At 41.0% G+C, this 288,358-nt stretch overlaps 1 protein-coding gene across 3 annotated transcripts; it reads left to right on the top strand.

The window, feature by feature from the left end:
* Nucleotides 1–112,633: 112,633 nt before the first annotated feature.
* On the top strand, nt 112,634–230,401 carry CDH11 (cadherin 11). Of its 3 annotated transcripts, none has more exons than XM_075940035.1 (13): nt 112,634–113,062; nt 179,504–179,634; nt 202,466–202,870; nt 204,316–204,610; nt 207,280–207,399; nt 208,953–209,120; nt 212,257–212,444; nt 216,774–217,027; nt 218,035–218,171; nt 218,355–218,476; nt 219,225–219,342; nt 227,798–228,049; nt 229,065–230,401. In XM_075940035.1, exons 3-13 carry the CDS (start codon nt 202,643–202,645, stop codon nt 229,559–229,561), a joined length of 2,379 nt encoding a protein of 792 aa, XP_075796150.1. In that variant the 5' UTR covers nt 112,634–113,062; nt 179,504–179,634; nt 202,466–202,642; the 3' UTR covers nt 229,562–230,401. The 3 variants fall into 3 exon arrangements, with proteins under 3 accessions (XP_075796150.1, XP_075796152.1, XP_075796151.1); XM_075940036.1 differs by lacking the exon at nt 112,634–113,062 and adding an exon at nt 114,109–114,264; XM_075940037.1 differs by lacking the exon at nt 179,504–179,634.
* Nucleotides 230,402–288,358: the final 57,957 nt, after the last annotated feature.

The raw sequence follows: 288,358 nt of genomic DNA, 5'->3' as shown, positions 1-288,358 counted from the left end.
CCCTCCGGGCAGGAGTTGCAGGGAACTGGTGTTACAACAGTACTTGTAAGACATGTTAGTGTGGGGTGAAGGGCAGAGGGCTTAATGCAAGGTGTTGGGGAATGTTGAGGTGCAGGAGGCTCGGGGCTGGGGAGCTGGAGGTGTGGGGGAGGGATGCAGAGTCAGAGCTGGCAGGTGAGAAGGGGTTCAGGGCAGAGGATTAGCTCAGCAGCCTGCAGGAGAGCCCCAAAGGTGGGCTGGGAGGGCACCTCTCCTCCTCCTGCATCTGAACCCCCCAGAGGGTAGACTATTCCTTGCCAGAGCGGCACACCAGAGCACACTTATTAGTGTTGATGTTCATGCAGGAAAAGGGCACTGCATTGGTATGTGCCTGGGTAAAGTGAATGCCAGACTGAAATTCAGGGCCCCAGTAACTATTAACCACTAACATATACATTTTAACATTATGATGATTTATTTAACAGTAGTAATGTGTTTGGTGTGGTACAATACCCAAAACCAAAGATGGTTCCAAAATAGCTTGTAATATCTAGTTCTTGGAATTATGCATTAAATTCAGATATGTTATTTACTAAAAGAAGGTACAATAAAATGTATGTGGGATCAGATACATTTTGGTAAAAGGACAGTCAACATAGATTCACCAAGCACAAATAATTCCTAACCATCCTGATGTTGCCTTCTATGATGAGATAACTAGTTGTCTGGATATGGGGAAAGTGGATGTCTTATACTTTGACATTAGCAAAGCTTTTCATATGATCTCCCATAGTATTTTTGCCAGCAAGTTAAAGAAATATGGCTTGAATGGATGAACCATAAGGTGGATAGAAAGCTGGCTAGATCACCAGCTCAATGGGTAAGTGATCAGTGGTTCGATTGTCAGCTGGTATCAAAGCGGAATGCCTCATGAGCTGGTACTGGGTCAGTTTTGTTCAACATTAATGATCTGGATGATGGGATTTATTTCACTCTTAGCATATTCACAGATTACATCAAACAGCGAGTAGAATTAAATATGCTGGAGAGTAGGGATAGGATTCAGAGTAACATAGACAAATTGGAGGATTGGGCCAAAAGAAATGTATGAGGTTCAACAAGAACAGTTGAGGAGTTCTGCATTTAGGACAGAAGAATCCTATGGACTGCTATAAGATGAGGACTAACTGGCTCAGCAGCAGAGCAGCACAAAAAAGGCCCAAGGATTGCATTAAATGTGGAGCTGCATGTGAGTCAACAGTGTGCCCTTGTTGCCAAGAAGGCTAATGCATATTGGGCTGCATTAGTAGGAACACCGCAGCAGACTGAGCAACGTGTTTATTTCCCTCTATCTTGCACTGGTGAGGCAACATCTGGAGAATTGTGTCCAGTTTTGGGACCCTACTACAGAAAGTATGTGGGCAAATTGAAGAGCCCCTGGCAGGGCAATGGAAATTATGAAGTCTCTGAAGCACATGACTTATGAAGACATACTGGGCATATTTAGTCTGCAGAATAAAAGAGCAAGGGGGCGGAGTTGATAGAAACCTTCAACTCCATGAACAGATATTCCAAAGAGGATGGAACTAGGCTGTTCTTAGAACAAGAGTCAATGGTCTCAAATTACAGTGCAGAAGGTCTCAGCTGGATAGGAATAGCTATTTCATTAGGAGAGTGGTGAAACACTTCAGTGGGTTACCGAGGGAGAGGGTGAAATTTCTATTAGAGGTTTTTAAGGCCTGGCTTGACACATCCATGGCTGGAATGATTTAGTTGAGCTTGGTTATGCTTTGAGCAAGGGGTTGACTATATGTCCTCCTGAGGTCTCTTCCAAGCCTGATATTCTATGTTTTGAGATCTGGACTGCACTATTTCTCGGAATGGCTGAAACATTTATTTATAGCGTATAAAAGTTATCCTGATGAAAAACATTTCCAGTCTGACAATTTCATTTTAGAGTTATTTGATCTACTTGTTAGACACTTGGGGGAAATAAATGTAACATTTTACCTTTCCCCATGTCAGTGTGAGCTTTTAGATGACTAATTCCCCAGGAAGATTGGTAAGATGGGATGCATTTAGTGCTTATTTGATATAGAATTTCCTCATCTCTGTTGGGTTAAATCCTCCTATGATACAGGTATAGTCATGATAAAGAAATACCTAAGCAGTCCTTCTTTGCAATCACTTTTCTATATCTTTTCATATCAGTGAGATCTTATGGCCCAATGACTGCCTGCAATTCAATCTTAATAAGAACGGGTGAAATAATAGTTATTTTTCAAAAGACAGTATTAATAAGGGCTAAAGAAAAGTGGTTTGACATGAATTATTTCCACTCGACCAGAACACATTTGATTCTATTTTAGGGCTACCCAATGTTGAAAAAGGCAGTTGTTGTTAGGGATGAAAATGGTTAAGAAACCTACACCTGGTAAAACATGCACACAAGGGCACACACACACACACACAAAAACCTCCCCTTTTTTTCTTCATAAGCATTTTGGCCTTATGGCAGACTTAATTAAATTCAACTAGGCAAAATAAAAAGAAGGAAATACAACATCGTGTGTGTGCCTGGAAGGCTGTGAGAGAAATAAATTCTTGAAGAGATCTTGAAACTATGAGTAAATACAGTTTACGTAGCAGCCTGACTTGCAGTATACTAAGAAACAAGAAACGTTGAAAGCTGATGATCAGTCAGGATGGGTCATAACCAAATTATTTCAGAAAGTATGTTTCTGCTATTGTGATACTTAGGGAAATTCTCAGTGAGGGAGGATTTCATTCTCACATTATAATGCTGTGATATGTGACTGATGGGCCAAACAGGTTTGGTCTTAAGCTATATTTCCAAACCCAGTGGTAATGGGTCAGACTTCTGCTGATTATTGTCAATCTCAAAAGGGCAACTCTTCAAAGACGTACATCTAAACTGAGGTTTTGGAACTGATTAGAGCTGATGGACCAACACTGTGCTGGATTCTTAGGAAAATGTGAAAAAGAAATTGTAGTCTTACTGTTCAATGGGACTACTCATGAACTTATGGTTCAGCATTGATTTACTTCACTTGTTGAATCAGGACCATGTATAAAAGGGTATTCTGAAGTAATGTATGACAACTCAAGTGCCACATCTGTATTGATACACTAGAATAAAATACAAATGAAGGATTGCTGAGATTCTTGAGCTTTGCTGAATTTTCTTGCTCTGAGACAGATATTGTCATAAATATGCTCTACACTAAGAAAGTAGAAATGCAGTTCTGTGGGTTTGAAGAAGTGCAAGATAAAAATTATGTCATTGTCTTGGTTTACTTTTTCCTATTAAATTAGAAGTTTTACAACTTTTTAAACTGAGGAACTTTTAAAAGCAAATAAAAGCAAAGGGGGAAGTTGACAGGGAGATCCAACTTAATGACAAATTCTATATCTGTCTTAAATGGAGAGAATTAGTAAGTGAATAACTTTTATTCTTATGGAAGTACTTCCTATTGCCAGCAAGAAGCTGTTCATGCTTTATAAACCTTTCCTTATACATCTCCCACGATAGGCAAAACATGGTACATGGGTCACATGTGTCTGTTGACCACTTACCAAATTCTTGGAATGCTCCCTCTTCCAAATTATTGCCTACCTCTGCCTAAACTTTATCCCAAACTATTTTCATCATCCCTGTCTCTTTATTCCACTCTCTCCTCCTTTCTCTTTTTTCCCTTGTCTTCCAAGTACTTACTTTTTTCTCTTTCAAATCCTTCCCTAAAACCTATTTGTTCCAGGAAACCATCCTTTCTTATTAACTCTCCACTCTCTTAACTGTTTTTTATCTAATGCCTTGGTTCGGCTTTGTGTATTATTCTGTTGTTTTAAAAGAACCCTGAAAATTGAGTACACTCTTGAATTTTTTTAAATGTAACAGTTGCTCTACCTCTCTGTCACTCTCACTTCTACTGCTTCTATTTCTAGCTTTGATATAAGCAGCACTGATTTTTTGTTTAAATTGCAATCAATGGGATTCCTTGTTTAAGAGTTCACCACCATTAGTAAAAGGTTCCCAATCAAACCTTTATGTCAGGTTTAAACTAGACCTGGAAGGGTGGCCTATGGTATGCAATGTAGACTACATAGCCGGAGTCGGCTTACCTTAAGCTTAGCTTGGCACCATCCCCACTGCCGGAGGCTGACAGGAGCAAATGCTCCCATGGGCTTCCTTTACTTCTGTCAACTGCAAGGAGTATGGGCATCGGCTGGAGCTGCCCTCAGTGTTCGATTTATGGATCTGTACTGGAGCTGCTACATCTAATGCCAGAGTGTTGATCTCTGGCACGGCATGTGAAGATGTGCCCTTAGTGTTAACTGTTTAATACAAAGGAATGGAGAACTAGATTAGCAAGCTTGCTCTTTGGGTCCTTTGCTGTATAAAAGGACTGTTAGATACTCTAGCCATGGCCTTAACTGCCTGCCTAATCTCTGCTGCTTGCATTTTCTAGGAGCCTGGAACTATCATGAGCCCTATCACATATATCAGAGCTGATGAGGAATAAAATTGAAGGAGAAAAAAAAATCTATATTATGGGAATTGTACTTTCAAGCGCTAAGTGTGATCTGCTAGTTAATGAAGCATGTTAGAGTTACATAAACATAGAGACTGTCAGGAAGATCACCACCATGATCATCTAATCCAGGGGTGGGGAACCTAGATATGGCCCCCAGCTCGCCTGAATCCAGTCCTCAAGGATCAGGCCTCCCTCTCAGCATTGGGGAACCTGCACTGGCACTCCAGCCTGTGGGTACACAAAAAATCTACTATCCTGGGTCCACCTAGGCTCTGATGTGTGAGGGGAATGTGGGGAGTGTCTCCTAATCAGTGGCACATCAGTGATGGGTTTTTGTTCGTTTTTGTTTTGTTTTGTTTCTCACTTGTGTGCAACCCCCAAACTGATTTCTCTGTGGGCTCAAAAAAGTTCCCCATGCTTGATCTAATTGAACCTCTTGTACAGTGTAGGTTCCTCATCCATTCACTCCAATAATAGGCTCATAACTTCTGGCTGAGTTACTGAAATTAAGATTTAAAGACTTCATGTTACAGAGAAGCCATCATTTAGTACAGTTCAGATCAGAAAGTGACCAATGCCCTGTGCTGCAGAGATCCTCCCCACCCCCACCCCCACCCCCCCCGGCAATCTGCCAACCTGACACGGGTGAAAAATCCTTCCCTAACACAAGCTATAGTGATCAGTTGGACCTGATCTTGTGAGAGAGACCCACCAGTCAGAAACCTGGAAAAGAATTCTCTGTTCTCACACAGAGCCCTCCCTATCTGTCCCATTTCTAGCCATCAGAGGTATTTGCTAACAGTAATCATAGAAGAGACATCTGCTTTTGTAGGCACCATCATGACACCATCATATAATAAACCTGTCAAGCACAGTCTTGAAAAAAAACTAGACTTTTTGCTCCCCACTTCCCCACTGTGCTGGGCTGTTCCCAGAATTTCATTCCTCTGACAGTTAGAAGCCATAGTTTAATTTTAAACCCAAATTTTTCGTAGAGAGTTTATATGCATTTGTGAGCAGAGTATGTTGTATTTTGCTGTTGTCATTGCTTTGAACAGTGGCATCTTTGCCCATGCTCAGTGGTATATAATCTGTCAAGCAAGCATCTCAAGAAAGCAATATCAGTGCTCAAAACTAAACAGCTTGATAACACTAAGGGCTTGCTTCACATTTCACTTTAAACTGGGAAAAGAGCAAGATCATCTTGCGAAGATGTAAAAAGAATAGGGATAGAAAGGATTCTTATTTACTGGAAACTGAGGGTTATAGTAGTTTTCATCCCACTAGCCAACATAATTTTCCTCTTGCAGTTGGTAGGCTTAAAAAGTGTCTCTGTTTTGACAGTCAACTGGTCCCAGCTGTATTTCTCATTATAAGTAAAAGGAATCTCTCTCAATCTGGCAGATTCTGTAAAAAGGAAGGAGCACTTTAATACTCCCACTGATGCTGGAGAGAAAGGTAGTGGACTTCAGCCAGATAGGGAAAGTTAAAGTACAGGAATAGTCAAAAATTCTGCCAAGCTGCAGAGTAACTGGGAGATCAGAGTCTCTGTAAGAAACATACCTTTGCTGAAAGGGAAACCAGATCATGAAAAATGTAGTCATTGTGCCAAAAGCAGAAATCATATCCCAGTGTCATGCCAAAACTGAATGTCATATTAACTGAGCTAGTGCACTTTTCCTAAACATCAGTTTATGTCCCCAAGTACAATGATAAAGAAATCAATAATCCAACAAGGTGTTAATGTGAATACAGGTGATTTTGCTCTTGTTGCAAATAAGTTCTGCTAGTGACCGGGGAAGAATAGATATTAACTGACAGGACACTCCTGACATGCAATTTTCAATGGACCTCTGCTAGATTTCTGCACTATTTACACCCCAGACAGGCATATTACATACTGCTAAATTCCTCTCTCAAAGGTCACAATATCCTAACAGAAAAAGTTAAATTCATTAAATGAAGAAAAAAGTATAGGGTTTTATGGACTATGTAGAAAAAGTCAGATGAGTGAATGGCAACTCTACCTATGATACTTCTGTGGCTCATATTACCACAGTGATACCATAGTCATAAATATCCTCCCTGCATCCTGTGAGCTATGGCAGAGTTGTTATCCCCATTGTACAGATAGGTAACTGAGGCACAGAGAGATCCTGTAATTTCCCAAGATCACACAGGAATTCTATGGTAGAACAGATCTGAACCTTGGTCTTCCAAGTTCCAGGCTAACACCTAAACCACTTCTGTTAATGTCATTTGTAAGAAGGCACAGTAGCAGCAAATACTGTTATGACCCAGTGCTTTTTTTTGTAATGGTACTGCTTGGTACAAAAAAAGCACTGTTCAGACCCATTTGTAAGTGTACAGTTTATGTATAATTCAGAGCTTTTATTATCAGTCTAGAATCAGCTGGGGCTATCTAAGGAAACCCAATATTCTTATATGTACTATAAATCAGTGGGAGCATATTTTCATAATGAAGGATAAAAATATGTCAGCAAATATCATTTATTGAGAACTGAGAAACTCCCTATTGAGTTGTGGTTAGCTCTGGTGAACAATACTGTTCCCTTCCCAGTTTGCACACTAGCCAACAGGTACTTTGAGCACATTTTCAGTATTCCATATAATGTTGCTAAAATAGAGATGATCCTTGCTTAGTGCAAAGGGCACAATGCCTCACATTTTTTAGTTAACACTGGAAAATGCCTCACATATTTTAGATAAATCTGGAGACATCAGAGGGATAGTTGGAAAATGGCCCCTAAATTGAGATGATGGGAAGCTGTGGCTAGGGAACACAATTTGAACTCCTTTTACACTATGCATCATGAATAAGACTTTTAGGGCTCGTCTACACTGGCCCCTTTTCCGAAAGGGGCATGCTAATTTCACAGGTCGTAATAGGGAAATCCGCGGGGGATTTAAATATCCCCCGCGGCATTTAAATAAAAATGTCCGCCGCTTTTTTCTGGCTTTTAGAAAAGCCGGAAAAGAGGGTCTACACTGGCCCCGATCCTCCAGAAAAAAGCCCTTTTCCGGAGGATCTCTTATTCTTACTTCAAAAAAAGCGGCGGATATTTTTATTTAAATGCCGCGGGGGATATTTAAATCCCCCGCGGATTTCCCTATTATGACCTGTGAAATTAGCATGCCCCTTTCGGAAAAGGGGCCAGTGTAGACGTAGCCCCAATGTGCCCCATTTGGAAATTGTATCCCATACCAGATTCCTGACAGGCTAGGGGAGAAAGACTTTTAAAGTGATAACATTCATAATAGTATAGAAGAATTTACTATTTTTTCCTTCACATTGTTTTTTTGTGGCTTTTGCTTTCCCTATTTCTAAGGGAGTCTGTCTGCTTTACATGGGTATTGGTAGCACAGTATGCTGCCCGATGAGGCAAAAATGGCACGTTTTTCAATGTAAGGCAGATTTTTGAGTGATAACTTATTTCAGTACTAGCTTTATATGATTTGCAGTCTCCTGGCTTGCATTAAAGCATCACACATTTCACGCAAATAAAATTAAAGGATTCTCTGAAGACTTCCAGCAACAACTTCTTTTTTTTCTGTTGGTCATTCTGCCTATCTGTACTCCTTTTTTTTCTGACAGTCTTTGTCATGATTCATCCATGTTATCTCCTATGCTTGGGACACTCCTCAGTATACCAAGTATTCACACTCTTTTTTGTTCCAAGGTTTGTTCTTAAAACACCTTTCTTCTGCATAACCTACCAGCAGAAATCAATCATAATAGCCATATTGTGATAAGTCCACCTTTCAGTCACATGGGTCAGAAAGGGCTTTGTTTACAGATCTTGGGCTTTAAAAGTGAGTGCTTTTCCAGAGCTAATAACCTGCAGCTGATACAACTTGCAAACAAGTCCATGGATGCACTCAAGCTTTCACAAGAGTGGGTTGGGTTACGACCCTAGTGATCATCTTGCTATGTGTCTGAACTTCAATGTTTGATCTCCTTAGAACAGGACTTGTATCTTCCATTGTGTTTTTCAGAGCCTCCAGCAGGATGCTGTTAGTTAGTAAATAGCAGACGGCTGAATGATGCACTAAAATGGGGACGATAGTAACAGATACATACGTGGTTTTGGTTTTGATTCAACATGAGAAATGATAATTCTAGCTTGACTAAGAACAACACAAGCACACCCTCAAAACTATTCTGCATTTCAGGGACCTATAATACATCTACACTGCAGTATTTCAGGATACCTCTGGAATAGCAGACATAGCTATTCCGTGTCTTTTTGAGCACACCCGTTATTTCAAAATATAAAGGGTTCACTATTCCAATGTCCCTTCAAGTTTCATTCAACAAGGTATAAGGGATGTTTCAGAATAGTGATTTATTTTGAAATAAGTGCTGTGTAGACAATGCCAAATTTTGAAATCAACTATTTCAAAATAAGATCAAAATAAGATATGCAATTTACGTAACTCAAATTGTGTATCTTATTTCGACCTACAGTGCAGTATAGATGCACTCTATGAGAGCTGGAAGTCAATGTACATTCTGACCACTTTACCAAATATCCAAAAGCTATGCATAGATAGAAACCGGCAAAATAATAGGTCTAATGTTTTTATATTTACAACTGAGCTCTGGGTTTTGAGTCAACAATATTTAGCTGAATGTCATTCAACTAATTTTGTATTATTTTACAACACTTTATGTGCATGTGCTGTAGGACAAATATGAAGGATACATTTAGATATCAAATAACAGAAATAGAAATAAATTCCATTTTCGTTATGACGGTTCCTAAGAAATGATTCCTATTATAAACCAGTGCACCGAAGGGAAATAGTATCTGATCTTAGCTGAGAGCAATACTATGATGAATAACAAAATGGTGACCTTGCTGTTTAAAGCTAAATGAATAATGAAAAAAAGTCGCCTGAGAACAGTTGCCTGAATTTCAAAACATTGATTGGATCCTATGTGTTTCCATCTCTGTACCTTTGTGTCATGTAACTCCTAATAGGGAAGGTTTTATGTTATGCAACTGCTCCTACCTATAAAATCATTCCAGTTCAACACTTATCTGTTCTCTTTGAATATTATTAGCTTCCCCTGGATCAGTCCCTGTAGTGTAAATGAATACGATATTGGCAGCTATTCTTACACGTAGAGCCCATCTTGCTACTATTATGCTATATTCAGGCCAGAACTTTTGAGCCCTGGATTCGTTGTGCCTCTAACTCCTGTTAAATCTAACGACAATTTTGAGTATGCAAAGAATGAAAGTATGGGTATGTCTATACTACCACCCTAGTTCGAACTAGGGTGGTAATGTAGGCATACCGCACTTGCAAATGAAGCCCGGGATTTGAATTTCCCGGGCTTCATTTGCATAAGCCGGCCGGTGCCATTTTTAAATGCCGGCTTGTTCGAACCCCGTGCCGCGCGGCTACACGCGGCATGGGCTAGATAGTTTGAACTAGCAAGCCATTCCATTCCACGAGGCATACAGATAGTGCAGAATGGCTTGCTAGTTCAAACTATCTGTATGCCTCGTGGAATGGAATGGCTTGCTAGTTCGAACTATCTAGCCCGTGCCGCGTGTAGCCGCGTGGCACGGGGTTCCAACAAGCCGGCATTTAAAAATGGCGCCGGCCGGCTTATGCAAATGAAGCCCGGGAAATTCAAATCCCGGGCTTCATTTGCAAGTGCAGTATGCCTACATTACCCTGCTAGTTCGAACTAGCAGGGTAGTGTAGACATACCCATGGTGTGTAACGCCTGCTCAGGTTAGCAAGAGATTTGAGCAGAAGGGCTAGGGGAATCTGGAGAAACATACCTATCAAAGCAAAGATGTTTGTATTCCTGCAGCTTGCTTTAGCACCTATCTAGTGCTTGCCATACACAATTTCACTTGTTCCATTTGTATCGATAAATATCATAAATGTCTTTATTCAGCATTGCTGTGTTCAGTTCTAGCCATTTGAAGAGTGCCTCCAGTTATTGTTTAGATTGGTAAAAAATGCATGAACAACAGGAACTAATTTGAAACTGCAAATGCTAATTGTATAACCAAAAAGTAACTTTGAATAATGAGGTAATTTATTCCTAAATCATTGGGGGCACTGAACAGCATTTAGTCCCAGGGGAATTACCAGTTAGAGCCTGAGGTTGCAATTTCAAAGTCTGGATCTTTTACAAAATTCAAATCCTACTATGAGTAAAATAATTGATATTTCAAAGAGTGCAGCATTCACTCTTGGGCAGCTTTGTCTTCATAACTCTATGTAGGCTTTACCCATTAAAAGGAGGGGCCAATAAAAATACACAGTGGTGGTATCATATTTGAAAATCCTGACGATGATTTCTCCTCATGATCCTGGATAACCACAGAGGTTATAGTGGAAAAAATAGAAAATATAGTTCATCACTAACCTTCAGCCAACTTATCAAGTTTGGACTCGTCACATAACTGACTCTATGTCTTTGGTACCTGGTCAGGTCCAAAAGTGGACAAGGATTTACTTTTCAGCTCTTTTACATGGAGGTGAAATGAGACCATCATGTCTAATGAGATGTCAGCTCAAGATATCAGAAAAATCTCATGAACACTTGGGTGTGTTTAAGATTGCCACCCTAGAAGATGATGGAAAAATATACTCACAACCTGGGATTTCTACAATTTGGGGAAAAGTCGCCCAAGAAAAGCACATGTTTTACAGGGCTGTTGAACCTGAACCATATATATGATTCAGCCCGAACCTAATTTAAAATTCACACATTGTCTGGTTGGCCTGTCCCTAATATTTTAAGAGAAGAATTCCTTTGGATATACATAGTTGTTGTGGAAGTAAAAGTGGAGCTTTTCACACATATTAGAAAGCAGAATTTGCTGACATTTTCAAAAAATTGGTATCTGCTTTCCATCCAAAGTCAACTGGTTATGTAAATCATCCGCACATCTGAAAATCAGGCCCAAGGTGTCTTACGCTATGTTTCTAATTCCAATGCCCAGTCTTTGAAAATGTTGGCTTCAGTGTTCTGGTTATGAAAGTACAGCTGAGCCCTTTTTACTTTTACTCTTTAATTAGAATATTGGTTGCATGCCTGTGAATGTTTTAAAAACAAAATATGAGGCCAGTAATTAGCAGTATGTGGGTTATTTTAATGAGACTGTAAATCTGACATGCACATGGACTTATACCTTAATCCACTCCCCTCCCCCCCCCCCCCACACACACACACCATCCTCTTATTCCCACTATTTCCTGGGCTGTACTCCTGCCTAAACGATTGGAAGTAATCTGGGTTTCCATAGGCAAAACTTAAGTTAAAGATCTGTCTTCTTTTTTCTTCATTTGTCTTACACCAATCTCAGGCTAGGCTGCTTTTTCAACTCTTTTGATTAACATGTGATTAAGTAGATATACGGGACAATAATTTTCTGCTAACAAAAAACAAAAAACATTTAACGGGTACATGGTTTCATTGTCTCACTCTATGAGCAGAACAAACAAAAAAGCCACATCTCCTCACAGGAATCCCTTCAAAAAGAGACAGTGAAATATTTTCAGATAGCTGTGACAATTAAAATATTGGACTCTTAGTGGGAGGAATCCACTCACAAGAGTGCAAAAAGGCCGTAAGGAATCACAAAACCCAAGGAGAATTATGTTATGGATACAAGACTCAGATGAGCATGTTTTATTAATTAATTGAAGCTTAAATTATTAGATCCTTTTTGTCCTGCCAGCATGGCTTATTGTTCACTACTTCATTCTCAAGACATGTTTTCCTTCAGAGTTCTCCTGTATTATTTTTAATATCTCCATCACCATAGCATTGTTGTTTTTATCTTCATTGTGCAAGTAATCACTCCACCCCTTTTTCTGCCTGTTCATTCTCCTATAACTTCCTATCCTGTGGCTTTTGTAATCCATTTGAAAAGGAAGCAGACCAATGCATCATCTGAGTCTTCTGTCTGTGCAACTCATCAGACTGAATGACAGCTAGAATCCAGAGGTGCAGAATGATTTATACTTTCTGAAGACTAAACATGTTATGGTCATAAAACTAACCCTTCCCCCCCCACACACACCTTCAAAGGCTAGGTCTATGTTACGTGAGAAAGTCAACCTAAGATATGCAACTCCAGCTACGAGAAAAACATAGCTACTTTCCCAGATAATGCATGCTTGGATTCATATTATACAATCATGTAGAGGAAACTGTTCTTGCAAAGTTTCCAGTGGTAATACTTATGATTGGGGGAAAAACCTACATTTTATTAAGATGTACTGGAAAGAGGAAGAAATATTTATAGAGCAGACAGTAGAGACTGGATTTATTTTAGTAACAGAGGTTCAGATATGTTGATTAACCAACATGGAGCTCAACTTGGAAAGTAGGGTTGCCAACTTTCTCATCACACAAAACCAAACATGCTAGTGTCACCCGTTCCCCAAAGCCCCACCCTCTGCTCGCTACATTCCTGCTGCCTAGATGGCTTGCTGTCTTCCTACCTCACTTACAGTCACTGGGCTAGGGCAGGGTGTTGGGGTGTGAGAGGATGTGAAGTCTCTAACAGGGAGGTTCATGATCTGGAATGGGTTAAAAAAATGAGGGAGTTAGGGAGCAAGAGAGGGCTTCAGGCAGAGAGTTGGAGTAAAGAAAGGAGTAAGGGCTCTGGCTGAGGGAGCAGGCTCTGGTGTAGGATTGGGGAAGAGGAGTCTGGGGTGCAGGAAGGATTTCTAGGCTGTGGGAGGTAGGGCCAAGGGGTTGGAATGTTGGCACAGGGGAGAGGGACTGAGGGATGAGTTAGGGGGTTGGGATGTGAGGGGGATGAGAGCTCTGGGCTGGGGCCAGAGATGAGGGGTTTGAGATGCAGAGAGGTGAGGTTCTGGTGGTGGGGCAGTCATTTGGGGTAGTCACTTTGGGGTAGTCACTAAGTCCAAGGAATTGGGAGGCACCAGGCCACCTTTTGCTCTGAAGGAGTAAGGTAGAGGAAAGGCCCTGACACTGTCTCCCCCCCCAGTCAGCTGCTGTTCTGGAGGCAGTATTAGGGGAAGAAACACTGAACTCTGAGGATTTCGCAGTTGGTGCTCATCCATGTGCTTCTGCAGCCCACTGAGAAGTGTTCTGTCATCTCTAGACTCTGCAAGCAGACACCTCCAGACAATTCTGCGGACCTAGTGCCTCTTGGCAAACAGTCCTTACTAAGCTCTTGTGGATGCAGCCAGTGGTTAGTTCTCTTAATAGTTCTGAGCCCATTAAGATCCTGATCTGGTTCTTCCTGGAGTTTTGTTAGTCTGTCTACTGCCCTCAGTGGGTTTGGTATCAGGTCCTAAGGTCTTTTTTTGAAAGACTGTGATAGAAGCAACCCACAACTCTATCTTCCAGCATTTGTTTTGAAACATCCGCCTTGTTTGCTAGGTGTCCCACCATGTGAAATAACTCACCCTGGGTTACTTTGAGAAACATGCAAGATACAGTACACCTTTTCCAACCAATGGGTCAGATTATGATGTTGTACTTCATGCAGTATATCCATATGGCCACAGACATTCCAAAAACCCTGACAAGGCTTACATGTTATTTAAACATAAAGAGTTTACATTCTTTAATGCAAGTTATAAGCTAATCTATATTTTAAAAGCATCCTAGCAATCATCTAATGGTGTAATTTCTCTTTGTTTATTTCTGTGTCTGTGTCTATTCAGCCAGTTTCCTGGTGATGGCCAGATAGTTAAAATACTCTCATATTGGTTTTACTATTGTTCTTTAAAGGCCATGGCCCTGTAAATAAGATGGATTGGCAACTAAATTTTATGTGGCACACTTGTTCTTGTGGAGAAGCAGATGGGCTGATTCTAAGATACACATGCTCATACAAATGGAGCAGACATTACATTTATCCACAGCTTCCCATAGCAGATTCTTCACTGCAAAAATCTCTGTAAAAGTTTTAGTGAGATTTTATTGCATGTGCTTAATGGCAGAATTGTCACTGGTGTCAGAAGTCCAAGGCAATGAGTTCCTGTAGTTTTCTGACATGTTAAACACTAAAGTTCACTGGGAATCTAGAAGAGTGAGCAAAGAGTTGGAATATAATTTAGAATAAAGGGATAGAATTCCAAGCTGTTTGGGGAGAATACATGTAATCAGGTAAGGAGTATTCCTCTTTATTTTCCTTTTTACACAAAAGGAATAGCTTGGCTCCCTATATTCTATGGCTATGTCTAGACTGGCATGATTTTCCACAAATGTTTTTATGTTAAAAGCATTGCGGAAAAGAGCGTCTAGATTGGCACGGACGCTTTTCCGCAAAAGCACCAATCTAGACACGGTTTTGTGCAAGAAAGCCCCGATCGCCATTTTCGCCTTTGGGGCTTTTTTGCACAAAACAGTTTTTAGCTGTCTACACTGGCCCTCTTGCACAAAAACATTTCTGGAAAAGGGCTTTTGCCCGAATGGGAACGTCAAAGCATTTGCACAAGAAGCACTGATTTCAGACAGTAGATTTCAGTGCTTTTGCGCAAAATCAAGTGGCCGGTGTAGACAGCTGGCAAGTTTTTGCGGAAAACCTTGCCAGTCATGACACAGCCTATGTGTAAAAGTCTCAGAGGGGTAGCCGGGTTAGACTGTAACTTTAAAAACAATGAGTAGTCCTATAGCACGTTAGCGACTAACACTATATATATATATATATATATATATATATATATATATATATATATAGTATCATGAGCAGAGTCTCTAAGGTAATACAGAACTACTCATTTTTATATTCTGTCTGGTTATCATTGCTGGAATACTGTTCATTTGCACTGTGCAAATAGTCCAGGCAGAGGAACTAAGAGCTTGCCCCTGAGAAAGGTGGGCAGGGCCTCGGCTCTACGCTTCCAGATGGAGAAGCCAGCCCTCCATGCTCCCCAGAGCACTGTGCACCCTGCCCCCAGCCCTCAGAACTGCATGAAGCACACCACACAGTATTCTGGTGGCAATCTAACAGGCCTAGAGCTCAGTCTGTGATCACTGACACAGTAGCCAAGCGATGGCCGGGAGCTCTGGGCTCCTTTAAATCATCAGGCCTCAGGGCAATTCCCCTTTCCATCAGAAGGCCTGAATCCAGATGTTCAAACCAGGGCTCCAATCAGCATTGGGGAAGGTACAGTGGCTGTGGACATGCGCTATGAAGTGGGAGATGAGGATCACTTTCCTTCCAGGAATTTTGTTCTGGGGACCCACCCCGTGTACTTTGGCTGCTGTTGTTACATCCCTTCTGTGAAAATAAGGGAGGAGGAAGGAGGCATTAATGTGGTCATTTATTCTCCTGCCAAACTCTACCCTCTGTCTCCATATTGGTGCACTCAGCTGCCATGGGTCAAAGCTCCATGCCACACAGTGGGTATGTGTCTTCTGGGTGGGCCCCCAAATCTTGCTTGTTTTACTCCCCATTCCCAGAGAGACAGCATTTGTTCTGCTGCCGGGGCCCCTCCATGGATTCTGGATAGTCCCATTAGTATAAATATGTGTAAAGCAGTTATCAGATTCCATCAAAATATAATACAGTGTTCATGGTTTTAGGAAGGTTAGTTCCACAATGTACCAGAAACAAGACATACCTTTTTTAAAGTGTACATTGGTGGAAGTATTTTCTGTGCCTAAATCATGCATGTGCAAAAATGCATGCACACAATTCAAGGCTTGGCTAATATATAGGGCTGGTTGTATTCTTAATGTACCAGTTTACATTTGTACATAACTTTGCCAAACTTTAATCTTTTAAGCTGAAATTTTCCATGCCCAAACCTGAGGCAGAATTGTTCTGGAAAGTTTCACAAAAATAGGTCAGTGGTCTCTGAAAACAAGATTAAGGGATGAAGCATTGTTTTGTCCCTGGTAAACTGTTTTGGTTGAGAAGTTCTAGGGTCTCTCTGGGATTGAGAAAGGATTGAAATTTGTCAGGAAGATCACTATTTTGTCATGGATGTGCCTTTTGCTGTCCCTGTGAAATTTCAGCCATGGTGTGAGCCTCTGAAAAGATATTCAGTAGAAACTTGCCTGAAATATGTAGCTAAAAACCCAGAAGATTCCATCTTCGGTGCTGTGCACCAACCTAGAGCTGAGCAGGACTTCCTTAGCAATTGTAGCTCTGGGCTGCACTAGGCTAGGGCTTGGAACAAGAGCTGAAAGCAGGGCATCCAGTCTCTCCTGTGTTCTCAGTGGCATCCCCCACCCAAATTGGACCTAAGCAGAGTGGAGAAGGAAGATGCTTAATTCAAATGGAGATAGAACAATAGCCTCTTGGGTGGGGAGGGAAGGGGAGTAGACAAGCCACATGACAGGACAAGGAACATGATGGTGACTAGATGTAGGCACTGGGAGCAGGAAAATAACAGTCTAAATTGGGGGTAAGGGACTAGCAATGGCTGAGCTAGGAGAGAGGGATAAGATGCCAGTGGGAATGGGACTCAGAATGACTAGGGAAGGAAAACTGAGGTGGGGGCTGGAACAGGACTAAGAGTAGGAGGGGCAGGATGGAGTGGATTGAACAGAAGGTGTCAGATTTGGTGGAAATGAGTAAAGAGGCTTTGCCCACTAGAGCCTGGAATGGAACCTGTGACTTCTGAGTCTCTCCATTTTGCTGCTGTCAGTAAATATCTGGGAAATCCACTGGCAAAGTGTCTCATTCCCCACTGGTGCTGGTGCCCACACAGCAGCTGACAACCTACTATTGCTATCCATTCCTCTGTTAGTTTAAATGCCAGAAGTTTGCCCTCCCCACACCCCACTTATGATGATGATGACTGCAGGTATCAATCTGATTCCATATAATGACATTAATTTGGGGAGAGTGGGAGAGAGGTTAGTTTGCTTTTTTTTAAGCTAACAGGTTACACATCCATAGTGTGTGACAAGAACAATAGTAAGACTCCAAAGCCAAACACTCAGAAGTTAGAAAATGGCAGAATTAAGACACATGATACAGTCTCTAATTTAATGATCCCATACTATTTTTCTGACACCTCTGCCTCATTCAGTGCATAGGATAGACCTTATCTTGGGATGAATCAGGGTTGTGCAGTGAAAGAGATTGTATTTCTAGGCCCCCATTTCATTTGTTACCAAAGTTGGAATGTGTCTGCCTATTGTAGGTACTGGGGCAAGCAGGCCTGTGCTCACCCCAAATTAAAAGCCAATCCCCTTGGAACATGTGTTGTGAATGAGGCAGGGGACTCCAGGAAAGAAAAGGATAGCTCCAGTCATGGAGAACTGGAGTCTATTCTGCCTCTGTCACAGAATTCCTGAGTGCTGCTGGGCAAGTCACTTATACCAAACTACTCATTTTCTGGGAGCACTTACAGGTGTAACTGAAGTCAATAGGTAGTGTGCTTGAAACATAACAAATACTGCGTAATGCAAAGAACTCTGAAAATATTAGGCCCTAGATATATCAAATTGAACAGTTAGAGCCAGTGCACCCTTCTAATGTTAATCATTCGGTGCCTCAGCTGCCATCTGGAAAATGGGGATAATATCACCCCCTCCTCTCACATGAGTTATGTGAAAATAAGGTAATGTTATACAAGCACACAGCTAAACATAGGTACTGTCTCAATGAGTGCTTCAAGACTAGAGCACTCACAGGGAAAAGTTAGTGGCTTCTTATCTCCCGCTGGTAACCAAGCTTTCCCCACCCCTCAGCTTTTCTCGCCCACCACTGGCCCCTCTGACCAATTCCTCCTCCTCCCTCCCAGTACCTCCCACCTGCACAGAAGCTTTGAGGCATGTGGGACACTCCATGAAAGAGGGGGAAGAGGCAGGGGAAGTGGCTGGGGGAAGGGGTAGAATGGGGGTGGGACAGAGGTAAACAGGGGTAAAAAGAGGTGGGATAGGGATTTGGAGGGAGGGATGGAATGGGGGTAGGGCTTGGGGTGGCTGAGTACCCAGGGGAAGTCTGTACCTATGCAGATACCATAGTGGTGAGAACCACCGAAAAGCTCATAAGGAAATAACTAATGTGTCTTCAGAGAAGTGTTTTATTAGTGCACAGAAAATAAGGCCTGGAGCTACACAATGAACAGTGAAGAGAAAGCAAAATATTGAATCACTTCTTGTTAAGTGTACCTTGTGTGTGCTGAATGAGTCAGGGTCTTGTGGAAAAACATAGTTTGTGATCATGTTATTAAAGACTTCATTATGATGTATACATACAAAGACACCAAATAAATCTGCACAAGTAATTCCGGCATTTTCTAACTTGTCAGTACTTGGTTTAATGGCCTTACTATTGTCCTTTTTAATGTATTTTGTGTTGCTGTTTGTTGATTGTTGTTGTATTGTTTCATTCTCTGATCAGCTATGTTGAAATTAACTGTGTTAATTTCATTTGTTACCAAATGAAAAGCTCCAAACTCTGAAAATTGTGGCTATCAGCATTTTTGAACACTTTAATACTAAATAGCCAACTTACTTATCTTCCAGTAAGAGCCTTTGATGAGCCAGTTCTAGCAAATATATACAAAACCATTCAAATGAATGTATGATTACAAACTGATTATTGCATGTGTAAGAGGACAAAGAAGTATTTTAACACAATATGGCTTCCCTTTTTACATTGCAAAAAATGGTCAATTTTAGGGGATACAGTTAGACCGCAATTTAAACCTAGTTGTTGGGACTGAACATTGTTGCTGAAATGTCAGTTTTCATTCCCCAGCAAAACTGAAACTTTTCCAACTTTGTGGAATTCCTAACCAACTTTGGCAGGCAAGATGAGATGTACAAACCTACTAAGACATGTAAAATCTCAATTAAATTTCATGTAAAGGCCATGCTCACAGACAGAGGGTATGTCTAGACTATAGGGTTTTTTTGAAAAAAGTGGCCTTTTTCGAAAAAACTTCTGTATCTAGACTGCTGCCACGTTCTTCCGAAAGTAAATCAAAAGAACACGGCAGTTTTTTCGACTGCAGAAAACCTTGTTTTATGAGGAAGAACACCTTTTTTCTAATGTGCTCTTTCGAAAAAAGGCTCTATGTAATGCAAACTGTGCTTTTTCGAAAGAGAGCATGCAGAGTACCTGGATGCTCTCTTTCGAAAAAGCGGCTTGCTTTTTCAAAAGTACTGGTTGTAATCTAGATGTTCTTTTTCGAAAGAGGCTTTTTTGAAAGATCTAGCCAGAGTGTACGTGAGTGGTCAGTCCAATGCAGTGCAGCTAAGGAGAGCAACAAAATAAGTATTTGGAAGGTCAACCGGAGTAGACGTAAAAGCCACATACTTCAGTGATATTTGGGCCATCTCCTCCCCTTCCTTGAAGTAATCATTTCTTAAATGGAACAAGGGAACAAGAGAGAGTTTAAGGCAGGCCTTATTTTCAAATTGTGATTCTGTTATATGAGCCATCAAAGAATAATATCCAGCTACAACTAATGAAACAGTTCCTTGTCATGAGGTGAACTTGGTTTGCATAAAAAACATGTCTCATTGGCTAGTTATATTACTAATGTAATGCAATTAAGGAGAGATTCTTGCAGTGATTAAAAGAGCAAGCTGCCTTGTTAAACCATTTTGCCACAGTTGTAATGAAGAATTCATTGTGATAAATATATTGAACTGCTCTGTATTATCACTGTAAAGCCATCAGTGCCAGGCATTGGCAGTGCTGCCATCTCTCATGATTTTAGGATACAGTTGGTGCTTGTTTTATTTTTACAAAAATCCTCAGCTCCACAAAATATGAAATCAGATGATCAAACCATGGTTTGAAGACTTTAGTGACTTAGCTAGATCTATTATGGGAGTGGGTGAGTGTCTGTGGCCTGCAGTGCACAGGAGGTTGGACTAAATGATCACGATAGTCTTTTCTGACCTGAAAAGTATTGGACCTATGAGTGCCTGGGAGCCCCAGGTATAGACCTGATATGTTAGGAGTTGTGGCTGATATGTAAGGAAAAAGGGTGGACAAAGCGGACCCAGTGATTCAAAATGGCCTGAGGCAGAAGAGACATATAGAGCCCTGGGCCCTTTAGATTGCCACTAGGATGCTGAATAGCATGCTCTGGGAAGCTCTGAGGGCTGCCTTGGAGGCAGGGGTGGCCATGGTGAGGTGTGCCTCAGGCAGCCTTAAGGGCTGGCTGTTCTGGCCCTGCCTTTTCCACACAATGCCTTACCCCTTCCAGGAGCATGAAACCATCCCCCTTCCACCTTGTTCAGAAGCCTGGCAAGGCTGTTGGCCCCCCTGAGCTGTCAAGCACAGAACAAAAACACAGTCCTTTCCTGTGTATCTTGAACAATCATAATTGATTATTTATTAGGAGTACAACATGCACTTTCCACAGATACCAGGTTCTTTTCAGTTAGAATTACTTAGGAAGATGGAATTTGGTGAAGCACACACAGAAACTTTGAGCTTTATTTAACACAGACACACGCATAAGAATCTGAATAAATGTTTGCACAGTTAAGTGGTTTCCGGCACTGTTCATATTTATAATTTGCATACTTACAACTCTTAAAGAGACGATTAGAAACAAAGATAAAAGGAAAAACTAAGTAGAGAAAGGAGGTTTTGATTCAGATTTTACTGTATCAGAGACCTGGTAAACTCAAGAAATGGAAACTGCGTATGTTTTTATAACCTTCTTATATATATTATAATCAGGATAAAAGATCAAATATAATTTATATTTGATCTTTAATCCTGATTATAATAAAGGCTATACTTCCCCTATCCATATATGGCCTTTGGGGGGGGGGGGGTAGGGTGTCCATAATTAAGCATCAAGCATGAATATCAGACATTAGTCATTACCTAATGATTCCCATAGGTAAATGAGATTTAATTGTACAGCAACCTGATTGCCAAAGCTCCCCAAAACAACCCATCTTCCAGAAATCTGCAATACATTTTGCCCATAGTGGTCACATGCTTGTCTTCTCAAATTGTGAGTGCAGAATCTCCTGAGGTCTACACTATTTACCTAAATCTCAGCCATTAGCATAATTATTCCTTATTCATACGGAGCAAGCCTAATAAACCATTTATTTGTTCAGCTTTCAGAGTTCTCATTAAACATGTTTAGCAAAGGAACTATATGTTACTCCGAACCATACACCATCCAAGCTCAGGTCAGGGGTCATGGTCAATACACAAAGAGCTTACAATGTAAGTATAAGGTAAGAGGATACAGAGAGAGAGAAAGAGTCACACAGGATTTGAAACATAGAAATGCTGAGTCTCACCATTCTAACTTTTAGGCACCTAGACAATCTCCAGAATTCATAAAGTCTGAGTTCGACACCCATGATCCCTATGCAATGAAAGGGAAAAGAGAGAAATCTGAGAATAAGAGACCAAGAAGCCAACACGCTAGGTGCCTCATCTCATAAACTAGATAAGCCGAGACAAGGGGTGTATTCTAAGCCATGATCCTCTCTGGAAGTTTGACACCTCAGGACGAGCTGCATTTAGGTATAGGTTGGTTTTATGTCAGGAAAAGCTCCTCCTGTAGATTTTGTTCCTAGTAACAGTGCCTAACAACAGTACATTTCCTTCCTGCCTTTCAGAATTTTCTAATCCCTTTTCTTCATCCTAACAGTACTCTCTCTTCTCACTCTTGGATGAGCAATAGTGATAGAGATGCAGCCGTGTTAGTCTGGTCTAGCTGAAACAAAAGACAGAGCTATGTAGCACTTTAAAGACTAACAAGATGGATTATTAGGTGATGAGCTTTCGTGGGCCAGACCCACTTCCTCAGATCAATATGAGATGAGCTTTCGTCCACATGTTAATTTTCTTCCACAATTTGATCTGAGGAAGTGGGTCTGGCCCACGAAAGATCATCACCTAATAAACCATCCTGTTAGTCTTTAAAGTGCTCATAAATTCATAGAATCATAGAACTGGAAGAGACCTCAGAAGGTCATCAAGTCCAGCCCCCTGTTCTAGGCAGGACCAATTTCAACTAAATCAACCCGGCCAGGGCTTTGTCAAGCCGAGACTTAAACACCTCTAGAGACTCCACTACTTCCCTAGGTAACCCTTTCCAGTGCTTCGCCACCCTCCTAGTGAAATAGTTTTTTCCTAATATCCAACCTGGACCTCTCCCACCACAACTTGAGACCATTGCTCCTTGTTCTGCCATCTGTCACTACTGAGAACAGCCTCCCTCCATCCTCCTTGGAACCTCCCTTCAGGAAGTTGAAGGCTGCTATCAAATCCCCCCTCACTCTTCGCTTCTGCAGACTAAACAGACCCAAGTCCCTCAGCCTCTTCTCATAAGTCATATGCTCCAGCCCCCTAATCATTTTGGTTGCCCACCACTGGACCCACTCCAATGCGTCCACATCCTTTTTGTAGTGGGGGGCCCAGAACTGGGGACAGTACTCCAGATGCGGCCTCACCAAAGCCGAATAAAAGGGAATGATGACATCTCTTGATCTGCTGGCAATGCTCCTCTTAATGCAACCTAATATGCCATTAGCCTTCTTGGCTACAAGGGCACACTGTTGACTCATATCTAGCTTCTCATCCACTGTAACCCCCAGGTCCTTTTCTGCAGAACTACTACTTAACCGGTTGGTCCCCAGCTTGTAACTATGCTTGGGATTCTTCCGTCCCAAGTGCAGGACTCTACACTTGTCCTTGTTGAACCTCATCAGATTTCTTGTGGCCCAATCCTCCAATTTGTCTAAGTCATTCTGTACCCTATCTCTGCCCTTAAGGGTATCTACCTCTCCCCCCAGCTTAGTGTCATCTGAAAACTTGCTGAGGGTGCAATCCATCCCCTCATCCAGATCATTAATAAAGATATTGAACAAAATCGGTCCTAGAACCGAACCTTGGGGCACTCCACTAGAAACCGACCGCCATCCTGACATCGAGCCATTGATCACTACCCGCTGGGCCTGGCCTTCTAGCCATCTTTATATCCATCTTACCATCCATTTATCCAATCCACAATCCCTTAACTTGCTGGCAAGAATATTGTGGGAGACCGTATCAAAAGCCTTGCTAAAGTCAAGGTATATAACATCCACTGACTTCCCCATGTCCACCGAGCCACTTACCTCATCATAGAAGCTAATCAGATTGGTCAGGCACGACTTCCCCTTTGTGCATCCATGCTGACTATTCCTAACCACTTTCCTCTCATCCAAGTGCCTCAATATGGATTCCTTAAGGATCCCTTCCATGATTTTCCAGGAACCGAGGTAAGACTGACCGGCCTATAGTTCCCTGGATCATCCTTCTTCCCTTTTTTGAAGTTGGGCACTACATTTGCCTTTTTCCAGTCATCTGGGATTTCTCCCAATCTCCACGACTTTTCAAAGATAATAGCCAAAGGCTCCACAATGACATTTGCCAACTCCCTCAGCACCCTCGGATGCACTAAGTCCAGACCCATGGATTTATGTACGTTTAGCTTTTCTAAATAGTTCCTAACCTGTTCTTTACCCACCACGGGCTGTCCATCTTCATCCCATCCTGCGTCACTTGGCGCAGAAGTCCAGGAGCCGACCTGGTCCATGAATACAGAGGCAAAGAAAGCATTGAGTACTTCAGCTTTCCCCACATCATCTGTCACTAGGTTACCTCCTTCATCCATTAGGGGCCGCACACCCTCTCTGATCACCTTCTTCTTGTTAACATGCCTGTAGAAACCTTTCTTGTTATCCTTCACATCCTTAGCCAGTCGCAATTCCATTTGCGCTTTCGCGTTCCTGATAACCCCCCAGCATTCTCGAGCTATACCTTTAAACTCCTCCCTGGTCATTTGTCCAAGTTTCCACTCTTTGTAAGCTTCCTTTTTGTGCTTAAGTTCACCAAGGATTTCCCCTGTAAGCCAGTCTGGTCTCCTACCATGTTTGCCTCTCTTGCTACGTGTCAGGATGGTTTCTTTCTGTGCCTTCAATAAGGCTTCTTTAAAATACTGCCAGCTGTCCTGGACTCCTTTCCCCTTCATGTTAACTTCCCAGGAGATTCTGCCCATCAGATCTCGGAGGGAGTCAAAATCTGCTTTTTTGAAGTCCAAGGTGTGTATTTTACTACTCTCTTTTCTTCCTTTGGTTAGGATCCTGACATCTACCATCTCATGATCACTGCTTCCTAGGTTGTCACCCACCTCCACTTCCCCTATTAGTTCCTCCCTGTTTGTGAGCAGAAGGTCAAGCTGCGCACGGCCCCTGGTCGGATCCTCTACTTAGTTCTGTCTTTTGTTTCTTGGATGAGCAGATACCCACATTTCTTCCTCTGTTACAGAACTGAGGATCAGTGGAGTTGATGAAAACTTTTTCATTCCATTTCTTCCACTTGATACACAGCCTGCAGGAAAGAGGAATGTTTCCTCCTCCTCTTTCTCCATATCTTCATGAAATGCTGTGACCACCCAGGAAAGTTTGCACAGAACAGCTGCTCCCTTTTTTCCCACTTTGCAGCAGCCATTACTATGGGCAAAAGGAAGGACAAGGAGGATACAACACCAGTAAGAGGGAAGAGGTGGGACTGGAAAACCCAAAGTGTAAGCTTGTTTGAAATAAAAAGGAAAAGGGCATGAGGCTGTGCATACCTGAGGGGCTAAAGAAGGTGCAGGAAGCAGCAAAGGAGAGAGATGTACGGTTCAGCAGCTGAGCCAATAGCCTTTCCAGGTCCCTGGGCAAGGCAAGGGGTGGGCATTCTCCACTCCCCAGAAAGGGATGGGCTTTGGGCAGAAGGGGTGTAGCTTAGGCTACACTGCCTTCAGCACCATCCAGAGAGCATCGTGCCTTCCCAGGCAGCCTCAGTGCTGTTGGCAGTGTGCTACATGGTGCTCTGTCCTCAATTTTAAGGGTCCAGTGCTCTGTCCACAGCCCGTGCCACAGAAGCAGCAGCAGCGGCCGGAAGTTCCGGGGTCTTTTGTATCACTGGACCCTGGGGAAGTTACCCTGTTCCCTCCTGTCAGCAGGCTTATGGTTCAGGAGTGTTTGGGTGTGATTTGAATGTCTACAGGATGTGGAGATAGAAGAAAATGTGAATTATTTGAAGTGCGCACAAAAAAGAGTGCATACAATTTTTCAGGGACTGAGAAAGAAAGTGTTATGTGGGGGACAGGAGAAAATATTAATTTTATTCTGTTTTGAAAAGAATGAGAGAACAGTGTGTATGTGAGTTTATGGGGAAACATGAAGGCTACGTCTAGACTGGCCACAAATTCCGGAAAAGGGATGCAAATCAGGTAAGTCAGCATAGGGAAATCCACGGGGGATTTAAATATCCCCCGTGGATTTAAATAAACATGTCCGCTGCTTTTTTTCCGGCTTGGGGAAAAGCCGGAAAAAAAGCGTATAGACTGGCGCGATCCTCCGGAATAAAGCCCTTTTCCGGAGGATCTCTTATTCCTACTTGAAAGAGATTCCTACTTGAAAGTAGGAATAAGAGATCCTCCGGAAAAGGGCTTTATTCCAGAGGATCGCGCCAGTCTAGACGCTTTTTTTCCGGCTTTTCACCAAGCCAGAAAAAAAGCGGCGGACATGTTTATTTAAATCCGTGGGGGCTATTTAAATCCCCCGTGGATTTCTCTATGCTGACTTACCTGATTTGCATCCCTTTTCCGGAATTTGTGGCCAGTCTAGACGTAGCCGAAGAGTAGATGCATGAGGTATTGGAGAAAGTTGAACTAGGGAACTGAGAAAGGCACCAGGAAAACTCAGTTAAAGTTCTTCATAGTTAATATACCACTAAAATATTGCAACAAACCGGTAGCTAAACAGCCGTACTGTTACTCAAGTGTAATTCATAAAGTCATTATTTGTAAAGCAAACTGTAAATGTCTGAAAACTTCAGAGGGGTAGCTGAGTTAGTCTGTACAGGATAAACTTAAAAAACAACAAATAGTATGGTAGCACTTCAAAGACTAACAAAACATGTAGATGGTATCATGAGCTTTCGTGGGCACAGCCCACTTCTTCAGATGACCGCTGTGTTCACACTCCAGTCATCTGAAGAAGTGTAAATGTCTGAGAACTTAAAAATGGACAAACTGCAAATCCCAGAGATGACTAAAACTGTTGGCATTGTAAAAGAGCTTGCCACCATCTAACTGTTTCTATCATTTCACACTGACTTTACAGATTGTATTATTGTGTGGATGGTTGTGATGATTTGTGTATGGATTGTGGTATGCTAGGCCAATTATGTAGGCATACGAGAGTGGCAAATGAGGGCTCTGGAGTGAAGCTATGCAGGGAGTTGTTGATATGCATGTAAAAACATTCTGACAGAGTTGTGTTGACTTCTGCAGTTGGCATTTGTGCTCGTTAATCCGCCACTTATGTTGTTTCCGGCCTACAGCCTATGAAATTGTTGCATGCAGATTAGCTATGGAGCAAGGATTGTGACTGGTTGAATTATTTCTGATATCACAATAATCTAATACTCATGACATAACACAGATATATTCCTTACTCTAGCTGTAAGCTGAATGTGGGTAATTTTGCAAAACCAAAATACCTGAGAACATAACAATTGAGTGGTAAGAGTCTCCATAATGCAGAGATGATTCAACATGGTGATGTGATATATATATATATATATATATATATATATATATATATAAATAAAAAATGAAAAAGCTCAGAATCTTGCTTATGAGCTGTGCATCCATCAGTTCACACTAGCTCATCAGACATTCTAGAGTGACAATCCTAGAATCTTATTGTATAAATAATCAGAAGGTTTTTAAAAGTTCGAAATGGGCCTGGGATTCTTCCTGCTCATCCGTCTAACCTGTTTTTTCCCCATTTCGGTTATTTTTACGTGAACAATTTCCCTCTCTCATCAGCTTTCACTCAGCTCTTTGATGTAGTTGCACCTAAGGCATATCCTTTCTGAGCAAGAAATAAATATCACTGACCAAGATATGATTTTTTTAAAGAGCCTTGTTAAATTAATCACATTATCTTTATTCTCTAAGCCTAAAGAGTCCATGTTCCTGTCAATATGAACAAAAATCAAGTTTAAGATTGTGCTACAATTCCATGTAATTGAATTACACTTGCCTTTGCCAAGCAATTAAAGTCAGAGCAAGACATTATGAAATCTCAGCCCAACAACCTGCTTGATTGGTTGGAGGTGGAAAACGGGGGGGAACGGGCGAGGGAACAATCTTCTTTTGAAAGGATAAAAAATTACAATGCACTTGATCTGTAGGAACATGACTTAATATCCTCATTTAATGCTCCTTTGTCAAAAACATAAAAATAAAGCTAAATGTTATACACTGTGAATACAAGTCAAGTTTGAAAATATAGCACTCCTGTTAAGTGATGGTATGAAAATGCATTTCCTACCTGCCCCAAGTAGTTCCAACATTAATGAGGTTGAAAGCTTGTTATTTCAATGATCGTTAAAATTCCTTTAAGAGAACTGTAACACATGCTCCTCTGAGTCTGCCATGTTAGGGCCTCTCCCAGTGGTTGCTGTTAGCTTGATTTAAAATGAATAAAGCAGTCAGTTCTCTCTAACTTTGAACCCAGAGGCATGCTTTTTCTATACACTTCTTAATGCCTTAAATTATAAAGTAGATGGCAGAAACAGCAAATTCTATACATACGAGAATGCTAACCCACATCATATACTCCAGATTGAAAGGAAAGAGGAGGCAAACAGATTACTGACAAGCTTCATAATTATCTTATTAAAACCATTGTCAGATTTCTTTGCTGTCTGTCTGACAATAAGAATTATCCTGTGATTATATTGCACTAGACAGCTAGACAGTGGTAGGAAAATATCAATAGGAAAATGATAAAAGCCAAAAATTCCATATCGCCGTCTGAACACTTTTCACAAAGTGATCACAGTATATCAGACCTATCAGTCCTCACCTCAAAGGAAACCTGCACAAATCCTTCAAAAGACATGCCTGGGATCTTAAATTCATAATTTTGCTAGACACTAAAAATCATGGTCTTAATAAAGACACTGGATTTATGGCTGTTTATAGCAATCTGTAACTCATTAACACCTCCTCCCTTTTTGTCCTGTGACTCCAGGGGTCTTAACAGGACACTTCACCATGAATGTTCCATTAGAATATGTGCTATTTACACTAAGCTATGCTCAGTCTTATATTTAGCTGTGACACTGAGTGCCTTTCTCAGATCAGATAGCTTGAAAGCTTGTCTTTCTCACCAAAGAAACTGGTCCAATAAAAGATATTACCTTGCCCACCTTGTATCTCTAATATAGACTAGGAACACATAGTTCATGCAGGTAATCTAGACCCTGGAGAAAACGTATCCTACATTCTCACATGTGTAGCAATAAATGTCACATATGGTAAAGTTTTTGAGGCTAAATCATCCTCTCTATAGGGAGAACCCTTATAAGGAACAAGAAACAGCGTCTCTATAAAATGTCTGTCTTGTTCTGCTGATGAGATTAGGGATTTTTTTCTACCTATGGGCTGGTGGAACGTTTGTCCTCTGCACCTTTAGAAAATCAAAGAGGGATAGGTTCAGCTGTGTGTATTATAGTGTGGTTGTCAAGGGTTAACACGATTAATATGATTGGAAGTCAGCCCGTCCTTTACTTCCTGCTTTAACTAATGAGTGTGTGTGTTAGAGTTGAATAAAACAGCATGTTCCCAGCAATGTGGAACATGTTGCTTCTACACTGAGTGGTCCCTCTACCAACTGCTTGAAATACTTCCTGGCCTACTCTTGTCTGAAAAGAATAGAGCACAAGGGTAGTGTGGCTTCTGCAGGAGCTGTGCAATCAGAGTGTCCCTGCTTATTAAGCAATCAGTGGCTGCCCATGCCCACCAAAGTTCATCCTGACACAGTCCTTTCCCTCCCTCTGCTGCAGCTCTTCATTTAAATTTGGAGCCGGAAGGCAAGCTCAATCCCAGCATGCACCTGCCTGCCAGCTGAAAATTTAACGGCACAGCCCCAGCGGCACAGCCTGAGACTGCTGCCGGGACTTGGCACATGCTGGGACTGAGCCTGCTGGCTCCTACTGCAGAGTCTGCAGTGAGCTGCAGGAAATGCCCCATGCACAAAACGAACAGTGACAGGATTTTCCACAATTACACGGTTACCATTTAAAACAATTTTTAACGTCCCTAGCTTCTAAGTAGCTTTAAAGTGCACCAGCTGGATCTACACTGGGCAGTAAGCGCACTCCACTTTAGAGTGCCGCACAGCCACTGCAGCCTATGGTTCGGCTAATGAATGCAGCACCCCACCCAGTGCGAGGAATGGCTCAGGTAGCATGCTATCACTCCCTCTTGAACCTCACCAGTTAGGGCTCTTTGACTCAGTGCTGCAGTGAAGGTGGCAGGCTGCTGGAGGAACCTTTGTCAGGCAAGGCAGTGGAGGAGAAAGGCAATTCAACAGAGGGAGAAGAGAAGGAAAACCCTAGGAAGAAGGTACAGGCTCACGATAATGAAAGGCCTGAGGCAAGGGAGAAGGCTGAGGCAATCCTCCCCTTTCTCATGTTTTTGACAGTAGAGGGGGCAAATGGGCTTGATATGTTTGGTGCTCTGTCATATTCATCCCAAAGTTCACCAGCTGCCACTGCAAACACCCCCTCAGTTACTCTGCAGGCAAACTGAGTGGGACTAAGGGTATTGCTAGTCTTTGCAACCCCACCCATGAAAAGGAATTTCTGATGGGATGGTGCTGACCCCTCTTGCATTCTTCTTTGCTTCCCTGCACTGAGTAAGTCCCTGTGGAAATTCTGTGGGGTCAGGAGAGCAAGACAGAGAGAAATGAAACCAGGATGTGCCTTTTTCATGTCGATCTCCCCCTTAAACTAAATATGCCATATTTCAGCCCCTTACACTCAAGGAAATAGAAAAACAATAACCTTTATACATTCCTCTGAAACTGCCATGGGAACATTTCTGCTATGCAGAGATTCCCTTCCTCATCTATTATAATTGCATTTTGTTTTGGTTTTAATTCCAAGAGATTTTCTGGTATATAAACCTAATATGTGTTAGCAAGTCAAGCTAAAAAAGAAAATTGCCTAGCAGGTCTATTGTTTAGCCAGTTAGCTTGACTTGAACTAAATCCCATATTTATAAACTCCATTACTTGCTCCTTGACTTGATCAGTCATCCTCCCCCACTTTCCCCAGGCCCATGTACTCTTCAAGAGTGTAATTAATGCCTGTTTTGCTCTGTCTTACAGGCCTTGATTCAATAAACAGGCTACAGTTATCTAAATCCTATGATTTCCTATATTCTGTTCTCCTTAACTTATTGACTCCTCTTACGTTGCATGGATGCCTGTGTCATTCTGGATCCCTTGACAATTTAGCTCAATGCTTTTCTTACCTACCGTATTGTGTTCTGTACAGCTTGGTCAGAGGGGGAGATGTGATAATTGTCTGCAGGCATCTGAATAATGTAAACACTAAGGGCAGACAGAAATGGTTATGATAATTCAAAGAATTTGTGGTACAAAATTGATCAAAGGAGTATTTATGCTAAATATTGGAGGTAAGTATCCTCACAATCAGTCCTCTGTCATATTCTCTCAAGCGAGGAGGTAAAGACTTTCAGGCAAAAATTAATCAATGATGAAAAAGAGGGAAGAATGGAAACACTTATGCAGCTTTAGCTCTTGAAGATACTGTGGCTACATGTGTGCGCAGACAATCACACATATGCCAGCCCAACCCACCTTCTCTTCTTTTGTAAACAGAACAGGGAGAGAGCTGAGGAGTCAATCTCTGAGGCACAACACAAAGGCAGACACTTTGGCATTTTTAGACTATGGGTATGTCTACACTACCCCGCTAGTTCGAACTAGCGGGGTAATGTAGGCATACCGCACTTGCAAATGAAGCCCGGGATTTGAATTTCCCGGGCTTCATTTGCATAAGCGGGGAGCCGCCATTTTTAAATCCCCGCTAGTTCGAACTAGGTACGAGGTGTACCGGTAGTTCGGAATAGGAATCCTAGTTCGAACTACCTAGTTCAAGACCCGTGTAGCCGCGCTGCATGGAGTTCGAACCAGCGGGGATTTAAAAATGGCGGCTCCCCGCTTATGCATATGAAGCCCGGGAAATTCAAATCCCGGGCTTCATTTGCAAGTGCGGTATGCCTACATTACCCTCCTAGTTCGAACTAGGAGGGTAGTGTAGACATACCCTAACAGATTTATTGGCGCATAAGCTTTCGTGGGCAAAGACCCACTTCATCAGATGCATGTCAAAGTGGGTCTTTGGCCACGAAAGCTTATGCTCCAATAAATCTGTTAGTCTATAAGGTGCCACAGGACTTCTCGATGTTTTTGCAGATTCAGGCTAACACAGCTACCCCTCTGATATTTGGCTTTTTTGTCACTGTTTTCCAAAATCTCAAAGCATACTCATTCTTCAGGACAACTGTATGCCTATGCAATCATAGCTGACAAATTGAGGCTTTTCTCGCTTCCTCCAAGTAACCTATGTCCTATTTTTGGTTCCCATCTACCCCAATTAGCACCTCTTGCTTCTTTCATACCAGGACCCTTTTATTATTTCTGCTGCCCAATACTCCAACCCAGAAGATTTAGGGTATGTCTACACTACAGCACTAATTCAAACTAACAATTCGAATTAGTTAATTCGAACTAAGCTAATTCGAATTAGTGCATCTAGGCCTAAAAAATAATTCGAATTAGCGTTTTGCTAATTCAAACTAGCATGCCCACATTGAGTGGACCTGAACCAAAGTTAAGGCTGGCCGGAACAGGTGCCGGCAGGGCATCAGATTAGGACTTAGAGTGTGGAGCTGCTGCCTCAGGCTAGCCGAGGGCTGTGCTTAAAGGGACCCGAACCCCACCCAGGACAGACAGTTCTCAGGATTCCCTGCTTGCTTGCCTACCTCGATGAGGGACAGCAAAGCAGTCCTGTCTTGGAGTGCCCTGAGTGCCTGCACTCGGTACATCACAGCACTCGGCCATCAGCCCGGCTGCACTTGCCGCAGACTGCCATCCAGGAGGGTCAATCGGGGGGGCTGTCAGGATCCAGGAGACCCTGCAGGAGAGCTTCCACCCCGAGGAGCCTGCAGAGCCACCCCAGTCCTCCCCATCGGTGGCTCGTACCCCATACTTCTCTCACCTCCTACCACTTACCCCTCCCTAGCCCCCTTCCTGATGTAAAAAATAAAGGACACGTGTTCAAAAATAGAAACTCTCTTTATTTAACAAAACTGGGGGAGGAGGGATTAACCTCTGGGGGGACTGGGAAAAGGAGGTGGGAGAGGGGAAGAGGGAAACCTGGGAGGAGGAAGCCAGGGGAAGAAGGAGGAGGGGAAGTATAAAACTATGGTACGCCATATCTTCAGTACTGTGTACAGATGTGGTCTCCTCACCTAAAAGAGATGTTTTGGCCTTGGAAAGGGTTCAGAAAAGGGCAACTACAATGATTAGGGGTTTGGAACAGGTCCCATATGAAGAGAGGCTAAAGAGACTGGGACTTTTCAGCTTAGAAAAGAGGAGACTGAGGGGAGATATGATAGAGGTCTATAAAATTACGAGTGGTATGGAGAGGGTTCATAAATAAAAGTTCTTCATTAGTTCCCATAATAGAAGGACTAGAGGACACCAAATGAAATGAATGGGAAGCAGGCTTCAAACTAATAAAAGAACTCCTTGCCACAGGAGACTGTGAAGGCTATAACAGAGTTTAAAGAGAAGTTAGATAAAGTCATGGAGTCATGAGTGCTATTAGCCAGGTGTCCCTGGCCTCTGTTTGTGGAAGGCTGGAGATGGATGGCACGAGACAAATGGCTTGGTCATTGTCTTCGGTCTATCCCCTCCGGGGTAGCTGGTGTTGGCCTCTGTCGGCAGACAGGCTACTGGGCTAGATGGACCTTTGGTCTGACCCAGTACAGCCGTTCTTATGTTCTTATGTTCTAAGCTCAGGGCTCAGGGTCGGGGGTCTCACTGGACCACCTTGATTTTCATGCAAACCTGCTCCTGGGTTCACATGTGGCCTTTGTTGGCCAGGCTGGCAACTATCCTGTGCTAGACGGCCACTTTCCTGTGACTAGTGCAGAGGTCGTGGACGTTGGAGGCCTCCCCCCAAACCTGGATGAGGTCCATGATCTCTGCACTAGACCAGGCGGGCGCCTGCCTCTTGTAGCCCCAGGCAGGCTCCTGGGAGCCGCCAGCCTGGTTCTGGGAAGAGGCGGAGGGCTAGGTGGCAGTGGGTGGCTGGCTTGTGCCATTCGAGGTGCAGGGTCTGCTGGCTAGGTGCTGGCAGACTTGCAGTTGGCACAAGCACCATAGCCAGACCGTGCTACCAGGGCAAGTTGGGAAGTGCTAGCCTCCCACTACTTCGAATTAAGTGACTACACAGCCCTTAATTCGAACTACTTAATTTGAACTAGGCGTTAGTCCTTGTAGAATGAGGTTTACCTAGTTCGAATTAAGCGCTCCGCTAATTCAAATTAAGTTCGAACTAGCGGTTTGTATGTGTAGCGCCTATGAAAGTTAATTCGAACTAACAATTGTTAGTTCGAATTAACTTTGTAGTGTAGACATACACTTAGATCTGTAAGGTCTAGACTTGCCTATTGCTGGCTTGTGACTGCTTCATGCGAATGATACTGACGCAGCATTGCATTCACAACAGGACAGTCACAAATGTATTATCATCCCACACCAAAACCCTGACGTGTAGGTGTTAAGAATGCATATACTCACATATACAACTTGTTTGTCCTGCATCTTGGAATGTCTTGGAGACCATTTTTTATTTCAGAAGGTGGAAAAAGCTACCAGAGGAAAGGCTGTTCTAGATTTGATTTTGACAGACAGGGAGGAACTGGTTGAGAATTTTGAAAAACTAGGGAAATACAACCTACTAGAAGGTGGGTGTAAAATTGCTTGGAAAATCTTTCCCAGTGTGAAATTATCAATGATTCATTGTCATGCTGGATGGGCTTAGCTAGTGGAGTTTTATAGGAATCAGTTCTGAGTTCTGTTCTGTTCAATATCTCAATCAATGATTTATATAATGGCACAGAGTGTGTGGATGATGCCAAGCTGCAAGTGCTTAGAAAACTTGAATTAAAATTCAAAATGATCAGGACAATCTGGAAAAATAGTTTGAAGTATATAGGATGAAATTCAAGGATAAATAGAAAGTACTCCATTTAGGAAGGAACAATCAGTTGCACACTTACAAAATGGGAAATGTCTGCCCATGAAGGAGGACATGGAAAAGGGATCTGTCATTATAAACACAAGCTAAATATGAGTCAACAGAATAACACCTTTGCAAAAAAAGCGAACATTGTTGTAAGCAAGTCCTGAGAAGTAATTCTTCTAAGAACATAAGAATATAAGTACATAAGAATGGCCATACTGGGTCAGACCAAAGGTCCATTTAGCCCAGTAGCCTGTCTGCTGACTGTGGCCAACACCAGGTGCCCTGGAGGGGGTGGACCGAAGACAACGATCAAGCGATTTGTCTCGTGCCATCCATCTCCAGCCTCTGACAAGCAGAGGCCAGGGACACCATTCCCACCCCCTGGCTAATAGCTTTTTATAGACCTAACCTCCATGAAATTATCTAGCTTCTGTTTAAACTCTGTTTTAGTTCTAGCCTTCACAGCCTCCTCCGGCACAGAGTTCCACAGGTTGACTATGCGCTGTGTGAAGAACTTTCTTTTATTAGTTTTAGTTTTCTGTTCTACTCTGTGCTGATAAAGCCTCATCTGAAGTATTGTGTCCAATTTTAGTTATCACATTTCAGGAAAGTTTTAGACAAATTGGAGAAAATCCAGAGAGGAGCATCCAAAATTATTACATTTCTAGAAAACATGATCTATGAGCAAATATTGCAAAAAAGAAGACTGAGGGGGGACACAATATCTATTTTCAAGTAGATAAAAGGTTGTTACCAGGAGAAAGGAGAAAAATCATTCTTCATAATCTCTGAGGATAGCACAAAGTAGCAATAGGCTTAAAATGTATCCAGGAAAGTTTAGGTTGGACATTAGGAAAAACTTTCTGTCGGAGTAATTAAGAACTGGAATAAATTACCTAGGGATGTTATGGAATCTAAGAGTGGGTTACACAAACACCTCTTAGGAATGATCTAAGTCAGTGCTCTCCAAACTATTTACACCGATGACCACTTTTTGAGTTTAAGGGCAACTCACCCTGCTCCTATCCTGAAGTTCCTTCCCTTACCAGAAGCCCTGCCCTGCTCATGTCATCCTACTTTCTCTCCCTTGCTTATTTTCCATCATTCACCTTCACCAGGTAGAGGTTGAGGGTTTGGGAGGGCATACGGGCTCTAGGCTGGGAATGAGGAGTTTGCACTGTGGGAGGGGGCTCTAGTCTGAGCCTGGGGAAGAGTATTGGAGTGCAAGAGGAGGTGAGGGGTGCAAGCTCAGGGAGGGAATTTGGAGTGTAGGAGGGGGCTCCAGATGAGGGCAGAGTGTTGGGATGCAGGAGAGGTTGCAGGGTGCTGGCTCTGGGAACCCGTTAGCATTGGTGCACATATTTGGACCTCGTGCGCCAGCACATCTTGGTCCTGCAATGGATGCAGGATGCAATGAACCGGACGATAGAGGCAGAGGCAGAGTGGCACAGGCGCTTACTTGAGGAATTTGCCCAGCAGCGCACTGAGATTTGTGCTGCTATCTGGGAGGCCATGACCTTCCCTGGTCCTGTGCCTGCCCCTCCCTTAGCCCCTGCCATCCCAGACCCAGGTACAGCCCCACCTCCTGCCCAGCCCCCTACTGTCCCAGCCTGCATGTGTGGCTGTCTGCGAGAAGGTCTCCATAGCCCAAGTGCCAGAGGCTCTTCATCAAGGCAGCATCCTAAGCCCTGAGCCTCACTCCCCCCTTCCATGTTGACATTCCCCCTTCCCACCTGTGAGAGTCACTGAGGGAAGCACTTTACTTTGTTTATAAACTTTATTTTTCTGAACAAAAGAGTATTTTATTTTTTCAACAAACCAACAGTGAAATAAACTGTAAACATTTTTTTCACCAACACCTGTCTCTGTTGTCAGTGTGTGAGGAATGTGTACAATGTGTGAATGTGGGGCTGGGAGCGGTTTTGGGGAGGAGGGCATGGGCAATTCCACAACTGGAAGGCCCTGGGGAAAATCATCGGCCTCCTTGGGAGAATTGCTCCTTCCAGGCTTCTTGAATGCGCAATCCCAGCTGGTGGGCTTGCCGGATGGCAGCTATCTGGGGCTGCTTAAAGTGCCTCCCCTCCACATCAACCCGTGTCAACCACGCAAGGAGGAAGGCCTCCCCTTTCCTCTCCACTAGGTTGTGCAGCATGCAGCGACCACATCGGGGATGTTGTGTTCCCCCATGTCCAGCTGAGTGAGCAGGCATCTAAATCTGCCCTTCAGCCGGCCAAAGGTGCACTCCACCTGGAAGCAAGCCCGATTTGGGCGGGAGTTAAAGAGTTCCCTGCTCACATCCAGGTGTCCCGTGAATGGCTTCACGAGCCAGGGCATCACCATGTAGGCCATGATGCACGTAGGCATCTGCACATCTCTGACTGCATAGTTCCTCTCTGGAAATAATGCCCTAGCCTGCGGTACAGGTATGAGTTCCAGAATATGCGGGCATCGTGTGCCCAGCCTGACCACCCGACACAAATGTCTGTGAATTGTCCCCGATGGTCGACCAGGACCTGCAACACCATCCAAAAGTAGCCCTTTCTATTAATATACTGTGCGGCTCAATGGGGTGGTGTGCAGATCAGGATGTGAGTCCCGTCGAGTGCTCCACTGCAGTTCTGAAAACCCAGTCCTGCACATCTGGCCACGATGGTATCCAGGTCTCTGAGGCTGACAGTCCTGTGAAGCAGCTCTGAGTTGATGGCCGTCACCACCTGCAGAAAGGGATAAATACAAACACACGTAACAGGACATTGGAGGAATTGAGTGAACTGGTGAGAGGTGCTCCTCCACCCCTCCACTCCCACACTCCAAGAACCCCCCCTCAGGTAACTCCCCCGGCACTCCCCACACCACCACAGGGTGAGGCCAGCAGGCTTCTACCACCCCATCCCCCATTCCCTGTGCCTGGTCCTGACCATCCCCCTTATCTGCCCGCCCCTGCCCCCATGGACTGTCCCCTGAGAGTGACTTACCTCCATCAAGATGGCCCTGACAGTAGACCTCCCCACGCCAAACTGATGTCCCATGGAGCTGTTGGGGATGGCCAGCTTCCACAGAGCAATAGCGATACGTGTCTCCAGGGGGATGGCGGGCCGCAAGCAGGTGTCCTGGCATTGCAGGGCAGGGGTGGGCCAAGCACAGAGCTCCTGGAAGGTGGACTTCCACATCCGGAAGTTTTGGAGCCACTTGTCATTCCCCCACTGCTACATAACAAGCCGGTCCCACCAGTCAGAACTGGTGTCCAGCCTCCAAACTTGCCTCTCCAGGAATAAGTTTGGGGGCAATGGCAGGAGGGCTGCAGCCTGAGTGAGGGGGCTCAAAGCTGGGCTCTGAATCCAGCTCTGCCACAAACATCATGATGCTCTCATGCAGATGCAGCAGAACATCCAGCATCACATTGTGGGACCATTGCCTGCCAGGGGCAGCTTAGGCTCCATGGCCAAAAACACAGTGCAAAGCACAAAACCAAACCTGAAAATAAACTGCTGTGGTGTCCGAGGAAGCAGGGCAAGCAGAGCAAGCACTGCAGCAGCTTTGCTTTCCCTCTAGGACTGTGGTTCTCAACTGGTGGTCCATGGTGGCTTTTTCGGTGGTCCATAGGAACATTGTCCAAAGTCACACAGCATGAGCAGGCACAGCCATTAGGCTGTTTTACGCCATGTTCACTAGCACACGGCGCGTCATCCATAGCGTCATCTAGGACGCAACCACGTTGTATTGCCAGTAACTTCCATCTGAGGCTCTGAGCGTCACTGCAGCTGCCGCCGTCGTGCTAAGCGGTTGCTGTGTCGTTCGTCCTGTGCTACACGTGCTGGAGGTGGTCCATGAAAAATTTTTGATTGGCCTGGTGGTCCGTGGACTGAAACAAGTTGAGAACCACTGCTCTAGGAGGTAGGCAAGCCAGAAGCAGGAGCAGAGCAATGGCTGTCCAGGAGGATCCCTTTTAAGCACGCGTCTCTGCAAAGAGCATGCAGCAGCGCTCTTTTTTGACAAAGTGGATTGCTTTTTCAATCTGTGTTATGCAGTCTAGACACTCTTTTTCAACAGTATCTGTCGACAAAGCCTCTGTCGAAAAAAGCCTGTAGTCTAGACATACCCTTAGTATGGGCAGCTCCCAGTTGGCAGTGCAGTGAGTCTAAGGAAGACTTCCTGCCTGCCCCAACCCTATGCCACTCTTGGAAAGAGCCAACATGCCCCTGTAGCCCCTGGGAGGCACATGATTTTGCACACTGCCTTTCTCTGCTGGCACCATCTCTTCTGCCCACATGAGCCACAGTTCTCTGTTCCCAGCCAATGGTAGCTCTAGGGGCAATGCTTGCAGGCAGAAGCAGAGTTCTGAAACCCCTGATGTCTCCATAGGGAGCCTCAGGGCTATGCTGGGTGCTTGGCAGCTGTGCTGAGACTAGCTTCTCATGGCTGCATTGCTCTCCGTCACCCTTTTAATGGGCAGTGGAGGTTTTAACATTGCCATAAGCTTCCATTGCTTCCCGTGGAATTATTGGGCAGGAAATCCAATTTGTACAGGAGAGCATTCTGGAGAAAGCCACTGACTGCCAGCTCCTCACCAAAAGGAGGAAAAAGTGGTAGCTCCACATGAGGGAAGCAATCCATCTTAGTGCAGCCCTTGAGCCCTTTCAATTGTGCCTGGCTGAAGTGGTTTTGCTCCTCTCACAATATTGAAGAGAGGTTATAATGCAAATATGCTTTTTTTGGCAAGCATTTAGGCTAGAGAAACAGATGAGGTTTTAACCACTCCCTCTCCCTGGGCCTCAATTTAAAGCACTGCTATTGGTTTTCTGTCACTACATTTCAGGCCTGATTAATACTGGGTAAAACCAAAGATTTCTCAGCTATTCTTGCAATAGCTGATTTCCAATAGTGAAATAAGCAATTGCATTATCTCACTGTGAAGGGGGAAGCAGAAAGATCAATATCGTGTTGGAAATACAATGCTAAAATCTGTAATAAAAACTGATAATTTCTGAATGCTGATGGATCCAATATAAAACTGTATTATTTTATTCTATTCCTGTGCAAGCTAATTTCACTCCAGTTAGTTGTGTTGCTTCAGATGTCAGGAGTCTCAGAAATAAATCATCTGAATTTATTGTAAAGAAAATGTCAAATCATTCATTCCTTTTAATGATAATAAGGAAAAATAGAGAAGCTTTGTTAAATAAATTTAACTTCTGTTGCATGTCTGATATATGGAACATTGGATATTTGAATCCTAAGGAACAAACAGAAACTCCTAAGTGATATAGACACCCAATCCTTTAAAAATGAACAAGAATGAGACACCTTTCAAAATCTAAGCCTCTACCTAAGCCTCAATCTAAGCCACTGGTGATGTTTGATCTTTGTATTCATGACTATCCACTCTAAATAATAGGGTTGTTTGTATCTTGAAAGCAAAGACCTATGTTGAAGGGAAAGGGGGTTAGAAAGGCTTCTCACCAATGGATCTCAGGATTTGTGACATTTGAGAGTCAGCCCTCATATAGCTTACACGGGGGCTGCGTCTAGACTGGCAAGTTTTTCCGCAAAAGCAGTTGCTTTTGCGAAAAAACTTGCCCGCTGTCTACACTGGCCGCTTGATTTTGCGCAAAAGCACTGACGTTCTACTGTCCGAAATCAGTGCTTCTTGAGCAAATGCTTTGATGTTCCCATTCGGGCAAAAGTCCTTTTCTGGAAATGCTTGTGTGCAAAAGAACCAGTGTAGAGAGCTGAAAACTGTTTCGCGCAAAAAAGCCCTGATGGTGAAAATGGCGATCAGGGCTTTCTTGCGCAAAACCATGTCTAAATTGACAAGGACGCTTTTCCGCAAAAAGTGCTTTTGCAGAAAAGCGTCTGTGCCAATGTAGATGCTCTTTTCCGCAAATGCTTTTAACGGAAAAACTTTTCTGTTAAAAGCATTTGCGGAAAATCATGCCAGTCTAGACATAGCCGGGGAGATTATATAGATGGCTGCAGTTGGCTGTGGGAAGCCTCTTAGCATTTGCACCCAATCAGGCATTTACAACAGGGTATGAATCCAGAATCCGGGGGACTAACAGGTTCCACAGGCCCCTGGGAAATGTGTGGGAGGGGGGCTGACTCTGTGTCCCCAGAAGGGTGGGGGCTGAGGCGGATGTGGAGGGACCAGAGGTAGCCAGTCTTCAGCGCCACCTGCGCTGTGGCTCTGGACTCTTCCTTCCCCCCAGCCCTCAAAGCTGCACAGCACTCCAGTGATGATTTAAAGGGCCCAGGGCTTCAACCACTGCCATTGCTGCTGCAGCAGCAGCCAGGAGCCCTGGGTCTCTGAATCAATGGGACCCAGAACAACTGCCCATTTTATTGACCCCTCCCATTGGCAGTCCTGTCCAGAATCCATACTTTTGTTGGTACGGGAATGGCTATTCTTAAGTGCTTAGGCGGAGGTTGCTTTGATGTTACATTTTGTGGAGAATGAGTCCGCTCACCTCTTTGGTAGTGTTAGAGTGATGTGAATATTTTACACTAGATCTCCAAGAACTTGTAATGGGTTCCATTACTTTTAAATGCAATTCAAGATGCAGCCTTTGGTCTACAAAACTTAATGTGGTTTGTGTCCTGGCTATCTGATAAACTCCTCTTTCCCTAAAACTTACCATCATCCTCTAGTATAGTTGATTTAATTAGCTGGGGACATGTAGAAAGTTATCAGTAGAAATCTCTTCACTGTGGAAATTATCACCCCCAGCTGTCCCAACAGGGACTCACCTAGTATGCTTAGTGGCTTGAGAGAAGTGAAGGGGGATGGTGGGATTTCAACATTTTTAGGGGTCTAGACTCTGAGTCCAGCTTCTGAAACATGCCAAACTTCAATTATGTGATATTTCATAAATGATGAACTGGTGTAAAGGCACAATCTGGAAATCTAAAATATTCCACAGTTCCCTGTTGTACAAGTCTGTTTTAAATATAAGCGTCTTGCTGTGGTATTTGTTCTCCTGAGAGATGGATTTTTTTTGTGTGTGAAGTGCTTACTCTTTTACAAAGTCTCTGGTAGGATGGCAGTGTGTATGGGAGAGGGGGGAGGCAGAGAAACAAGATTCCTTATCTAACAGGACTTCTAGAGTAGCTTCAGTCCACTGAAAGGGACTAATTCATTTTTCATGTTTCTTCCGTTAAGTGATCCTTTGAGGGAAAAGCAATCTGATGTCAGGCTATTGTCCAATGAGGGCTATGATGAGCTGACGGATCACATTACGCTTGCTTATTTTGAACCCTCATATCTAAAAGATAAAGACCTTGCTTTAAACTACAGGATTTTTCTCTACTCTCCAATCTTTTATTGCTTATAAATAATATATTATGAAGATTTGTGCTGTATTACATGAATAAAGCACCCAACTTGCACCCTTAGGACTGCAGTTTCCATATGAGCTCTGATTCCATCCAGCATGAAATCTATTTGGTGCTTGAGACTTGTCCTTTCTGGAAGAGCATTCTTCACTGCACAGTTATTAAATGTTTAAAAAAAAATCCACCATTGTGGAGCAATTGCAGTGTCTGTTTGAGAAAGGCCAGAGATTAAGTTAACAGAGAAGCTGATTTACCTCCCACTCATTCAAACGAGTATCTTCAGGTCAGTGTCTAACAGAATATTACAAGGGAATGTGTATTGTGGTTACCTGCATTCTCTGTCTAGCTTCAGATCAGTGAAGAACTACAGTTTTCACTGCTTGTGCACTTCAGTAACAGTTCTTTTTTTGGGGGGTATGGGAGAAGCATTTCACATGAAAAAACCAACAAAACCCTGCATATTTGTGATTAGAAATAACAAATACTTCACATCACTATAAGATCTTTTATTTTGTCATACAATCTGCAGCTGCCATCTACATGCTGTTTACAAAGCTTCATAAGTGCCATACTACCAAATGTACTCGTTTTGCTTGTTAGATTAATTTAACCTCCATAATGTGAACATTGAATACAATTAACTTTAAGTAATCCAGGGTTAGGCATTTTGGTTTGCATTCCATGTCTCCCAGATTACTTGAAAAGGATGGTTCAGTACAATCATTTGTCTGTCTTCAAATGAGTAATGGTAATTTTAAATGAATTGTCTGCATATACCTGAATGGCCTCTGTGACAGGGCGCCTGCCCTGCACTGGGCCTTTAAGCCCAAGGCTCAGGCCCGGAGCCTGAGGGAAGCTGGAAGACCAGCTGAGATGGTTAGGCTAATGAGCCCAGCTGCCAGCTATAAAAGGAGAGGCCCAGTTGCTGGAAGAAAAGGGCAGGGCTGACTGCAGAGGCAGCAAGAGCTCCTGGAAGGGATACTGCTGCAGGAGAGGGACTGGAGAGGGAAGCTCTCCCTCAGAAGTTGCTGGGGACTCCAGGAGAGGCCTGGAGGAAAGCAGAGGCGAGTTGGTGTCACCTGGAGACTACCTGTCGAGGGGACGCCGGCCTGGAGATCGCAGCCGGCCTGGAGATCGCAGCCAGCTGGGCAAGGCCAAGTAGGAAGTGGCCCAGGGCAGGAGCGGGAGGTGCCCCTCTTAGCCCGAGAGCCTCGGTGGGTTTTGGCTAGCTAGCCCCACCGAGGGAGTGACCCTATACCCAGTTGCTCACAGGGCCCTGGGCCGGGACCCGGTGGAGTAGGGTGGGCCCGGGTCCCCCTACCGGGGGGTGCCCAACTACGACGAGAATCTGTTTGTGGACTCGGCCTGTTTAAAGGGCCAGTATAAACTGCTGTGAAGCCGATGATGAGCAACCCATACAGACTGTAACTCGCCCTGAGATGGGCCATGTGAAGACAGTCAGGGGGCACTGAGGCTACTAGGGGGCGTGTGCCCCATGACAGCCTCCAAGTCCCAGCTACGGTTCTCTGACTGAAAAATACTGAAATATGGCATATTTAAACACCTGGCTATTAATGCAAAGAGAATCCAGTGGTTTCTAATGTATTCCAAAGCTATAGTCACAGAACTCCTTGAAATTAAAAACTGATCCTGCAAAAATTGCATCACATGTCCTGAAATCAAGACCATTTTTGGGTGGGCCTCTTTGTAATGGCAGTGGCTGTACAGGCATGTTAGTGCTGTTCCCTACTCTGGCACTCTGAATGCAGAAGGTGGGAGCCCACAAGAGACCTCAAAATTACCTTATCTCTATAGGCATTTGCTTAAAAGCTCCCCACGGTCTCATATTCCCTGGCCTTGGGAGGTAGCTGCCACCACCAAGTGAAAAAAAAATCCCAACCTTTCTCCTTGGATTCAGGAAGAAAGCACTTGGACTTTTTCCAGAAGGGTACCCCCCCAGCTCTTTTACCACAAGAGAGCTTGGAATAAAAAGAGAAAACAAACTGTAATCTCTGATAACTGACCTCTCAGTCCTAGACATGCATACACAGACCTCCTATTGCCTTCGAAGAGACAAGAATTAGATCATAGCCTTAAAAAAGGGTGATTTTATTACAAAACAAAAAGAATACTTGGTAAAGCATACTTGTTTGCTAGGTACTTTAAAGCAACTGAGAAAAGAATAATTTAAAACAGAGGAATCATATACCTGGGATTCAGCTTACATACAGTGTGTATGTGAAGGGGGGAGGTGCGGCACACGGACTCAGCACAGATAAGGTTAACGAAACAACAAAATGAAGAAAACAACCTGATCACAACTAAATAGACATTTCCCTGTCTATTTATGATGCATGCTTCAAGATCCTGTCCATTTCCATTCCATTCTTTGTAGGCATGGTAGTTCTGCCTAGTTCAATTCATCTTTTTCCTCCTTCTCCTGGCTTAAAATCTCATACAAAGAAAACAGCAGGCAGGTATATCTTCCAATTCAAACCTCAACACCTTCTTCCATTGGCTTTACTGGCTCCCCCACTAACTACCTGAGTTTAACTCTTTAGTCACCGAATGCTGGCCAGCACGTCTGTCCATCACAAGGCATATAATAAAAGATAGCACTTGCCCCCCAAAGAATATGTTCTGGTTATGAGCTTTAATTTCTGCATTGTTTTCATTATAAATTTTTGTAACATCCAGAAGGTATGGGAAATGAGAGTGCATCATAATAATGACTGTTTTACATTGCTATTCAAAGTGTGTTTTATAGGCAGAAAGGCCTCTGCATCAAAAGTTTACACTTTAAGGCCTAATGGCACAGAGTGTGCTGGGGCACCATGAATGCACAGGGTTCCATGTACACAAAGGCTCGAGTCCTGAGAATAGCTGTGATAGCATGGATATGTACCTACACGGATTCTTTCTGAAGTAAGTGGCACTGCATGGAAGGACAAGAGACAGCACTAATACAATTATTTCTATAATCCAGGCCTCTTTAAGACATGGTGATGTGAATAGAGTTTACAGTCTAGTTAAAGATTATTAATCACTTAGCCTTCTATGGATTTTTAAATAAAAAAATGAAAGCACTTTAAAGTCCCATATAAATCATTGTCATTTTGAGCAATATCACTGAAAGTCTACTGAGCTAAAGAGAAATTTGTAGACAGTCTTCATTGGGTGTTAGATTAGCCCCTATATGCAACTTACATATGAACTAATTCTTTTGAGTCCCCTCCCTTCTCTCCCCAAATCTGTTTAATATTGGGAAGAAGTGGTAGGTCAAGGGAATGTATGTGCACTAAGGATATACAATGTAGCACCTTATAAAGCATGATAAAGGAGCTTAAGAAGAAAGGAGACAGCCATATTGTCAGGTCCATTAACTTGAACAAAAGGTATACCACTACAAATCAGGGTGTCTACCCGCCAATCAAATAATTTGTATATCTGCTTACTGAAAGGAGCAGATCTCACAAAAGAAAGTGCAGTCAACCAGAGCACAGATTCATTAGTCGGTTATATATTTAGCTATCTTTGGGATACATCAAGCTACTGGTCTCTTTAAGCAAAACATACCACTGATTTCAATAGGGAACTTTGCTTTAAAATCTGTGGTATAATATGATTGACAGACCCCAATTTACTTTCATGTTTGATAAATGATTTTGCTGACATGCAATTTAAAAATTTTGCAACTATAAATAACACCTGTCTGGCCATGAAACCAGCCACACTAAATGAAAGGCCACTTTATTATAAAGTGCATGTAAAATAGGCTATAAACCTCAACAATTTCACACTGATCACTATGTCTGTTTAGGAAAAAGATACCGTTGACCTTTGGAGATATGAGGCTCAATGGTTTATGTTAGCTTTAGAGCTTGCCAACCATCATGACACTGTCTGAAGGGACTCTGTCAAATATATCTATTTCAATTAAATGTTCTAGGAGTTGAGAACTAAAAGAAGCAGTTTCACAGTATAGGGCCTAATAATCTTTTTTGACATTCTATCTTTATAGTGAATGTACATTCTTTTACTGGGAGCCTGCTCAGCAGCTCTTGTTCGTGTGTAAAACAATGTTATCTTAGTTTTAAATTCAAAACACCCCTTTTTATTATTCTTTTGATTAGGGATGGGCAGCCAATCCAGGTAACATGAATCCTCATTTTCTAAATTTTGTTTTAGAAATGGAAAATGGACTGATACTTTGAGATTCTAAAATGTGCTGCTTAATTTTTGTCTCCACCTTTCATGTGCTTTATCAGAACTAAATTCAAACTCTAAACCTGGTGTAGTTCATTCATCACCAATTTCAATATTATGACTTCTTTCAGTATTGCTTTTGCTTTTCATTGCATTTTATACTTCTTCTTATTAAAATGTTCCACCCTTTGGTGACACAATATAGACATACCGGTTGACTTAATGGGAGTGACAACAAGACACCAACCACAACATCAGCCCTTTTGCTTTCTCCTCTAAACTTAACCCATAGATTCTCAACAGTCTTTTCTCCCTCTAAATACTGGAGCTCCAAGGAACTATACTGCTCTCTTAGGGTATGTCTACACTACAGCGCTAATTCGAACTAAGCTAATTCGAACTAACATATCCAGACTAAAAAACTAGTTCGAATTAGCGTTTTGCTAATTCGAACTAGCATGTCCACACTAAGTGGACCCTGAACCAGGGTTAAGGATGGCCAGAAGCAGTGCCGGCAGGGCATCAGAGGAGGACTTAGAGCGTGGAGATGCTGTCTCAGGCTAGCCGAGGGCTGTGCTTAAAGGGACCCAACCCCCACCCCGGACAGACAGTTCTCAGGGGTGCCCTGCTTGCAAAGCAGTCCTGGCTTGGAGTGCCCTGAGTGCCCACACTGGGCACATCACAGCACTCGGCCATCAGCCCGGCTGCACTTGCCGCAGGCTGCCATCTGGGGAGAGGGGGAAATTGGGGGGCTGCAGGAGAGCTTCCACTCCCAGAAGCCTGCAGAGCCAGCCCAGTCCTCCCCATCGGGGGCTTGTACCCCATTCCTCCCTCACCTCCTTCCACTTATCCTTCCCTATCCCCCCTTCCTGATATACAAAATAAAGAAAACATGTGGTCAAAAATAGAATCTCTCTTTATTAAACAAAACTCGGGGAGACTAGGAAAAGGAGGTGGGAGAGGGGAAGAGAGAGGGTGGGAGAGGGGAGGGCAACTAAAATGATCAGAGGTTTGGAAGAGGTCCCATATGAAGAGAGGCTAAAGAGACTGGGACTTTTCAGCTTAGAAAAGAGAAGACTGAGGGGGGATAGGATAGAGGTCTATAAAAGCATGAGTGGGGTGGAGAGGGTGCATCAAGAAAAGTTCTTCATTAGTTCCCATAATAGAAGGACTAGAGGACACCAAAGGAAAGGAATGGGTAGCAGGCTTCAAACTAGTAACAGAAAGTTGTTCTTCACAAAGCAAAGAGTCAACCTGTGGAACTCCTTGCTGCAGGAGGCTGTGAAGGCTAGAACTAGAACAGAGTTTAAAGAGAAGTGTGATAAAGTGATGGAGGTTGGGTCCATGGAGTGGTATTAGCCAGGGGGTAGGAGTGGTGTCCTGCCCAAAGTTTGTGGAAGGCTGGAGAGGGATGGCACGAGACAAATGGCTTGGTCACTGTCTTCGGTCCATCCCCTCCAGGGTCCCTAGGGTTGGCCTCCGTCGTGAGACAGTCTACTGGGCTAGATGGACCTTTGGTCTGACCCATACGGCCATTGTAAGCTCAGGGTCGGTGGTCTCAGTGGACCACCTTGATTTTCATGCACACCTGCTCGTGGGTGGCCAGGCTGGCAGCTCTCCTGCCCTAGACGGCCACTTTCCTGTGCCTAGTGCGGAGGTCGTGGAGAAGGTCCACGATGTCCGCACTAGACCAGGCGGGTGCCCGCCTCTTGCGGTCCCAGGCAAGCTCCCGGGAGCCGCCAGCCTGGTCCCGGGAAGAGGGGGAGGGTTGGGGGGCATTGGGTGGCTGGCTCGAGCCGTGCCAGGTGCAGGGTCTGCTGGCTGGGTGCTGGCAGGCTTGCACCTGGCACGGGCACCGTAGCCAGCCTGTGCCCCTTTAAGGGGTCTGGGGCCAGGAGGGGGGCAGTAGAGTTTCCCTGGTAGTGGCCACTCTGGCCAACAGGGAAAGCTGGGGAGGGCTAGCCTCCCACTAGTTCGAATTAAGGGGCTACACACCTCTTAATTCGAACTAGTAAGTTCGAACTAGGCTTAGTCCTCGTAGAATGAGGTTTACCTAGTTCGAACTAAGCGCTCCGCTAGTTCGAATTAAGTTCGAACTAGCGGAGCGCTAGTGTAGCGCCTATCAAAGTTAATTCAAACTAACGTCCGTTAGTTCAAATCTACTTTGTAGTGTAGATATACCCTTACATACAATGCAACTCTTCCTCTTTTTCTCCCCTGCCTGTTTTTCCTGAACAGTTTATACCCTTCCATGACAGTGCTTCAGTCATGCGAGTCATTTCACCAAGTCTCTATTACTCCAATCAAATCATAGTTCTTCAACTGGGCCAGGGCTTCTAATTCCTCCTGTTTGTTTACCAGGCTTCTTGCACTTGTGTATAAACACCTTAGATAACCAGTTGATCGTCCTACTTTCTTCATTCAAATCAGGAGTCCTCCTTTGTTGCTCATTCCTCTTTGTGTTTCTTCCTGGTATCTGACTTTCTCACTTACCTCAGGGCTTAGGACACTGTCCCCAAGGAACCTAGTTTAGAGCCCTTTTCACTATGTTTGCAAGCCTGCCTGTGAAGATGCTTCTTCCTGTCTTGGTTAGGTGGATTCCATCTCTTCCTAACAATCCTTGTGCCCAAAACAGAGTCTCGTGTTTGAAGAAACCAAAGCCCGCTCTCCGTTACCACCTGCGCAACCATGCATTTACATACTGAATTCGACGATCCCTACCTGGACCTTTTCCTTCAACTGGAAGGATGGACAAGGACACCACTTTTGCTTCAAATTCCTTGATCCTTCCTCCCAGCGCTACATAATCTGCTGAGACCCTCTCAAGGTCATTCTTAGCTGTATCGTTAGTTCCTACATGGAGAAGCAGGAAGGGGTAACAATCTGAAGGTTTAATCACTTTTGGAAGACTCTCAGTCACATCCTGAATGTGAGCTCCCAGAAAGCAGCACATTTCTCGAGATTGCAGGTCTGGATGGCAGATGGATGACTCGGTCCCTCTTAGGAGGAAGTCCCCAACCACCATTACTCGTCTTCTTCCTTTGGGGGTGTTGGTCATGGAACCCCCATCCCTGGAACTATGCATCTCATGCCTTCTGTAGATGCTGTTCCCTTCTGATTTCTTCCCTGAGAAGCCCCGCCAAAGTATTCTCCACTGCAGTGCCTGTGGAGAGAGCCTGAGAGTGGTTACTTATCTATACAGGAATGAGGGATACCTGAGTTTGCTTTCTTCTCCTTCTAGAAGTTACATGCTGCCAGTTTTCTTCCTTGTCCTGCTCTATCTGTCTCTTCAGCCTGCTGTGCCTGCAGGATTAAACACTGCCTTCTATGGAGAAAGTCTTCATCCTCTATGATAGAACTTAGGGTCAATACTTGGGCTTCAAGTCCTCTAATTTTTTCTTCCGAAATGGTGATCAGCTTGCACTTAGTGCAGATGAAATTCCTTCTTTCTTCCGGGAGGAAGACAAGCATGGCACATGCTGTGCAGGTAACATCAGCAGACCTATCACCATCCATACCTGCCTTCCTTCTGAGAGATTCCTCAGTTGTTATTAAATGCCTCCTTGAAGGACAGGAGTGTAGTGAAAAGATTTTAAAGAATGCCTAGTGTGTCTCACCCCTTTCCACTCCCTCTCCAAACTCCCTGTTAACAGCCCCTGTTCTCAAGCTTCCTGGTCACTGACTCACTCCTTTATAAAGCCTGGACTGCCTGATAGCCCCTCCCCCTGATTAAGGCTCAACCAATGAGCTGAAGCTTCTAGATTTCAAACCCTGATTAGAAGATCACAGCTTCCACCTGCCAGCCACAATACACACTCTGTTGAGGAAATGGGGGGCAGGGGAAGGGAAAGGAGAAAAAAATTGACCATGTATGTAAATGTTTGAAGGCCTGGAGCCTAAGGTGGTGGGGGAGGAGTTTCAGAGCACAGAAAACCTGGTTCACTAGTTTTAATTTTTCCCCTAAATATATTATTACATCTATAAACACATACAAAACCCCTACCATTGGAGGAATATATCGTCAGGTCTTTGTTTTATTGTACTTAGAACCTGATCCAACCCCATGAATTCAAAGGAAAGACTACTATTCATTTGAGAGGGGATTAGGTGGAACTCTATCTCTAGATATTCATGCAGCAAAAAGTTTTCAGGGACATCAACAGTATTCCTGTTTGTTCATGCAAACAGCTTCTTGTTTGTGAGAATAGCTTCATATTTAAAACTGGCAGATGCTATTTTTTGAATGTCTTTTTTGACCATAGAACTTAATTATTTCCCCATGTAATTTGGAAATATTTAAGCATTAAATATTTTACTTAAGTTAATGCAGCTAAAGGCCATACAAGTTGGCAAGACAATAAGTGAAAAAGGCAGTTACTAAAGGTAAGAGTATATATTACTATAATAGAGATATATTTATTTGGAAGCTTTTTAAAAAGTGAGCAAGGTGAGCAAGGTTGTATATCTGTGGTGCCTTTAGGCATGTGCTGAAATGAACAGCCATGTTTAATTCAAGATATTGTGGGGAAAAAAGTATGAGGACTTGTTTGAAGAGTGGATGTAGCTCTCATTCTGCCTGTCTTCTTTTTCACCAACCACATAGCTGGATGAGTGCAGAGGCTGCTTTATGGAAGGGGATAAAATAACCAACTCCTCTATAGAGTAATAGAAAAGCAGGGGAGGACTAATGACTCTCAGCATCACAATTCGTTCTCTGCTCTTCACGTGGGGTGGTGCAGCTAAGTTACTCCTTATTCAGGGCATATTGTAAAAGACAAATCTGTTCCTTACTTAGGAGCTTTTTCAATGCATTTTCGGATAGAAAGTGCAATGCTGAAAAATCAAAACTTTTGTAAGGGAAAATTTCAATTCTTCAGAACATTTTTGTTTTCTGGCAGGAAACTAAATATTTTGCTTGCAAATTAGAATATTTCATTTGGTTGAAATGACCCAAAGTGTTCCATTTCAAATTAGTTTAACAAAATGTTAAACTTGCATTTTCCTATCAGTGTGTTGCTTCTAGGGATGTTAAATTTAGATTAGTCAACTAATTGAATAGTCAATGGAATTTGCATTGACTACTCGATTAGTCGATAAAGGCGCCTTCACCTTTGAAATGTGGCAAGAGTACTGCTGGCTCTTGCTATATTGCAAAGGCAGAAGCACTGCCAGTTCCCTGCTGCGCCCCTGCTCTCCCTCCATGTAGATGGTGCTGGAGGTTTTTAAGCTGGCTTCCCCCAACACCAGCTCCAGCCTATACTGGAACAGGACACTAAACGCCAAGAAGCTCTGGGAGACAGACCCATAGTCTCCTATAGACAACCACCTAACCTCAAGATGATTCTTACCAAGAACCACAGGACATACCACACTAATACCAACCCTGGTACCTTCTCTTGCAACAAACCCCGTTGCCAGCTTTGTCCACATATTCACTCTGCTGACACCATTATTGGGCCTAACCAAGTGAGTTAAAAGATCAAGAATACATATTCCTGCGCATCCAGAAATATAATTTATGCTATCATGTGCCGAAAGTGTCGTCTGCTATGTACATTGGACAAACATCTCAGACACTTCGCCAAAGAATCAATGCCCACAAAACAGACATTAGACAGGATCACAAAGAAACAGTTTCTTGCCATTTCAACCAGAAAGGACACTGTCTCAATGACCTAATCACATGCATCCTACTCCAGAAGACTTTCAAATCTGCACTTGAAAGGGAATCCTCTGAACTGGCATTCATGCTAAAATTCGACACTCTCCGCGGGGGGGCTGAACAAAGACCCCAACTACCTTGACCATTACAAAGATAGCTTGCCCAATAATCACCTCTAATACCATTAGCTCACAGACACTTACCTTCCTTCCTCCCCTCCCCTGCATCCCCCTTCTGTTCTGAAATGTGATTTGTCCTTTTCATATGTGTTCATTTTTTTTTAATTGTATCCTTCGGTATATATGGTTGTGACTATTTTCTTCCACTATTTGATCTGAGGAAGTGGGTCTGGCCCACGAAAGCTCATCATCTAATAAACCATCTTGTTAGTCTTTAAAGTGCTACATAGCCCTGCATTTTGCTTCAGCTACACCAGACTAACACGACTACATTTCTATTACTTTAGTAACCCAGCACTGTGGTTTTTAATTTCAGAAAGGGGAACTACACAAAAATGAGGCTGTTAGTTAAACAGAAATTAAAAGGTACAGTGACAAAAGTAAAATCCCTGCAAGGTGCATGGAAACTTTCAAAGACACCATTATAGAGGCCCAACTTAAATGTGTACCCCAAAATAAAAAACACTATGAGCGAATCAAAAAAGTGCCTCTGTGGCTTAAGAACCAAGTTAAAGAAGTGGTGAGAAATGAAAAAGGCGTCAATTAAAACATGAAAGTTAAATCCTACTCAGGAAAATAGAAAGGAGAATAAAGTCTGTCAAATTAAGTGTTAAAATATATTAAGAAAAGCCAAAAAGGAGTCTGAAGAACAGCTAGCCAAAAATTCCAAAAGTGATAGCAAAATGTTTTTTAAGTGCATCTGAAGCAGAAAGCTGGCTAAACAACCAGTGGGACCAGTGTACAAAACAGATACTAAAGGAGCGCTCAAATGATAAGATCATTGTGGAGAAAATAAATGAATTCTTTCCTTTGGTTTTCATGTTTGAGGATGTTAGGGAAATTCCCAAACTTGAGTCATTCTTTTTAGGTGACAAATCTGAGGAATTGTCTCAAATGTCCCAGCTGTCATTAGAGGAGGTTCTTGATTTTAGTCCTAAGTGGAGCATATGTAAATATACCCTAGAGGTAAATATAACTAGATAGCTTGGAAATAGTGACCACAACTTAATACAATTTAACATCTCTCTGGTAGGAAAAACACCTTAGCAACTGATAAACTTAACAGTAACAACTAACTGGGACCAGATGACATTCACCCAAGAGTTTGGAAAGAACTCAAATGTGAAATTGCAGAACTATTAACCATGGTTTGTAACCTATCCTTTAAATCAGATTCTGTACCTAATGACTGAAAGTTAGCCAATGTGACGCCAATATTTAAAAACGGTTCTAGAGGTGATCCTGGCAATTACAGACTTGTAAATCTAATGTCAGTCCCAGGCAAATTAGTTGAAACTATAGTAAATAATAAAATTTGTTGGGGAAAAGTTAACTTGATTTCTCTAAAGGGAAATCATGCCTTACAAATCTAGTAGGTTATGTCTACACTAGCCACCCTAGTTCGAACTAGGGTGGCTAATGTAGTCATTCGAACTTGCAAATGAAGCCCGGGATTTAAATATCCCGGGCTTCATTTGCATGTTCCTAGGCACCGCCATTTTTAAATGCCCAGTAGTTCGAACTACCTGCCCGTGGCTACACGCGGCACGGGCTAGGTAGTTTGAATTAAAGCTCCTAATTCAAACAACTGTTACTCCTCATCACCACTTCTCAAAAAGGATATATTGACATTGGAAAAGGTTCAGAAAAGGGCAACAGAAATGATTAGGAATGGGTGCCATATGAAGAGAGATTAAAAAGACTGGGACTTAGAAAAGAGGAGACTTAACGGGAGATATATGATAGAGGTGTATAAAATCATGACTGGTGTGAAAAAAGTGAATAAGAAAAAGTTCTTTACTTGTTCCTATAACATAAGAATTAGAGGGTCATGAAATGAAATAGCTAGCAGATTTAAAACAAACAAAAGGAAGTGCTGCGTGAAGAAAAATCCAGTCAACCTGTGCAACTTCTTGCCAGAGGATGTTGTGAAGACTAGGACTTTAACAGGGTTCAAAAAAGAACTAGATAGATTCCTGTAGGTTAGCCCATTTTGGCTATTAGCTAGGATGGCTGGGAATGGTGTCTCTAGCCTCTGTGTCAGAGGCTGGAAATGGATGACAGGGGAGGGATCACTTGATGATTAGCTATTCTGGGTCACATTCTCTGAAGCAACTAGCATTGGCCACTGTTGAAAGACAGGATACCTTTGGTCTGACCAAGTGTGTCCATTCTTATTTTCTTAAATACTGGATTTCTCTGTGGAACATAAGTTCTGAAATTCCTTAAATTAGATATGAAATAGGTCAGACTATTCTGATTATTTCTAGTCATATTATAGTGACAATGGATACCATTCACGTCAATTGTATTTTCTCTTCACTCCCTACTAATAAACAGTAATGCTAAATTGGTATAAACAATCATTAAATATCCAACAGCTGGAAAACATTTTTTTTTTCAAATGGGTTGTTTAAAACTGTTGGAGGGTCAAAGACAACATTTGGCAATCAAGTTGCTGAAGAAAATAATAAGTTGTAGAAGCATTTAAAGTCAAGCTTCAACGGTGAGGGCCAGGAAAATATTATTGTTCTGTTAAAAAAGGAATAAAGGAGATAAGACCTTGTCCAGGAATGTTGCACTGGCCAAATGCATACTGTAAAATAACATGGAACTATTACTATATATCAGTATTCTGTGCTATTGTCTAGGACTCTACGTTAATATACCTGAGCCATGCAATGGTTTGCAGAAAGATTTTGTGGCTCACTTCTCATAAATGCTTTTAGAAAGAACAGGCTTTTCCTATAGAAATTCCGATGAAATACTGAAATTTCTGACTTTTTAATTTTTTTGTTTATAATTGGTTTGTTTAATGTACCCAGATATCTTGAACAGTTATAGTTACCCTCTAGACTCCTATATACTATAGATGAGTACTTCTTCCTTCTATTCAGAAAGTAATAATACTCAAGAAAGTAAAAATCTGTACAGTGCTCACTAAGGCTACGTCTAGATAGTAGCGCTATTTCGGGATACTGGAAGTATTCCAAAATAGCTATTCCGCATCTTTAAACGCACCTGTTATTTCTAAATTGATTTTGAAATAACAGGGGTGCTATTCCAGCATCCCTGTAGCCCCTGTTCCATGAGGGCTAAGGAACGTTTCAGAATAGCACTTTATTTTGAAATTAGATCGAAATAAGATACAGGCAGTCCCTGGGTTACGTACAAGATAGGGACTATAGGTTTGTTCTTAAGTTGAATTTGTATGTAAGTCGGAACTGGCTCCAGAGTCAGCCGCTGCTGAAACTGATCAGTGGCTGACTACAGGAAGCCCTAGGCAGAGTTGCTCTGCCCCCGGCTTCCTGGAATCAGCCGCTGATCAGTTTCAACAGCGGCTGAATCTGGACTCCTGGGACAGAACAGCTGGGGCGCTGCCGGGTAGGTCCCCGCAGGACCAACCCGGCAGCACCCCAGCTGCTCTACCCCAGGCGCCCCGCAACAAAAGCCTGGTCTTCTGGGGGGGGGTGCATAGCTGCACCCCCTCCCTCCCAGCAGACCAGGGAGACCCGAGCAAAGCCACGGAGGCGCAGAGGTCCCGCCGCCTCTGTGGCTTTGCTCCTGTCTCCCTGCTGTGCTGGGGGAGTCCCCCCCAGCACAGCGGGGAGACCCGGAGCAGCTTTTCTCGCCCCAGAGGACGCAGTGGCGGGACCGCTGCGCTCTGGGCGGTCCCACCGCCCGCGAGCTCCGGGGAGAGAAAAGCCCCGTTCGTAAGTTTGGATCCGACATAAGTCGGATCCACGTAAGTCGGGGACTGCCTGTACTCAATTTGTGTCGCTCAAATTGTGTATCTTATTTCGACCTACAGGTGCTGTATAGATGCACCCTAAATGTGTCTGTTCAGCTAATAGTACTTACTGAAACTTTAAATTTTAGACTTTCCCATTTGAGAAGTCTTGAAACAGCCATTCTGTCTCTTCAGTGAAGAAAGCTTGCTTTAAATACAGATTGAAAGTTTGTAATAGCTTGTAATGTTGTTGATTCTTTATTAAAAGTAATGTTTCTTCTTGTAACAGTAAGTAACAAACTCTACATGGGGAAATGAGCCACCTTTCCCTGTGGGGCATTATCTAATTAAGTTCTAGACTATAAATGTTGGAAGTATTTACTTCATATTAGGAACCTGCCTTCAATAGATCCATTTTCTACAGAGGCTTTTTGTGTGTAAGTTTCAGTTAGAGATGGATTAACACATTTTCTATCATTTCAAATCCACTGAAACCACATGGCTTAGGAACACTGACTCTGATTCTCACATTCCACCTGGGAAATCCTGGGGAGGGAAAAAAAAGAGCAGAGAAGGATGAGAGTGAAAAAAATGGGTGAAAACACAGCAGAAAATGGGGTAAAATGAAAAAAAAAAAGACTGATAAAATTTGTAGAGATAAAGGTCCAGTGTTCCATACTTAAGCTGCTGAGGTTTTTTTTTTTTTTTCTCCTGAGTTTCCGAAGTGCACAGCACTCCTTGACTTCCTTACAGATGATCAATGCTCAGCACCTTTCAAAATCTGGCTGCTTTTTTTTTTTTAGAACCTGAAGAAGGACTTAGCAGTCTAACATTAGGCTTCTCTTTTTGAAAGTCTTGGCCTAAATATATTTTACCAGGGTACTGTATTACTGTAGTGAGTGAATCTTCTAGCTTTGGGAGTATAATTTCTATCCCTTTAGCTATTTATATAAAGCCATATTTAAAAAAAATCAGTCTTGGGAAAAATGGTTTAAATAATCAAGGGAGAGTCTGCTAACTCAGTCTGGTTTTGTGAACCTAAAATAGACTTTGAGAAGCATGTACAGTGCCCAATCACATATTGATCAGTTGCCCTTAGTTTAAATAAGTACTTAGATGATAAATGGCCTGATTCAAGGAACTGAGTATTTTCAACTGTCATTGATTTCTAATAGAGCTGAGGTCGCTTATCACTTTCAAGGCTGGCCACTGTCATCAGAGATCTGCTAGAGTTTCTTTTATAAGTTAAGTACAGATATCTACAGTAGCATCCAAAGCCTTATTTCTGTATATTAGGTAGATACTTATGGTAATCTCATATACTTCATGTATACTAGATAAACTGGTTTTAAAATACTACCACTGCAGTTCTTTTAATTTCCTTTATTCTGATAGCTCTACATTTGTGACAGTGCTATAATAATTTTTTCCTGAAACTAACATGTTTCACTTGGTGATACAGCCACTTATAGTAATCATAGACAATTGATTTTTTGTAGCCACATTCTAGTTGTATCTTGACAATGGCTTTTCTGAGAATTTGGACCCTCTCTATATAAGTAAATATTTCACTAACTTTATTGAGCTCAAATAACTTAAACATAGGACTGGTAAAAAATGATAATTTGAAACTGTTTGATAGAAATTTGAGTTTTCAATAATTACATTTTTTGCTTCATATATCTAGCTTCTTCAGACAACTTTCTGACTTTGTATTGAAAATCTGAGCATCCAAGACATGATTTTTTTATCTGAAAACTGAAAATGTTAATTCATACTTGAACAAGGAGGGGGTTGACTTCCTGCAGTAACAATCAGAGGAATCCCCCAAATTCTCCCTTGTTCTATTCCTTTTTTCGTGTACCTCCTTGTAAGTTCTTTATCAGGCTATTTATATGGTCCCTGGATGTCTTCCTTATAGAATGTAACATCTGCCCAAACTTACAAAATAAGTTGTGACATGAGACCTACTACCTTTTCTTCATGTCAAAAACAATTTTCCCTGACTCTGGCAGTGGGGAAGACAAACCAACCCCCCCCCCCCCCAAAAAAAAAAAAACATCACTCCACCAAAGCCAATTCGGTGGTACAGGAAATATCCCTTTCCAGCCCCTCTTGAAAAGGAGAAACTAGCATGATGCCCACAGTATCATCTAACTCGATCTGATATTCACCTCAACTAGGGGAAGGAGGGGAGGTGCTGGCTTTGCTTGCTGCAAGTGACAGAGTCTTCCCCCCACTTAGTGCTTGCACCTTTATGCCTTTTGGATGTCACATTCCTGAGGAGACGAGGCAAAGCTGAAAACTGTGTGTGGTCCATCTCCATCTCTTTGTGGCAGTCTCTAACCTCATCCTGGCCCCTCCCTGTTCAGCCACAAAGAGGAAGTGTTATGTGATAGCTCAGACAATCCTTCCCCCCACTTCATGTTGGTGCACTCATTCCCATATTCTTCAGAGGGCTTTAAGCCTTATCTCGACTACAACTCCCAAGATGCACTGCAAAAAATCTATTCTATTGCTTTGCTGCAAAATTTGTGAATCAAGTTTCAGTCTTTCAACCAAAAGATTTTGCTTTTTCCTTTTTTGCCAAAAACTCTTTCTACAGGAGAAAAAAATCATTTCTATTTAGCCAACTCTTTTTTCATTTCATGTTGTGAGTGAACTAATCCTGCAATTACTTGTGAATAATTAACATTATGTCTCTAATCAACACAGTATAACAGACTTGGGTGTAATCATTCCTCAATGTGCTTTATAAACATTCCGGCTTAAATTTTGTCCTCTTACAAAAATGAGTGTTACTTTACTTAGTAAATAGGCCCCTAGAAATTAAATCGATTGCAGCAGAGAGTAAATGTATTTAGTAATCAGCTTTATTGTTCTCAGAATTAGACAGGGCCCAATTGTAGCAGCCTTATCTTCACTGTATATAATACACCATCTAAAAGTAATCCCTTTCATGACAATACAAGAATTTACAGTTGGAGTTGCGCAATGCAGGAAGTGGACAGTTGGGACTCAGAACATAGTTTTTAGCAGTGGTATAGTGGGAAAAACCTTGGATATGCTGGGAAAAAGGAGAGAGACAATGAGGAATCTGTCAGAGTGTAGTGGTCAATTGTGAGGAGAGAGGGCTCAGGAAATATAACAAGGAGTTTGTGAACATCAGTGGGGCTGGCAACTACTACCGGCCTTGGGGTAAGCTGTGTCAGGGACCTGACTCTGCAGTCCTGGAAGGAGTGGGGCCTTGAGTGGAAGGGGCAAGGCCTTGGGCAGTGAGCCCTCAGCACCAGCCAGACCATGGTGTGTGCCCGCTCTCCCAGTGTGCACTGTGTTCTGGCGGCAATTCAAAGGGAGCGGCAGTAGCAGCAGTGGCTGGTATCTCTGGGCCTCTTTGAATCTCTGGTTAATTGTTCCTTTTACCACCCTCCTCCCTTCATCAGTGGGCATGGTGAACATGGTGGAGGACATGTATGAGATACAAAGTGTTCCTCTAACACTGTAAGTCATTTAGCACGTTCATGTAGACTAACTGGTTGGCCTTGACCAACACACTTGAAATCATAAATGTGTCATTTTTCTGGACCAGTTTCAGTGTTTGTGCAGTCCATAACCTAGATTAATAATTCATGCTTGTTGTGCTGGTTAAGTAAAAGGAATCCCCGCTCACTGTATATTTTTTCTGAAAACATCGCCACAAATGGCTATGGGCTCTATGCCATGGCCCTAGTCCCACGTGATATCATCAGTAATTGTGTATCCAGCCAGTATTTTCTGGACTGTCACACAATAGCACATTATACCCCACAAACACACACTCACACTCACTGTCTCTCTCTGTGTCTCTCTCTCTCTCTCTCTCTCCTGTTTTCTTTCTCTGCCTTCTCCTTTTAAGCTGAAAATCTGCCATGTGTGTCAATATGTTGGAATGCTTCTAAAAACTCTTCTCAGTGGAAAACTTTGCAGTGATGATTATTAAACCAGAGACTTGGATCTCTATCACTGCACCCCCAACTGAGAGCAGCATATGCATTGTAAAGTAGTCCAGTTGCACAAAGTATAGTAATTCAAACATTGTTTTTCATCTCATGTAAGATAACAGTTCTCAAACTTCACTTGTTTACTGATGCATTGTGAATGTGCAAGAACAGGATTCAAATCTTGCTCATATTGACCTGGACTGTTTCAAACCTGGCGGTAAACCAAACTCAGCCTTTCAACAGGTTTTAGATGTGCTCTAGTCATTTGACTGTAATATAGAAAATAGAAATAAAGGTCAATCCCTGAACATTTTAGCCTTATAATTTTGTATCCAAAATATAATTTTAATGATTTGCAAAACAGAAGTAGGTGCTATTATCCAATTCACAGCATAACTTGTGTGTTATGCTGTCTACTTTAAATCAGGTTTTCAAAGTTTTTTTTTTTCTGACTGACTGCAGAACACTAAATACAGTACATTAAAGTATGATGAAAATTTCCGCAGCAGAGTGAAGTAGTGAATTACTCTTCCAAGAGCTTGAGCTACTTGTCCAATTATTTAAGGCATATTCACTATGAGTAAAACTGTCATTCATATCCAGGTATTTTCTGTCATAAATTCAAATCATTTAAACATTTTAGAGTGACCTCTGCTCATTAGATAGAAAAACAAAGAAAAAGAATGTTGCTGTAAGATTATAACATCCCTACTATTTGTTTGTGATTTGCAATGTTCTGGATTATGTTTATGTTCATCATGCAATTAAGAATTTAGGTATGGTTGTATTACATTGAAAACTTACCAAAATATATCTTTCAAAATAATGCACCTGCTTTTTGATTAAACACAGTGCATGAGGCTCTTGTGTTATTTGCCTCTTTGGTCCTTGCTAGCTTCTGAAGTATGTATCTGGTTCCCATGATCGAATAATATTGGCAAAATATAGAAAATAGAAATAGAAAATGAGAGCCTTCTATATTTGCTCTTTTACCATTCATATCACCATAGCATCTGAGGGCATGTCTACACTAAGTGGAAGATAGATACTGCTGTGCTCAATCTTCCAAGGTTTGATTTAGTGGGTGTAGTACAGACCCACTAGATTGAACTCAAAGAATATCCCAGTCAGCGCTAGTACTTCTGCTTCTCATGAGAGGTAAGTGAAGCCAATGGGAGCATTTGCTCCCATTGATTTCCACTGTGTGGATGTTGCAGAAACACCATGTAAGATACATTGACTCCAGCTGTGTAATTTACTTAGCTGGAGTTGCATATCTTTCTTCAACCTTCTGATGTAGTGTAGACCAGGCATGTGTGCCTTCATCTAGAGCATTAAGGAGTGGGACTAATATCTGTCATGTTTGTTTGCTCTCTCATCCTTTTCTATTGAGAATTAGATTTTCTATTACAGGCAGTCCCCGACTTACGCGGATCCGACTTATGTCGGATCCGCACTTACGAACGGGGCTTTCTCGCCCCGGAGGTCGAGGTGGCGGATTGCTACCTGCGAGCTCCGGGGCGAGAGAGCCCCGTTCGTAAGCTGCTCCGGTGACCCTGGTCTGCTGGAGACCGTCTCCAGCAGACCAGGGGCACCGGGCGGGTTCCCGCGCTTCTGAGGCTTTGCCAGAGCAAAGCCTCAGAGGCGCGGGGAACCGCCGCTGCTGCTGCTTCAGTCTGGGTGCCTGTGGTCTGCTGGGGACCGTCCCCAGCAGACCACAGGCACTGGGACTGAAGCGGCAGCAGCGGCGGTTCCCCGCGCCTCTGAGGCTTTGCCAGAGCAAAGCCTCAGAGGCGCGGCACCCCACTGCCGCTGTGGCTCTGCTCCCCGTGTCCCTGGTCTGCTGGGGGGGGGGGCGCAGCTAGTGTGCCCCCCCCCCCCCAGCAGACCAGGCTTTTGTTTTGGATCCTGGGGCAGAGCAGCTGGGGCGCTGCCGATTGGTCCTGCAGCGCCACTCTGGGCACTACTGGACCAACCCGGCAGCACCCCAGCTGCTCTGCCCCAGGTCCTGATTCAGCCGCTGCTGGTCAGTTTCAGCAGCGGCTGAATCAGGACGCCTGGGGCAGAGCAGATGGGGTGCTGCTGGGTTGGTCCAGTAGCACCGAGGAGCAGCGCTACTGGAGCAACCCAGCAGCACCCCAGCTGCTCTGCCCCAGGCGTCCCCAAGTCAGCTTCTGCTGAAACTGACCAGCGCTGACTACAGGAAGCCAGAGGCAGAGTTGCTCTGCCCCGGGCTTCCTGGAATCAGCTGCTGATCAGTTTCAGCAGCAGCTGACTTGGGGACACCTGGGGTTCTTAAGTTGATTCTGTAAGTCAGAACTGGTGGTCAGTTTCAGCAGCGGCTGAATCTGGACGCCAGTTCCGACTTACATACAGATTCAACTTAAGAACAAACCTACAGTCCCTATCTTGTACATAACCCGGGGACTGCCTGTAGTATTATCAGTATTAGATAGGACACAGAAACACCTATTAGAAGTGGGGCCTCATTTTGTTAGACTCTGTATAAACACAGAGGAAGGCATCAGTGAATCTGGCATAAATTGTACCAGTTTCTCCCATACTTCTCTGACTGTGTATTCTGTAGAAATATAATTCTCTTTGAACATGCCATGGATATAAAGGGGCTATATGTTACTAAACGGTGGACGGATGGAACCATGCAGATATATGGCCACTGTGTCATTACACACAGCTGCCTGATTCAGTATAAAATTCTACATTTATTCTTCCCTCTGTTCTGTATAGCAGAATAGAGCATATGCCCTAGTTTGGATTTTTTTCATGTGTGACATATATACTTCCCACATACCAAGAGCAATTAGGCTATATTTTGAATGCATAGTATTTGAATGCAGACTTTAATTTTGAAATTAAAGCCATATCTCAGTTACAGCTGGAAAGACCATCTTACACAGGTAAATTTGCTTTTTTTAACTTTAATTTATTTAATAGATATTTTAAATACTGTTCATGACAACTATGTGAAAAGAAGGCAGATTGTCTGGGAGGAGAGGAACCTGGCTGGACACTTTCAGCCATGTTTTAGCTCAGAGCAGATTCCAACAGCCATTTACAATTCACAAAGGAAAGAGTTTCTAATAGAAGTAATAATACAATAATAATACTCCCACTATAATAAGGGAAAGGTCATTTGCTTTTATCATTTTGCAGCTATAGAAGGAATGTGTATCCCTTTGAAAAGAACCTAATGTGATTATATTTAAATTGAGATACAGTTTTAAATACAGAGTGTTTGTCAAATGCTATGAATTACCCATGAATGCTATAAACTTAAAAAATAACAAAGTATAATATGATCAAAAGAAGCATCTGGGCTGTGGAAGCTGTGCTTTATTTATTTTTTTTTTCCTCTTACTGATCAAGACATGAAAACTTGGACCAGGGATGTTTCAACTGATTTAACCTTTTTAACATTGACTACACCTCTGCATCGTTATTATACAGGAACTTGGCTGAGATATTTGCATTTCACAGAATATCTTCTGGTGCAGTTCCATAGCAAGAGCATAATGATACGCTTGTTTCTTCAAGATGCTGGAACCTGCAATGGAGTCTATATTTAAAATCCAATTTCTTACACTTGAGATAGGTAATTGACACCAGACAGATAGAAGTCTTTCTGTCTGCTTGTATGGATATTCATATGCAGTTTCCTACCTTTTAAAATAAACATGTCACTAAAAAAATAAAAAATAATTTAAAGTATCATTTAGGCCATCACTGATGTACAAAGGATTTAGAAATACTTCATCACTATTAATATTTAAATCAAAAGTACTAACAACATTGCACTCCCCTCAATGGATTTGTAACTTATGAGTATACACAAATTTTAATGTTCAAACAATTAGATTTTTGGCTCCATTTATCCTGTACTAGATTATATCACAGAGATAGAGCACATATCTGAGCCACATATCCGCCCTCCCCCACTCTCCCTCTTGCTCTGATAGATAATCATTTTGCTGCTGCCCTGTTCAGTAAATTACTGATCATCACCTCTCATTGCCAACCCCAACTGTTTTTTAAAAAGTCAGCTCCCCCAACTCCAAATCATGAGACTAGTTTAAATATTAAATACAGGATTATAATTACATTTTGTATCTCTTTATTTGCCTTCAGATGTCATAGTCTTAAAGGTGGTTGTGATGGAGTTCTGCCTGGAGAAGTTCGGTTTCTCAGAAGATTGAGCGCAGCAGTGTCTATCTTCTGCTTAGTGTAGACGTGCCCTCAGATGCTATGGTGATGTGAATGGTATAAGAGCCAATATAGAAGGCTCTCATTTCCTATTTCTGTTTTCTATATTGGGCCAATAGTATTGGATCATGGGAACCAGATACACACTACAGAAGCCAGCAAGGACCATAGTGAGCATACAGAGAGGCAACTAATACAAGAGCTTCATGCATTGTGTTTAATGTGCCTGAAGAACCCCTGGAGAGTTCTGCCTGGAATGTGGGATCACTGAGCTGGGATATCCCTCTCACCTGGGGCATATGATGCTATGTGAAGCCATAAACTTCTGCCAGGTCCAGTACTGGCTTTACAATGGTACCAGTGCATCATGCCCACTTCCTCCTCTCTTTCAACAGCAAAGACCACCCTGGGTACTATTGCACTGAGCTCCCAATCCCAGAGAACACCTACTGTTCCGGGGGTGGCAGACCACCAGACAGCTCCTCTTCCCCAGGACATAGTACATCTACACTGCACGTTTAGTTAAAAATAAGCTATTCCAGAATAGTTATTTTGAAATAGCTTATTTTGAAATAGCACGTCTAAACTGCAGGGAAGCCTCAAAATTAGTCTGAGCCAAGCTTCCCTAATGTGGATGTGCTACTTTAATGCAGAGCCCAGGAGGTACTGGGAGGAATAACTTAGAATGGCCCTCGTGGAGGTGCTATTTCGAAACAGCAGCAACCTTCTTTAGAAATAGCTATTTTGGAATAGTCATTATTGCTCATAGAATAAGGTGTACAGATTTTGGAATAAGCCATCCATTATTTCAACCTTATTTCGAAATAATAGAATGGCTGTGTAAACACTCACTTTGTTATTTTGTAATACTGCTAGTTATCTCAAAATAACGGTGCAGTGTAGATGCATCCATACAGTGATAGCACATATAATCTAACAGGAAAACAAAGATTTTACCTCACAAAGCATACTTTGTGCAAACCATAGAACATCTGTATGAGAGTGGTGAATATGGGGATTCCAGGGATTACTCTGAGGTATAGCATGGCACAATGGTCACATGTTTTCATCTTTTTTTTCTTCTGTAGACATAAAGGCTATAAACTTACCTCTTATGAAGAAAAACATGTTTCTTCTATAGTTGTGTGACTCCAGGAGCTGGGACTTTAAGAAAAATGCCAAATAGCTCAAGACTTACGATAAGATCACGAGAGCTGGCTACACTGCATCCCCTGTGCTTGAAAGGTGCTCGGGTTTATTTACTGGCCCGATCATAGGTCCAAGCCCCAGAACTAAGCCATCTGGTTTACAATTACCTAAAACAATTATTCATTTCCTCACTATTTCTATGACGGTGAAAAGCAAGTGCACAGTTAAATGTCATTGAATTGGTAAAATAGGTAATCCTTTTTAAAGCCCTTACTCTATACTCTATTAGTGATACGTAAATTGTATGTAAAAAGTAAAATGTTAATCTGCCTTCATAACTCTATGAATTGTGTTACAATGAAAATATTTCAATGCAAGTTTGGAATTGTACATTCATTTTTTGTGAGAACAGTTAGTTGTTTTATTTAGTTTTTAAGTCAAATCATACTAGGTAGTTTCCTCTGACCTATCACAATAGAGAAAATTGATGCTGTGCAGTGACACTAATATAATAGTAGACTCACTAAATATGTGCACATCCACACTACATTGGCCTCTGATTATTCAGACCTAATAAACTAAAGAGAACTGGGCTTGGAATAGGAAAGTATGGGTGGGAGCGTAGGGATAGTATGTGATATGGAGAAAAAGAGAAAATTCGTGATGGTTTCATGAGGTATAAATGTTTTAGCTGTAGGAATTTGGAATGGCAGCATCACTCTCAAGTTGCAAAATCATAAGAGAGTTATGCATGTCATCCCAAATGAGTGCTGATAAAACCTTTATACCATGTACCTTCTTGCTGAATATGCTGTGGAAAAACCAAAATTAAGAGAGAGAGAGAGAGAGAGAGAGAGAGAGAGAGAGAGTGAGGCATAAAACCTTTATCAGCCTGAGTTTTGGGATAGGAGCCTTGCTCACAAAGGCAAAGCTGAATATATTAGTTTGAATTTTTCTCTTCCTCTGAGGTCTGGGCACACTAGATGCTTGAGTTTATAACAAGAGGGGTATAGCAACATTCCCAATGCAATTTTTAAAAAAGATTCCTACAATAGATTTGTGTAATGTATATGGAATACATGGCATAAAGCAGGCCTGGGCAAAATGCAGCCCATGGCTGGATCCGACCTGCCAAGTCACCAGATCTGGCCCATGGACACAGCAGGGAGCACCAGGCAGGCTCCCTGCTTGCCTCACTCCATCTGCATGGTGTACAGAAAAGTGATTGTCATGCCATTTCTCTTTCAAAACCGTGAGCCTGGAAGTGAGTGGGGGGAGGGCTTCAGTTGCTGCCCCCATCCCCAGCACAATCCCATTGGCCGGTGTCAAGAGCTGCTTGTTTGAATAACAGGCAGCCACGAAACACCACGCCCCACTCCTTTTCAGATTGTACTTCTTCACACATGCACATGGCCCTGTATCCTGCAGGGAAGGCTTTTTGGCTGACAGAGAAACATACTGGACTGCTGTCCAGGAGTCACCCAGCAAAATGTCTTGGCCAGAGCCTGCCTCTAGCCCCTCCCTTTTGGAAACCCTTTGCCCCCTTCCACTTCTGCCCCCTAATTCACATACTCAAACCCTCTGCTCCCCTGCACCCATATTTCCCTCCCAGATCCAGCACCCTAATCCCCTGCCCCAATCACAATCTCTTCATGCCTAGATCACAACCCAATCCCCTGAACCCCTGTCCAGTCTTCCTCACCCAAACTCCCTCCCAGACCCCACACTCCCTCCTGTACTCCAGTTCCTTACCCCAAAATCCCTTCTGCACCCGACCTCCATTCTAGACCCCACGCCCTCCAATAATATCATGGAAGAGTGGCCCTCAACCACTTTCCAAATTCTTGAAGTGGCCCCATCAAAAATTAATTTTTTCCATACCAACCTAGCCTGAGGAATAATTGGGCATAGTTCAATTGTGGACCAATGGCTAGTTTCTAATGAGACACTATATCCCATGACCAATCAGAACACAAAATGGGAGCATCTTTCATTGGAGAAGAGATGTACAGAAGGTCCCAATATACCTAAGCTTAATGAGACACTCTTGTTATATACTTTAAAATCTACTTAGTTCATATTTAAAGTCATGAAATATAAACATTTGAAAGGTAATTTTCCATTCCCTCTACATGCCTTTATTTATATGCCCAGTATATTAATATATCTCTGTGCATAAATTAGTAGTGACGAATGTATTCAAACAAAGCATTTTTAATCAAAAAATACCAGTTCATCTTATTTTAGAGTTATGGTACTAAGGCAGCTTTGCTTTAATGGCAGAGAGATATGCAAAGGAGAACCAACAAAATTTTAAAATTCCCTATAAAAGATTTTGTGTACACGTGTGATGTATACAGAATGCACGCAGGTATAGCAGCAACATCAAAGGGACACAGAGTTGTGTGATGGGATGATCACACCAGCCTTAAAAGTTTGTCAATAAGTCAAAGAAGGAAGTAGGAAAGGATGCAGGGAAATAGCAACAGGATCTGGGATCAAGCAGACCAGAGTTGCTAGGCATAGCTTCTCTGGACTGAAACCAAGAGTAGGAGTTGGCTCAGGTTCTCATACAAACCACAAGAAAGTGGCATAGGACTTGACCTTGGAGCAGAAGGCTCTCTAGAATGGCATGTGGACACCTCATCCAGTGGGAGTTTAATACCTCTAAAGGGGAGGATTATACAGTGACCTGACTGGAGGGCTGAGTCACAAGCAAAGAGAGAGCATGCCAAGTCTCAAAAAGAAAGAGAGAGAAAGGAAGAGGCTGAATGAATAATGGAATAGGGCACCAGACCAGATGAGAGCTAATTTCCCCGACACACCCAATAGGAAGCACCACAATAATGGAGATTTAAATTCCCATTTTAATTTTAAAAAGTGAAGTTTTTGTGTCATTAAGAGCAGCCTACTACCTTAACGTTCTATAGCTTTATTTCTTTCCCTTCTGTTTGCTTTTGTTTTTGTTTTCTTCTGTGCCAATTTGCTTGTCTTTTCTATGACTGTGGCTTCAGAAATGCAGGTAGAACTAGCATTTCTTATTTGGTGAGCTGACCCAAAGAATCTTAAACTGATGTAAGCAGGGGCTGAACTGCTGCTTGCTATCAGCCAGCTAAAAGGAGGGGTGGGTGTGCCCTGCAAGGTAATTAACTGTTATGTAAATACAGCTCAGGAGAGAATCGGAGGTGTGGCTATGTAAATCCCATTCAGCCAGGGCTGATGGAAGATCAGTGTTGGAATGGAATGTGGAGAATTGTATATAATTTGGGACTGTTGTGGGGGGTCACTAATCATGCTACCCCTTAATGTAGGAACTGTAAAACATGCCACCAGTGCTTGCAGGAGAGACACCACCATCATGGTAAGAGGTCTCGGAAGAACAAGCCTCCCCCCTTTCAGAGTTGAGTGAACAGAGCTGGGGGGGAAGGGTTAAAGGGCTCGAGTCATCCTGCTTCACACCTGCTAGGTGTGAGCTATAAGACTGGCCCATCTTGTGCCTTTCCCCCTTTGTTTTAAGGACAGACCTAAAGCAGACTCCCTGAGGAGACTTTTCTTTTGCTAGTCCAGTGAAAGCTGGTTTCATTTGCCAGTTCAGCTGGTGGCTAAAGAGTTGAAATCACTGGTTTGGCTGAGAGCCAGGCCTATTGCAGCCAGTGAAGTGGCGGCGTGGTGTGGAGCAGCGGCAGGTGAGGTGTGGTGACCAGTGGCGTGGCGTAGAGTGGTGGCAGGTGAGGAGCGATGACCAGCGGCGTGGCGTGGAGCGGCGGCAGGTGAGGAGTGGCGACCAGCGGCAGCAGCAGATGCAGAGCGGCAGCAGGCGCCCAGCGGAGCGTCCAGAGGTGTGGGACGAGACAGCTGGTGGACCGTGGCGAAGTTTCGTCTAAGGTGCCCCCTATCTATCCCCCCACCCCCATTTCTACCCAGGTTGGGAGGTGAAACCCTGCAGGTGAACTTTGGGACTCTGGGTGGCACGGACCAGGGACAGAGACTTTTGGGGTGTCAGACTTTTTGGACTTTGGGCGATTTTTGGTTGGGGGGGGCTTTGCTCATGTTTGGGTTATGGACTCTGTTTGTGGTGTTTTCCCCAAGTTAATGCCGTATGACTTCTCTCTCTGTTTCAGTAAGGCTGTGTCTACATTGGCACCCTTTTCTGGAAAAGGGATGCTAATGAGACCAGTCGGAATTGCAAATGCCGCGGGGGATTTAAATATCCCCCGCGGCATTTGCATGAACATGGCTGCCGCTTTTTTCCGGCTCGGGGCTTTGCCGGAGAAAAGCGCCAGTCTAGACGGGATCTTTCGGAAATAAAGCCTTTTCCGGAAGATCCCTTATTCCTCTTAAAATCAGGAATAAGGGATCTTCCGGAAAAAGCTTTATTTTCTGAAAGATCCCATCTAGATTGGCGCTTTTCTCCGGCAAAGCCCCGAACCGGAAAAAAAGCAGCAGCCATGTTCATGCAAATGCCGCGGGGGATATTTAAATCCCCCGCGGCATTTGCAATTCCGACTGGTCTCATTAGCATCCCTTTTCCGGAAAAGGGTGCCAATGTAGACACAGCCTAAATGTTTCTTTCCTACACTCAGGGTATGTCTACACTACAAAGTTAATTCGAACTAACGAATGTTAGTTCGCATTAACTTTGATAGGCGCTACACTAGTGCTCCGCTAGTTCGAACTTAATTTGAACTAGCGGAGCACTTAGTTCGAACTAGGTAAACCTCATTCTACGAGGACTAAGCCTAGGTCGAACTTACTAGTTCGAATTAAGGGGTATGTAGCCCCTTAATTCGAACTAGTGGGAGGCTAGCCCTCCCCAGCTTTCCCTGGTGGCCACTCTGGCCAACACCAGGGAAACTCTATTGCCCCCCTCCCGGCCCCGGAACCCTTAAAGGGGCACGGGCTGGCTACGATGCCTGTGCCAGGTGCAAGCCTGCCAGCACCCAGCCAGCAGACCCTGCACCTGGCACGGCTCGAGCCAGCCACCCGATGCCCCCCAGCCCTCCCCCTCTTCCCGGGACCAGGCTGGCGGCTCCCGGGAGCTTGCCCGGGACCGCAAGAGGCGGGCACCCGTCTGGTCTAGTGCGGACATCGTGGACCTTATCCACGATGTCCACACTAGGCACAGGAAAGTGGCCGCCTAGGGCAGGAGAGCTGCCAGCCTGGCCACCCACAAGCAGGTGTGCATGAAAATCAAGGTGGTCCACTGAGACCCCCGACCCTGAACCCTGAGCTTACAATGGCCGTACTGGGTCAGACCAAAGGTCCATCTAGCCCAGTAGCCTGTCTGCTGACAGAGGCCAACCCTAGGGACCCTGGAGGGGATGGACCGAAGACAGTGACCAAGCCATTTGTCTCGTGCCATCCCTCTCCAGCCTTCCACAAACTTTGGGCAGGACACCACTCCTACCCCCTGGCTAATACCACTCCATGGACCCAACCTCCATCACTTTATCTCACTTCTCTTTAAACTCTGTTCTAGTTCTAGCCTTCACAGCCTCCTGCAGCAAGGAGTTCCACAAGTTGACTCTTTGCTTTGTGAAGAACAACTTTCTGTTACTAGTTTGAAGCCTGCTACCCATTCCTTTCCTTTGGTGTCCTCTAGTCCTTCTATTATGGGAACTAATGAAGAACTTTTCTTGATGCACCCTCTCCACACCAGTCATGCTTTTATAGACCTCTATCCTATCCCTTCTCAGTCTCCTCTTTTCTAAACTGAAAAGTCCCAGTCTCTTTAGCCTCTCTTCATATGGGACCTCTTCCAAACCTCTGATCACTGTAATTGCCCTCCCCTCTCCCACCCTCTCTCTTCCCCTCTCCCACCTCCTTTTACCAGTCTCCCCCAGTTTTGTTCAATAAAGAGAGATTCTATTTTTGACCATGTTTTCTTTATTTTGTACATCAGGAAGGGGGGCTAGGGAAGGGTAAGTGGAAGGAGGTGAGGGAGGAATGGGGTACGAGCCCCTGATGGGGAGGACTGGGCTGGCTCTGCAGGCTTCTGGGGGTGGAAGCTCTCCTGCAGCCCCCCGATTGCCCCCTCTCCCCAGATGGCAGCCTGCGGCAAGTGCAGCTGGTCTGATGGCAGAGTGCAGTGATGTGCCCAGTGTGGGCACTCAGGGCACTCCAATCCAGGACTGCTTTGCAAGTGGGGCACCCCTGAGAACTGTCTGTCCGAGGTGGGGGTCAGGTCCCTTTAAGCACAGCCTGAGGCAGCAGCTCCACGCTCTTAAGTCCTCCTCTGATGCCCTGCCGGCACTGCTTCCGGCCATCCTTAACCCCGGTTCAGGGTCCACTTAATGTGGACATGCTAGTTCGAATTAGCAAAACGCTAATTCGAACTAGTTTTTAGTTCTAGATGCGTTAGTTCGAATTAGCTTAGTTCGAATTAACTAATTCAAACTAAGTAAGTTCGAATTAGCGCTGTAGTGTAGAAATACCCTCATACTCAGTGCTTGCGACTGGGGAAGCATTGCCTCTCAGAGGCGCCCAGGGGTGCGTGAATTTCCCAGATTTCTGGGTGGGGGCTCGAGCCGGTTCTATGTGAGATGGACCCCAAGATATTGAACCCAGTCCTGGTTACTGCCAGGCCTACCCGGCAGAAGGGTTACACTAATTATAATTGTTAGCAGTTTCTAATAAAAATGATCTTTATGCGTACCTGGGAATACTGTTTGCACTACACATGTACTATTTAGAAGCAGTTGAAGAAAAAAATATTGTTAACGAGCAAGAATATACTGACATGAGAAGTCAGTATTACTTGCTAGTGGAGGAAAAAAATATTACTGTTCTGTTACTCACTGCAGTATATTGGTAGGTACGTTTTCATGTCAGTTTCTATTCCATTTTGCTAAGCATCTTAGGAAAAGAACTTGTATAGAGTTTTGGAGAAGTGATGGATGGGTTGGTTAGGGAAAAATATGAGGGAGTTTTTCTCCATTTCCCCTTTTTTTTTATTTTGTAACAACAATAAGAATCTTTCATATGGCTTCTCTCTGACCTCCAAAATAAAGCTATAGTAGGAAAACAAATCTTAAATCATACTCAAAATTTAAAAAAAAAAGACATTTAAAAGGATTTGGCCCAACTTTTGTTAATTTAGATTTTCTGTCTCATGTTTTCTTTCCCAAAGTAAACTATCCCAAAAGCTCCAAATCACAGAAGCATGTATATGAGTCATCAGAATTGTCTTCTTGAACAGAAGTTACCCACTAGCCCCAACATAATAAAAAGTAAGTATGTCAAGAAGTCAAAATGCAGGAGTGGGTCTGTACACATGGGGAAAAACCCCTCTGATTTTTTCCTCACCTTTTTAAAAAATGTTTAAAAAAATCAGATCATATAAAGGGAGTTTTGTGTGACTTTGTTGGTCACAATATTAAGGTCAAGTAATTAAGAATGGAAACAGTAATCTTCTCCAGTAGCATGCACATGTACAATTGTGTTAAGTTTTCTCTGGAAAGCTGCCCTTCAAAGCTCTTTCCCAAGTAAACTTGCAAAGACATTTCAAAAAGGATCATGGGTGCAAGTGACTGGGAGGGAAATTTGGATTGTTACTCCTAATTTGCTAACCACACACAAAATACCTGTTGAACAAATCGGACTCTGGTAATTTACTGTCCAGGTGCCTGAGCTTGTAACAGCTAGCATGCTGAGAAAACGTTTGAGGATATTCACTGTATTTTATATATTTTCTGTATTGCTTTTCCTATTACTCTGATTGCTGATCTTCCCAAAGCCTGTAACACTGAGAGAGATAAATCTGCCATCCCAGATTGATGGCTTTACTCATGAAGCAGTGGAATGTCAGAGTAATTTGATGTCAGATGGGTCACACATTAGGAGGTATAGGTTCATCCTGGTTTTGGATAATTTGCTTTGTTTTTCCCCCCTTTTTTCATAAAGAAGCAAAGCTGGGGTCACTGAATTTTACAGCAAGATAAATGTGCTAATGTGTACATATCTAAACCTTGTATCTTTAACAATAATACAGAGAAGGAAGCAAGGTACGGGGTTTAAATCTTAGGCCTAGAGATTTCAGATTATCATCCCTTATTTGTCAGATTCTTAAACTTTATAACAGCATTGTGAGCTAGGTAAGCATCATCTTCATTTTACAGCTGGGGAAGATAAAGATTCACAGAATATAAAACACGGAGTGCCTTAGTCACAGTTACAGTGGAAGTTTGACAGAACAGGGAATATAAAACAGAACCTTTGAGGTGTTTTTGGACTGGCCAGACCAAGTCTGTATGGGAAGGGTCACTCCTCCTTCATCTTCACTTGTCAAGGGAGCACAGAGTCAAATTAAAAATCTGCATACCCTGGAACATGCCTCCCCATGAAAAACCATGGACTGGAAGGTGTGTTAATGATCTCTATCATCTAAATAGCTGATTGAGATGCACAAGTTGTGGAGGCTGCACCTTTATGTATCCTTTTTCTCTTCCCTTTTGTGTATATAGATAGCAGCATCAATATGTACCTGCATACTATAACAAAGATAAAAGCAACAACAAATAAAATTTGGACAAACAGTCTAAGAAAAGCCAGGTAAAGAAAAATAACCTAATAAAGAACAGCTGATGCAAGAAGGGAGAACTGCATAGTAAAAGAGGAAAAGTCTTAAACATCCATAAAGGATCCCAAGTAGACATTTCTCGGGAACTCCATAGACTATCAACACTCTGCCTTAATTTGATCCACATTAAACTTTGACCCAGAAAATGAGCTCAACTCAGAGTTATGAAGCATAAGGGCTGAACACTGCAGCATAGTCCATACAAAGAACAAATTCGTGCTTAAGTTGAAAGTTTACCTGTTTAACAAATGCAATATTGGCTTGTGATTGCCTATGCTAAATAGCTGATTTTTAGAGATTAATACTTTGACCTCAGGATTTTCAATTTATTAATAATTACTGTTAGTGTATTTTAAATTATGACAAGACAATTCTGTGGAATAATATGTGGCAGATTTTCATTTAAAATTGTTTTTACTATTAAAGAACAAAAGCCTTCTCAATTAATACAATTAGGCCTTCATTCTGAAAATAGTCCCTGCCATAGGGTGACCAGCACTCCAATATTGTCCTGGAATCTCCAGGAATTAAAGCTTAATCTTTAATAAAAGATAATGTCATATGACAAAATCTCCAGGAATTCATACAACCAAAGTTGGCAACCCTGCCAGCCACATAAACAATGTTGTGTCTCTGTGTTTGAAGTTACTCAGATGGGTAAGTGTCTGTATGATCTGGGTCTTGTTTTCTTTTTTATTTAACTCCTTAAACTTTAATGTGGTTGACTTGTATTTTTAATACAAGCAGAAAAGTTTCCAGACTGAGACATGATCTCTAAAGGAAACACCACTTATTGATTCCCAGTCATATGGTCTCTGATGCTTGGCACAATTTTATTGGTTACATTTAATAGTTTTATTGGTTAAAGCTTTTAGTCTCAAGTCACAACTGCGAAGGGTGCATCATGAATACCTTGCAGATATAAGCATATTAACTGCCAGCTTTTTTCTCTAGAGCCATCATGTTGTCAGCTCATTTTTTTTCAACTGTATCACGCTGCTCTGGGCGTAGCAGAAATTATATTGTGCGTGCATCAATTCCTTAATATATGGTTAGGGCATTTAGCTTGTGGCTATTTATCATGTTAAAAAGAGCTGGGTTTTTTTTGTGAAGTTGTTATTGTGTCATGCTGTTTTTATTAGTAAGATGAATACTGCTCAGTTATATTGGTTTAAACCTGGAAGCCACTGAGAGTTAACATAGACCTGCTTTAATGCATATGAGAGCAAAATCTGATGGACTGATAGTTTGTGTAACTTCTCTTTTTATTAATGGAATCCCTAGTTCCCTTCAAAGGTCTTTTGTGGTTTCAAATGATGCTATGGACATCATTGGAATGTTAAGGACAGTTCATCATTGTCTCGAATGGAACCATGACATCACTGTATGTCAGATCTCCTTGTGGGAGTCATGTTAAATTATGTGATCCCATGAGGAGAATCCGAGGCAATGCCAGATGGCCAACATATTTCAAGTTTAGTCCATCTATTTTAAGGTTCCAGCTTTCACTGTTAAGTACCAGGACCTAGGACTGGTCACTGAATTTGCCTACCTTAAGCCTGAAATGTGAACAACAACTGAAAATGCTGACATTCAAGGTGACAAAGTACACACAAAAGCAAAGGGAAGTTACTAGGTCAATGCATGCTACTTTGCCAATAAAAGGAAGAGCCCAAGGAAATTGTCCCCAGGTTAAAGATATTCTCCCCTTCCTCCCAGGTTCTATCTGTCTCTTCATCTATGTAAGGTATTTAAAAGCACATATCATCTCAACATATAAATGGCATGGACTTCCCACTAAAAGCAGTTAGGATAAAGTATCTCCATGGAAAAACAGACAGACTACATCCTCATCCCGTGTGAATTTATTTCTGAAATTATATGCATCCAATTAGAGAGGTGAACAGGTAACCATTTAACTGGTTTCCTGGTAAGCATCACTCTTACTGGGTGATGTTTACCAACTAATGGTTAACTGGTGCCCAAGAACAGCCTCCTGCCCATGGCCCAATGCAGGCAGAGGGCTTCTGCAGTCCTGCCAGCAGCCCCACATGGGCCTAGGGCAGCGAGCCCTGCAGAGCTGGCAGCCCCGCAGAACAAGTGGAGCAGGGAGCCTGGGTGAGGCTGGGAGGTGGCAGCCCTGCGGGCTAGGGGCTGCTCCAGCCAGGCTGAGGCAGTCCCTGCCCAGGATCTCACTTAATCTGTTAACCAGTTAAACCTACCAATTAACCAGCTAACTGATTAAAAGGGATTTTATATTCCTACATCCAATACCACAGAACTACTGTGTAAGTCAGACTGTAAATATTAACACTAAGCAGTAAAACACACAGTTTGGGGACACTCTCGGAAATGTTATATCCATGCAAACTTTGCATTTTGAGACAGCTATAATTCTACTCATATATTTTTTCCAATAAAAAGAAATTATACCAATTTGCCATAGACATGTATGTTGAATCCTTTTATGAATTATCTCAAAGAAGGATGCATATGAAAGTGTTTGGCATCAACTTGGAATACTGAAGAATTGTGGAAGTGGCAGGTTTTTTATTTTTAATTGTTTTATAATAAAACACTCTTGAATGCATTCAGAAACATTATTTGCAACTCAGTAAGAATTCCCAGTGACATGTTTTGGTGCAATATTAAAGAAAAAATCCTATTCAGTTGTGTTTTCCAATGAGCAAGTGGTTGGCATATGTGAGAAGGGCGTGTTGTGGAATGTTGCATGTTTCCCTTTGAACTAATTGGTAAATTTCATTGAGATTACAATTCAACCAGAAGAAATACACACTTATTTGATTCATTGTTTCAACATCTTTATGAAATAACTCAGTAACTCTTACGGGTGAACTGATGTCATTGAATGGACATTCACAGATAACCTTACATGGATCACAATATGGAATGAGGGAAATCATATTACCCTTCCCTTGCAGCATTAAAAACTTTTGAATGCCTTCTACACTGATTTTTTTTGTGATTTCAGGCATTCTCATTATTATGATCTGCCTTTTATAAGGCTGTTGCCAAAAACACAGAAATATTCTATGGGTTGAGATTAGTAAAGTGCGCCTTCCTTATTGTTCTCATGGCTTAATTTTAGCCTTTGGAGATATCTGTAGATATGTAGGTTGGACTTTGAAAATTTCTTTGGGGTTATCAATCCCACTTTGACACTAGAATGCTAGGTACTCTACAAATGCCTAAGTACCAACAAGGCATCAATCTCATACAGTTTATGAAAGTCCTTATGAAAGCTAAGTTCAAGTATAATAAAGTGAACTTCCTTTCTTGCCTTGACTTGGTAGCTAGTTATTATTCAAATGTTCAATGAGCTGCAACTTATATCAAGTTCTATAGTTCTGAGTATTCTTCCAAAATTCCTTGTTTGTTTGTCTTAACTTTTATCCTGGAGAAATTCTTCCATGTATATTTTCACGCAGATGACCAAAACCTTGCTCATATTAAGGTAAAGTCTTTGAAACATTCACATTATTCTTTCATTTGACCAAACAATAAGCTCAGTTCAGCCTAATTTGTATAGTGTGTGCAGGAAGTTGTGTCCATTGTACTAGCTTGATCAGCTGTTCTCCTTGGGGATTCATCACCAGGAAAAGACAGTATCTGCAGCAAGTGGCCAAAACTAGATACAAACCCACTAATGGAAGCTACCCACGGGATATGCTAAATCATTGCATCTGTTGGGTTCCCTGGCCATGCTCTTTCTTTGTTCATTACTTTCCCCCTTTGTTTTGAGCTTCCATTTCCCATTTGTATCTTTGAGACAGAGTCTAGGCATGAGTGGTATACCAAGGAAGTTTCAAGCAGATCTATAGCAGCAGCAGAAACCTACCTCAAATCATTCTCCTAAATAAGATTTGCCAAGTGGCACACTCGGTGTGTATATAGCAAGCATTATACCTGTGGCTCCTAATCAGACGACCTGCAATAGGATTTGAGCTCTGAATGTATATTCCTGGGGTAACCTCTTCACTTCCACTTCTGACATGTCACTCAAATGAGCAGCCTCACATTCTGGTTCCTGGCGCTTTGTGCACAGCACAGCAGTTCTGGGGTTAATATCATATGCCATTTCATGAAATGTAAAGATTGGATATTACCTGTGATTTTACCACTAATGCAAAAGCAAAGGCTTTTTTAAAACACTCTCATCTATTTCTTATCCTGAAGAGTGCATACATATGTAGGCAAAAAGTACTGTGGTGAACTGTGTGCACTTCAATTTATCCCCGTGATGAGCTCTAAATCTGAAAAGGTGACAGAATGTGGCTCTCTCAATGAGTTGTTTGCACAATCTCATACTAGAACTGAAACCCTGAGCATCTATAAAACATGTGCTACACTTTGAGCGAGCAGAATAATGCATTTTCTGTTCCTAAACAAACTTTACTATTTTTCATCTGGAGTTAGTTTTCTACTGTCAGCTAAAAATCCATGCATGTGGTTGTGTATTTATGAGTGAGTTTTATCTCTAAACAGATTTGTAACTAAAAACAGAAATATCTTTTTATGGGAGACAGCTGGTTGAGAGATTAAAGAAACACAGCAAGGGAGGGGAATTCAAATTAACAAACATTCCTAGATGAGGAATGCCTTTAAGCATTAGCAAGCTCTTAGCTTGCGACCTAAAAACCTATCTAATCTTATCTCCTGGTCTGTACTGATGAGTTTCACTTTATCTTGATGGGGGGGGGGGGAGAACCCTTTGAAAAGTTCAATATGGAGCCATAACTCTCTTTCATCACAAAGTGTCAGAGGAAGCCCATAAATATTCTGTCAGAGTAAAAATTTCCAATTAGCCATGTGTTGGAACTCAATGATAAAGACTTATAGCTGACAATGTGGGTACTGTTGAAGTTCTGCTTGGGACAAATGGTGCTGACTCTTGCATGGCCTCTAGTACATGGTACAGCCTTCCAGGGGGCCTCCATCAAGAGCAGTCCCTTAACTCTGTGGAGTGCAGGCACTGTTTGCTCCCTGCAGAGAGAACAACCAGAAAGCGAACAGAGGGGAGGCAGACCCAGCTGGCATTTTCCACAGCAGACTCAGAACAAAGTCAGGGCACCATGGAAAACAATCTGTCCCAGCCTAAAGCTTGTCCACCATATACATGAAAAAGAAACTGGGCCTGCGTGACAGTCTCCTCAGTGTTCCTTCTGGGGTTGTTCAGCTCCATATTGTGCTTTATGAAGGGCCCTAGCTAAGAAGCCACAATGTAGCCTTTAAATGTCTCTGTAGGAACTGCTGGCTGGGTGCTGAGCACTTTTGAAAAACTGTCTCTTATTTAACTGTCTAAACGGGGCTAAGTTCTTTTGAAAATCTGACCTCAGCTGTGGCGGTTGCTGGGCATTTGAAAATCTGGCCTTGAGTTATTTGAAAAATCTGCTCCAATATGTAACGTTGCAATGTATAATATTTTCCACTTTTTGTTTAAATATTGTTATTGGGAATGCTGCCAATTTCTAGTGGAGCTATTAGTTTTTAATTCAGAAAAGTGACATTTGGAACTGTGAGCCCTTCGTTTTCCTATTGCTTTTTAAAAGACCTCTTCATACAGAGCCAAATGCTTTGCTGGCGTACATTGATGCAGCTTTTGTTGAATTCACTTTACACCACCAAAGGATTTGGCCCATAGAGAGTGGAACTGTGTTTTCACAAACTTTCCTGAAATAATTGGTTCAGGTAGAATGCCATCATTCTTAAAATGAATCACTTTGTATCCAGTGCTTTCTTCCAAGTTCCTTACAGCTCACAGTCATATTTTGGCACATGTGTTTCTTAACCCTCTACTACAAAATGGTAAAATATCTCAGTGCAGGAATAGAAAATCCAGTCCTTTCATGTGGTTACTTAAAACCACATTCCTGGTGTCCACATGTTCGACATCTGCTTTATTTGTTAAGAAGAGGCATGCAGGTTCTGAGAGAACAAGAAGAGAGAATAGTAATAATATAAAAAATCCCTTTCAGCTAAAGGACAGCTCTTTATTCTTTCAATTGGTTAATAAATGTTGCATTAGGCGGGGATAAGAGAGATCAGTGTGGCTCTGTGCTGCAGCTTGAGAGCATGAGAAAAGTGTTATACAAACTACGTATGTTAGCATTCATATGTCTAGCCACATGCTTTTGAGATAAAATATGTAGCGTAACTGCTGTGTTCTGAGACTGGCTCCCCCAGAACGGACATTCCACAGGCACTTCCCAAGTCTAGCTATACAGAGCAAGGTGATTCAGAGAGTGTGATTTAGAATGGACAGATCTGGCCCATCAAAGTAAATTGTATTGTATTATATTCCCTGTTTGAATGGTTTGGTGTGATTTACCCTTGCTCTGAGTAACTGAGCAGGCTTTTATTCACAACACGGGTGCAAATGAACACAGCAAAAATCCTGTAGCCTTTTCAGAGTGGCAGATGCCAGGATTTGAAACTATATTTCAGACAGTTCTTATACTGATATTAAATATCTGTATTTAGTCACTGGAGGGTTGTTCAGAAACTGGCAAAATCAGGTAACTGGAGTGCTAGAAAAGGCTTTTCACTTGGCTGTGTACTATAACTCAGAATTTAATCCAACTTGAAGTGGGACAAGGTGAAATATTTGTCTGGATTCAGTGCTAGGCAGCCTTTGTTAGCAGGGCTCCAATGAAGTCTCAGCCATACTTTAAGGTTCCTCTCCCCAATCTCTGTGGGGACTCTGTACTGTGTGCCAACTAGTTCAAGGTGAAGCACAAATCAAACTCTTGGTTGTTGTTAAAATACAAGAGTAAATATGGGTATGTCTAGACTACATGCCTCTGTAAGTTAGACTACCCGACATAGTCAATGAAGCGCTGTGCCGATTCCTTATGCCTCGTGAAATGAGGTTTACAGGATTGGTCAGCAAAGGCATTCCTTGCCGATCGATGCGCGTCTTGACTGCCGCGTTGTGCCGACGATCAGCTGAGCCAGCACTGTGCGGTGGCCATTTTTATTTTAATGAAGCAGGGGATATTTAAATCCCTGCTTCATTGACTATATCAGGTAGTCTAATTTACATGCCTCTGTCTAGACATACCCTGAGTGACCTGAGGAGAATCTACCAGATAGTGTTTCTGTGTATAGTATAAACAACAGAGAGCTAAAAGTATATTTAAATAAATACAAAATTGGCGAAACACTTTGACTTGACTCTATGAGTAGTCGATAATTTAAAGATATGTATCATAGCTGTTTTGTTTCCAAACTGTAACTCTGATCTGGAAAAAAAAAAACACATGCATGTTGATAATATCAAGTTGGATGTTCCATTAGTGCATGGGTCTATCAAAAAGCTATACTGAGCAAATAACATACTCCAAATTATTTAGTCAATGAAAGTAGCCTCTTTGTTGCTTGCAAAATGTTTGTGAGCAGATCCCAATTTCTTCAGATGTATTCATTTTTCAAAGTTATGGATCAGTCCTATAAGTGACATTAAAATATTTTTTATTAATTATTGAGGCAGCACTAGCACGTCTTATGCAATGCCAAACTTCTTACACAATGGCTGTGTCTAGACGGCATCCCTTTTCCGTAAAAGGGATGCAAATTAGACACATTGCAATTGCAAATGAAGTTGGGATTTAAATCCCCCCCGCTTCATTTGCATAAACATGGCTGCCGCTTTTTTCCGGCTCGGAGCTTTGCCGGAAAAAAGCGCCAATCTAGATGTGGATCTTTCAGAAAATAAAGCTTTTTCCAAAAGATCCCTTATTCCTCTTAAAATAAGGAATAAGGGATCTTTCGGAAAAAGCTTTATTTTCCGAAAGATCCGCGTCTAGACTGGCGCTTTTTTCCGGCAAAACTCCGAGCCGGAAAAAAGCGGCAGCCATGTTTATGCAAATGAAGCAGGGGGGATTTAAATCCCCGCTTCATTTGCAATTGCGATGTGTCTAATTTGCATCCCTTTTATGGAAAAGGGATGCAGTCTAGACACAGCCAATATGTATAATATGTGTACTAACAATAGTGTTATGAGGAAGGAGTTTGATAAAGGAAAGTTTTTGGAGAGTGCAGGGTGGCAGAGTAAAGGCTATAGACTGTGATCTATGAATTGCAATTGCAGTGATAATATGTATGTCTATGAATGGCAGTGTAGCTGGTAAGCACTGTAAAGGTATCTTAACTTTTTATTTCCTTAGTTTTGATTCTTAGAGTTTAATGTATAGATTTTGAAAGCCAAAAGTACTATTCGATCATATAGTCTGATTTCCTAAATATCACACGTAATTTAGTTTCACCCAGTTACCTCTGTATTGAGCCCAATAACCTGTGTTGAACTAAAGCGTAATGTGTGTTTTGACCAACACCTGTCTTTTCAAAAGCTTCAGAGGGGTAGCTGAGTTGGTCTGTAACTGGAAAAACTTAAAAAACAACTCATCTTTTCAGGAAGGCATCCAGACTTTATCTGAAGAAATGAAGAATCTATCATATCCCTGGTTAGTGTGTTTCAGTGGTTAATCACTTTAAGATGTTAAAGTGTTTCATTTTTTCATTTGTCTAATTATAACTTTCCAGCTTATTTTGTGTGTAGCAATTTAAACTTCTGCCTTTTATGGCTTATTCCATACAAAATTTATCCTAGGCATTCCACTTACTACTTTGTGATTTTCTGACACGATTGTGACCTCAAGACAAACTAATTTTTGTTGTGTGCATATTGTTGTCTTGTTTTCAAAGCATCAAGTCAGGTTCATGTCTTGTGTTTAACTGCTTCTGTGCCAGAGCTCTGGCTAATAATTATAGGGACACTTTCACCTTTCTCTCCCCAGTACAATCTCAGGGCTTGTCTACACTTAAAGTGCTTCAGAAGCACCTTTGTAGTGCTTCTATGAGGCTGCTACCCATGCCAACAGATGACTGCTTCCTTTAACCTACCTGAGAAGTGATAGCTAGGTCAATGGGAGAATTCTTCCATCCACCTACTGCTGCCTACACTGGAGGTTAGCTCAATTTAACTGTGTCCAACAGCTCTGAGCGATATAGTTATGCTGTTCTTATTTCCTTCTGTAGACTAGTCTTTACAATCCGCAAAGCAACCAATAACAATGTGAAAGGTGAGGAGTCCCTTTTCGAAAACATTTGTGAGTGTGAAACCTGAATATTTGCCCTTAATAGAAAGGGGGTGTTTTTTTTGTCATAAGTTTATTTTTTTAAAACTATTTTGTATAGGAATTGCCTAGTTCTGTTTATGAATGTTAACTCTATGGTCATGCCAAGCAAAATTAATGTTACCTAATTGAGCTGAGAATATAATGAGAGATCCAGAAATGCTGCATAACAAAGGACTAACTACGTTTCTTCCCAAGGCTAGAGTTATCTCCTCATTGTTGCCAAGGATGCAATACAATTATTACCATAATCTTCTTGCATTTATTTGGTACCTTCCTTCTAATGGACTCAAAAAAATTTAAAAACATTAATTAAGTTTCATGCCTTTGCAAGATGGGAAATGTGATACTTTTTGAACAGAGAAGCAAACTGAAGCATAAAGCAGTTAAGTGATTTGCCCAATGTCAAGCAGTGAGTCACAGGCAACATTGGAAAAGGAAGCCAAGAGAACTGACTCTCAGCCACATATTTTAAGAAATTAATAAAATTAATGAGTACAGGTGCAGTAACAATAGTCAACTACATACAATAGAAAATTCATTTATTACATACTGAAAGCATACAGCATGTCATGTATAAAAAGCAAAAGAAAATGACTAACACAATAAGCAAGGGATTTATATACCACATTTAATCAATAATGTACTTATTACTGTTATTCAGTGGGGTACTTAAATAGTTATCTGAAGGTTAAATAAGAATAATCATAAGAAAGAAAGAAAAGGTGAGTGGGTGAGCAAGGACCAGAGGAAGACTGAAAAAGACAGAGGAAAAGCAGAATTATCTTCTCAAGAACCACAGCCTGAGTCAGTTGGGTTTTTTTCCTCCTTGGAGATTATAAGAGATATACTATCATCATCCATAACTATCAGCTACTAATCCAATTGCCAGCCTTTTTATTCTATTAGGTGATGCAAAAGCCACAATATAGAATCAAGTGTATATTATGTATTTTTCTTCAGTAAAAGAATAAACAAAATACTTTTCAAAGAGGCTCATGCCTCGTTTAAAAAAATAAAATCTCTGTTGTGGTTTTTCCCCAATTCATCTGTGCTCATAGAAACATTAGCACTTACAGCAGTAACTTAACTCTGGTGTATCTAGTATTTTAACTATTGGTTTTTTTTTCTAGAGGTCCCCTAAACAAGGAAGAAATTCTAGCAGCCCACCTACTCTGGTAGGCCACATGGCATTGTGTTTGTGGTGGTAACAGTGAGAGATTGTAATACAAATTACTAGAGTAGCCATAGTCTTTGTAGAATATTTCCCTTGACCTTTCACTATGTTCCTGGTGTTTGTATTTATAAGATACGAAAGTCTTGAAGATACCAAAATTGGAAGATTATATGGCCTAAAATGGAAAAATTGTAAATGCTGAGACTGACAAATAGCCTCTAGTTCCTTGTGATTTACTTGTGACCTGTGGGCCATTTGTTATTTATGCCTAAATTCATAAGATATAATTAATACAAGACAATCTAGGTGACGTGTGGCCATGTATTTTTTACTGATTATGCTAGGCCCAAGGCAGTTGTAAGGTAGGAAAGGATGTTCTTATCCTATATTTAACATGGGATAAGTAGTTTGGAATATTAAGTATGTAATAAATGTTACTCAAATGGGAAGATTTGGGATAGTGAAATAATGAAGGTGATATTAATAAAAAGATAACTTGTCATACTTCATATAAAAGATTTTGAGACTAAAAGCCTTTGTACTTTGTGTTTCTGAAAATGGACAGTTTGTTGAACTACTATCTTCCATTTGATCACTGGGGCATAGTAATCTGTACATATCCAAATCCAATTTAGTCTATGGATAGTCTATAAGTGGTTTTTGGATTTGTGAGAGAATCTGTAGGCCTGGTTGAATTGGTCCTGAAACATCCATAAACAGTAACTCTGCAGTGGACAAGTAGCATAATACGACCCTATTTCTGAAGTGAGAAAATAATCATGCCTCTGGACTCTGAAGTTTTGAATGAAGGATTTAGGAAGACCATAGAAGAGGAAATCCCAGTAGATGAGATGAGAAGTAGTTAATATCTGAACGAACATTTCAGAACAGTTAGGGTTGACATAAGGACAAATTCTGGTAACATTCCAAAGATAGGAAAATTTACTGGCAGGGAGAAGTAGATGGGAGAAAATAAGTAAAGGGCATGCATGATTCCAAGTATGACTCCGAATATTCTGCTTTAAGGAACAAAATAAAGGTCAAAATTTAAAAGGGTTATAATAGATGCAAAAATCAGGACAAAGCATTTTATTAAGTCTGAAATATATACCATAAGTAAGTAAAGGTTATATTTCCTAAATTTAAAAATAAAGAAGTAACAAAATAAACCTGATCTTCTGGTGAGGAAACTAATTCTTCATTTGATTTAATTCTTCCTACCCTAGATCATACAGTCTAATCCTTTAGGCCCTTTTGGGATGTCTTGCTTTAAACATTTGCTTAACAGACTGTCTGCCATACCTAAATTTGAGAAAGTTGGCATGAAAATGCACAGAAACATTGTGCAGATTTCAGACATTCAAACACCACAGTGATTAGTGCATTTAAAATGTCTTGGTGGGTGGACGGATTGTCTCCATGAGATTCCTCCAGGAGAGGACAGTAATATTAAATCTTTTAAGTGTGTTCTGAGACTGTAACTAATAGGTGATTTCAGCTGCTCAATCATGACTGTGGATTATGGAGGGTATGTCTACACTACAGTGTTATTTCAAAATATCTTATTTCGAAATAATGCATCTACACACAAAATGCATTCCAAATAGCATTTTGCTATTTTGAAATAGCACATCCATACTGAGTGAACTCTGAATAGCATTTAAGGCTGGACGAAACCAGTTAAAGCAGGGTACCAGGTCAGGAATTACAGTGTGGGGCTACTGCCTGAGGCTATCTAAGGTCTCTACTTAAAGGGACCCCCTCAGACAACAAGTTCTCAGGTTTCTCTGCTTGCTTGCCTACCTTGATGAGGGACAGCAAAGCATTTTGTCTCTGTGTGCTCTGGTTGCCCTCACTCGGGACACCACAGCACTCTGCAACATGGAGCCAGAGTGGCCCCTGGGCACTGGTGCTTCTCATGCACATGTTGCTGCGAACCTGGCTGCACTTTCAGCAGGCTGCCATCCGAGAGATCCATCGGGGGGGCTGTCAGTATCCAGGAGGCCCTGTGGGAGAGCTATCACCCTGAGGAGCACTAAGAGCCTCCCTGGTGTGCCTCACTGGGGGCTTGTGCCTCATTCCTCCTTCATGTCCTTCCATGTATACCTCCCTAACCCCCCCTTCCTGATGTCAAATAAAATACATGTATTTTCATGAACACAAACTCTCTTTATTTAACAAAACTGGGGGGAGGGAATGAAACTCTGGTGAGACTTGGGAAAGGAGGCAGGAGAGGGGAGAAGAAAAGGTGGAAGAGGGGAAGGGGAAACCTGGGAGGAGGAGTCTGGAAGGGGGAAGTAAGGGGGAGGGGAAGCTCAGGACTCAGGGTTGGGGGTCTTGCCGGACCAACTTGATTGTCATGCAAACCTGCTCCTGGGTTTGCATGTGACCTTTGGTGGCCAGGCTGGCAGCTATCCTGTCATAGATGGCCACGTTCCTTCATCTAGTGTGGAAATCATGGACATTGCGTGCATTCCCCCCAAACCTGAATAAGGTCTAAGATCTCAGCCCTGGACCAGGAAGGGGCTTGCCTTCTCTGGGCCCTGGCAGGCTCTTGGGAGCCTGAAGACTGCTCCTGGGGAGTGGTGTAGGGCTGGCTGCCAGTGTCTTGCTGGCTCATGTTTTGGGGCCACTGGGTCACGGGCAGTGACTGCTAGCTCTTGGGCTGGCAGGCTTGGAGCTGGCACAGGCACTGTGGCCAGAGTCTACCCCTTTAAGGGCTCCGGGGAGTGGAGGGGTAAGAGAGAAGTATTCGTGGTTGAGGCTGGAGTGGCTATCAAGGCACCCTAGGAAGGCTGGAGGTCCCCTATTTCGAAATAAGTGTCTACACAGCATTTATTTTGAAATAACTATTTCAAATTTGGCATTATTCCTCATAGAATGAGGTTTCCCAAATTCAAAATAAGTGCTCTGCTATTTTGAATTTATTTCGAAATAGCGATTTGGCTGTGTAGACGGTAGGAAAGTTATTTCAAAATAAAGTCTGTTATTTCAAAATAACTTTGCTATGTAAACATACCCAGAGAGATTGCAGTGTTCTAGTTCTTTGACTGGAACTCAAACATCTTTAGGTATCTTTAGGTATACTTGGCATAATTTCTATTCATAGCAAAAATAGCTATACACATGACATGTATTAAGAAGAAAATATACTTCACTGTAAAAACTGAACAGTTATTTGAAATCAAGCAGCTGTGTTAGTTGATGGCATATGCAAAACTGTATAACACACTTTGTAGTGAATAACCCATGAGATCTTTAAAAACATGCTGTTTATTCCTAAATTATTGTGCTAAATTATATAAATAATCCTATTAATGTGCTTACTGAAACATTACTCAAAAGCTGATGTAATCATTAATGACAATAATTAGTTTTAAAAATATGTCTTTAGTTTGGTTTTTGTAAAATAGATCTTTGAATTTTAAAGTTTAAATGTATTTAAAATCTCTTATCCACTCTTATCCACACTACTTGTCCATTACTTGTCCATTTCTTAAGTATATGCAGTACTAGAACTTTGAATATTATAGCTAGTTAGAATGCTTAGATAATGTACCTTCTTTTAAACCCTATGGCAATTAACATCTTTCTTGTTTTACTTTATTTTCTAATGCCTCTCTTTTTTATCTTTATATGTTACTTTGTAGCTATAACACTCACTGTTGTATAGTATGTTTGATGTTTTACCTAGGTTTCTCTTGTCTTGTGTTGTAGACATCAGGTGTTTGATTTTCATAGGTCACTTCAATGTTACATTCACAATGGATTCTTTCAAGATAGTTTTACATTTTGAACAAAAATAGAAATAAACCATTTCCTTTCATACTTTTACCTTTTAATTCCATCATGCTGGATTGTTTTAATGCACTTCCTAGGTTTGGAGACTTTTTGAAGGTTTTGTGGAAACAACGTGTTAAGGTTTCTATTCTAATTACTATATCCATCATTTTTCTTTGTGTGAACCTCATACTTTGCACAGTGGAGAGGAGCAAAAGGAAGAAGTAACATGGAATGCTTCTTATCTCCACCTTGCCAATTCGTCCCCAGCAAAAACATGAGTGAGTGCCTGGGTGACAGGGAAATGACAAACATTAAGAGGTAAACTTCTCTAAATCTGTTGGTCAATCCAAATGAAGAAACATGAGTGAATCCTGTTGAGGCAGCATTAATTCTCTGTGGGTATGTCTACACTACCACCCTACTTCGAACTAGGGTGGTAATGTAGGCAACCGGAGTTGCAAATGAAGCCCGGGATTTGAATTTCCCGGGCTTCATTTGCATAAAGCCAGGCGCCACCATTTTTAAATGTCCGCTAGTGCGGACTCCGTGCCACGCGGCTACACGCGGCACAGACTAGGTAGTTCGGACTAGACTTCTTAGTCCGAACTACCGTTACTCCTCATGAGTAACACGAGGCCTAGTCCGAACTACCTAGTCCGTATATAGTATATATTGCTATATAACATCATGCTATAAAGGCCACTTTTGGCCAGACATGGGATGACATAAAGCTACTCTGTTCTGGGAGGGATTGTGCCTCCCAAGACAGAATTCTGCCTCAAACTTTCTAGTGCACAGGAGCAGCACGTGTACCATCCAGTCCGTTTGGATCTGCACCTTCCTTGTTATATCTAACTAGAATTGGGGGGAAAAGGGCAGTGGGTAGAGTTTGAATAGCCTTGGACCTGTCTCCTCCCCCATCCTCTGTTATCAGAGAGTGTGCTTCTTGGCTTATTATCCAAATGAAGAGCTGAGGGCATTGACAGAATTGTTCTTGGGGCATTAGAAGTGGCAAAAACAAAAACATTAAAGCAAAGAAACTGCTCCAGTGCTAGTCCACTAAAGTAACTATTATGTTTGTCTCCACTGTGTGCTAATGGAAGCCTTTTCTGTGTTTTTGACACTAAATTTTCACGAAGAACTGCAGTTACCCTGATTGTTGTGAAAGCAATATGAAACCCATCATTCCACTGAGGGGCATATATATGACAATAAAGCTACATCCTATAGTGTAAATTATACAATAAGTAGCAGACCTCTTAGAGACTCTCTTAGTTTTTTCAGGATTTTCTAAAATGTTTTAGAATTCAATATACTTTATTCAAATAAAATATTGCTAGATGAACAACAAGGAATCCCTGATAGAACTGTGTGATCACTACTATTCTAGAATGATGTGACACTAGAAATAATAGACTATATCCCCTGCTGGTGTCAATTGGCACAAAACCACTTATTTCAATAGAATTTAGTAAATTTATATCAGCAGAGAATGTCGGGCCCAGTGGGTTTAAAAAAAGATTTTTCCAATCAGTCGAACATAGGTTGCCAGACTTCAAATAAATGAAGAGTGAACAGCACTTTTGAAGGCAATACGATTGCATAAGAATTGCACTGAGGGAAAACAATTAGGCTTTGTCTACACTACTCTGGGAGAGACATAAGGATCTTGTGCAAAACAGGGGTTTTGCACAAAAAAAAGCCCACACTGCTTGTTTTTGCACAAAAACTATTTGAATAAATTATGCAAATGAAGTACAGCAAAATGCTAATCCATGCTTCATTTGCATAGGCACTGCTGGCAAAGCCAGCAGTGTAGACATAGTCTTAGGGCACATGTGTACAGCAGGGCTAAAGCTGAAATAAGTTAAACAACTTGAGCTATGTCAATTGCATGGCTTAAGTTGAAATTGCTTATTTCAGCTTTTGGAGCTGTCTACACAGCAGGAATTCTGAGAGAGAGCACTCTTCCTTCAACTTCCCATACTGCTCATAAAATGAGGATTACAGGAGTAAGAATTCCTTCAGCTCACCATTATTTTGACATTTTATTGAAATAACTGGTTGTAGTGTGGACGCGGGCTATTAGTTATTCCAAATAACACTGCTATGTAGATGTACTCGTACATTCCAGTTCCCCCCTGTAGGAACAAATAATGTTTGTTAAAGTTAACTTGAGTTATTCTTTGAATAGTTGCATTTGTCCATCTGGTTCAGGTATGTGTGCAGCCAGTGAACTGGCATTGGAGATTTTTTCCTAAAAAAAATCTCTCCGCACATGCAGCTCTGTGGTCTCATGCTTCGGCATAATGGTAAAAAGGGAGACTTGGGTCTCCTCTTCATTTCTTCTTAATGCCCATGAACACATGGAGCATGGAGGTTTTTTTATTGCAAGCTTCCTGTGACTGTAGACAGATTATCAGCTTTGTGTAAATAACGAGTAGTCCTGTAGCACCTTAGAGACTAACAAATTTTATATATTTTTATATATATAAAATCATGAGCATTCGTGGGCAAAACTCACTTCCTCAGATGAAGAGTGGTATAGTATTTATAAAACTATAAATAAAAAAACAATCTTCATGTCATACATGTCCCTTTCTATCCTCCCAGATACTACTGAAGAGATGTTCTGTGTGACCAGGCAGGGAGAGGCTGCCTGACACTTTATAAAGAGATAATGTATCTTTGGGCATTTCTATCATGAACACAATGAATCAAAAAGAGTCCTAGCTTCCTGGTGTTCAGACAACTTCAGAGAGTTGGGATCTCCTGAATGGATTGGTCAGCAGAGAAGGTCAGTGGTCTCTCAGGCTGATTGTCAGTAGATTCAATTTTCACTCCTCTCAGAGAGACCTGTTCAAAGCATAGAATCAAAGAATCATAGAACACTAGACATGGAAGGGACCTCGAGAGGTCATCAAGTCCAGTCCCCTGCACTCACAGCAGGACCCAGTATCATCTAGACCATCCCTGATAGATGTCTATCTAGCCTGCTCTTAAATATCTCCAGAGATGGAGATTCCACAACCTCCCTAGGCAACTTATTCCAGTGTTTAACCACCCTGACAGTTAAGAATTTTTCCTAATGTCCAGCCTAAACTTCCCTTGCTGCAGTTTAAGCCCATTGCTTCTTGTCCTATCCTCAGGGGCCAAAGAGAACAATTTTTCTCCCTCCTCCCTGTGACACCCTTTTAGATACCTGAAAACCACTATCATGTTCCCTCTCAGACTTTGCCCAATTTTTTCAGTCTTCCTTCATAACTCATGTTCTTTAGACCTTTAATCATTCTTGTTGCTCTTCTCTGGACCTTCTCCAATTTCTCCACATATTTATTGAAATGTAGTGCCCAGAACTGTGACACAATACTCCAGTTGAGGCCCGATCACAACACTCCTGTTAATACAAGACTATGAAGAACTTCAAAAAGATCTCACCAAACTAAGTGATTGGGAAACAAAACGGAAAATGAATGTTGATGTAAAGTAACGCACATTGGAAAAAATAATCCCAATTATATGTACAATATGACAGGGAATAATTTAGCGACAGCAACTCAAAAGAGAGACCTTAGAGTCTTTGTGGATAGTTCTCTGAAAACATCCACTCAATGTGTAGCAGCAGACAAAAAAGCAAATAGAATGTTAGGAATCATGAAAAAAGGGATAGAGAATAATACAGAGAATATTTTATTGCCTACTCATAAAATGGTAGGCCCACATCTTGACTACTGAGTACAGATGTGGATACTTCGTCTCAAAAAGATATATTAGCATTGGAAAAGGTTCAGAAAAGGACAACAAAAATGACTATGAGTTTGGAACAGGTCCCATATGAAGAGAGATTAAAAAGACTTGGACTTTTCAGTTTAGAAAAGAGGAGACTAAGAGAGTATATGATGGAGGGCTATAAAATCATGACTGCTGTGGAAAAAGTAAATAAGGAAAAGGAAGTTTTTCTTCACTCAGTGCACAGTCAACCTGTTGAACTCCTTGCCAGAGAATGCAGTGAAGGCTAGGACTTTAACAATATTCAAAAAGAGCTAGATAGATTCATTGAGATTAGGTCCATCAATGGCTATTAGCTAGGATGAGTCGGAATGGTATCCCTAGCCTTTGTTTGTCTGTAAAATGGGTAACAGGAGAGGGATCAAGTGATGATTACCTGTTGTGTTCCCTCCCTCTGGGGCATCTGGTATTGGCCACTATCGGCAGACAGGATATTGGGCTAGATGGGTCTTTGGTCTGACGCCATATTGTTGTTCTTATGTTCATTCCTACAGAAAGACCCAATACTTTTGTTACAGGACAGGGCTCCTTGACAGATGTTTTCCTACTCTTTTTGAAAGACAAGCTGTTGGCCTACCCTCCTACTTCTCTTCTTCTCATGTTGTTATCCAAGCTCAATCATAATTGTGCTCACATGGGTTACACTGCAGAGTACCATGTGGCTTATCAATGATCTATAGCTGAGGAGGCTAACATTGATCTTGAACCAAAAACTCACCATAAACTGGCTGCATGTGTTAACACGGAGTTGTTTGTGTGTCTGCTGCTGGTTCCACATATGATGAGAGTCTTGTGTGGATATGACATAACAGGATTTCTGTTATAGCTCTGGTTTTGATGCTGTTTTGATGCTGAGACCTGTTTTGATGCTGAAGGTCCAGGAGCTGCTGATGATTCTGGACACAATTCTGAAATGGTGCATATGGCCATACTCTGACCAGGCCAAATGCTATGTATAGGTATAGTGGCATAACATCAGAGGAGACAATGAGCATATGCATTTCCTCCTGTTATCCCAGAGGGAGTGGATTTCCTGATCTGCTAGCTGTCAGTGACCTGAGGAGGTATTGAATTGACCCACACAGTCACCTTCTCTTGCTAAACTGTTGTTTGAAGGTTATCAGAGTTACGACTGCTTAGGTGCAGATTATCCATGTGGGGTAATTCAGAGGTGGGAAAGGTAGAGAAGATACAAGATTTTTAAAAGTGCAAAGAGGACAGAAGTTCCCTTTCATAAAAGACTTTGAGGTCTAGACATTAGGTTTTGTTTCAAATAAGAGTGAAAAACCAAACATTTCCAAGCTCCCCACAATACAAACATTTTTAAAATGTTTAGTTTTGGATTGGTGGAAATGTTCCATTTACACAAATCACAATATTTTGGTTTGGACATTCAAAATATTTTTGTTTGATTGCTAATTTTTGTAATATAGCATTTTTACAAATTTGAAATGAAAAATCAAAACATGTACTCCAAAGTATGAAAATGGACAATGCTGCACTGTTGGAACTCCACATGCCACGTTTTTTTTCCAAATGAAATGCTGATGAAATTGAGCCAATTTCTGGAAGTGTTTCAAATTCACCAGAAATGCATATTCTGATTGAATTCCAAACATGCTCTGTTGTTAGGAGCAGGAGTTGTGGAGGCCTCATTAGTGCTGGTCAAAGAAACCTAAATGGAACAATAATCAATTTCCTTATGCATCTGAGAGCCTTTCACCAAGTGTATGGTCCAGTCTACAGCCAGTATATATGTCCTTCAGAGGCTTATTGACCCATTATAATGCACATAAACTGGATCCAGCATCTGATTTAACAATAAAAGAGGGTTTATGCTGTGATAAGTAAGCTATTAATTCACAAATTAATTCATATGTAATAGTGCCTTTTCCTAAGGCACTTTGATGACAAGAATAATTCTATGTATTATGAAGATAATGTTATGAGCGACTTTAGCATCTTTTATCCCAGGATTTCAAAGTGCATTACAAACCTAATGAATCATGGCTCACAACTCCCTTGTGAATTAGGTAAATGACTGTGTCACTGAGACAATTATTTAATATTTAATTTTTGTGAAATTACAATATTTAGGTTGTTGAGAAAACAACATATAAACCCTTAATGAATTGTTATTATAGCCCAAATATGATATATGTAATATTTCACTTTATATTTCCTCATTTAATTATTCATGGCCCCCTTTTTTTTCTTGCTCTAAATCTTCTTTTTTTTTTTTAATATATTGGTGTTACGGGTTTGGATATGAATGAGTTTGAGATTACTTTGCACATTTTTTTTCCTCTCCATGACCCTATTGTTGCTCTAAAGTTATTTGAGTCTTTCCTCTGAAAAACATTGTGGAATTTTGCTTATACTTTCTGTGATTATGGATCTTCCCTCATCTTGGGCTTTAATTATGTGACAAGCTGAAATGGACTTACCGTGCAGACCTTTATTTGGCCACTAACAGACAGTATTTTATTTCTCTTGACTATTTGTATTATTTCATTTTATTTGAGCTTATAGCAGAAATTGTGTATTTCCAGGGCTCTGTTTTGTGTTTTGTATGCCTGTTTCTTTATTTTATTCCTTGCCAACATTATATATTTGACAGTTGAATCAGTTTTGTTTTTCAAGATATATCTGTCATAGTACACAGAGATTACAAAATAATTCAATACTATTGCTGTTTGTTAATGTATTGCCTTTTGTAATTATTCTAGATATAAATGGCATAATCATAATTCCTTTGATATTATTTAAATTCTGTGCATTTTCTAAAATTCTCTTGTTCTATAACAATTTCTAGCAATTCATTTTCGGATATTTTTTCCCTCAGTCACATTTAAGAAACAATATTTTTAATGTTTGCCTTCAAGGACTTTGATTACTGATACAATATTTTGGTGGTCAATGAGGCTTACCTGCTCCTCCATGCAGAAAATGCATAATGGTGTGATAACCTTGTTATCTTGACCATCACTCTTCTTGTAATAGAGCTTCCCTTAAGCATCCCTATCAATCTTCACATGTCATGTATTGTGTACCATGAATAAGTTGAAATTTGTGCTCGCGTTTTATTATATCTTATAAATGTTTGTTCTACACATTTTAAACACTGCCTTTTCATGTTTCATTCTCTTTCACATGATTAATATGTGCAGAGACTTGAATAAATAGGTAGTTTCTTTCTCAGGGAGATGTAAACTGCAAGGAGTTATTTGTATGTAATTATATTAACATGAGACCATACTGACATAAAGTTGCAAGAGCAAACTGTAATAGCTCACTGAATTTTATTAATTGAAAGTTCAGCCGAATACCTTTCAGTTCAACGTTATCTTTTAATAGACAAAACTGTTAATATTACTTGAGAAGTACAATCCATCTAAAACTTATTTTAACTAGGTTATGGAGATATGTAGAGCAAATGAAGGTTTGGAGGACTTGGAGCCAAGAAATCTTTATGTAAATCTCTTAAAGAAGTCATATTGGAAACTGCATTTAATAAAATTAATGTGATGATTCAGACTAACACCCTAATTCAACTGGGTCCTACTCACTTCAAGCATATGCTTAAATGCTTTGCTAAAAACTTCAGTATATGTTTGAAGTGAAGTATATGATTAAGTACTTTGTTGAATATGGTTTTGATTTAATTAAATAAAGACCTACACAAATTTAGGACATTATTTTTTGGATCTGTGTTTCAAGCATATATTGTATCTTTTTTTTCCTTTCTCCTATTCATGAATCTTCTAATGATATCCATGCAAATTCTGAATGGAGCTTGAGGAACAAAGTTTGGAGTGTCTCTTAGGGTATATCTATACTTGCCCCCTAGTTTGAATAGGAAGGCAAATGAAGCATACCGAAGTTGCTAATGAAGCACAGGATTTAAATATCGCACACTTGATTAGCATATTCGCAGCCGATCGCCATTTTAAAAAGCCAATAGCCCAAATTAACTCGCCGCGTGTAAACGCGGTAGTCCAATCCAAAACGCTTCCCTCGAATTTACTGTTACTCCTCACTGCACAAGGAGTAACAGTTAGTTCGAGGGAAGGGTTTTGGATCGGTCTACTGCGTCTACATGCTTCTTCGAGCTACCGGCTTTTTAAAATGGCGACTGGCTGCGAATATGCTAATCAAGTGTGGGATATTTAAATCCCGTGCTTCATTAGCAACTTCGGTATGCTTCATTTGCCTCCCTAGTTCGAACTAGGGGGCAAATGTAGACATACCCTTATGGATGTACAAGTTTAAAAAAATGTGTGTTTGTCAACTGTGCAAGGAGAAAATCCTCATCTAATAGAGACCCCAGCCAGGGAGACTCAGAATACCATGTGCACCATGGAGAGCTACGCAGGTTAGAATGAAGAGCAGGAATGAACATAGGCCAGGGATTTAGTTTCAAACTAACATTGACTGAAAATACTATAGTGAATAGTAGATTCCTTTTCATTTAATTGATGACTCATGAATAGCATACAAGGCATTCTTTGGTATACAGTATAAATTCTGTTATGCCATTTGCTATCATTAATTAGCCAAAAAATGAGTATTATATTTCCTAATGACAACTTTGTGCCAGGAGAATAAAGTGATGCTAAAATTTTAATACTCTATAGGGTCTTCTACATCAAACTCCACAACCTTTAATTCTAATTTTAAGCCTTAATTGCTCCAGGAAATTGTAATAAAACATTATAATTTTATATGTATGTCTAGTTGGTTTTCTATAATTATACAAAACAGGCTCTAAGAATGTTACCGTAATATATAATCCAAATAATGGAAACACACTTCAGAAACTGAGACAATAAAATTTTTTAGCTCCTTTTCTTTTCAAATATAAACCCCATAGAATTTGAAAATATTTTTGGGAATAGCTTTCAGAAGATTAGCAGCATCTCTGAAATACAGTCCACCAAACAATGTATATCATTACAAATATTATCTCAACATTTCTGTTTGTTCTTTTTAATTTCTGCTGGTATCTTCAAAATCCATTATAGTTAATCCAAAGCTATAATAGATGAAGGTAAAATTTAAAATTTGATTTTTCCGAAGGTATAGTTTTCCAAATTTTTTGATACATTTGTACATACATTTAACAAATTTGCGTACACAACTGTGGTAAGTGTGCATAGAGGAACAACTTACATGTATAAATGACTATTTTAATGCATAACTATTTCATTTCATGCACAACTCTAGTAAATGTATGAACACCTAATTGTAGCATATATCTCTATATGCCCTACTTTTGAAATTTCAACCTTTAAACTCTTCATCAAAACCTTTCATCCATAGACCAGTACATGTTAATTATTTTGGGGGATTTTCATTTATTCCAGAGTACATATGAAGTGTTGCTATTACTTTAGGGCTATCAGGAAGATGGATTTTGTGTGTTCTTATGCTGGATGAGAAATTAATGTGAATAAAATGGAAATCATCCTTTGCCTCAAGAATTACAGATTGGATTGTTGAACTTGCTATGCTGATGACTTTAGAGAGGATAACCCTCAAGATGTGTGGTCTTGCTCATACTCAGTCAAAATTCACATTGACTCTTATGGGAATATCACTTCATTTAAATAGGACTACAGGATCAGAACCTTGCTACATAACATTGTATGCTCAGTATTCCAACTCTGAAAATTTGAATGCCCAGAATTCTCAAAAGCTGAATGTCCAATATCAGAATACTCAAAGAAAATGTCCTTAGGAATTAAACTTACCTGTTTTCATGCTTGATAGTTAAACATAGTTAAGTACTTTGCTAAATTAGGGCCTACATGCATGCACCATAAATGTATCTAATAGAGTGCAAATGAATCATATAAATCTATTTTAAAAGACCATATTTCACAAATATCATCAGAATTCCTTGGAAACAGAGCATATTCTTGTTGCTTCTAAATCCACCCATTCTATTCCTCTCTTCCATGATGATCAGCTTGTTTGTCAACTTTCAGGTCCTTTTAAAAACAGATCATTTAAGCTGCCACAAGTCTGTCAACAATAACTGCATTTGAAATGTATCCATCTCCCCAACAGTTGCGCAATCTGGTAAACTGAAAATCCTTGGATCTTGTGGGATATAGCAGATTAAGACCATGCTTAATCTCCTAATATCGTCTCCATGTTTAGATCCTGATTGCAGGGATGTACATTCAAGGTAATTCCATTAAAGTCAATGCAAACCATAAGCTAAAAATGTTACTTCAGATGTAGTGTCAGAATATGTACTTGGGATTTTCTGTTTTAACTCATTGTAATGGTAAGTGTAAAAGCATCTGAATCACAAATCTGCTTCCTCAACCCACAATACTTGGTGGCCAAAAGGTTTTTAAAAAAATCTTCCTGTTTCTATTTTGAACTTGATAGCAAGAGTAATTTTAGTAGTAATTAAGCAAATATATGCATATTAGCTTCTACTACTGTATCTATTTACCTTTACATCTACAGAGAGATTTTTTAGCTTCTGAGCTAGAGCCTAAATCAGCAATTCTGGGCCAGCCCAAGAATCTTTTATCCTTGTGTACAAATAACCTAGATTATCTATTTAGAACATCAGTAAATGGCTTTTAGTATTCTCACCTAAAATAGCATCATGTTAATATCACTGTCGTCAGTGTTGTCAGTCAGGGTTTTTGGAGATGTCCCAGTGTGCTCCTGACAGGTCCTCTACTCCGTTGGTGATGATAAATTTTCGGCTGCGTGCATGCGAGTGTTCCCTTTAGATAAGGTGTTAGACCCCGTGTACTTGAGTCAACACAGGAGATCTCTGAGATCCCCCGGAAACAACAGATTCAGGAAAGGATGAAATCACTCTAGCAGGTTTATTGCCCAATGCCATGCATTAACAGTTGTTAGCAGAAAGTCTCAACACTAAGGGTACATTTAGACTACATGCCTCTGGCGACAGAGGCATGTAGATTAGACTACCTGGCATAGGAAAATGAAGCAGCGATTTAAATAATCGCCGCTTCATTTAAATTTAAATGGCTGCCACGCTGAGCCGATCAGCTGTTTGTCAGCTCAGTGCGGTAGTCTGGACACTTCGCGGTCGACATCAGAGGCATTTGTCGACCTCCCAGGTTGACCTCCTGGGATGAGGCATATCTGAGAGGTCGACAAATGCCTTTGATGTCGACCGCGGAGCATCCAACCTACCGTGCTGAGCTGACAAACAGCTGATAGGTTCAGTGCGGCAGCCATTTAAATTTAAATGAAGTGGGGATTATTTAAATCGCCGCTTCATTTTCCTATGACAGGTAGTCTAATCAACATGCCTCTATTGCCAGAGGCATGTAGTCTAGACATACCCTAAGCCACTGTGCATTCTGCAAGCGTTGACAATGTACCAAAACATAGCAGGCCTATTGCCAATTGACAGATATTAACAGTGGTTAACCAATGTTAAGCCACTGTGCATTGTGTATGTCTCGGCAATTACACCTGCAATTTCAGGTGCCTAGTGCACCCTCCCTCCCCCAGGATGGTCAGAGCTTACCTTTTACGGTATCCTTTTATAGACATGTACAAACAACTTACATCACTTCTTTACGTACCAGGTTGCCACCTTATGTTGCCTAGTTTCCACCCCTCACCTTATGGAAGGGGGGCTTACTTTCTTGGTTCCTGTGTTACTAAACCAAAGTCTTGCTCACTAGATTGCAGGCCTGTTGCTGTTTTTATGTTACAAGCCTTTATTCAGGCCTGATGACTCCATGTTACTGACACTCAACTTACTACACATGTTTATCAGCCAAAAGCAATATTGGAGCTATTCTTTCTTAAATGTATGTGTAGCTTTCATTGATGCATGGGAATTACTTATGCAAGACAGAGTTTCAGTTCTATTAGTCTCTTGCATTCTAATTAGAAATTCAAACAGTGATGTCACCCAGTTGGCTGGCCCTTGTAAGGAATCAGGGAGAATCGGAGGAGGAGACATGTTGAGTCAGAACTACCTGAGACTCAGAAAAGAGCAGGTGGGATCAGGGGGGCTGTGGAAGCTCCTGGAAGGACATTGGAGAAGTCTGAGGGCAGAAGAGTACCATGAGGGTTTTGCTTATAGACTTCCCAAGACAGAGAACTTGGACTGGAGAGAGCTGAGGGCCAGAGAGCAGTGAAGAAAGTTACCAAGAGAGCTGGTGCAAAGGACCAGGGAGGTCTGAAGGCAAGGGAGGTGTGGAGGAGCTTACTTTATTACATCTTCATGGCTGGAGAGTGAGCTCAGAGAACAGAGAGTGAGAAAGAGTGAGTGAGGCTTTCCTGGTGAGACTGTGGAGAAGAGCAGGATGGCGTTCCAACTATAAGGGCTCAGGTAGATGTCTCATAAGAGGGACAGAAGAAGACCACATAGTAACCTGGGTGTGATGTATGATGCTGGAATGTGGGATGTGTCAATTTGAACTAAGGGGTTTATCTCGGAATCGCGCTTCTCTGCTGCATGCAGACGCAGGCAGTTACTTCGGGCTCGTTAGCTTCCAAAATGGCGACCGGCCGGGAATATGCTAATCAAGTGGAGGATATTTAAATCCCGTGCTTCATTAGCAATTTCGGTCACCCTCATTAGCCTTCCTCGTTTGAACGAGGGTGCTAGTGGAGATGTACCCTGGGTGAATTGTTTTTGTGAATAATATAGGACTTATTTTTAATAGTGAAACCTGAAAAAGGCCTTGCTTGAGGGTGTATGTGTGTTAGATACAATATATGGGATTTTTCAGGTGGATTGATGTTTATCATTGATTACTCGATGGCATGGTAGAGTAGCCAGAAAATGCTTTCTATCATTTACAAACACCCACCATATCCTTGCTTAAAACGTTTGGCATTGTTTGATGTTTTAAGCCTTTACGTTTCTTTAATTTCTCTTTTTGAGAAATGGAAGGCAAGTTGTCCCAGGTTTCAGCTACTGAATCATCTGAAGATTCAGCTTTGTTTTTCTTCTCTTGTGCTATGTTATTCTTCTCAATAACTAATGTTACCAACTAAATAAAACAAATAACCAGGAGCATCAAATTGCTAAAGCAACAGAAGAACAGCTACTAAAAAAATTGTTTTTGAAAATTGTATGTTTTCTTAGCATGCTTATATAAATGCCTGGAAAATGGCAAAAGCCTCATTTACTCAGTGATGAAGCATGGATGAATTGATCTCTGATTAGTCTTTTCGCCCCCCTAATATGAAAATGACATACAACAACAATCTGCAATTTCAATTGTGTGTTAGTTGCTTAACTTTTCATTTTAGTTCATCTCTATTTCATTCTTAGCCCCAAATATTCTCCTTAGTTGCAAAATCTGAGTAGATTTTTTTTGGATGGGTTTGCTATAAAGGACAACATTTTCCAAGATCAGACCAAAGAATATTAGAAGTTTTACCCTATGGCTGGTGTTATGAGCTTGGATTTTGTAGAGTATGTGATGGTGGTTCAGCATAACACTCCTATGCATGGGTGTTTAGTTGGTGGAACCACCTAGCTGAAGGTCCATTCCATCTCTTTATGCCAACACTCCCCAAGACTATGTCTACATACAGAGTTTTTTTCAGAAAAATTGATGTTTTTCTGAAAAAACTTCACTTATGTCCACACTGCAATCATGTTATTTCAAAAAAAAAATTGAAAGAAGAGAGGGGTTTTTCCAACATTAGTAAACCTCTTTCTACAAGTTTGTGGATGGGGAAGAGGGAGTTCTTTCAAAAGAAGAGGAAAGAGGAAAAAACACAGGTGCCCTGCTGGCCTCTCCATCGATAGCAATCACAGCTTAAATGCTAGATAGCATCCATTTAGTGTGGATTTCTATTTTTCAAAAAAGCTGATCACTTTTTCAATGTACTTAGGCAGTGTGGACACTCTCTTTCAGAAGAAGTTTTTTTAGATGATCTCTTCCGGTAAAGTTTCTTCCGAAAGAAGCCTGCAGTCTAGACGTAATCTGAGTGATACTAAAAAAGAACACTTCTGGGGCACTTGTTGTATGTTGTTGTATAGGGATGGCAGACAGCCTGGGACCAGATCCAAAGGTCACTGAAGCTTGTGGAGAGATTCACATTGATATGAATGAGAATTAGATCAGGCTCTCTCTGAACTTGCCATATGTAGTACCTCCAGACATTAGAACCTTATTGTTTGCGCTAATTTCTGAATAACATAACTGCAAAAGGGGATTTATCCTTTAAAAGTCTGAGACTAAAATTATTTGACTAGATTCTCTATTTCAACCATCAATTGAGAATAAACACATCTTTTCTTCTTTAAAGCAAAACCTGTTATTTCCATCCGTCCCTGTGACTCTGAAAGTCACTTATACCCCTTGACCAAATAATGTATGACAATAAAAAAATGCAACATGAACTTAAAAAAGAAACTACCACAAAATGCTCACCAGCTTCTTTAAGTTGTTACCCAGGGAATGAGATAACATTAATTTTGAATATCAATTAGGCTCACTCTGACTAACTGTTAATGATCCCTGATCCAGAAGAGAGATTCTCCTGGTAATCCGTATCTCTATCACCAGCTGATCCAATAATCAGACACACAAGGCTTAGGACCAAACCATGTATTTTAGAAATGTAAACAGCAAAAAAACAGGAACAAGAACATGACCCAACCTATCCCTAGATATAAAGAAGATAGAAAAGACCCATACACAAAGGCTGCATCTAGACTGGCAAGTTTTTCCTCAAAAGCAGTCGCTTTTGCGGAAAAACTTGCCAGCTGTCTACACTGGCAGCTTGAATTTGCGCAAGAACACTGACGATCTAATGTAAGATTGTCAGTGTTCTTGCACAAATATTATGCTGCTCCCATTCGGGAAAAAGCCCTCTTGCACAAATGCATTTGCGCAAGAGGGCCAGTGTAGACAGCTAAAAACTGTTTTGCGCAAAAAAGCCCCGATGGCAAAAATGGTGATCGGGGCTTTCTTGCGCAAAACCGTGTCTAGATTGGCCCGGATGCTTTTCCGCAAAAAGTGCTTTTGCGCAAAAGTGTCCGTGCCAATCTAGACGCTCTTTACTACAATTGTTTTTAACAGAAAAACTTTTCCGTTAAAAACATTTGTGAAAAATCATGCCAGTCTAGACGCAGCCACAAGGTAATACTTTACAAAATGTCAGGCGATTGGCACTCGCAACCTGCAACTTCTTAGCTAATTTAAAGCCTTGAAGGAGGACCAGTGAGGAGATCCCTTGATGCAGTGTTCCTCACCTTGTGGCCTAGGGCTGCTGAAAGATCCTTGATCGTCTAGGATAATGGCTCTCCCTGGATGTGGTACTTGTTGGCTCTCCAGCGAAACTGTCCAGTCCAGAAGGTAAGTGGGATGATGACAAAGTCCAAGTCCAAAAGTAATATGACTCCAACCCAACAAAACCCTTACATGGGAGGTTTCCACATGTGGGCAGTACGTGAGTCAAAACCAAAAAGCTCCACCACGGTCCATTAATCCATAGATGTTATGCTGAATAGACACAAACACAAAAGGGTATGGAACCTAAGGAACCCAAAGAACCAGAGGAACCCGAAGGTCTCCTCAGCCCAGACCTTTTATTGGCCTTGAGGTGGGAAAAGGGGTTGACGGGCTGAGTGCAATAGTTAGGGTCATCATGTGCAGATAATTAGAGGGATGAGTGCAGCTTTGGTGAGGGTGCAACAATGTAGAGATGAGTGCACATGGCTTGAGATGAGTGCACAGATAGAGGGTCGTGTGCAATGCTGCTGATCTTTTGGCGGGAAGCCACATTTGCAGTAAAGACATCCTTCTTCAAAATGGAAGCTTCACAGACTCCATTTTGTATATCCTATATACATGTTATACATATTGCCTCTACACAGGGTAACAAAATAATCACCCATAATCAAGCAAATTGGTGTTTTATTACACATGGGACTTGCTCCTAAATCTTATATTGCATCTGATGATCAATGAACTTTTAAAACTGAATGGAAGAAGGTTTTTTTAAACTAACGCAACATAGATTGTTTCATTTATCTACATTTCATAACCAAGATTATTTTCTTGTTTTATGACTGATTTGTATGTGAACCATCTAATGTTTTAGTTATGACTCACCTGACTTAAACAAGTTATAATGTCTAATATTTTTATCTAATGATAAAAAACGGTATTAAAGAATTATATACCTATGGACTTTAAAGAGTCAAGAAAACATTTTTGTGTATACATTTTTATTCATTTGAGTTTATTAGATGGAAGTAAGTGTGGATTGTTTAAAGCATCAGATGTTAATGTAGTTTTGGTAATTCAGTTGGTTCTGCTTTATTATGGTTTAAAGTAAAATTCATAGTTAAGCTTTATAACTTTATCATTCTTTTGTTGGGCTCTATACAAATGCCTCCATTTATAATTGTGTACCTGACAGCTACAATTGAGATACATGCAATATGGTCATTCATATACCAGTAAAATTGTGCGTCTGATTATGGCCTTGTATGGCTAAATAAGTAGCTATTGACTCATAGAAGCAGAAATAGCACAGGGACATACACAAAAATCAGAAATAAAAATCTGAAATACTTGAGGCACATGCTGGGCAAGATTGACTATCTCAAGCAGCAGGCATTAAATGAAGAAAGATCTTTGTGCTAGATAAGCATGACTGCTTGTTGTTCATCAGTACAGAAGCATTAGCAGCTAAGATTACAGTAACATCGTTCTCTCTTAAATCTACTTGGCCACATTTTGGACTATTTGCAAATTGAGGTTAAATACTCCCACTATATACTGGAAAAAATCACTTGTGAATCATAACATGAACATTTCTTAAATGGAGCACAAGGAAATGGGGAAATGTCAAACTGGAAAAATTTTAGATATCCTCTTGTTATGAGCTGGGAGAAGCAAAACTATTAATTATACAGCACAGGTTGTACAAAAGAAGTGACACTCAGAAGTGCATTTAGAACACAAATGTCGGTACTAAGAATTAAGCTGTGTCATATTTTTTTCTATCAAGTGGTCTACATTTAAATGTGTATGCTCCCACATAAATTGAAATGATTCCTTGGACAAATGTTTTCATGTAAAATGAATTACTTATATTATTTCTTCTTACTACTTGAATCATTTAAAAACACCAACCAGAATCTTGAATTTCATTTAGGGTCCAAGCTTGCTTGTCTACTCAAGCGGTGCCTTTGAAAGGTAACTTCTTTTTATACAATGGAGTTTTGTTTGGTTTTTAAGGTACAGTGTCAGAAATAAATGGGTCTCAACTTCCTAACTGTAAATTATACCTTGTCTAAATAAAAATCTAGCTTTCTGTCCTGTATCCCTAAAAGCCCTTTAGCGAAAAGCATAGATGCATTTAAAAATTAGACGTCTATCTGACATATCATTTTAATATCTTCTATGTTTTTGTGCTATATAGATATTAAGTTAGACATATATATAAATAAATGCTATTTGTTACAGTGAAGTGCATAGTTGCAATGGAATGCATTATATATCCTCTGCATGCAATACTTCAATATACAGAAATGAATCTACTTTAGAATGTCATTCTCTGTAAACGTATTTCAGTGTATGTCCTGTCGAGTCGGGACACATAACCCAGCTTAATTAATTAGTTTGGGCCAGATCCTCAGATACATCACCTGCACTGACTATTCTGAAGCTTAATGTTGGCAGAAGATTGGCTTAGATATCTACCTGTGGAATCTCCTGGCATGAGGAAATTGGAGTGGCTTAGGAGTGGACTATGCCAATCCCTATTTAGCTTTCAGCTTGAGAAGCAAGTTGAAAGTAGAGGAAGAGAAAGGTTACATGGCCAAATTGCTGTTGCCCCAGAAATTCCTACCAAGCATACTCGACCTATAAGGGAATAGTTGGCTTAATTTTGACCAGCCTTAGATGATAGTGGAGACTGAATAAGTTCAGAATGTGCTGAGTGATTATGAATCCAGAAAGGCTATAGTCAGATGTGCTTAGCACATATTGAACCAAATCTTCCAAGGGTGTACACTGTTTCAGCTTCTGTTCTCAAAGTCTTAGCCCAATCCAGACTTCTAATTAAAGAGGCATTTGGTAAAAATGGAAAAGAATCTTTGCACAGAAAGATTTTTTTCTTCCATTATAACAAAAACAAGTCCCAGACCTGTAATTTGATCTCTTTTGATAGTGTTAATATCTGCATGGAGTCCCACTAAATTCATCCTGGTGATCTGACCATGCAGATTGGATTTCAGGGCTTTTGGCTTCCCTGATATGGAAAATGGGAGAGAAGAAAGGGAGCTGGCTACTGCTACCACCATTGTCCTCAGTCTAGACTGGGGGATGGGGCAGTGTGGAGATAGCAGTGTCCACCCCGATCCCATTACAGTGCCCTAGAACCAGCAGAGAGTGATTGGGATTGTGGCAGAACACAGACACAAACCTGGCTGGGAAGCGGACAAGAGAGGAGGGGTAACTCATTCCAGATGTCCATATTTAAACAATGATCTATACAGTGACTTTTACGTTGAGATGCAGGCAATTCCCAAGTCTCTTCCTCTTGTGGTGTTCTAGATGAAGAGTCACTGTCTACTGTGAACTCACTCTCAATACTTAGAAACACTTGTGCTCAACAGTAGATGCCTATTCCATCTCCCTTTTCCCTTTCTTCCTTGAAGATTTGGAGAATTTTTCACTAATGTGATGCACTGGAGGGAATGAAAACACATTTTGCTAGTCACTGATGTGCCAGAATGAAAACATATGCAAGCTGTTTATTGTAGGGTGCCATTTGGGGTAGAGCTGCAATTCACTTTTTGGAGTACCTGTTGCATGTCCGTATTCATCATTACAATTTTCATATTTACAAAAAGACACTTGTGCAGAATCCAATAGGTATATCACAAAGTAAACTATTACAATATACAGACTGGAAATCTGATAAAGAAAACTAGAAGGTTTATTTAGTGTTGCTTGGGTCCTTAAGTCAAATAAGATTTCTCTTTCTTCATTTAAATTATTGTTCTGGAATCAAGGTGGGGATGAAGGTGTTCATGATGCAGGAGAGAGAGGACAACCCCAGCCTTCTTTGGCTGCAGCAGCTTGGAGCCAGGTGAGAAGCACCTGTTCATGGGCACTGAAGCTGCAGTGGGCACCATTGGAGGAGGGTTGCATGTCTCCTTGCTGGACACACAGACAAACAGACACATAAACTCTTTGAAATATATCGTAGATAGTTGTCTCTTACTCCATCCTTGCCCCTTGCTGCCCAATTGGGGTTATAGCTGTTGCAGTCCCCAACTCTGGCCCCTTGCTGTCCCCTTGTGGTCATTCTGCAAAATAACTGTCCCCTCTGCCAGACCCCTTCTGATATCTTACTAGATATTTCTAAAATATCTAGTAAGGTATCAGAAGTTTGTTTTCTTCTCCTTTTCCTAATCCTCCCCTACACACCTTTTACAAATAAAGTCTTGCCTTTTCTTTTCTGTTTTAATACCCTCGTGTTCAAGGTCCCTCATTTCACCCTTATGGCCATGGAGAAATCCCAAGATTTGCAAGTTGTGTTATGGTGATAGCATATATACCAGTTGTGTATAGTGAAATGATTTTTCACCCTGATGAAATCTTTCCTATATTTATTTTACCTTGCTCGACCCTTTCCCCCGCCCACTCAAAAACACATAGTTAAAGTTTACATTTCCTGAAATAAGGCACTGTAGCTGTACTTGCTACTGTAGGATGGCTGTAGAGGGGGCACTACTGGATATTTGCTGAGGGCTGCCAACCTTTAGTTGTGTAGTAAATGAATTAGGTCCTCATCTTGTCCCTCCCACCATGATGCACACTTCTTCTGAGATAGAGTATCCCGCTAAGCTCTCCTCTCCTCTCTTCTCCTCATTGTGTTGCTGAATCATTGTGTTGCTGAAGCTGTTGCTATTTCCATTTCCTTCCTCTTGGCTCATGGAAATACTTTTCTCTCCTCTCCAATCCCAACTGCTCTTTGGTTTCTCTCACTGGACCAAATTCTGCTTTGTTATAGCAGAAGCCATATTGGACTGAAGTTGTAGATGTAATTTTGGTCAATGGTATCCTTGGCTTTGCTGTCCTAATGTCTCATGCATCTTCTTAATGCCTTCTCTCTTGGCCCTTCCTTGTCTTCTTCCATTTTAAGCTCTTCCCAACTCCTTCTGCTAGCAATCGGGGAACCCTGTTTATGTTGCTTTTATGCCACTACTACTTTGTAGCAGAAAGTGTAAAGGGAAATGCAAGAGTGTTATAAGTAATTGAGAAGGACAGAGAGGGTTTCTGGAAGTCATAGAGAAGAAGTGACCTCTTGCGAACTAAAGAAGAAGGGTGGGGAAAAGAGGAATGAAGTCAAATCTTTCCTATTAATGAAGCAATAATCACAAAGATTCCTAATGGATAAGGAATAATTATAAACTTCTTGAATTTTGGAATGCTTATCTGAACTAAATCTTTTGAAATTCACCAGTCAGTAATTCCTATCAAACCATTTCAAGCAGACTAAAACAAGTGTCCAGTTTTAGCTTTTTTTTTTTTTTAAACTTAGAAGCACACCTTAAGTTTTAGCTCCATCAGAAAGATCCTTCTGAAATGTGTTTTCATTAATGTGTGGGGGAAGTTTCATGAACTGAAGTGCAATACTCACTTTCCTGGAACAACTATTAAATTAGCAGAGCTGCATGTAACTTTTCAGAAGCTTGGAAAACAAATCAGCTAATTTATTTGCAAATGATAAATTATGTTAACTTACTATGCAACCCTCAGAGTTTTAACCAACTCCAGATTTTGTACATTTAAACCCTCAATGTAAAAAGTCACCTTATCTTAAATTTTGCAGCTCTGTTATCACAGGTGTTCCTAACATATGCACAAATAAATAACACTTACTAGTGTTTAAAATATGCATAAACTTCCTTTATTTAAATTTGACACTAATTACATTTTGATAATAGGTTTCTAACAGATGCAAGATGGCTTTATTCATCTCCAATTGCCACTTTGTCTTTGACATCATTGGAACAGAATCAAGTCCAATGTTCATGACAGACACATTGCTCCTTCTTCACTCCTAACTTTTTCATGATGAAGTCATCTTTAGACACATTTTTCTTTTACTTAAATGTGGTATATATAATCAGCACAGGCTCCAATGCACAATTCCTACCATCCGTTCCCCTGCTTCCATAGGTGAGGAGGCAAATTCCTTAAACAGCAGAACTGGTGTATGGAGCATCATTGCATGACAGAGAACCCTGTATGTCATAGGGTTGGGAGGAAATGATTTGAGGAATCCTCTTATCCAATTGCAGGGATATATAAAAGAACCTACTATAAACATAAAGCTGGTGCAGTAGGTACAGTTCTGTGGCCTGTAGGATTCGTCTTCCCTTGCTTCCTGCACAGCTCCCTCTAGTACTTGGTCTAGGCTGGACAGGAGTTCTGTAGCTCTGTGCCAAATCTTGAGATCCGTAAATAGGAAAAATCCCATTAACCTGTGTGAGAGGTTTGCCTGAGTAAAGATGTCAAGATGTGGTACTTCTAAAGTAAATCTCCTGAAATGATGACATAGTACAGGTTGAACCTCTTTAGTTTAGCATTCTCTGGGCTGGCAACATCCTGTGATCCGGCATGATTTCAGTTAGCTGGATGTCTACATATCATGGGTGTGGCCAACTTTCCCATGGACTCATAAAAGTTTGTTTACAGCCAACAAGCCCGGCTCTCGGTGTACTGTGCTGTTATTTAGCTCTAATTTACTCCTAAATATCTCCTAAGAGCCCAATAACCACTGCTAATGTTGGTAATGCTGCTAGATAATAATGACTTCTCATGATCTGGCAAATTCTGTTTTGCCAGTGGTCAGGTCCACAAAATGCTGGACTAGAGAAGGGATTAGGAGCTGTAATTAGGAGCTGTTCCTGAAGTATACACCACATAGTAACTCATACTAAAGTGCTCTATTCTGCCATCAGCTATACCCATGCAACCCACTAACTTCAGTTTCTCATCAAGAACAGAATTTGACCTAACATATTTTGTTTTGTGGTTTGGGTGCTGACTGTTGATGCAATTGAATACCCAAGGGACAGCTCTAAGCTTGGCACTCTATTGATGTGGATGGGAATTTCAACTTAACTTTTCCTGCAGGATGGAACCCCTCCAACTACAACTGCAATAGCCACAGGATTGCAAAAGCTAAATGTAATAGAAGCGTTGGATTAATTTCAATCTTGGAGATTTCAGCTCAGAAACCATGGGCTAAACTCAATCCAAACATCAGATATAATGTTGCCATACTTGTTAACATGCCTCTTGAAGGGAATTAATGCAACCTTACATTATAAATCACTCTGCTCTTAGACTACAGAGTGTCTGTAGATGTCTGTATATGTCTTCTGTGTATGCTTAATTAGTTTGAAATTGCTTTCACATTTGCTTTATATTCAGAAAAAATTTGATCCCACCAGTTAAAAGTAGAATCACAACAATAATCTCTCTCCCTAAGCTCCCAAAACCAGCAATGGAAAAGAGAAGAAAACATGAGAAAACTCGCCAACTCTCTGTTTGCCAATCCAGAAATTCATTTGCCACAAGAGACAACACCAGAACAACATTTTTTTGCCAATCAGGAAATTCATTTGCCACTAGAGACAATTCAAGAATGATATTTATTATTAGGCACTAAGTTTGTACTCAGAGGGAAACAATTGCTTATTCCCATATCATAATTGCAGAGAATTTAAAGTATCCACATCTGTATCTGTAAAAATGAGCTAAAAGTCTCTGCATCTACAGATGTGGATACCTGTGGCTATAGAGTAGATATCTGTGGATTTACAGGCCTCTACTAATGATTTGCATGAATCATTAGTAGACTCGCATTAATTTAAATAGGAGTTGGATGAGACTCATGAGAAAAAGTAAGTTGTGTACTACTCTGTATGTAGACTACACTTCATATAACTTAGCTTTTACTTGTATAGGGAAAAATCTCACAAGAAGCAACTTGCTTCCCTCCCTCAAAACCATGTTCACAAAAATCCTATTTTTTCACATTTTCCCACTCCCAAGACAAATTCCTCTCAAAAAGCACATTCCCATCAAAGTTCTTTGAAGTACTTTCCCCCCACCCACACTCCTCAGAACACCGTCTCACTTAGTTCCCGACATCAAGTTTATTCTTTTAAAACTTTCCCCTAAAGCACTTTTTTCATGGAACAAATTTCTGCCTCACCAAATAGCTGCTATCTGAAAACACCATTCCCATCAAAACAAAAAAGGAAATAAGTAATATTTTATTAGCTTGTTTTATTCCTCACACCTCACCTCATCATGTTTATCCTTTTTTTTTCTTTTACTTGTTGTATCCTGTCTCTCCTAGGTTGTAAACATCTTATGGCAGAAATTATTTTCCTTGTTATTTAGCTGTACAATGTCTAAACAATGTTGTTCTGATTCTGGATTGGGTTTCTCAGGCACTATCACAATACCAGATGATCTTATTCCATATATATCCCAAAATATTCATCCCCCCCAAAAAAACTGTGTTCCCAATTCACAAAGGTAACCCTGGCCTTATAGCACTGTGAATTGCATCTTTAACTCACAATGGGCTTCTGATTTTTCCTTTAATTCTCCAGGGACCTAATTCTATACATCTTAAGGAAAAAGCAGGGAGCCCCAGGCACTCTTGTGTGGTAAAATTAGTTCCCTGTAACTTTAATCTGCTGTGCTCATGAACATTGTGTCCCTCCCTGCCTGCAGAGCTTTAGTCCATCTGCTTACCAGGCTTCCCTCTTCCAGGTTTTGTTCTGTGTGAAATGGCCTATGCCATGTTTTAAAAATTCTGTATAGTTATTGGCAACTACAAAGTACAAGAGTCACGTTCTTAACGGTTTGGTGGTAGGGTCATGGAATAATATGAATGTAGCTGGGAAGAACTGACTGAGGCATGGGCATGTTATCTCAACTTTATGGCTCCGACCCAGATTCTAAAGTAAACTCTTGGAATTTATAGACCACCCAAAGGTCTGGGCTGTGTTTATATCTGGGCACCTAATCTGCAGCCACTCCAAAATAATCTGCTGCTGCTGGATCACAGGTGACAGGGAACAGGGATGCTTTACCCCCTGCATTGTCTGGGAATCCAGGAAGCAGACAGCTCTTGACTGTCACCACTGGTTCTAAAGTTGATGGAGAAGAAGGATTTGGGCCATGGACAGGTTCTTGAGTGTGGATGGGGATGAAGGGGTTGTGAGTAGAAAGGCATCTCCCACTGCCTTTCATTTGGAAGGGTAATCCTGAGCCACTCTTTTTTTCCGGGAGTCTATGATGTGAGAAGAGTCTGGAGCCTGATATGGAAACTATGGCCCCTGCCTCTGGTTACGGGGCAAGTGTTGACTCTGGTCCTCAGGCAACCAAAGGCGGGGGAGGGGACAGAGGAGTTGGTCTGTAGATACACCTTACCTACTGGAGTAGGGGTTGTGCAACGTCCTCAGCAGAGGGCCTGGGGGGCGGCCACTCACCTCAGCAACCTGGGACTGGCCTGAGATGGCCCAATGCTAGAGAAGCGTTCTATGGAAACGTGTAACTTTGACAAATTGCAGGGGCGGTTCCGCACCACAGGCACCTGGCTTCGCTAAACTCTCCTACTAGCCCTAGCTGGGGAGGGGGCGGCAGGAGAGCCCCCCCCCCCCATTGACGGGAAGCCCCTGGCTGGACTGCAGCTGCCCCCACAGAGGGGCTCCCTGCTTGGACGACGCTCTCCCACTAATGGGAGCCTCCTGCTGGTCTGGGGTTCCCTCCACCAGCGGGAGTGTCCCTGCTGAGTCGGGACTGCCCCCACTAACGGGCACCCTCATAGCCCGAGGTCCCCTGCTTCGGCAGCCACGAGTCCTCCCTTCTCCTGGCCGGGCTCCCACCCCAGCAGACGGAGCCGCGGGCTAGCTGGCCCCCGCCGCGCACCCAGCCGCGTGGGTGGCCCGTGGTGGGGGTGGAGCAAGGTCCCAGCGCCCCCATGCGGGGTGCGGGGGCGCCCCAGAGGGCCGAGCCGCAGCCCTGGGTGCCGGCAGCTCTGTGCGCTCCCGGGCAGCCCGGATCCTGCTCAGCCCCCGCTTGGCTTGGACTCCAGCCCCGCGAGGGTCTCGGAGGGCGCCCAGGCAGGGGGAGGCATCGCCCTGGGGAAGGGGAGGGGGGGGGGAAGCGAAGAGCCAGGGCAGCAGCAGGAGCCTCTCGCCTAGTCCTTCCTCTCACCCCGCTCGGCTCCCCCTTGCTCTTCCTCCCTCCCTCCGCCCTTCCCCTCCTTCCTCCCGCGCCTCATTCCTGCCGCTAGCTCCGAGCCTCATTCCGCCGCCGCCGCCAGTGGAGTGTAATAGGCGGAGGATGCCGCTGGGTCCGCTCAGTGGCTAGTTGTGAATGGGACTTGCCTCCTGCGGAGGTGGCCAAGGGGAGCCGCCCGCCCTGCCGGACTCCCAGGTAAGGCGCGGGGCCGGCTGAGACGCGACTTGCTGGTGTCCGGGGAGGGGGCGCGGGGCGCGGCGAGGGCTGCAGCCGGGGAAGGCGCTGCGAGGTGATGGGAGATTGACGTTGCCTCCAGCTCCCCTGCCCGCCGGCCGAGGGAGCCGTGCCGGGAGGATGCCTCGGTGCGCGCTCGAAACTTGACAGCCGCCGCAGGCTAAGGGTGGCGGGGGCTGCCGGGGATCTGCGCCGCGGGGAGTCCTGCCGAGCCCCCAGAGGCGCGCAGCCCCTTTTGGTTTGGGGGCTCGGGGACGCCGTGCAAAGAGGACAAGCGCCAGACACCTCTGGCAACTCTGATGCCCAGCTTCGGAGCGGGTCTGGCGGGGTTCTCTGCGGAGCGCGACTGGAGCGGTTTGGGGTTCCAACAGGGGACGAAGTGAGCAGGGGAAAGCAAGCTCTGCGCGGTTCAGTATTTTATTTAGTCGTTCTTTGTGTGTGTGTGTGTGTGTGTGTGTGTACGTGCTCAAAAAACGGTCAGCAGCTATTAAGTGGAAAGCTTCCCCTTGCCATTGTAGCTCCCAGTCCTGAAAGGAATATGCAGAAAAGGGAAAATAGGAGGGCATGAAATGAAAGATGCCTTCTGCAGACTGGGAAGCGGGAGGGTGGGGGGCGAGCAAGACTTTGATTTTTTGCTTGCTTTAAAATTCATGCAGCAGTATTCACAGGCTACTAAGATGGTCTCTATCCCTAGACTGGGTTAGTTAAAAAAAACATTCTGTTTTGGGAGGTCTGGGTGATCACAGTCTCAATGAAGGTAAACTAGGCGAAGCTTTAAGGCTGCACGTCCACATAAAAACCATTAACTTTTAGAATAAAATCGCTTCCTGTGGAATCCTGGCAAGAGCACATATTGCAGTCTGACATCATAGTTACACAAATGACTTTACCTTTCATAGATACGCTCATGTATTATCGACACTCCTAAAAATAGTAATTTGGCCAGGGTAGGACTGAAATAAGCCAGTTGGCATATACCGGGGAATCCTCTTTGTACCGCTGCTAAAAAGGGCACTGTGTATCTATGTAATACAGTATTTACCTACCGAAGTATCTACGACAAAGGATTCTCTTTAGCAACAGGAGTCACTAATTCAGAAAATGGCCTTTAATTTGGGGAAGGTCCATTCGTTTTTCACATTCCAATGGCTTGTAACTCATTGGTAAGGACTTTCTTCCTGTTGATTTGTGTGGATGATATAAGTTCACAGTCCATCACATCTCTATTAAGAAATCAAATGTTTATAATTATTTAATAATAGTATTGGATGCAAAAAGAATTAAATAATTTCAAAGAAAAGATCCTCAGACATGTTTGAGAAAGTAGGCAATGTTTGAATGCTTGCTGTATTTCCAAATGTGTTTTCCCAGGTAAATATCATGTTTTGTCTACTTCAGATGAAATGTCAGTAAATATATTTTGTATTTTATTAGGGATTTCTGCAATAGTTAATTTTATATGGGAATAGATCAAGTTCTTTTCTACTGGGATTTGAAACATAAGTTGATGACATGGGAGATCTTTGCATTTTTTTATATGGAAATGTAGATATTTTCTTATGAGCAAAAATTGTATAGCACAACATCAGTACAATTGGTGATGTTGAGAGATAAGCAGTAAAGAACAGTAAAGAGAGAGAATAATACAACCTAGAGCAAAATAACAAAGCTTCATACCTTTATTTCACGTTCTCTTTTTTCCTCTACCACATTTCTCTACACGTTAAACCCCAGAAAACAGAGAACTTTCTGATTGGACTTTCAAAGCAGTTTCCCTTGCTGTTGCAGGAGAACAACAACAAAAATAAAGTTACAAAACAAAGGATTACAGATCTGACAAAGGAACATAGACATCTATAGGAAAATAAGTTACATATCACCTTATCATTAGGAGTTTCTGATTGAAATATTGAAGGCTGAATGAAGACATACTTGTGATTGGAATATGCTATTTGTAGACCTCTTGTGACAGCTTAAACTTTACTGATATACACAAAATCTGCTTATAGAAGTATTGTCTGTAAAAATCATGACTATCTGGGCTAGATCATTAATACAAAAACAATTACTATAAACTGTGTTAATAGATGTAAGTAATTATAATTTAGGATGGGCAATTTCTAAATAAACACCTTTTAGAAAAAGGTCAATTCAGGGAGTAGATGATAAAATGAAATCATTTCTGCTGCACAGCACATTTGGAGCAATTATAAGAGTAAGAAAGAATTTCATGATATTTCTGATAAAACACACAATTTTTATGTGTTATGTGAGTTCAAGTGCAATTATCATAGCATTTTAATAAAGTTGGAAGCATTGCCTTTCATTCAGTTCAGAATATATTTATGAACTTTTGAATTGGATTAGCTTTGGAGCTACATTTTATACAGACAATTTAAACAAATAATGAGACTCAGCAGGATATATTTTTTTATTACAGTATTCTTAAAAACGTGTTCTTTGTAATTCAGATATTGAGCAATGTTTGATAGAAATATAATGCCATTCCAAACTGCTTTAGAAATTATTTTTCTTTTTTGCTTAGTGTGTCTCTATTAAAATTATTTGAATCCATTTTGTGAATCAGATGTTTTACCATCAGATGTTAGTTCGCAAGAAATAATATTTTCATCTAGATTTGTTTTACCTGAAACCATTAAGCAGCATACCTATAAAAATATATTTGTTGCTGGCAAAGTCTTGGTATTCATTTGTAGAGCTCAGACTCCATAGGTGATTTCTAATAACATGACCTTTTTTTTTTTAAAGATACTGGTTTTCATGGTCCTTTTCTTAGGCCCAGTTCAAAGCCCACTGAAGTAAATGGAAGGATTTCAACTGACTTCAAATGGGATTTGGATCTGGCCTTGATGCATGTGGTTTAAGTGGTGTTCATTTTATAGTTAAGAATTGTCATCTTATTTCATTGTCTGACTTATTCTCTGCTTTCATATTTTGTCAGTGGTACTACTAATAAGGTGAACAATATTGAATGTATCAAGGGTCTATTGTTAAAATTATCCCAGTGACATGGGGTGGAGAGATACAGGAGGACTTTAATTGTGCATTTTAATTATATTGTTTAAGATCAGGGAGTTCCAAAATATTTAATTTCAAAATCCTGCATACACAAGATTACTATCTCGCAACGCTGTTTTTGTGTTGGGTGTAAATAGTTTGAAGCCATTGAAAGATTACTGTATGGTTATAAGACTCTATTTGATATATTTATAATTCAGGCAATTGATTCAAATGAAAGATCTCAAATTTTGGAAATCATTTTTACAGTACTAATATTTGTTATTGCTTAACAAACTGATCAACAGGTCTCTGGAGCTACTTAGTAATTGTGTGGGAGGGTTAAGTTAAAGAAGTATGAATCAAGAAGGCATTCTCTGCAAATTTCTCCAGATTTACTAAACTGAACCTTATATAGTTTAATGCCTCTGGAATCACTGTGATAGTACAGAAACAATAGCTGTAAATCTGTTTCTTTCATGAGTAACGGTAGCTGAAAATTTGGGACACTCTAAATTTGGTAATTATTCTTTCAAAGGCATTATCCTTGTGAGCACTAGAGGGCACTGATGCACTTCTGTAAATCACTTCTCGTGGCCCATCTGCTTCTCCGGGCACCATGAAAAGACGTTTTGTTACTACCAGCGTTGCAGGCCCTCTCAGGGGAGACAGAATTCAATCTAGCTGTGGTTCAGGCTAATGCTCAGGCAGTTTGTCAGGATTAACATCTTTCTAGTCAGTGGATCATGTTACCTTCAGCATCATATTACCACCTTAGAGTTCACTACAAAGTTTGGAAATCATGTAACTTTAGATTGTCTGAGGAGTGACACAGCTGGAGTCTAGGTGTAAAATAAACAGTATCAGTTCTGCCAGCAGCAATGATTTTTAAGGGATTTGCTATCTTTCTCCATCTTTCAAAAAGAGCATCAATTCATGCTACAAGAAAGGACGCAAATATAGGGAGACAGAGAGAGGAAAAAAGTAATATGATAAAAATTACTGATAATATTTGAATAATCACATAAGATTGAAAGACAATTTAGGTAAGAAACAGGCATTCATTTAATATTCAGAGGGCCAAATAAGACTCTTATATTGAGTTCTTCTGAGTTTACATTTGGGTAACTGAGAACAGTATTTGGTCCAAAGTATTGTAGTTATCATTATGCTAACACTTTGGCTTACAGAATTCAAAAGCATATATAACTGATACTTGAAAATAAGCCATTACTAATAGATACAGAAATGGCATATAACAAAGTATTGATTTTAAATTGTTAATTATTGGTGCATGAAATTGAAAATCAATTTGTACTAAGTACAGTGCATAACATTTCTGATTTCAGTGTTTGTCTCTATTTGTGCTGAAATTCAGATCTATGATCTGAAGTTTAGATGACAAAGACATTTCATCATGTGATTATAACACCAGAAATTGTCATGGATATAGCTTAGTGATAGTTACAAGGTCTCATTATATCATATTAATAAGTTAATTCCAAATATAAATCATATATGTTATTGCATAGTAGCACATAATGATCAGGGAGAGCTGCTATATATTTTAAGAGAAAAAAATGATTGCCCCTGCACAGACATACTGGGGATCAGAAGTCCCTTTCCTTCCCCATCCGCGGTGTACCAATGCAGAAAGCATCCATAATGCTCTTAGCTGAGGTCAAAGTGGATGGATGGTTAATGCTGCCAGTGGAGCTCAAAAGCCCACAAGGGAATGTCTAGGTGTGGTTGTTTCATCTGCAGTCTCAGTTTGCAAGCCAGCTAACATACAGAGGCTGATATCATGTGGGAACAGCCAGGACTGCTTCTGGCACCTTTGTGGAAGTAGGCTCTAACCCTTCCTCTGTGTGACAAAGACATAATGCTTTCTGCTGTAACTGGCAGCGCAGCGCAGCGCAGTGGTTTCTGAACCTCCAGGCCCCACAGTGCTCAGCTGCCTCTAGGAGCCATAATTTCGCTCTTCAGTTGTAAAATGCTGTCTTAAGCAAATGCTACTTTGTTGTTTCAAACTTTTGCAATGAACAAGAATCCTCTCCCTTCTGAATCAGCAGAAGAATTCATCAAAGTTCTTAATTGTATTGGAATGGATACTGAGTTGAAGTAGTAGAAATCAATGAAAATGGATTATAGGAGCAAGAATTAAATGAAGGGTAAAAAAAAGAGGATGCAGGGTTTTTCAAAATACTTCTAGTCATACACTATGGTACATTTTCAAGAATAAATTATTGTTATAATGATGACTTAGTAGCTCATCACCAAAAATAAAACACATCACAATTGACAGATATATAGTAGCAACATTATGAATTATCTATGCAACTCATTAGAGATTAATTAATATTTCTTGTAAAGCAAACAACATTGAACAGCTCTCCTGCTGATGTATTTAAAATAGAATGAACTCAAGTGTAGAAAACATCAATATATCTAAGATGTAAATGCATTTGAGATTTCATGGTGGTGGACAAATAAGAGACCATATTGGCTCTCAGTGAAATCAGTGGCAGAGCTCAAAGCCATTGATGCCAATGGGATGCAGGGGCCACATGGCTCCAAAGCTAGGAAAACATACAGAAAGAATGAAAGTTAACAACATACAATTTGCAGAATTTTAACTTTTGTGCAAGGTGACAGTTTGACAGCACTAAGAACTCAGTTCCATTTATCCACCATACATGTACAGCAAAGACAATGCATGTTTCCTCAGGCTCCTACACAAGCATGCCTCAGCTTGTCCCTAGAATAGCACTGACTACCTCCAAGACTATCACTTCAGGATACAGTTGAATTAAGATATACAGCTTTAGCTATGTTAATTGCATATCTGAAGTTGAAGTACCTTAACTTGGCTTTTGATGCTGTCTATATTGCAGGAAGTTGAAGGAAAAACACTCTTCCTTCGACTTCCCTTACTCCTCGTGAAAACAGGGTTACCAGCATCAACTGGAGTGCCCCTCTCAGTTCGAATGAGCTGCCTTAACTAGACTGCTAAGTTGAACCCTGGAAGATCTCCAGTGGCAGCTTCAGTCTTCCGCTGTCCTGTGGACATACCCCAAGGCTATGTCTAGACTGCAGGCTTCTTTCGAAAGAGGCTCTTTCGAAAGCATCTTTCGAAAGAGCCTCTTTCGAAAGATCGCATCTAGACTGCAGGTGGATCTTTCGAAAGAAAAATCCGCTTTTTCGAAAAAGAGAGCACCCAGCGAGTCTGGATGCTCTCTTTCGAAGACAGCCTCTTTACATTGAAGAACGCCTTCTTTCAAAAGAGGAACTTTCGAAAGAAGGCGTTCTTCCTCGTGAAATGAGGTTTACCGCCATCGAAAGAAAAGCCGCGTTCTTTCGAAATAATTTCGAAAGAACGCGGCTTGAGTCTGGACGCAGGGGAAGTTTTTTCGGGAAAAGACTACTTTTCCCGAAAAAAACCCTGAGTCTGGACACGGCCCAAGAGATTACATCATCCTCTGTACACAGAGAACTGTGGGTCTTCCCAATAAAACTGTCAACTATGGGATACCAATTGGGATTTTATCATACAGATATTATATTTGCCTGGAACTAGACGGAAAGCATTTCAGATGCAGTGTCAAGCATCTCCAGTCATTGCCAAATTGGACCAGATTAAAAAAAGGTGCCTTATTCTATTACCTTCCTCCTGAGCCTTCTGGTCTGTTGAAGAGATGCTTCAAATGTATTGCACTTCAATGGTCATACATTTTGCGCAGTACCTACTTGCAAGTATGATTTGTTTGCTTTTGAATTTCTGCATACATTCATGCTCCAGAACACTTGTTCAAATGTAATTTTTCCCCAGTGAAGCTACTAGTGTCAACTTTCAAATAAGATAAAAATCCAGAAACTTATTGTGTCTCAGTGGTTAACTTAAATAGTTAATTGCATGAATGTATAACATTCTGCCAAGAATGAGTCATAGTTGAGAGTAAACCAGAAATGATAGCTCTATTTGAATCAGGAAACTAAACCCAATCTCCATGAATGCAAAACTGTTTTGTTAATATAGGCATGTGTTGTCATAAATGTTTAAATGATCATCCTGACTTGATTTAAAGTAATTATTTAAAAGTTTGTGGTTGACCCTAATGAATAAATAATATTTTAGCCCCTTCCCCTTTTTTCATTCACTAATTTAATTTTATATGTGGACTTGAAAGAAAAACAAAATAATTGGATTTTTGTGAAATTAGTCTAGAATTACATGTTAAAACGGTAGTATCAATTTAAAAAAATCATTATGGTGCAAAAGTGGTTTAAACTATTATTAGTTCCAGGATAATTAGTCTGAGATTGAAATCTTTTTTTAAAGGTGATATATAATATTTCAAAAGCAATGTTTTCTTAATTCAGACAAGATAAAAAGGATACAAATTTTGATGTGTTCTATAAAAGTGAAATTCAAAGTTATATCTTGGTTTTACCTAATTAACTAATTAATGTTTTATTAAATTTTGTGATAGAAGGATTTTAAGTATACATATCACTTTTTGATACATGAACCTTTAATTATAGCATTAAGATTAAAATGGTTCTAATTGGTGTACTTTATTTTTTTTCTTCTTGACTAGTTAGGGTTAGTAGGAAACAGCATGAGGAGTGGTAGGAAATTTGGAAAGAATGGTGATGTAAGTATAAACCATGCTTTAATTTGTGAAAAAGTAAGTATTTCATCATCTTCTTCAGAAAAGGGCAACAAAATGATTAGGGGTTTGGAATGGGTGCTATATGAAGAGCAATTAAAAAGAATTGGACTTTACAGCTTAGAAAAGAGGAGACTAAGGGGGGATATGTTAAAGGTCTATAAAATCATGAGTGGTGTGGAAAAAGTGAATAAGGAAAAGTTATGTACTTATTCCTACAATATAAAATTAATAGGCAGCCGGTTCAAAACAAACAAAAGGAAGTTTTTTCTTCACTCAGCACACAACCTGTGGAACTCCCTTTCAGACGATGTTGTGAAGACTAAGACTAAGGATGTTAAATATCAGTTAATTGACTAGTTGAGTAGTCGATGGAATTTCGCAAGAGTTCTTGTGCAAGAAGGCAGTCTGGACAGGCAACAGGGGTTTCTTGCACAAGAAACCCCTATGGCTAAAATGGCCATCAGAGCTTTCTTGCATAAGAGACCGTCCACACTGCCATGGATGCTCTTGCGCAAAAGTACATGGCAGTGTGGACATGCTCTTGTACAAGACCTTTTTCACAAGAACTCTTTCATTAAACAGTTCTTGCGCAAGAAGACTGCATTTCCCGCCTTCCCCTCTCCTCCATCACAGATCCCAGCCTCAGTACCCCATTCATCCATTTCAATGGCAAACAGTTTTTGTGTCTTTCCCACATTATCCTGTTCCCTACTGACCTACTGACCTGGCTAAGATGATCTGACTGTTCCCACCTTCTCCTCTTTCAAGTCCATCCTTAGGAATTGCTTCTGATATCAAACCTAGAATAAATTAAGTAGCACATCCCTTTATGTTCTACTTGATGTATGAAACCATGCAAGCTCACTTCTTTAGTACACCTTGTTGTGTGATGGTTTTCACTATATACTTGGGGCAATCTTAAATGCTATCCTTTTTTAAGACTCTTGTTACCTTCCCATGGATGCACATTGTCTAGCTCATAGGCCTCAAATATTAGATTCTTGTTATCTTTCTGTTTTGCTAGGTGCTTGACAAGCTAATGGGTGCATATAGAAATAATAAATTACTTTATATTGTGTTTTAATAAATTCCTACTTTAGTAAATTAATAGCCAATGACCCCCCACATTTAAGTAATACAATATTGATGCAAACTGCTAAAGAATCAAGTAATCACGGAAAAATAGTATTCTACTTTAGCTCACTCTCCTGCCAGTCTTATATTGACCTGTAAGTATAGTATGTGATTCAACTGGAACACTTACAAGTAGAATGGCAGAAAATTATGGATACAGTTTCACCCTTGCATCATAGTTTCCTATTTGTTTGTCTGCTGCTTTTTAGTGATTTTAGAACATATAGCATGCTCTCATACCATTAGCAATGATGAACTCCTATTGAAGCATGAAACCTATAGGCTGTCTCCATACCTCAGTAGGGCTTGTAACTCTGTGGCTTGTGCAAAAACACCTTATGACAATAGGTGGAAATGATCAGATATGGAAGTGCCTGAAAGATGAAAATGAAGACACATTTTTAAATGCTAACATGTTGAATACCACTTTTGGTTTGACAGCTGGAGATATTCAGCATAGATATGTAAAATTACAAAATGTTGCACTTCATATTCAGAAGTCCTCTTCAAAGGAGCTGTCAGAGTATTGATAGACTTCCAATTATTAGACAAGTGGTTTTTCAATTTTTTAAAATTAGTTATATGTACAGAAGAAAGCTTCTAGAACAATGAATCTTTATCATTTCCATTAAAATTTGTCAAATTGATTAAAAAGAAAATAAATGTAATCATACAGTGCTTAATTCAGGGGAAAATATCTTTTCAGGAAAGTATTTAAGTATGTGATTAAAGTTAAGCACATGCTCATGTACTCTTCTGAATCAGAGCCTAATTTTATTCAAAGAGATCATGATAGAGAAGCAAACTACAGAGATAAAAGTATGTAGCCATTCCTAGAGAAATGGGTGAGCAATAGAACTCCCAACTGGGGCAATAGAACAAATAAGACTCTAGAATTGAACTAGTCCTGGATTTAGTTTTTCAATAATTCTCAAATTCACTTATTTTTATAATATTGCCATTTCTGTATTTAAAATTGTTTAGTTTTACTTGATTAGGGAAGGCTTCAGCCTAACTCAATTATACAGACAAAAATGTATTAAGAAGGAGTTTATTTATTGAACAGCATTATGCAGTAAACAACAAAGACACCTGAATCAGTATATCATGTACTGTATGTTATGCAATTAGTATCTATTTATGTAAATAATTAGCATATGGATTAAATTCTCCTTGCAGTTATACTGATGTAAATCAGAATAACTCTCTTGATATTAGTGGAATTATTCTGATTTGCACCATGGTTAGTGAAGAGGGAATTTGGTATAATATTTTAAGCCATTGTTTGTTATTACATTACCTCAGTGTTTATAATAATAAAAACCTAAGTGTAGAAATAACTTTTATGACTAAAACACTTTTGAAAGTAGGTGCATTAGGCATGCAATCCACACACTATCATTTGTGAGAAATAGCACTAATATAACTTTAATTTTCCAATCAAATTGAACAAGAAATGAGTTTGGCTGAAATAATCTAGTCTAGAGTGAAAATGCCAACTCTGATACTTAACCAAGACATGATAGTTGCTTGTTGTCATGACCTTGGGTTTTTTAATGTTTAGCTAGAGGTTGAAAAGGGTGCTAGCTGTAATTACTCCGTTCATAAAGGTTTATAGGTCATACTTTCAGCAGACTAGAACCAGATTGTCTATATATATCAGCTTACTGACTAACTGGGAACCAATCTATATTTTATTCTCACAGCCATTAAATGCTATTTTTATGACCAACATTAACTTACAATTCAACCTACTTGAACTTCCTTTTTAAAAATAAAACAAATCAGCATGTTCTTTTGTTGAGAGAGGTAGATGTAGGAAGATGTGTCTAATAAATGCATTGTTGTTTGATTTTCTTTTTTTAATTTAAAATGTGAACAAACCCACTATTTTCACATAAAATATGATTTTTCAGGATTTGAAAACCAGCCATTTTTGCTTTAAGAAATAGACATTTTCTTCCAAATTTGTTTATTTTCACATGAAAACTAGTCCAATTTTCAAACTCAATATGAAATACATAAAACATTTAATGTTAAAAGTTAATATTTCACAGAGTACTTGTAAATACCCCTGACAACTTTTTATTCTCTGAATAACTATTTTGGACAATTTCCTATATCACCTGTTGTTTGCTTATGTATACAGCACACGTGACAATGGAATAAATAAACATTCCCATAAAATGGTAGTTTTCTTTACCATTTCCCCAAAATCACACACGGTTTTCTTTTGGGACTTCTCAAAAGGCCATAATATTTGTTGTCGAATAAATTAGTAACATATCAAAAGTATTTTTAAATGCAATATCATCAATTTCTACCTATATCCATATGCACAAAATGAAATGCCTGTTATCGTTTGTAAGCCAGGCATATTCATTATGCTTATTTATTTCTTAAATCTGTTAGCTTATGAATTAAGATGCCAGTATGAATGATACAATTTTTTTTCACCTCTGATCTTGGAAGGAAGGACAGCTTTCTGCCACCACCACAAAAGTCCTCTTTGAAACTTACTTTCCTTGGATCAAAACAGCATAATGATGAGGTTATTTCTAGTTTGTCTCAATCCTAATAAGAGTGGCAAGCAATAGCTCCCTATACTGTATTTATGCCTTCTGTTAGTCCTTTTTAGCAATTTCACTACCCTCCAGAAGAGATAGAGTGCATGGGGAGAAATGCAACTGCCTATCTCTGGGTGAACCTTATCCATCTATTTCAGCATTACAAATAAACTGAGGAGATAAGGTTAGAGACTCTATTTCTTTCATTTGGATTCAGTTTGGAAGCCAATTCAGGGCTAGGGTTTATGTTCATAGCATCCAAAATCTTCTGAGTTGCTGTCCATGTTATATGAGCCATAACTGGAGGAAATCTTTCTACGACTGATCATCTCACAATGTTTATTCGCAGTGGCAGAATTTTCACAAGGTCAAATCAAAAGCCTTCCATAAAATATTGTGCCCATTGTGATACATTCTGAGTGCTAGGACGTGCATGCATTTATAGAAAGGCTGGAGTGAAAGACTGACATCTATTAATATGTTTACTCATTTAAAAAAATCTTTCTCATGACCATATCCCATGAAGTAGTTGTGTTGTTTGAAAAGGTGTTTGATTGTATGCATGCTGATGCCTCTCCTAGGAAAATGTCTGGAAAATGCTGAGGCAGGAGGTGGGTGAGGTATTGGATCAACTTCTGTTTGTGAGAGAGAGACAACCTTTTGAGGCAGAAATTCTGGGAAAGGTAGTCCTAGCATCACAACTAAATGCAAAGTGGAACCCAGTGTTTAGTATAAGTACATATTTTAAGAGATCGTTCAAGATAAATTCGCCTATTAATGATTGCAGTCATAGGATAAAAGAGGGTATTACTGGATTTTTGGCTTATTACAACAGTGTGTTACCCACTATCTCTCTTACTCCATGATTTATAGTGTCTAGCAATTAAACACCCAGGTTCATCTTTTGAAAGTGTTGTGGAGGTTTCCTTTGAAAATGAGGGCCAATATGTCAGACACAAGAGCGATCAGTTTGTGAAGTGTTCACCCTTACCAACAGAATGAATAGTCTTGTTAGTCTTCAGAGACTAACAAAACATGTAGATGGTGCTATGAGATTTCATATGCACAATCCGCTTCTTCAGATGAATGGAGTTATTAAAGGTCCAGTTTCTAAATAAATACATTTATTTAGTCATGACTCCATCTACATGTTTTGTTAATCTCTAATGGTACGTCTAGACTACAGGCTTTTGTCAACAGAAGTTTTGTCGACAGATACTGTCAACAAAGCTTCTGTCGACAAAGAGCGTCTAGACTACATTCAGTTCTGTCGACAAAGCAAGCTGGTTTGTTGACAAAACCCTGTAGTCTAGACACAACCCTAGATGCAATAACACCTTCTGTCGACAGAACTCTGTCGACAGAAGGCGTTATGCCTCGTAAAATGAGGTTTACCAGCGTCGACAAAACTGATGAGTTCTGTTGACGTTATGTCGACAGAACTCAGCGGTAGTGTAGACGCAGGTTTAGTTTTGTCGACAAAAGTCCACTTTTGTCGACAAAACCCTGTAGTCTAGACACACCCTAAGTTTACGTCTACACTACATGCTTCTTGCGTAAGAAGCCTTTTGCGCAACAGTTTTTGCACAAAAACTTATTGTACAAGAGCACATCCATACCTCAAAGCACATCGCAAAAGCGATGTGCTTTTGTGCAAGAGAGTGTCCACACTGCATAGACACTCTTGCACAAGAAAGAATGGCCATCAGAGCACCTGTGCTTTTTCCCATATGGGTTTCTTACACAAGAAACCCCTCTGGGGCGTCCACACTTGCCTTTTTGCACAAGAACTCTTGCACAAAAGAGAGTTATGCCTCATAAAAGGAGGTTTACCTATGACAGAAAAACCCCTCTGTTCTGCTGTTTTACTCTTGATTTCCTTGCGCAAAAGCACATTTGAGGTGTTGACAAGCCACGGGGTTTTGTGCAAAACCAGGTGTTTTTGCACAAAAACTGTGCAGTGTAGATGTAGCCTAACAAGACTATTCATTCTGTTAGTAAGAGAGACAAGCTTTTCTATCATCTGTGGGTGAACACTTTTCACAAAATTATCACTCATTTTTTAAGTTTTTCCAGTTACAGACTAACTTGGCTACCTCTCTAAAGCTTACCAACAGAAGTTAGTCCACTACAATTTCCTTATTCTTTTTTTTTTTTTTGTCTCTACCTTACTCAAATTTCCTCTTTCTAATATCCTAGGGCTGGTGTGACTAGAACTACTCTGTGAACAACATGGCAAATAAAATATAAGAGATTTCACCGATGTTCAGAAAAGGCAAAAATAATTTTATTCTTAAAAGTACTGTACCTGTTCCAATGAGAGATCATTTCTGGCAGGGATGATTATGCAGAATCTAAAGAGGGGATAGTGCCATCTAATGGAATTTTAACAAGACCCGTTTTCCCTGGAATCCTCTCCAGCACTTCACTGTTTACATACACTGAAAATCTTGCTCCTCTGTTTTCCATTGCTCCATGTTCCACAGACTCTCAAAGGGTGAGCAGAGAGGCTTTGTGTAAGAAGCTGCATTGTGGATAGAAGTGATGGAATCTGCCCTTCAGTTTGCAGGCAATATACAGAATAATTCTGTAGCGCTTACTCCTTCTCCTGGGCTAGAATAGGTGTCACAGTCCCTGTATGACCCTCTGAACAGATGTACTTTAGGTGCATGTCATCTCAGACTTTCGTGGGTATGCTTCCACAATTGCATACATTTCTAAATCCCAACCTAGGGCCTTTTTTTCACCTCCTGTGTTGACACTTAATCTCAGCTGTCACTCCTGGTCTCTGGAAATCTGACTTTAAATATCAGGCAGTCCCCGGGTTACGTACAAGATAGGGACTATAGGTTTGTTCTTAAGTTGAATTTGTATGTAAGTCGGAACTGGCTCCAGATTCAGCCACTGCTGAAACTGATCAGCGGCTGACTACAGGAAGCCCTAGGCAGAGTTGCTCTGCCCCCGGCTTCCTGGAATCAGCCGCTGATCAGTTTCAACAGCGGCTGAATCTGGACTCCTGGGACAGAACAGCTAGGGCACTACCGGGTAGGTCCCCGCAGGACCAACCCGGCAGCACCCCAGCTGCTCTACCCCAGGCGTCCCCTCCCCTCCCAGCAGACCAGGGAGACCCAAGCAAAGCCGCGGAGGCGCAGAGGTCCCGCCGCCTCTGCGGCTTTGCTCCTGTCTCCCTGCTGTGCTGGGGGAGTCCCCCCCCCAGCACAGCAGGGAGACCCGAGCAAAGCTGCACAGGCGGCGGGGTCCCCCGCCTCTGCGGCTTTGCTCCTGTCTCCCTGCTGTGCACAGGACTCCCCCCCCCCCAGCACAGCAGGGAGACAGGAGCAAAGCCGCAGAGGCGGGGGCAAAGGAGCAAAGCCGCACGGGCAGCAGGGTCCCGCCGCCTCTGCGGCTTTGCTCGGGTCTCCCTGCTGTGCTGGGGAGTCCCCCCCAGCACGTCAGGGAGACCCGGAGCAGCTTTTCTTGCCCCGGAGGATGCGGTGGCAGGACCGGTGCACTCTGGGCGGTCCCGCCACCCGCGAGCTCCGGGGCGAGAAAAGCCCCGTTCGTAAGTGCGGATCCGACGTAAGTCGGGGACTGCCTGTATCAAGGTCATAATTTATCCTAGTGAGGCTGCAAAGCCTGCCTCTCTGCCAGATTTGCTTAGGGTGTGGTTGAGATACTTGTGTGGGGGAGGGAGAGGTGCCATAGTTGTGCAGAACTGAGATTTATGTTGTCTCAAAACAGTGATGGGCTATGGGAAAAGTCAGCTCCATGCTTAGGAAGAAATTTCTGATATGGGGTGCAATGGAGCTAGCTTGCAGTCCTACAATGTGCCAGCAAGCTGAGCCCTGGTCTAAACTTAATATTTCAATCAATTTAGCTATGTTGCTCAGAAATATGAAAAATCTGTACCCCTGAATACAGTTGGTAAACCAATCTAATCTCAAGTGTAGATGCTTCTAGGTTGATGGGAGAATTCTTCCTTAGACCTGACTACAGCTGCCTGGGGAGATGAGTTATGTAGATTGACAGAAAAACCGCTTATATCTGTAGTAAGCATCTACACTATGGTGCTACGTCAGAAATACTGCAGCTGAAAGTATGAATTCCATTTCATGCATACAGCCCCCTACTTTGCACAAAGCCACTGTCAGTGGCTGTGTCTAGACTGGCAAGTTTTTCCACAAAAGCAGCTGCTTTTGCAGAGAAACTTGCCAGCTGTCTACGCTGGCAGCTTGAATTTCCGCAAGAACACTGACGATCTCATGTAAGATTGTCAGTGTTCTTGCGGAAATACTGTGCTGCTCCCGTTCGGGCAAAAGCCGTCTTGTAGACAACGCGGTATTTTTTTGCGCAAAAAAAGCCCCGATCGTGAAAATGGCGATCGGGGCTTTCTTGCACAAAACTGCGTCTAGATTGGCACGGACGCTTTTTCGCAAAAAGTGCTTTTGCGGAAAAGCATCCATGCCAATCTAGATTCTCTTTTCCACAAATGCTTTTAACGGAAAAAACTTTTCCGTTAAAAGTATTTGCAGAAAATCATGCCAGGTTAGACGTAGCCGTCACATGTTTTGTTAACAAGAGAGCATTTCGACTTAAGAGATTTAAGGATTTATTTTCTTATACTGAAGCCTAGTTAAGACAGTCATAAAGCCACTTCATTATCAGGATCTTTTATTGGCTACTCCTCCCACATCTGAAGACCTTAAAGATTCCAAAAACATTTACAACATTTACATTTTAAAACAATAATGTAGTTTTCCCCATATCTTTTTTGCACAATTGTCAGTAAGGGCCCCATTTTCAAAGGAGATGGAGTTTTATGTGCCCATAATGTGCACACTACATGTACAAAGCCAGCTTGTTACATGCAAAAAAATGTATGTAGAATATTGTTTCTGCTTGCAATAATGTAACTGACACGCACAATATATGCATGCACACGTATTTTGAATACATGGAAATAGGTATCATGTTTTGAAAATATTGTCCCTATCAGGTTTCTTTTATATTGAAGTCTAGTTAACTCAGTCAGAAAATGGCTTCATTATTAGGATCTGTTTTTAGGCATTAATGGCTGATTTTGCTCCATATCAGGTATATAATGTAAATATTAAGACAAGTTAATTCAACTGGAAAATCATTTCAGTATGACGGTTTTTTTGAGACACAGAGAATGGAGTTTGATTTAATGCTATCTGCAATGAGCCACCTACCAGATGTTTGATACAGAACTTCTCTCATCCTTGTGAAGCATAGCAAAACTGATATCACACGTCCTCTTTGAAATGCTAGAAAACACTGACTCTTCCAAAATGCTGCAAGTGTTGTTAGCAGTGACAGCATGCAGAGAAGGAGTTAAACAGACATGGGTCAGCTATCTGTCTGGTGCTTCAAATAGCCAAGTTCTACATCAAAAAGGGATTGCAGCAATGCCTTGATCAAAGCTCAGGTAATTTAATTATTTCTCTTTATGAGAAAAAAAAAGGATCCTTGAACAAGCCCAGGATGTCTGGAGATTAGAATATGGGGAAATTATTGTTTCACTCCTTCTAATATTGTAACTTCAAAGGGAGTTTGTCCTATAACTGAAGCAGTCAGAAGTCAAAGAACTCAAACAAGTACTGGAGAGTGAAGCAAGCAAATGCGACACATTTCACCGCACCTATGAAAGCTGCAAATTAGCCTGAATCCTATGTGTTGAAATATTTACCATAGTGATTCCTTGCTTTTATTTTGTGTTACTAAACATCTGGATTGCACCATACAAGCGACTGGGTGAAATGATGGTCTCCCCCAACTCCTGTAAGCTTATTTTATTTTAACATTTTTTTTCTTATTGCATTACTTTGCTTTGTGTCTTATATTTTGTTGTGTAAAACAATTCTAAATTTTAATTGGGAGGGGTAACTTTTATCATTCTTTCTTGTTTCAAAGGGCACTATCTAGTGTAAACTGCCTTGTCTTAAGCATGAGTGGAAGAAGAGCTCACAAACCTACTTGATTTCCCAAAGGATAAAGCCTAAATACAAAAAAGGTCTGGTGACAATATTTCTGAGAAAATAACAGTCTGCTGTCTATTATACAGAACTTTTGTTGAATTCAGTGGCAGTTGTTTTGTGTATAGGAATAGTCAGTATTGGATCCCTGAATGAGCTAAGAAATATGGAGGAGACAGAAAAACAAAGGAAGGTGAGAGCATATAAGTGTTGAAAATTCATATAATCTGTAGCTCCTTCCTGTTTGTTATAAGATTTGAGTTCAATATTGAGTTCAGATCACCTGGTATTATTACGAACAACCAAAATATGACAGATAATTATATTTTAAAGTGATTTTGGGTTTTTTTTGATAGAAAGCTGCACTCTAATACAAAAGGGATGTAATCCTGCATATTCATGGAGAAGTAAGATCATGGCCCCAGGACAGTTAGGGCCCAGTCCTGACAGATTGATTTTTTTTAAGATACTCACATAAATAGAAATGTAGCTGAGTTAGTCTGGTGTAGCTGAAACAAAATACAGGACTATGTAGCACTTTAAAGACTAACAAGATAGTTTATTAGATGATGAGCTTTCGTGGGCCAGACCCACTTCCTCAGATCAAATAGTGGAAGAAAATAGTCACAACCATATATACCAAAGGATACAATTAAAAAAAAGTGAACACATATGAAAAGGACAAATCACATTTCAGAACAGAAGGGGAATGCGGGGGGGGGGGGGGGGGAGGAAGGTAAATATCTGTGAGTTAATGATATTAGAGGTGATAATTGGAGAAGCTATCTTTGTAATGGGTAAGGTAGTTGGGGTCTTTGTTTATCCCTCTGCGGAAAGTGTCGAATTTTAGCATGAATGCCAGTTCAGAGGATTCCCTTTCAAGTGAAGATTTGAAAGTCTTCTGGAGCATGTGATTAGGTCATTGAGACAGTGTCCTTTCTGGTTGAAATGGCAAGAAACTGTTTTTTCTTTGTGATCTTGTCTAATGTCTGTTTTGTGGGCATTGATTCTTTGGCAAATTGTCTGAGATGTTTGTCCAATGTACATAGCAGACGACACTTTCGGCACATGATAGCATAAATTATATTTCTGGATGCTGTCGCTGTCGATCTTCCAGGGTTTGAATTAGTGGGTCTGATGAAGATGTGCTAGTTCGAATTGAGAGGGGCACTCCGGACAATGCCATTAGTCCTGCTTCCATGAGGAGTAAGGGAAGTTGAAGGGAGAGTGTTCGCTCTGCTACTTCCTGCAGTGTGGAAAGTATCAAAAGTCAAGTTAAGGTACTTCAACTTCAGCTATGCAATTAACATAGCTAAAGTTGCGTATCTTAATCTGACTGTGTCCTGAAGTGATAAGTCTTGGAGATAGTCAGTCCTATTCTAGGGACAATCTGAGGCGTGCTTGTTTGACCTTGACCCGTAACATAGACATACCCTTAAGGAGGTTGTAGAATCTTCGTCACTGGAGATTTTTAATAGCGGGTTAGATGAACACAGATGATCTAGATGGTGCTATGAATTCAGGGGACTGGACTTAATTACTTTTCACAGTCCTTTCGACTTCTATGATTCAATTGTATTTGCCTTTGGTGTGTGTTCGTCTTTTCCTGCAACCAGTCTGTTTAACAAAATTGCACTGAAGTCAGATGGGCCTCTTTCTGTAGAGTACTTGGGGTGCTCTATCTATATATTCCCACAGGAAACAGAAATTAAAGTAGTAGGAGGTAAGCTATGCATGTTACCACACAAAATGAAAAATGTTTTTGAACATGAAACCAAATTGATAAAATACAAAATATAAATGAAATAATCATGGGAAGCTGGGACGAGCCTACTGTATTTTAACTATAAACTGATAGACATGGCCTACATCTCTACTTCTATAGAAATTTTAGAAAACTGAAACACTTTCTGTCATGACAAGTATTACAGTATAAAATATTTTTCAAACTTGACTGAATGTAATTATTCTAAACACTGACATCACTTAATCTCATAGAACATATCAAATATTCAAAATACAAAATCATTTAGGGCCAAATACCAGTAGTCTCTCTGATGCTGACAAGTACCTTAGTCCATGAGTTGTTGCAGTGGTATCAGTGGGACAACTTTCAGAGTAAAGTGCTCATTTGCATAAAAAACCTGTGATCCAGGAGCTTTGTAGTCCCACTAAATAAATATGCAGAACGAAATTTAACCCTAGACAACAGTATTAAAGCATATTCTAAATTTGTGAGCTTGAGGTAAAACATCAGTGTTTCTCAAAGTGGTTTACAAAACCACTTTGAGAAACCTGCTAATTGGCTGTGCTGGTGTGTTTACTTACCAGCGCCATGGCCATGGAGTCTTGAGGTTCCCATTTGCTCTGTTTGCAGCCAGAGGGAGCCAAAGGAAGTGGTGTGTGCTGGGCCACTACTTCCCATGGCTCCCTTTGGATGCAAATGGTAAACCAGAGCCAATAGGAGCCGTGAGGCTCCTTGGCTATGGCTCCAGTAAGTAAACAAACCATAGTGGCCAGTTAATTAGTTCCTCAAAGTGGTTTCACGGACCACTTTGAGAAACACTGTAATACGTGGAATATGAAACCAAATTATGTACTTGAAGCAATTCATATTTCAAGTGCAAGATCGTTTAGCTTCTTTATACTTATCATAATAGAAATGATTATTAAGATGGTAGCATCTAATCCATAGTTTGATTTAAATAGGCACATTTAAATTATTACCATCTAGTAGCTTAAATCCATAGTTTTCAACTGAACTGACATAATGAAATATATTAATACATAGCTAAGCAAAGTTATATATTTGGTATCACTGCAAACCAATGCACAATAACACTGCAGACTTCACTTTAGTCTTGTTACACAGTATTTCCCACTAATTAACTTATATATACACCTTTCTATAATGTCTTGTATTTTCCTTGTTATAAATATAGTCAATTTAAGGATAATAATATACAGCCCTAAATTTTCAATGTGAAAAGAGGGCTGAGGTATGAGTGGTTACTTTCATCTGTGAATGATATAGTGACAGTGCACATGCCTGTGCCATTACCAGCGAAGGAGGAATTGATTAGCAATAACACACTTCATTAACACTGCACTTTCTCAATCATAGTAATTGTGGCTCTTTCCCTAAAACATCAAGTGGAACAGGTTTCATTTCAACCAAATCAATCTAATGTGTTAAAATTTACATAATTTCCCCTCATTGCATTTATACAGCAGCAGGATTTTTAATTTGCATTGTCTGTATAGTCTATAATCAAAGTGTTAAGAGCACCAGGTTTATTCATTATGTGTGGCATGTGGTGACAAATTTACATAATAGGCTGCATCTTGCTGGTATATTACCTTCGCCTCCCTCCCCCACCTTTGTAATATTGGTGATAACTTATTTTCTATAAGCCTGCTAATTCAGTTTCACCAGCCTCTGAGCATTTATTTAACAGAAGTGTCCTCCTAAAAAAATGTAATGCTGAAAGATGAAAATTCCTAAGGGAAAACTTTCAGAACTGGACTAATCTTCCTATTTCTAAAAGAAAGGTAATGTAAACCTACTCAAGTATGGATTGCTACTGTACACTGAAGATAAATTTACCATTATTGAAATTAAAGAAACAACTTTTACTTGTAAAATGAATTTACAATTATTACTTAGAGCCCATCTTGTAAAATGTTTCAACTATAAGGTTGGGAATAAAATTTTGAAGAAATGAAAATACCACAAATATGAATCTTCATAGTTTAAATTCACCTATTTGGGTCAAACAGTGCTTTTTGAAAGATAAAAGTGCTTAATAATACATTTTTTGAAGAAGTCCACTACTGTTAAGTAAGAGGAAAAATAGGATCTTGATACTATTTGTGACAGATGAAAACATAAAGATCAGTATAATCCATTTGTTGGTTTATATATCTAAAGCTTATGTGGATTATAACTAATCCAGCCCCAGTATGAAATATGTAATTTTGCTTTTTGAATTGGCTGAGATATATATTTTAAAAAGTATATATTAGAAAACTCACTATTTACTGGTCAAATAAGGACATTCAAGAAAGAAACGTAATAGCATCATTTGATCATTTGTGTATCTGAATTGAATGTAAAGTACAGTGGCCACACACAATGGTCCATACTCATTAAAATAAATAAATTACAAAGTTACTTTAGTAAAGTGGGCTGAATTTCATTTGATAAATTGTTCTGCCATACAAAGAAATTGTACATTTTGCTCAATATGTCAATTTCTTGTCAAATAAAATCCTTTCTGGAGATCTGCCTCCACAAATGAAGGACACATGTATAAATGGACATTCATTTGCATTATTCTGATGGATGAAAAGTTAACTCTAGGGACTGCAGTCTGCTCTCCAAATACAATTTATTGGATAAGAGCAAACTTTATTTCTTTATACTTTTTGTAGTCTGACCCTTGCTTTCCCTTCCTTGCTCTCCCTCCCTATAATATTTTCTCTTTTTTAGAATCAATGGGAGTATTCATAGTGTACAGATATACTTGAGCAAGAATGGCAGGATCAGGATTTTATTCAATAAATTATTTAGAAATTTCTAATTGTAGTGATAGTATTGTGGTTACCTGATTATATAAAAAGTTCTTTAGTACCATTAGTATCATTTAGTACTCTACCATATTTAAATATTAAAGATATTTGTGATATTGCTTTAATCCATTTATGGAAATATTCACTAAAATGGTTTCACTGATATATAATCCAGTACATGGCTGATATTACTTTAGTAGCCACTTAATAACTGTTGTGCTTTACTTGTAAACTGAAACTGTGATATGAATGTTTTTAGCCCAGATAAAATTAAGAAAAATATGTGTGCTACCAATGTGCTGATTTATATTTCAAAAAATTGGATAACCTCAGTAACGGCAAAATATCTGACACTTGTGAACATTTCAACCTTCATAATAATTTAGAACAGTATTTGGTTTTATATACTACCTTTATATATCAAAAGCATTCCAAAATGTTTTACAAACTAATGTATAGGTAATATTAGAAAGACAAGTCTTTTCAGCTTAGAAAAAAGGAGACTAAGGGGGGGAATATAAAATCATGGCTGGTGTGGTGTGGAGAAAGTGAATAAGGAAAAATTATTTACTTATTCCCATAATGTAATATCTAGGAGGCCACCAAATAAAATTTAAAACAAACAAAAGGAAGTACTTCTTCAGGGAACACACAGTCAACCTGTGGAACTCTTTGCCAGAGGATGTGGTGAAGACCAGGACTTTAACAGGGTTCAAAAAAGAGCTAGATTGATTCATGGAGCATAGATTAATCAATTTCCATTATTGAGGATGGGTAGGAATAGTGTCTCAAGCCTTTGTCAAGGGCTGGGAATGAGTGACAACGTTAGGATCGTTTGATGATTGCGTATTCTGTTCATTCCCTCTGAGAACACCTAGCATTGACCACTGTCGGAAGACTAGATACTGGATTAGATGGACCTTTGGTCTGACCCAGAATGGCTGTGCTTATGTTCTTAGTATTAGTACAATAACTTCATAGATGAAAAGAGAAAACATTAAACTACATAAATGAATTTACTTCTAGATGAAAGAAGTTACGCAAAAGCCAACTCAGTAGCCAACTACAGTCTGTATGTTGAAATATACTGTAAATAAGATTACAATATATACATACCTCATTTGTAAACAATAAACATGGCAAGCTAAGAAGGGTAGAAAGACCAAATTTCAAGTCAAATTTGGAGAGAGAGAGAATTAGGAGTCTAACCAAGGTAAAAAAATAAGAGATGAGATCTGAGATTATGCATTTATCAATTGCCAGGGTCTTGTGTTAATGTGATTATGCAGTTTGATAATGACCACATTATTTATCTTTTGTCAGCATTCCACATAAATTGCTATTTATGCTGCAGAAATCCCTTCATAGGCTGCCTCATTCACATTCCAGCTTCTCTGATAACCCTTTTAACTTCCTTCCTTCTTCCTCCATGTGTCTTCTTCTATGGTTTCTTTACTAGGGGGAAATGCAGATAATTTTTCCCTCTAATCTTGCAATTAAAAAGACAAAGCATGAGACAGCAAGAGAAAAGAGTTGTCAATAGAAAGGACAGAAATGAGAGAAAGACTAATCATCAGCTTGCCCAGCCTTTTTCTCAGAGGTATTATTAATATTTTCACTTTCTACTCAGATTATTATACCATTCTAATCCATATAATATCAAGCATCATCTGAAATGAGGATGGGGTAGAGTAGGATAGCTTTTAAGACATTCCTCTGCTACACACACGATTCTGAGAACAGGTAGATGCACCAGATTGATTTTGAGAGTTCTGCAAAAGATTTCCATCAAACCTTAAACCCACTAAAATTGTAACTTGATTTTACAGTGAATTAGCACATTCCTGTTGATTGAACATTGGCTGATAACCCTTCAGCTGGAATTGATACTATGCTGCTTTTTCCTCCAGGCTTTCCTCATTTCTTCCTAACAAAATGTAGGAAACAGTGTCATGATATCATTAGTTGCATCTGAGAAGTGGGGAGAGAAGGTATGTGTAGAAACAGCACATCTTAAGTCAATGGAAGGATGACAGTTTATATCAGTGAAAAGATCCGTCCCAGGAAAATCCACCTGGAGATTTGGGCTAGTTGAACTTGAACTTTAAAGCAAAGCTGCATATTTGCTTCCAACAACTGTGTATTCTCTCCTATTTATTTTGGGTTTGCACATCCTAAACTCAAAACTCCGGTCATCTGAAGAAGTGGGCTGTGCCCACGAAAGCTCATGATACCATCTACATGTTTTGTTAGTCTATAAAGTGCTACCAGACCATTTGTTGTTTTTTGTGTATGCTACTGTTAGGTTCATTTTAGAAAACCCTTTATAAACCAGTAGGTCATGGTTTGCATAGCACTACTGAAGTGAACTTTCCAGTCAAACAAGACCTGTTTCTATATCATAAAGAGTTTAATAGACAAAATGGTCAGTTTAAAATTAATATTTTTTTCTTTATTCTGATACAAATGTAAAAACAATATATATTAATCATACTTGTTGCTCCAATATTTCCTTCTCCACCTAAACTTAGAAAGCCTAATGCTTTTTTCTGTCTTTCTCCTCTTTAATATTGGTTCTCTACCTGTGCAATAGGACTTCAGTAGCTGTTTCTTATATATCAGATTTTGCTGGAATTTAGGTTTGTGACACTTCTTATGATTAAGAAAAATCTGCTTGATATGAGATGCTGGGGGAAATAAATTAAAGTAAAAATGTTCATTAAAGCTTTAACATTACATATCTCAGCATCCAGGTACAGAAATTGGCCAGCACTTACATATACTAAAGGAAAATACATTTTAAAATCCATTGCTGGCAATGCTGGGGTTTTGTAAATAAACAATCACAAAAATACTATTTAATTGTCAACTTGCATCATAGGTCTGTCTGAAAATGCCATATCTACTTCAGTTAAAGTAACACTTAAGTTCAGTATAATTGAAAGAACCTAGCTAAACTAAAAATAAAATATAATTTTCAGAATAGTTTGCTTGATACTTGATAGTGCTTTGAGTAGAGTGATTTCACTGCTCCCCTATAAAGCAGCAATAGCATGGGAGCTGAAAATCTCTTAAACCATTATTTAAAATAAATCTGAATATTTAAATAGTGCTCCTTTACAAATTGGATTTTTTTTAAATGATCGGTTTAAAAGAATCAAGTTGACAGTTTTCTTTTAAGTCTCACTTTCAGTTTGAAAGGAAATAGATCATCTGGAAACAGACAAAATATGCCACTAATTAATTCATTGATTCTTTCCTTTCTTTATTCTGTTTAAATTCAAGAAATACAACAACATTCAATATTTAATAGGTTTTTGGAAACTCTTGTTTTTAAATTAGGAAAGGATCAGAGCTATGACATTGCTGATTTTGGAGAAAAATGAAATGTCATGTTACTGGAATAAGTGATACAACTCTTTGTAAAACAATTCATATTTTTCCCAGCATGATTGCATTTTCTTAATATCCAGTGGTGCAAGGTATGTTCTGATTTCTTAGGCTACCAGTATAGGCTGATGGGTAGATCTTTGCTGTCAGAGGGATAAGCAGCAACAGCAGTTAATGACACCAGTGGAATTTTTGGCACCTTTTTACACTGCACTGACTCCATGCTCCCAAGATAATTGTGTCTCAGCTTTGCTTTGCTTCACTGAATGCAGGTCACGCAGCAGTGTGCTGCATGCAATTTCCAAAGAATTTGTTTGTGACAGTGGTTAATTTCAAAACGAAAAAGAAAGTGAAGTGAAAGAAAAGCTGACACAAAATTCAGCTCTGGAAAAATGAATATTACCAGCATCCATGGCTTGGTTTGTTTGTTTGTTTTTTGCAATTTAAGCCGAGTCTAGGACTATGACAGTTAGGGCTCGTCTACACTGGCCCCTTTTCTGGAAGGGGCATGTTAATTTCACCTATCGTAGTAGGGAAATCCGCGGGGGATTTAAATATCCCCCGCGGCATTTAAATAAAAATGTCCGCCGCTTTTTTCCGGCTTCTAGAAAAGCTGGAAAAGAGCGTCTACACTGGCCCCAATCCTCTGGAAAAAGCGCCCTTTTCCGGAGGCTCTTATTCCTACTTTGAAGGACACTTTTTCCGGAGGATCGGGGCCAGTGTAGACGCTCTTTTCCGGCTTTTTTAAAAGCCGGAAAAAAGCGGCGGACATTTTTATTTAAATGCCGCGGGGGATATTTAAATCCCCCACGGATTTCCCTACTACGATAGGTGAAATTAACATGCCCCTTCCGGAAAAGGGGCCAGTGTAGACGTAGCCTTAGTGATAAAAGCCATTTTCTGTTCCTAGAAAACTGAGTTTTCAAGGAACCTCACTCCATCTTTATGGGGTTGAGGACAGGAAATTATGGACCAGAAAGGTCTTCTCTGCTGGGGAGCAGAGGATGTGCATAAGAACTATGGATGCAACATATTGCTAATATAAAGGGAAGAATCCTCTGCTTCCCAGCATGTTATGCTTACTGTTCCATTTAAACCAAGAGATGCTTTAAAGGATGGCCTACTCATAGATGGGAATGTTATGCCTCGTGAAAAAGGCTCCCCTTAGATAGGGTGGCAAAAGCTGGGTGGGGGGAAGGGCGTGGGGGAAAGAAACAAGAAACTCTGATTCTATTCCCATCCCCGCCACTGACCTGCAGGGATATTAGGTAAGCCATTTCATCTCTCAGTTTTCTGCCTTCTCACCTTTAGGGAGGCTGGTCCAGTGAAATGTTAAGGTTTTCATTTCAGGAATTATCTCTCAATATGAATGAAATGCTGGTTCCACTAAAGACAATAAGACTTTGCCAATGTCTTCATTGGAGCCTAGTATTTCACATAATGTATTGGTACACTGGTAGCAACTACCTTTTTCTAAATAATAAAGGATCCTCTTTCTCCTATTGTGAGTCTAAAAACTAAAGAAAATTAATCTAAGAAAATGCCTTCCAAAATTTCATTAGAGAGAAATGAGCTGCAGATTACTAAAGAAAAATGCAATAAAGATAGGTCAGATATTTCTTGTCATCTGCAGAAGGAAACACCACTTGAAGTCTTATAAAGAGGACCCAGATTCTGTTGTTCCTGCCAGGAAGTTGAGTGAGCAGAATGTGAATTATTTATGCAGGAATATTAAAAAGGCATTAAGGCTAAGGAGATGTCAGAAGAACTTCTCCTGTTGAATGAGCAAGATAAAGCTGATAAAGTCCTTCTAAATTCATTAATCTGCACAAGCTTTAATTACTAAAACCTGGACTGTGCCTGATAGAAATTTTTCAGCTTCTTCTGTGCTGCAGAAAGCTCAGATGTAAACTACCTCTTCAAAAGGTGATTCTGCGGGGGGTAACAAAGGGAACACTGGTCTGCCCAACATCTTGAGGACAATGAAGATCCTGCTCTGGTGATGAATTAAAAGGTGGAATTAAAAGTTAAGATTGATCTGCAGCTTTATTTAGTCTTCTAGTATATGCCCAGTATTCCTCCAGGATCATATTGGTATGATTACATGAAGGTCAGGGGGGAAAAAAGCCTTCTCTTTCAGATTTCAATGTGGAGGATCTCCCTTGCCTACAATAAATCTTGTCTTTTATGATGCTGCTCAAGACCACTTGAATTTGAGAATTAAGTATTCGATAAGTTCTCAGGGTATGTCTACACAGCAGAGTTATTTTGAAATAACAGTCCTTATTTCGAAATAACTTTCCTAGCGTCTACACAGCCAAACCGCTATTTCGAGATAAATTCAAAATAGCTGAGTGCTTATTTCGAATTTGGTAAAACTCATTCCATGAGGAATAACGCCAAATTTGAAATAGTTATTTTGAAATAAGTGCTGTGTAGACACTTATTTCAAAATAGGGGGCCTCCAGCCTTCCCAGGGTGCCCTGGTGGCCACTCTGGCCTCAATCAAGAACACTCCTCTCCCTCTCCCCCTCCCCGGAACTCTTAAAGTGGTAGACTCTGGCCACAGTGCCTGTTCCAGCTCCAAGCCTACCAGCCCAGAGCCAGTAGTCATTGCCCCTGACCCAGTGGCCCCAAAACATGAGCCAGCAAGCCACAGGCAGCCAGCCCTCCACTGCTTCCCAGGAGCAGTCTACCAGGTCCCAGGAGCCTGCCAGGGCCCAGATAAGTCGTTCACCTTCCTGGTCCAGGGTGGAGATCATGAACATTATTCAGGTTTGAGGGGGATGCCCCCAATGGCCATGAGAGCCGCACTAAATGGAGGAATGCAGCCAGCCTGGCCACCAAAGGCCACATGCAAATGCAGGAGCAGGTTTGCATGAAAATCAAGTTGGTCCGGCAAGACCCCCAACCCTGAGCCTTGAGCTCCCCCTCCCCCTTCTTCCCCTTTCTTCCCCCTTCCAGCTCCCTCCTCCCAGGTTTTCGCCTCCCCCTCCCATCCTCTCTTCTCCCCTCTCCTGCCTCCTTTCCCTAGTCTCACCAGAGTTTCCTCCCCCCCCCCAGTTTTGTTAAATAAAGAGAGTTTGTGTTTATGAAAATACGTTTATTTTATTTGACACCAGAAAGCGGGGTTAGGGAGGGATAAGTGGAAGGATGTGAGGGAGGAATGAGGCACAAGCCCCCAGTAGGGCACACCAGGGAGGCTCTTAGTGCTCCTCAGGGTGGAAGTCCCTGATGGACCTCCTGGATTGCAGCCTGCAGAAAGTGCAGCCAGGTTCGCAGCAATGCATCCACGAGAAGCACCAGAATGCCCAGGGCAGCTCTGGCTCCATGTTACAGAGTGCTGTGGTGTCCTGAGTGAGGGCAATCAGAGCACACAGAGACAAAATGCTTTGCTGTCCCTCAGCGAGGTAGGCAAGCAAGCAGGGAAACCTGAGACTGGCTGTCCGGGGAGCTCCCTTTAAACACAGATCTCAAATAGCCTCAGGCAGCAGCCCCAGACAGTGGGTATGTCTACACTGGTGCGATCTTGTGCCAGAGCTATGCAAATGAGGCTAAGCATGGAATATCGCCGAGCCTCATTTACATATCTAAAATAATCAGTGTAACAGCATTGAGCAAGAGGGCTTTTCTTGCGCAAAAAGGGCAGTGTAGACAGCTCCTTTTTGCGCAAGAGCCTCTTCCACAAAAATGGTGGCTCATTAGATATGCAAATGAGGCTCAGCGATATTCCATGCTCAGCCTCATTTGCATAGATGTGGTGCAAGATCACGCCAGTGTAGACATAGCCGGTAAGTCCTGACGTGGTGCCCTGCCAGAACTGGTTTCGGCCAGCCTAAAATTCAATTCAGAGTCTACTCAGTGTGAATGCGTTATTTCAAAATAGCAAAATGCTATTTCAAAATGCATTTCATGTGTAGACGCATTATTTCAAAAGAATCTATTTTGAAATAACTATTTTGAAATAAGATATTTCGAAATAACACTGTAGTGTAGACATACCCTCATAGCTGCTGAGAAAAGTTTATGCTTATATTTTTGAGTAGCTGACCTTAGTACAATATTCTGGATATTGCCCTTACCTTTAAAGCAGCGGTAGGCAATCATTTTTGAAGGGGGGCTACTTTACAAATTTCTGATGTGCCTCCAGGCTACCAGCTTCCCCGGGTAGAAGTAGTGGGGCCAGAAGACTTCCTGTGCTCCCCCACCCACAGATTGGAACATTTTTTTGAAAGTTCTCTAGAACATTTAATTAGTGTAAAGCAGTAACACAAATTAATCCTCTGATTTTCATATGCTTTTTCCAACTCTTTCAGCAGTCACTTCTGCAATACTATTTCTGTTCCAGCCACCCTTCTGCAATGTTTAAAGGGGAAGAATGGAAAATGCAATAATATGTATTCAATTTGTTACTCTTTATGGGGAGAATAATAATCTTATGGAGCACAAAATTCTCTAGCAGATCATTCTGACTGTCTAATGTAGAGTGTGTGCTATAGTAGAAAGGCTACAGTTTGTAAAACAAAGAATAAAATGACACTAAACACTGCAGAGCCATAGGTCCTTCTGTGCATATGAATGACAAATGAGTTCATTAGTCTAAGCAGATCAAAGCCAGCTCCAGTAACATTAGCAGTGAAGGTAGCAGATGCTGCAGTACTACCTCCTGATTACTGCAGAGACATACCCATAGCCCAGGGATGGATGACCAGGAATGGTGGTCAGGCTGCATGCATAGCCCTTCTTCATCTTGGTGGACCACAGTAGCCCATGGCCCACTGAGGTTCCACCTGCAGATCTGTGGCTCCCCTGTATGCCCCTTCTCCCCATGTACCTCTTGTGCATTGGGGCATGGAGCCCCGCACTTCCCAGCTCCAACTTGTACCTCCCTCCCCAGCCCTTTTGGAGCCTGTAAGTCATGCTCTGTCCCTGCTCCTTCCCCTCCCTCTCCCCCTCCCAACCAGAACTGGAATGCTGCAAACAGCTGATTCATGGTGTTCCACCCCTGGGAGGAGCAGCGATGGGGTGGGTCCCGTGAAAATGCTGAGTGGGAAGTGGGAGGAGTAGGAAGTGCAGGGCTCCAGTGCCTTGGTGTGTGAAAGGTGCATGTAAGAGGGGGGCCAGCCAGAGGGTCTGCAGACCAAAGGTGGAGTCCTAGCGGGCTTCATGCAGCCCGCAGATCACAAGATTGCCCTTTACTGCAATAGTCACTCAAGATCAAAGACGCTATCACATAGACTTCAAATAGGCACATCATATTCCTTAACTGTTATTACCATCTTCGATTTATTTTCAAACAAGAATGAAGCATCAAATTGTAATAAGAGCTTCTCCTTTCTTGCTAACAATAATAAAAAAGAAACAGGGAGTTTGCACCTTTGCATTCATTGTTCCCCAGTAATTGGGATGGAGTCCAACCTCAGACAACAGGTTTGACAATGCAACAGTGACTTTTATACAACCTCTTCTCTACAAATGTGTCAGTGTTTAGATGTTGTAATCCAGAGGAAAACTCATTCCATGCAGTAGTAAATTCAGCAAATGCCTCATCTCAGAGACAATTTTCAGACATAATCAAGTCTTTCCTTCTTCAAGGCAGAACACAGAACTTACATTGGGCTGTTTCTCAGATCCCAGAATCACCTGAGGCTCTGGAATTCACAGAACATTACAACCTTCTTTGTCTTATACTTTAGGGCTGCATCTACACTGGCATGATTTTGCACAAATACTTTTAACGGAAAAGTTTTTCTGTTAAAAGTATTTGCGCAAGAGAGCGTCTACACTGGCATGTGCTTTTGCGCAAAAGATGTGCTTTTGCGCAAAAGCATCCGTGCCAATGTAGATGCTCTCTTGCGCAAGAAAGCTCCGATGGCCATTTTAGCCATTGGGCTTTCTTGCGCAAGAAATTAACGTTGCCTGTCTACACTGGCCTCTTGCGCAAGAATACTTGCGCAAGAGGGCTTATCGCTGAGCGGGAGCGTCAGAATATTTGCGCAAGAAGCACTGATTTCGTATATTAGAACGTCAGTGTTCTTGCGCAAATACTCGCAGCCAGTGTAGACAGGTGGCAAGATTTTGCGCAAAAGCTTAGATATAATGTAAGGCAAGAAATGAACTGAGTTTTTTACCTCTTACTTCCTTTGAAAAGGAAAGTGTCTGCTATTCCCTAGAAGAGAGATGGGACTTTACATTTTACATAGTATCAGCTAAATTCTTGTAATGCAAATCACATATTTTATTATTTTCAGGGATATCAGGTATAGTGGAGAAAAAAACCTGTTGAGGGAGGAAACTTGTTCTTCTTGGCCACTGAGGATAGAACAAGAAGCAATGGGCTTAAACTGTAGCAAGGGAGGTTTACATTGGACATTAGGAAAAAGTTCCTAACTGTCAGGGTAGTCAAACATTGGAATAAATTTCCCAGGGAGGTTGTGGAATCTCCATCTCTGGAGATATTTAAGATAAGGTTAGATAAATGTCTGTCAGAGATGGTCTAGACAGTATTTAGACCTGACATGATTCTATGATTCTAATATATAGCTGTGCTACCTGCAGAAGGATGAGAGTTGTAGGAAGCCCTCTGTTAATCTGAGAAATATATAAATGAAGAGATTTCATTTTTCACTGAGCTAGTGCTTTCTATTGGATTAGTAGGGAAGCCTCTGCACAAGTCTTCCATGTAGACTTGGATCCACTAACCATGCCCCACGTCTTTCATGTCTCCCCCATCTTCACAAATGCTTTCCACATTTGACTGGATGGCCCCTCTATAAAACAGAACTTCATAGCACACATGTCTCTGGTCTACACTAGTGCTTTATTTCGAAATAACCCTTCTAAGGTCAAATTTATAAGTGCAACATCCACATTACTGAGCCTGTTATTTCTAAAATTTATTTTAAAATCTGTACTACCGCTTTTCTTGGGGCTGCTCCGATGCCACTATTTTGAAACAATTACTCCCTAGAGTAATTCAAACTAATTACTCCCCTGTGCTTCTTAAGTTGAGGTAGTGCGTCCACCTTAACAGAGCCTGCCTTAGACTAATTTTGAGGCTTCCCTGTAGTGAGGGCATACTATTTTGATTTTGTAAAATCAAGAGTTATTAAGTTAAATGTAGTTATTTTGAAATAGTTTCCTAGTGTAGACATGACCATGGAGTTCAAATCCTCTGAGTAGACTTTCCCCATCTGGTGTGCAGAGGTCCCATACCAGTACTGATGCCCTGAAGGACTTCCAAAGACCATATTTGGTCTGGAGAATATGGCACTTTATAGGTTATCTGTGGAAGATGCTTCCATGTGTTTGTGCTGCCATGGCAACTGCTTCTGCTTAGCATTCTGAAAGGAGAAATATCCATCAGCCCCAGATTAGTGGCACTGCAGAATATAGAAAAACCCTTTACAGATAAGATCTCTGCAATAACTTCTTTAATACCTGCTACTAGGTATAATTGATTTTCACTTGTGTTAATAATAAAAAATTAAAATTCCCTTTAGAAGTAAACCTTTCTTCTTTTACACAAGTCAATTCTCCTTCTTGACTACCTTAAAATATTTTGGTTTTTAAGACTCAATTTCTTTACAGTTCAAAAAACTAAAAATACATGAAAACAGATACATTTAGTAAGAATTCTTAGGCTTTTTCTACATAGAAAGCGTTTACTGGTATAACTGTGATGATATACTGGCAAACTCTCCGGCTGTGTCTACACTGCACCCCTTTTCCAGAAAAGGGATGCAGATTAGACACATCGGAATAGCAAAATCCGCGGGGGATTTAAATATCCCCCACGGCATTTGCATTTACATGGCTGCCGCTTTTTTCCGGCTTGGGGATAAGCCGGAGAAAAGCGCCAGTCTAGACATGATTCTCCAGAAAATAAGCCCTTTTCTGGAGGATCTCTTATTCCTTGAAAGTAGGAATAAGAGATCCTCCGGAAAAGGCTTTATTTTCCGGAGAATTACATCTAGACTGGCACTTTTCTCCAGCTTATCTCCAAGCTGGAAAAAAGCGGCAGCCATGTTAATGCAAATACCATGGGGGATATTTAAATCCCCCGCGGATTTGCCTATTCCAAAGTGCTACATTAGCATCCCTTTTCCGGAAGGGATGCCAGTGTAGACACAGCCTACCTGTTTAACCATCTGTCAGTTACACACTGATTATTCAAAACTGTTCTACACTGTGACCTCATGTTAAAAAAAACAAAACCTTGATGGTATCAGAATTAAATAAGGATAAAACTACATAATGATGTTAGGTTACAGAAGAGAGGGATTTCAAAGGCTTCAAAAATCTGAGGAAAAAAGACTGAAAGATAAACAAAGTAAGTCGGTGAATGTTGTATGATTTGATCTAGAGCAAGGCTACTCAACATAGAGCAGGGAGCTGGCAGTGTCTAGAAGTACAGGAGTGAAAGCAGGGCCTTGGTGATGTGGGGGGTTCAGGGCAAGGGGCTGACAGTGTAGGGGGAGCAGGGGTCAGGATTGGGGTTTGAGGAGGTGCTCAGGGCAGGGGTTGGTAGTGCAGTAGTCAGAGCAGGGGGTGAAGAGGGGCTCAGGACAGGGGACGGGAGATGCAATAGTCACAGCAAGGGATGAGGAGGGGCAGGGGGCAGGAGTGTCCACCAGCTTCTCCGCAGGAGCTGCACACCCCAGCTTCCAGCTTGTCCATGTGCACACTGTCTGACAGCTTCTCCCAGGGCCAAACTGAGGGGTGGATAGGGTGTGGGAGCCACACAGGCCAGCCCTGGCCACACTCCTCAGGCCTGGGTTGTGAGACAAAGGGGGGGGGGGCTCTGCAAGCTGGACCCAAGTGTGCTTCTTGGGCTTGGGCTGGTAAAAGGAGGGAGGAGGGGTCAACCAGGCCAAACCGGGGGAAGGGGGAGGAGTGAGGGCTGTGCTGGGAGGCCCTGTAGTACTAGAGGTGGACTCTGGATGCACGGGGAAGGTGGGGCTACACTGTTCATTCCCCACAATGCTCCTGGGGGCGGGGAGCATAGTGGCAGGGTGTGTGGGACTTCCCCTCCCACCTACTGGCCCAGTGCTACAGCCAAGGACTGGGGAGGAAGGGTTTCGGAAAATGTAACCACTTACCTGGGCAGGTGGTTGAAAATATGGCGAGCTCTGGCTCCAGTTGGCCACTCTCTTCCTTGTGCACTGCCCCCCCTCTGGTCACTCTGGACTCCTTTGCTTGCTGCCCCCAGTAATCATTGTGGAGCATAACTGCCCCTCCAATCAGACCCCTCCCTTTCCATGTTATGGAAAACAATGAAATTCTAGGCACATCCCATTGTCCTGCCATAACCAAACCCTCACCTTGCTTTATGTTAGGATAAAAGAAAATGGCGTGCCAAATTTGGTAGTTCTAGCTGTTACTGTTTAGGAGGAGTTCTTGAACAAATGGACTCACAGACGGACAACTGGACAGACAGACATGTACAAATTCTGTATTATAAATAATATTTATTTTGAAATAATTTACATGCCCCTTAAGACTTTTTTTGCATGCTATGTATAAACTGCACATAATGAAGCCTTTGAAAGTAGTAACAGCAGGTTAATCTTAGGTTATTGTCAGTTGCTCCCAGATTGTACTAAATTGGCAATATCAAGCACTCAAAAGTTAGAAAATGAGACTAGTATGATTGCTTGTGAATCATAGTGGACCACAAGCTAAATACGAGTCAACAGTGTGAAACTGTTGCAAAAAAAGCAAACATGAGTCTGGGATGCAATAACAGGAGTGTTGTGAGCATGACACAATAAGTCGTTCTTCTGCTCTACTCTGTGCTGATTAGGCCTCAGTTGGACTATTGTGTCCAGTTCTGGGCACCACATTTCAAGAAAGGATGTGGAGAAATTAGAGAAGGTCCAGAGAAGAGAAACAGGAATGATTAAAGGTCTAGAGAACATGACCTATGAAAGAAGACTGAAAGAACTGGGCTTGTTTAGTTTGGAAAGGAAAACACCGAGATGAAACATGATAATGGCTTTTCAGGTATCTAACGGGCTGTGTCTAGACTGGCCAGTTTTTCCGGAAAATCAGCCGCTTTTCCGGAAAAACTTGCCAGCTGTCTACACTGGCCATTTGAATTTCCGCAAAAGCACTGACTTCCTACTATAAGAAATCAGTGCTTTTTGCGGAAATACTATGCTGCTCCCATTCGGGCAAAAGTCCCTTTTGCGCAAAACTTTTGCGCAAAAGGGCCAGTGTAGACAGCTGAGATTTGTTTTCCGCAAAAAATGCTTTTGCGCAAAAGCGTCCATGCCAATCTAGATGCTCTTTTCCAAAAATCCTTTTAACTGAAAACTTTTCCGTTAAAAGCACTTCTGGAAAATCATGCCAGTCTAGACGTAACCAGGGTGTCACAAGAAGGAGGGAGAAAAATTGTTTTCTTTGGCCTCTAAGGATAGGACAAAAAGCAATGGGCTTAAATTGGAGCGAAGGAGGTTTAGGCTGGACATTAGGAAAAATTTCTTAACTGTCAGGGTAGTTAAACTCTGCAATAAGTTGCCTAGGTAGGTTGTAGAATATCCATCTCTGGAGATATTTAAGAGCAGGTTAGATAGACATCTATCAGGGATGGTCTAGATGGTGCTGGGTCCTGCCATGATGGCAGGGGACTGAAATCGATGTCCCTTCCAGTTCTAGGCTGCGTCTAGACTGGCATGATTTTGCGCAAAAACTTTTAACTGAAAAGTTTTTGCGTTAAAAGTATTTGCGCAAGAGAGCGTCTATACTGGCATGTATCCATGCCAGTGTAGTCACTCTCTTGCACAAGAAAGCTCCGATGGCCATTTTAGGCATCGGGCTTTCTTGCGCAAGAAATTAACGTGGCTGTCTACACTGGCCCTCTTGTGCAAGAATACTTGCACAAGAGGGCTTATCCCTGAGCGGGAGTGTCAGAGTGTTTGCACAAGAACCACTGATTTTGTACATTACAAAGTCAGTGTTCTTGCGAAAATACTCGCAGCCAGTGTATACAGGTGGCAAGATTTTGCACAAAAGCGGATGCTGTTGCAGAAAATCATGCCAGTCTAGACTCACCCCTAATATTTTTTTATTCTATGATTCTATGATATGTATTGTACATGTGTATTACCATGTAGTCCTTAGCTACATAGACACCTACTACCTTTCGGCTTTTAGAGTTCTCTGTACAAATAAATATTTAAATTCATAACATGATTATTTATTGATCAATAACAATTTTGTTTTCTTCCATTTCTTTTCTTAGTATTAATTCACAGTAAAATTCAAAGTGAATTTGAATGATTAATTTAGGGAAATACATTCAGTGATGCTATTATTGTATTTTTTTCTCCCCTCCTCCCACTTTCTTTTTATTTTTTACTGCAGAGTTGAGCACTCCAGTTGTTTCAAGGAGACAGAAAAAAAGCTTGATTATATATTGTATTGGATCTTCAAATATGTCAATATTCAGTACAGAGGGATAAAAGAGTCCAGAAAATCAACACACTCTTCCTCTCCTTAGCCACCAAGAAAGCAAATATTATTGCAGCACACCTGATTTTCCAGTACTTTTCTATTGTATAAAATCACTTTATTTTCTTGATAACTGAGGAAGCAGCAGTGCCCAAGATATACTATCTTGCTCTTTCTTTGTTAGTTGACAAGTAGCTCCCAGGACATACTCTTTAGAGCCCAGTCCAACAAAGCCTAGAGTTCTCTGATGTACAGCTACTTGTGGTGTAGGGACATACATATCTTTTGCCTAATTCCCCCCAGCAGAAATAAGTTGCTCAAGATGAGGGAAGCTGCCACAGATAAGAGCTATGAGACTCAGAAGAACTCTGTCCAATGGGCATAACTCTGTCTTCTTGTTAAAATTCATATCTTCATGTGACTCCACCTGTGAGTTAATTTGGGGCTTTAACTTTGTGATTTCTATAAAGTCCACATTTTATACAGAGATTAAAGCTAAGTTTCTTGTGTTGATGTCTGAGAGACACGTAGAGTAATAAATTTAAATGTGGATTGTATGTGATCCTTGTTTTCTGTCATTGTTCTGTATTTTATGCATTCTATGAAAAAAAATATAAGAAGCTAAAAAAAACATGTTATTGAAATCCAGTGTTTGAAAATAAGGAGAATTTGTACAAAATAAATGGGAGAAAACTGAGCAACACAGAAGAAGTTTGAGTTTATAAAATGTTATAGTAAAAGAATGTCTACTTTTCACTTTGAATAAAATTAGTTTGACTCTTGGTGAGAAACGGGCTAATGAAATTCTGATATTAGTTCATCACCCATTGAGGACAAAAATTGTATTCAGTTCACAAAAATAATTAAGCCAGTCTTTCAGTCCTTCTAGTTATACTTATATAATTCTCTGATCATGTTAGATGAAAGAAAACTCCTGCATTTTTCAAGTTTTGAGCTCAAACATCTGAGGATGCACCTAACCCCAGTGCTCTTATTCTATTTCATGAGGTTAAAAATGTTAAAAAAGTTAATTCTAGTTTATCCAGCTGAAGGATTTACTTCTGAATTCTGCAAAATGTTGTTGGGTCAAGCATCAGATTTACAGCTAAAAACTCTGAATTAATCTCAGGAAACATGTCCAGGGACATTCAGTAATGGATTTAAAAGTACCGTATTTTCCGGCGTATAGGGCGACTGGGTGTATAAGACGACCCCCTATCTTTTTAATTAAAAGATAGGGTTTCATCTTATACCCCAGCGCCCCTCCGCCTCCTTTGCTCCCGGTGTCCCTGGTCTGCTGGAGATGGTCCCCAGCAGACCAGAGGCACCGGGAGCAAAGCCGCCAGGAGCGCCTGGGCTGCCCCCCCCCCTCCCGCCGGAGCCCCTCCGCGGCTTTGAAAGCCTCGGGGGAAGCCGGCGGCGGGGCATCCCCCAAAGCCTCCTTTGTCCTTTGAAAGCCTCGGGGGAAGCCGGCGGCGGGGCATCCCAGCCGGCGGCGGCGGCGCGGAGGGGCTCCGGCGGGGGGGCAGCCCATGCGCGCCTGGGATGCCCCCCCGCCGGCTTCCCCCGAGGCTTTCAAAGCCGCGGAGGGGCTCCGGCGGGGGGGCAGCCCATGCGCGCCTGGGATGCCCCGCCGCCGGCTTCCCCCGAGGCTTTCAAAGCCGCGGAGGGGCTCCGGCGGGGGGGCAGCCCATGCGCGCCTGGGATGCCCCGCCGCCGGCTTCCCCCGAGGCTTTCAAAGCCGCGGAGGGGCTCCGGCGGGGGGGCAGCCCATGCGCGCCTGGGATGCCCCGCTGCCGGCTTCCCCCGAGGCTTTCAAAGCCGCGGAGGGGCTCCGGCGGGGGGGCAGCCCATGCGCGCCTGGGATGCCCCGCCGCCGGCTTCCCCCGAGGCTTTCAAAGCCGCGGAGGGGCTCCAGCGGCGGGGCATCCGGCGTACAAGACGACCCCCGATTTTTGGGGGATGTTTTTTAACATCAGAGGTCGTCTTGTACGCCGGAATATACGGTAGTTATCCTTCGAAAAAATAATTTCAAAATCCAGTTGCAAAGGAAAACATCTGAACTGGAGATCAATTGCAAATTCAATACTATTAACTAAAAACTGAATAAGGACTTTAACTGTTTAATGCACTACACAGGCCATTTCCAATCTTTTGATATCCATATTTCCACATCAACTGCTGTGCATGAGCTACTTCCACCCTGATTTGATTAGCCTCATTTACACAAGTGCCCTCTTTATTTTGTTCACCTTATAAATACCCATGACTCTGTAAACTCCACTCCAATACATATGATGAAGTGTGATTTACCCCAGAAACTTTATGCCCTAATAAATCTGTTAGGGCACATCTTCACTCACCGTGCTGGAGATCGACTTTTCACATTAGAAAGCTGAAGTTGTCATTGTGCACCAGATATTCATTTGGACAGACTGATGGCATATTTTCTTTTGGGATAATGAAAGAGAAGAATTTGATGGAATGGAGTGCTGTCCCTGTTTTAGATTCATATATAGGTTTAATTTCAGTAAAATAGTTATTTCCTTGGACAAGACTTTAGTACATTAACCCAAGAGCTGTGATGGACATTATTGGACACTATTTGTATCATTAATGGAGATACCCACTTGGTGCTGTTCATATCTAACTTACATTTATTGTTGGGAAGAGAGTGATAGTTAATTAAAATCTGGATGCATCCAGAAATGTTGGGTATCCAGCTGGACTGTGCACAACAGAAGTTCTAGCTGTGATTATTGCAATTATTCTAAACAAAGAACAGTTCTAACTTGACACCCAATCATGGGATTTTCTTTTCCATTTCCAGTTATAAAATAAATTAGAAAAAAATAGAAAGTAACCTCATTGTCATAATGGTACCCTATCTGGATACTTTTCTATTGTAGAATTCCTCAACAGGTTCATATCCTCACCTATGACATTCGGCATTTAATGTACATAAAACCATGGTATAGCAGACTACAGCAGCCACATTTTCGGTACATTTAGACTACATGGCTCCATCGACGGAGCCATGTAAAATAGTTTACTTGGCATAGTCAATGAAGCGGGGATTTAAATAATCCCCTCTTCATTAAAATAAAAATGGTTTCACGAGGCATACCAGAGCAGTCAACAAAGGCTTCCCTTGTCAACTGCACCGTGTCTAGACTGCCACGCTGTGCTGGATTAGCTAATCATTGGCCCAGTGTGGTGGCCATTTTTATTTTAATGAAGCGAGGATTATTTAAATCCCCGCTTCATTGACTATGCCAAGTAAACTATTTTACATGGCTCTGTCGATGGAGCCATTTAGCCTAGACGTACCCTTTGTGTCAACAAGATGTTTGCCAGCAATAAAACAGTATCTTAACCTGTTTATTACAAAAAGCTGAAGTGTAAGGCACTAGAAAATGAATTTGGGATGGGAGGGGACATAAAATAAAAGCTTCCTTGAGACTTCAAGTTGATCATAAACTTTTTAAGGATGACAAAATTTGGAAGTATGTTCACTTCGATGGCTATAATAAGGAACAAAGCAGTAGAAGAAAGTCACATCCATGAGCCAGCTTATTTGGGATGAGCTAATCTCTTGTGAAATCAAAGATGAATATTTCAGATTTGAATAAGATGCTGAGCAGGAAGAGAAATACAAATAATTGTCCTAAAGGTTGTATGCAAGCATAAGATTTTTAAAACATGGTTTTGTTGCATTTATGAATATGAATTCCTGGTTTCTTTTCTCTTTGTATCTTTTCCGAGTTGACTGTGTATTTAGTGATCATTTCAATTAATAAAAAAACACTATAAATAGATTATTATATTTTTAAATCTATTGTTTTATCAATAAATATTGATTTTATCAAAGGTAGTGGATGGTCTTTTAGGGCCTGTGTTTGGTCCCAGACCATTGATTTCAGTGGCCGTTGGACTAGACCCTTTTGGGGAATGTTAAAAAAGTTGGCTGTAGTTTGATATTCCAATTATTTCTAAACTTTCCAAACTTTTGTTCAAAATGCATTATGAATTCATGTTCTAAATGACATCCATTTAGCCTATGTTTTATATTTCTTAAGCAGTTATTAGAATTGGGTAGTTAATTTGTAACAAATAATTATGTGAAATTAATTTCTTGTTTTGTTTGCAAAATTGTCCTCTTATTTATTCATCCAAAACTATTCACCATTTAATTTCTCCAATTTTTTCTTGAGTCACTATCCTATGAACACTTACGTATGTCAGAAGCTTTAACACTTGTGGGGATTTGGAGAATAAAATTACTGGTTTGCATTGTTTGAGAGATAATGTTCTCAGTCTGTTCCTTGTTTGTGAGCAGTGCAATACATTTCAAGCAATTTTGGTTGGCCGTATAAGTCATGTGATAGAATTTTGTTTCCTGTTAGGATAAATGTAAATCCCAAAATTAGGTTTCCAGTATAAATGCTGGCAATTAGAAATTCAAAATCTATTTTCTATTAAGATCCTGAAATAGGTATTTAACATGTGCTGTCTCAGCAAATATCCCTGTTAGTAACTCATTCTAAGATTATTCAGAGATAAAGAACATAATAATGTGAGAATATGATAAAAAAGAATGTATTTGAAATGAATAGTTACTGAATTTTAGTGGTATTTGGACAATGCCTGTAATTATCCATGAGTTCATCAGAACTTCTTTGTTTTCTTTTGTAAAAAGCATGGATGAAAAGAAATAGCGAGAAATACAGCAAGATACAATAACTAGCTAACCAAGTATTGTTTCAATAGTTAATTTTTGTATGCAATATAAGACAAAATATTTTGGGAAGTTTGTCCTTTCATAAGTCATAGAAAACAGAGAGTTTCCCTGGTCATCTGAAGAAGTGGGTTGCATCCACAAAAGCTCATGATACCATCAACATTTTTGTTAGTCTTTAAGGTGCTACTAATCTATTTTTTTTTTAAGTTTTGGCATTTCATAGATATAGAAAGGAAAGTTCTCTGTGGCAAAACTCTGGGCTCTTTTAAACCATAGCTTTAATTTTATCTGTGTAATACAGAGCACAACTGTGATTCATCAAATCTGAGTTCTTTTCCTGGTTCTGTAGAACCAGAGCATCTCAAATAGCTGTGTCTCAGTACAACTGACACTTTGAGGTGCCCTGTGAAAAACAGGAAGAGTACTTTACGTCTGAGTCTAAACAAAGGATCTAGTTATCTTACCCATTACAAAGATAGCTTCCCTAATTATCACCTCTAATATCATTAGCCCACAGACATTCACCTTCCCCCGCCCCCATCCCCCTTCTGTACTGAAATTTGATTTGTCCTTTTCATATGTGTTCACTTTTTTAAATTGTATCCTTTGGTATATATGGTTGTGACTATTTTCTTCCACTATTTGATCTGAGGAAGTGGGTCTGGCTCACGAAAGCTCATCATCTAATAAACCATCTTGTTAGTCTTTAAAGTGCTACATAGTCCTGTATTTTGCTTACTCTAACAAGGCATGTCTACACTTGCACCCTAGTTCGAACTAGGGATTCAAAAATTCTTCATTTTTTGAAGAGTAACGTTTGGGGTTACTCCACAGCCAAGGGGTTTGGTTCGAACTAACGCATTCTGGTGTGCACTTCCTGGTTTGAATCAGCTGTGAACTAGCATGCCAGCGAGATCATGCTAATGAAGCACGGGATATTTAAATCCCCGCTTCACTGACAATTTCGAATGCCTACATTTGCATCCGTAGTTCGAACTAGGGTGCAAGGGTAGACATACCCACAGTGAGATCCTTGTACTGTAGCCCAATACTGGATGAAGTGAGAGGACCTTATCCTGCAATATCTAGTGTGTGGATGGATTTCTGTGTCTGTGTGGTGGCCTGGTGACTTTACAGGGTTCCGCACAGGGGAAGCAGTGTGTCAGCATGCTATACATTGCAGGATCAGAACCTGCATGAAGTCTAAATCCAAATCTTACAAAAAGTCCTAATAAACCAAATGGCTCCAATTACATATTCAAGTTGTAACTATTGCTGTGCAAAAGTGCTCAGGGAATTCCTGGATCTCAAGTGTCAATTCAGACCCTGCTAGTCCATGTAGTGTGTTCTGTGCTGTTGGCCCTTTTCCAGGAATCCTGGAATCTAAATCTTGCAAATCCATCAACGTCTTTTCAGCACATGGCACTGATAGGTAGACCCTTGAATTCTGCCTCAGCCCATCCCTAGCTGGGGCACTGAAATGCATGTTTAGCTGTTTGCCTTGGTCACCGGATAAAAATGGATATGGGCTTGGACCTGTTTCATGACACAGTGGTGAAGTCAGTGGAAATGAAATTTATTAGCTTCTTCAGACAATGGAGCTTTTCTTCTTTGTAAAGTTAAGACCCTCCTTCATGGCCAAATTTTGGTCTAGTGCATGTCTGCAACACCTTCGGTGGCAGATGTGCGTGCGCATCCAAATCTGACCTGTTTCATCAAGCTGCATAACTTATGACTGCCAATCAGTATTTTTCTGATTTACCGTACTTTTTACTTTAAATGTTCTAGGTCCTTCATATATAATAATTTTTTGGCTGGAAATGAATTCTAAATTCCTAAATTTGCAGTCCTTTAATAGCAAAACACTGAATTATTGTATTCAATAAATAAAAGAAGGTAAATTCCCAATACTATTACATTGATATTTGCATCTTTAAACTTTAGTTTTGCCAAGTTTTATGAGAGGGTAGTTGCACCTATTTCTTTAAAACATGAAGTATGAAACATTTTAGAAATAATGTTTTTAACCTTGTGTGATGGGACGTATCATCCCCGTACTTGCATACCAGGGATTAGACCATCTTTGTTAGCAGAAGATGCCATACTCCTCTTGCTTTGCTGAGCATGCTCTAGATAGAACCTGAGTATAAAAGGACTGAGAGGAGTTCAGTCGTGGCTGACCACCGAAGGAGAAGAAAGTACACTGCAAGTCCAGCAAGTGGTCTGCTTGCACTCCAAGACTTTAGAGGCCAGCAAAATGGGACCAGATGCAGGCACCCAGACAGGGGACATTGTATTGGGTATAGAGACTACCAGGCTACAGACACTGCAGACTTTATAGACATGGGTAGAAAGAGACCTGGGGATGACAGGAGGAAAATAGTTTTAGAATCGGCTAAAAGGTTCAATGTGTTGTGGGGGCTCTCTACCAAGCTGGTGTCAGGTGAGTCCACTACCAACAGGGCCTTGGGTTGGAACCTAGTGGAGAGGGATTACCTGGGCTACAGTAGGACAATTACCACATGCCTTAGGGGTGGTGGATTGGCACCCCATATAGTGACTTTGGCCATTGGGCTGCACTACCTTGAATGCAGGGGTTTGCTCTATTGACTCTGACCATTAGGCTGCACTTTTCTCACTGTTGGGATTTGCTTCACTGATTCTGGCTATTAGGCCACACTACCCCAACAGCTGGGATTTGCTCTACTGACTCTGGTCATTGGATTGCACTCACCTGAACATGGGAGATTGTTACAAAGACTCGGTAAATGACATGGACACTGGACTACATAGTCCCAAGATATGGGACACCCTTTAGATGAGTCTATTGGGTTGCAATATATTTCTCCCTCACCCCAATGAGGTATAGCAGCCCTGTGACACCATATACATAGATTATTTTGTCAAGTTAATAATAATCATTTTCTGATTATGTATTTATGTAAGCACTAGAGATAATATTAAATCATGTTTGACTTGCCAAGTATTACTAACTCATCCAATCATGTGACTCTTAGAACATCTGAAACGTTTTTAGTAAAGTCTCCAGTGGTGACTTTTGTCTTGTTTTCAGCGTTAATATCATATATATAGTAGCCCAATGTCTGTGACTCTGTAACACTGAAACACTGGCTGTTCCCTCTGGGCGGCACTGTTGCCTCCCACCGTGGCACTCGGCTGACTTCTGTGCCACATGGGGTCCTGCATGGGGAGCTACATGGAGAGCACGGGGCCCAAACAGCCGCTTGCACCATTTGCTCCCAAGCGGCAGCCCAGCTGAGTGGCGCAGAAGTCAACTGAGTGCCACAGCAGGAGGCAACAGCGCCGGCCAGAGAGACCAGCCAGGGGGTGGGTCCTGGACAAGTGTGCGTCTCTGACGTCAGGAAGGGGTACCCGATTCAAAAGGAGGAAAGCGGAGCAGAAACAGAGGACGCAGAGGAGACAGAGAAGAGAACGGAAGAGGTGGAGGACAGTGAGAAAGAGAGTGAGAGAGACACAGCAGGAGGAGGAGAAGAGAAACACAGAGTGAGAGGCGGGAGGGGGAGAAGAGAAAGAGAGAGAGACAGAGAGAGAGGCAGGAGGCGGACGAGAGCTGAGACAGAGAAAAGGCGAGGCAGTAGGAGGAGAAGAGAGAGAGAGGCCATTTGCGCCGCTTGCTCCCATGCGGCGGCCCGACTGAGGGGTGCAGAAGTCAGCCGAGTGCCATGGCGGGAGGCGAAGGGGGGCGGGATGGTGATGTACACACCCAAGGGGTGGGGCCTGGATGAGCGTGCATCCCCAACGGAGACAGAGGAGAAAGGCAGAAGGCGGAGGAGAGCAGAGAGAGAGAGAGGGGGAGGCAGTAGGAGGAGAGAAAGAGAAAGAGACACGGAGCGAGAGACCAGAGGCTAAGGAGAGAAGACCGACGTGAAGAAGAGACCTGAAAATCCTGTATTATGACGGGCTAATTGGCTAGTTATTAAATACTATCTCAGTAATAATATTTCAGCAATTCAGCACTTATGGCCTATTTTTCCATGATTGCATTTGCATCCACAACTCTGATTGAGTATTATACTTCAATTTAATTGCAGGTTGTAAAATATGTTCACAAACACTTGTATCAAATCAAAGGTTTGTGCTTTGTTCAAATCCTTAATGCTCTGCTCATTATATCCGCCTTCAATTCTGTTTTGGACATTAAAATAATATATTTTAATTTTTTACTGATACCATCATTTAGCTATGTTATCTGACTGTGTTGAAATTTATTCAGTAACTGGGATAAACAAAGACATAGTTTTTAAACTTCCAAGCAACATTTAAGCCTGAATACTTAATTCCCAGGGTAGTTCAAGCAAACAGTATTTCCTTTGTAAAATATATAACTTTTTATAATGTGTACTATATAAATAAAAAGGGATTAATTGTAAATATAGCATCAAAACAACAAAACAATCATGGTATCGTTTTTGGATGTAGACATCTTATCCAAAATCAGTTTGAAGATGCTCATACTGTGCATCCTTTTATTTCCTTCAGGTTCAATTAATATAATCTTCTCTAGTATCTCAGAGAGGCCTACTCAGAGGCAGCATTGATTCAAAATCCTGTAGCCTGCTTTGGCTGATGCAAAAATCCAATCAAAATACTTTGGCTCTTTAATCCTTATATTAGCTCTTGATGAGGTATCTAGTGTAACTGATTGCAAGAACTAGTTGCTTACATACAACAATCTTTTATCCACATTATCCAACCATCTAACCTACACTGACAGTGATAGTTTTTATCTTTTGATCAAACGTAAATACTTTGCTTCGGGAAAGCATTTGATTGCAACAAATGGAGTATTATACAATATTTTAAAGGGGGGTCATTTCCAGGCTTTCTTTACCAGGGTTCTATTCTCCACTGAACACATTACTGATTTAAACTTTGTGCTGTTTTATTAATGGATCAGACTGGCACTCATCAAAGGGTTTCATGAGAGGAGATTAAAGAGAGGAAGGATGACCCTTTTCATTCCTGTGCTGCATACTTGCATCTCAGGTAGCAATTTCAGCAAGAGTATTGTAAGTTTGCTGCCAACTGGTGCTTTATTTCTGTGATTTTAAGAACAGTGTTTTAAAATATTGTGACGGGGTACGGTCACAAACGACCTCTCAGGGGTGCCTCCCAGGGTGCTGACACAGCCACTGCCACTTACCTCCTGGCTCTCTGGGGCTCCTCACCTCCCGGTCCTGCTAGGCCAGCTCCACTGGTCTCCCTCAACCAAGGTCCCGAGCTGAGGTCCCAGCTTCCACTGAGAAGCACTACAGACACTGAACTTCTTCAGGTCCAAGGAAAGTGCAGTTTAGGGTCCAGCCTCCTGGGATATCACTCCCCAGATGGGATCAAACCCCAAAGAATTAGGTAAGCCACCTTTAACAATAAAAGGGGGAATGTGCACACTGGTTGCCTCCCTCCCCCAGGTAACAATCACTTACACTGGGTTTGATAGAAATAAAAATGGTTTTATTAAGTTGAAGCAGTAGGATCTAAGTAGTAATAAGTGAAAACAGGCAGAGCAAAATAGGTTACAAAACAAAAGAAACAAAACCGCTTGGCTAATACTATGCCGAAACCTCAATAGAAACTTAATCAAACTCACCCTAAAACCTCTTTTCCAGCTGCCCCTCCAAACCAGGGCGGTCCCTCTACCCTAGGGTCTCTGACCCTTTCCTTCAGGTGCAGCCCCACCAAAAGACCCTGGCCTTTCCTCTCCTATTCTTTTTGTTAAAGGATTGAGGCCTCTCCCTACCAACCACTGCTCAGACTGAAGGACAAAAGAGATAATTTAACAGTTGAGGGTAACACCCTCCATGTCTATCATTCACACATTTGAAACCTACAAAGTATTCCCCACTCCACGTGTCTACTTTTACACAAACAAATGATAAATACAACAGAGAAAGATAAAAAGAACCAGTGGATCGTGACATGAAGATGGATGGGTTACACAAAATAATTTGCTCAAAACACTTTATATATATATATTCATGTCCATAAGTCCATTTCGAAAAGCTGGGGGGGGGGGTCCATCACAAATATATTTAAAATATGTTTTACCACTCCTTCCCTCTCCCCTGTAAATATGCATGCACCATCAGTGCACCATGCTTATCACCAAAGTCTACCTCATTTCAATATCAAAATGCTGGCACTTGTGCGTGATTTGACAAGGTGGTAAAATAACTTTCCTGTTTAAATTACATTCAGTGCACTTATTATCTCTCTTTTTTCCTCTCTCTTCTACAAATATAAATGCAAGTCACATGTGTTTGATTTCACATCCCTGTCCTAAATATTATTTATGAGGAGGACGGTGTAAAATATTTCCAAGTGCCAACTCCACAGGTCAGAGACAGCTTTTCTGCTTCAACAGAAATGTGAAATTTCTGGATTTTTTAAAAGAAGTTAATTGTGGTTAAGCTGTTTTGCAGATAAATACTGCTTTTCACTGAAATTACACAGTCTTCCATGCAACTAAATAGCTACATTTGAACTACAGCTGGATCAATGCTCCGACAATTGATCCACTGGGGATAGATAGTGAATCTAATGAAGACTCACTAAATTGACTGCAGATGGCTCTTCAGTTGACTTCGGTACTTTACCCCAAACAAGAAGGAAAGGCAAGCTGAAGGGAGAGTTCACCAAGCATGGTGTAAATACTGCAGTAAGTCAACCTAAGCTACATAGACTTTAACTACATTATTCACTTAACTGTATTTGCTTAACTTAGGCTGACTACGGGTATATTTATTCAGCAGCACCATTTTGGGATATTTCCGGTATCCTGAAATAGCTATTCTGTGTCTTTTAAGCAAGCCTGTTATTTCTAAATATAATGGGCTCACTATTCCAACATCCCTATAAACCTCGTTCCATGAGGATTAAGGGACGTCTCGGAATAGAGGTTTATTTCAAAATTTGACCCAGTGTAGATATACTTGGAACATACTGGCTCACCAAAGCTAGTCATCTTTAGTCTTGACGTATCATTTTTCCTCAGGAACATGAAAAATACCCTTATATTTTACAAGTGAATCCATTTTGTACATGGGGGAAAAGACTCATTTGCCCAAATATATTTGGTAATTGCATATGCAATTATTTTCATTACACATGAGTAGGTTTATGGCATTAAAATATGAAATTTTATAGTAGTCAAGGGAGATTTTCAAATGTTCTTGTGCATTTTAGGAGCACAAGTACTATCCAAAAATAAATGGAATTTAAGGATATAGGTGCACAAGCCTGTGTGATGTTCTATTGAATTTGTGCTTCTAAATCCCTTGGGCTCCACTGGAAATCAGTTTCGTTCAGTTTAATTGTTACAAATATTCCTGGTCTGCATGCACAATGGCCCACAGAGCTTGGCTTCTTATTTATTACATTGCGAGGCATAAAGTAGTGACAATTTGCTGTTGAAAAATCTAATCCAACATTTCATCTATGTGTGTGTACATGTGCACATACATACATGCATTCTGGATAATATAAAAGTTTGTATTATCCATTTTCCTGTATCTATACTTAAGCCATGGCTAGAGTTTGTAACACTAACCGCATCATCTTGACTGTCCTATATCCATGCAAATGATAGATGGGAGATTTTATGGAGATTGTTTGCTGTGGTGCTTCTGACTAAGCCCTTGACCTCCTGGGAATACTACTGTTTACTGTGTGCAAGCAATGGAAGTAAACTATGCTTCCAACTGAGCAGACCATAATTCTTTGTGAGCATGTTATTTGGGCCCTCAAATAAGTGCTGAAGCAAGTACCAAAGAATATGCCTGCCCTGGTGCTATGGACATATACTATACTTTGGTTCCCCACATCTTTCCTCCTACCTTCTGTTTCCCACCCAAGTTCACGTGTGCAGCCCATTTCTCTTGATACTGTTTATAATTTGTGATTTTTATTGGATAAGCTATACCATGCACAAGGATGTATACATGAAAAATCTGTTTCTATGTGAGACAGTGCTGACTGGTTATCATTTGAACTCCTGTGTGACTTATATATTACCACAGGATTTCACTGCAAAATTTTGTGAAACATGAAAAAGTTCTACAGAAGAGAATTCATTCCACTCCTTATGAATGAACATTTTATTGTCTTCTTGTCTTACCTAGAGGTTGCTCAGGATTCTGTTCTGTTAGTCATTCCACATGGAGTGGGTTATTTTTTTCCATGCACTCAGTTACCACAATAATTAAACACCACTTTAAACATCATAGACACAGGAAGTCTGGTTCAGAAACATGACTGACTTTTATTAACCCAAATTCTCTGCAAGTTAAGTTACTATACAGAAAATGTCTACTGTATTTCAAATTACTGAATTTTTATTTGCCTCCTCAATCTGTATGGATGCGAATATATGTGGTATCTATTATTAGAACATGTAGTCACCAAACAAAAGTGATCCTTTTTTCCTGAACTCCAAATTATTTGATATATTCAATAATCAGCTAAAAAGTTAACTGATACTCAGATTTCCATATTTATACACTTTCATTTTTTAATAGTGTTTTCAGAAACCATACAACAGTAATTTAGCAAGGGTAACTACAGATTAAGATGACTATCCAGCTACTAAACATGGCTATATGGTAATTATGAGTAAGATTACCATGAACAGTCAATGGAACTCAGCAACTGATTGAAGTAAATATGTCCCCCCACTATCAAGTGAAACCATTTATGTAATTATTTTTTTCATGAAATTCCTTTGGTTTAGTGCCTTCACAATTCAGGATAAAGACTTGGTTTTGATAAGCAGAGATAACGCTGATTCATTTTCAAAATAACAGTGAACGCATGGAAGTAACCTCATTTATTTTAAAAAACAACAAAAGGTCTGATAGTACTTTATACACTAACAAAATATGTAGATGGTGTCATGAGCTCTCGTGGGCATAGCCCGCTTCTTCAGATGCATCTGATAACTCTAGTTATGCTACCAGACCATTTGTTGTTTTTTTAAGTTTATCCTGTACAGACTAACTTGGCTACCCCTGAAGCTCATTTATTTTGTCAACTATATTTGCTGCCAGGCAACTTAAATGTTAAGTAGGTTTGAAGACTCTTTCCATCTAAAAATGATTTAAAGTAGGGAACAACCTAAAGTTTATTTAGGAATAAATATTCATTATTGAGGCCGGCAGGAACACATAAAAAGTAATAATTATAAATAAATAGTTTGGCCTTACATAGAATTACCATGGGAGGATCTTAAGGTTGCTTTGGAACTGTTAATTAACTGAACCACACAGCATCTTTATGAAGTCCTGTAAGTAAATATTTTTATCCCTAAATTACAGATGAGAAAACAGACACACATGCTAAGGCAAGGCAGGAGTTATAAAGCAGAAACAGGAATATTCTTCCATCTCTATGCCAATTATGGTTTGAAACGGAAGAAATTGCTAATATATGAGTTACATCCAGCTTTTATTTTTATTTCACCCCTTTTTGAAAATAAATATTTTCCTGCTTGCACTGGGGAGACAATTTTCTAGATAGGTGTGAAAAAGGGGATCCTTTTTATTTCTTTAATCTTATCTTTACATATTACTAGCCATAGGTTTGTCTCCAGGAACTGCTCTTTAAAGACTTGTCTAGACTTCATCACTCTTCTGAAAGAGGGATGTAAATTAGGCAGATGGAAAGTGCAAATGAAGCACGGATTTAAATATCACATGCTTCATTTGCATATTTGCGTTTGATTGCTGTTTTGAAAAAGGGTATTTCAAAAGTGAAACCGCAGTCTAGATGTGGTTCTTTTGAAAAACACCCAACCTTTTTCAAAAAATCCCGTACTCCTGAAAAAATGAGGAGTACGGGATTTTTCGAAAAAGGATTTTTTTTAAATCCAAGATTCAGTTGCACTTTCAATCTGCCTAATTTACATCCCTCTTTCAAAAGAGGGCTATAGTCTAGACATAGCCTAAGTCACATAGCTCTTCAGGTTGTCATTTTAGCAATGTATATGTCATTAGGAGATTTAAAGTATAGTACCACTGACAGGGAATGACTGGAATATCAGCAGACATGAGGACTCAGCTTCAGAATGTCCAATTCTCACTACAAACAAAAAACAGAAGAGAGAGAGATTTAACCTTTTAGAAACTTTTTGTCTACCTTTGCAGAATAGTCATAGTTATCTTTAGGTTGGTTAGTGGTCTGTTACAGGAATACCTATTAAATGTAATATATTTAGGATTCTTATGATATTCCTTATTTAGACAAAGCTCCAATTATCTTCAGCAGGAGTCTTGATTAAGTGTGTAATGCTCAGCTGGCTTAAAAGTGCACTGCATAGTTGGCTCCTTGGGTATACCACATACTTGCTATGCTATTGTTTGTGCGTATATATTTCTACTTCATTGCCATTGTTTTGAAGAAATCTTATAAAACACTTTGTCATAGCACATATAGTAATTGTAGCATAGAAAATTAGTCTCAGTGGTATTTGGAGATATAATGGCCAGCAGACAAATGTTAAATATTGATATAGTACACTATTTTGGTTAATTTTGTCTGTAAGCATCCATGTTATGAGCATTTAATATTGTGTAATTCTGATGTAGATTATTATTTATGCTTTTACTCTCAAAGCCATAAAGATAGGCATGTTATAAAATATTGGGGGAAGTAACTGCTCATTAGAAATATAGTTATATTGTAATGTTCAGGTTAAACCATCTTCAGCTGATGAGAGATGGAAAATTCTATCACCCCACTGCCAACATTGCTAAAACCCTGGGTTACTGTATTAGTTCTGGAGAAGACTGCAGTGATATATATATATATATACTGGTATACTCTTTCTACTCACATAGATTTGAAAATACTGTATTGGTCCATTGAGGTGTTGCCATATCTTTAATTTTAGTCCTGGAAATAGCAACTCTAAAGTTTTATACTGTTTGGCTGACACTCTGAAATCATTCCTATCAACATTATTCAGTTGTATAAGAAACATAGAATTTAAAGAATGAGAAGTCCTGTGGCACCTTATAGACTAAAGGTACGTCTACACTACCCCCCTAGATTGATCTAGGGAGGCTAATGAGGACGACTGGAATTGCAAATCAAGCCTGGGATTTAAATATCCCACGCTTGATTTGCATGTTCCCGGACGGTCGCCATTTTAGAAATTGACTAGCCCGAAGTAACTGCCCGCGTCTACATGTGGCAGTGGAACGGGATTCCGATTTAAAGCCCCTAAATTGAATTAGCTGATAAACATCATTGCAGGAGGAATACCAGCTAATTCGAGTTAGGGCTTTAAATTGGAATCCTGTTTCACTGCCATGTGTAGATGCGGGCAGTTACTTTAGTCTAGTCAATTTCTAAAATGGCGACCGACCGGGAACATGTAAATCAAGCGCAGGATATTTAAATCCTGGGCTTGATTTGCAATTTCGGTCACCCTCATTAGCCTCCCTAGATCGATCTAGGGGACTAGTGTAGACATACCCTAACAGATTTATTGGAGCATAAGTTTTCATGGGCAAAGACTCACTTCATTAGATTCATACAGATAGATTTTAAAGGACATTATTGCTATTACCAATAATAGTCTCTTTTCCACCCCTAGAGTTCGCACAGCTTGGACCAATTCTGAGCTAACGATCCTTTCTGGTATATTAATTTATATATCAACAAGATATATTTTGCATTACCTCTTCACTTCTGAGTTTGAGGTAGGGGCAACATTCCCCTGATGAGAACACACAAAGGGAAACTGGGATGGAAGGGGAAAAAAGTAGAAAGAATCTTAAAGGTTACTTAAGAATAAAATACTATTCAAATGAATGCAGAATATGCTAGGGTGGGGTATAATTTAAATAAGTTTTAAATTAAACTATAAAAAATAATTTAAAACTTCTGAAGAGTCACTTTCAGGTTTGCTACAGGTTTCAAGAATGAATCATGTCTCTTTCTGTGATGATGGATGTTTAGTCAGTTGAATAGGATCTATAGTAATATCAGCTCTCTGTGGAGATTTTAAACAGTTCCTCTTTTCTGATTAATAATAGAGTGAAGATTAGATAAAATGTAGCTTAGATGAAAGAACTCCATCTCTTTGCACACTTTGGACCAATTCTGAGCAATGTTCCTTTCTGGTATCTTGAAAGTCCCAAACTTGTTTTTTCTTGGGTGTCTCTTCCAGATGTGGGACAAGCAGGGCAATTTTACAGGATATTATATAGAGATTTTTTTGAAAGGTTAGTTGATGTTTATTTCTATGCTGTTCCCACCACTTGACTAATAGGGACGTTCAACACATATGTCAGTTGTCGCAGTTTTTTAGATTTCAGATTCAGGTCACTAGGGGCTAGGGTTGCCAGGTGTCCGGTATTCACCAGGACATTCCGGTATTTTTACCTCCTGTCTGGTAAAAAAATTCAGAGAATACCAGACACCTGAGATGTCCAATATTTTCTGAATTTTTCTTGGCCAGGAAGTGAAAATGCCAGGCAACTGGCAACCCTACAAACACTCAGAGCCTGGCCTCCTCCCCCCCCCACCAAACCCCCGTCTGGTGCCCAACACCCCAAGCCCCCTTACCCCAGCCCCCATGCTTACCTGGTTCTCCAAGACTGCTGGCACAAAATGGCTGCTGGACAAAAGTCCTAGGGGAAGGAATGCTTCCCCTGGGTCTTAGTGCTCAACCTCCTCCCTGCTCCTATTGCTGCACTCATACTTAAGGGGGACATGCTGTTTAATGCTGTTTTATTTAAAAAAAATTTTTTGGCTTAATAAGTTCTTGGAGTCTTTTTCTTTTTTTTGCTTAACAAGTTGGTCTCTCCCCCCCCCCTTTTTCCCCCCCTTCAACAGAATTTTTTCCCTGTGTTTTTTTTGGGGGGAGGGGTGTTCGGTATTTTTGTTTCAACCATCTGGCAACCCTACTGGGGCATCTCTATCCAGCAGGGCTATACTCAAAATAAGCTACGCAACTTGAGCTATGTCAATTGGAGCATGTCTACACAGCACTTATTTCAAAACAGAGCACTCTTCCCCCAAATTCCCTTACTTCTCATACAATGATGTTTCAGAAGTTGGAGTAAGAAGCCCATTATTTCAAATTTACTTTGAAATAATGGGCTTGCTGTGGAGACATGTTCTACGTTATTTCCGAATAACTGACATTATTCTGAAATAATGCTGCTGTGTAGACATGCCCTAGGAGAAGCAATAAAATGAAACAGAAGAATAAAAAGAAACAGAAGAAATCCAGAGGAAAAGAAGAGAAAACAGACCCTGAAAACAGCAAGAAAGAAAGATATAATAGGGGTCATACCCCAGTGAAGTGGGTGGATATTCTGCCATCGAGTACAATGGGAGTACAATCAGGCACTTGAATATTCAATGAGAAGCAAGAAAGAAAGGACAGAGATTAGAAAAGTAAAAGTGAAGAAACAAAATAAGTAGCAATGCTGAAAGTTGATGCTAAAATGCATGTTTTTATATAGGCAAATTATTTTTGGGGGGTGACAGGAATGTGTCAGAAGCTCTGACTGTTAGGAGAAAATTTTATGGAACTGTGGATAACTGTAATATGACTTCACTGGGTTCGAGGTCTTGTCCTGGTAGTATATAACTTCTACCATTGTAAAATCTTGGTCAAGTATGATTCAGTAGGGGAAGGAGTTCCTTAGGTTGAGAATACAATTGTGTGTTTTGTGCCATCATGATAATCGTACATGATTGGTATAGTTTATATCACTTTGTTTATGTGATGGGGAAATACACAAGAGTTTTGTCCCTGTTGATTTGAGGACTTTTTTCAGTTAATCTAGTAGAAAATTCCATACCGAAAAACTGGATGTTAGTGCATACACTTAAAATCTTTCAGAATGTAGAAAATTAAATCCCCTATCTCCACATTTTCTAGTGTAGGTTTCTGAGTTTTCTGTGTATTTGTCTTTCCCCTGATCATATTTAGTCTTGGTCTATGGATGCACCTCCGGGTTTTTAGTTTCCTTTTCCCTTTCCCTCTCTCTGTGAAATAATTTACATGTGCAGACAAAACCAGTTGCATCTAGTGGAGTGCCCCTACAAAAATATGTATTTTAGAGAAAACCTCAGAGGTTGGATTTATGGTAACAAAATGTAATATGATAGATCACTCCTTATTGAAACCTCTAAACCCACTTTCATTCTTCATACCTCAATAGGATTAGACTGGAACAACACAGGTTTCATTCTCATTCTCTTGCCCAGGGACCCTATGGCCCAAAAGAGAACAGATGAAGTCCCGCTGAAATGGGAAAGTTGTGAAAAACTGGTGCCAAGGGTACAGTATGTGCGCAGCAGAGCTGTAATCTGAGAACTCTTTTCTTGTGTAGCAATTTTGTCCTCTGGTGGCCCCCATAAAACTACCTTGTCTTAGTCTCATTTATTTTGACTTTGAATTGTTCAAGGGATTTTCCCGTCACTCATAGGTGACTGGTGCCAGTGGGGAGAAAGGGTGCAGGAAGGACCACCCATAAGGAGAGGGAGGGTCAAGTGAAATTTTGGTGGGGGCAGAGAGGGACGATATGCTCCCTGAGTCCTCTCATGAGTCATCTATGCCTTCAGTTCCTACTGAGTATTGATATCATCCAATCGTGATCTACTATAGCCCACTATAGCTATGTCTACACTGCATTCCAAACTCGAAATAAGATATGCAATTTGCTCTATGCAAATTGTGTACTTACTTTGAGTTTATTTCAAAATAGGCTATTTCAAAATTTCGTGCTGTCTACAGAGCACCAAATTTTGAAATAAAGTGCTATTTTGAGTCATCCCTTAACCCTTGTGGAATGAGGGTTACCGGGATGCTGAAATAGCATGCCTGTTATTTTAATAAAATATTTTTAAATAATGGGTGGCTTGTGAAGATGTGGTGGATAGCACAATAGCACTGCAGTGTAGACAAACGCTATGAAAATGTACCCATTCTCTCATCCAGTTTGCAATTTCAATCATGTATTTTTTTTCTTTCATTCATCACTTATCTTCATTTTCATTGCTATTAACCAGTTTTCCATAGACCATGAAAAGTAACCAGGTTGGGTGGTTTTCAAAATGCCTTCTGCTCTCTTCTAATTTGTACCTCTTTTTAATTTTCTGCTTTCCATTTCCCACTCCTCCTCCTCCTTGTTTGTTAATTTCCTTCCATATTTTGTTTTTGTTCCCTTGCCCTAGGTTCTGGCCCACTTCCTCTTCCTGTGTTTGTTTTACTGCATGCTATCATCTCAAGATGGGGGAAGAACTGTGTGTCTTTCAATACCATCCCCTGCGCTCTTCCCTTAGGGAAGGGGGGACATGATAGCGGTTTTCAAATATCTAAAAGGGTGTCACAAGGAGGAAGGAGAAAATTTGTTCCTCTTGGTTTCTGAGGACAGGACAAGGAGTAATGGGCTTAAAGTGCAGCAGGGGAGGTTTAGATTGGACATTAGGAAAAAATTCCTAACTGTCAGGGTGGTCAAATATTGGAATAAATTGCCAAGGGAGGTGGTGGAATCTCCCTCTCTGGAGATATTTAAGAACAGGTTAGATAGACATCTGTCAGGGATGGTGTAGGTGGAGCTTGGTCCTGCCTTGAGGGTGGGGGGCTGGACTCGATGACCTCTTGAGGTCCCTTCCCGTCCTATTATTCTATGATTCTATGATTCTATCAGATGCCACAGTTGTCCTGTGTGTATTGTGCACATGTACCTTCTTAAGCCTAGTTCCAAGAAAGTGTCCCCAGCTACCCCTCCTGGCCAGGGTCCTGAACTCTCATTATTTCCAGAACCTCTATAGTTGTATTTACATGTTAATTAATATGCATGTGAATTAATATACATGTATTTGATTTACACAGATGGGAGTTATCTGTATTTTACTTTTGGCTGTTATGTGCCTTTGGCTCCGCTAGCCCCTGGAAAGAAAAGTAATGAATTTGTATTCAACTGGGATTTAGATTAATAATTATTTCTTAATTAACCACTCCCCCTTCAAATGTGGGGCTTTTACTCTTGCCGTTTTTGATCGTTACCATTTAACCCGTTGATGATTTTATATATTGACTATATTGTTAATTGTTGTTCTTCTGGTGATATCGTTGTATTAGCCAGGATGGGAGAAGAGGACTGTATGCAGAAATGCTTCCTTTTTAAGCATCTTATTATTGTCTTTTGATGCTAAAATGTATGCTTTTATATAAGTAAATGTTTGATTTTGTGGGGGTGAGGGGAATGTGTCAGAAGTTCTGACTGTTAAGGAGAAACTGAGGATAAAATAACAAGGGTAACCTTTGTTATTCCTCTTTTGATCAGTGTTTTCCCTATCATTTGTTTTCTTAAGTGCTTTGCTTTTGTGGGTACGATTTGTGCTGCTGTCTGCACTCTGTCCTCACATGTAATGTATCCTTTGTTTCATCGAAGAATTAGGCATTACGTCACAGGTGTGTGGTATCGAATAAAAACAGTTATCTTCAAGGCATGGACAGTGCCGGACCGAGCCATACTCGTGCCCCAAGCAGCGGGCACTCGACGCATGCACGGCCCCGCCCCTGGGCGCCAACCTATCGGGGGCACCTGATAGAAGTGGTAAGGGGAGCCACACGGCATATGCACAGCCTCACCTCCAGGGGTGCAGCGTCCCTTACCACTTCAATCAGGCGCCCCCCATAGGTTGGCGCCCCGGGCAGCTGCCCTGATAGCCCCCCCTTAATCCAGCCCTAGGCATGGATGAGATGACTGCAGCAGCAGCAGCAGGAGTCCTGGGCCTTTCAAATCGCCATTGGTGCCCTGCATGGCATGCTGGACAGTATAGGAGGCAGGAGGGGGAGAATAGTCAAGACAGCACTGTGGGCTGACTGCTCTAACTGCCCCTTTTGTCTGAGGCCCCACCAGGCAGGACAGGCCTAGCCAAAGGGTTTGTGAGGCTCAAGGCAGGACACTGGGAGCAGGGCTCTGGGCCTGGCCGGTGGATGGTGGATGGTGCCTTGCTCGCCTTGCTCTAGGGCCTGGGCCCTGCACCTTCTGGGAGTGTGGAGCTGGACCCTGCATCCCTGCCCAGGCTCCCAGTGAGTCTGTGGGCCCACCTGTACAATTCTGACCTGTGTGTGCCATTCCTTTTTCTTTTTTACAATGTACCATCTCAAGTGTTCATCAAAATCTAGGTTCGGATATGAGCTATTTCAGCAGCCAGTGACTGTTGCCCCATGAACCAGAACTATGCTTTTGCTCACCATGTGTATTTTTTATGGGTGAAATGTTCCATGAGTTACTTTTGCTCAGGGAAAAAGAAGTGACTCTGAGGTTAATGGATGTGTGTGTTTCACTTTTTTCTAGAACTGCAGAATATGAATTACCTGCAGAGTTTTCCATATTATATTTGTGTATAGGCATTCTGCATTAGATAGATAAAATACTTAAAAAAACCCTACCAATGTCACACAGTGGCAGAACCAGAAATACACCTTCCAACCTCCTAGACTTAAGTCCTTTCAATAGAGGTATGAGCTTACATCATTGTTATGTTATGAATTTATCAGGTATTCTGTTAAACCCTCTCAGAGATTTTTTAACCATGCTTTCAATTTCCCCATACTTTTAGTATTTGTAAGCCAAGTGCTTTCTTTTGGTGACATTTTAAAATGATATCTTTAACGCTCTGGATAGACATCTGGAAATAGTTGTGTTTTTTATAAACTAATGGTAGTCAGATATGGAGTACAGTACATCTGGACAAATAGTTCATTCAAAAAAAGCTAACCTCCTTTGACTTTTTTAGCCTCATGGATTATTGTGATTTCCCTGATTGTATTTACAAACTGATTCTATTCAATGAATAACTAATTGAAGCTTTTCTTTCATTAATCATTTGTGAACATTAGAAATTCTTTTTCCCAAGACTTTTGCTAGCAAAATGTCGTTAATTAAATATTTGCAGATACCAAACACAAAAGAGGTGCAAACATGGTACCAGCATTTTTAAATGCAAATTAATAATTTGTTTAATCTACTTTTGTTTTACTTATTCATTTCAACTGTAAATATCCTAATATTTTAACCAGATTAAGTTCAAATATAGTAAGAAATTGGTTACCACTACTTCACTTGGGAGACTTGGTCACAAATTTGCATCCATCACTACAAGGAGGGTATTTTTCCCTGATATTTTCTCTTTCTTAATTTCATCATTGCACCCATTTATCATTATAAATATTTTTCTCTCTGTGTGTCATATAAAGCCTTCAGACATTTACAGTCTCTTATTGTTTCCTTAACTGCCAAGTTGTGTTTATCATGTGTTAGCAAAGCTGTGAGTACCTAGCTTTCAAAATTCTTCTGTGGAAGTCATTCCATATAGCACCTTGATCACAGTTGCTGTTCTCCTTTGAAATCCTTCCAGCTCACCAATATTTTTCTCTTCTGTTAGTAAATGTGGTATATGATAGGCATTTTGCATGTACCAAAAGATAGAAAGGGTGCATGAATAAATACCTAGATACAGGAAGAGGGGATGGAAAGAATCATATTTTGCATGCTACTTGAGTGTATTGGTTTATTCATTTCTGAAAACATACCAAAGCTGTGAATATTTATTTAGTTCTGCTCCTAATAGTGTTTCTAATAGGGAATTATTTTGGTACAATGAAAGACATTTGTAAATGAAGCAGATAAACCCTTTGGCAGACAAGGAGTGTTTTGTTCCACACAAGAATCCTATTGTCCACTGCTTTAGTTGTCAAGTGCCTAGGGAGCCCAGGATTTATGATGATGTTATAATGGCCCTTTCAGTGCACGGTCTAAGAAGCTGTGAGATTCCGTTCCTCTGCTTTTCAGACTCTCTAATCTTTTTATCATGCGAGGACAATGCAGGATTCAGCTGCTTCTTGGGCCACAGGCCTGCCCATTTAACATCAGGCATTATGAAGTAATTACCATACTGACAATGTATTTTTGCATCTCACCAGCAACACTTTCAAAATTTCTAGGGTTGTCACTTTGTATGGCCCAACTGTTAAGACATGGCTTACTTTACAAAAAAATAAAATCTTGTTAGGAGTTTGATTTAAAGTGCCACTGTGTCAAATCCATTTGAAGCCCCAGAACTGTTCATTGTTCACTGGAATTTTCTCGTAATTATCATTGGACTTTGAGCAAAATATTTTGTAAATACGGCATGTTATTTTCAGTGCATTAGTGGAACTTTTTTCTTTACTTAGTTGGTGGTTGTGTTTTTGTTTATTTCTTTCCTTTGATTTTTTCCCTGTAAACTGCAAATCTTGGCTGGAAAACAGTGTAGTAAAAATATGTACAATGGAAAAAATAATAATATCAGATAGTACATCTTGATATATATGCAACAGGCATTAAGATAAGCTAGTCTCTATGCTTTTTTTATACTGATGTAATAGATGGTAACTATACAGTAGCTTTCCATCATGCTTGTCATGAAAAAACATGGCTCATAGAGTTTCTCCTTCCTTCCCTGAAGTGGAAAATGCAGATTTATTTGGTATTTGCTACACAGAATGATCAATATTTGTAAGAAATATTGATTTGAAATCTATGTACCCTGCATAAATCCTGTGTTATTGGTAACAGAGCTCTTGTTGACAGCTAAACTATTGTATACATAGGAGGGTTGATGGTCTTGTGTTTATGTACATAAAGAAATTTCATTGTATAGTGGTTTGAGCTGGGAACTGGGAATAAACATGAAGGTTTTCAACCACAACTCTATTCACCTCACAAAGTTATAACTAAGTTTAAAAATGTGCCGAGAATGAAACCAAGGCACTTCCAGCTCCATGGACACAGAGTCTTCCAAAATGCATGGTAACCTTACCATGAGCACAGCTTTGGTTCTGTAAAACAGCCATGTACATTTCATATAAGCAAATTATCAAAATGGCATAATTTAGTCCCTTTCCAATGTTATTCCTTTTCTGTGCCTCATTTTTTTGTGTGTAATTTCAAGCACAATATCTGAAATATTCCATATTGGCAAAACGCTGACCAGCTGCAAATTCAGTTCAGAGATGGCAATCCAAGACCTGCAGGTCACATGCAGCCCATCAGGGTAATCTGATTAGAGTCTGCTAGATGTTACCATCTGCAGGCACTGCCCCCTGTAGCTCCCAGATTCTACAGTTCCTGTTCCTGGCCAATGAGAACTGTGGGGGCAGCAGCCAGCATGTCCTGAACATTTGCCTTCAGGCACATCATGTGCTGCCTCTCACAATCCAATCATCCTGATGGGCCACAGGTAGCCCACTGCTCATATAGTTTGGCTTCACTCTAGATGGAATACTTATGCCCAGAACCTGGGATAAAGTGTGACTTGTCTTTGTGCCACTCTATCCTCGTTTTAAGTCCAGAAAATGTGTCAAAGACTTATTTCATCATAGAGGGACCCTGCTGTCTCCACTGTCCCACATCTTCTTCCATGCTGCTGGCACAGAAGGCTAAACTCCAGGGATCCCTGATTGCCCAATCATCCTTTTGGGCCATTAGCAGCCAGTGTAATATGGAGAAACATTTAGCCAGCCAAGTCTGGCGCACACGGAGGCCATCTTCCTCAGCACTGCTCACAATCTTAGGATAAATGTAGGCCCTGAACTAATGTATTAATTTCATTGCTAATATAAAATATTCCAAGAAAAAGCCACATGTGAGCAATTCATTTCATTTAGTTTTAATGCTGAGTCCTCCGTACAGGCATGTTATTATTAACATTTTTAAATTATTTACACAAAATAAAGAAATAGCTATTAATGGCCCATGATTATATTACACTTGTTTTATTATTTAAATGTTTAGCAAACTGAAGTCTGTAAAGACAAAGAAAAAAAATGTCTGGACCATACTAGCAGAAAATTGTATTAATGTAGAAATGGAAGCTTAGTTTTCTTCTGAGTAATCCAGGTTGTTGCGGACATGTGGGGTCATTCGTCTCCCTGAATTATATCTGCTCTATTCCACTGATTACAGTCATCTTGCACTGATATAACAGAGTTATTATCTCACACCAAAATACTTAATAATTATTGCCAAATGCATAACATAAGTTCTGAGAACATAATAAGCAACACCCTTTGATCATCTCTTAGTAATAGTCACTGGATAATGGAGTAATAATCATGAGCTTGTTCTCTGTAATGTGGTTGCTGTATCTAATTCCTGTTTAAGGTCCTCATGCAACCAACCGGTCTGTGTGTTTGAACATTGATATCAGTGTGGAGTCTCACTGACTTCGGTGGGACTCTGCATGGGTGTAAGGACGCTCTGCTTGGATCCCTTTCAAGCATGGAGCCCCATTTTAGTACTACAGTAGTTTAATATATAATAATTGTGCAGTGCTATCATGAGGCTTTGATAATTTTAATTTAGGTGTCACTGAAAGGGGCAAATAATATTTTAAAAAAATCAAAGCATGTTTAAAACTGTCTGCTATTTTATTGAATATCTCAGAAAGTGCCTCTTCTATTCTCATCTGCTCCCGGTAGATAGTAATCAGCATACTGTAGCTATCCATCAACAGGTGTATGCACACAGCCATAAATATACAGAATAGTTCTGAATCAGACTGTAGTTGCTTGCTGAATAAAGACAGCATTCAAATTCTGTTGATGACAGATTCTATTCAGGGCTCTGATACATTTTTCAGAGAAGATGAGTAGCTCTCTATTGAGATTTAATGTAGTCATCCTCAGTCATCTTGTTTCATTTCATCATTTGATATACTTGAAAGATATACACTATGCATAATCTTAAGTATTTTCCAGACTGCATAAAAATTAAGGACCATAAAAATGACTGAATTTAATATTAAGTTGTGGCTCCTTTGACATAAATAGCATGATACAAGGCAGTTCCGGCTAGTGCTCAAAAGGTGACTGGATATATTCCAAGACCACAAATCTCGATTTTACCTCTGTTGATTCTACCCAAGTTAATGGGCCCAAAAATCCAGGCCAACTGTGGACCTCAGAATGAGTAGGTGAAACCTCTAAGTTTAGAGGTTGACACTATAAGCTCCACACTCTGACTCTGGGAGGTGCATTTTAACTTTCCAAGGAGTAGAAGAAATATTAGGAAAAAAACATATGTGATGAGTGCCCTTAGGAGAAGGTTGGTGTCTACAGCTGATGTATCACCTTCCAGGAGAAAAAAAGTGGGGCAACATTTTGGAATGTTCATTCAATTATTCATCTAAAAAGCCTGAAGGCTCTTTTCGGTGCCTGAGACTGAATGTATCTGTTGTGAATAAATTTTATAGCACTTTTAGGATAGTTTAGGTCTGAAAATGTTTGTTTTTTTAATTCCTAGTTACTGTTGTTACTTCAACTTAAGGTGCATCTAGACTACAGGATTTTTTCGGAAAAAAGGCAGTTTTTTCTGAAAAAACCTTCACTTTCATTCACAATGCTATTGCATTCTTTCCAAAGAAAATCAAAAGAACGCAGGGGTTTTTCTGACATTGGTAAACCTCATTCTTTGAGGAAGAACGCCTTTTTCGAAAGAGTTCTTTTGGAAAAAGGCGTGTGTGGACGCTGAAGAAGGAGGTTTTGTTTTTAAAGAAGAGGCCTCCAGGAAAAAGCACAGGTGCCCTGGTGGCTACTCTGTCTATAGTAATCACAGCTTAAATGCGAGAGAGCGTCCACTCTGAATGGACACTATCTTTTGAAAAATCAGATCGGTTTTTCGATGCGCTTTTGCTGTGTGGACGTTCTCTTTTGAAAGAAATTTTTTCAGAAGATGTCTTCCAAAAAAGCTTCTTTCGAAAGAAGCTTGCAGTCTAGACGTGCCCTTAGTTTCTAAGTGTTAGTACTTGGGATTTTTCATGTTCTTTACTGTTTACTTTAGTACTGTTCCTTACAAATATAAGGGAAGGGAAGTAACTGAAAATAGCTGGTCTTATATGCCAGGCTATGCTTCCATCTATATGTGTTTGTATGCAATAGGCTTGGAAAGATAAGGGTTTTTAAAATGTTAGTAAACATGGATTTCACAGTAGACATACACAAACCAGCAAACATCAATAATCATCATTGTAAAGATAGGCAAAGTAGGAAAACTACAGCTTGATGTCATTTCCTGGAACTGTGATCATTTAAATAAACAAAAGTGGGGAGGAAATCTTAAAAATAAACATGAACATTATTTGTTAAATTCATAAAATAGTAACAGTTGGATTTTGTCAAGCCTAAGTATATAGAAGCATGAAGAAGATAGCCTCTAGCTGTGGAAAGTGGGCAAAAATGAAATACACACTTTACAATGTACACATTCTAAAATAACATTGTTTGTAGGGATGAAAATAAAGTAATCTTTCTTGTCATATGAAGGAACCTTCCCATGACCAAGAACCCAACTAACGGTGTATTCCATTTATCTGCCAAAAACCAAAGCCACCCCAGCCAATGTTTTTAATTCCCTATATAACTGTAACCCTTATCATGGCCACTTAGCCTGAATATTCTAGATGCTGTTCCTCTTTTCCTTATTCTGTCATGATACTAAAATATCTGATTTTTAGAAGGCCTTAGACCACTTCGAAATGCCGGAAGCATATATTGTTGGCTGATGGTGTGACTGTAGCTGTTTTTAGTTTTATTTTTTTTCTACCATGTCTCTTGCTCTGGAAAATGTTCCCAGACATTTTGTTTCATGAGAATCTAGTTGTCTAGGAGGAAGAGAGGAGATAAGAAGGGATATTGACATTGCCTCCAGCACTTTAATTATGGGAACATTCTTCCAATACAGGTAGAACCTCTCTGTCCTGGCACCCTTAGGAAATGACTGGGCCCAAAGCAGGGCATTTGCCAGACCAGGGGAGGTCAATGATAGTGCCTCTGCTGCAATAGGCTTCATGGCTCCACTCCAGAGGCAGTAGAGGGGCCACCATTAATTGAAATGGAGTGACACTTGGGGGAACAGGCAGAGTAGATATGGAGCCCCAGGAGTTCAGCCCCATGGGAGCATACCAAACCCTGTGGCAGCCGGGCAGTTGCTCCTAGCCCCCGCCACCAGCTACAGAGCTGCACTCTTGGCTCCCTTCTACAGGGCTCCGCAGCCACCCTGCCTTTGCCTTGAGAATCCCCCACACGGCTTCTCTATCTTCCTCTTCCCTCCCTGAGCTTGCAGGGCATTAGAAGCTTTGGGATGGCACAGAGGAGTCACTGAGTACCAGCCCAGGAATACCCGCTGCCTACGTCTACACTGGCCCCTTTTCCGGAAGGGGCATGTTAATTTCAGAGATCGCAATAGGGAAATCCGCGGGGGATTTAAATATCCCCCGCGGCATTTAAATAAAAATGTCCGCCGCTTTTTTCCGGCTTTTAGAAAAGCCGGAAAAGAGCGTCTACACTTTGAAGTAGGAATAAGATCCTCCGGAAAAGGGCGCTTTTTCCGGAGGATCGGGGCCAGTGTAGACGCTCTTTTCCGGCTTTTCTAGAAGCCGGAAAAAAGCGGCGGACATTTTTATTTAAATGCCGCGGGGGATATTTAAATCCCCCGCGGATTTCCCTATTGCGATCTCTGAAATTAACATGCCCCTTCCGGAAAAGGGGCCAGTGTAGACGTAGCCTGTACAGGGATGCCAGATCACAGATGGTGTCTGACAATAGAAATCTGGACCATAGAGTTTGTATAGGTCTGTATGGGTAAACGTTACTTGTAAATTCTAACCCTGGCCTGTAGATATTCAACTTTCTCTGAAATCCCATTGGGCTTTGGGAGTAACTTAAAAGTCAGGGGGCATGTTTGTTTTGTTTTTTCCCCTTTTATAATGTTGTTTTTGGTTTCAAGTGAACCTTTCATTCTTTACAGCAAAAGCTGAGATATCGGATAAGCGGCAGCACAAAACTTAAATCAGCATTGTCAACACAGACTTATTAAGTGGCCATTCAAATGGGTGGAATATGTTACATAAATTGGCAACAAGTTTCAAGTGGGTGAAGGTGAGTAAGACATCTTGACTTCATAAACTTATATTTGACAATGTAGGTGTATGTTCCTCTCTCTCTTTTTGTTGTTCCAAAATATATACATTATGGCAATTCAACAATTAGTGACCTCTTGTTTCAGCCAATGTGTTGACAGATTTTCTCAGAGTTTTCATAGGTCCACTGATCTTCAGTGCTACTCAGAGAGTTGGTGCTTTGGGACATTGTGCATTTAGGTGTGAGTTTTGCAGCTTGTCAAAAATTTCATTACAGCATATTGAAATGAGGCTCATTTACATTTATAACATCACAGTATTCCTTGAGGACACCCAGAAATGAATTTAGCACTGAAGGGGAAGGAGGGATAATAAGCTATAGTCAGGAATTTTCTAAAAGAATCACAGTAACCATATACATTTGTCCAAAATGGGCTTTGTGTTGCTTTTTTTCTAACTCTGCATGGATGAGCAGCTTTTGTATTTATTTTTCACCTGTGCTATTTCATGTCATGTCACTAATCTTGAAACAGCCATTCATACTTGTGCTGCAAAAGGTTTTGTTGTCCACTATGAGGCTTAACTGAAAAAAGCTGCTGAAAATGTGGAGGCAGGGTGATAGAGGTAAACCTCAGATTAGGAAAATGTTCTATTATTCCTGCGTCTTCATAATTCTATTACCAGCCTTTGACCTCTCACTTCCTGAGCTTTTCTGATCTATCACTGAAACTAGGGATGTCTTTGAGGTGAGACTTCTTAGAAGTATCCATATTTTTACATCAGTTATCAAATCTATAAAATAATACACAAGTAATGTCTCATAAAAGGATAAGATGTAAAAGCCCTTTTGAATTGTGATGCTTATAATAAAGTCTACAAGACTATAACATTAAAGCTTGTAGCTAGCCGACTCATTTACATCTTTTTATAGTCAGTACACTGAAGTCCTGCTTGACAGATGCTTCATTTCTGTGGAAATGTCCTTGAATGGTGATGATCTCATTTCTGGCAGCCAAATAGCCAAAACACTACAACATCCCTGTGAACAACTACATGGATGTGCGTGTCCAACATTCACTGAGTCGTTAAGGTAGACTGCAGCAATTAGTATCAAGCTTCTGTAGAATGGTTTTAACCATTACACTGATACTCTCTCCACTTAATTTTGCTGAGAAATCTGTGAGCCTCTTTACTTTTAAACTAGGAATAAGCTGTTCTGTATATTTATATCTAACAGTTTTTGATGTTATTGATTAAAAATCTAGGGACAAATATTGCCATCCATACCCAGTCCTTGATCAGGCAAATGCCTGAATAAGGTCTGCATGATTTGGCTTCAAGTAACTACAGCGCATGTGTACAAAAGCAACACCACCCAACAAATAACCTCCACCCCACCTTGTCTTAATTACAGGCCTGAATCTACTCCTGTTCTCATCAGTGGGAGTTAAGCAACTGATTTAATGGGAGGCGGATTGGGCTGTCTATGCACGTTCATGCAAGTAGTTGAACTGTAGCGTTCACATCACTAAGGTTCTGAATAAACCCTAAACTGCTTTATTTTCAACTGGTGTGTTTTGGTACCCCTCTCATTTCTGGCTTCTTAGACTAGCCCAGGATTACTCCTGATCTTTTTATTCTTGGTTCATAGCTACACTCACAAGCAGATTTAATTTAAATATTTAATTTAGATGGGTATGAAGTGCCCACAACATGTGCCTGAGAAAGTAAGGAGAGTACTTAGAACTGCTAATGTGGGGCCCAAATTAACTAAATTAACTCAGGTTAAGCCAGTGCCTAGATTCTCTAGGTTATTTTACATTGCAGAGTTAGAGAAAGCTGCTAAAGATTTAAGCATTTCTAAAGAAAGACTTCCTGCAGTGTGATTTTCGGATGTCCATTGTAGGATATTTGAATTGTCTTCTTGTAAAGGAGAATGAACAAAAATGGCATTTGTTAATTGTCATGTAAACCTATGGATCCAGATGGCTCTTAAATTCTGTTTCATTTTGGAGGATTTTTTTCTTACCCAATTTCACTCCTTCTGTATCTATTGAGAAATGCAGATTTTCTCTTTTAGTATACAAATCAGCAACGATAACCAAGGCAAAACATGCATATACAATTATGGTTATTGAAACAAAGCAGAAAACTGGAGCTAGAGCATAGTCAGTGTAGTCACGTAACAGAGACCTGTCCCACTCTTCCTGAGGACTTTCTTCTTTTGCTCTGCCAGTCAGCTAGGGTGGCCACCTTTTAAAATGCAAAATTCCCCTCCATGGACCTGCCTCATGCTGGTCCTATTCCCCTTGGGGCTCTGCTTCCTAGCTAAGCCAAAAGACAGAACCAGGCAGTGGTAAGAGCTGTCCAGGGAGCTCAGGCTTCTGTGGGGAACCCCTCTCCACTGGTCCTGGGCAGCATGCTGGGGTGTCTGACAGCAGCTATAAACCCATATGCCTGCTCCCTTGGGTATGCTACCCAGGGCAGGTGGATAATCCAGGACACTTCTTCCTCCCCAGCCCTCAGAGAGGCACAGGACTCCTAGTTGGCTCATGTCACTTCCTGGCTCCAGTTTCTGTCCTGACCAGGGAGGAAGAGAAGAGAAAGAGCGGGGTGCACCTCATGGACAGGGGGATATGAGGGCCACCTCAGTCCCCTTTTCACACTGAGAAGAGGCTAGCACTGTCCTGGAGCTTCAGCAAGAACAAAACACTCAAGGAGTACATTCTGCCCTGGAGTCATTCAGCCCAGGATCAGGACTGGGCATGTTCATTTTGGGGTTGTCCAGTGCAGTTCAGTATGGGTGGTCACCCTAAAACTAGCATAGGCACGAGTGAAACTCACAAGGATTAGACTGCTGAATGACAAATTTTGGTGAAATCAGAAACAGCAAGAGAAGGCTCTAAAAACTTCTTTACAAATCTACTACCAAACTTTATTGGTTTATGCATGGCATTGCTACATGGCTTGCAAGTGCGGTAGATTCCTAATTGTGCAATATATTGATCTGCCCCAAACTGCCAAGAGATTTAGGTGCATGTTTGTGCATAGGCTAGAAATATACATTAAGAATAGTTAGCATTCATTAAGATCATTTTTCAAAACTCTTAGGCTGTGTCTAGACTGGCCAGTTTTTCCGGAAAATCAGCCGCTTTTCCGGAAAAGCTTGCCAGCTGTCTACACTGTCCGCTTGAATTTCTGCAAAAGCACTGACTTCCTACTGTAAGAAATCAATGCTTCTTGCAGAAATACTATTCTGCTCCCATTCAGGCAAAAGTCCCTTTTGCGCAAAGCTTTTGCGCAAAAGGACCAATGTAGAGAGCTCAGATTTGTTTTCCGCAAAAAAGCCCCAATCGCAAAAATGGCGATCGGGGCTTTTTTGCGGAAAAGCGTGTCTAGATTGGCACGGACGCTTTTCCGCAAAAAGTGCTTTTGCAAAAAAGCGTCCATGCCAATCTAGACACGCTGTTCCGAAAATGCTTTTAACGGAAAACTTTTCCGTTAAAAGCATTTATGGAAAATCATGCCAATCTAGACGCAGCCTCAGTGACTTCAATGAGATTCTAAATGTGTTTGAAAAACCCACTACAGCAGGCACCAAATTCCATACAACACTGATTTAGTTAATCTTTACAACTCCATTGTGAGGTGGGGGGGGTCTCGATATGTTTTAGCAATCATCGTATATACTATGAACCACATTTATCCCCTCTCACTGGGACCAGGGAGGGATTAGATAATAAAAAATTCAGATAATCTGGAAAATGGGAAGGAGTGAGGTTGCAGAGCTTTCTAGTGGCCACAAGAGAAATCACCATTTTTTTGACCTGTATAGACTGAGTTTGAAATGGAGGGTCAGATAAGCAGAATTCTACTGTCTGTCTATAAATGTACAAAATTATCTGATTTTTTTAGCATGGCATTTTGTCAGTCTTCCATCAGAAATGTGCCTTAAAGCCATCAGACATCACCACTGGAGTATTTTGCCAGTACAATGGATTCCTCTGCACATAGTGAGAGACTGCATGGTGGTCTTCTGTGCCACCTTCAATACGATTAGGCACATATCTTGTGGTTATTTTAATTTGTGTATAATTTAGATGCATTCCCCAGACTCCTAGCTGGTTGCCATTGGTGTCACTAGGTTTGGGTCTCATGGTTATAAATTTTCCCATTTGTTTTTGCATATCATTAATAGGAATAAGGCACTCACAGTTCAAGGGGAGAGGGCAGTGAATACACTTGAAATGTTCCTTTCTTTCTGAAGGGAAGATTACATCAGCTTGAAAAGCGTTCTTTGAAATTAAATGCCTTAAATCATGTTCACTGAAGTCCCTAGGATTTTTTCAGACTCAAATAGAGAATATTGGTTAAACCAACAATACCTCTCAAAATGGTAGAAAAAAAGTCAGTGTCCCCACTATATGTATGAATTTATTGCTATGATTTAAAGCAAGCAAGTCACATATCCATCTTTGTTGTGCTCATAATATACCATAAACTGAGACCATGACAGGAAAAAAAAGGGGGTCCCAAACATATAATGTAGATCTTGGAAGGAAATAGTTTCACATAGTAAGTGCTATGTGGAAAAAAAGGCATTTTAAGATGTTTACCCTCTCATCAGTGTTAGAAAATTATACTGTGGCCTAATATATCCAATGTTCCTACTACAATCTGCTTCACATTACACATAAGAATATGCCATCTTTACTTTTCTTTTTTATCTTAATGTAGAAGTCGTCTACATAGTTTTTATAAACCTTCATTTATGTATTCTCATCAGCCAGTTAAAACACCCAATTCACAGTCACATTAAGGGAGTCTAGTTCAATATTCTGGGCTTCCATATTTGGAACTTTTAAGAACCCTGTAGAACAAAGGTAAAGATATATCCAATGAATGCTGCACATTTTTGGACACACACTGTCCAGATGCAGTCTTCTATATTCACTATATAAAGAAAAAATCTCAAATACACAAACACTTGCCATTTATGCAGGATTAGGTGTTTTCAGTTGTATATTAAGGGTAATCTGACAAAACATTGAAGGATATTGATAACTTTAGTCATGCAAATAGTCTAGTTGACTTCATTGGAACTACTCACCTTTTGTAACATATGTTCACTATACCTCTGGCTATGTCTAGACTACAGAGTTTTTCTGGGAATCTTTTGGTATCTTGGGAAAACTCTGCCATGTCTAGGGAACGCGTCTGCTCTTCCTACATTTTTCACTGAAAAGTAGTACTCTTTCGGAAGCTCTGTATTCCTCATTTCATGAGGAATAAAGGCTCTTCTGAAAGGATGAGGTTTTCCTGAAATTTGGCCCAGTGTAGTTAGGCCAAATTTTGAAAAAAGTCTCTTCCAAGAAAACAATTGGAAAAAGGTATGCAAATTGCGGTGCGTAATTTTCATACTTTTTTCTGAGAAAAAGTGGCAGTCTAGACATAGCCTCAGGTGTCACATGACCAACATTTATCAGCAATTTTGATTTGGTGGGCTGGTACTGACTGAGAGTGCAATATGAATGGTGATCCATGCCCTCCCTTACAGTTCAACACATATGTAAAAACCGTTTTGTAGCAAGATTTTTGTCCACATTTTCAGTAGTATAAATTAATTTACACCAATTCCAATTCCATCAATTGACAAATTGGGGTCTGATTGTGTAATCTCTGACTTGTACATCAGGCATTGCTTGAGCTAAAGTAACATCTTCAGAAATATAGTTAAAATGGATGGGATGTTTTATTTATCTTATTTGAAGCATTCCTAAAGAAAATATAACTAGAACCATTTTGCTGTCATAGTAGCTGAACCACAAAAAAAAAAAAATTGGTGAGGAGAAAGTATGAGTGAAATTTTTGTGTGCATTTTTTATAGAATATGTTATTTTCTATAAAACATTGATTTTTTTTTCCACAGGAAAATGTTGATTTTCTGTTGAAAAAATGAAGTCAAAATATTTCAAAACAGATCTTTATATCTGTCTAAGCAGCCACAGTGAGTTCTTGGAGTTATAATTTTGCAAGCTTAATGTTCCCATTCTGTTTTGGTTTGGGCTCCCTGACAGATCATCAGCTCCCATTATGAACTACAATCTTAGGACTACCATCATAAATTGTGGTGGCTGAGTCAAAGAAGGAGCCCATGATGCTTCATAGGAGGTGAAGTCCAAGTAAGGAGCCTGACCCATAAAAGATGATGGGGACACAGGACAATTAAACTAGACTGCATATGAGGCAGCATATTTAAGTCAAAATATTTGTTTTTATAGACAAAAATATGAAAACTCTGAGCATTTATTGTGATTTTTGACAAAATATCAAAATGTGTACAGAAAGAAAACATATTTTATAAAAAATCTTGTTTAGTCAGAAATCAAATTTTCAACCAAGCCTACTTATTTCAAATTAGAAACTTCAGCCTTAACTATTGGCAAAATAATGTCTCCATAATGTCCCCTTTCTGATTTCCACAATTAACAGTTTCAAGAAATAAATTATGTCATTATACATTGAAAAACGTGCATGATATACTGACACTATTAATATTACCCAAGATTAGATAATTAAGAAATACTGCTTCAAGCCATCCATGAACTAGAAAAATATGATCAAAGAAAACTTAAATGAGAGTTATGTATCTTGCACCTAGAAGTGGAAGTCACATGATCTAAGAATAGAAGTGATTTCTAAAGCATAGAACAGTCCCTCCTTACCACCAAGATCTCATTTACTCACCAGAAGCTCAGTCCTCAAAGATCTCAGCAGAAAAATGTCTTATCCAATCATAACTGCTGTGATAGGGCATAGAGAGAGATGATTTCTCAGAGACTACCATGTCCTAGACCATTTAGGGCTTCAGAGATAATAAACAATACCTTGAATTGCTCCTGGAAGCTAATTTGCTGCCTCAAGCATGAAGCTTTGCTGTGTATTAGAAAGAACACTACACATTGTACAGCATGTTCATTTAATTCACTGGAGACATCTTCCAAGACCAATTATTGTATTGTTAGTCATAGTTAAAGAACAACTTCTTTAAAATATATTCAGGAATCTTTCAGAAATACACACTAATAGACCATACAAACCTAGCAATTGTTACAGTGTTACTAATTTGTAAATCACACGGATCAGGGATTGGCAAAATCTAATAGAATGCATTTCTGAAATAGGATTTTCCCACTTGATTCTTGACAACCTACATTTGCAACCATTCAGCTATTTTATTTTGGAACGGCTTTTCAATTATATTCTAGTGCTGTAGGGGAAAGGTTTTTGACAAAGGCACGACATAAACCATTTATACTGCGGCTCCATCATAGTTCCCATAGCTAAACTAGACTGGACAGTTCATTAAAAAGAAAAATTAATAGCACAAGGGTTTCAGGGAAACAATAACAGATGATGACTGGCCTGTGGCAGCCCGTTGAATTCATGTACTGGGATAAAAATGATTCCCCTATCTCATAAATGAAGGTTTGTTCCAAGGTTTTAGGCAAACCCTGCTGTCTAGTCCTTTGCAAGAAAAAGCTGTAGCTCTGACATACCTACTAGGTCCATACAAATAGTATTTTGGAACTTCTTCAAAATATTAGCATGTAGCTTTTATCCCAATAGAAATTACATATTTAATTGAACATTAACAAACATTTATCAGAAGAGAATACAGTAACCAAGAAGATCTGGACTGTAAATTGAATGAACCCTCTAAACATCCAGAGTAAGTGGGAAGTGAAAGATGCACAGTCCTGGCTTCATCCCTTCCTTCACTGGCTAGTGCAGCAGGGTGTTATACCAATAAAAGCAAGCAGGATCTTATGAGGGGGATAAGGCAAAAAGCCACATTTATTGTAAAGATAATAATAAAAAAATAAAGAAAAAATAGAAGCAAACAACGTTGTTTAACTACTTAACCCATATACATATAAACATTCATTCATCCATTCATTCAGGTTCTGTGTATTTGTTATAGTTACCAGCCTGGAAGTTGCTTGTGACAGAATACTGGCCAGGTATTCTGTTCACAAGTGATGGTAGTGGGAAGCGAAGTCCTGATCAGATGCGCATCTGAAGCTCCTGGTAGGCTGGCAGCAGAACCTTGGACTCCAATTCCATAGTTTTTTAGTCCAGTTCTTATAGGAATTTTTTCCTATGCCAGTCTATGGAAATTGCTGCATCATGCTGATGTCTTCAGGGTGGCTGCCAGGTGCTCGTCAGTGATCTCATCGGGTGGACCTCCAGTACTTGGTTTTCTCCTCTTGACACCTTTTGGTTGCACTGGCACCTGACGCCTTCTTCAGCCCTTTGTTGCTGTATTCTCAGGCTGGCACCTCTCAGAACCATTCATTCATCATCCAAGCACTCTCTCTCTTACATACATTCCCTAATTAATGTTTCCCATACAGTGTTTCGTATAATAACAACTTTACATATTTAAGAGTTGTAGTTACAAAAAAGTCAAGTTTCTGGGTGGCATTTCTTGAAACATTGTCTGAGTGCTGAGTTAGTTACAATTGTTTTGAAGAGAACAGGTGTCAATTATGTAACAATGCCCTTAGTCAATTACGGGGCTTGGCTCCCATAGCAGAGTTAGTGGCTTGACAATGCATTGTTACAATGTATCTCTGCAATGTCAATTTCAAGCAGCCCCCTTGCACAAGCTTGAGCATGCCCTGGGACACAGAGGAGGGACTGTTTCTGGCTACATAGGATTATATTCTTAACAGTTCTAAGATACATGACCTAATACATTATATTCTAAAGGGGCAATAATAATAATAATAATAATAAATCTAAACATTTAACAATCTTAACAAATAATAATAATAAGAAGAAGAATTAATAATAAATCTAAACACTTTAAGTTGTGGGGAACAAATTATGGGGAGTCACTTCCATTTGGGGAGAATCATTTTCAATACATTAATATGTTATCCCTACATGGGCACATTGACTAGTAGCAAATTATTATCCCATGGAGCAGAGCAAAGCAGAAGGCGAAAAATTGTACCTGAGAGGTCAAATATTCCCTGACGCTACTCCTGGCTAGTGCAATTTATGGCCTATCCTTCACTTATTATTGTGCCTAAAGCACAATATAGTTCTAACTATTCTATAAATGCTGCCAAGTAGCTTGTTTTCTGAGTCAGGTAAAAGTTTCAGCTTTCACATTTTCTGTGTTACTTTGAAAATGCTCTTTATTAGAACTGAAAATGTGACAAGTGCACTAAAACATATTGCAATAGGAAAGTATTGAGTGTTACTGAAATCCTATGCACTATATTTTCAAAAGATATTTTGCACAATATAGATTACCTAATATGTTGGCTGTCATTCTAGGTTAAGGGGCACAATTTTCTACTGAAGGTAGTTGGATTTTGGAAGGGCTCAAGAAATAGAGCCCAATCTGTGCTGAAAATTAAATATAGGTTCAACCTTTCTGATTCAGAACTCTCTGGTCCAGCAACATCCATGGTCCTTTTGGATGGGCATAGAAAGGACCGCGGATGTGGCTGGACCAGAGAGCCCTGGTGGATGGGAGTAGGGGTTTGCCTGGGAATCTGTTGGCAGAGAAGCTGACGGCCGGGAGCCAGTCTGGGTCCAGAGCCAGGAATGGAGCCACTCCAGCACCATGGGGGCTGGGAGCGGAGCCGGAAGAGGGGTCTGTAGCCATAAGGGGAGATTGAGAGTGGGAGCTGGCAGCCAGGAGGCTGGTAACTGTCAGGGAGACCCTGGAGACTGGTAGCAGAGGGGCTGACGTTGATCTCCCCAGTCCAGCAAAATCCCTCATTCAGGACTGGTCGGGTCCCAAGGGTGCTGGGCCAGAGAGGCCTAACCTGTAGAGGAATATGTAATTTTAAAATGTCATGAAATGAGATTAACAAATTATCCAAGAGGTGTGCCTGATGTGTGGGGCAGATGGCTGATGAGCTCTTCAATGATTATTGGCTGGCACTTGCACAACTCCTCCCACCCTCTACAAAAACAATGTAATATTCAGAAGAGATCATTTGTAGCCCTGCACTCTGACACTGGTAACAAATGATCAGAGTGTCAGATCATTCTGTGTCAGGCATATGCCCCAACAAGAAGGATAAATCAGTCTGAAAAGCCTCCTAACTAACCTGCCTTGTTTGTTGTTAAGGTTGATCCCTTTCAATTATAATTATCATCTTAATTGTGCAAATAGTTTTGGGTTATAGTGAACCAAACATAGCTATATTGCCAGCTAAAAGCACATAAATGAAAAGTTACTCTTCTCTCTGAGTTCTGGCTATTACAGTTACAGGTGTCACCTAAGGGAACTAGAACCAAATTAATTGGAGGAAAAAAATATTCCTGTACAGTAGTTATTATTGTCCGAATAATCTCATTTAGGACACACTGTTCTTTTGTTGATTTCTGCATTCAGGGGGGTTAGATGCTAGCTGCAAATCTTGCTACTTTGTTAAAAATTTTAACAGGGACTGCTACACCCTTCTCTCTTCCTAAAAACACAGGAGAGAAAAACATCCCAGGAAGCTGCCTTTTTTCTGATGAATCACAATGAACAAATTGTTCCAAGGATAGCACAACCAAGTCTTTGTTACGCTCTATCACTGCATAGCCAATAGCCCAGCAGTTAGTGCTGCTCCGCTGCATTCTTGCAGCATAAACAAAGCAATACAGAATTAGTGTATTCAAGCCTGCAGTGGACTTTACTTTAGCCACTGAGTCCCTCTCTATTCAGTTATAACCCTTTAACCAAGTCATATTTATTTAAAAGATGGGTTCCTAGTTAATAAATATAGAAGAAATACCAAACAAATTGAATAGAGGAACTTATCTGTAGAGGAGAGAACAGTTAATATTGCTTTTAACACTGTATTTAGAAAATGTAGAAAATGTCAAATGCTGTTAGAATATCTTCATATGTGGCTCGTTGTTGGACAAATTCTTATTCTTATTCAGGTTAAAATCTCGTTTAAATGTAGAGGAGCTGCAGAACTGGGCCCTAAGAAATATTCTTTACAGCAGAAATAGCACGTACGATGTCATTATCCTGTAGTGTGGGTCATTTTACAGTTACTTCATTAAAATATTTCAATATATAGCTTTGAGGGAAAGTAAAGTCACTGAGGAGACCAGCTCTTATAACCGTATACATGATAAGTCAAATTGTATTCTAGGAGGAGTGCCATTGACCCAAGTGGGGTTCAGAATCTGGGTTAATGAGGAAATATCAAAAATAATAAGTACAAGATGTTATACTGACTTTTCCCTTTATTTGCATCCTTCACATTCATGTATTGCCTTCAAACACAGAATCTGCTTTCTCTAAAGTACTTGAGGTTGTGAACACTCTGCAGCGGTGTTGTTTGTTCTGGTGATGTAGAATTACTACTGTTTCTCTAAGACATAAAAATGAGCAGTTAAATTTTAAACAAGCTTGCATAATTTGCCAGTGAAAAAACAATTACATTTTATACCACTTAATTAAGCCCTTCTTAATGGGTGGGGATTCAGTGAACATCCTGATTGTTCCAAAACCATATATTTGATCCAATTTTTTTTTACAGTATGAAAACAATATCTAGACTTACTTGTATCTAGAAGAAGTAGGTTTTCTGAGATGTATATACATATATGTATATTAAATCTATCTAAAATATAGATAGCAGACATGTTTCAGTCATGTTGGTCCCAAGATACTAAAGAGACAAGAGGGTGGGGCAGCATCTTTTTTTTTGAGCATCTTCTGGTGATAAAATAAACAAGCTTTTGAGCTTACACAGAGCTCTTTTTCAGGTCTGGAAAGGTACAGAGAGTGTCATAGCTCAATACAGGATGGCACAGATAATAGATAAGGAGTTAAAAGAAGTTGAAAGAGACCATTCAAAGTGAGATGAGCAGTTATATACTCTCTCCAATCTGTATATTTTAGACAGAAAAGATGGGTGAGATGATATCTTTTATCGTGTAAGGAAGGTACGGGCTTTCAAGCTACATAGAGCTCATACCTGAAGAAAAAGTTATACCGTTTATATTTAATATATATATGTATAGATTAGGGAATATGAATGCATATATATAAACAAATAACTTACCTATATAGGAACTGTGAGATTTTTTTCTTGTTTTAAAATATATATTTATTTATAAATGAACAGGCATAGGTTCAAATATGGATTGAAATACGGAAAGGAATTTGCTCAACATGCATGCAGAGTCACAGAAATCTAGTACTGGAAGGGTCTTTGCCAGGTCAGCCAGGCCAGTAAGGAAGGACTGGCTAGACCATTTGATATAAGTTTGGCTAACCTGTTTGTAAACACCTCAAGGAACTGATTCCGCAAGCTCCCTAAGTACATTTTTCCAGTGTTTAACTATCCTGACCATAAAGAAGTTTTTCCTCTAGTCTAATCTTAACCTCCCTTGCTGCTGCAATGTAAGCCCATTGCTTTGTACAATTATAAAAACATCTATAGAACCATGTAACATATGTGTTTTCAAGGATCCATTTGTAATATTTAGCTTTTGAAGACATTCAAAATTATCCTTCACTTGGCCTTCAATACTGATTTTCTGCCTCAGCATATTATTTGTCATAAATCAAATTAGCTAGTGAGAAAAATGTGAGGGTAATTTTGCCTTTGTTTGGAATGAGTATTTAGTAAAGGAAAACACAGAGCTGGTTTAAACATGAACACAACATATAATTGGAAGTAACTTGACTTTAGTTGTCAGTTATTTTTCCCACTGGGCATCATCTATTATCACTTACTTATATAAGAGCAAATCATACTGAACTAAAGTGGACCGAGGCTATGGTTATATTGGATTTTGAGCACATACTAAATTATGAGATTTCCACTTTACTCTGAGATGCACAAGTACACAATTATTATTTAAAATAAACTCTTCCAAGAGTGTAGTCATTATTTCAAATGACTCTATCAATCACTGAGTTCTTTAATAAGACTACCTTTCTCATGCTAGCTGTTTTCCTGCAGAGTTTATGCTTAAAAACAGACAGTCTGTGTCACATTTATTTCAAGCAGATCTCCCTAGGGCAGCAAATAAATGTAAAACTCTGTTTACAACCATTTTTCATTTCCCAAGCCTTTTAATATCAGTCTCACAGGCCTTTTGCTATGTCATTCACTTCGTAATGTACCATGTTGTCTTGTCTCTTTCACTGCTTGTGTTGGATACAGTGCTTGGCAATTTCACTCTCCTTGAAAGACTACAAATTAAACTAAATGCAGAGGAAAATAATTTCCTTTTGTGATGATTTCAGAGGTAAATGCCAAAAAGGAATATCACACCCTGTTAGTCAGGCTGCTTATTTTGTCTCCTCCTTCCTACAGAATTACTTTTACTTCCAAAGAGTCATTGGGGTACGTTTTAGTTGATGATCTCCTGATATTGGATCTCAAAACTGTCAAAGGAAAAAAAATGGCTGCATTTCAAAAGTTGTTCTCAGAAAAACCTTGGGATTGTTAGGTTTAAACATCTCAGTAATTCAATACTGTGCTGTGAAACATAATTTAAAAATGCAGAGCATTAAGCTTCCTTGCATAAATATATACTGAATGATATTCTATGAAACTGCAAAAACATATGTATATTATCATAGATTTGTATTATTAGACAAAGTACGGCCCATACCCCTATTTTGCCAGTTGCTGTACTACTACAGAACAAAGTGAGTAGTCTCACTGAAGATGATGGAACAACTCACAGTGCATAAATATGTGCAGAATTGGAATCCCAATATTGGGATTAAGACAAGTAAGACAATTTATGGTCTAATTCTGCAATCACTGAAATCAATGGGACTTTTGCCACTGCTCAGCTACAGTGGGTTGAAGTCCTCATTTATATTTTTTATCTCCTTATTACTAATAAGTATGAAATATTGAAGGTTTTGGACCTAAACAATCTTAGGGTATATCGGCACTAGATCTGGAAGGTATACATTTCAGCACAAGATTAAGATACTTGATTAAAATTGACAAGGGGCAAGAAAGGGTAGCTACCCAAATACTATTGTGCCTGAAACCATAGGTTACTTATATGGCTGTGAGGTTTCCTGGAGGAACAAGAATTTATAAAATGGTTTGGCAGTGCTACTGTTTTTTAGAAAAGAAAGAATACATTTAAATGTGTCATTGTGCTATACTATTTGAATCCATATTTTTTACCTTACATAATAAAAATTCCCAGCACAAGACTAGATTTACTGAGCTACCTTTATGTGACATTTTCTTTAACTGAGAGAAAAGCGGGAACAGTGAATATGTTTTTTGCTGAAAAAAAATTAAATTAAAGCTGAATACCTATCAAGTGGATTTCAGTGATACTTTCTGAATACAGCTGTCTCTCTTTCAACCTCATTTTGGGGCAGTAGGAATGGATAATCCTGTGAGTTTTCACAATTTTATTTATTTATTTATTTAAATGCCTTTAAAATCCTTTTTTAAAAATGGTCCTACGAGCTTATCATTTGAGTTATACAATTATTTGCTGAGGATAAAAGCCAACTTCCTCCCTCCCTCCCACTTCTCAAAAAAACTCCACAAAATGAATTGACCATACCAAACCCCTCCAGAATAAATAAATATAAATTGGCATTCTGAATTCCTCACCTCATCTCCCACAATAAAACATAGAAACTTGTTAATATTCATTATGTAAGTAAAGATGAACAAATCCAGGCTCTGTTTGACCACTTTAGTTTCCAGATCCAAACATGGCTTTATCCCCATCCCGTTTAAACTGAGAGACTATTAGTTCGAGTGCTTCTGATGAGCGCATCTGTACTCACGCCAATCAAAGACGGAGACTATCACTTAAGCTACATCTAGACTGCATTCCTCTGTTGACAGAAGGATGCAAATCAAGCATGTCGAAATTGCTAATAAAGCAGACATTTAAATATCCCATGCTTCATTAGCATAAACATGGCTGCCGCTTTTTTTCCGAAATGGAGCTTTTAAAAAAAACGGCAGTTTAGATGCGGATCTGTCGAATATAAACCCTTTTTTTGACAGATCCTGTATTCCTCAAAAAATGAGGTTTACAGGATCTGTCAAAAAAGAAAGAATGCAGCATTTTTTTCGACCACAGTAAACTTCATTTTATGAGGAAGAACACCTTTTTTCGAAAATGCTCTTTCAAAAAAAGGCATTCTTGACTGCAAACAGGACTTTTTCAAAAGAGAGTATCCAGACTACCTGGGTGCTCTCTTTTGAAAAAGCGGCTTGCTTTTTCGAAAGAAGTGGTTGCAGTCTAGACGCTTTCCTTCGAAAGAGGCTTTTCGAAAGATTCTTTCTCAAAAGCCTCTTTAAAAAGAAGCTTGTAGTCTAGACAAAACCTTAGGCATCTAAGACCCAGAATGTGTAGCATGAGATCATGGAGTTATCATGAGTCCTGACTAAGGGTCAATGTGCAATTGCCCTGCCCTAGGAGCAGATGAGGGTCCATCTTCTTCCTATGTACCAGTTGATGGGTGTGTTAGGGAGGTGGAATTAAGGATTCACGTATTCCTCACCTGTGCCCATCCATCCCCTGCCTACCTGAGCAGTAGGTGAGGTAGCATAAACATAGCAGTTCCACCTACAGTTCTCCTGCTTGTTCACTGATCCATAATGTGCATAGAAAGGATAACTCATGTTTTTGTGCATATGGTTCCCTATGTGACTTACAGCTGAACCGTCAAGACTTTATAAGCTGAAACCCTTACACTCCATCAAAAGATAATGTGTCACAATATACACTACTCGCTCCATGATGAAATAAAATATGTATTTGTTCATCTGACCATACTAAAATTCTTCCAGAACAATGCTAATATAACGTCAGAGAATCTCCAGGGATTGAGAGAACATTTCTCTTTTTCACTGACTAAAATTGAGACCTCGCTATACTGGGAACTTGTGGAATTTTACTGAATATTCTTGTAAAATCTTTCAAAATACCACAGGCTATCATTTTGTCATTACAGTGTACTCTTGAATATTCAGTACCAAAAGTTTCCTGGAGGAACAATTAATATTTTAGTGTATTGTGCAGAATTCTGGACTAGACAAATCAAAGAAATTGTTTAGGCTACAATAACTTGTCACATGGTCATTTAACGGATATATGCACAGGAAGCAATCTTGGCTCTGTAGGGATCATTTCTACTACAGATAGAAACAAAGTTTGCTAGACATAACTTCCAAGACTATGGTTTGTCGTTAAAATAATATGTGCTGACTCCTTAGTTTTATCTATGATTCATGTATTAGCAGCCAGCACAATTTTTGTCCTAGAAATTTTGAAATTGTAGTTTTGTAGGAAAAGCTGTTTTTTTAAAGAGAAAAAATATTTTAGCATGGTGGACTCAAATTGTGCTTTGTTATGCCATGATAACACACTGCTCAGCTATAAAAGAAGGCAAAATGTGGGCAAAGTTGCACTTAGAGAATTATTCAACATTTTAACAATAGTTCAGATATAAGTTTAGATTGGCTATTCAATTTACAAATGGTTCTGATAAGCCACTCTGGTAAGCAAGTCTCAGTGTGGCATTTGGAAAGGGCCTAAGAAAGAAGAATGGAAGAATAGAATAGAATACATCTGATAGGCTTGTCAACACCCATAGCAAGAACCTATCCAAATTACAACCCTGGGCTCTGGAAAGCATCGGAACTGCTCAATTCATGCATTCTGGGAGCACATTGCTCCAAAAAGAAAAGCACCATGGCCATATTCCTAGCTTTCAGCAGCCCCCATGGAGTAGGTCCGCGGAGTATGTTGTACTGTAGAATATTACTCAGAACTTAAGGGGGATCAGTGTCTAATAAGATCAACAGAGAGATTTGTTTAACATATTTCCAATAAAGTATATTTTTAGTCACAAGTTCAAAGGATTCGGAGCTCAGCCTCCATGTTTATGGGAACAATTTTTTTACCTGTTTTTTTACATCTGCCAAACAAATTGCACATGCAAAGTTGAGTACTTGCAATCCTATCTGATTTTGTGATCATGTCGTTGGAAGTGTCTATAGAAAAGTGTTTCTATCCATGATGCAGGTAGACCTCATTATTTGTTAATATATAACCTATAACAAATATGTATTTCCAATTTTAAGTTAACTTTGTCCTTCATATATCAAGTAAAAGCAAACCACGCCTGTTCATTTGTTGCTATAGCCTTATTTTCTGATTTAATACAGGTTGAACCTCTCTGGCCTGGGACTCTCTGGTCCGCCAACATCTGTGGTCCTACCAGACCAGAGAGCCCCAGCTGCAGAGGTTACCAGCAATTGGCAGCTTGCAGTGTCCTAGGGGCAGGGACCCCGGCAGAACCCCACTGGTCAAAACGGGGTCAGCAGCCAGGGCAGGGAGACCTTCTGGCTGAGAGGGTGGAGGGTGGAGCCTTGCCACAGTCAGAATGAGGCCAGCTCAGAGAGAAACCCAGTCTGTCAGAGTGCAGAGCCCCACCAGCTGGACCTGGGACGGTGGCACAAAGAAGAGCCTGGCTATCGGCAGGGAGCCCAGTTGGCCAGAGTGGAGTCAGTGGGTAGAGTAGCCCTACCCGAGGACTGGGGGCAGCAGAGCCCAACAGGCAGACTGTGGGAAGCACAGTGGCAAAGACTGCAGCCAGGAGGGGAGCTCCATGAGAGTCTGAGGCCTGACCTCCCCATGTCCAGCAAATTCCCTAGTTCAGGAGCACTCAGGTCCCGAGGGTGCTGGACCACAGAAGTCAAACCTGTAGTGTGAGATAGCTTCTTGTTTCTATGTATTCATGGTGGGACAAGTATTCAATCCCTGAAAAGTACCAGAATGTTCTTATTCGCAATTAAAACTTACTGTCTCATCCTAGATCCATCTTGTCCCACAGTATCACAGTATCTACTCGGATATAAGAAAAGCAGGATAACATTGGATTTCCAATCATTTCTAATGGAAATTCATGGCTTTGAAATAAGAAAATGTTTATTATGTGATTCCAAACAACAACGACAACATTAGGATATGGTATTTGGGGCAATCTGGATAGATGGCTATCTATACTGTTTGCCATAGTTTTGGAATAATACAATCTTTGCACGGAGTTAATTGAATAATCATACTAATATTAAAGCAGTTATTCCCAACTAAACAGTGATTGAAGAAAGATAAAATTCACAGTAAATTATTCCTACAGTTTTATCTTCATGTAAAGTAGTACAGCATCTGAATAAATCTGCTGTGAATTGTGGCTTTCTGGACATTAACCAGAGACACATTCCAATCATCTGCTGCAAGTTCAGTTCCCAGATCTGCATGCCATGCTTGGGGAGTGATGAGTTATTTTTCCTCCAGTGTTGGTCAGAAGACAATAATTGGTTTATAAATTGTTTAGTTGCTTTTTCCATAATGTCTCACTGAAGAAATACACTGTTTGTTTTTAACCTGGAAGTTATTTTTAAATTGTTGAAATGACTTGTGTTAATTGTTTTGGAACAAAGCCTCCTTTCCTTTTAAAGATGCCACCATCATTTATAGTTATATTTGTTGTTATACTTTAATTTAGCAGCATCTCCTATTGGTGGAAAGTACTTTATAAATAAAGTATCAAATACTCAGCTGCTTTAAATTGGAGTAACTTAATGAACTTCACTGGTGCGATGTCAGTTTACTCCAACTAAGTGTCCTATATAAAGTTAATAACATGCCTTATGAATATAGATTTGGCTCTTATTTGCTAGTAAATCTTATTTGCTAGTGATCAATCTCATTGTGTGTTTACGGGACTGAGCTCCTAGAAAAAAAAAACATTTACCAATTATACTCCTCCCTTTGTATTAGGAATACATAACTCTACTTTCACAGAGGTTTAAAAATAAAGGATTGGAGGCAATTACCATTTTAAATCCTAATTAGTAAATTAAGTATGGATGGGTGGTTAATGTTTTGTGTTTAGTGCTTCACACTTCAGTAACTGATGGCAAATATTTGTATGAATTTGCGTGTCTGTTCCATTATTTTAAAGCATCTTTCATAAAACCTTTGCTGATAGTTACATAACAATGCTGGTAATAAAGTTATTTGATGTTTTGGGTATTGTGGAATCTTGGGGTGTTTACTTATTTCAATTATTGGTTGCATCATTTCAAGTTAACAATCTGTAGAACAGTAATCAAATATACAGTGTTTTTCCCCTTTTTATACTTGTTTTTAAAATCTATTAATGCAAACTGTTCACTTGCTAAGCTGGCTATAAAATAAGCCAAAACAATGCACCAGCAGCAAAACAGGACAACAGTCTCCATTCATCTATACTGGAGTGTCTGGGCCTTATTACAAAAAATCTGCCAATGCTATTAACTACTGCACTTCCGAATAGCATGCTTCTAGTAAGTGTATGTGACCAATATAACTGTCTGTAAGTTGCACATCATGGTGCTCCATTAATATGAAAGGCCACTCCACAGGAAATTGCTCCTGAAACACATCCATATTATAGGGTAAGGGAATGCAATTATATAACAACTACAGTATTCCAAGTTTTGGTTGAGCCCAAACAGATGAATACAGACAAAATCATCCTCATATAACACTACACGGGTAATAGTAGAGCATGCGTATTGAGGTTTAAATTCAACCCTCAGTTATATGGCATAAACCCAGAGTTATTCTCAGGCCTGCAGACAGGAAGACAAGTGACTCAGGACTCAGCGATTCGAAGATCTCAGGGCTCTGGCTGCTGCTACAGTAGCAGTGGTAGCAGCTGCAGCCTCAGGATCTTTAAATCACTGTTGGAGGACTCTGCCATGTGCTCTGGGCAGCACTAAGCACTGTGGGTCGCCATGCTACAATCTGGGCAGCCCTGAGAGCCAACTGCCTTTGGCTCCATCCTTTTGCCCTCTTTGTCACCCCTTCTGGGTGCATGGCGCCACCTTGCCTCTGTAAGCTGTCAGCTCCACCGATCATTCCATTGACTGTATTGGCATGACTCTGGATTTCAACTTGTGTAACTGGGGACGAGAATTAGTCACATATTTAAGATGACATTTCTGAACTTTGAGCTAGTGTAACACCAATAGGCGGAACCTCAACTGGGTCCTCCAGAGCTTAGTACATGAGCTTCTATAGCTTGAGCTATCAAGCTTGCTGACTCTCAGCTAAGACTATAAAAAAAAACTTATTCTTTCGCTCCGTAAATGGTCTAAGTGCCACCACATGGGGCAGTGAACCACACCCAGTGGGTGTGTGGGTTACACTAGATTTAATGGATATTTACTTAAATAGTAGCAGTGACTTTTCTCCTGAATAAAACACAATAAAAATAGTTTCTGTCTCTTACTTCAGGCTCAAGCTCTTACGGTGTTGAAAGTAATTTCTCTTGTCAGCAAAATGGCAGCAAACATAAGACAGCTTAGAAAGGACAGCACTGACTAAACCCTTTGTTTCTTGATACAATCCACAGTTTACAATTAATAATGATTTCTGAAATTTTAAATCATTTTTTCTGAACCAAATTGTAGGAGATTCTTTCATAACATGGCAAAGGGAAAATAATACAGAAAAAATTCAAATGGTTATTTTAAAATTGTCTTATTAAATATGCCCGAGAAAGAAAAAGTCAAATTCTTCTATGCTAGATTATGTACTCAAATATATGCATAAGCCTCATGGAATATATTAGGCTGGAGCTATTGCAATGTCATTGCTAAGACAATGTCTGTGTTTCTGGTTTACACTAAAAAAAGATTGTCAGCCTCTTTGTTTTATTTGAAAAATACAGTGGTTTTGCTTCCCAAAATTTACCATACCCTATTTCTCAAACCTAAATCTATGTGTTTTAACAGAACTGTGTAAAGACTAAAGTGGGAAGAGGGTTTAAATAGGATTTGGAGAAGGAGATGCTAAACGTGTGGCATTTTACTGATGAGATACATTCTCTGTCATGAGGCTGTGCTAACAGTGAGCTGTGTGTTTTGGGGGAGACAGAGTAGAGTGTAGGTTGCATTAACTCTTCAATTCCTGGTCTTTTTGTGTTACATGTATTATTTTAGAAAATCCTTAACCAAAGCAGAACATTGTGGGTGCATCTAGACTGGCAAGATTTTGTGCAAAAGCAGCTGCTTTTGCACAAAAACTTGCCAGCTGTCTACCCTGGCCGCTTGAATTTGCACAAGAGCACTAACTTTGTAATGTACAAAATCAGTGTTTCTTGCGCAAATACTTTCCCACTCCCGCTCGGGAAAAAGCCCTCTTGCACAAGATTACTTGCTCAAGAGGGCCAGTGTAGAAAGGGAAGAAATGTTTTGCGCAAAAAAGCCCCAATGGCTGAAATGGCAATTGGGGCTTTCTTGCCAAAATCGCGTCTAGCCTGGCCACGGATGCTTTTGTGCAAAAAACTTTTCCATTAAAATATTTCTGCAAAATCATGCCAGTCTAGACGCAGCCCGTGTGTTTGTGAGAGAGTGAGAGAGAGAGAATTGGAAAAGGTTGTGTGCCTCTGAGAATGGAATATAGCTTTAAGTTAATATTTTGTTAGCAATCTGTAGCAGATACAAAGAAAATTCCTAAGACAAATGTTCCCACTAATCTTTTCCAGCCTTATGCAGAATAAACTTTTGTGTGGTCATGAGGCATGTGTGCATGTGCATGACTAGCAGAAACAAAAAACCTAGTTGTGGACACCTTGCTAATCAGCTAGGTGGCATCTTTCCTGAGCACAAGTTCACAGCCTATTGGGAACACTGACTGAGACGCCTAAAACAAACATTCCGGGAGCAGTACATGTCGGTTGCTCAGTACAGGCATAGGTGCTAGAATGAGGGGTGCTAGTTTCCATCGTATACAGTGGATTCAATGGCTCTCAGCATCCCCATTATACACATTGTTCCAACACAACAGAGTACAGGTGTTCTTTAAATAAAGGCTGAAAAACATTGTACAGGAAGCTTGATGGGTATATGCAAAAAGTTATTTAAGATGGGTTGATAGTCCTGAATGTGTAGCCTTAGCTCAAGTCTCAATGTATTAGACAATCTCATTGTTGACTCTGACCTATTGTACAGAAGTGATCAGATATGAGGAAAGAGGCAAAATCATCTGGGCAACTAAAATTTTAGGAGGATGTCTATACGTCAATAAAAAGTCCCATTCCACCAAGTCTTGGAGTCCACATAAGTTGATTTCAGTTTGTGGGACGAAACGTTGCATTCCGGCCATTCAGTCTTGGGCTAGACACTGGGCTCTGAGACTCATCTCTCACATGGTTTCGGACCATGGTTCCAGCTTGAGCCTGAATGTACATGCTACAATTTTTAGCATGGCTGCCTAACCTTAATTCACCTGTCCCAAGCCATTTGCAGTTATGGGTCTTTTATTACACTATAGACCTACCTTAGAGACACCTGGAATGGGTGCTACTGCCAAACATCACCTTATCAAAGAGTCTTTAGGTGTTTTTACTAATTCATAATGTTAAAGGTTTGTGGCAAGGGTGGTGGCAAGGGCAGCATTAAGGTTTGGGAATGCTTCTAAGCACTGACTGATAATATTTTATTACCGTACCGGATGCATGCTGAAACCTATATGGGCATCGTTTCCCACTGCATTAGGAGAAGAGGGAAATGAACACTAACAGTACCAGAAAGAAAACTTATTTAGAATAGTTATAGTTGTTATAATTACTATCAAAGTAATATTTTCCTACTGAATCATTAGTTCTTGATTACTGTTATTTTCTTTAAGTGTGCAAGGGATATTACATCTGTGCTGGATTGGCAATAGTTTTTTACAGTTGGCTTATAATTGTCACTTCTCAAAAGGGAAAGACTGACACTTTTCTCCACTCTTCTTTCCTTCAGCAATTAAGTTGGGAATCTGCAGAGCATTAAAGTGATGCACTTAATGAGAGGTGGCATCCTATATGCAGAACATTACATCTGAAATTTTCCAGTAGCCCCACGGTTTCTACTTCAGAGGCCACTCTGGGTGGAAGGAGTAGATTCTTGAATACTCCTGTGCCTATAAAATAACCAAAAATGAAGGAGGACAGTTGTTTACATGCTGCTCTTATCTGCCTGGGCATGCTGTGTTACAGCCATGCCCTGTCTACAGAAAAACTCAACCATTTAAGGCCGTCACTTCATGGTCACCATGAAAAAGGAAAAGAAGGGCAAGTTCTGCATCGTTCAAAAAGAGGCTGGGTGTGGAATCAGTTCTTTGTAATAGAAGAGTACACAGGACCGGATCCTGTACTAGTTGGCAGGGTAAGAAATATATTACACTTTTTCATTTGTTTTTAATAGGTACTGATTTCTTTCTCATTGCTATATCAGCTTCTTTTTTTCCTCCCTGAAACTTCTGGTATTCATCATTTCCTCTGTAGCTCAGTAAGGGTCCTGATCCAAAGTGTATTGAACTGAAGGGGAGTTTTTCCATTGAATTCAAAGCACTTTGACTTCAGGCCTTAGAGCAGTACATTGAAACCTTCTCTACTGGGACCAAAAGGATCATTTGCACAACAAGGTTAATCCCTAAATTGTCCACCATGTCCCAGTAAATCGTCATACCATTCTTAATTTTGGGGTATGTCTAGACTACAGCCTTTGGTCGACAGAAGTTTTGTTGACAGATACTGTTGACAAAGCTTCTGTTGACAAAGAGCGTCTAGACTACAGACAGTTCTGTTGACAACGCAAGCCGCTTTGTCGACATGACAGTGTAGATGCAAAGCATAGTGTAGATGCAATAATGCCTTCTGTCAACAGAACTCTGTCGACAAAAGGCGTTATTCCTCGTAGAATGAGGTTTACCAACGTCGACAAAACTGCTGAGTTCTGTCGACATTATGTCGACAGAACTCAGCAGCAGTGTAGATGCAGATATAGTTTTCTCAACAAAAATCCACTTTTGTCGACAAAACTCTGTAGTCTAGACACAGCCTTGGTGTCCATTCAGAGGAGCATAGCTCTCAGTATTGTAAGACTAGTCTAGAACATACCAACCCGTGTAAGAGTTTTAAAATAATGGTTAAAATAGATTAGATCAGGCAAACCAAAATAAATGAAAAACATAATTTACATTTATGTCTACCAAGCAGTTGATAAATGTGAATCCCTGGGTAATTACACTGACTAGCACTAGCTCACTAAAAATAGCAATGTGACTCACAGGGCAGGCTTGGAGTTAGGTAGCTGGACTGCCAGCTGTGCCATATGGCTGTGTTGCTATCTTGAGAAGAGAGCTAATGCAAGTGAGTCTACCTGCTCTGAGAATTACACCTCCCAGCTGCACTATACAACCCACTCCTATTGAACATCTAAATTTTAAGATATTACTTAGTAAGATTAAAATTAGACTGCATTACATATTCTGGGCCGGATTGTCTCTCGTGTTACACTTGATTTACCTCCTGCACAGTCAGTTGTGTTATTTTAGCTTAAAACCCATGTAGTAGAGTAGAGAATCAGACTCACTAAGCTAAATTCTGTCATCGGTTTGCTGATTTAAACAGGAGTTCAACACTTCTGAGCCAAAGCAAATGATGTCAGCTATGCACCTGACTCATGAAACTAAGCTCTGCATCAGTCCTGAAAGTTTAGAAACTTGGCAGTGGCTAGACAATAACATGTAATAATTCAATTACAATTTTAATGGCTGGAAATGCACAGTATATATTGCTTAGTTACAATATATATTTTATATTTTATAGCTTCATTCAGATATCGACTCTGGAGATGGAAACATTAAATACATTCTCTCAGGTGAAGGCGCTGGAATAATTTTTGTTATCGATGACAAATCAGGGAACATCCATGCAACAAAGACACTGGACCGAGAAGAGAGAGCTCAGTATACTCTAACGGCACAAGCTGTAGACAGAAACACTAACAGACCTTTGGAACCACCTTCAGAATTCATTGTTAAAGTTCAAGATATAAATGACAACCCGCCTGAGTTTCTACATGAGAATTATCATGCTAACGTGCCAGAGAGGTCCAATGTGGGTAGGTACCAATAAGTGCATGCCACTTTACATTTTTTGGAGTAAATTATATTGACAGGGACTTTTTCCAGTTTCTGAGGAGAAAAATGTATTCATTCAGTTCTTCTATTAATCAATGAAACATCATCTGTCATTTGCTCTAATTAGCTGAAGGATTCAAAGTTGAAAACTCTGCTATAGCCAGTTTTGCCAACCATAAGACATCATACTTTCTGAGTCAGACTCCCTCACAAGATCAAAATCATAAGACTAGGTCACAGAAATCATAAGACTTAAAAACCACCATGTATTTTAATCTGTTTTTTGATTTAACACCACCTCTGCTTTTTCTGGAAACGTGTGTGTGATAATTACAGATTGAAAAGTCAACCTTTAATGCACACATACTTTTCTCTGGAAGCTCACATGGAAACTCAGTGTTTGCAAATTGAAGGAGAATTAGAATGGAAAAGATGAAGAATGGTTGTTGTTGTTGGTTGGTTTTTGGGGAGGGGAGGAAATGGGGACTAGTCCTAAGTAAAAACTAATTTCAATATAATCATGATATTTTAAATTGGTATCTCAAATGTATCCCTTGAAAAATGGAGAGTTGGGGCAGAGAAAAAGCATCCCTACTGGTTGGAAAAAGACAGAGGTCTTGTGTTAAATGATTGTACCCAAGAAAACACTCAGTGGAGAGATCTGAAGTGTGATAAAATTAAAATATGATGGAAAAACCTAAATCACACATATTTAAAAGTATATGGTAGAAGGCCTATAAAATGGAACTGGGAAATTAATAGTGAACAGTTTCATCACACAAAGCACTCTATGTATGAAGTTTACCAGTTATGTTTAGTAACCATTTATGTGAGCTGCAAAGATGTGCACATTCAAGAAGACCTTTACAACATCCGCCATCTTTCAGAGCTTTCTGTCTTTCAGTGCAGTAATTACATTTAAGCCCTACATATTTTTAAATAATCAATACAATTATAATGAAAAGTAACTTGAAATCATTCCTATTTCTTTCTATAATTTGATGACTACACAAAAATAAAAAATATCCCATGATCACAATGCATTCAAAAAACCTCTCTTAATTAACTGTTCAAGGAGCAAAAATAATTAATTTTACTTTTAATTATTCTTCCTTCCTGCAGCCCTTGGGTTTCTCCCCTTCTTCAAAGTTGGCAGCACCTTCAGCCTCCGCCCCCACTTCAGCACACCCAGCCTCGCAGTCCTAGGGTGTTTCACACATGCCTGTATCTGGAAGACATAAGGGCTGTGTCTACACTGGCAACTTATTCCGGAAAATCAGCCACTTTTCCGGAATAACTTGCCAGCTGTCTACACTGGCCACTTGCTTTTCCGGAAAAGCACTGATGATCTTCTGTAAAATCATCAGTGCTTTTCTGGAAAAACTATGCTGCTCCCGTTCGGGCAAAAGTCCTTTTCTGGAAAACTGTTCCAGAAAAGGGCCAGTGTAGACAGCACAGATTTATTTTCCGCAAAAAAGCCCCGATCACGAAAATGAAGATCGGGGCTTTTTTGCGGAAATGCACGTCTACATGGGCACGGACGCTTTTCCGGAAATAGTGCTTTTCCGGAAAAGCATCCTGCCAATGTAGACGCTCTTTTTCCGGAAATACTTATAACGGAAAACTGTTCCGTTTTAAGCATTTCCGGAAAAGGGTGCCAGTGTAGACGTAGCCAAGCAGTATCCTCTCTCATCTCCCCATTCCCATGCTGATAGGCTGAAGGACAATTCCAGGGGGCTTTTTGTTCCCCTCTGACCATTCCTACACTGGATGTTTCAGGGAGAAGAAGAAGTGCTGTCCTGTCTGGGTTTCTTAGAAGAGGGGAGAGAGAGGAGACACTTTAGCAACATAGGGGGCCATCCCCACCCTGCCTCTGAGCCTGGTGATCCAAGATGAGAGACCCTACTGGCTTCCAAAAGGGCTGAACTTCTTGTTGGGGTTGGAGCACGTCATGACAAAATGAGCTCCCAAACCCTCCAAAATCACTTGAGCATTGGCTAGGCTGCAAAGGGTCTCTGCAAGACTGTGTTAGGGTTAAGGAGTGTGTGAATGGGGGAGAGGGGGGAATCCTCCAACTGACAGGGGTCAAACCAAGGTTTGTGGAGCAAGAGGTAGTGTGATCTACAGGGCCCATTGTACTCTTCATCTTGAGGTGAGCAATGCAATATAGATGTGAGCTAGGAGATGGTGCCATACTTTATATTTTGCCCTGGTTGAAATAAGCTAACAAGGGAAAAGCCCACCTCTCCTTTTTGATCAATACAAGTATCCTTTGTGTGAGTGTAGTTGTGGAGTGTTGCTTCCCATTTGACAGCTATATAACACCAAAGCAGTAAAATATTTTACAGGTAATTGCAAAGAAATATTAAATCTACGGGAATAGTGTATATTAGGTTGTAAAATCATTGACTGATGGCCTATAATTTGCCTTATCATCAGTGACTTCCTAGGGCATCTCTTTTCCAATGAACAAATTGCTAAATAGATCCTCAGTAATCGTTGACACTTTTTTTTTGTTTTTGGTGTGTGTGTGTAGGGTGGGAGAAGAGCAGTGGAAATAGTCACATTAAACAGGTTTCCTTATGATTTAACTGTGTGGCTTTAGCAAACACATTTACTTTTTAAATTTGTTCCTTTCTTTTCTTTTTAGGTACATCAGTTATTCAAGTAACTGCTTCGGATGCTGATGATCCTACCTATGGGAACAGTGCCAAACTGGTTTACAGTATTCTTGAGGGTCAGCCGTACTTCTCTGTGGAAGCACAAACAGGTATGAAAGAGACAGATTTATATGTTTTGAACACCATTACTTCTTCAAGTAAATGAAAATTAAGAGCTAAATATTTTGTCTCCGAACTGCAGTAACAGTTGAAGGGCAGTCTAGTTCATCTTGGGGTATCCAGATCGCTTTAAAGCACCTTCAGTCTCTCCTTCTTCTGTCCAAGGTGTTCAGCAAGATTGGCCTCTGGTGTGTATAGCATTTGAGAGAGATGTCCCCGAGACAGGACCAATGTTTCCTCTATTTTTTTCCATCCATTCTTGGAATACATTTTTATGTGAATTGAGGCATGTGCAAATGTCCCCACCAGAAGAAACAAAACTTATCTGTGCGTGTTCTGCTAATCAGCTAGGTAGTATTTGAATCTCTGCTGAGCAGTTGCACAAGTGCACAGCATACAGAGAACACTGGATGGGACTATTCCCCCTGCCTGAGTTGCAGAGAGATTTAGTAGAAGCTGATATTCAGACTCTATGCGGCAGAAGAATTACCTTGGTAATACTTTTGGGTATGTCTAGCCTGCAACCCTCTGTCGGCAGAGGGATGCAGATCGACATTGCAAATGAAGCAGGGATTTAAATATCCTGTGCCTAATTTGCATAAAATAGCCGCCATTTTTGCATACTCAGTACTTTGTCAGCAAAAAGCAGCAATCTAGAGGGGGATCTGTTGAGAAACAAAGCCTTTTTCAACAGATCCCTTATGCCGCCTGCAAGGAGGTTTATAGGATCTGTCGAAAAAGGCTTTCTTTCTCAACAGATCCCCTTCTAGACTGCCGCTTTTTGCCGAGAAAGTGCTGAGTTGGCAAAAAGAGCAGCCATTTTTATGCAAATTAGGTGTAGGATATTTAAATCCCTGCTTCATTTGCAATGTCGATCTGCCTAATCTGCATCCCTTTGCCAACAGAGGGATGCAGTCTAGACATAGCCTTTGGCTATGTCTACACTGGCCCCTTTTCCAGAAGGGGCATGGTAATTTTTGAGATCGTAATAGGGAAATCCACGGGGGATTTAAATATCCCCCGCGGCATTTAAATAAAAATGTCCGCCGCTTTTTTCCGGCTTTTAGAAAAGCCGGAAAAGAGCGTCTACACTGGCCCCGATCCTCCGGAAAAAGCGCCCTTTTCTGGAGGATCTTATTCCTACTTTGAATAAGTAGGAATAAGATCCTCCGGAAAAGGGCGCTTTTTCCGGAGGATCGGGGCCAGTGTAAATGCTCTTTTCCGGCTTTTCTAGAAGCCGGAAAAAAGCGGCGGACATTTTTATTTAAATGCCGCGGGGGATATTTAAATCCCCCGCGGATTTCCCTATTACGATCTCAAAAATTACCATGCCCCTTCCGGAAAAGGGGCCAATGTAGACGAGCCCTTTTGTGTCCAGCTATGCTGATTTTAGGCCTCCTTTTTAGACAAGAACCTAGGGGAGATTGGGCAGTTTTGATCTAAGCAGCATGCATGATATGTCTTAAATACACTGTATAATATGCAAATACTAGTTTTGAATGACTGAAAATATTGATATGACATTGTTCCTTTGATTGTACAGGTATTATTAGAACTGCTCTTCCAAACATGGACAGAGAAGCTAAGGAAGAATATCATGTTGTAATACAGGCAAAAGATATGGGAGGACACATGGGAGGACTCTCAGGGACGACTAAAGTGACAATTACACTTACTGATGTCAATGACAACCCACCAAAGTTCCCACAGAGTAAGTGACAAGTCCCTTCATACATAACAGTTACTACTAATATAATTTAACACTCATGTAGCGCTTTACATAGTCAAACAAATAGAAACTAATCATAGCTAATAGAGAATCACAACAGAAATTTGATATATGTAAATATGTTCCCAATTTTATGCGCAGTCCTAAAATGATTTCTCAAGTGCTACAGAGGGAGTTATTTTCAGGGCCATGATCAGGGCAGGGGGTTCCTGGCTCCATGCTTCATTTTGAAAACGGTTGAGTCATTTTGTACTATAAACATACCTATGGTGAGATCAATGTGATATGATCTAAACTTTTATGAAAGTGAAGTATCTGTAATGGAGATAGTTAAAACTAGGCTGAAAAAAAGTACTTGAAACTATACATTAGGGAAAAGACTTAGAATACATTTATTAAGTAATCTTAAGCCATCGTTGCTGCAGTGCAAGTCTATTTTTTAACACTGCAGAGGTACTAAAGCCTGCTCAGAAAAAGCAGGCTCTGTTCAGCATTCTATTCAGACAATGCCAACAGTCCCGGAAAAAAATTCTTTGAAAATCTGTCAAAAATATGATGGAGAACCAGGAGGAGTTAAAAGAATGGATTTCGAATGTCTCACCTCCATTGTATGTCAGCAGTTTATTCTGGTTTTGGAGACATAAAATATACATGGGGTTCCCACAATACATTCATCTACACATACCAGTAGGCTCTCACAGAGAGAGACTAACACTGTGCTAAAGAAGAGCCAATGTGTCTTTTTCCCTTATACTTTCAGTACTCCCTATTCATAGCTATTTCCAAGTTGTAGCTTATGATAGCCATTTCTACTTGTGCAAATCCACTTCTGTTAGTGAATACGGGTGAATGGCAGATGATCTATTTTATCTTTTTACACCTGCTGCACCCTATGCTGTCTAAGGTTTTTTTGAGGCAAGAAGTGCTTTCCTTGGCCACAGATGAAAGAGCATTGCACATCCTGCTAACAACTCATGGTTATGCTCTTTCAGCTTCTTGACAGCCTTGCAGCTGAGTGAGCATCACATTCTATTTCATGTATTCTTTCAATTTTATGCATGATGCTGCATCTTTCATTTGTATGTGTAGTTTCACTGAAGTCAAGGACTGTTCAGGTGACTAAAGATTATAGGATTGGACCTTTACTCCTTTGTGAATAGTTATATCCACAGGTAGCAGATAAAATAAAATTTAGCACAAATAAATTTTCAGATTGGAGACAAAATATTGCTAATTACTACAAGTGCACCAGTTTTAGTAGCTACACTGATTATTTGGTTTTCACATATATTTTCATCTTATTTATTTGTTTGTTTTAGCTAATTCAAACTTTGCATTTACCCCGACCCTGAAGGGGATTGTTTTTACTCTCTAGGATACATTGCACTGAATAACACTAACTATTGTATTTTTTAAAAAAACTTTCACTTGTCCAGCAAGAAAAGGATATTAGGTTCACAGCATTTAAGACATTGCATTCATTTGCTATCCAAGTGACTGTCTGTCAATAGGTCAAAATGTTATTGTACAATCTGCTTTGATTTAGGCATGTTTGTGATCTGAATTCATGTTTTATTTCTGTCATATATGCCTCTTGTGTTTACAGTGAATGAAGAAAGTCCATACCTGATATACCTCCTCTGAAAGTGGTGTGGGACCCTCTTTAAAAGTGGGGATGCTAAGTCCCCCTTACTTCTGTCAACTCCCACCCACATCTGAGGCCAGGAGCAAAGCCCTGACACATAGGGCTAGCAGCAAGGACCCCAGGCAGAGGGCTGGCAGCAGAAGTCCCTGGTGTACAGGGCTAAAACTGGGACTCCAGCACATAGGGCTGGTAACAGAGCCCCCAGCACATGGGACTCATATGGGGTCCCACATGTTGGGGTCCCAGTTTATGTCAGTATAGCTCCTGGCACATACACTGAATCTACCATGTGGGGCCAGAATCAGAGTCTCCAGCATATGGGGCCAGCAGCTGGGACCCCAAGCATTAGACCAGGAGCCTAGGGGTGCTGCAGTCTCTTCTGCACATCTAGTTCCTGTGCCTATGTTCCCCCAATGTTCCTCACTTGATTCTTGAAGGCGGGGAGATGTGTAGATTTAACCCATTTTATTTTATCTTGTAGTCTGACTTTGCTCACATCAGTGTTCATGCTCTGGCTAATGTAAAGAATGCCAAAATGGTTAATGGTTAGGGACAACCCTTTATACACTGGCTTGTGTTGGAGGGTATTTGGAGATGTGTAGAAAGCGCTTCTAGAGGACTATTATGTATAAGTAAACCCCGTACAGCCTCCTACTACATAGGAGCGTTGTTTCCTTTGCACCATCCTCACCATTTCTAGAGATTTGGACCACTGGGACCAACAGAGGATATAGGTCCTGAATTAGGGTGGGAAAGTTTCCTTTATTTCTCTTCCCTGTGGATCTTTACTTGGCCCCCACATAATTCGGCATGTACTAAGTGTCCTTAAATTTCAGTTATTTCATTGAATGCAAGTTCATATTCCAAGTGAGAGTTATGGAAAACAGCAGATTTATTCCTCTAGGTTCCACATCAGTATGATCTTATCCAGTTCCTGTTATGTAATTTGTGTCTTTTGAATGAACATCAGTTACCATCTTTGGATTCTCAGAGATGAAGTTCATACCATGAATCATTTGAAATTTAATTTTCTCTAGATTTTTGTAATAACATCTCCAATATGAATTATAACCTCGATGTCATAATAATTTCTGCATTCTGATTGCATGATCAGTTGGCCTTTTAACTTCTGCTATAGCTGATTTCTGTAGTGTAGTAGTTATCACGTTTGCTTCACTTGTGACAGGTCCTTGGATTGAAACTAGGCAGAAACAGTGCCCTTTAATTCCTACTGTGCACTAGAGGTGAAGATTGTAATGGGAAAGGTAATTTTATACAGATTAGCAACATGGCCTCAGATTTCACAAATGACCTCAATCTCAAAGTAAGCTAGACCTTTATAATATAACCATTCCTTCAATGGATAACTCCATTAGTGCTGTGCTATTTTTACATCTATAAATGAAAATGGGTAAAAATATGAATGCTAGAAGAAGCAAACTGTGCCATTACAATGGAATGTTTTTTGCCTAGGTGTATACCAGATGTCAATATCAGAAGCATCCATTCCAGGGGAAGAAGTAGGACGATTGAAGGCCAAAGATCCAGATATTGGAGAAAATGGCTTAGTGACTTACAGCATCATTGATGGAGATGGTGTGGAGATGTTTGAAATTACAACAGATTATGAGACTCAGGAAGGTGTTGTAAAGCTTAAGAAGGTGAGAGATGCTGTCCCTTCAAATCCAATAATATATACAGCATACTTCACTTTCTTTCTCACAGAAGATACAATAGCAGTAGATTACTGTCCATGATAAAATTATGGTAAATACAATTGTGTATAATGTTGTTTATGAAGCTGTGATTAATTCTGAACAATCCATTTTTCTGTTCTCTGCTAATGCCTAGAGCCAAAATGGGAGGAAGTAATGAATGGAAAGCAGCTTTACAAAAAGGTTCTAGAGTGGATTTATTAATATAAAGTAACAGAACTCTGTACTGATATACCCCTTGAGAAATAAAGACCTTTCTCTCTTCAAAGTATATGGAGAATTACCATAGAAATAAATAATGGAATTGAGTTTGATGTTTTAATCAAACGTTCATTTTCAAGTTGGTAGTAACATGAGAATTTTAAGATAATGTTCAATATTACTTCCCCGACATTCTGCATAGATATATAGAAACGGATGATGTGGGTGGTGTTCCAGTGAAAATAAAAAGTCCCATAGAACAAAGTTATACTCTCATTTTTGCCAATGATGATGACAGACTTGGGTTTAAGCATGATCCTCTGCATTCATGAGTCACTTGGATACTTTACTGGGTGTGGGGAAGGGGGAAGTAGCATTTCGTTACTGTGGGATCATTGTTTTATTTCACCTTTTACTTTCTTCCTTGTAATCCATGCTATTTTAGCCTAGGTCAGTTTCATGAGGCACTTGGGCAGGGGTGGAGAACTCAAGATTTGTCAGGGTTAGCTGTTGGTGGGCTGCCAAATGGTTTGCTTACTTGAGCGTCCACAGGCACAGAGCCCTGCAACTCCCAATGGCTGTGGTTCACCATTCCTGGCCACTGGAAGCTACATGAAGCTGTGTGCAGCTGGTGCACTGAAGGTTCCCCTCCTCTGGACTGGAGTAACATTAGCTCACTCTGGAGCTTTTCCCAAAATGTGCAGACTGATCAAGTAAAAGAGGCTCTTACAAGTATTGACATAGAACTGCCCGCATAATAATTTCTCAAATATAATAAGAATAAGCAATTGTTGAAAATCAGTTAACATCTAGAACAACAGCACTTTCAAAATACTGCATCACAAAGTGCATATCTGTAGTCAAACACACACAAGTGCACATACACAGTATGCAAACAAATCAACGCCCTTGTTTTTATGTAACATGTTTTCCTGTCTCTCAAGTCAAATACAATACGTATAGGGATTACTCCTCTGACACTCTGAACAGTCCTGTAATTTGCTGAGTGCTGTCAACACCCGCCACTTCTGATGGAAGTTGAGGCCACTCATCGCCTTGCAGGTGTTACTCAGCATTGAGCAGGTTCAAGCCCATAGAGACTGATGCATGACTGCTTATTTCTAATGTCAGAGAGGAAGCAGATCTGAAATCCCTCTCTCCACCAATCCTGTACCCAGCCTTCTAGACAATGCAATTTAATCCCATGTGTTTTTGAAGAGTCTCTCCAGGATCCCAGTCAAGCAGGACTCAGTCAGGCTTATTTGCATATCCACAGTCCAGCATGAGATCCTGAGCTAATGAAACAATTACAAATTTAATGTCACTAAAATACTGATAACAATGTTGATTAGTATTGATAGCTGCACTAGAACATATGGATTATCTTGGAACACTTTTTTCAAAGGTGAGAACCCTTACAACATCCTCATCTCTGCTCTGACTCGTGTCTGATCTCAGATGCTGGAGAACGTATTCCATATAGTTCTGATATATCAGATAATGTTGAAAATGATTTGACAGCTTTTCAATATAAATGGACATTTACTTTTTTGCTTATGAATGAATGTGTGTAAACTCATGTGTATCTGCCATGTTCTGTTGATAGCATCTATTCTGAATTAATTATTCCAGTTTTTCAAGGTTGTTATCTGATTATTACCTGATTTTTGATAGTCTAACTAATTATTTTGTCATTTGTGAAAAACAAAGAGTATTTTTTAATCCAAGCAGCATTTTAGATAAGTGTATGTCCCACAGACTTTCAGATATTATCCCCACAGCATACTTACTCTGTCTGGTAGGTAACACAACTCTCCCCATTTTACAGATGGGGAACTGAGGCACTCAATACCTCTGGCCTGGTCTACATTTCTGGGAAGGTCAAAGTAAGATACATAATTCAAGATATGTAAATTATGTATCTGGAGTCGACTTATCTTACATTCCCATCCACACACTGGGAGGTCAACATGAACAAATGCTTCTGACAACCTCCCTTACTCCTTGAGAGGAGCAGGAATACCAGCGCTCATGGGGGCACCCTTTCAGTTCAATTTAGTGGGTCTATACTACACCCTCTAAACTGAAACCTGGAAGATCAACTGTGGCAGCATTGATCTTCTTTGTAGTACAGACATGTCCTAGATGATTAACTCAAGATCAAACACAAAGTCTGTACCTGAGAAGGGAATTAACCCTGGTTCTCTAAAATCCCAGACTAGCACCCTAACCACAAGACTATCCTTCTTTACTCTGCTGGTTAAGATTCATTCACTGTTCTAAAGAAGATAATGTGCATTTTGATGTGGTTTTCCCTTTGGGGGCCTTAATCTGAGCATGTGGAAGAGGTGCAAGTCTTTTTCTGTTCTGAAGGTAAAAATTATCTATATCTACTTGAAGATGGTGCTTTACTTTTGAGATGGTGAGGCAGTCACTGCTTAGAATACTGATAGTTATTGTGCTGCTGTGATGTTGTTTGATTGCTCATTGTTTTAATAGCTCTTCGATTACTATGTCTGCACTGCTTTTTTAGCTATAGCTAGCACATTATCACTGCCTGCAGTCCATTCTGTGCTGTTAGCATAATTTGATAGCCACAGTTGGCACCTGCCTCTCAGACATTTAAGGACATAACCATACTGTGGCTTCTAATACTGAAACATTACAAGCTCTCTATGTCAGTGACACATTGCAGGTACACCATAGATAGGATCAGTCATCTGAAACACAGAGAATAATTCCTACTGCACAGGCTGTGGTGCGGCTTATTCCCTTTATATTTCTAAAGTGCTCTGAGATTCTTGGATAGAAAAGCTATAGAAGTACAAAGAATACCACTATTACTTTTCACACTTTCCCCACCATTGTGGGGATAATATTTCTTCATTAATCATTATTTCTATTTACTTTTTGAAAAGTAGCTGTTCATTAGATGTGTTAGGACAGACACTATGCCAAATAAAAGTGCAATTAATATTTAGCGAAATTAGAACTCACTGTCAATTGACTCACATCAGCCTCTCCATTCTGACCCTTGCGATGACATTGAGTGCCAGCTCACCACCCCATAATGTCCATATGGAAGACAGATGCAGCTGCTGAAGGATTCTTCCACAGTGGGGGAAAATCCTAGTTGATATGGAGCCACTATAGCACCTTCTATGCTACCTTTTGCCCATAACGTATAAACATAGACCATAGACTATAGCAGTGTTTCTCAAAGTGAGACATGAACCCACTTTGAGAAAGCTGCTACCAGGCCATTCTGGTTTGTTTACATAAAGGCTCCATTGGTACGGAGCCTCGTGGCTCACATTGGCTCCGGTTTGCCATTTCTAGCCAAGGGGAGCTGCAGGAAGCGCAAAGGGCCAAGTAAAAAGTCAATTATGGATCTTCAATTCAGACCCTAGTGCAGGGATAGTCAATAGGTGGATTGCAGGCCAAATCTGGACAGTCATATGCTTTTGAAAGGAACACAAAATGTTGTTATTTTGTTTTGTTTTTGATTATGATCATAATAATGAATAATAAATAATTAATACATTTCTCTTGAGTCTGGACTTTGACTATACCTTGACTAAGAAATCTGAATCTTGACAAAAATAATGGATTACACTGCCCTAATGCCAGCTGCCAACTGACCTCAAGGGACTGCCCACTAGCTGGTGATAAGCAGACGCAGCCTGCTGCAGACACATCCTTATTGCACTTTGCCCCAACATATTCTCTGCGTTGGGGCTTTAATTGGAGAAGCAGCAGAGACTCTTGCTTCTGCAGGGATCCCCAGCTGAGAAGATGTGGGTGGTTCCCTAAGCAGCACAACACGCACAGGACACAGTAAGGAATGTTGCCCAGTATGTTAAGTTTCTTTCTCAGTTCTAGATATAGTGTGTATTTAGCACTTACATTCAGCACACATTTTAAAGGCTTCGGGCACAAGAGTCTTTCCATATTAAGAGCTATGCCCACATCTGTTTTACAGGGATTCTACTGTCACATTCTAAGGAATTATCTTCTACATTTTAACATTGGTGGCACTATCCAACTGACGCATCCTTCTCTTATGTCTTACAGCTCCTAGATTTTGAAACCAAAAAGTCCTACAGTCTGAAGGTTGAGGCAGCCAATGTACATATTGATCCTAAGTTCATCAGCAATGGACCATTCAAGGACACTGTAACTGTCAAGGTGGCAGTAGAAGATGCTGATGAGCCACCCATATTTTTAGCACCAAATTACATCCTTGAAGTACAGGAGAATGCGGCAGCTGGTGCTGTTGTTGGGAGAGTACATGCCAAAGACCCTGATGCTGCTAATAGTGCTATAAGGTATGCTTTATCATTTAGTTCTATTGTTTTTATAGAGAGAATCAAGATAGTCAATTATCTTCTTTATTTGAATGTATTTTTTCATTCATTTTGCACATTTTCTCATATTTAGGACATATTTATTGTACAATCTGTTATATCTTTGTCTTCATACCAAAACACCCTAGTCACTATTACAAGGTAGATATTCTATAATACTGTCAGACATACCAATTTTTCAAGGATGTTAGAATAGAAACAGCTGTAGTAGCACAGATACTACTGTGTGGTTACTACTGTCAATTGCTACACAGATATGCACACACACACACACACACACGTGCATCTATGCATAACTGTTAACAATACAGTGAGGGTATGTCTACACAGTAAAGTTATTTCAAAATAACACTATAGGGTAGAGATACCCTGAGAGAGGTATGAAGTAGTATTTGATGTGTGTGTTTTCTGGTGTCATTTCCCTCCTATTAACTAAGATATCAAGTTATTTAGAAGAGTTTCAAAATGAAGGTATGAAAACCATAGCAAAACAAACTGTAGTGTAAATTAGAGATGTTTAGTACATCACTAATTTTAAATAATCTAGCAAGTGGTAAATTCTGTAATGTTTTGAGTGTTCTGAAAATTAAAATAATTAAAATCTCTTATTAATAAATATGGACCAGTGAAAAATATAAGTATCTCAATATATTTTATAGATATTAAAATAATTTAGACACAATCCAAATGGTATTATTTAAGGATTTCAAAGAATACATGTTTTAATTATCTATACTTTGTAAAAACTTGACAATGAAAAATGCCTCTGATACATAGACATTAATAAATAATGTAAATGCATTTTCATTAAAAAGTTGGTGATAAAATCCATTAATATGCCCGACTTGCAAGCCTGATACTGCAAAACTCTATTAAAAATAATAAGAAACACACTGTTGAAGAAAAACCGAACCATCAGTCTGCAAAGTAATTCTTTTGTCTCATTCTCAATTTTCATTTTCTTCAAGGTATTCAATTGATCGTCACACTGACCTTGAAAGATATTTTAGTATCAATCCAGAAGATGGTTACATTAAGACCATAAAAACTTTGGATAGGGAAGAAATTGCTTGGCATAACATCTCTGTCTTTGCCACTGAAGTCCGTAAGTATTCCAAGGAGGATTTCACATCAGTGCTGTTATAAATACTACAGTCCTCCTCACATTGTTTATGTGGGATACAACAGCTGGAATAATACAAAGCAGGGATAATTTTTTTACCTTTAATCAAAGTATTATAGCTTTGTTTGTCACCATTTTGTTTTGTTTTTTCACTTTTTTTTATAGATAACCGACATCAGGAAGCCAAAGTTCCTGTAGCAATTAAGGTTCTTGATGTCAATGACAATGCTCCAAAATTTGCATCCACCTATGAAGCATTTATTTGTGAAAATACTCAGAGCAACCAGGTATCTCTGTCTGTTACATTCCCCTGATATGGGAAGTTCTTTATTCCTGGGATGGATCCCAGTTTTGTAGAGAAGTTGAAATCTGGATTGCTATTTTTAAGTTTTGGCAAACAAATAGGCATATTTTTGTATTTGACATCAAAATTGAAACATAGTGGATGTGCATGTGTATATACCCACATATTAATTTATTTCAAACTTCCATTGAAAGCAAGAGTAGAAGTTAGTTTTCACAAGAATGGGGACATGTCAAATATTGGAGAAACACTTTGGCTTCTATGACAGGAAGCACAGAATTGTAGTTACAGGGTGTAGCTCACAAATTTATCCATTCATACTCTGTGTACATATTACCCTAGTGCAGATATCCATTGTAGCTTGTGCATAGGATTACCTACAGTTGGAGAATGGGTTATTTTATTAACACTACTTTTATTCCCTATACGTTTGCCAGGGTTTGGGGAGTTTTGAGGGTGGGAGGAGATTATACTAATTTCCTCAGCCCTGCCCAACTTTGAGCTCAATATTATATATATTTTAAAACATTTGTATTGACTAAATATAGTAAGAGAAATAGCTGACTGTTCTATTTTTATACCCATATTACATTGTTAATAATAAATGGTATTTTTTTTTGTTTTCCTTTGGCATTCAAAAATCACAATATTGGAAACAAAACCTTTTTGAATGCAATATATGAGTACATAACAAAAGCACTAATTATTTACAAGCTACTTTTCTTTTAAAGCCATTTATTACAATTACTGCTGATGACAAGGATGATGCAGCCAATGGACCGAGATTTATCTTCAGTTTACCACCTGAAATTATTCACAATCCAAATTTTACACTCAGAGACAACAGAGGTTAGTATCAAGGTTCATCATATATTAGTGTTCAGAGCAGCAAAAGTAGAAAACAAATGTGAATTATAATTTTATACAACAGTATTTTCATTAACCCTAACTGACTGATTGCTTTTGAGAATTTTGCACGCAAAAAAAAGGCAGAAAATAAAACTGATAGTCAGAGACATTGTTTGGAATAATTTAGTGCCTGTTTACTGGCCTTCTTATTCAAAAATATATTTTATAAATTGCATGGAACTCTATACAATAATTGATTTGGCATTACATTCACAAGAATAGGTAATAAACAGAAGATTCACAGATCTCTTTAGTGAAAACTAATAGATAGTCCACAATTTTAGGAATTCATCATGACGCATACTTGGCTCAGCATGGGCCCTAGGATCAGTTGAGAGGATAGGTATGACATGGTGTTTTTTCACTTAGTTGCATTTGTTAATTTATGGATATCCCGTGATTTAAATCTGAAGTAAAAACTGCCACTGCAAGCTGGGCTGAGGGAAGGAGAATGCAGATCCAGTTTTTCAGTTTAATTCACTATCCAGATGAAAATCAGTCCCCATATCTAGCTTCTGCTTCCTGCTTCTAATGCACACAATGGCTATGTCTACATTGCACTGCTCTTCCGGAAAAAGCTACGCAAATTGCAAACTGCAATTTGCGTAGTTTTTTCTGCCTTTTTTTTTTTGAAAGATGCTTTTCCAACATTTGACCCATCTAACTGGGCCAAATGTTGGGAAAAAAAACCCTTTTTTGGACATCCCTTCTTTCTCGTAAAATGAGGGGTACAGAGATGCTGAAAAAGTGCATCTGCTCTTCTGAAAAAAAATTCGGAAGAGCATACATGTTCCCTGGATGTAGCATAGTTTCCGAGATACCTCCAGTATCCCAGAAAAACTCTGCAGCATAGACATAGCTTATATGGGATGTTTTTGTAACTACATTAGCCAGAATAAGATGAGAGAAACCCTCAGGAGATAGGCATTGTGTCCCCTAGCAGAAACTCCGTGGGAAGGTTGTGGAAGCAGGGGAGAGAGAAGCAGAAAAAAGTCATATCCATCTTTATAAATGTCTCTATGCTAATTTCATAATTACAATAGTGCATAAAACATAATACACTTAAAATTATAAGCATTTAGCAAATTCATTTTAACATGGTAATTTCCCTGTAAAAGCAAAATTGTTCAAATTTAGAGGAAATTTGTTTAGTGAAAATGAGCTTTAATTATTGAGAAGAAACATGTTTGTTTCCAAAAATTGTGATCTCCGTTGCATGGGTTTAAATCATACAGCTAGAGGAATTACTCTGGACTAGAATCAGGATAAAAGAGAACACAATCTGATTACTTACATACAATAAGAACTTTTTATCTCAAACATTATAACATTTACAAAACGTCCTGTATCATTGTGATATGATTTCCTCATTTCTGAACACTGAAGAAAAAGTTAATTTCAGAACTTCCTGGTAGTTTTTCTGATGAAATTTTTAAAAAGTATTATGAATATCAATAGCTAGGTTCCTCAACATAGCAATTGTACACTCAAATGAAGTGGGTAAAGTATATATTTACTCTCCATTGTTAAAAAAGGAAAGAAAAAAGGAAAGTAAAATTAGTTTGATGCATATTTTTAAAATAAAAATAAGTAAATCAATAAAAAAAATCCTTTTCAGCTGTGTTTCACTTTTTAAGATATTTTAGGGAAGTATATCAAAAGAGGCTAGATTGCATGGAAAGATAATGGACTAGCCTTTCACCTTTGGAGACCTAGCTTCAAACTGAGATTAGCAGCTAGTTTGGTAATATCAGCTAAATCTCTAATGGATATTAGTGTGTATAACAGATCCACCACACAGTTTGGCACCATGTGGCATAACTTGCAGTCTATTCAAGAGTGGTTCAGGACTAAAATAGCAGGGCTATCCACATGTCAGAACTGAGAAACACTGAAACAGCTTCAGGGCGATGATATCATAGTCTCAGTTGTATTAATCCTTCATTGTCCAGCTATACCAAAAGAAGTCAGGAGACACTTGGTATAGATTTAATCAAGCTGCAATTTTATTATTAGATGTCTGAGACTACCCAGCAGATAACAGAGTACAGTGCAGGTAAGCCCCTGTTTATTCTGCAGTTCCCTTTGGGCCTTCTACCTGCTACTACCTCTTTTTCCATCAAAGTCCTTCCAGCATACATATTTCTGGGTCCTTACCGTACCTGGGGGGCTTTTGCCAGCTTGCCCTCTTTTCCATCCAGATCCCTCCAGAAAATCCATTGCAAGGACCTTATCATTCAACCCTCCTCATAGGAGGGGTAATATGGGTTATAAGAAAGGGGAATTGGCTCCCTGCTCTTACAACCATAGAAGCCCCAAACTCCAGCTACAGTCCATTCCTTTAACTAACACCTCCTTTTTAAGTCCTTTACCAGGCCATTTACCCGGTCATTGGATATCTTCCCTATGTAGCACCTACACTGGACATCCACCACATGGAGATGCCAGCAATTAGCTGGGCTACCTCCCCACCAAGCCCAGTTGGATTTCCAGACTTCTTCCCTGACCTTTTTTGTAGCAGCCCAAAAACATGTTACTGCTGCTAGTTTGAAAGATTAAGCCCCATTCTCCCAAATGCATTCAGTTGCACTCTGTACTATGCAAATGATTGACTCCTGCAGCTGGTTTGCCAGTTACATATCTCACATCAACCACACCTTCCTGATGGGCCATGTAAGTGGGCAGCCTGCTGGATCTTCATATGCCTCATCATACCAACAGCTTTCGCTTGTGTTTGCTGCAAGCTCCTGGTGCAAGTCACCACTCTGTTGCATTGAAAACAAGACATGGCATCTGTTCTTCCAATATTCAATCGCTGCCATGTGCTTAGGAGGAAAAGAGATATTAAAGGTTGAAGTTTGGCAATTGAGCATATACACCACTGCTAATCAGAAACGCATCATTTTATTGGGAGGGAGCTGTAATACGCCCAGACTTGTACAGTGGTGTAGCGAGAGTTCAGGGGGGCAGTTGCCCCCAGGCACCATGCTAGGGGGGTACCAATTTAGTCCCTCTCCACTCGCCTGTCATCCCTTGGCTCACTTGAGCCTCCTCAGCTTGTCACTGCTGGCTGGAGCCTCCTCACAGCCCCCAGGCCGACCCTTCTCCATCTCCACTGGCAGGTTAATGTGTGCAGGGGCCCAGCCCCAAACTGGTGGAGGCAGGGGCAGACACGATACAAGCTCCTCCCCCCAGGGTCAGGCTCAGCTGTGCGCCAGGTTCGGGGCCCCTCTGCGTGGCAGTGGGGGGATGACAAATTTTTCCTTTTCCCCTGGGCACATAACATCCTCGCTTACACCTCTGGACTTGAGTTCAGCGCCATGTCTAGGTACTGAAATGTAGTGGAAGGACCCTCATTTTCAGCCTCTGCAGGGCGTACCAATAAACATTTTGCCAAGCCACCTGGTTCCTTGCAGTATTAATGGAGTCATTGTGTGGGTGTGATAGGTGACGTGTAACTGGACATTCCCTTGAAGTGCTGTTGGGGACCAAACCTGAAAGAAGAAATCCTTAGGTTTACTATAGGCAATTGATTATTTTTATAACAGACCTTGCCATCTAGTCCCCCTAAAAAGGAACGACTTGCATAGTGCCCATAGCAGGTTCAAAACCCTGATAATCACACCTTAAGAGTAGGGAGGTTGGATGCTGCTTTACCTGCTGCATGGAGAAAGGAGTTTCCCACTCCATGGCTTGCACCTATAAAGTCTTCTGCCCTTACATTCCCTGTGGTGAGTGAGTCAGTGCTGCAAAGCTAACAACCACCCACCCTGTTGTAGAAGTTTCTTCCTTTTCTCCTCCCTCACCCAGCCACAAAGCAGCACTGCCTTCTTCCAGCAATCCTGGTCATTTATACAAGCATCAAATTCATCTTTTTTGGTTTCTTTTCTTTTTTTCCTTTTAATGAAAAAGTTAACCTACATAAACAAAATGGTTTTATAATACAAATGTGAGTAGTCCTGTGAATATAGTATCTTTATATGACACCACTGAAATACTTTATTTTACTTTACTTTATTTTAGGTCCCTTGAATTTCTATCCATATACTTTTGTTTTAGGAAAAGATACACAATGTAATGAAGTTCTTCCTACATTTTACTTTTTTAATTTACTGTCTTCCATCATTTCATACATTCTTTGATATATTCATGTATATTTTATAAGACAAATTTAACTGAGTGGTCAATTTAACACTTTTTTTATTAAAAAGGTGACGTTATGGATGATAGTGAAAAAAATTAAAATTGTAGGTACTTCTAGATAGCAAACCCTTTCAGAGTGTGTTACAATTTGCAAGTCAGATGATTTATGTAATCATTTAAAGTTTCTTTTTCATTTGTAAATCAGAGTACTCTTTGTATCATACCACCTCTTTCATAGGGAATTGCTAGTTTCAAAGAAAAAAATGGCTTTATTAACTTTGGAGAACAGTTAATGAATACTCCAATATTTAGGTCTATTACAGGACTTTAAAGTGAATACAGTCCTATAATTATCATTTAATAGAGTTTCTTTCTACAGACTCCTAAAAGTAATTACATATTGCAGTAATCCAGAAAAAGTAATCACATTCTACATCCTTTTAAAAGCCTACTGTGTTACCAAGCTTTTCAGCTGAGGCTATTTTCCATAGAAAACATGAGATAATAGGGTATCTCATGCTGTGATAAAGCATCAAATTACTTTTGCTCTGAGTGTTTACTTACATTATACCATGTAAATAAACAGTACTGTATTTTCCCATACTATGTATAGGTTTTGTGTCCTACTCTACTTCCCCTGAGGTCAGAGTGGTTTTTGGACTTGACTTCAAATAGAGCAGTAGCCAGTAAATGGTATTTTGAAAAGAAAAGAGTGACTCATAATTAATAGTCATGGTTCCTCCTTTTAACCCTCCCTCCATCCTGAGCTGAGGTACTGTTAGGCAGAGATTCACCCAGTGCTGAGGCTAACACAAAACCAGTTGGCCTGAAACTGGTGCATTAGCCTTAGGTTGGGCCCTTTGCACATGGGGGAATTTGCTTGTCATAGATGGGCTATAATGTTCTGGAGAATCACGGTCCAATGCTGCTGCCAGAGAAGGAGGTAGCTAAATTCCCTTTATCTCCGTGGCAGCATGCTCTGATCATCAGAGCCACATGTTTGATAGATGAGTTTTAAGGGCTCTAGTAATAGACATGGGCTCTGAGGCAATTCTCCTTTGTTTCTTACCATGGAATTTTTCCCAGTAATAATCACAGTCTGATACTGATTCCAGGCAATGACAACCAAAAATCTGTTTGGTCTTCCCTGGTCAGTCAGCACTTTCACCCCAATGCAGCAGATCATTAGGCTCACCCTGCAGCAAGCTTCTTGTTATCAAACAACTTTGTGCTTTTTTTGTGTATAAGCAACAGAAGAGAAGCCAAGCAACAGCTACCTTTGTGCAGCAAAGAACTTGGAAAAACTCCAAAAAAGGAAAATAAAAAATGGAAAAATGAATATTGATGGATGTGATACAATTTTATCTATGAACTCCAGTTGTTTCACCTAGATTGGTGATCTAATCAGAATTTGGATACATTAATCTAATCACCTGAATTTGGATACATTAATCTAATCTCTAGCTAGAGAATTCTCCAGGGAATAGCAACTGGAATAACTCAAACATGAATGTTCTGGAATGGACTTCAAAGATTTGCCTTCTTCTGTAATGTATTGTGGCAAAATGTATTCCTTGAAATTGCCAGCCATGCAGCTGCAATATGGTTCTTTCAAAATGAGTAAAGAATACAACTATAACCTGGCACAAATATTTAAGTTCTCTTTCCGGTCCTAATGCCATTTACCTGGATTACAGTTAGGCTCTGTTTTGTCATCAAAAGGCACAGAAAGGACGAAAAAGCAAGAATGAAAATATTATCTTGGATTGTATGTTACTTTTGTCCTGAGACATTAAGATTTTGTTGTGTCCTATGCACATTATTTTCTTTCTGAAAATGAGAGCTGCTCACAGGTAGAACAAAGGAAGAAGTAATGGGTATTGGACTTTACAATATTTCACGTGGTGTTTTGGAGTGGCTTTCCTTTTTCTCTTTAAAAATATTTAAATGAGCATCAAAGTTTTCCTAAATCCATACTGTATGGCTCCCAGTTCATCTTTGAAAACTATTTTTACGGAATGTATCTTTTAATTATTTTAAGCATTTATCCAATTATTTTATTAAACTTGCAAATTTCAAATCTTATCTTTTGATCACAGCTCAGATACATATAAGATTGCCTAAATTGCCTGAAACTTAGTTACTTTTTTCTGAACACAAAACAAACAAGTCTAAGCAATTCACTTTATGACTAGGGAAAGGAGATTTAGACTTGTTTGGTGTTAGACAGATCTGCTTGGTAATTAAATTGTTGTGATCTTGGTATAAGGTAATCAAATCAGAAAAGTTAATAGACAATCAGAAGTTATCAATTGTCAGAGTTTTGATTATCTACACGGTACCATTTTGGCATTTGCTTGGGTTAAAAGCAGGGTGGTTTACTGTCTCTTCTGTCCTATGTCTGGAATCAACTGCATCCACTGAAGGAGAGATAACCCTTCTTCATCAGTCTGAAAGCTCTTTCACCATGAGGGTGAACTTTTTTTGGAAGAAATGAACTATTATTCACAGTGTGCAAATCACTACATTAGACTAAATATCAATGGACACTTTTTATATTAAAAATGTAAAAAGGAAGTTAAACAAGGCTGAGACACATTGGAAGCCACCTTTCAACAGAGAGCAAATTGTTATGACCACATTCTAACCCCCTCAAATTTGAAGATTATCACATCAACACTGCCACCATTGAAATTATAAAAACATAAGTATTCAGTGGTACAAATAGGTTTTGAAATGGATTAAATAATACCTGCAAAAGCTATACATATTTTTAAAAAATCAGAACTTTTATTTGTCCACCCTTGTCCATGATTTTCTTCTTTGACACAGTAACTATGGATAGGGAGAATGCAGTGGACATAATATACCTGGACCTTAGAAAGGCTCTAGACAGAGTCCTACATGCCGTTTTGATAAGTAAGATGGAGAAATGTGGACTTGGCAGAACTACCATTAAGTAAATACATCATTAGTTAAATAGCCACACATAATAAGCAACTATTTTTGGAATGATATTAGATTGGAAGGAGGTCTTGAGAGAAGTTCCAGAAGAATCTATTCTGGGTCTGCTGTTTCACACCTTTGTTCACAAATTGTGAATTGTTGAGCATCATTGTGTAATTCAATAACTCTTATGGGGGAGTGTAGGGATCAGCATTCATATCATACTCCCCATCAGTCAAGCAGGGAAAGTAATGATCTAGCCAGTAGACCAAATTCAATGATAAATTCTGGTCACGTGCCACCTGCGATATGTTGCACATATGCTAAGAAGCATCTTATATTAATATATACTGTTAAGCTTTCTAGGATCAAAGAGTGGTAAGGAAATATTGCTCATTTAAATATGTTCCAATGAAAGGGACGTGTGGAATATCGGGGACCAATTCTGCCCTGATGTATTGTGTACATTTTCCTTTGATTTCAATGGGACTTGCACTCATATAAGAATATTTTTGATCAAATCTATATAAAATCTAATCATTATAATTCCACATGGAGATAGCCTGAGCACAAAGGACCTGATCCTAAGCTCACTGAAATCAGCGGGAGCCTTGCTTTTCACTGACTCCATTGGCTTTGGGTCAGGACCAGAATCAGCATAAGTGTAATGTCAAGGCCCAATTCTGCAGAGGCTTGCTACTTGGCATAGTGCGTAGTATTGTGAGTTGTGCTATGGGGTCCATTATTGCTTGGTTTGATATTGAGCATCACAATTAGCATCAATAGTTTGCATGATTGAATTTTTTTGGTCACACATACTGTTTTAGCAAATACCCACTCATGCAGAAAACATGAATTACCACTGTAAATATTCCAAATAATCTAAGCATTCAGCAGTATTTGCAACCATTTTTTTAACATTGCCTTATCAATAAATGCTTTGATTGTTTTTGTAGTGCTGCATTCCCTTATGAAAGATAATTAAAAGGTGAACACAAATATGCCAAAATTGTAAAGACAGTAATGCAGGAAAAGAATGTGAAATGCAACCCAAAAGGGCAGGACTACATTCTACCCCTTGTATTCCATATCCTGCCCTAAAAAAATAGTGCAGTACCGCATGTAGGAACAATTATATTTAATTTCTCATGTGTCATTAAAAGTGGGACAATCAATTTACTGTATGTAAATACAGCAATAAAATGGTCAAAGCAATTGTAGCAAAATGTCATTTCTCAATATTTATGAAGTGGGTAAGTCTGAAAAGAAATTGAATGATCAGAGATTGTCTTGTTTGTTTAAACAGATAATACAGTGAGTATTCTTGTTAGACGTGGCGGCTTTAGTCGACAAAAGCAGGATTTATACCTTCTTCCTATTGTAATAAGCGATGGTGGAGTCCCTCCAATGAGCAGCACCAATACACTTACTATTAGAGTCTGTGGCTGTGACAGCAATGGTTCCTTGCTCTCATGTAATGCTGAAGCTTACATCCTCAATGCTGGACTTAGCACTGGAGCTTTAATTGCCATTCTCGCTTGCATTGTGATTTTGTTAGGTAAGAAAAGTTCCCTGCCTATTTATGTTTTTTTGATTACATTGCAATATTAACTCTTGAGTTGGCCACATTGGAAATACTGTATTTTCCACTCATATTTGGTATTCTTCACTTCCTTTTGCTGGAGCTGAGGCCCTTGTTAAACCAGGTAAAATACTCTGTGCAGAGAATGATACTAATTCCATGATACGCAGTTTTTGGTTTCGCACTCTTTGCTGGATGACACCTTGCTTATTGAGCTCAGCCTGGAATAATTAGTCATGCCAGCTCTTTGACTCTAATTTCCCTAGTGTTGAAGGGGAAATAAAAACAAATTGATGACTTTAAAAGACCTTAGAATAGAAGAGCAGTAAAACACCATACATAAATATGCTGTTCTGGGGTCATCTACTTTTAAATATTCATGATAGTTTAGAAAAAATGAGTGATGGACAAAAAGTCACGTTTGTCTTCCTCTATTCATGTTATGAAAAGGAAGTTATTGAAATCTGGGACAAGAATAATTCCTATTTCATTGCAGAAGCAGGGTGTGGAATTAGAATTCAGGTTGGGTATTGCAGGACAGCAAATGTTCATTTCTGCCTTTCAGTCTTATAGCTGATAGGGCTTCATATCTCAAGCAGGTCCACCTTTTTTCTGCATAGTTGGTGTTGCATGCAATAACAGATCAGTGTCTATTAGGAGTCCATCCATGTGGTTTCCAAATAAAAGCCTTAAAGTAAGCATGCAGTAAAGCATTGGTATCCCAGAAACCTGGGCCTGGTTCAAAACCTTGGATTTGAAAACCCTCTGATCTCGATCTAGGGAAATATCCCATCTGTATCTAAACTTTATATGTCCCAGCCATTAAGAGCATCTAATAGTACATGACATAATTTTAATTAGAATGTGATATCCTTTAGTTACTGAGTAAACTTTCCCATAGATAGGTCTCTGAAACCTGCTAAGCATTTATAAAAGTAGCGTTAGTTTGGAAATTAGCCCAACTTACACTCTTGCTTTTTTTCCTCTGTAGTTATTGTTGTGTTATTTGTAACACTGAAAAGGCAGAAGAAAGAACCATTAATTGTTTTTGAAGAAGAAGATGTCAGAGAGAACATTATCACTTATGATGATGAAGGGGGCGGAGAGGAAGACACTGAAGCCTTTGACATTGCTACTTTGCAGAACCCGGATGGCATCAATGGGTTTATTCCTCGGAAAGACATAAAACCTGAGTATCAGTATATGCCAAGACCAGGGCTTCGGCCAGCTCCTAATAGTGTGGATGTTGATGATTTCATCAACACAAGAATACAAGAGGCTGATAATGATCCGACTGCTCCTCCTTATGACTCCATTCAGATCTATGGCTACGAAGGAAGAGGCTCAGTGGCTGGTTCACTTAGCTCATTAGAGTCGGCGACAACAGATTCTGATTTGGACTATGACTATCTACAAAACTGGGGACCTCGTTTTAAGAAACTAGCAGACTTGTATGGCTCCAAAGACACTTTTGATGATGATTCTTAACGATAAAGTTACAAATTTGGCCTTAAGAACTGTGTCTGATGTTTTGAAGAATCCAGAAGAAATGTAAGCAGGTATTTTTTTAAAAATCAAGGAAAGGCTCATTTAAACATTTAAGTTTGACAAAGAGGATTCCTTTATTAATATTAATAATAATAATAATAATAATAAAAAGGACAGAAAAGTGGTAAATACTGTGAAGTACCTTTTCTTACAAAAGGAAAATATAGAAGTTGAGTATCAACTTCACTAGCGAAAAACCCACTTGTGAAGTACAAAATATTTAAGTGAAGGAAAATTCTAAAAGGGAACATACAAACGAGGGAAATCTTTTCTGTATTATGAACATCTAGATCTTTTATGTCAAAGAAGCTTCCACACATTAGAAAAAAGATAACAGTTCTGAGCTGTAATTTCGCCTTAAACTATGGACACTCTTATATGTAGTGCATTTTTAAACTTGAAATATATAATATTCAGCCAGCTTAAACCCATATGGTGTATGTACAGTACAATGTACAATTATAATGTCTCTTGAGCATCAAACTTGTTACTGCTGATTCTTGTAAATCTTTTTGCTTATACTTTCATCTTGAACTAATACGTGCCAGATATAAAACTCTGTCTTGTTGCAGTGGGAGGCGCCCTATTTCTATGTCATTTTTAATGTATCTATTTGTACAATTTTAAAGTTCTTATTTTAGTATACATACAAATACCAGTATTCTGACATGTAAGAAATGTTACAGCATCACACTTATATTTTATGAACATTGTACTGTTGCTTTAATATGTGCTTCAATATAAGAAGCAGACTTTGAAATAAAATGATTCTTTTTTTAATTCTTGTTTTGGTTATTAAGCATTTAAGAAAACATGTAGTGTTTCTAATGTTCCATTTATAGTTCTGACTAATTTACTACAATTGTGATCTTTTAATATCCCTATTTATTATGTGTTTGTAGTTGGTTTATTGCCTTGTTAAGTGATTATTTAAAATCAAAGATGTTTTACAAATGTTTTTAGATAAGAATCTGTAGTGTCTGGTGAACATTTTGTACCCTCTCTATCTACAGCTTGTGTCTGCTCCCAGAATACAATAACACTTTTCAACCAAAGTTAGTGTGTTCTGGGAGTAAATTAAATATTTCCCATGTAATATGCATTTATCTTATAGCCGAGAAATTCCATGGATCTCCTAAACAACTTCATACATGAATGGAAGTAAGCTGTACTTACAGTTTACTCCACATTTGTTAATTATAATATCCTTACTAAGCTCTGTGAGTTGCAAAAGACTTAAATCTGACCCACTTTAGCTAAAAATTCCTTAAATACTGTTCTACCTGGCAATTACCTTACCTGAACATTAATTATGGTTCTGGCACTTAGAAATGTTTTTAGTTTACTTCAGTGAAATTGCCTCATCTACAGCTAACAAGACATTTTAATTTTAATACATGAAATAGTGAATACTTTCAGAGTTGGTCTTTGTAATGTATGTTTTTAATCTAATAAAATTGATCTATAACCTTTTTTTATATTAGTTTGGAATGGGCAAGGGATCAAAATATGTTCTGTGCATCAACATTTTCAACATCTGTTCACAGCTGTAATTCTGCTAAATTTAATATAGTTTTCTGGTAAGGGTCAGAGATCAGCAAATGCAATATGAAAAGAGGCAATAAATAGCAATGATATAAATTTTTCCATCTTTAATTTTAGAAATCCCAACCTTGAATTGCAGTTAGGTACCAAACTGCATAACCTTAGAGGAAATCTTACTTTTTTAATGTATTCCTTAACTGAAATCCCCATATGTATTTAAATTTAAATCTAACTATTAAAAATTAAAAAATATGTATTTTCAGGCATATAGTCATAAAATATTCACTTTTCCCATTATAGCCCTATTTCAGTTTGCTGAAGGAGCAACTTCATTATAAAGTGTTTTATTGTAATATTTCACTTTATTATATGCATATCCATTCTATATAATTCTATAGTTTATTACTTCTTAACTTGGTTCAAATTTCCTTGGTTGTTGATTTTATTGATTTTTCTATGTTTATAATCCAAAGAATATTTTGCTAGATTTGCACATTTCTCCAACATAAATTTAAATAATAATAGAAATTAGCAATTTACAAATTAACATAGAAAAATATAAAACTACTGGCAAGTTTCCATCTTTATCACTGGTGTTTTTATTTCACTATTGGGCAAGGTTTAGAATTAATAATTGCATTTTCTACATTTATGTTTAATTTTTTTAAGAAAGGACGTTGTCAACTAAATTTTTTAAAATAGTTAAATAGTTTTAAGTGTTTGGTTTTTAGTCTCTGTTGTTTGTAGCTCTCTCGTAGAAGCTTGGAAATAAATTTTCTTTCCCTGCTGATTTTTGTCCTTTTTCATTTGGGAGTCTCTTCCCCTGCCTCTCCCCAAGTGACTAGGAAATTAGCATAGTTCTTTATTTGTTAACAGATTCTACCTATGAAATTCTGTGAATGGAGTTTAATTAATTACCAACTGCGGAACTTCCACAAATGGTTTGTTCCTGAAGGGGGAAAAAAGTGACATTTGTGTGTGATAATCTCTATGATTCTGGTCTCTGGATTCTACATCCCAGATCCTTATTAGCTATGTCTTAGAGCTAGTACAGCTCCCTCATATTTCGTCAGTGCTGAGGTGGCTGTAGATTGGGTTAGAGTTCCTGATGTAACTGGACAGACTATGGGCTACTGTAATTTGTGAGAATGGCTGTAAGAAGCTGAAGAACATGGAACTTAGTGGTGGTAATACACATTATATGCCCAGAAAATAATGTGCATAAATTCTCAATTGGCACAGCCCAATATCCATTAAATTCAGTGGAAAGATTCACATTGGCAAAGCTTTTGACAAAGTCAGTGTGACTATGAGTATTTTAGGGAGAGGGAGCCATGCAGAAAGAGTAGCAGATATACTGATGAGGTCATTTTAGAAAATATGAACTCTTTAATTCACACAAGCCTTGCCTGAAGCATCATTCCTAGAAAAATTAGCCATATGTGGTGTTTGATGAAAGAAAATTAAATGTTCATTCCTCTATGCATATGCAGATGTGGTCGTCTTGGCCAAGTCCACAGCCAGTGTTTTGGCTGTGGTTACTGTGTTTGTGCAAAGGTTAGAAAAAACCGAACACCAGCTACATCAGGTATTACTCTGATTATAAAATGTCCACAGCACATTGCATGCAGAGATGTGTTCCTTCCTCTCACCAACAGCACACAGTAATTGTGTATGCAAGTGTGATGCTCGTTGCTAAGGGAGCTGTAAGACCCCAGCCTGCCTGCTTTCACTGCCTCTGTGTCAGGGCACTGGTGAGTGGATGGCAGAACCCTGACCCTCTGTGACTATGTGAGGGATATCACTTCAGATGTGAATTCTGAAGCTTGTACATGCCTAAATATTTGCTTGCTGGGCACATTTAAGTGAGAATATCACAATGCTCTTGGCAAATGAATGGAAAGGGAACACAATCGGAGCTGAAGAAAAAACTCACTTTTAACTTTGAATGAATGACCTGAATGTTCAGAAACTTGGGTTGCTAGAGTAATGAATTAGAGTTTACTGGAACTGAATCTAAGTTTCTAGCACTATGAATTCAGTCAATAGGAATTATGTCATTGATTTCAGTGTGAGCAGGATTAGATTTTTGTAGTGAAGTGATGCATGGGATAAAGTACGTAACTGGGTGGTGCTAACAGTTTATTATATTCCCATTGATTTTCATAAGCTCAGTTGAAATGGCAGAAGCCAGTGGGAAAGGACATTACTGTTATAATTTTGTCTGTGTGTCTTAAAGTTTTACAGCTTCAACCATCAGCACAAACCCCAAAAGGCAACATATATTGGCTTGAATAAAACAGGGCTATGACACCTATAGGAACTTCAGTGTCTATCCAGACTTTCCACTTGTACAAAGTGTCTCTACTGTGCCGAGATCTGCCAAGTCCTCTTAAACACTCTTGTGCCGTTCGTCATTCGTTGTACTTCCCCTTACATCCTTCACTCTTGTGCCACATTTTATCACATGTCCAGCAGATTGTTATAGGAGAGAAATAGGTTAGCTTTATCTAATATAATTATTTGGACTTATTCTCTTGCCTCTAGAAAAACCCAGAAGAGATTGAAAGATCTATGGTAGTATAAGGAAGACTGTAAAGTTCAAATATATTCCCACCACTCTGCCCCTAAGGACCTGGGCACAGGTGTCCATTGATAGACAGAGAATTCTACATTGGCTGGGGGAAAGGGTACACAGCTGCATGCTGAAAGGAAGTCAGGAGACCCATCACCTACTTGACAGCTTCCTGGTGCTATGAGAGTCCTGAAACATCTGTGCTGCTGGAGTTAATCACAGGTTTTCCCACTGGAAAGGAAGATTTTGGAGGAGTAGCAGGGAACAAAAAGACAGAATATAATGCAACAGCTAATCCCTTCTTGAGTGGCCAGAGACCCATAGGTGTGGCAGCAGCATCTCTCTTCTCTCCATTGCCATTGCCTTAGGTCATCAGTGCAAGCCACAGAATAGAAGAGAGGAGCTGGTGAGAGGCAATGTGTTGCGGAGGGAAAGCATCAGCTCCTTCTAGTTTGCCCAATAATTCAGTAGTCTGGGCATGCTTTGCTATGCGGAAAACCCAGCTTTGAGCCCTTGTCAGATGTGGAGCAGGGACTTGATACCAGGTCTAGCACAGTCCAGCAGACTACCCTAGCCAACAGGCAATCAGGTATTGTAAGGTGGCCTTTACTCAATCTACTTGGTTGCTTCTGCACCACTTTGTTTTCAACTAATTCCATATTCATTGGAACTGGGACTTCACCTGATGTTCCAGTATCCCACTGGAATATTGAGTCAGACTCTTAGATGCAAGTGTGATTTAAGTCCTCTGCTCAGCTTGGCACTAATAGTCCACCCCACATTCATCACTGTCAGAAATTAAACACGTCAGCTGTACTGTGCTCTGTCACAAAAATCTAGGAATTCATCCACTATCTGCAGACTCTGTCTGTCTGCTCTGCCACCAGAGCAAATGCTTTCACAACCTTCAACTAAGAAATGCAGGTAGAGCCCCGGCAAAGAGAATTATCATCGTATTGTATGATTTTTTTTAAGTCTCCAGCTACTATGGTGTTACTATGTCATGCTTCTCCCATGTTTGCCAGCCTGCCAGAACTGCAACATGAATTCATGAAGAGGAGCAGTAGCTGGAAAAGCTGTTGTACTCTAACAGCATCTCATGAGCCAGGGTACCCTTATGAGGAGACAACATACACTTTGGGAAGCAAGTGCTTCCAACGTCTTCAGTGTTGCCAATATTCTAGAAATTAATAGAACAGGTAAACAGCTTCTGACAGGGGCTAGGAACACCATTTCTGCCCATCCTGACTAATAATGCATTATGGAGCTATTCACTGACAGACTTATCCTCCATAAATTTATCGAGCTCTTTTTTAAAAACCCTGTTAAAGGCCTGACCTTCACAATACCCTCTGGCAAGGAGTGCCACAGGTTTACTGTGCATTGTGTGAAGAAATATTTCCCTTTATTTTAAACCTGCTAAGAGAAATCTCAGGTTTTTAATTTTTTTTTAAGTAGGCTTCTAGCCCTCATAATGGCAGAGGTAAGCTTGAAAACCATTTAAAAAAATTTCAAAAACCAATTTACCTAAAAAAGGAACCCAAAACAGCATTAAAATAATTGTATGCTTTTTTTTAAAGCCATGGATGATTTTTAGAGGCTTGGCATGATTTGGGACTTTTGGGGGTTTGTAGTAAGGCTTTGTCTCTTTCTTCCTCGTGATTCATACCCTGAAACCAATTAATCAGGTAGGAGGCACAGCAACTAGGGTCCAAAACTATGTAAAATATAGAAACCCCTTCCAAAACCAACCTTTTCCTTTTCATATGTGACATAGCCGTGCACATGTTAATTAATTGCATTTACTAATGAATATTGCCAGATGGCAGTTTGTCTTTTTTCAATAGGGCAGATTTAAACAGAAAAAAGTGGATGGCAAAACTATGGATGAGATTTTTCCCCCCCTTTCTTCCATCAATTTTACCATTAGGGTGTATTCCCCAGTCCCAGTTCCATCACCAGCTGGCTTTTGGACACAATCTAGCCAGCGGACAATACCTATTCAATAGTATAAAGCATTTTCGTAATAAAAAAAATTATTTATCAACAAAATCGCCAGTTTTGGGGCTCCAGCAAAAATCACAAGTTACTTTTTTTCACATTTAATTGGCCCTGATGCTTTTACTTCCAAAACTGCCACAGTCCCCAAGTCTTTATGTTTCTCACTGCACCAGACACTTTTCATGCAGTTGGTCATGGGGTAGCTTACAGCAGCATTTCGAAAGGAAGAAAAAATATCTTGTGCTAAGTAAGGCTCTGTTGAAAGGTCTCATTGTTCCTCTACTTTTGAAGATGTCCTCCCTTACAGTAGATTATTTTCCCAGCTACAGCCCAATCTCATATTTTCTTGTTCGCAAACTGAAGAAAGTCATCATTAATCAAGTGGAAGCACATTTAGCAAAGTTCAACTTGAATGAAAAATTTATATCAACCTTTAGATTCTATGACAGCACCAAGACTGCACTTAATTAGTTTTATAGTGACTTGTTAATAGATGATTCCGAATCATTCTTTTTTATTTTACTGGGCATTTTAGTAACATTTTCTGCTGTTGATTGTGGAGTTGTGTACTATGCATACAGACAACGAGGCCTTAATGTTTGCATTTGAAGTGTATTTGACTGAAGAGCTAGGAGGCTCAGGGTATTAAACTAAACTAAGACATGTTTCCTCTCTTTGCTGATATGAAGCCATGTTAGTTCAGTAATAAATGAAAGTTGTAACTACTGTATAGGTATTGGATGACCTGTGTTTAGTGATTTTGACAGGAATCTATATTCCAAAGTGATAAAAATGAGCATCTTTGCATACAGAATCCATTAAATATCAAGGCTTATACATGGATAGAGAATGAAATGCCCTCTGTGTTGCACAATTGGTCAGGAATGCATCGCATTTATGGGGCAGTGCTTACAAAACTTGCACGTTAACCATAGTGCTGGAGGGCCATAGATATGAAGTAGGTTTTGCCTTTTTGCTTCTTTTAATGAAAGAAAATATGTGCTTTGCCTCCGTGTAATTTCACTGCCTTCACCACAAGTGAAAAATGTGTGTTGCCAGAACAACTGTTTTGTGTTAAAAGCAGCAATGCTTGTTCCTAGCAGCCAGCACTGAGAGTTAGAGCTAAATTCCAAATGCTAAAATCAAAATTCCAGGACTTGGAGTGGGGGCAGCTCAGAGAGTCCCCTGTAGAAACCAATATGCCTAGGAGCCAAAGGGACATGCCAGTTGCTTCCTGGGAGCCATGTAGAGCTGGGTAGGGAGCCTACAAGCTTGACTTTTAATAATCCAGCACTAACTGGGTCCCTTTATGGCAGCCATCTTTGATGAGGACAATGGTATACAAGGGAGAAAAACAAAACTATAGCTATATAGGTACATAAGCAACATGGCATTTGTGTACATTCTTTCTTAGCAAGAGACAAAGAGGTGACAGAAATGCAGTTGAATATTCAGAAAGCCATTAGCTGCCCTTTAAATGGGAAAATCATAACAAGTGCTCTGTTACCATGTTGTGTGAGTGAAGATGTAAAAGGTCTTTGTGAACCTTTGTCCAACAAACCACTTACAAAAATGAAGCTCCCCCTGGGAGAAAAAACCCCCTTAGGCTATGTCTATACTAGTGGCTTCTTGCGCAGGAAATATGCAAATGAGGCTAAAGGTGGACTATTGCCGAGCTTCATTTGCATACCTAATGAGCCGCCATTTTTGCAGAAGAGTCTCTTGTGCCAGAAGGAACTGTCTACACTGCCCCATCTTGCTCAACAAAAACCCTCTTGTGCAATGCTGTTATTCCTGAAAATAATCAGTGTAGCGGCATTGCGCAAGACGGTTTTTGTTGCGCAAGAAGGGGCAGTGCAGACAGTTCCTTCTGGCACTAGAGCCTCTTCTGCAAAAATGGTGGCTCATTAGGTATGCAAATGAGGCTCAGCAATATTCCACGCTTAGCCTTATTTGCTTATTTCTTGCACAAGAAGCCACGAGTGTAGACATAGCCTTAGTGTTCTAAATGACCTTCTTTCAGGAGAAGGTGGGAATGGGGAAGGTATATGAAACATTTGTCTTCAAAAGGTGTGCAGAACTGTAACAGAGAGAAAGAGAGTGTCTTTTAACAAGCAGTAGGAAAAGGATGGCAGTTTCATTATTAGGCCTGGCTGTATTTGCATTGCAATCAAATAATCCCAGCATTAGTGGCAGATTGTGTGGTATGAAGCATGCTCCTGGAGCGCTGCTAATAGAAGTACATTAACCACCTACTGAAGGGTGTGCTCCTATTTTGCCGTCCACAGGACACTATCAAAAGCAGTTTTCTTGCTGGGGTATGAAGGATCAGGCCTACCACATGTCAGTTAATAAGTAAACAGAGTTAGAGATTTGCACTACTTTATTGTCAAATAAAGCGGGTTGGGAGCACCATTCCCCCGACCTGCTGTGCTGCCACCTAACCCGCCCTCCCAACCCTCTGGAACACAGTGCTCTCCCATCCCCCTAACACAGTGGTTCTCAAACTTTTCGGCCCATGACCCACCTGGCTCAATACAAACCTTTCCAGTTGCTAATGGAAACTCACTGTTAATTACATAATCACACCCGAGACATTTTGCTAGTGCTGCAGCTAGGGAGAATGGTTTAATTTTACCAGTAAGAAAGGAAATATTAATTTAAATAACTAAACTGACTAAGCGCTTTAACTTCTAATCTTAGTTTATCAAACTAAATATTAAAGTAAAATAACAATTTATATCCAACACAAAAGGTTCCCATGTCTTGGACCACACAAGTGATAGGCAAAAAAAATAAAATAATAATCCCCAACCCCCAGTTGAGACATTTCACTCCTCTGGCACTTCAGTCCCACTGGGAGAGGGGGGCAGTACATGGAGGAGTGAGGTTTGGGGCGTCCCATAAGCTTGATTTATTCACCTGAGGTTCCAGGGTTAGTGGATTTTGAAAACCCCCCTAGGCTCTGGGGTTGGAACAAAAATGAGGGGTTTACTTTGTGGGACACAGCTGACAGCAATAGGAATGGAGGGTGCATGATCTGGGAAGGAGTGAGGGTGCAAAGTCTTGATTGAAAGTAAGGTGCACAAACAGGGTGGGAGTAGCATGTCAGGCCAGTGGGGAGAGTGCAGGAGCAGAGGAGGGTGCAGGAGCGGGCTTGGGGTAGGTGTCTGGCTTGTGGGGGAGGGTGCAGGACTAGGCTGACGGTGTGAGGTCTTGGCAGAGGGAGTATGTGAGGGGACTGGTGGTCCAGGGGTCTGGACATGAGGGGTGGCACTTACTTGCTTTCATGCCCCATGCTGGTCCCAGGCATGCCTTCCTGCTGCTCCTATTGGCTTGAATCCAGCCAATTGGAGCAGTGGTGAAAGCTGGCAGGTAGTACATCTGCGTGCTGCTGTTCCCCCAACTGGGGGTGGGAGAGTACTTCTTCCCATAAGCTGTATCGCACAGCAAGGCTTGGGGCTTTCTCTCCTACCTCCCCCCCACAATAGGAAGCCAATGCTGGCACTCCAACCTCACAGGGAGGAGGGGAGGGAGGGAGAGAGAGAGAAAAATCCCTGTGCCTGCTGCTTGATCCAGCTTGCGGAGAAGAAGTGCTCCCCCTTCCCCTCCCCTGAAGGTGGCCATGGACCAGTTTGAGAACCACTGCCCTAACGGTGCCCCTTTAAGCGTACGTCCTTCATACAGCCACCCTGCGTATGGGCCTGGACACAACACGGAGCACACAAAATATCATGCCTATTGGGGATCTTGGTCACAGATGCCACCATCAGCTCCTATGATGACCACACATTGACTTGGGCAACACAGTCACACCTCACAGAGCAATAAGAGCACCAGCCACAGCGGCAGTAGCATGTTCAGGGATAAAATGCTGCTTAGGCCTGGCTATGCAGAGTCTATTCTGGGATAAAGTGTTTCACTGAAGTGGGGAGGGGCATAACATTTGCCCTGGTGTAACATTTTAGGAGATCTAGAACATAGGGTACGTCTATACTTACCAGAAGATCGATGCTCTGGAGATCGATCTTCTCACATTTGATTTAGTGGGTCTATTATAGACCCACTAAATCAAATGCAGAGGGCAGCTCCTACCAGCAAACACTCTCATCAGCCTCCCACAATGCGGATGCTGCCAAGATGTGGCTTAAGGTAAGCCAACTCCAGCTACCTTGCATAGCTGGAGTTGCATACCTTAAACTGATCTTCCTGGTCTAGTGTAGACCAGGCCTGGGTGTTGTTAATGTCGTCTTCCAAATGGTTCACATTGGACTAGTGGGGACATAGTGTGCTAAAGAGCATCAATATTGAAGTTAATGGGAATGCTGTCAATTATTTATCTGACAAAATACTTTAGATTCTTTTTTTTTTACTCAAAAGAATTGGCATTGGACATTTGTTTTAATCCTGTCATAATTTAAATGTGGAGGACTTTATTGTTCAGATTCTTTTGCTAGAGTTGAGTGTCTGGCACAAGACCTGTACAGCTATTTTAGATTCTCTGAGCATAGGTCAGCATGCTTTTAGCTCTACTTTTGCAAGGCATAGTAAAGATCTCTCACACCCTGGCTTTGGTCTTTGCTTTGTGTTTTGCCATTAAAGATGCTATTTCCTTTTCTAATCGCTTGCAGATTACATTTAAAATTCATTCTATTTGCCACCCTACTGCCTTGAATACTCCATCAATAGTTTACCCACCTGCTTTCAGAAATCAGTGTATTACTCTCCATCAAGAAAATTTATGGCACCTGGGTAATTTGTTTCTGTTAGATATTACGGATGTCAAGGAGCAATATAATTTGACTCTTGCCAGAATTCATGAATAAACAGTCCCCATGTTAGGCCATCACTCAGCTCCACTGGTCCTTCTCATTCACACATAAGCAACGAGCATTCGGTGGGGTGAGCATTGAAGTAAGAATAAGTCATCCCCTGTGTAAGGCCACTGTATTTAGTTACACAACACCAGGGAAGAATGTGTACTTAATGCGTGGTATTCTCATACTGCTAACAATCAGAGGGCTTTAAGGGCTGCCAGTGCCTATTATTCAACTTTTATTAATTTTAGTAAGAACAAGCCAATGAATTTAATTTGAACTCTTGATGGAATTGTAAACTGCAGACCATCTGTTTTCCATCCTAAACAACTGCTATGGCAACATTTATACGAAGGATTTGAAGCTTTTAAGGAGTGGTTGCCTCAAAAGCTAGCCTCGTCTCCTTTAGAAACAAGGGACATTCTGGGCTAAGATTTCTTGCACATATGTCTTAATGCTGCTCTTCAGCTAGACATTACTCCCATATTGGAAATGAGACAGGGATTTTGCTTGAACTCTTGCTGTGATCCAAGGCCCATATGGCTTCATTTGGCATGTGTAAAGGTCAATGCTTCTGTTAATACAACCAGCACAAATACTTCCCTGCCATCTGACTACATTCCATCCTATTAGGATTGGCATTGAGTGCCCCCACAAGCTAGAATTTCCTTTCACTGTGGGTTATTGAAGTGAATATGATAATTGTGGTGTGTTTTTTTAAACCGAAGGTTATATGTATGTGTTGGGATATTCTCATTGCACAGTATAATTCAAGCAGAAAGTGTATGTGTTGAAAGCAATAGTACATAAATAATACATATTACATAACCAACATATTCTTATATAGGTTGCATATTCTTGTGGCATGAAATACGTGAAAGGGCTTCCCTCATATTTGAGACAATATGCTGAGTCATATGCAATCAGGGTGGTGTTTTAAAAGGGTCTAATGGAGTCAGATGCCCAAATATTTTAATAGGAGTTGGCCAACTAACTCTAGTAGGTCCCTCTCATAACCATGAGGGATGGCCAGCAGCCTGGGGACTAAAGGGTTAACCTAGCCAGGTATCTGGTCAGCCAATGGTAAGGCAAGTAGGGATTTAAAACTGGGACAAAAGCATTTTTAACTTTTCCCTCCTTTGTCTGAGTCAGAGGAGTTTTCTTCCAGGTAACAGGGAGATGGAAGGCTGTCTCTCTCTCCAAGAAAAGTCTTTTCACAATATGGAAGTAGAATAAAGTTAGTTAAACTGTCAGGCTTTATTGTTTTCCTGGTTTGGGAATGTGGAAATGATGTCTGTGCTGTTAAAAGTGGGGTTTTCCTCTCTTTTGTAACTGTAAGTCCTGAGCCCAGGGGATTCCCCTGAGTATCTAGATTAATTGGTGGCTCTTTTCATCTAGTCATGTTATTATGCTTTCAAATATGTATTGTTTTGATAATAAAGGTTTGTTTCTTTTTTTTAATTAACCTGGTATTGGTTCATTTCTGTGTCCTGGAAAATCTGTTTGTTGATATCTGCATGCGTCTGACTAGGGGACAGCTACCACAGACTGCAGCTTGTACTTTCTCTTTTCTTTTTCAAGCTCTTCGGGGAAAAGAGTTTGAGGTACTCCTGGGGTTTTTAGGGAGCAGGTTTTCCAAGTGATCTCTTCCCTGGTTTTTCTTGGAATGCTTGGCTGTTGGCAGTGGTTTTTTTTTCTCCAAAGTCTGAGTATTAGGATTTTGGGGGAAGGTTTTGTACCAAAGCCTGTAGGAGCTTCAGGGGGTAGCCGAGTTGGCCAAAAAAAACAAAAACAAATGGTCTAGTAACACTTTATAGACTAACACCCCTACTTTCCTTATGCTACATCTATGGCATTTTCATCATATGGACTCATGGAAAAGAGACTCCTGAAGAATTTCACAAGGATTTCAACAACTTCCAACCTACCATCAACCTCAGCCTTTACCAGTTCACAAGGGAAATCCACTTCCTGGACACTACAGTACAGTTAAATAATGGACAAATTTCCACCACCCTATGTCAGAAACCCACCGACAGCTACACTTACCTTGATGCTTCCATCCCAGACACATTTCTCAGTCAATTGTATACAGCCAAGCCCTACAATACAACTGGATTTGCTCTGACCCCACAGACAGAGACAATCACCTACAGGATCTTTACAAAACATTCTTAAAACTGAAATACCCACCTAGGGAAGTGAAAAAACAAATTGACACAGCCAAAAAAATACCCAGACGTGAACTACTTCAAGACAGACTCAAAAGAGAAAATAATAGAACTCCTCTTGTTGCTACCTACAGTCCACAACTCAGACCCCACCAACAAATTATACAAAATCTACAACCCATCTTGGAAAATGATCCCTCACTCTCAGAGGCCTTAGAAGAAAAATCTATTCTTGCTTACAGATAGCCCCCTAACCTGAAACGTATTCTTTCTGATAACCATGTTACACAACCACATCATAAGCCTCCAGGAACCCAGCCCTGCAATCAAAAAAGATGCCAACTCTGCCCACGTATCTATACTGACGAATTCATCACTGGAGCTAACAACAGAAGCCACAATATCAAAAGGTTATTTGGCTGCACATCCAGTAATTTGTTCTATGCCATCAAATGCCAGCAGTGCCCCACTGCTATATATATTGGACAAACTGGACGGTCTTTGCAGGAAAGAATCAATGGACACAAATCGGATATACATAAAGGGAACATACAGAAACGTATTGGTGAGCATTTCAGCCTGCCAAACCACAGTTTGACAGATCTGCAAGTAGCTGTCTTGTCACAAACCAGCTCCACAAGACAGATCCACAGGGAGGTCCTGGAATCACAGTTCATCCGCAAATTCAGTTCCCGTGCTAATGGACTCAGTTGTGATATGGGTTGGTTGGGACACTACCTACTTAATAACCACTTTAGGTGCAAACAGCTCCCTGAGTGGTATCCTTCCTGTCTTGGGAATCTATCTATTGATTTTGATTTTTATCTGCTTAGGTTTAAGTACCCATTCTCCAGATACTTAATGATGCTCTGTCTTTCTCCTTCCCTTCCCCTCTCCTATTTATTTCAAGTTTTCATTTCCCAAATTCATACCTCCGGTCATCTGAAGAAGTGGGCTGTGTCCACGAAAGCTCATGATACCATCTACATGTTTTGTTAGTCTATAAAGTGCTACCAGACCATTTGTTGTTTTTTTAAAGCCTGTAGAGATCAGGTTTTGGGGTGCTTTTGCGGGGCCCCACTTCTGCATTCATCATGCCAGAGTGGGGAACAGCCTTGACAGTGCCATTATAGATAGAGCTGCTAGTACTGTCACTCCCCATTATAAGAACTCAGTGGTAGCATGGGGTGGTCATGAGTACTGAAATGTACTTGCACCTTGTGGCTATGTACTTGTCATGGCTAGCCTATGTAACCACTTGCCACTGCCAATGCTATCTCAGGTACCCTATTATTTTTAGAACATTAGTTTGATGCCAGCTAGCCTGAGTAGGAGTACATGAAGTAGGAATTATATCCCTAATTTCAAGGGTAGTTCTCTATATACAGTGCCTAGAACAATGGGTGGGCCCCCAGGTCCATGACTGGGGCTCCCAGGCACTGCAGTAATACAAACAGTAACTACAAGAAGGTAATGTGTTGTGCACAAGCTTCTTATTATAGTCAGTAAAGTGTAACTTTTAGTACTACAAGTGTTACTCCTCAATGAGCTGTTTCTCTGTATTCTACACCTGTACTGGGGTACATTTGGTAAAAGGAATCTATATGACGATTATATCACTTCCTGTGTCTCTGATTAAAAATTAGTTGTTCACTTTAAATGTTTTCTGTGCCACTAGTATAGAAAGAAAGAACTGAAGAGCTTTCAAAGCCATTCTGCAGATACCAACTGTAGAATTAAAAAAACAACAACCCTCAGAGGTGCATTTCCCAAGAAGTGCTCAAGATTTCTCTCTTAGCAGGATTTGAGTTTATACCTGTATGCACCACTTTGAAAGTTTCCTCCTAATTATGAAACTAACCAGGTTCTTATCTAAATAATTGAAAATCCTGTGAATCAAACTAAAAAAAAAAGTCTTAGTGTATTTCAATAGCTAGAACCAGACTATTATAAAACAACTTAACACTACAGAATGAGAATATTTGAATCAGTAGGAGCACTGCAAACTGAAATCCATCTTGCTGCTATTCACACAGGAGCTAAAATGCTTCCTCTCAGCCTAAACAATGATTCGTTACTTAACAACATTACAATCGTATGGCAGTATAAAAGAAGAGAAAGGATATTTCACAATCACTTATATGAAATCTTCTTTGGTAATATTACTTCTATGTTGATCATTCCAGACATACACAGGGTAGGATAGAATATTTTAGTATAGGACAGTAAGGGTGTGTCTAAACTACATGGCTCCATCGATGGAGCCATGTAGATAAGGCTGATCGGCAAAGGGAAATGAAGCCGTGATTTAAATAATCGCAGCTTCATTTAAATTTAAATGGCTGTTGCTCTGAGCCGACAAACAGCTGATCAGCTATTTGTCGGCTCAGCGCACTAGTCTGGATGCTCCCACGCCGACCTGAAAGCCCTTTATCGACCTCCCTGTTATGCCTCGTAGGATGAGTTTACCGGGGAGGTCAATAAAGGGCTTTCATGTTGAGAGGGGAATGTCCAGACTGTCCCAGTCTGCCAACAAACAGCTGATCAGGAGAGCGGGGCAGCCATTTAAATTTAAATGAAGCCGTGATTATTTAAATCGTGGCTTCATTTCCCTTTGCTGAACAAACAAATCTACATGGCTCCGTTGACGGAGCCATGTAGTCTAGACATACCCTAAAAGATTGCCTGCTATAAAACTACATCTTGTCTTATTGAACCTACTAGGACTTGAGTGTGACTATTCACATGCTTAACATTAATATGTGTTTATGTACTTGCTGAATATGGACAGAAGTTCTCAATTTTTTGTAGAACAGAAGACGTAACATCACCTTTTGTTTTGTGTCTTCTCCCTGTGCTCTGCCGTGCTTGCAATTTTATTTTGTACTTGAATTTAGCTACAAGATTAACCTGCATTTTTTAAAGGACACATTTCCATTGGGACCTGAAGCCATGTCTTCACCAGTAAAAATGGGTATACATGGATTACTATATTGGGCATACAAATACCTGTACACATGCTGGAAAATGTTACTCCATTTATACCTGTGACAGAATTTTTCACATTAAGGGTACATCTAGTCTGCAAGCTTCTTTAGAAAGAAGCTTTTTCAGAAGAGACCTTCAGAAAAAACTTTTTTAGAAAGAGTGCATCCGCACAGAACAAGAGCATTGAAAAAGCTCTTGCCTAAGGCTAGCTGAGACACATGCTTAAAGGGACTTCCCTGGACAGCCATTTCTCAGGTTTTGCTGCATACTTGCCTACCTCTATGAGGGACAGCAAAGCTTTAGCAGTGCATGCTCTGATTGCCCAGCTTTGTTGGGCGCCACAGCCTTTTTTTTTTTTTTTTTTTTGCTATGGAGCCGAAGCTGCTCCTGGCCCCACACAGTCATGATGCAGGTTCTGCAGCAGCTTCAGCAGACCGTCTTGACGAGCCTACTCCAGCTCGACTCAGAGCTCATCTGTGAGTCTCTCTGCCTGGTTGCAGGAGCAATGCCCTTGCATCTCATCCTATAGTTGAGACACAATTCTGGAGGCTGGATACCAGTTCTGACTGGAGGGACCATCTGGTCATGGAGCTGTGGGATGACCAGCAGTGGCTCAACAACTTCCACATGTGGAAGGCCACCTTCTTGGAACTGTGTGTCTGGCTCACACCTGCCCTCTGGAGACACGACACCCACCTGCAGCCCACCATCTCCCTGGAGAAGTGGGTCACTATTGCCATCTGGAAGCTCGCCACCCCCCAGTGGCTACTGGTCAGTGGGCCACCAGTTCGGTGTGGGGAAGTCCACCATTGGGATTCTCCTCATGGAGGTAAGGCACTCTCTGGCTACAATCCCTGCAGGGGAGGGGAGGTGCTGGAAAAATGGGACCCTAGGGATAAGGGTGTGGGGGGATGTGGAGTGGGGGTGGGGGGAAGGCCCCTCCCTGGCAGGGCTGTGTGAGAGCAGCCTCATAGGGGGTGGTTCCAGAGGTGTTTGAGGGGGGGAGGTGAGGGACGGACACCTACCAAGGGCTCAGGCACTCCCTCTTATTCTATATTTTGTATGTTTCTTTGTCTCCTTCTGTAGTTTGTGAGAGCCAACAACTCCATCCTGCTGCACAGGGTCATCTGCCTGGGAGACCTGGAGCCAATTGACGCCAGATTTGTTGCCCTGGGCTTCCCAAACTGTGGAGGAGCGAGCGATGTGACCCACATTCTGATCTGTGCACCAGTACATTAACAGGAAGGGATATTTCTCCATGGAGCTGCAGGCCCTGGTCAACCACCATGGACAGTTTCTGGACAGTTTTGTAGGGTGGTCGGTTCGGGCACATAAAGCCCGCATATTCAGGAACTCTAGCTTCTACCACAAGCTAAAGGCTGGCACATTCTTCCTCCAGCAAGACTTTCGTGTATTGGATGTACAGATGCCACTGTGCACCATCACAGATGTGGTCTACCCGCTCATGCCCTGGCTCATGAAGCCATACATTTGCCACCTGGACCGAACAAGGGAACAATTCAATGCACACCTCAACTGGGCCTGCATGCAGGTCGAATGAACCTTCGAAAGTTCAGGTGCTTCCTGACCCGCCTCGGCAAGGGGGAGCGCAACATCCCTGAGATGGTTGCAGCATGTTGTGTTCTCCACAACATTGTGGAGAGCAAAAGGGAGGCCTTCCTCCCGGGGTGGGGGGCAGAAGCTGGCTGGGAGGGACGGGCCTTCAAACAGCAATAGACAGCTGCCATCTACCTGGCCCATCAGTTGGGGGTGTGCATCCAGGAGGCCCTGAGGGAGAGTTTCTCTAAAGGACCCCTGGAACTCTCCCCAGGACCTCCCCAGTGGGGGCCTGTGCCTTGCCCCCTATACCTTTCCCACCACAACCCCTCCCTGCCTCCCTTCTCTGTACAAATAATAAAAACAACGGTTATGAGTTGTACAATGAAAACTTTGTATATTTTTCAACAAAAACTATCTGGGGAGGAGAGGGACCGAGAACTTGGATGGGAAAGTGAGGAAGGGGAATCAGGGCTGTGAGTGGTGTGTGGTGCGGCTGCAAGTGCCTCCTTGGGTCCAGGGACCTCAACAAAATCAGAGTTGGATGGGGCCTGGGACAACAGGGGGGTGAGCGGAGTGGGGTCAGGTCTGGCCGGGGGGCAGTGGGAGGGGGCATGGGCTGGGCAGGGAGAGTGGGAGTGGAGGAGCAGGAGTGGGAGGGAGTGGGAGGAGGGAAGGCTAGAGTGGAGACAGGAGCTGGATGAGCCAATGGTGGCACACAAGTTTTCGCCCTTCCGCACGAGCTGGTCCCACATGCGATTGTGCCACTCGGCATCATTGCGGACCTCTTGGACCAGGGTTTGCTGCATGTCATGCAGAACTGCAACGTGCTCTCTCATGAGGTCCTCGTGGACCCTCCAGTCCTTGTGGCTCCCCTGGCTTCAGGCAGATGCCTGTGATAATGTGGATTGCCCCTCAGCAATGGCTGATCTGACTACGGAGGACAAGAGGGAGAGGCGGTCAGTTATCCATGGAGACATTGTCCCTGAGGCTGTGCCCTCCTCTGTGAGCAGCAAGCAACTATCCTTGGAGCAGGGGACGGTGATGTCTCGAGAGTAAGGCCATGTGTGGGCTGCACAGCAGACCATGCCACACTGGGGACCCGAGGTGCCCAGGGGACCATTCTGCCCACTTCCCCCATGGAGAAGCAGGCCAGGGAAGTGTCTGGCCACAGTGGGAGCCAATGTGTGGGAGAGGGACCTGGAGTGGCCTGGCCCTCCCTGGGACCTGCACACACACCTGCACCTGGCAGCACTGTCCGCCTGAGAGCGTGGTGCCTCATACATGCGGGAATGGCTGTTTGCGGCACTTCTTGGTGTGTGTTGTGCCCAGCCTGCTTCCCACAGTGGCTGGCAGATGAGGATGTTCCTCCCATGGGTCGGATATGTGTGGGGCCTACCCCCAGCCTATGAGCAGCAGCTTGCACATTCACGGACAGCTGCACACTGTCCAGGCTGAGCATGTCGAGCGACGATCACATCCCATGCCCTCTGAGCCCGCCTACACCATGCTGTGCATGGGCGAAACTGAGAGCACTCACCTGATGATCCCTCACCAGCATCAGATGATGCCTGGGAGATTTCCAGGGCCTGGGGTATCAGCTCCAGGCTGAGGGTGACGACACTGCCAGTGTCCTCCTCCTCCTGCAGTTGTTGTTCTTCATCGTCATTGTTGTCCTCCTCAAGGAGCTCCAGGCAGGCAAGCATGGGTGTCTCCATGCCCAAGTCCACCAGTACAGGTGGGGAAAGGGCTTCCCCACCTCCAGGATCTGGTGCAGTTCTTTGTAGTAGGGGCAGGGGTGGGGTCCTGCCCTGGAGCAAGAGCAGTGCTCCCTGGCCTCGGCGCACCATTACTGGAGCTCCTTCACCTTGCTTCGTACTTGGTCCAAGATGCAGCGGTGGTGTCCCCTCTGGGCCAGAGTCTCAGCCATCTGGCCGTAGATGTCAGCATTTCACCTCTGTGAGCAAAGATCCTGCATAGTTTCCTCTTACCCCAGAGCTCCAGGAGAGACAGGATCGCCTTCCTGGATCAGGAGGGCACCCAGCATTTGGTGTCCCTGGGTGGGTACTCAGAGCCCTAGTAGCCATGGGTCAGCAGGCCTTTAGCAGTCAGAGCCATGCGGTCAGGGTGCTGCTGCAAAGCCAGCTTCCTGCCACATAGCTAGTCCAGGATTCCTGCAGCTTTAAGAGCTGGCAGGAGACAGGAACTATAGAGCTGTGATTAGAGTGGACATACTGTCCACCAGGGCACCTGTGCTTTTTTCCTGGAGGCCTCTTCTTTGAAAAAATGCCCTCGTCTATGTCCACACATGTCTTTTTCCAAAAGAGCTCATTCAGAAAAGGTGTTCTTCCTCGTACAATGAGGTTTACCAATGTTGGTAAAACCCCTGCATTCTTTCCATTTTCTTTTGAAAGAACACAATAGCAGTGTGGACCTAAGTGAATTTTTTTCAGAAAAATGGCCATTTTTCAAAAGAAAAAATCTGCAATCTGGACGCACCCTGAAATCTCAGGTTTGGCAATGGGTTTTGCATTTCAAAATGTTTCCATGTGCCGCTGCACTGGAAGATGTGTATAACCACAGAATGCATGCAAATATCATATTAAGCACACACAATTACTCTATAATCTATGTACACATACAAAAACTAATTTCTCTTAGGCTTTATCCAACATCCTTGTCATAACCATGCTGTGAAACTATCTCAGGACTAAAGAATGGTCTTCTACAACATAGGTTGGCGCTAAGGCCCAAAGCTGACTGCCGTAGCATAAAGGAGGAGGGGGACATAGAACACAATATTAACTAATAGGTCATACATATGTACCTGATATTGTCCATATGTCACCCAGCTTCTGCTAAAACAGCTTCATTCTCCCTACAGCTTTATAAGACAAAAGAATAAACTGTTGCATAATAAAATACAATGTATCTTACAGACACACAACACAGTGGTTTTAATTTTTGTGAGCCTGAATTGTCTGGGTGGTCACTGCCCAATAGGTTTTGGTGATGCTGAAGTAGTTGCACTCAGCACCTCATAGGTGGTGTGTAGGCCTGCCTAGAATTGGGTCCTGTCAGCTATAAAAGATACAGGTATAAATGTGTTTAGTAAAGCTCCTTGCAGTGTGCATTGAGCCAGGAAACCATGTGATGGAATACGCTATGAGAGCTTAGTCAATTGTATCCAGTGCTGAAGTGCTGCCAATTCCAATTAATGCCTTAATAGTTTGATAGTTCATTTTTCCCACCAGCTCTAGAAGAGCAGCAGTTAAAAGTAATGCAAAACAATAAAAGAAAAAAAAATTCACAAAAAAGTAGACCCACTATTGCGGATACTACAGCAAGCAACCCAAGAGCTCCTAGTTTGCAGTTGTGGTTGGACCAGTAACTCCTATGTGACCAGCAACTCCCATGTGAGTATATACACATCACTAGCACAGCACAGCAAGCCACGAGAACTCAATTGGGTGTCATGTGCATGTTTATCTGTAATGTTCTAAGTTTGGATGCTGCATCTGACCCATGACTGAACTGCAGGGAATTTTCTAGACATCAGTGGGAACAAGCTTATTGATTCCAGTACAAACTGAAAAAATAGAAAAGGCAAATTCATAGGCAAAATCCAGGCTCCCAGACTGCCTGGTATTTTGGAAAGAAGAAACTGCCACCCACACAAATAATAGACAACAGCTTCACTTGCTGTGGGAGGAGAGTCTGCCATTTGGACACTGCCAATGGGGAAAAAAATAAAGGAGCGAGAACCTCACAGGGCACTCTGTAGCAGAGAATCAGGGGGCATTGGCTGAGGAAAACAGAATTAATGTAGGAAATGGGAATCAGGACGTTTAGAAGGCCAGGGTGGGAGTGGAGCAGAAGTAAGTTGAAGGATGAGTTGTAATGGGGAAAGCAAGCAGGCTGGGGATGTAGAGGCAGGAGGAAGCATAGACACACAAAAAAACTAGGGAGGAGTCATTGGGGTAGTAGTGACAGGAAGGGGTGATAAGGGAAGTCATTGAAGCAAGGCCCCAGGTTAGAGTGAGCAGCAATGAGGAAGAACCAGGGACCAAAAGAGGTGTGAAGAAAACCATTCTCGTGGGGGTGGGGCCATGGAGTCGAGGGAGTCAGGGGAGCCCCTGAACTAGAGCAGGATGGGTAAGTGGTCCACTAAGAGCCTATGTGGTGGAACTGGAGGAATGTAAAGAGACCCCAGTATGGAAGTTTTGATGTTTTTGACCCTAGTTTAGCCTCCCTGTATCTTAATTTACTAATTCATAAACTCTTGTGTAGCACCTTACACGGGACTGGATGGTACCCCTGCTCCATGAGAATGAGGGGCAGAAGACCTTTACAGCCTAGCACAGTCTACTCCTGTCTCACAGGCTACCTCTTTATCAGTCTGCACAAATGACTAAAGAATTGATTAGGAAGTGGGGGGAAACTAGACTATCCATTTCAATGTCTTGGCCAGTTAGTCGTTGGGGGAAGTCATCAGCACTGGGTCCAGAGCTTGTGTAGATTACATCCCTTTCTTTTCCTTGTGTGCAAGGCATGGACCAGATTCACCAGACCACAATTTGGTTCCTGCCTTGCTGGAGCAGTGAAACTACAGATGGTCCCCAACTCAGGGGCTGGTGGGAAAGTAAAAAAGCAGTTCAGTGACTTCAGTATGGCTGCTCATGGAGAACCTTTCTACTCACTGTGTAAAAGTAGATTGTTACCTTTACTTAAGATATGGCTCCAGCTATTTCTCGAAAAAAAAAACTTCAATTACATCCACACTGTAGTCACGTTGTTTTGAAAGAAAATCCAAAGAACAGCTCGGTTTTTCCAACACTGGTAAACCTCTTTCTACAAGGAAGAAGCCTTTTTCTGAAAGCTCTTTTGGAGAAAGGCATGTATGGATAGGGAAAAGGGAGTTCTTTTGCAAGAAGAGGAAAAAGCACAGGTGCCCTGGTGGCCATTCCACCCATAGTAATCACAGCTTACATGTGAGATAGCATCTATTCAGTGCGAACGCTATCTTTCGACAAAGCAGATTGCTTTTTTTGATGCACATAGGCACTGTGGATGCTGTCTTTCAGAAGAATTTTTTTCAGAAGATCTCTTCCAGAAAAGCTTCTTCCAAAAGAAGCCTGTAATCTAGACATAGCACTTTCTAGCCAAGAATGTCAAAGGACTTTGAGGCTATGTGAGGTCAAACTATTATTGTTAGTATTGAGAGAATGGCACTTTGCAATGTAAGGAACATCTGTGTGTGTATTATCCACAGGATGTGGATGAACCTGAACTGGGGGATTTTTTTTTGAGCTTTTTCCTCTCTCAACATAGCTATTTTACTTTGAAGTATTTTCTGGATTTGTTTGCCAACTAAAAATGTGCTGCTTTCACTGCTTTTATGAACATCCCCTCACTGGCATATCTGCATATAATTTAAGATTTACAGCAGATTATTCTGTTTTGGCAGCCTTAACATAAACACTATTGTAGGAATTACATTTTTATAAGCCTGACTAATTGTATTGGTAGTGCTTAAACAGAGGTCCTGTAGCAACTGCTTCCACGGCACTTGAGCAGTCCAGGACATTTAAGCAGCAACACTATGATTTGAACGAGGGGTCGGCAATCTACGGTACATGTGCACCACAGCCCTCTCTCTCTCCACCTTGCAGGATTGCTAATGGTGCAGGGGGCTCCCGGTCTGGCCACGCCACCTCCTACTCCTCCGGACTGTTTGTTAGTATGGTGGCCACCACCTTCACTAATGGGGGGGGAGCCGAGCAGGTCTACGGTAAAACCCAGCAGGGCCGTTCCCAGACCTCCACACCTCAGAGCTGTCACTTCAGCCCTGGCAGGGGCCTTGTGGCACTGCAGGATGGGACATGCTCAGGTTTGATCTATGCACTGCCACTCTCTCTTCTGCTGCCCCCCATCCTGCTAGCGAGAGGCATTGAGCCAGGTCTGACACCTCCCCACCACTATGCCAGGATCCCTGCTGCAAGGAGAAGGAGGGGGTTGAACTCCTCTTTCCCACCCCACTGGGGGTACGGTAACACACTGTTTGGAGGCTTTCCCTGCTGCAAGGGGGTGCAAAGTCAATTAAGTGTCCCCCACAACCTCTTATCCCCATACTCCAATACCTCTCACTCAGTCCTCTTCTCCCACCAAGACCCACACACTCCCAACTTGCTCCAACAACCTTCCTTGCTCCTGTACCCTCCCTCCTGGCTTTCAAATACCCTCAAATACCCTCTCTCCTGCAGCATCTCTCTTGGTCAGACTCCCTCCCTTCTGATCAGACACCCTACCCCCAGACTGTTCTTACATCCACCGTTGCTCCCGCACCCTTTCTCCTGGCCACACATTGCACCCTCCTTTGCTCCTGATCCCTCACCCTGCTCTCAATCTGATTCTGAACCCTACCTCCCACCAAAACCTCGCAACCTCTCCCCTTTCTGCACCCCGGCTCCTGCTCAAATTCTGCACCCCATACCTATCCCACACACTGGAATTCCTGTCCCACACACTGAACCCCTCATTTTTGTCCCACCCCAGAGACTAAGAGGGCCCATAAAATCCACTAACTCCAGAAAAGTAAATCTGGCCTATGGGAAGCCCTGAACCCCAGTCCTCCCTGTCCCTCCATTTCCCTCACCCCATGGAGGCTGGCGCACCAGAGGAGTGAGGTGTCTTAGTTTGGGGCCACATCAGTGAGGGTTGGGGATTTTGGGGAGGTTTTTTTTTTGCTTCTCACTTGTATGGTTCCCAATTGATTTTTCTGTGTATCAGTGCCCCCCAACCCTAAAAAGTACCCCCCCATCCCTGCCATAAATAAAGAAAACATGGGAACCTTTTGTGTTGGACATAAATTTATATTTTAATTTATTTAAAATTAAGCTTAATAAACTAACATGATAAAGTTAAAATGCTTGATCTGTTTAATAATTTAAATTAAACCGTTCTCCCTAGCTGCAGCTGGTTCAGAAAAAATGATCACTGTAACTAACCTGCCCTTGTCCCCACTGCTCCCGGTGCGTAGATCCATCAGTAGAAGTGAATAAGTCAAATTTTGCACTGGAAGGCTGCTGACCCCTGTCTTAAACCAACATTAAAGAGCAATATTCAGGTTGTGGAAAGTATACTACATAAAAACAGATTATTGTGAGAATCTTGCTTGTTTGGCAGTTGTCCTTTCTCTTGATGATAGGGTATCTCTTGGAGAATAGGGTCTGGAAGCAGGGAAAGTGCATGATTTTGCATAATTGACTTTATTTAAGGCTACACTTCAAAATCATTCATATATCTTAAATCATACATCACAGAACAGAATTGAAAGAACTTTTTTCCTATGGAGCACTAGCGCACTTCAGCTCCATGAGCTGTCTGTTATTTAGGGTCCTTCTTAAATTCATTTATCTTCACAATACCAGTCAGACATTGCAATGCTGAGTGGAGAGATGACTGAATAACTTTAAAATTCTTGCTCTAAGCATCTCTTTGCCTCATTTCACCACCATTAAAACAATGCTAAATAGTACTTCCTTACCTCACGTGGATGTTACAGCTGTGAGGTACTTAAAAGTGGTGTGGTTCCTCACACATTTGTAGTCATATATATTTATACACCACAGAATATTTTGCAGACATGAATTTAGGTGTTAATAAGATTAATACCCAGCTCTTTTGTAATGCTTTTCAGAAGAAGATCTCAGTCCACTTTACAAATAGAGCAAGCATCATTATATACACTTTATACTTGGTGAAACTGAGTCCCATACAAAAGACATGACTTAGACCCCAGAGATTCCCATAGGATCTTTTGGGGACCCTATCAAGAGGAAGGGGTGCCATCCATGTTGGCCCCACCACCCTTCATGTTATGCATGATTGGCTTCCCTATAGGTGTCAAAGTATGCATGACTATGTGGATAGATAGGAGAATTCTGCACTGAGATGTAAGATCCTGAATGGAGAGCTCCCTCACCTCCTTATATTTCAACAGAGGTAAGGAAAACAGCAGGAAAGGGTGAGAATCCAGCAGTACAGGAAAGTAAGTGTAGTGGAACTGAGACTTTGGTACTCATGAGTAGTGAGCAGCCTGGTTCAAGAAACACCAATGGTCTCTCAGACTTCAGTTTGCACTGTACCAAGGGTCTGACTGGAGGAATATCAACAACAGAGATGTGCTCAATCGTACCAGTCTGGAGGAGGGTTTATCATTTTCCTCCTTGATTCTTTTAGATGGTACCAGGTGTGACAGATCTAAGCCAGGAGCCTGCCACACTCTGGTGGAAGGCAAGTATACAGGGCACTGGATAAATGGTTTTCTCTTTCCAGAGTAATCTTTTAGAGCCTGCTGCAATAAAATGAAGGCAGGAAAACACATGGGGCTAATTCACTATATTGCTTCTTCAGACAAGTCACTCAACACCTGCAGTCAATTACAGCCAGTGGAGTTGCTTTACAAGGCCTCCCCTAGGTAAGGAGAAGGGGAAGACAAAGGATGATTGACCAGAAAGAGAAAAGGGAGGAATAAGAAGCTATGTGTGAGTGGAGAGCTGAAGAAGACATTTTGGAGGGGTTGTTTGCAGAGTAGTGGACAGGTCCAGGTTACCCCCAGACTTTCTCCCATACCAACACAGAGCCTGTCCCAAGAACAGAGACCAGGACTATCAAGGGGTTTTCATCCCAAAACCATAGACTAGACTGTGATGAGTATGGCCCACTAAGAAGAGGTCCCTGCCTCCTGTGAAGAGAAAGGTTGTGTATAGAACCACAGCAAGTCTCTGAGGCTAATATCCATCAGTAGTGCGAGACCCATGGGGCACGGCCAGAACTTTGCCACACAGGGTTCTGTCTGAATCAAGTTTCTCCTTAGAACTCCTGGATTTTCTGGTCCTGCCCATACCAGAATGACAGTCTTTTGCCTGTATGGTACCAAGCCAAGAAGCTAAGGCTCCTGAAACCATGGACTTATTAGGGACCCAAGACATTTTGAGAACAGGGCCCTTATGATGGGAGTCAGAATTCCTCTTCTTTGGAACTTTCACAGAGGCTGTGTCTAGACTGCAATTTTTTTTTTAAAGTAGCCTTTCTTTGAAAAAACTTCACCTGTGTCTAGACTACAGCTGCGTTCTTTCGCAATTAAATTGAAAGAACATGGCTTTTCTTTCAATGGCGGTACTCCTCATTTCACAAAGAAGAACACTTTTTTTTCAAGTGTTCTTTCGAAAAAAGGCGTTCTTGAATTCAAACGGGGCTTTTTCGAAACAGAGCATCCAGAAATCCTGGGTGCTCTCTTTCAAAAAAGTGGCTCACTTTTTCGAAAGAAGAGGTTGCAGTTTAGACGCTCTCTTTTGAAAGAGGCTTTTTCAAAAGATTCTTTCAAAAAAGCCTCTTTCGAAAGAGGCTTGTAGTCTAGACGGACCCTGAGGTTATAAGAGTTCTTCCCTTTCTTAGGAAAGAATTGTGCCACGGTCAAAGGGATGCTGGACTTTCCTGGGAACAGATGCCCACAGGACTCTACAGTGAGACTAGTGCAGATGGAGTGCTCCTTTTGACATACTTCCATCTCTTTTTTTTCTTGCCCTGATGACTCTCCCAGTCAGTGAAGGTCATTGAGAATGGCCATTGTTAACCATGGTAAATTCAGAGAGAGGTAATGTTTGAATGCAGGAGAGCAGAGCATGCGCTAGCAGAGAATAAGGATCCTGGGAGTGAGAAAGAGAAACAAAAATAAGCATCTCGCTGCTTACCAAACGACTAAATCATAAACAAGATGTTAGCCCCATCACACTTGAAACAAACACACTAGGGCTACAGCTCAGGCTGAGGTAGTTGAGAAGGAACTCTCAGGGTGGCTCACCAATGCAGCTCTATATATCCTTGTGCTTGGCAGGAGCCTATATAGAACTCATGGAAAGCAGAGCAGACGCTGCTAACAGAAAATCACTGATCAAGTTCTTCAGCGGCACGTGTGTAACTGAAGTGGCACATGCACAGGGATTCTATTCTAAGAATTTCAGCTTTCTTTAGAAAAAAATAAGCTTCATGGTTACAAAGGAAAATGTGAAAATAAATGTGACTATAAATGCTCAAATTCCAAAAACTACAGTTCTATTTTTTTTTAAATCTCTGGTTTCACACTCATCATTTTGGAAGACTTGACTCATGATTTTTGAGCATTTGGAGCTGGCAGCTTACATATCAGCGGCCATTACATTAAAAAAAGCAAGTGTCACCAATGTGTTTTACTTGGAATTTGGCCAGGATCACATGGCTAACAATTCCTACTCGCTCTGAAAGTGCTACTGAATCTTCAGTGACCACTGCACAGGGCTTCTGTTTTACATCTCATCTCAGTTTCGTAATGCAGTAATATAAAATAACCAATTCTGATGATATCTTCACATTGGAATCCTGCAATTCCTTTTTCAAATGGTTGTGTGGTATTGCCGTACATTGTCAAAGTACCTTTGCCTGCATTTTTCTATCCTTTTATTTTTCACAAATGTTATATAAGGCTTAATGAACATTGAAGGATTTTGAAAATCTCAGATAAAGGTGATTTGGAAGTTAGTTGATCTTGCTAATAAACAAACAAATCAAAATTTCTTTTGTGAGCCCTCTTCTATCTAGCCTATGCTGGTGCTGTTTTCACAAAGCTACCACCGCCTCCAAGGTTATTTTACTGTTATCTTCCCAAGGATAAACAGGAGAGTCTCAGCTTTATTTATACCATTACTGATGTAAATGTCATCCTATCACCAGCTTTGATCATTTTAAAATGTGCAATCTTAACACCACAAATCAATAATAAAAAAGAAATCCATAGACTTCCTAACAATGTTAGAACTAATATTGTGTAACTGGAAATCCACGGCTTCAATTAATAGGAATATATGGCTTCATTTTGTAGGTGCAACCTTTACATTTGAAAGTTCCATGAAATATGGGATCCCACTGGTACAATAATTATGCTGTGCCTGAAAGACATCATTAGTTTATTATAACAAAACAGTAACTCTAAATGTTAAACTGTCTTATGCTAGTTAAATGTTAGTTCTCAGTTTCTTTGGTGATTGCTGCATCTTCCTTCAGTTTAATATGAGGTTGTCATACTGCCAGGCACCTCTGAGGACTGCAGACTATATACTGCCTCTCCTCTGACTCCCCTAATGCTCTGCTGACATCACTGTCTCTTTGTGTTTCTAAGTAGCTTAATTTTCTGGGCACCACATTTCAAGAAAGACGTGGAGAAATTAGACAAGATCCAAAGAAGAGCAACAAAAATGATAGCTAGAAAACATGACCTATGAGGGAAGACTGATAGACTTGGGCTTGTTTAATATAGAAAAGAGAAGACTGAGGGGGCCATGATAACAGTTTTCAAGTATGTAAAAAGGTGTTACAAAGAGAAGGAGAAAAATTGTTCTCCTTGGCCTCTGATGATAAGAAAAGACGCAATGGGCGTAAATTGCAGCAAGGGAAGTTTAGGTTGGACATTACGAAAAACTTCATAACTGTCAAGTTAGTTAAACACTGGAATAAATTGCCTAGGAAGGTTGTGGAATCTCCATCACTCGAGATATGTATGAGTAGGTACGATAGACGTCTATCAGGGATGATCTAGATGGTGCTTGGTCCTGCTGTGAGGGTAGGGGACTGGACCTGATGATCTCTCGAGGTCCCTTCACATTCTAGTATTCTATGATTCTAGCCTATGATTCTATAATTCTCAAGATCACCTTGATTGATCAGCCCTTCAGCCTTCGTATAGATTACGCCAATCATAACATGTCTTCCATTCTTCTCACATCCTGGCCTTCCTTCTCCATGTGTGGCTGAGTCTTTTCATGATAAAATCTTCCCATCTCTTCAGAGGGTGGCTGCGTGGTTGTTTCAGTTTCTATGGGTACCTCTTGGTGACAGCTGTCACTATCAATTGTGGTCCATCAATTGTCAGTGAGCTTCACTATATGCCTGGCCCATGGCATTTTACTGTATCTGCTCTCAAGAACAACATCCTGCATGCCATTCTGCTCTCTAATCCCTTCATTTGGTACTCAGTCATGGATTGAAAGTCCCAGAATTCTTCTTTCCATTGTTCTCTCATGACAGGCAACTACTTACTAATAAAAAATTTGGGCCCCGTTTGGTACCTACATCTTGACTTTAGGTAGCTAAGCCCCACTTTGGCTTCCCTGAACTATGTAGGTATCTTACCACAAAAATTAGGCACTAAGTTAGTTTACCTACACATTGATATTTTCATCTTTAATCATGTACACTGAAAATAATAAACACTCTAGGGGCCTAAGAACCTATCTTCTGTCTCATCCCCAGAGCAATTCACAGATCAGGGAAGAGAGGCATTTGATCACCTAAGTTGCATGTGAGGCCCAAGCCAGTATGTAACTGCTTAGCATGCCTGAGAGGCCTGAGTCTCTAGACATGCTAAGCAATTGCCTACAGGATCAGGACCCTCAGCCCCAAGGAGAGGATGCTACCCTTTATTAACTGTATCTCAGTTCTCAGGGTGTTCTCCTAGGATGCGGGAGACCCTCAGTGCAAGTCTCCCATCTACCTTGCAAGGGGAAAGGATTTGATCAAGGTCCTGACTTAAATTGTAGGCAACTAGCAAATAACAGGAACAGGAGCCTCAGTAAGATGCCTATTCTCACTGTAATAGGAAAGACGGGGAGCAATTCATATGACAATATTTTATTCTTTAGTGTCTTAAGGTTAAGTGTTGTAGTGCTTGGCATTAAAATGCCTACATCCTTTAGTTGATCCTGCCAAAAGTCTTTAGTTGCGTTATGATTCTATGATTAGGGCACGGGTGGGAGTGCACTTGGTGAGTTTCAGCAAAGAAGATGGCTGAATGATGTGGTGGGTTGGGGGAAGCTTGGAAGCTGCTGAAGGAAATGGAAGAGGTAGTATCAGTCCCCTTGACTGAGGGGGTGTGTCCGCAGTAATTTAGGGGTAATTTTCACCTCCCAACTATCATTAGCTGACCATAAAACAACAATAACCAAGTAAGAATTTTGTAAGCTCTGAGCCAGAGCCAGAGGTTAAAAATCTTTTTGGCTGTGGACCTTTCTACTCTTAGCCATGCTTTTGCTATCTCAAGTTTACACTATTAAGATGCACTCTGTATGGGGCTAACCCTTTAAACCTTTGGGTACATCTACACTGCACACTTATTTCAAATACGCTATTCCGGAAGAAATACTCTGAAATAGCTTACTTTGAAATATCACGTCTACACTACAGGGAAGCCTCAAAATTAGTCTGAGCCAGAGTCCTCTAATGTGGACATGCTACCTTGATTTAGTGCCCCAGGAAGCACTGGGGAGTAATTAGTTTGAATGGCTCTGGGAAGGAGCAATTTTGAAATAACAGCAATACAGCGTCCACACTACAGCTATTTCGAAATAGGTACTTCATAATAGGCATTATTTCTCATGGAATGAGGTTTACAAAAGTCAGAATAAACTGTCTGTTATTTCAAATTTATTTTGAAATAATGGAATTGCTGTGTAGATGCTCACCTTTATACTTTGAAATAACGTCAGTTATTTCGAAATAACTGCTGTGTAGAGGCACACTTTCTGGGCAAAGAGCAAAGCAGGATTAGAAGTAGGTTAAATATGTTTTCAAAGCACATGTACACTGTGGGAGTGAAAAGGAGATGTTTTGTTTTTGGCTGGCTAGCAGAAAATGTTGAACTCATTGAGTTGAGGCATTTGTCCCTCATAGAGTATTTGGTTTATTAATATTATAGTATAACATTAAATTGTCACACACTTCATGCTTCTGCATTTCAATTTAAATAAACAAAAAGGATGAAATCTGTACAAAATCTTCCTAATAAGGATTTCCCTGAGATCATTCCAATTGATCCCTGCAGATCACCCAGGGTCTCCATGGAATCTAGTGAAGAGAAATGTTAGGACCATCTGTCTCCATGCCTGTCCTTGGCCTGTTGTGCTCTGCTGTTTCACTTTCTGCCTGTGAAATGCCAATAAAGGTGGGTTGATAGGTCGCCTCCAGCAGCTGGATGGGTCATGGAGTGATGCAGAAAAGGTGTTTTAGGGGATAGGTGACCCATTCATCTTTAAGCCACAACCAACTTTAAATGTGTCAAGCATTTGTCCATTAGTCATTTTAACAATAACTGAGGAAGCAGTGAAGCTATTCTTTCCCTGGATATGTTTTACTTCTGGAAACACAATGTAATTCTCACACTTGTGCAGTAAGAACTTGAGACCTGGTTCTGGAAGTGGATTTATTGCCCAGACCCTCATAAACTTCTGTGTAGAAGACTTTTAGCAAACAAGAAATGAGTTAATGTATTCCTGTTGACAAGCTTTGCCTTTCAGCCAGAGTCACGATGGAGAACCAATTTCTGCTTGCTTTACTCATGTAAGTACACTTATTGCCTCCAGTAGGAATGCTCACTTGAATGGGGTGATCGGGTTAAGGTCAAGAGTGAGGATTAAATGTGGCTTCTTCCTCCCAGGACATCAGGAGCTGAAAGCACTGTGGAGCTTCAGATATTTCTCAGGTGGTAGAGAGGAATCTGTCTGTTAATCACATCTAGCTTAACGGTTAGCTGCTTCTATCCTTTTGGCCAACATCCAAGCCTGTTTCACAAAATTACTGCAAAGTCACAGAGACCAGCTGACCTGAAGGTGACACACTTTCTAACAGAGAGATGATAGAGATACATAAGGAACCAGGATACGTGATTCAGCAGGTTCATAATATAATATTGTAAGAGCCTGTTTAAACTTATACCACTTTTGTTCTAATGCACTGGAGTACAAAATTATTTACAAGCTCAGCTCTGTGGGTTTATTGGACTCACTCATCCCTGCCTGCAAGGAAAGGCTTCAGGATAGAACCACAGATTTATTGGATACCAAAGTATGAGTGTTTGTTCTCCCTCTAGCATCTGGAGACTGCAGTATTACTTACTTTAAACTGAATTTGCTTTGATACAGAGCTCACTAACCAGTGATAATCTACACCCAGCTTCCTTGCTGATAGATCAGCCAACACATATTTCCCTCCACAGGGAACTGCCTTTAACCCAGCCCATGCAGCCTTTCAGCATACTAACCTATGTTTTCCCTAAGCTCTTTAAAACATGCTCTGTTCTGAGCTTTCCAAACTCCCAGCCTCCCACGCACGTTCCCTGCTTACACATTTGCCTTAGTCAAAGAAACTGCAAGTGCCAAACAAATCCCCACTTTCACCAGATTTCACCTGGTGCACCCAACTACAATCCCTTAGGATAATCATTAGCCTGTGTTAATTATGGCAATCAGCTTACCCATTCTGACCTAATTAAAACTAATTAGATTTCCCTTTTATTTCAGAACTGCCTTTCCCTAGTGAGACTTTACATACTTTTTTCCCCAAGTCTTAAAACTCCTCAAATAATTTTGCATTTCATCCACAGCACCCTTGATATTAAGAGGTCAATTCTCTTAGGAGGTACTGCTGATCCTCTTACAGAGTTGAGCCTAAAAGAATCAAGGTATCTTTACCTAGATTTAAAAAAAAAAAGAATTTAGGTGCTGGAAGATGTAGACAGGCATCTACTGGGATTTTCAAAGCACCCAAGCCCAGATGAACAAAGAGACATGGCTGTGCTGAGCATTGTAATGTCTAATTTTTAGGGGCCTAGAAAAACCACAGGCTCAATACTGTGATCCACAAAGCCAACGCGCTAGGTGAGCGAGTCCTAAGGTATCCATCATGCTTCATTTTTTTAACATAAACATCTAAGTCCTGTCCCTTATTTTGGAGGTAGGTACCCAACTCCAGACTTCCAGAATTTAATTATTTATATTTACTCTCAGGAAAATGAGGGAAGGTAGGTATTCATCTGCCTAAAATCACACGGGGAGTCTGAAACCAGATGGGAAGGGGGAGTGAAGGAACAGGAAAGGCACTCAGGGTACATCTACACTGCACAATTAATTTGGAATAAGCTATTCCAGAAGAAATACTCCAAAATAGCTTATTTTGAAATAGTGTGTCTATACCTCAGGGAAACCTCAAAATTAGTCCCAGGCAGGCTCCCCTAATGTGGACATGCTACCTTGATTTAGAACCCCAGGAAGCACTAGGGAGTAATTAATCTGAATGGCCCTGGGGAGGAGCTATTTTGAAATAACTGTAGTGTGGGCGCTCCACTACTGCTATTTTGAAATAGCTCCTTCAGAATAGGCATTATTCCTCATGGAATGAGGTTTACCGAAGTCGGAATAAGCCATCCATTATTTCAAATTTATTTTGAAATAATGAAATTGCTGGATAGATGCTCACACTATTTCGGAGTAACGGACATTATTCTGAAATAATTTTGCGGTGTAGACATATCCTTAGAGCATTATGCCTATTGGAGAGGGTACTCACCAGACATAAGGGATCCCCAAGTCATACAACCATCTTCTCCCAAAGAAGAAAAACTGTTTGATCAATGATCTGCCAGTGTCCTAGCCATTAGGCCATAGAAACTTTCTAACTCTTTTCCCTGACCTACTTAATATTTAACTATTCAATTGTTGCATTGAATTGGACAACTTCAGCAGGATGAATTGAGGGAGTCCCACTTAAGAATAGTCCATAGCCTCCTGATTAGAGCACTCACTAAGGGTATGTCTACACTACAGATTTTTGTTGGAAAAATGGCTGTTAATCTGACAACTTGGGGAATATCCACACTGCAGTCGCATTCTTCTGAAAGTAAATTGAAAGAAAAGAGGTCTTTTTCCGACGTTGATACTCTGCATTCTATGGGGAAGAAGACTTTTTCTGAAAGAGCTCTTTTGGAAAAAGGCTTGTGTGGATAGGGAGGAGAGTTTTCTTTCAGAAGAAGAGGCCTCCAGGAAATAACATAGGTGCCCTGGTGGCCACTCCATCCAAAATAATCACAACTCTCTATTTCCTGTCTCCTGGCCCCTCTTAAAGCTGCAGACACCCTGGACAAGCCTTGTGGCAGGAAGCCGGCCTGGGAGCAGCACCCTGACTGCTCTCACTTTGTCACACTCACACAGCGGGGGAGGTGAGTGCACAGAAGGTGGCATACAAGTGTGGCTCAGGTTGCTCAGGCTGGACATCGTGCTGCGGTCTGCGCACGTGCAACCACATGCAGCATTAGTGTGTGGCATGCAGATGCGGCAGGCAGCCCCTGAGCACGGCTGGGATCCTGCTGCCAGGCTCAGGGGAGGCCACATGCATCCTGCCACGACTCGAAGCAGGCTAGCTATAAGGGTTCAGGAACGACACCAGCCACCTCAAGGAGGGCCACACACAGCATGCGGGCATGCCTGCATGTGCGAGGCACCACCTGCTCCCACAGGCAGTGCTGCGAGCCCCAGTGTGTGTGCGGACCCCAGGAAGGGCCAGTCTGCTCCTGGCTCCTCTGCCACCCAGGGGGGAATCCCACTGTGGTTGGACACTTCCCTTGCCTGTTGGTGCATGGGGGAGGGGTTGGGAAGCGGGCAGCATAGTCCCTGGGCACCTCGGGGCCCCTGTGAGGCACAGCCTACTGTGCAGGCCACACATGGCCTTGCTCCTGGAACATCACCATCCTCTGGCGTGAGGACTGTTGGTCGCTGCTCACAGAGGAGGGCACGGCCTCAGGGATAGTCTCTTCATGGATGACTGACCGCCTCCCCCTCATTGTGGGTACGTCTACACTACAACATTAATTTGAACTAACTTAGTTCGAATTAGTTAATTCGAACTAAGCTAATTCGAACTAACGGATCCAGACTAAAAAACTAGTTTGAATTAGCGTTTTGCTAATTCGAACTAGCATGTCCACATTAAGTGGACCCTGAACCAGGCTTAAGGATGGCCGGAAGCAGTGCCGGCAGGGCATCAGAGGAGGACTTAGAGCGTGGAGATGCTGTCTCAGGCTAGCCGAGGGCTGTGCTTAAAGGGTCCCGACCCCCACCCTGGAAAGACAGTTCTCAGGGGTGTCCCGCTTGCAAAGCAGTCCTGGCTTGGATTGCCCAGAGTACCCACACTGGGCACATCACAGCACTCGGCCATCAGCCCGGCTGCACTTGCCGCAGGCTGTCATCTGGGGAGAGGGGGCAATCGGGGGGCTGCAGGAGAGCTTCCACCCCCAGAAGCCTGCAGAGCCAGCCCAGTCCTCCCCATCGGGGGTGCGTACCCCATTCCTCCCTCACCTCCTTCCACTTACCCTTCCCTAGCCCCTCTTCTTGATGTACAAAATAAAGGACAATTGTGTTCAAAAATGGAATCTGTCTTTATTGAACAAAACTGGGGGAGACTGGGAAAAGGAGGTGGGAGAGGAGAAGAGAGAGGGTGGGAGAGGGGAGGGCAACTAAAATGATCAGGGGTTGGGAACAGGTCCCATATGAAGAGAGGCTAAAGAGACTGGGACTTTTCAGCTTAGAAAAGAGGAGACGGAGGGGGGACAGGATAGAGGTCTCTAAAATCAGGAGTTGGGTGGAGAGGGTGCATACAGAAAAGTTCTTCAATAGTTCCCATAAAGAAGGACTAGAGGACACCAAAGGAAAGGAATGGGTAGCAGGCTTCAAACTAGTAACAGAAAGTTGTTCTTCACAAAGCAAAGAGTCAACCTGTGGAACTCCTTGCTGCAGGAGGCTGTGAAGGCTAGAACTAGAACAGAGTTTAAAGGGAAGTGAGATCAAGTCATGGAGGTTGGGTCCATGGAGTGCTATTAGCCAGGGGGTAGGAGTGGTGTCCCTGCCCAAGGTTTGTGGAAGGCTGGAGAGGGATGGCATGAGACAAATGGCTTGGTCACTGTCTTCGGTCCATCCCCTCCAGGGTCCCTAGGGTTGGCCGCTGTAGGCAGACAGGCTACTGGGCTAGATGGACCTTTGATCTGACCCAGGACGGCCATTGTAAGCTCAGGGCTCAGGGTCGGGGGTCTCAGTGGACCACCTTGATTTTCATGCACACCTGCTCTTGGGTGGCCAGGCTGGCAACTCTCCTTCCCTACCCGGCCACTTTCCTGTGCCTAGTGCAGAGATCGTGGACGAGGTCCACGATTCTGCACTGGATCAGGCGGGTGCCCGCCTCTTGCGGTCCCGGGCAAGCTCCCGGGAGCCGCCAGCCTGGTCCCAGGAAGAGGGGGAGGGCTCGGGGGCATCAGGTGGGTGGCTCAATCCGTGCCAGGTGCAGGGTCTGCTGGCTGGGTGCTGGCAGGCTTGCACCTGGCACGGGCACCGTAGCCAGCCTGTGCCCCTTTAAGGGGTCCGGGGCCGGGAGGGAGGCAGACGAGTTTCCCTGGTGTTGGCCAGAGTGGCCACCAGGGAAAGCTGGGGAGGGCTAGCCTCCCATTAGTTCGAATTAAGGGGCTACACACCCCTTAATTCGAACTAGCTAGTTCGAACTAGGCTTAATCCTCGTAAAATGAGGTTTTCCTAGTTCGAACTAAGCGCTCCGCTAGTTCAAATTAAATTCGAACTAGCGGAGCGCTAGTGTAGCGCCTATTAAAGTTAGTTCAAACTAACGTCCGTTAGTTCAAACTAACTTTGTAGTGTAGACATACCCTGTGTTCTCCACAGCTAGACTAGCCAGGACTGAGGGGCAAGCCACACCATCACAGCCAACCACCAGAGCCCAGAGGACCCAAGGGCACACCAGGGTCCACAAAGACCTCATGCGCCAGCATGTCAGAATCCTGCACGACATACAGTAGACCCTGGCACAGAAGATCCAGGAGGATACTGAGTGGCAGAACCACACATGGAACTAGCTCATGCAGGAGTGTAACAACATGTGTGCCATCATGTCTTGCATGATGGCACACCCACCTGAGGCTGCTGTTCCTGGTTTCCACCCTCCTACCCCCCCTTCTCTACCCATCCTCCCTCCACCTGCCCACATGCCATGCCTGTGCTCCCTCCCCAGGTGATGCCCATGCCCCCTCTCCCTTCCCTCCCTGCCCTTGCTCCAGCCCCCCCTTCTGTCTATCCCCCTGTGGTCCCCAGCCCCACCCAGCCCCATTTCCAAAGAGGTCCCAGCACCAGAGGTGGGACATCTAACTGCCCTCTCTCCTCCGGGTTATGACACCTCCCTTCCCCTCCATGTTATGAGCCCCCCCCTCCACCTGCACACCTTTGATTTTTAACACAATGAAGTCTGTATTGATATAACATTAAAAAAACAGATGTTTTTATTGAGAAGTCAGGGACTGGGCAAAGAGAGGGGTTGTGATGGGGAATGGCAGAAAGCCAAAGGGCCCTATTGGGGAGACCTGGGGAAAGTTACTGGAGTGCTTGACAAAACTTCACCTTCAGGGCCTCCCGGATGCACACCCCACCCTGATGGGCCTAGCAGATGGCAGCTGTCTGTTGCTGCTCGAAAGTTTGCCCCTCACGGCTGATGTCTGCCTCCCCCTTCCTCTCCACAATGTTGTGGAGGACACAACATTCCACAACCACGTCGGGGATGTTGTGCTCCACACATTGAGGCACCTGAAGAATGAGAGAGGGAGTGCCTGAGCCCTTAGGAGGTGCCTGACCCCCTCCCATCCCCTACCTCCTTCAAACACCCCAGGAGCCACCCCCTAAGAGGTGCCCCCCCAGTAGCAGGGTTGTGTGAGGGTGGGATGGCACAACCCCCTGGGGACAGGGCTTCCTCTCCACCCCCACTCCACCCACCACAGCCCTCAACCTCCTTTTTCCAAGGGTCCCCCTTATCCAGGACTCTCCCCTCCCCCCTGAAGGGACTGCATCCCCGGAGTGCCTTATCTCCATAAGAAGGGCCCGAACGGTGGACTTCCCCACGCCAAACTGGTTGCCCACTGACAGGTAGCTGTCAGGGGTGGTGAGCTTCTAGAGGACTATTGCGACCCACTTCTCCAGGTGGATGGTGGACCTCAGGTCTAAGTCACATCTCCAGAAAACAGGGGTGAGCCAGGCACAGAGCTCCAAAAAGGTGGCCTTCCACATGCAAAAGTTTTGGAGCCACTGCTGGTCGTCCCACTGCTCCATGACCGGCCGGTACCACCAGTCCAAACTGGTGTCCAGCCTCCAGAAATGCCTCTCCACAATGGGTTGCAGTTGCCAGAATGTTGCTCCCACACCGAGGGGAGAGGGTCCCCAGAATGAGCTCGGGGTTCAGCTGGTGCAGGACCAGGAAGGCAGCTGGCACAAAATTTTGCAAAAATTGCAGCATGGCTGTGTGGGGCCATCACATGCCCAGGAGCAGCTCCAGCTCCATGGCTCAAAGGAAAAAGCTGTTGCATCCAAAAAAACTCAGGGCAACCATATCAGGCAATGCAAGAGCTTTGCTGTCCCTTGAAGAGATAGGCAAGCATACAGCAGAAGCAGAGAAACAGCTGTCCAGGGAGGGTCCCTTTAAGCACGTGTCTCTGCAAGGCTTCGGCACCAGCACTCAGAAGCAACTGGTGACCTAAAGCCCTGCCTGAACTGGTGGCCTTTTATGTGAAAGAGCATCCGATAAGTCTGGACGCTCCCTTTCAAAAAATCGCATCGCTTTTTTGATGCGCTTTTGTGTGTGGACACTCTCGGAAGAAGTTTTTTTGGAAGCTCTCTTTCAAAAAAAAACTTCTTCCAAGAGAAGCCTGAAGTCTTGACATAGCCTGAGCAGCATCCAATCTTTGTCTTCTTCCTCTCTCTGTCCTTTTCCTCTTAAGCGAAAGTGGGGACTTGAATTGTAGGTGAGACATCCTGGATGAATCCCCCTCCACTAGGCCAAAAATTGTAGAAAAAAGTTCCTCCTGATGTTTTGTGAGAACTTTATGAAGAGCTCTACTGGTAGGCATGCCACCTGTTTGGGCTCTAGCATGCAACTTAGATGTCAAAACATCAGTTTGTGATTTTCTCTGGGGTTTAGGCACGAGATAGACACTCAGCCCTGATCTATGCTAGGGATTTATTTTGAAATAATCCGACTTATTTCGAAATAGCAAGCTGAGTGTCCACACTACCAAGCCCATTATTATTTAAAAATAACCAGCCCATTATTTCAAAATAACTCCTGCTTTCCACAAAGAATAACACTAATTTCAAAATAGTGATTTTGAAATAGCGTAGTGTGGATGTTCCGGTGCCATTAATTCAAAATTACTTCTCCCCATAGTAATTCAAATTAATGACTCCCCAATGCTTCCTGGGCTCTAAATCAAGGTACCGCATCCACATTAACAGAACTTGCCTCTGACTAATTTTGAGGCTTCCCCAGAGTGTGGACATGCTATTTCAAAATGATTATTTCAGGAGTTATTATTTCAAAACACGTTATTTCAAAATAATGTCCTAATGAAGACATGTCTTGAGGCACTAAAATGAGGCTATAGAACATATAATCACAGACCAAAAACTTAGGTTTCGCAGTGCTATTTTTAGGTACCCCTGTGATCCACAAAAGTGCCTAGATGTTTCCTAATCCCATAGCATAAAACTCAGTTGGTGCCTAATTGCTTTCATGGACCATGCTCCTAACCACTGAAATAAATCAGATTTAGATATTGGAGTGGTTTTGAAAAATCATGCTAGCAAGCTTCTATCTTTATCTCTGGGTGTCTAAATACTTTTAACTTCTGGACATGTATCCCGCTCAATCACAATCTTAGGAGATGTTAATAAGATCTAGACCTCTCTGAACAAGGAAAGGAAGCGTGTCATAATTGTTTTCAGTTATACTTGTTAAGAAATAATTCCGCCAATTTCTGTAACCCGTGGCCATTTTGTTTCGTGTTTTTATTTGTTCCTGTTTTATTCAAAAAAGTCAATATTTCTAAATAATTAAATAAAATGACTAATTTAGAAAGATAAAAGGAAATATAGGGCACATCTACACAGCGGGCTAAACTTAAAATAAGCTATGCAACTTGAGTTACTCTAATTGTGTAACTTAAATCAAAATAGCTTATTTCACCTTTTGGTGCTATCTACGCAGCAGTTATTTTGAGAGAGAGAGCACTCTTCCCCCGACTTCCCTTACTCCTCATACAATTAAGGTTACAGGAGTCGGAGTAAGCAGTCCTCCATCTCAATATGATTTTGACATTATGTCAAAATAACTGCTTGTGTGTAGATGCAACCTATGTTATAATAACACTGCTGGGTAGACAAAGTAAAGAAAAGAAAGAAAGAACAGTACAGAATTTTGTAATTTTACTGTTTCAGGAATGGCTTGTCCCTCTAGGAGAAATGTATAATCAACCACAACTTAGATTAGCATGGTACTTTTGTTTTATATCAATATGTTTTCAAAGCCTATTTCTGTTGTACCTTGGAATTAGATGCAGTATATATGGGTTGTGCATGATTGCTTATGAATAATAGACTTCACTTATTTCAATGAAATATTGTTTCAGTTTTACTAAGCATCTTCAAATAATTATTTCTAATACGGACCTTTGGGATCTTCTTGCAATCTATTCTTGGTCCATTGCAGTTTTTTCTGAAGTTTCTGTGTTTTGTTGTTGTTTTTTATATTGTTTTTACAGTTTGTGTCAAGAATTGCATGTGATAATTGATTCCTTTACTGTAACCAGTTAAGAATATATAATATACAGTTTACAAACTACTCTATATAACAAAGAAACTTGCATGACTAGAAGATAAGTGTCTCTGATCATTCATTGCCACACAGTGCTCATGCTATGCATGTGAGAAGAATGAAGCTGCTGGCTCTATATTTCTGGTGGCACCTACTCAGTTAACACCCAATTCTAGTACATATCTACCTCAACACTTACCTAATAGTTGAATATTTCCCACTCTAAGGGATGAATATTAGGACCCTTTCCTTTGATGTCCTTTCAGTGATAAGCATCCCAATCCAACACCATTAAAATCACTTTTATTTCCTTTGGAAATAAACTCTTCCTGTCCTCCCTGTATGGTGCTAAGTCTCACCCCATCTGCCAGCTGTCAAACTGTATTTGTCTGTGGTCCTGATTCAAGACCATTAAAGTCAATGGAGGTCTTCCCACAGATCTAAATGGTCTCAGATTCAGGTCCTATTTACAGAAGGCCCTGTACAACTGCCAATCTTAGGACCAGACTTGTGTCTATCGTTTTCATGCTTTATTTTTGCACAGACTTGTAAATAATAAAGGTTCTTCTTGTCAGAGATATCTAGCCCATTCAGTGCCCTTTATGCAAAAAAACATTCATTTGGCTTCAACAGGAGATTTCAGCTAAATGCCAATTGACTTAATGAACATAGTTTCCTTCAATACAGCAAATTCTGGATTCGGGCTTTAATAAGACAAACCAGAATTTGAAATACATTTTTACAGCTGTGTTGTAAATAGCATAAAGAAATTTGCTTTCAAATATGAATGCAATAAGACTTCATTACTGCACTGTAATCAGTAAAAAGGCATAAAGTACTTTAAGTGTATGTAATGGGTAGATCATTTGTTTTTAGAATATGGATTAAAGTAATGGAAATACAAATTTCATTGACTCCTACACCTTATATCAATGTAAACACTAAAGTCTTAAGAATAGAACCTGGATACCATCATAAGCAACCCAACGAAGGCCTCTGCTCATTGTGCAGCTGTGCATCCCCACTTTATTAAGGAAATCACTATTAAAGGTAAGGGGGACAGAGGAAGGTTATGAAAATGACCAAAAGCATGAGAAAACTCTCCTATGAAAAGAGATTGAAAAGACTAAATTGTTCACCTTAGAAAGAAGAAAGAAGATGACTAAAAGGGGACATAGTTTGATATGAAATAATGGATGCTCTAGAGAGGGTAAGATGAGAGCATCTGTTCTCTGTCTTGCGTGAACAAGAAGGTATTTTATAAGATTAAAAGGTGGCCAGGTTAAAACTAATGAAAGGAAATCAGTTTTCACACACCACTCACTCACACAGGAAATTGTTGAGGCCAAGAACTATACAGGATTTAAAACAGGACAACTTAATAGATAACAAGAATATCCAGAGGTGTCATAATTAGTGTTCCAGAAAGGATATCAAATCTCAAATTTCAGACTCAAGAAAATCGCTAACTACTAAAGCTCAGGGTAAGTCTTAGTGTGGCAGGACAGATTATTCCACATCTGTCTACTGTGGGGTTCTTATACCGGCCTTTGAAGCATCTGGTACTGATCACTGTTAGGAAGAGCCACACTGCCACAGACCCAGATGCTTGTCTCTATGGGTATGTCTACACTACCCCGCTAGTTCGAACTAGCGGGGTAATGTATGCATACCGAACTTGCTAATGAAGCCCGGGATTTGAATTTCCCGGGCTTCATTAGCATAAAGCCGGCTCCGCCATTTTTAAAAGCCGGCTAGTGCGAACCCCGTGCCACGCGGCCACACGCGGCACGGGCTAGATAGTTCGAACCACGTGGAACGAGGAGTACAGATAGTTCGGAATGGCTACGTGGTTCGAACTATCTAGCCCGTGCCGCGTGTAGCCGCGCGGCACGGGGTTCGCACTAGCCGGCTTTTAAAAATGGCGGAGCCGGCTTTATGCTAATGAAGCCCGGGAAATTCAAATCCCGGGCTTCATTAGCAAGTTCGGTATGCATACATTACCCCGCTAGTTCGAACTAGCGGGGTAGTGTAGACATACCCTCTGTTCCTAATGAAGGCTCAGTTTACGTGGCAGGAATTATAAGAACAACACTGTGCTAAATGAGGCCTCACTATGTTGTTCCAATAGCTTGCTGCGCTGTCTCTGCTGTTAAATCTTTGCTGACACACCTGTGTTATGGGCAGATTATTATCAATGACACAAAGTGAGGTTCCCTGGACTATAAGGGTCTGTCCAAAGGCAGCCGGGACCAAGTCTCCCTCCCTAAATATAGAATGCTGGAGAGAGGATTCTTTAGTCTTTAATCAGTGTAATTTCCCATTGTAGTCAACAGGAGTTTTGACAGAACCCTGTTCTACATAGTTAGGTCAAGGTAAGCTGCCTTTTGCCAACCTTGCTGAGGAAGAATCTTCCCTTAAATTTGGCTCCCATTGGCATAAGTGTCTCTCCATACAGCTTTAGTAACTCCACCTCCCTGATCAGCGTGGAGCCAGGAGCAATGTAATTAGGTAAACACAGTGTTACTATAGTTGCTTACAGTGACTATTCCTGGCTTTCAGGAGCTGTCCCACAATGCTGACAATACAATTGAAACAAGCACTCCCAGTGAGGACGTGCACAACCAACGCAAGGAACCAACTGTGTACACACATGCAATTTAATAGTGGTGGTGGACGTATGCCAACATAAGATAGTCAACATAATGTTGGAATGTAGACACTTGGTAAGAGCTGCAGCACTAGGCCCACCGTGCTAAAGGTTGCTCTTTTCATAACTGTTAAGTGCATTTTAATAATATTTTGCACATCATTATAACAACAAGGAAAATTTATGACAAAAGCCCCTGACAAATTAAACCGTGTTTTTTCTTTTTAATCTTGACATATGTTAAGCTCTGAGGATACTTACTTTTGTTTTTTATTCTTATCCTTTAACATCATCTGTCTTGTCTCTTGTTTTTGCTTGAGTACTACAAAATGATCTTTCACTCTATTACTAGCCTTTGCAGACCATTATCCTCCCCCAGAGGAAACTCTATATCTAATGTTTCTCTCTGGAATGCTACAATGCTTCTAACCTTTGCCTTGCTTCTATAAAGCAATGCACCCTGGCAGACTCTAGCTGTCTCTTATCTCTCTGATCCATACAAAGGTGTCAGAATGTCCCAGGGAACCATTAATCAACAGCCCCACTCTGACATCAGCTCCTTAGAAGCTTTCCCTGCACCCACAGTGCATTTAGAGGTCTAGTGCAAACAGTGCAAGGAAGTTTTTTTACCGCAGACATCTTTCTAACCTGATTGATGACAATATTGAGTATTAAACATTTATATCTTAGAGGCCCGGAAAACTATTGAAATGCATATTTTAAATTTACATGGGAGGAACAGCTTTGCTGTTGTCCAGAGCCTTTTCACAACACTTTGGGGAAGGGCATTGCGTTGCTCTGAATGCCATATTGATTTACTCACACATTTTAATTTACAACACATGTTTCTAGAGGAAAAATGGAAAGAGGATAGAAACCAGAAGGAAGGGAAAAACTGAAAGAAGAAAATGAAAGGGGAATCTGCCTCCCTCCCCATCAGTATGTCTATTTAGACTGCAAGACCTTTCAGAGCAGGAAGGAATTGTCATGCTTCATGCCTGTAAAACACCATTCACTCCTTGAAAGAATTCACACAGGGGGAAAAAAAGGCAAATCCCACCATATCACCTGTGGGCAAACATTTTTTTAAAAAGAAGTCACTCCATATCTGATCTCTCAGTCTTCATTTTCTACACAACACCTTCAAAACACAAGCTGGGACATGGAATTCATAACTTTGCTAGACACTAAAAAGTATGGCCTTCATAAAGACTCTGGATGTATGGCTGATGCCCACTAATCACCTTTTTCTTGTTTGGCTTTATTACCTTGAATAGTCTCTTAGAATATGTGTTAACTCCCTATGCTAAACAATGTGTTCCTTATTGTATACAGATGTGAATCTCAGAACTCTTGTTTATACATAAAATGCTAGAGCGTCATTGCTGCAGTATCTTTGGAATGCTTCAGTGTAGATTCTAATTACACAAATGGGAGAGTTTCCCATCTGTGTGGCTAATTCATTTCCCCAAGAGCAGTAGGGAGATCAAGGGAAGAGTTCTTCTGTCAATGTAGTTCTGTCTACATGGGATTTATCATACGTCTAGCCAACTTAGGCTATGTCTAGACTGCAGGCTTCTTTCGGAAGAACCTTGTCCTGAAGAGATCTTCCAAAAAAACTTCTTCCGAAAGAGAGTGTCCACACTACAAAAGCGCATTGAAAAAGCGATCTGCTTTTTCGACAGATAGCATCCTCTTTCCTCTTCTTGCGAAAGAACTCCCTCTTCCCCGTCCACACACACCTTTTTCCGAAAGAGCTCTTTCGGAAAAAGGCTTCTTCCTCCTAAAAAGAGGTTTACCAATGTCAGAAAAAACCCTCAGTTCTTTCAATTTTATTTTGAAAGAATGCGATTGCAGTGTGGATGTAATTGAAGTTTTTTCAGAAAAAACGCCATTTTTCTGAAAAAAAAACTCTGTAGTGTAGATATACCCATAGTTAAACCAACGTAATTTTCAAGTGTAGACAAGGTCTGAGTACCCCAGAAGAAGAACAGCTCTGTGTAGCTCAAAAGTTGGTTTCTTTCACTAATTCAAGTTGGCGTGATAAAAGATATTATTTCATCCCTTTGTCATTCACACCTACAGCAGGAACTATATCCTTCATAATATTTAATAATTTACATCTAGGGGTAAGATCTCAACAGATTTCACTAAAATTCTAAGTAATAATTAAATGTTTGTTGTACCAATAAATCTCCTATTTGCATATTAATTGAGCCTGAGTCCTGTAGAAAGTGCTATTGGCAAGTTATTCCCACTCCCAGGGTCAATGTGCTGTTAAAGGTACTGAGGGTTGGATGGATGACATATCATACTAGTGCATTAGAGATACGATGTTTCTTTTCATACTATAAGAGATGTTTGACTAATGTGATCACTTCAATCTGTTGAACTGCATTTTCTCTACCTAAATATTGCAATCAATCACTGCCAGATGGAATATTATTCTTCATTTCCTTTCCTTATCTGTTGTAAAGTGGTTGTTGTGTTCTGTTAAAACAGCTGTGGCATTCCACTCCAGAGGTGGCAGCATTTCAGTGACAGAAGGTTAAGTCCTTCTGTCCTAGATATTGAGCCAAATACTGCAAATAATTTCTAGTACTGATCCAAGTCAGATATTTCTGCTCAAGTAACTGTGAAGTGCTTAGGGCTCATTTAAAATTAAATGACTGTTGAGATGAAGGTTTTGTGGTCCTGATTTTTTTATATAATGACACTGCTAAGGTTTTAAGGAGTATGTCAGTTGTTCATCAAGAGTTTCTTTCCCTGGAAAGATTATTTTTTCTAATTCATACTGTACTGAGGAATTCTATACTCCCAAGCTAGAAATACAAAGTATTTTGGCTATGCAACCTACAATAGCCAAACAAAGAGAAAGAGCAGTGTTAAATACGTCAAATTCTCCCCTGTGTAGTGAAACATCACAAAGTGTATACAGCACATAAATCATACCGAAGCCCAGTTTGTATGTTGCATAGGTCTTGTGCTGACTCTCAAAAGGGCTAACTGCAATCAATATGAGCAAGGGTTTTTCTCTAGACACCTATGAAATAGTAAGCATGTAAATTAAGTCTCTCCCCAGCCAGATTTAGCTTTCTCATCCGCGCTTTCTTCATTTATTATCCATAATCTAGTTAATATTAAGAAGTATATTCTTCTGATCTGAACAATTTCTACAGCAGGTAACATATCAAAACCCCTAATACCATTGCATATGCATCATGCCTTTTCCAACATTCTATGCACATTGTTTTGACATATGGAGACCGAGAGCATGCATATCTTAGCAAAAACCAGCTAATTGGCACAAGCCCATCACTTGAGAGATCAGTACCTTTTAAGGAATGGCAATTGGAAAAACTAGTATAGACTGTGACAAATAAAATAGAACATTATCTCTATTTTTTTACTTTAGGGAGCACAGATGTCAATGTTAGCATTCTGGTGATGTACTGTTTTTGAATGCAGACAGATTAAATAGATAGCAAGATAAACACAAGCATGCACAGTCTTATCTTCCTATGAAGATAACAATTTGCTTTTTTATGTTGTCTTTCACCTAAGCATCTCAAAACACCAAAACATGAATTGCAGAAGCATCCAATAACCATGTTTTATGTCCTTGTTTTGCAGAGGAGCTGAACACCCACCATTCCTATTGGCTTCTACCAGGAAAAGAACTACAGGCAGTCCCCGGGTTACGTACAAGATAGGGACTGTAGGTTTGTTCTTAAGTTGAATCTGTATGTAAGTCGGAACTGACGTCCAGATTCAGCCGCTGCTGAAACTGACCGCCAGTTCTGACTTACATACAGATTCAACTTAAGAACCCCAAGCTTCCCCAAGTCAGCTGCTGCTGAAACTGATCAGCACTGATTCCAGGAAGCCTAGGGCAGAGCAACTCTGCCTCTGGCTTCCTGTAGTCAGTGCTGGTCAGTTTCAGCAGCGGCTGACTTGGGGACGCCTGGGGCAGAGCAGCTGGGGTGCTGCTGGGTTGCTCCAGTAGCACCGCTCCTCGGCACTACTGGACCAACCCAGCAGCACCCCAGCTGCTCTGCCCCAGGCGTCCTGATTCAGCCACTGCTGAAACTGACCAGCAGCGGCTGAATCAGGACCTGGGGCAGAGCAGCTGGGGTGCTGCCGGGTTGGTCCAGTAGTGCCCAGAGCGGCGCTGCAGGACCAATCGGCAGCGCCCCAGCTGCTCTGCTCCAGGGTCCAAAACAAAAGCCTGGTCTGCTGGGGGGGGGGCACACTAGCCGCGCCCCCCCCCCCAGCAGACCAGGGACACCGGGAGCAGAGCCGCAGCGTCAGCGGGGTGCCGCGCCTCTGAGGCTTTGCTCTGGCAAAGTCTCAGAGGCGCGGGACCCCCCGCGGCTGCGGCTTCAGTCCCGGTGCCTGTGGTCTTCTGGGGACCATCCCCAGCAGACCACAGGCACCTGGACTGAAGCGGCAGCAGCGGCGGGTTCCCGCGCTTCTGAGGCTTTGCTCTGGCAAAGCCTCAGAAGCGCGGGAACCCGCCCGGTGCCCCTGGTCTGCTGGAGACGGTCTCCAGCAGACCAGGGGCACCAGAGCAGCTTACGAACGGGGCTTTCTCGCCCCGGAGCTCGCAGGTAGCAATCCGCTACCTCGACCTCCGGGGCGAGAAAGCCCCGTTCGTAAGTGCGGATCCGACATAAGTCGGATCCGCGTATGTCGGGGACTGCCTGTAGTTAGAAATCTTTTTAACAATCAGCATTTTTCCAATGGGGGGTAAAAACGTTTATCATTTCCGAGATCCAGGCTGGAGTTGCTGTCAGAAAGACAGTCGCTCTCAAAGAGCCAGAAGATTAGGGCACACTTGGGAATGGTGAGCTTCAGTTTCAGGTTCTTGCTATTGTTATGTCTGGAAGAGAGAGAACTGACAGAGCAAAGACTTCAACCTGGGTCACCTAGTGCTGCACAAGAATCACTTTTACTCAGCTGCTTTCTGTCACCCTAATTTCCCAAAGATGACTGGTGCTTGGCCCTAGGGAGAAGTGTGTGCATGTGAAGAAGCTGCAATTTCATGGATTGTCTAGAAATTAGCCCAATACAACTTTTCCAAGCTGTGAGGGCAGGAATCTGAATGTGCCCTCAAAGCGTAAAGCCTTGTGCTCAATGCTCCTTGTAGCATGACAGCCTAATGTCGAAGGAGCAGTAGGGAATGGGAGGACTCATCAGTGCTTTCTATGGGAGCCACAAATAGCCAATGCTTCTGCCACTTGGCCACATGAGCAACAACCGCCTCAGCAACGAGAGGGGAAGCAGGAATCTGCTCTTGTGCTTGATGCAGTTTGAAGCACATGTTCTAAGAGGCAGCAGCAAAGTGTAAAGCCAACTCTCCCCAAGCTGCTGCTTTGATGGGACATTGCCATGTGCAACAAACAACATATGTAGAATAGTCAATGAGTTGATAAGGGGTGGAAACTGCAGGGCTGCAGCGGGGTTAGCGCCTGGCCGCCGGAGCTAACTCTGCTGCAGCCCTGCCTTTTAAAAGTATTCAGAGTAGCACAAGTGCAGCAGGGGGTCCGGGTGCAAGCCGGGAATTAGTTGATTCCCAGCTCATGCCTGTTCCCCCCCTACACTTCTGCCTCTCCTCCCCTCCCCCCACCAGAGATGGTGCTGGGAGGAACCGGCTTTTAAGCCAGCTCCCCCTTGCACCTGCTCCTGCTACCCCCTTTGCAGCAAGAGGGTGGGGGGAGTGACTTGTTAAGTCACTAGTCAACTAATCACTTACATCCCTAGCTGGGTCTGCTCTTTGCGCTGTGCACTGCTCTAAGACTCTGTCCCAGGCATGGCTTCCTGCTGCTCCATTGGCCGGATTCTGGCCAATGAATGGAACAGTGGGAAAAGCCTCCAGGCAGTGCAGCTATTCCTTCAGGTGGGGAGAGGGGATGGGGAGGAGCACACAGGCAGAGCTGTTTGTAGTTTCAGCTTCTTCCCCAATTGTGCGCAGCGAGGCTCAGGGCTTTCCCAACACTTCCGGCAGGAAACTGGCTCTGGCTCCAATCTTGCAGGGGGTATGAGGCTGGATCATGGGTGGCTGGGGGGAGGGGAGAGTGAGCTCGAGCTGTGAGCCATATTTGGCTCCTAAATGAGCCATATGTGGCTTTTGAACCAAAGGTTGCCAACCCCTGTGCTCTTCCTATCCCTGTTCTGTGGCTCTGCTTCCTCTGGAAACGATCTGGTTAACTTAAAAGTGAAAAAGCCCACCGGAGTTATTAACAGACCACTGAACCTGTGAAAGACTGTTCGAGTGGCAATGAAGACATTTAACAGGCCCTTTCCAAACCCAGATATATACTGCCTGTGTCTGCATTTACTGTGTTAGTTGGCAAATCTTAGCTTAAAATTTGCCTTAAAATATTTCATTAGTCTGTTGCCGAAGATTATAAAAATCACATCTTTAAAAATATCAGCAACCCTCCGGCTGTGTCTATATTGGCACCCCTTTCCGGAAAAGGGATGCTAATGTAGACTTCAGAATTGCAAATTCCGCAGGGGATTTCAATATCCCCCGCGGCATTTGCATTTACATGGCTGCCGCTTTTTTCCGGCTTGGGGATAAGCCGGAGAAAAGCGCCAGTCTAGCCGTGATTCTCCGGAAAATAAGCCCTTTTCCGGAGGATTTCTTATTCCTACTTTCAAGCCTACTTTCAATTCCTTTCAAATAGGAATAAGAAATCCTTCGGAAAAGGGCTTATTTTCTGGAGGATCACGTCTAGACTGGCGCTTTTCTCCGGCTTATCCCCAAGCCGGAAAAAAGCGGCAGCCATGTAAATGCAAATGCCGCGGGGGGTATTTAAATCCCCCACGGAATTTGCAATTCCGAAGTCTACATTAGCATCCCTTTTCCGGAAAGGGGTGCCAATGTAGACACAGCCTCCCTGTTTAGGCTGTCATCAGGCATAGGGCACCACTTTAATAGTACTGGGTAGGATCCTGTAACTGCTAAGGATGGCCCTGGCTACAAATCACATTAAGTAGAAGACTGGCACACTCAGGGTATGTCAGCTCTGACGCATCTAGGGAACGCGTCTGCTTTTCCGAAAAAAAATTAGGAAATGCAGATATGTTTTTTCATCATCCTTGTAAACCTATTTCTATGAGGAAAAGGGATGTTATGAAAGAGGGGTGTTTTCTGACATTTGGCCTGCCAAATGTCAGAAAAACCTTTTGCGGAAGAAAAATGGAAAAAGATATGGAAATTGTGGTTCTCAATTTGCGTATCTTTTCCTGAGTTTTCCCTGCAGTGTAGACATAGCTTCGGGTGCTTGCTTCTGCCTTCCTATTATTGGGAAAAAACTGGCAGCAATTCAGGTAGATTTGGTAGCAGGTTTTATGAAAAGAAATGCAATAGTGACCATTGGCTTTGCTTATTGTGTGAAATTCAATTTTACCCATCAGATTGCCATACATTTTTTAAACAGAAACAAAACAAATCCTGGGATTTTCATAGGGCCTTAATCATAGCCATTGCCAGCATTATTAGTGTAGGGTACATCTACACAGCAGGGCTAAAGTTGGAATAAGCTATTCGACTTCAGCTATTTCAATTGCGTAGCTGAAGTCGAAATGGCTTATTTCAGCTTTTGGCACTGTCTACACAGCAGGAAGTCGAAGGAAGAACACTCTTCCTTTGACTTCTCTTACTCCTCGTGAAAAGAGAGTTACCATGAGTCAGAGTAAGAAGTCCTCCATCTTGCCATTATTTCAAAATAATGGCTTGCTGTGTAAATGTGTTCTTTGTTATTTTGGAATAATGTCAGTTATGCTGAAATAATGCTGCTGTGTAAACATAGTCCTAGTATGTTTCTAAGTACCTCTTCCGAGAAAGAGGAGTGAGATGAGAATCAGTTACCCTATGAAGACTATGTGGCTACAATGCTATAAAGATGTAAAGACAATGAGAATAAGACACCTTTAATCTTAAATGCTACTAACAGCCCAGACTAGAACCCGGGAAACTGAAAACACTCCCTCATCCAAAGAACCACGTAAACAGTGTTGGAAGAAATTCCCATTAGATTTGGCCAACATTTTTCTGAAGATTTCTATTATTCTGTAATTGTTGCTATGAAATTGGATTTGCGTGATTCCTTGATCTGCTTCAGAAAGGAAGATATATGAGAATTATATTGGAAAAGAACAAATATGTACAGTGGTTCCATGACTTTATTTGCATAATTCTATTTACAGGGGAAAAAACCCTATGAAAACCTACTGAAGCCTATAACACTTATCTTACATGATTTGTAAGATTTGCCCTGAGCTCCTTTATTTTCAACCTTGTCCAGTTTGCGAATTGTCAATTGAAATCATTCAGCTTGACTAAACACACGAACACAACTAAGATTGTTTGTTGAGCCAAAGGAAGTGCTTAAGCAGTACTCCATAGATTTACAAACATTTTCCCACAAATTAGATTCTCTGAGCATTTCCCTGTTCTTTAATTGCACTGCTTCTTTTTATTGCATTGACATTCTCCACCAGTTTTTAAATGCTGCAGCTGTTTTATCCATCAGTGTGCTGGGAGGGGTGGGGGGGTGGGGAGAGGTATTTCCTACTGAACTATTAACTTGCCTCTTCAGTCTTCTAGAAAATGCTTATGATTGGCAAAACTTTATGAAACAGCATCAAACTGGATGAAAACTGGTACCATGAAGAAGTAATATCTATGCTGTATTCACAGAGAAATCTGTTACTGTGGGCTAACTGAGCAATTAGCTCGTTGAATGTAATATAAACAGCTTTCCTTCAGAAATGCAACATTTTAGTAATACAGAGCAATATCTTTAGCTGGTATAAATCTGCATAGCTTTGCTGGTTTCAGTGGTGCTGTATTTACATCATCTGAGGATCTATCCCTTACTCCATTTTGCGAACACTTTAGTTTAAAAATCTACAAAATGGAGAAAATTCAAATTTGTTATGACTATAGCTTGTATTAAGACCCTTCATTATTCAACATCGGAGATTAGCTAAATGCAAGGAGATAGAAAGTAAGTAATTTTCTCCCTACTCTCTCCCCCCGCTCAAAAAATAAATCGTTCTGATACAGGGGTCATTTAAGACAAATTCTGGAGTGTCAAAGCTGCCAGAATACAGACCATTATACATGATTATATTATATCCTGCAAAGTTTGAGAGTGTGTCAGAGAACAGAGAGAAGAATAGAATACATACTAGAGCATCTAGACCTCTGAAAGTTTGAGGGGGTGGGGCTAGCTTGGAGAGACAGCTATCCTTGACCCCCCAAAATTATGCCCTGTTCCCCTCAAAAATATGTTGGATGGGAGATCAGTACAAGCAAATATCTGCAATAAAATAAATAAATACATAAATACATTAAATAAAATAAATCCGTCCTTGCTTATCAACAGCAAAAAATGCAACAGAACTTAAACGTGTGATTAAAAAGAGCTATATTGATTCTAAGACTGTTAAGAACTTTGACTTATAGACTCATAGACTCATAGACTTTAAGGTCAGAAGGGACCATTATGATCATCTAGTCTGACCCCCTGCACAGTGCAGGCCACAAAATCTCACCCACCCCTCCTAGAATAATCCTCTCACCTATATCTCAGATATTGAAGCCTTCAAATACTTTGAAGACCCCAAGATGCAGAGAATCCTCCAGCTGTGATTTGTACCCCATGCTACAGAGGAAGGCGAAAAACCTCCAGGGCCTCTGCCAATCTACCCTGGAGGAAAATTCCTTCCCAACCCCAAATATGGCGATCAGCTAAACCCTGAGCATGTGGGCAAGACTCATCAGCCAGACACCCAGAAAGTTCTCTATAGTAACTCCTATCATCCCTCCATTGACCTATTTCCCACTGATAATGAATGGTCAATTAGCTACCAAGATCATGTTATCTCATCAAACCATCCCCTTCATAAACCCATCTAGTTTAATCTTGAAACCAGATAGATCTTTTGCCCTCACTACTTCCCTTGGAAGGCGGTTCCAGAACCTCACTCCTCTAATGGTTAGAAACCTTCGTCTAATCTCAAGTCTAAACTTCCTACTAGCCAGCTTATATCCATTTGTTCTTGTGTCCACATTGGTATTAAACTTAAATAATTCCTCTCCCTCCCTGGTATTTATTCCTCTAATATATTTAAAAAGTGCAATCATGTCCCCCCTCAGCCTTCTTTTGGTTAAAGTAAACAAGCCAAGCTCCTTGAGTCTCCTTTCATAAGACAGGTTTTCCATTCCTCGGATCATCCTAGTGGCCCTTCTTTGTACCTGTTCCAGTTTGAATTCATCCTTCTTATACATGGGAGACCAGAACTGCACACAGTATTCCAAATGGGGTCTCACCAATGCCTTGTATAATGGCACTAACACCTCCTTATCCCTACTAGAAATACCTCGCCTAATACATCCCAAGATCATATTATCCTTTTTCACGGCCATGTCACAATGGCGGCTCATAGTCATTCTATAATCAACCAGGACTCCAAGGTCCTTCTCCTCCTCCGTTACATCCAACTGATGTGTCCCCAGCTTATAACTAAAATTCTTGTTATTAATCCCTAAACGCATAACCTTACACTTCTCACTATTAAATTTCATCCTATTGTTATCACTCCAATTTACAAGATCATCCAGATCTTCCTCTATGATATCCCGATCCTTTTCTGAATTGGCAATAGCTCCCAACTTTGTGTCATCCGCAAATTTTATTAGAACACTTCCACTTTTGGTGCCAAGATCAGCAATAAAAAGATTAAATAAAATTGGCCCCAAAACTGATCCCTGAGGAACTCTGCTAGTAATCTTCCTCCAACCTGACAGTTCACATTTCAATATGACCCGCTGTAGTCTCCCCATTAACCAGTTGCTTATCCACCTCTCAACTTTCATATTAATCCCTATCTTTTCCAATTTAACCAATAATTCCCCATGTGGTACTGTAACAAATGCCTTACTAAAGTCGAGGCAGATTAGATCCACTGCATTTCCTTTATCTAAAAAATCTGTTACTTTCTCAAAAAAAGAGATCAGGTTGGTTTGGTACGATCTACCTTTTGTAAAACCATGTTGTAATTTGTCCCAATTGCCATTACCTCAATGTCTCTAACTACTTTCTCCTTCAAATTCTTTTCCAGGATCTTACATACTACAGTTGTCAAACTAACAGGCCTATAGTTACCCGGGTTCCTTTTTTTCCCTTTCTTAAAAATCGGAACTATATTAGCAATTCTCCAGTCAAATGGTACAACCCCTGAGTTTAGAGATTTATTAAAAAATTTTGCTAATGGACTTGCAAGTTCATGTGCCAGTTCCTTTAATATTCTTAGATGAAGATTATCTGGGCCCCCCGATTTACTCCCATTAAGCTGTTCAAGTTTGGCTTTTACCTCGGATATGGTAATATCTACCTCCTTATCTTTAGTCCCATTTGTTAACTTACCATTATCCCTAAGCTCTTCATTAGCTTCATTAAAGACTGAAGCAAAGTATTTGTTCAAATATTGGGCCATTCCTAGATTATCCTTAACCTCCACTCCATCCTTAGTAATTAGCGGTCCTACTTCTTCTTTTTTTGTGTTTTTCCTATTTATATGGCTATAAAACCTTTTGCTATTGGTTTTAATGCCCTTTGCAAGGTCCAACTCTACCTGACTTTTAGCCTCTCTCACTTTATCCCTTCATGCTCTAACCTCAATAAGGTAGCTGTCTTTACTAATCCCTCCCATTTTCCACTCCTTATATGCTTTCTGCTTTTTCTTAATCACCTCTCTGAGATGCTTGCTCATCCAGCTTGGTCTAACACACCTGCCTATAAATTTTTTCCTTTTCTAGGGATACAGGCTTCTGACAGCTTCTGCAACTTTAACTTAAAATAATTCCAGGCCTCCTCCACTTTAAGATCCATAATTTCTTTATTCCAATCAACTTCCCTAACTAATTTCCTTAATTTACTAAAGTTAGCTCTTTTGAAATCAAAAACCCTAGTCTCAGATTTATTTTTGTTTATCCTTCCATTTAATTTAAACTGAATAAGCTCATGATCACTCGAGCCAAGGTTGTCTCCTACAACCATTTCATCTATGAGGTCCTCGCTACTCACCAAAATCAAATCTAAAATAGCAATCCCCCTTTGTTGGTTCAGCAACTACTTGATGAAGGAATTCATCAGCTATCACATCTAGAAAATCTGAGCCCTATTATTATTACTAGCACTTGTTCTCCAGTCTATATCTGGAAAGTTAAAATCTCCCATGATTACAGTTTCCATGAGTATTTATTCATTAAAAACATTAAAGAGGTCTCTATCCATGTCCAAATTGGATCCTGGTGGTCTATAACACACCCCAAGCACTATCCCAGGGTAGGATCTGATAGTTTTGTTCCCTTGCAACAAACCCCGTTGCCAGCTTTGTCCACATATTCATTCTGCTGATACCATTATTGGACCTAACCAAGTGAGTTATAAGATCAAGAACACATATTCCTGCACATCCAGAAATATAATTTATGCTATCATGTGCCGAAAGTGTCCGTCTGCTATGTACATTGGACAAACATCTCAGACACTTCGTCAAAGGATTAATGCCCACAAAACAGATATCAGACAAGATCACAAAGAAAAAACAGTTTCTTGCCATTTTAACCAGAAAGGACACTCTCTCAATGACTTAACCACCTGCATTCTGCTACAAAGACCTTTTACATCTGCACTTGAAAGGGAATCCTCTGAACTGTCATTCATGTTAAAATTCGACACTCTCCGAGAAGGAATGAACAAACACTCAAACTATCTCACCCATTACCAAGATAGCTTCCCCAATTATCACCTCTAATACCATTAGCTCACAAACATCCCACTCTCCCCACCTCTAATATCATCAATTCACAGACACTTACCTTCCTTCCTCCCCCCCCCCCCCCCCGCATTTCCCTCCTGTTCTGAAATGTGATTTGTCCTTTTCATATGTGTTCCTTTTTTTTAATTGTATCCTTTGGTATATATGGTTGTGACTATTTTCTTCCACTATTTGATCTGAGGAAGTGGGTCTGGCCCACGAAAGCTCATCATCTAATAAACCATCTTGTTAGTTTTTAAAGTGCTACATTGTCCTGCATTTTGCTTCTTCTTCCCCAATGTGATTTTTGCCCAAACGGACTCTGTCTTCTCCATTCCATCACTTTTTATTTCTTTACAATCTACCTCATCTTTGATATACAATGCGACTCTACCACCTTTACCCTTATTTCTGTCTTTCCGAAACAGCACATACTCTTCAATACCTGTACTCCAGTCATGCCTAGTTTTCCACCATGTTTCTGTTATTTCTATAATATCTGGTTTCACTTCCTGGACCAATAACTCTAGTTCCTCCTTTTTGTTACCTAGGCTCCTCGCATTGGTGTACAAACATCTTAATTTTTGCTGTTTGGCCTCATTCACATTCTTTACCCAATTTGGCATGAACGTTATACCTCCAATATGACCTATTAGACTAGTAATCCACCCCACCCTTCCTCATGTTCATTCTCCTACCCCCAGCTATATCCTTTCTTACTTTGTTTTCCTCCCTCCCAGTGTTAAAATCTGGCGTAGAGATTACCTGGGCATCTCCCAACCGTCTCCCCCAAATTCCTAGTTTAAAGCTCTCTTAATAAGTTGAGCCAGCCTCCATCCTAGAAGTCTATTTCCCTCCCTACTTAGGTGAAGTCCATCTCTAGAGAACAGTCCTCTGTCCATAAATGCCTCCCAGTGACCATACATCCCAAAGCCCTCCTTATAGCACCACTGCCTAAGCCATCAATTGATCATCATAATCCTGTCACATCTTAGTTGCCCTTCTCTAGGAACAGGCAGAATCCCACTAAAGATCACCTGAGCCTCAATGTCCTTGAGCATCCTCCCCAGCCTAGCATAGTCTCCCTTAATTCGTTCCAGCGAGAATCTAGCCGTATCATTTGTTCTTACATGAAGGATGATCAATGGATTCCTTCCTGCTCCCTTAATAATTCTCTTCAACCTCAGTTCCACATCTGTTATCTTAGCACCTGGCAGACAGCACATCCTTCTATTCTCTGGATCAGCTCTGGTTACAGGCCTATCTATTCTTTTCAATAAGGAGTCCCCAATCACATAGACCTGCCTTTTCCTAGTGACAGTGAAATTCTCTGGTCTATCTCTAGCTTCCTCTGGCTGCAAGTCCTTGCCATTCTTATTTTCCCTTGTAATCCTAATGCTCATTATTGGTGTTGTCTCCATTAAGTCTTCCCCTTTATCTATGGGACTAGCCACTCTTCTCTTCTTCCTTACCCTTCCATCCTCATTATCTACCTGCTGTACCTCTTCTACATTTTCCAGCTCCACATACCTGTTCTTGAGCTCTATTTTTCCTTCACTGACCCATCTTTTCCTCTGCCTGGTCCTCTGAGTCACATGCTTCCACTGTCCATTTTCTTCGCCCAGCAGTCCCCCCTCTGAGGCCCTTGATCCTGCTTCCATCTGCATATGTAAGCTTTGCCCCATCATCTGCTCAAACCCCCTTCTAAACTCGACCAGAGTTTCCACCTGCATCTCCAGTCCTCAGATCTTTTCTTCCATCAGCTCTATCAGGCGGCACTTCATACAAACAAAACTCCTTTCAGGTACCCCCTCCAGAATCATGTACATACCGCAGCTACCACATCCAATCATCCTCCTTGTGTTCTCTACTACTTGGGCCATGGCCACTAATGCCTCTGTGTTTTATCTACTTTCTCACCAAAATCCTATTAGTCCAGTGAACACAAAAACAAACCAAAACACCCTCTCCACAGCAAAAACAAACTCCAAACAAGTCCCACAATCCAAACTCCCTTTAGAAACTCCCACTCAGACTCACCCT

Source organism: Pelodiscus sinensis, chromosome 12 (genome assembly GCF_049634645.1).
Source record: "Pelodiscus sinensis isolate JC-2024 chromosome 12, ASM4963464v1, whole genome shotgun sequence".
In the NCBI taxonomy this organism is placed as follows: Eukaryota; Metazoa; Chordata; order Testudines; family Trionychidae; genus Pelodiscus; species Pelodiscus sinensis.
This window is presented reverse-complemented; position numbering and strand designations above follow the sequence as displayed.

Coding starts and splice junctions, on each gene's coding strand:
- CDH11 (XM_075940037.1), top strand. CDS start 202,643: ATGAAGGAGGACAGTTGTTTACATGCTGCTCTTATCTGCCTGGGCATG. Junction 209,121..212,256: donor CCCACCAAAGTTCCCACAGA/GTAAGTGACAAG, acceptor TTTTTTGCCTAG/GTGTATACCAGATGTCAATA. Junction 228,050..229,064: donor TTGCATTGTGATTTTGTTAG/GTAAGAAAAGTT, acceptor TTTCCTCTGTAG/TTATTGTTGTGTTATTTGTA.